We start from the raw sequence: 281,011 nt of genomic DNA, 5'->3' as shown, positions 1-281,011 counted from the left end.
TGCTGCATGGGGTTGGGGCACGGGCCTGGGAGTCATCATCATCATCATCAATCGTATTTATTGAGCGCTTACTGTGTGCAGAGCACTGCACTAAGCGCTTGGGAAGTACAAGTTGTCAACATATAGAAACAGTCCCTACCCAACAGTAGGATCACAGTGTAAAATGAGTCAAAAGGCTTGCTGCCATTTGTCTGCTACATGGGGTTGGGGCACGGGCCTGGGAGTCACAAGGTTTGCTGCCATTTGTCTACTGCATGGGGTTAGGGCACGGGCCTGGGAGTCATCATCATCATCATCAGTCGTATTTATTGAGCGCTTAGTGTGTGTAGAGCACTGCACTAAGCTCTCGGGAAGTACAAGTTGGCAACATCTAGAGACAGTCCCTTCCCAACAGTAGGCTCACAGTCTAAAAGGAGTCAGAAGGTTTGCTGCCATTTGTCTGCTGCATGGGGCTGGGGCACGGGCCTGGGAGTCACTAGGGTTGCTACCATTTGTCTGCTGCATGGGGTTGGGGCACGGGCCTGGGAGTCATCATCATCATCATCATCATCACCATCAATCGTATTTATTGAGCGCTTACTGTGTGCAGAGCACTGCACTAAGCGCTTGGGAAGTACAAGTTGGCAACATATAGAGACAGTCCTACCCAACAGTGGGCTCACAGTCTAAAAGGAGTCAGAAGGTTTACTGCCATTTGTCTGCTGCATGGGGTAGGGGCACGGGCCTGGGAGTCACAAGGTTTGCTGCCATTTGTCTGCTGCATTTGGTTGGGGCACGGGCCTGGGAGTCATCATCATCGTCATCAATCATATTTATTGAGTGCTTACTGTGTGCAGAGCACTGCGGTAAGCGCTTGGGAAGTACAAGTTGGCAACATATAGAGACAGTCCCTACCCAACAGTGGGCTCACAGTCTAAAAGGAGTCAGAAGGTTTGTTGCCATTTGTCTGCTGCATGGGGTTAGGGCACGGGCCTGGGAGTCATCATCATCATCATCAATCGTATTTATTGAGCGCTTACTGTGTGCAGAGCACTGCACTAAGCGCTTGGGAAGTACAAGTTGGCAACATATAGAGACAGTCCCTACCCAACAGTAGGCTCACAGTCTAAAAGGAGTCAGAAGGTTTACTGCCATTTGTCTGCTGCATGGGGTTGGGGCACGGGCCTGGGAGTCACAAGGTTTGCTGCCATTTGTCTGCTGCATGGGGTTAGGGCATGGGCCTGGGAGTCATCATCATCATCATCAATCGTATTTATTGAGCGCTTACTGTGTGCAGAGCACTGCACTAAGCGCTTGGGAAGTACAAGTTGACAACATATAGAGACAGTCCCTACCCAACAGTGGGCTCACAGTCTAAAAGGAGTCAGAAGGTTTACTGCCATTTGTCTGCTGCATGGGGTCGGGGCACGGGCCTGGGAGTCACAAGGTTTGCTGCCATTTGTCTACTGCATGGGGTTGGGGCACGGGCCTGGGAGTCACAAGGTTTGCTGCCATTTGTCTGCTGTGTGGTGTTCTTGCAGGTTCTTCCGGCGCTTAGAACAGTGTCCAGCGGTTAGAACAGTGCTTTGCATAAAGTAAGCGCTTAATCAATGCCATCATTATTAGTATTATTCTTTTTTTTTTTCCACCAGAGGCTCCTGAGAGGATTATGGTGGCAAACTGAGGGAGGCTGAGGCTTCTGAGAGGATTATGGTGGCAAACTGAGGGAGGGAGGAGGGCTGACAAGTTGTTAACCCAAGGGATCCCGCCCAGTGTTTATCTCTTCCCCACAGGCTCGGGGTGGGGAAGGAGCTGGGGTTGGTCAGGACTCCTGGGTTTCTGAGAAAAGCCCCCTGTAACCAGTTAGGTCATGGGCTCGAATGCCGACTCAGCCACTTGTCAGCTGTGTGACCTTGGCCAAGTCACTTCACTTCTCTGTGCCTGTTCCCTCATCTGTAAAATTTGGATTCGGACTGTGAGCCCAACGTAGGAGAATTTGATCACCTTGTATCTCCCCAGCGCTTAGAACAGTGCTTTGCTCATAGTTAGCGCTGTTAGCGATAAGTAGGGGGCAAAATATTCATTCTATTTATTTTATTAATATGTTTTGTTTTGCTGTCTGTCTCCCCCTTTTAGACTGTGAGCCTGCTGTTGGGAAGGGACCGTCTCTATATGTTGCCAATTTGGACTTCCCAAGCGCTTAGTACAGTTCTCTGCACTCAGTTAGCGCTCAATAAATACAATTGAATGAATATGTTGCCAACTTGTACTACCCAAGCGCTTAGTCCAGTGCTTTACACACAGTAAGCGCTCAATAAATACGACTGAATGAATGAATGGGACCGTCTCTATGTGTTGCCAACTTGTACTTCCCAAGCGTTTAGTCCAGTGCTCTGCACACAGTAAGCGCTCAATAAATACAATTGAATGAATGAATGAATGAAAATAGAGAAGCAGCATGGCTCAATGGAAAGAGCCTGGGCTTTGGAGTCAGAGGTCATGGGTTCAAATCTCCACTCTGCCAGTTGTCAGCTGTGTGACTTTGGGCAACTCAATCAATCAATCGTATTTATTTAGCGCTTACTGTGTGCAGAGCACTGTACTAAGCGCTTGGGCAGTCCAAGTTGGCAACATATAGAGACGGTCCCCACCCAACAGTGGGCTCACAGTCTAAAAGGAGTCAGAAGGTTTGCTGCCACTTGTCTGCTGCATGGGGTTGGGGCACGGGCCTTGGAGTCACAAGGTTTGCTGCCATTTGTCGGCTGCATCGGGATAGGGCACGGGCCTGGGAGTCATCATCATCATCATCATCATCATTCGTATTTATTGAGCGCTTACTGTGTGCAGAGCACTGCACTAAGCCCTTGGAAAGTACAAGTTGGCAACATTTAGAGACAGTCCCTACCCAACAGTAGGCTCACAGTCTAAAAGGAGTCAGAAGGCTTACTGTCATTTGTCTGCTGCATGGGGCTGGGGCACGGGCCTGGGAGTCATCATCATCATCATCAATCATATTTATTGAGTGCTTACTGTGTGCAGAGCACTGCACTAAGCACTTGGGAAGTACAAGTTGGCAACATATAGAGACAGTCCCTACCCAAGAGTAGGGTCACAGTCTAAGAGGAGTCACAAGGTTTGCTGCCATTTGTCTGCTGCATGGGGTTGGGGCATGGGCCTGGGAGTCATCATCATCTTCATCAATCATATTTATTGAGCGCTTACTTTGTGCAGAGCACTGCACTAAGCGCTTGGGAAGTACAAGTTGGCAACATATAGAGACAGTCCCTACCCAAGAGTAGGGTCACAGTCTAAAAGGAGTCAGAAGGTTTGTTGCCATTTGTCTGCTGCATGTGGTTATGTCACGGGCCTGGGAGTCACAAGGTTTGCTGCCATTTGTTTGCTGCACGGGGTTAGGGCACGGGCCTGGGAGTCGTCATCATCATCATCAATTGTATTTATTGAGCGCTTACTGTGTGTAGAGCACTGCACTAAGCGCTTGGGAAGTACAAGTTGGCAACATATAGAGACAGTCCCTACCCAACAGTAGGCTCACAGTCTAAGAGGAGTCAGAAGGTTTGCTGCCATTTGTCTGCTGCATGGGGTTCAGGCACGGGCCTGGGAGCCACAATTTTGCTGCCATTTGTCTGCTGCATGGGGTTGGGGCATGGGCCTGGGAGTCATCATCATCATCATCAATCGTATTTATTGAGCGCTTATTGTGTGCAGAGCACTGCGGTAAGCGCTTGGGAAGTACAAGTTGGCAACATATAGAGACAGTTCCTACCCAACAGTAGTCTCACAGTCTAAAAGGAGTCACAAGGTTTGCTGCCATTTGTCTGCTGCATGGGGTTGGGGAATGGGCCTGGGAGTCACAGGGTTTGCTACCATTTGTCTGCTGCGTGGGGTTGGGGCACGGGCCTGGGAGTCATCATCATCATTATCAATCGTATTTATTGAGCGCTTACTGTGTGCAGAGCACTGCACTAAGCGCTTGGGAAGTACAAGGTGGCAACATATAGAGTCAGTCCCTACCCAACAGTGGGCTCACAGTCTAAAAGGAGTCAGTAGGTTTGCTGCCATTTGTCTGTTGCATGGGGTTGGGGCACGGGCCAGGGAGTCACAAGGTTTGCTGCCATTTGTCTGCTGCATGGGGTTAGGGAACGGGCCTGGGAGTCATCATCATCATCATCAATCGTATTTATTGTGCGCTTACTGTGTGCAGAGCACTGCACTAAGCGCTTGGGAAGTACAAGTTGGCAACATATAGAGACAGTCCCTACCCAACAGTAGGCTCACGGTCTAAAAGGAGTCACAAGGTTTGCTGCCATTTGTCTGCTGCATGGGGTTGGAGACACGGGCCTGGGAGTCACAAGGTTTGCTGCCATTTGTCTGCTGCATGGGGTTGGGGCACGGGCCTGGGAGTCATCATCATCATCATCAATCGTATTTATTGAGCGCTTACTGTGTGCAGAGCACTGCACTAAGCGCTTGGGAAGTACAAGTTGGCAACATATAGAGACAGTCCCTACCCAACAGTAGGCTCACAGTCTAAAAGGAGTCAGAAGGTTTGCTTCCATTTGTCTGCTGCATCGGGTTGGGGCACGGGCCTGGGAGTCATCATCATTATCATGAATCGTATTTATTGAGCGCTTACTATGTGCAGAGCACTGCACTAAGCGCTTGGGAAGTACAAGTTGGCAACATATAGAGACAGTCCCTACCCAACAGTAGGCTCACAGTCTAAAAGGAGTCACAAGGTTTGCTGCCATTTGTCTGCTGCATGGGGTTGGAGACACGGGCCTGGGAGTCACAAGGTTTGCTGCCATTTGTCTGGTGCAGGAGGTTAGGGCACGGGCCTGGGAGTCATCATCATCATCATCAATCGTATTTATTGAGCGCTTACTGTGTGCAGAGCACTGTACTAAGCGCTTGGGAAGTACAAGTTGGCAACATATAGAGACAGTCTCTACCCAACAGTAGGCTTACAGTCTAAAAGGAGTCACAAGGTTTGCTGCCATTTGTCTGCTGCATGGGAGTCACAAGGTTTGCTGCCATTTGTCTGCTGCATGGGGTTAGGGCACGGGTCATGGGTTCAAATCCCGACTCCATCACTGGTCAGGTGTGTGACTTTGAGGAAGTAACTTAACTTCTCTGTGCCTCACTTCCCTCATATGTAAAATGGGGACGAAGAGTGTGAGCCCCACGTGGGACAACCTGATCTCCTTGTAAACTCCCCAGCTCCTAGAACAGTGCTTTGCATATAGGAAGCACTTAATAAATGCCATTATTATTATTATTATTATTATTATCACGGAGGGGCCTCAGAGAAGCCCCTCTGGCAGGAAGGGCTGTGAAGCCGCAGGGGTGTCGTGCTCATGAATGTCCACCAGACGGCGCCCAAATACAGCAATATCACGGAGGGGCCTTACTCATTTATTCAGTCGTATTAATTTATTGAGCGCTCACTGTGTGCACAGCACTGTACTAAGCGCTTGGAAAGTACAGTTCAGCAAAAAAGAGAGACAATCCCTGCCCACACGGGGCTTACAGTCTAGAAGGGAATAATTGTGGCATTTGTTAAGCACTTACTATGTACCAAGCACTGCACTAAGCGCCGGGGTTTGTACCAACAGATCCGGTAGGACACCGTCCCTGTCCCACGCAGGGCTCACAGCCTCAATCCCCAGTGTACAGATGAGGGAAACGAGGCCCAGAGAAGTGAAGTGACTCTCCCGAGATCACACAGCTGGCAAACGTGGCGAGGGAGGGATTAGAACTCACAACTTCTGCCTCCCTGGCCCGGGCTCTACCCACCGCACAGGCTTCTCAGCACACGGGGCGGCAACACCGCAGTGCTGTCGTGCTCACCAATGTCCGCCAGGCGGCGCCCAAAAGACGGCAATATCACGGAGGGGGTCAGCGAAAGCCGCAGGGGTGTCGTGCTCACTAATGTCCGCCAGACGGCGCCCAAAGCACAGCAATATCACGGAGGGGGTCAGCGAAGCCGCAGGGGTGTCGTGCTCACTAATGTCCGCCAGACGGCGCCCAAAGCACAGCAATATCATGGAGGGGACCAGCGAAGCCGCAGGGGTGTCGTGCTCACTAATGTCCGCCAGACGGCGCCCAAAGCACAGCAATATCACGGAGGGGGTCAGCGAAAGCCGCAGGGGTGTCGTGCTCATTAATGTCCGCCAGAGGGCGGCAAAAACATAGCAATATCTCGGAGGGGGCCAGCGAAGCCGCAGGTGTGTCATACTCATCAATGGCCACCAGACGGCGCCCAAAAGACAGCACTATCACGGAGGGGCCAGCGAAGCCGCAGGGGTCGTGCCTGTCTACTTGTTTTGTTTGGTCTGTCTCCCCCACTTCTAGGCACTGAGCCCCTTGTTGGGTAGGGACCGTCTCTATATGTTGCCAAATTGTACTTCCCAAGCGTTTGGTCCAGTGCTGTGCACACAGTAAGCGCTCAGTAAATACGATTGAATGAACGATGAACTTGTTTACATTGATGCTACTGATGTCTGTCTCTCCCCTTCTGGACCGTGAGTGGGCAGGGCTTGTCTCTATTGCTGAATTGTACTTTCCAAGCGCTTCATACGGGGATCTGCACATAGTAAGCGCTCAATAAATGCGATTGATGATGATGATGGTGAAGTAAGCGCTCAATAAATGAGAATGGATGGATGGATGAATGAATGAATGAGGCCTCCGTGCTCTGCGGTGTGTGGGCGCCCCCTGGTGGGCATCGGTGAGCAGGACACCCCAGCGGCCTCGTGCCCGCGGAGAAACCACGTGGCTCAGTGGAAAGCGCACGGGATTTGGAGTCCGAGGTCGTGGGTTCGAATCCAGCTCCACCGCTTGTCTGCTCTGTAACATCGGGCAAGTCACTTCTCTGTGCCTCAGTTCCCTCATCTGTAAAATGGAGATTGACTGCGAGACCACCGGATTACCTTGTATCTACCCCAGTGCTTAGAACAGTGCTAGGCGCATAGTAAGTGCTTAACAAATACTATTATTATTATTATATTGCTGTTTGTGGGCGCTCTTGTATTTACTGTCCAGAGGGGAAGACAGATATGAAAACAAATACAGATGGGGAGAGGACAGCTGTGGGGTTGTGTGTGTGGGGGGGTGAATAAAGGGGACAAATGTGAAGTACAATTCCCCCCCATCTTACCTCCTTCCCTTCCCCACAGCACCTGTATATATGTTTGTACATATTTTTTACTCTATTTATTTATTTATTTTATTTGTACATATCTATTCTATTTATTTTATTTTGTTAGTACGTTTGGTTTTGTTCCCTGTCTCCCCCTTTTAGACTGTGAGCCCACTGTTGGGTAGGGACTGTCTCTATATGTTGCCAATTTGTACTTCCCAAGCGCTTAGTACAGTGCTCTGCACATAGTAAGCGCTCAATAAATACGATTGATGATGATGATGATGATGTGAGGCGGTGTGGCCTAGTAGATACAACGTGGGCCTGGAAGTCAGAAGGCGCTGGGTTCTAATCGCCACAACACCGTTTATGTGCCGTGTGACCTTGGGCAAGTTACTTCACTTCTCTGAGCCTCGGTTACCTCGTCTGTAAACTGGGGATTAAGACTGTGAGACCCGTGTGGGACTGGGAATGTGTCCAACCCGATTTGGTTGTATCCATCCCAGCGCTTAGAACAGTGCCTGTCACATAGTGCTTAAACAAATGCCGCAATCATTATTATTATCATCGTTATTATTAAATGCAAGTGGAAGGGCAACGCAGAAGGAAGAGGGAGTGGGGAGACGAGGGCTTAGTTGGGGAAGGCCTCTTGGAGGAGGTGGGATTTAAAACAAAAATGATTATTCATTTGAAAATTAGTGAAAATAATAGTATTATTATTACTATTACTATCGTTGTAATAGTGAAAATAATAATTGCGGTATTTGTTAAGTGCATACTATGTGCCAAACACTGTAATAATAATGATGGTATTTGTTAAGCGCTTACTATGTGCAAAGCACTGTTCTAAGCGCTGAGCAATGGGGTAGGTACAAGATAATCAGATTCCACATGCAGCTCACAGTCTAACCAGGAGGGAGAACAGGTATTGCATTTCCATTTTGCAGTTGAGGGAACTGAGGCACAGAGAAGTTAAGTGATCTGCATAACATCACGCAGCCGGTAAACTGTGGAGCTGAGATTAGAACCCAGGTCCCCCGACTCCCAGGCTCATGCTCTCTCCCTCTGGCTATGCTGCTTCTCTGAAAAAGCCAAGTGCGGGGAGTAAGAGGATCTGGGGTCTCATACCTGCTCTGCCACCTGTCTGCTGCGTGACCTGGGGAAGTCACATAATAATAATAATAATAATAATAATAATAATAATAGCATTTATTAAGCACTTACTATGTGCAAAGCACTGTTCTAAGCGCTGGGGAGGTTACAAGGTGATCAGATTGTCCCATGGGGTGCTCATAGTCTTTATCCCCATTGTACAGTTGAGGGAACTGAGGCCCAGAGAAGTTAAGTGACTTGCCCAAAGTCACACAGCTGACAAGTGGCAGAGCTAGGATTTGAACCCATGACCTCTGACTCCTCTGACGCAGCTTCTCTAATGGCTTCTCTGGCCCTCAGTTCTCCTCATCTGTAAAATGGGGCTTCAATACCTGTTCTCCCACTCAGACTGTGAGCCCTGGTGAAGGATGGCATCTGTGTTCAAGTTGATTATCTTTTATCCACCCCAGCGTTTGGTAATAACAATTATGGTCTCTGTTAAGTGCTTACTTTGTGCCAGGCCCTGTACTAAACGCTGGGTGAATATGAGCAAATTGGTTTGGAAACCATCCCTGTCCCTCATGGGGCTCACAGTCTCAATCCCCATGTTACAGATGAGGTCACTGAGGCCCAGAGAAGTGAAGTGACTTGCCTAAGGTCACACAGCTGACAAGTGGCGCAGTTAGGATTAGAACCTGTGACCTTATGATTCCCTGGCCCACGCTCTAGCCACTACACTATGCTGCTTCTCTGCTGTTGGAGTGAACATTTAACAAAAGCTACTATTGCTAACTATTTATTGATTCCTCGACTTGTAAACATTTCTGTTTCTGTCTCTCAATCAATCAATTGTATTTATTGAGCGCTTACTGTGTGCAGAGCACTGTACTAAGCGCTTGGGAAGTACAAGTCAGCAACAAATAGAGACACCTCTTAAGGTAAGCAACTTGTAGGAAGAGGCTGTGTCTGGGTATCTGTTGTATTTTTCTCAGTGCTTAGTACATTAGAGAAGCAGTGTGACAAGGTGAATAGAGCATGGGCTGGGGATTGAGAAGGACCTGGGTTCTAGTCCTGCCCCGCCACTTGTTTACTTTGTGACATAGGGCAAGTCACTTCACTTCTCTGTGGCTCGGTGACTTCATTTGAAAACTGGGGATTAAGACTGTTGAGCCCCATGTTAGACGGGGACCAACCTGATTAGCTTGTATCTACCCTTAGAACAATGCCTGGCATGTAGTAAGTGCTTAACAAATACCATTTAAAACTGCATTGTTCCCAGTGGATGCTCATTAAATAACAGAACTGCTAATATTCCCTACTGTATCTATTTAAGTAGGATTGAAAAGCAGCATCATCTAATGGGAAAGAGCACAAGATGGGAATCACAGGCCCTGGATTCTAAGCCCTACTCCACCACTCCCTACTTTGTGACCATGGACAAGGCATAGGATTTCTCTGTGCCTCAGTTTCATCACCTCTAAAATGGGAATGAAATACCTCTCAATCTCCCTTTTAGACTGTGAGTCTCATGTGGGACAGGGATTGTGTCTGATCCGATTGTACTGTATCGACCCCTGTGCTTAGTACAGTGCTTAGGACATTGATAATGATGGTATTTGTTAAGCGCTTACCACGTGCCAGGCACTGTACTAAGTGCTGGGATGGATATGAGCAAATCGAGTTTGACACAGTCCCTGTCCTATGTGGGGCTCACAATCTTGATCCCCATTTTACAGGTGAGGTAACTGAGGCCCAGAGAAGTGAAGTGATTTGCCCAAAGTCACACAGCAGTCATGCGGCAGAGCCGGGATTAGAACCCATGACCTTCTGACTCCCAAGCCCAGACTCTATCCACTAAGCCAAATTATCACTGTTACTAGGAGACTGCAAGCTCGTTGTAGACAAGGAATGTATCTGTTCATTCTGTTGTACTCTCCCAAGCTCCTAGTACAGTGCTCTGCTCAGAGAAGCTTTCAGTAAATCCCATGGATTGATTGATGGAAAGATTGATAACTCTTTCCTTTGGTGTTTTATGAGGTGACATCTGGGCTGGGATTCTTGGTCGGAGCTGCTGTCTGTAGGCCAAGGAGTCATAATTTTTAGTATTTGCAAACTCTTTCTCCTCCTCCTCCTTCTGCTCATTATCATCATTATCACAGGCACCAGGGTTCCCAGTCATGTGCATGAGAGGCAGCATGGCCTAGTAGATAGAGCTCGGGCCGGTGAGTCAGAAGGACCTGAGTTCTAATCCTGACTGCCACCTGTCTGCTCAGTGACCTTAATGTTGATATTAAAACGAGAGGTCTGTTTTCCTAAAGGTTGTCGTGTCTTCTGCTAGCGTGTAAGTTTGCAAGAGCGTAAGCTCCTTGAGGGGAGCAATCATGTTTATCAACTTTCAGGGCTTAGTACAATGTTCCACGCTTAGTAGGCTCTCGGTTTCAATTGATCATCATCATCAATCGTATTTATTGAGCGCTTACTATGTGCAGAGCACTGTACTAAGCGCTTGGGAAGTACAAATTGGCAACATATAGAGACAGTCCCTACCCAACAGTGGGCTCACAGTCTAAAAGGGGGAGACAGAGATCAAAACCAAACATACTAACAAAATAAAATAAATAAATAAATAAATAAATTTATCTATCAACAGTATGTATTGAGCACTTACTGTGTGCAGGACCCTAGACTTGAGAAAGTGCACTAGCCAGACAATTACTCTCTCCATCTTCAAAGCCTTATTGAAGACCCATCTCCTCCAGGAGGCCTTCCCTGACTAAGCCCTCCTTTCCTCTTCTCTCTCTCCCTTCTGCGTTGCCCTGACTGGCTCCCTTCATTCATTACCCGCCCCCCTCCCCACGACCCGCCCCAGCCCCACAGCATTAATGTACATATCTCTCAGTTATTTATTTCTATTGATGTCTGTCTCCCCTTCTAGACCGTAAGCTCATTGTGGGCAGGGAACGTGTCTGTTTATTGTTGTATTGTACTCTCCCAGGTGCTTAGTCCAGTGCTCTGCAAAGGGTAAGTGCTAAATAAATATGATTGAATGAATGAACGTGATCCCTTCCCTTGAGGAGTTTACAACTGAGTGGGGGAGGCAGGCATCAAAATAGAGAGAGGGAAGGGAAACCGGCCGAGAATAAGGATAGGAACCAAAGTGAGAAGAAGTACATCCTTATGATGGATGGATTTTTCCTTTCTTAGCTCTATCTCTTTCATACACGTGCTCACACACACACAAGCACACACATTTATATATTTACCCTTCATATCTGAAGTTGACACCCCGACGCTGAAATTTATTTCTGGGTGTGAATACAGTTATAAAAAGTTTGCCTAGGGGATTAACAGTCTCTGACCACAACAGATGCATACAAAGATTGTCCCTTATGCTGACATGTTTACCACTTGTATCCCTCTGCTCTGTTTTCATTTTCACTTGCGTCTCAAAGTTCTCTCAAAGCTTCTATCTCTTCCTTTCTTTCTCTTTTTTCTTTCTTTCGTATGTTATTTATTAATTGCTTTCTATATATCAAGCTCTGTGCTAAGCTCTGGAGTATATAGTATAATAATAATAATGATATTTGTTAAGCTCTTACTATGTTTCAGGCACTGTACTAAGTGCTGGGGTGGATACAGGCAAATCGAGTTGCACACAGGCCCTGTCCCATTTGAGGCTCACAGTCTCGATCCCCATTTTACAGATGAGGTAACTGAGGCCCTTACAATCTAGCTTCCACCTCCTCCACTCTGCCGAAACTCCCCTCTTGAAGGTCGCCAGTGACCTCCTTTTGCCAAATCCAACAGCCTCTACTCCATCCTAATCCTCTTCGACCGCTCATCTGCCTTCGAAACTGTCGACCTCCCCTTTCTCCTGGAACCATTATCTGATCTTGACTGTACCAATACTGTCCTCTCCTGGTTCTCCTCCTATTTCTCTGGACACTCATTCTCAGTCTCTTTCATGGGCTCCTCTGCCTCCCACCCCCTAACTGTGGGAGTCCCTCCAGGCTCAGCTCTGGGTTCTTTTCCATTCCCCATCTACACCTACTCCCTCAGAGAGCTCATTCACTCCCACAGCTTTAACTATCATTTCTACGTGGATAATTCCCAAATCTACCTCTCCGGCCCGGACCTCGCCCCCCTCTCTGCAATCTCTCGTCTTCTCCTGACTTCAGGACTTCGTCTCTACCTGGATGTCCCCTCATCACCTCAAATTCAACATGTCTAAAGCTGACCTCCTCACTTTCTCTCCCACACCCTGTCTTCTCCCAGAATTTCCCATCAGTAATGATCACACCACCGTCCTCGCCGTCTCACAAGCCCGCAATTTTGGCATTATCCCTGACTCATCTCTCTCCTTCAACCTGCATATTCAGTCATTCAGAAAATCCTATCTGTTCTACCTTAATAATTGTAATAATAATTGTGGTATTTGCTAAGTGCTCACTATGTGCCGTACTAAGCGCTGGGGTAGATACAAGCAAATTGGGCATCTTCAGAATCTGCCCCTTCTTCTCCAGCCTGATCAGGGCTGGAGATACGTTTCCTGGCCAGAAAGAGGTTTCAGTCTAGTGAAGTGTATTATTATCACTATTATTAATCGTATTCATTAAGCATTTACTGCGCGCACACCACTGTACTATACGCACTTGGGAGAGTACGATGTAACATCAAACACATTCCCTGCCCACAAAGAACTAATAGTCTAGAGGGGGAAACAAACATTAATATAAATGAATAGATACGTAAATAAATAACAGACTGCAGGGTTTTGAAGAGTGTGGAGGAGTTGGAGTCTGGCAGATATGAAGGGGATAGAAGTTCCGGGCCAGAGGAAAGACGTGAGCAAAGGGTCAGAGGCCAATGAGACGAGATCAAGGTGCGTCTATTAGAGGAACGAAGTGGGCAGGTTGGGTTGCAGTGGGAGAGGACTGTGAGCCCCCCGTGGGACAACCTGATCACCTTGTAACCTCCCCAGCGCTTAGAACAGTGCTTTGCATATAGTAAGCGCTTAATAAGTGCGATTATTATTATTATTGTTTTGCCTTCTGCCTGTGTCTTTGGGTCTTTCCGCAGAGAGGGTTTGAGGTCAGTAAACTCAGCTCCAGTCACCCAACTGGTGCTGCACCTTACTGGCATTGGTTGTTTGCGAACTGGGCCTCAGTTCCCTCATCTGGAAAATGTGGATTAAGACTGTGAGCCTCATGTGGGTCAGGGACTGTATCTAACCTGATCAGATCGTCCCTACCCCAGTGTTACTAAGCGCTCAACAAACAGCATCATCATCATCATCAATGGTATTTATTGAGCACTTATTATACACAGAGTGCCGTGCTAAGAGTTTGGGAGAGCACAATACAACAGATGGGAAGTCCCGTTTACTGCTCACAAGTTTACGGTCTAGAGTGGGGAGACCGCTAAAGTCAGAGTGTTTATTGAGTCAGGAACCCGTACAGAGCATGTGGGAAAGCACAACACGGTGGAAGGGAGGAATTCCCCACCCACAAGAAGCTTTCACTCTAACGGGGGGCAATGAAGGCCTTCTCTCCACAGGCCACCCAAGGTAGCTCTCGAGCGTAGTTTGTGGGCCGGTCCCATTGCATTGGGAAACTTGGGTCCATCGAGGGGGACTTTTAGGAGTTCCTGGTGGCCGAAGCGAGCCGTCCTTTACCTAGTCTCCCAGCAAGAGCTGGTGGCAAGAGCCCGGGCTTGGGAGTCAGAGGACGTGGGTTCTAATCCTGGCTCCGCCACTTAACTGCTGTGTGACCTCGGGCAAGTCACTTCACTTCTCTGGGCCTCAGTGACCTCATCTGTAAAATGGCGATGAAGACTGTGAGCCCCAATATGTCCCGCCATCGACCCCCGGCCCACGTCATCCCCCGGGCCTGGAATGCCCTCCCTCTGCCCATCCGCCAAGCTAGCTCTCTTCCTCCCTTCAAGGCCCTGCTGAGAGCTCACCTCCTCCAGGAGGCCTTCCCAGACTGAGCCCCTTCCTTCCTCTCCCCCTCGTCCCCCTCTCCATCCCCCCATCTTACCTCCTTCCCTTCCCCACAGCACCTGTATATATGTATATATGTTTGTACATATTTTTTTTACTCTATTTATTTTATTTGTACATATCTATTCTATTTATTTTATTTTGTTAGTATGTTTGGTTTTGTTCTCTGTCTCCCCCTTTTAGACTGTGAGCCCACTGTTGGGTAGGGACTGTCTCTATATGTTGCCAATTTGGACTTCCCAAGCGCTTAGTACAGTGCTCTGCACATAGTAAGCGCTCAATAAATACGATTGATGATGATGATGATGATAATATAATATATAATATATCACAATATATTATAATATATTATATTATATAATATATTATATATTATAATATAATATATAATACATAACAATATATATTATATTACTATTTTATAAATTATATATAATAATATAACACATCATATTATATATTATATCATATTATATAATATATAACATATTATAATATATTACATTATAATATATTACAATATATAATATAATATAGAATATTTTATATAAAATCATTATTATATGTAATGTATTATATAATGTATTATATATTATATATAATATATACTAATAATCGCTTATTATTATTATTAGGGAGGAGAGGCTGAGCTCCACCGTGACGGAAGGGGCCGGGGTTGCCTGGCACCGCTTCGCCCTGTGAAGGGGTGAGGCGAGGGCGGCCCCCCGCCTCAGGAGCCGCGCGAGGCCCAAACCGGAAATGCGGCTCCTCAGGGCGGGCGGGCGGCCGGCGGGGATTCCCGCCGAGCGACGCGCGGCTCGGCCAATGGGCGCGCGGCAGGGGCCCGGCGGCGCCGGAAGTCCCGCCCTCCGGGGGGGAGTGGTGGGGGGGGCGTGTGTGAGGGAGAGAGAGGGAGGGGGAGGGTGGCGGCGGCGGCGGCGGCAGGATGAGGGCGGCCATTGCTGTGTGGCGGCCCCGGGGAGGAAGACGCTGAGGCCGGGGGCGGCCATGGCCAGAACCACGAGCCAGATAGTGAGTCCGGCCGCCGGGCGGAAGGGGCCTGAGGGGATTTTTTTTTTGTGTGTGTGTGGGGTCCCCTCCTGAGGAGGAAAGGAGGGAGGACGGGGGTCCCCGAGCCGGGCCTCAGGACGGCAACTTCCATTCCACTCCAGCCCAGGGGGTTGTTGACATGACAGCTCACTTCCTCCCTTCAAGGCCCTACTGACAGCTCACCTCCTCCGGGAGGCCTTCCCACACTGAGCCCCTTCCTTCCTCTCCCCCTCGTCCCCCTCTCCATCCCCCCACCCTACCTCCTTCCCTTCCCCACAGCACCTGTATATATGTTTGTACATATTTATTACTCTATTTATTTTACTTGTACCCATCTATTCTATTTATTTTATTTTGTTAGTATGTTTGGTTTGGTTCTCTCTCTCCCCCTTCTAGACTGTGAGCCTACTGTTGGGTAGGGACTGTCGCTATATGTTGCCAGCTTGTACTTCCCAAGCGCTTAGTCCAGTGCTCTGCACACAGTAAGCGCTCAATAAATACGATTGATTGATTGATTGATCTCGAGGTGCGGGCCCGCCCCCCCCCCCCCCAGGGGTCAGGGGAGGAGAAGGGCAAAGTGGGCGACCCCATTTCCGCCCTGACCCCTTGGGTAGCGCGCCCGCCCGAAATTAGATTTTTATTCGCTCAAAGAAGGTGGAATAATAATACTCCAGGTGATGGCATTTGTTAAGAGCTTACTCCGCGCCCAGCACTGCTGTAAGCGCTGGGGGAGATGCAAGGTAATCAGGTGGGCCCACGTGGGGCTCACAGTCCCCATCCCCATTTTAATAATAATAATGATGATGATGATGGCATTTGTTAAGTGCTTACTCTCTGCAAAGCACTGTTCTAAGCGCCGAGGTGGATACGAGGTAATCAGGTTGGCCCACCTGGGGCCCGCAGCCTTCATCCCCGTTTTACAGATGAGGGGACTGAGGCCCGGAGAAGGGAAGTGACTTTGCCCAAAGTCACACAGCTGACAAGTGGCAGAGTCAATCAGTCGTATTTATGGAGCACTTACTGTGTGCAGAGCGCTTGGGAAGTACAAGTTGGCAACATATAGAGACAGTCCCTACCCAACAGTGGGCTCACAGTCTAAAAGGGGGGATTAGAACCCACGACCCCCGACTCCCAAGCCCGGGCTCTTTCCACTGAGCCACATTGCTTCTCTAAGGAGTCGGCCGCCAAACGACACCCCGTTTGTCAGACAACTGGTTATCAGGGGTATTTTCTCCTCCTCCCCCCACCCCCAGGTCTCCTTCTGACTTTGAATGGAGACGGGGGGAAGGAGCCTTTCGGAAGCGGGGCAAAGTTGAGAAGGAAAAGGTTTCCACTTCCTGATAGTAGTCATAATCATAATGATGATGGTATCTGTTAAGCGCTTACTATGTGCCAAGCACTGTTTTGAGCGCAGTGGTAGATACAAGGTCATCAGGTTGTCCCATGTGGGGCTTACGGTCTTCATCCCTATTTTACAGATAGGGAACTGAGGCACAGAGACTTACCCAAGGCCACCCCGCAGACAGGTGGCAGAGCCTCGGATGAGAGCAGAGCCGGGGAAGACCCTCTGCGTGACTTTCCCCCTCTGACAGGGTGTGTGTGTGTTTGTGTCTCTATGTATGGGAATGCCCCCTCTGCCTCAGTAATGTTACTAATTCGTTTTTTGTTAAGCGCTTACTATGTGCCTGCGCGGGTGTAGGTAAAGGTAATCAGGTTGGACACAGTCCCTGTCCCACAAGGGGCTTATACTCGTAATCCCCCATGTATGTGTGTATGGGAATGCCTTCTCTGCATTAGTAATGATATTAAGTTTGGTATTTGTTAAGCGTTTAGTATGTGCCTGCGCAGGGGTAGGTAAAGGTAATCGGGTTGGACACAGTCCCTGTCCCTCATGGGGCTCACAGTCTTAATCCCCATGTCTGTATGGGAATACCCTCTCTGCCTCAATAATGATAATAATTTTGGTTTTTATTAAGTGCTTACTATGGGCCAAGCCCTGCTCTAAGTGCTGGGGTAGATAAGGTAATCAGGTCAGACACAGTCCCTGTCTCACATGGGGCTCATACTCGTAATGCCCAGTGTATGTGTGCATGAGAATGCTCTCTCTGCTTTAATAATGGTAATTTTGATAATTGTTAAGCGAATACTGTGTGACAAGAAGTGTGCTAAGCCTGGGGTAGATACAGGGTGATCAGGTTGGACACAGTCCCTGTCCCACATGGGGCACACTCCTAATCCCCAGTGTATGTGTGTATGACAGTGCCCTATCTGCCTTGATGATAATTTTGGTACTTGTTACTCTGTGGCAAGCACTGCTGTAAGTGCAGGGGTAGAGATACAAGGTGATCAGGTTGGACACAGTCTCTGTGCCACATGGGGCTCACAGTCTTAATCCCCATTTTACAGATGAGGTCACCGAGGCCCAGAAAAGTGAAGTAACTTGCCCAAGGTCACACAGCAGACGTGTGGTGGAGCCAGGATTGGAACCCACATCCTCAGACTTCCAGGTCTGGGCTCTTTCCACTAGTCCATGCTGTTTCTCAGACATGTGCATGAAGGGTGGAGGGACACACGGAGAGAGTGTGGCTGTGGGAAAAACACGTGTGGCTGCCCAGTCCGCTTGTGGCAGCGGGGGACCGGTGGCCTGAGCGGGTGGCAGTGTTTGGGGAAGAACGGGGGTGGCAAGTGGGCATCCTCTTGGCTGGATCCGGGCTCCTGCACCAACACGATGCCCAAATAATAACAGTAGTAATAATAATTATGGTAGTTGTTAAGTGCTTACTGGATGTCAGATGCAGCACTAAGCGCTGGGGTGGAATGAGCAAATCGTATTGGACACGGTCCCTGTCCCACATGGGACTCACAGTCTCAACCCTCCTTTTACCGTTGAGGTAACTGAAGCCCAGGGCGGTGAAGTGACTTGCCCAAGGTCACGCAGCAGACAAGCGACAGAGCCGGTATTTGAACCCATGACCTTCTGACTCCCAGGCCCGATCTCTACCCACTAGGCTATGTTGCTTCCCCAGCTTTAGGGCCCGTATATCGCCTCAGGTCTGAGGAGTAGGAGGGGGTCCGTTCATACCTAGTGTCGGATTGTGAAATGCGTGATGTAAGAATTTTTTTAGAAATTTTGATTGCAAAACTTGTTTTGCGATGAAAATCCACCCCCGCCCTCCCTTCTTATCCCCTCCCCTTGCATCCTTCTCCCCCTCCCCACGCCATGGAGGGGTCCCACTGGAAAGGCCTCGGGAGGGTGGGCCGCTGGTCTGCCCGCACTCTTCCCCGGAGCCCAAAAAGACAAAGGAGGGGACCTATTCAATCAAGGAAAATGGCAGTAATGCTAACAATAATAATAATTGTGGTAGTGAAGTGCTTACTCTGTGCGGTACACTGTACCAATCGCTGGGGTAGATATAGTACCTCAGATTGGCCAGTCACCCACATGGGGGCTCAGAGTCTGAGGAGAGAGAACACGTATCGAATCCCCATTTTCCGGGTGAGGAAACTGAGGCCCAGAGAAGTCAAGTGCCTCGCCCAAGGTCACACAGCAGGCAGGCGGGATCCATTAGGCACTTATCGTATGCCGGGTGCTGTAGTAAGCGCTGGGGTAGGTTCGACGGAAGCGGATTGGACACAGTCCACGCACCACGTGGGGCTCCCAGTCTAAGGGGGAAATGGTGAAAGATGAGTGGGATGAGGTGGACTCTTGTGACAGGCGGGGAGAAATGCAAAATAAGCCACAGCGGCGTGGGCAGTCAATCACAGGACTGGCAGACCCGGGGACCGGTTTCCAAACTCACCTTTCACACAGTGTCACACTTTTGCAGTGAAAGGTGTGTACTCCCCCGGTCCAAATGGGACAGAGAGGGGGCAGGGAGGTGTGTGTGTCTGTCTCTCCAAATGGGAAAGGGAGGCGCTGTGTGTGTGTGTGTGTGTGTGTGTGTGTGTGTTTGTGTGTGTTTATATAGGAAGAAGAAATTCCTCGGCCAGTGTCCGAACAGGATTTTGGCCATCACTTTGAATCCAAAGCCCCGCCGGTGACCAGAACATAATTTGTCTTCTAAGTCATCACCGTGACCCCTTCAGTGGAATGAAAGGAATCCGGTTGGCAGGGCTTTGGGAAGCGAGTGCCTTCCCTGAGCCTCCCCTGTCCCCCGGACTTAGGGCGGGCGGCCGGTCTTGCCCCCCACCATCCAGGATGCTCCCCGGCCAGGGGACCCGGGGCTTCTTGGTTCCATAGGCCCGGAGCCTCGAATCCACAGCTTCTGGCAGCTTCTAACAACACGGGCATCCGTGGTTCGAAAACAGGTCCCAGTCCCCTGGCCGATCGGGGGGGAGAGCAGGAGCTGAGGCTAGGGAAGGTACTCGTTCAGATAACGAAGGGGCCGAGGTGGTCCGGATGGGGACAGCTCTTAGCCCGTTGCGTAACTAGCCCAAAGGACTTTCCGGCTGTCATCAATAATAATAATAATAATGATGGCATTTGTTAAGCGCTTACTATGTGCAAAGCACTGTTCTAAGTGCTGGAGGGAAACAAGGTAATCAAGGTTGTCCCATGTGAAGCTCACAGTCTTAACCCCCATTTTACAGATGAGGTAACAGGCTAGAGAAGTTAAATGACTTGCCCAAAGTCACACAGCAAACAAGTGGCGGAGCTGGGATTTGAACCCATGATCTCTGACTCCCAAGCCCCTGCTCTTTCCACTGAGCCACGCTGCTTCTACAGGGTGGGGTGGGGTTATCATTTATTCCGACGTACTAGATGCCAAAGCGCCCGGTTACATCCAGGATAATCCGATTGGACACAGCCCTAGTGCCCCCTGAGGCTCTCAGGCCTAGGGAGGGGCAGCCAGGTGTGTTCTCCCCATTTTACAGTTGGGTAGATTGACATCCAGAGAGGTGAAATACCCCTCGTCATGTCACACAGTAAGCTGCTGGTTTCTGGCCGCTCTGTGCCTTTGGGCCGTTGTCCGCACTCCCTGACCCCGGGTGTGCGTTGTCCTCTCCCAAGCGCTTAGTACAGGGCTCTGCGCACAGTAAGTGCTCAGTAAATAAGATTGAATGAATAAATGACCCCGTGCTGTTTGGGGCAGTTACTTGGTGCTAACTTGCCAAAGGAGAAGGCCAGCCCTCTGAAAAAAAATAAATCACATCCTCTTGGTTGGCATTTCCAAGCCAGGGCCTCACTTTGTGGCCCTTCCCCAGCCCCCCCAAGGGAAAGAGGCGGAGAGAGAGAGAGGGCTCAGCGCATGGGCTACTCTCACACTGTGCTAGTGCTGCTCCCCCTCTCTTTCTGTATTCCCTCATAATTAGAAGAAAAATTGTGGTCTATTTTGTTCAACGCCGACTGTGTGCCGAGCTTGCTGGAGTGAATCCAAGGTCATCCGGTAGGACATAGTTCCTGTCTCACAAGGGGCTCGGAGTTTAAGGGGGAGCACGAACTGGTGTCAAAGCCCCGTTTTAAAGATGAGGAAACTGAGGCCCGGAGAAGTGACGTGACCTGTGTAAAGTCACCCAGCAGGGGACTCCCAGGCTCTGTCTCTTTCTACTAGGCCACTTTTCCTAGTGGCCTCCTCCCTCCCCCTCTCCCCGCTGTGGTGCAAGGTAGTTTTGCATGGGATAGCGAGGTGGCCCCTGACCAGGTCAGAGAGTCCATGGGTTCTTTCGGGATAATACTAATAATGTTGGTACTTGATAAGCGCTTACTATGTGCCAAGCACCGTTCTAAGCACTGGGGTAGATGCAAGTTAATCAGGCCGGACACTCTTAATTCCTGTTTTCCAGATCAGGGAACTGAGGCCCAGAGAAGTGAAGTGACTCGCCCGAGGTCACACAGCAGACAAGTGGCGGAGCCGGAATTAGAACCCAGGTCCTTCTGACTCCCAAGCCCGTGCTCTATCCACTAAGCCACACTGCTTCTGGATTTTTCCCCATCCGCTAAGGGAGGCGCCCAAAGGTGGTGACGGCGGCAGCTGTGGCACTTATGGAGCACCCACAGGGGGCATTACGCTTTGGGAAGGTGCATGTCTACTCATCTCTGTCATTGTGTCCTCTCCCAAGCGCTTAGAACAGTGCTCAGCACATAGTAAGCACTCAACATATACCACTGTTTGACTGAAGGGTGTTCACTGCCATCCTGCCGACCAGACCCTATAGGAGGGAGGGTTGGAAGGATCGTCGGGAGAGAGCCGGGCCTGCCCCAGTACCCGGTTCCTTCACCCCCATTGGGGAGGGAGCCCATCTCTCCTTGGGGTTGGACTTTCCCATGCGCTTAGGCCAGGGCACGGCAGTGAGTGCTCAGTAAATACCAGGACGATGATGACTACTACCGCTACTTTTGGGCTAGCTGGAGGGGAAGACCCGGCCATTTGGTTCTTGTGCTTTCCCCTCAGCTGGTGGTGGGAGGACAACTGCGGCAGGAGAGCCCTGAGAGGCTGAGGTGGCCAGGATTTACCTTGTTCATCCTCCTGTCCGTCCTCCTCTTCTGGGGTCCAGGGTGCTTCCTAAATACCCACTTCCTCCTGTGTCCCCCTGGCTTGGGCTTTCTGAAAGCTGAATCGCCTCCGGCCGGCCGGGTCACAGTCTTCCTGGGGCCAAGCTGGGGCCCAGCCCCCCCTCGAGCGGTAACACTTATTAAGAAAATGGAAGTGGTAGGGTTTTGAGGTGTGAGAATCGGAGCTTTCTGAGCTCCATTTTGCCGCCAAAGGGTGGCCAGCCGGGGGAGGGGAGGGGATACCACGGCTGTTGGTGGGGGAGGAAGTGGCCCGGGCTGGGGGCGCCTACTGGACCCTCTCCTCTCCAGCCTCCCACCCAGCGAAACTCCCCTCCCCACCTTCCCGCTGAGCGAAGCCAGGGCTACACGCCTTTTCATTGATTTTTTTTTTTTTTCTCTCCCACCTTCCCCCGGCAACCCACCCACTTACTCGAGGATTGAGAAATAACGGCTGGGACTCGAGGCCGCATGTTTTCGAAGAAGCGCCCGTGTGGGTTACGCGCTGACTCAAAAGGATTTTGGTTTTCGCTCCCTCGGCCCGCTGGTGGAGTCCTCGAAGTCTGAGGGGAGGTTAGCTCAGTCAGTCAATCCATGCATTAGTGCTCTTTATTGAGCTCTCACTGTGTGCAGGGCACTGGGCTAAGCCCAGGATCTCGTGCCAGCTGGAAGCACGATAGCCATGGCTCTCAGCCCGTCAGCCTCGCCAGCCCCCTCCCTGCGCCCAGACGGTTTTTCCTGCTTTCTTTGGCCCAAATTTTCAGCTTTTTAAAATGGAAAGTGCTTAGTACAGTGCTCTCCACAGAGTCAGCGCTCAGTAAATACATTGGAATGAATGAAGTAATCTCCCTCCCCAACATTCACGCTCTTTACTTATTTAGAGTTAGTTACCCTAAGTCAATCTGGTTCTCTTCATGTAAAGACTTTATAGCACGCGCACTCTTTTTCTTTCTCCCTCTTATGTCTCTCTCATAGGATATAAGATACAATTTCTTGCCACAGACTGAGACTCATTTAGTTTTGAGTCGAACAAATGTAAGAGCGTCAGCTAGGTCATACTTAACCGGACCAGTGGCCCTCCCAGCCCAGGACCCTCTGTCGGACGGTGGTACCAAGGAGCAGGCGATGTTAATAATGATGGTATTTACTACGTCCTTTTTTTCAGTGCCAAAGCACCACGCTAGATGCTGAGGTAGATGCAAGAGGGTCAGATCGGACCCAGTGTTTGTCCCATATGGGGTTTTTAGTCTAGGAGGATCGGGGAGAGCCGGTCACTGTAACAAACGAACTCACGGGGCCTCGAGCACGTCGGTTTCGTCACTGACCCTCCGCCCACTTCCTCCATCTGAAGGGAAACTCCCTCTCCACTAATGAGAAGCAGCGTGGCTCCGCGGAAAGAGCCTGGGCTTTGGAGTCAGAGGTCATGGGTTTGAATGCCGACCACCACTTGTCAGCTGTGTGACTTTGGGCAAGTCACTTAACTTCTCTGGGCCTCAGTTACCTCATCTGTAAAATGGGGATGAAGACTGTGAGCCCCACGCGGGACAACCTGATCACCTTGTAACCTCCCCAGCGCTTAGAACAGTGCTTTGCACATAGTAAGCGCTTAATAAATGCCATCATTAGTATTATTATTATTAATATTTGGGGATTCGCCACTGCCCTACAGAGCTCTTCTAAAAACCCATCTCTTCCAAGAAGCCTTCCCTGCTAACCCACCGTCCTCCCCCACCCTGTTTGCCTTCCCTTCTTTGTCATCCGGAGCCACCTAAGGGGTTTAAGTAGTGCCAACCCCCTCCTCCTCCTCTTCCTGGAACATTTAGGTACATATTTTTTTACTCTCTTCCTCCTGTCCGTACATTTTTTTCAATGTCTGCGTCCCTTGTCCGGTTGTAAAACCTTCGAGGGCAGTGATCGTGTATCTGTTGAAATCTCCCAACCTCTGGCACGGACCTCTGATCACAGTAGGGTCCCAGCAACTATTACTGATTGACCTGTTGATGTGGCATTGCTGCCGATGTTGGGAAACAGCCCGGTGGAGAGCAGAGCCCTCTCCCGCCTCTGCTCCATCTCCTGAGAAACAATCGCTCACCCCTCCACACGTCTGAAAGCTCATTGTGGTCAGGGACTGTGTCCGTTGTTGTATTTTACTCTCCCAAGTGCTTAGTACGGTGCTTTGCACACAGTAAGCACTGAATAAATGTGACGGAATGAATGAAACCTGAGGCGGGGTCTCATCTTTCCTGTTGTCCCATTTCTTGGAGGTCAGGATTAATAATAGCAATAATAATTGTGATACCTATTAAATGCTTAGTCTGTGTACTAAGCGCTGGAGTGGATACAAGTAAACCGGGTTGGACACAGTCTCTGTCCCACGTGGGGCTCACAGCCTCAATCTCCGTTTTCCAGATGAGGTAACTGAGGCCCAGAGAAGTGAATCGCTTTGTCCAAGGTCACACAACAGGCAAATGGCAGATCTGGGATTAGAACCGACAGTGTTGTTTTACTTTTATGCGGAAAGCAGAGTGGCCTAGTGGAAAGAGCCTGGGAGTGAGGGGACCTGGGTTCTAATCCCAGCTCTGCCAGTTGCCTGTGGTGGGACCTTGGGTGAGTCACTCCTCTAGACTGTAAGCTCTCCGTGAGCAGGGAAAGGGTCTATCAATGCTGTCATTTTATAACCGTACAGTTAATTGAACAGCGAGGCCTAGTGGAAAGAGCCAGGGCCTAGGGGTCAGAAGGTCATGGGTTCTAATTCTAGATCCACCACTTGTCTGCTGTGAGAACTTGGGCAAGTCTCCCTGTGAGCGCTGAGTAAGGCGCTTGGCACTCAGTGAGCATCCAGTGATGCCATCAAGGAGAGCCCGTCATCCTGAGGGGAGAGCGGCAACCAGGAGGGTCACATGGGGCCTCCCCCTTTTTATGGTATTTGTTAGGCACTTACTATGTGCCAGGCACCATTCTAAGCGCTGGGGTAGATACAAGCTAATCAGGTCTGACACTGTCCATGTCCCACGTGGCCCTCACAGACTTAATCCCCATTTTTACAGATGAGGGAACTGAGGCCCAGAGAAGTGAAGTGACTTGTCCAAGGTCACCACAGCTCTTTGTCCCCGAGCTCTTCAGTCTGCAGGGACTTTCCAGTGATTGGCATTTACTGGGCATCGCCTCTGGACCGAGCACTGCATTAAGCGCTCAGGAAGGTACAGTAATAATAATAATTATGGTATTTGTAAAGCGCTTTCTGTGAGCCAGGCACTATACCAAGTGCTCGGGTGGATGCAAGCGGATTAGGTTGGACACAGTCCCTGTCCCACTTGGGGCTCACAGTCTCGATCCCCATTTTACAGATGAAGTGACTGAGGCACAGAGAAGTGAAGTGACTTGCCCAAGGTCACACAGCAGACAAGCCGCGGAGCCGGGTAAGGTTTGGAAGCCCCATCCCTGCCCTGAAGGAGCTCGCTGTAGCCGCGGGATTGTGTCTGATCTGGCCGGGCGACCATCTGCGGCCCCTGCCCACCTAAACTGCAGCATAGTACCCCCCCACACCCTCCGGTGGTCACCGCTGCGGGGCTCCTGCCCACCCACTCTCAAGTATTGGACTCTCCCAAGCGTTCAGGACAGCGCTCCACCCCCAGCAAGCTCTCAATAAGTACCATCAAGTGCCGGAGACATTCTGCAGCGAGGTTTCTTCATTCATTCAGTCGTACTTATTGAGTGCTCACTGTGTGCAAAGCACTGTACTAAGCGCTTAGGGGAATGCAATACCACAACACACACAGTCCCTGCCCATAACGAGCTCACAGTCAGGCCACAAAGTTGGGGGTCCACCCGGGAGGGGAAACCTTGGGGGTCAGGCAGAGTCAAAGGCTGGGCAGGAGAGGGCTTCCCCAGCGACTGCTGGCGTTTGTGAGGCTCTTACTCTGTGCCGAGCACTGCGCTCAGCTCTGGGGTCGATGTGGTCAGATTATATTGTATTCTCCCAAGTGCTCAGTACAGTGCTTTGCACACAGTAAGCACTCAGTAGATACCATTGAATGAACGATCGAATGAATTGGTCAACGGACCCCACCCACGTGAAGCTCACCATCTTGGGGTGGGGAGAGGCGTCTCTCATTGCGGGCAGGGAGTGTGTGTTTATTGTTGCATTGGACTCTCCCAAGCGCTTAGTACGGTGCTGTGCACATAGTAAGTGCCCAATAAATGCGATTGAATTTTGCAGGTGGGGAAACTGAGGCCCAGGGAGAGGAGTCGGGGCAACCCGGTACTGAGCCCCGCCCCACGGGCGCCTGTCCGGCAACAGGCTCAGCCGTCGGTGGGCCCCCTCGGACCTGGTCTCCGAGGGTCCGCGGCCCGCCGGCTGCCGAACTGCTTGAGCCCCACGGGGCCGTGCGGACCGACGAGGCTGCGGGGCGTCTCCGGCTCCCTTGTTTCTGCCCCCACTCCATCTTGGGCTCCGGACCCCGACTCCCCGTTTCTGCCCCCGCTCCATCTTGTACCCCGGACCCCAGCCTCCTACCACTCAAGGCGGCGACTTTCTGTCGGGTAGGAGTAGAACCTGTTTGGAAACTGGCCTTGAGGGAGATCTCGGGCGGAACGTTTTTCGGGATGGGTTAAGCCTGATTTGTGTGCCTCCCCACCCCGCTCTTGGAAATGAATTTTCCCTGGATACGAAAGCTTAAAGCTACAGGACACCCACAGGAGGTCCGGATTCAAAGCCCGTCTGCCCAGAAACGGGGACTCTTCGGTGAAGACCCCAGCCTCACCCTTTTGACAAACTCCCCCCGGCCCGTGACTTGGCCGTTGTCGGGGAGCACGCCCAAGGCAGGCCAGCCGGGGAAACTGTGACATCCACCCTGGCTCCGTCTCACCCGCCTCAACCCCACTTGCCCAGCCTCAGTTTCTCTAGACTGCAGGCTTGTTGTGGGCAGGGAATGTGTCTGTTTATTGTTGTATTATACTCTCCCAAGAGCTTAGAACAGTGCTCTGCACACAGTAAGCACTCATAAACGCGATCAAATGAATGAGTGAATGCAAGCAGTAGCAGCACAGTGAGCCCTTTGTAGCGGCGCTTACTCTGTTGTATTGGAGTCTCCCAAGCGCTGAATACAGTGCCCTGCATATAGTTAATTCTCAATAATAAGAATAATAACTGTGGTATTTGTTAAGCACTTACTAAGTGCTGGGGTAGATGCAAGATAATCGGGTTGGACGCAGTCCCTGTCCCACACAGGGCTCTCCGTCTCAATCCCCATTTTACAGATGAGGGAACTGAGGCCCAGAGATGTTAATTTGCCAGTGATTTGCCCAAGGTTACACAACAGACAAGTGGCGGAGCCACAATGAGAACCCAGGTCCTTAGTGAATACTGTTGATGGATTGATTAAAGGTTCTCACAGACTCGAAGCAGGTGACAGACATTGAAATGCTCTCCAGTTTGGGGAAATAGCAACCTATAAAGATGTGGACACAAGTGCCCTGGGACTGGGGGTGGAGTGAAGATCAGACCCAAATGCATAGGCAATGCAGAAGGGAGGGATTTTAGTAGGGATTTGACGATGATGAGGGGGTTGGTGTGTTGGATCGATCAATTGTTGGGATTTCTGGAGCGCTTACCGTGCGCAGATATGAAGCGGGAAAGACTTTCAGGCCGGAGAGAGGATGTGGGCAAGGAGTCGGCGGCGAGATCGAGGTCCGGCGACTAGGTTGGCATTAGAGGAGGAAAGGATGCCGACTAGGTGGTGGTAGGAGATCAGCGACGTAAGGTAGGGTGAGCTCATCAGGGGCCTTAAAACCGACGGTCAGGATTTGATCCCATGCGGAGGTGGGCGGGCAACCCCCGGAGTCTCTCTAGGAGTGGGGAGGTGCGCACTGAACGTCTCTGTAGAAAAATGAACCGGGCAGCGGAGTGAATTACCGACCGGAATGGGGAGAGGCCGGAGGCAAGAAGGTCAGCAAGGAGGGCTGATGGCTGGAGAGGATAAATGCTGGGATTAAAGTGGTAGCAGTTTGGATGGAGAGGAAGGAGCGGATTCTAGAGATGTGGTGAAGGCTGAATGGATGGGATTCGGTGACCCTCGGGGCGGTTCAAGTCTGATTTAGTTAATTATTATTATTATATGTTAATTTACTTTTGTTATTTAATTGATTTAGTCCGATTTAATTGAGCTAGCTGGGTGCCAGGCCCGGAGTAAACGCCCAACGGAGACTCTCCCGGCCTGACTGGCCGCCGAGCTGGTCGTAACCGGCCAACCCAGTGGCCCTCGGGCACCCGGCCCACAGAGACACTCAAAGTCGTAACGTGCCCATCCGATGGGTCCTCTATTGGGTATCGGACAAAATTCTTTCTCGCCCCAGTGGGTGCCCCCAGCCCCGCTTCACTCGAGGGGTACAGCCCCAGGAAGGTTTTCTCAGAAACAACCCCTCCCCAAGGGCCAGGGAAGGGGCATCTCCTGAGCGCTCAATATACCACCTCGTGCTGTCAGTGCCACTGCTTAGCCGCCTTCAGCGGCTCAACTCTTTACTCCTTATCGTCGGCTTTAAAGCCTCGCCCCCACCTACCTCACCTAGCTGCTCTCCTACTCCAGCCCAGCCCACACACTTCACCTCTAATGCCAACCTACTCACCACGCCTCAGTCTCACCCATTTCGTTACTGACCCCTCACCCACGTCCTGCCTCTGGTCTGGGAGGACCTCCCTCTTCAAATCCGACAATCACTCTCCCCACCTCAAAACCTTAAGGAAGGCACATCTCCTTCAAAAGGCCTTCCCCGACTAGACCATCATTTCCTCTTCTCCTACTCCCTTCTGTGTCACCCTGCACTTGGGTCTGCTCTGTTTATTCACCCCCTCCCTCAGCCACGCAGCACATACGTCCGTGGCTGTAATTTATTTATTTATATTATGTCTGCCCCCCCCCCCCCCCCCACCCCGACTGTAAGCTCCTTATGGGCAGGGACCGTATCTACCACCGACTCTGTTATATTGTACTCTCCCAAGCGCTTAGTCCAGTGCTCAGTAAATACGATTGGTTCAGTGCTGCCCCTGCCCCTTTATTCCCATCTTTCAGGTTACCCACTTTTGCGCCCAGTTCCTCCCACCTGGCTTCCCACTCATTCTCCACCTCCATGCTGCATGCCCTACCATTATCGTTCTTGTCTCTGTCCTGGACGTTTACTTTGTGCCGAGCACCATGCTTGGTATCAGATGATGGGCCCCAGCCATCCTCATCCCCCCCCAGGGCTTGCAGAAGAGGAAGCAGGGCCAGAGAGGTTAGGCGACTTACTTGAGGTCACCAGCAGGCTTGGGGCAGAGGTAGTAATGATAATGATAATTGTGGTATTTGTTATGTGCTTACTATGTGTCAGGCACTGTACTAAGCTCTGGGGTGATACAAGCAAATCAGGTTGGGCACATTCCCCGTCCCACATGGGGCACACAGGCTTAATCTCCATTTTCCAGATGAGGGTACTGAGGCCCAGAGAAGTGAAGTAACTTGCCCAAGTCACCCAGCAGACATGTGGCAGAGCCAGGATTAGAACCCAGGTCCTTCTGACTCCCAGACGTCGGCTTCTCCGTTGGACTCCCTCAAGCGCTTGGTACCATGCTCTGCACACAGTAAGCGCTCAATAAGTGTGACTGAATGAAGGAATGAATAGATGGGACTAGAATAGCCAGGTACCTTGACTCCCCACCCACTACCCCGCTCCTGAGTGCCCACACTGCCCTTCGTGGTGGGTCACCCGGGGCCGCTCTCCACGGTCCTCCTCCCCATCCGACGGGCTGGCCCCAAGCTGCTTCAGTTCCCCATTCCTCCCAGATAGATGGGGATGATACCCCACCCCCCAGGTTTCCCAGCAGCTCCTCCCACCAACCATTAATAATAGTAATAATAATAATAATTGTGGTGTTTAAGCGCTTACTATGTGGCAGGCACTGTTCTAAGCGCCGGGGCAGATGCAAACAAATCGGATTGGACACAGTCCCTGTCTCATCCGGGGCTCACAGTCTTATTCCCCATGTTACAGATGAGGGAACTGAGGCCCAGAGAAATGAAGTGACACACCTAAGGTCACACGGCAGACAAGTGGAAGAGCCAGGTTTAGAAGCCAGGTCCTTTTGATTCCCAGGCCTGGGTTCTATCCACTAGGCCACACTGCTTCTCTTTTTGAGGCTTGGGGAATCACCCTCCCTCTCCCTGCTTCACTGCAGCGGCAGCCAGAGGAAGAATAATAGTAATAATGAATAATTATTGTTCCGCACTAACTTATGTGCCAGGCACTGTACTAAGTGCTGGGGTAGATACAAGGTAATTGGGTTGGACACGGGCCCTGTCCCACACTGGGCTCACAAGGCTTCATTCCTATTTTACAGAGGAGGGAACTGAGACACAGAGAAGTAAGGTAACTTGCTCAAGGTCACACAGCAGACTCCTGGTGGAGCCCGGATTAGAACCCAGGCCCATGCACTAGACCCCTCTGCTTCCCTAGTCTAGACTAGAACCCAGGTCTCCTGACTCCTGGCCCCGGGCTCTTTCCACTGGGCCACGAGATTGGCAGGAACGTGTCTACCAACTATGTTGTACTCTCCCAAACGCTCAGTACAGTGCTGTGCACACAGTAGGTGCTCATAAATTCCATTAAGTTGTGAGAGGGTTGTGCCAGTCCTCCCTCTTACCTAGAAGGTGAGCCCCGTGTGGGGCAGGAACTGACCAGATCAATTTGTACCTACCCCAGGGTTTAGAACAGTGCTTAGCACATAGTAAGCACTCACCAAATACCTTATTAATAATAATAATAATAACGATAATGATAATTGTGGTGTTGGAGGAATCCTGTCTTTCCTGGTGGTAGTTGTCAGTACTTAGGGGAGTGGAATAAACCCTCAACACTCATCGTAATAAACCCTCAACAATCGTCATATTGTAGATGCCTCGGGCAGGATCACTAGCGGGAAGGAAAGCTTTTACCGAGCACTAATAAGTGGGCGGGACTCAGTGTAGACTGAGACCCAGGTCCTTTCCTGGGGATACTTTGACCCTCTAAACCCCGCCCAACCCGGTCTCCACGTTCAAGGAATTGACGAACTGGCAAAGGAGGTGGACACCAAAATAATGTCCCGACAGGAGGAAGAAGGAAACGGATACAAACACGCGTGAGCGCTGAAATGATGGGGTGTGTAATAGCAGTCATACTTAATTATATAATAATATTCGTGGTATTTGTTATGCGCTTATTGTGTGCCAAGGACTGTACTCGGCACTGGGGTGGAAGTGAGATAAACAGGTTGGCCGGTCCCCGGCCCTCGTGGGGCTCACAGTCCGAGTAGGGGGGAGAAATCAGGCACTGAATCCCCCCGTCTTATGGCTGAGGAAACTGAGGCTCAGAGAAGTGAAGTCAGTTGCCCAGCGGACACACAGCAGGCGAGTTGGGGGATGGGATTTGGACCCAGGTCTTCTGACTCCCGGGACCGGACTCTTCTTGCCTTGGTAAGCAGTACCCCTATCTTTATAAACTCACGTTTCTTCTGTTTGTAATTTATCTTAACGTCTGTCTCCTCCTCTACATGGGAAGCTCTTTTCGGGCAGGGATTGTGCCTACCCACTCTGTTGCATCAAACTCTCCCAAGCACTTAGTCCAGTGTTCTGCACACAGAAAGTGCTCAGGAAATGCTGTTGACTGAGTAATTGAGGTTGCGAGTCCCCAGGTGCCTTGCCCTGGGATCTCAGAGTGATAGTCCTTTATTTTTATTTTTTGTTTGTTTATGCGCTTACTATATGCCAGGCTCTGTACTAAGCACTGGAGTAGGTAGAAGATCACTAGGTAAAGGCCAAGAGAAGTGACTTAATGACTTGCCCAAGGTCCTACAGCAAGCAGAGAAGCAGCCTGGCCTAGTGGCTGGAGCAAGGGCCTGGCAGTCAGAAGGACCTGGGTTCTAATCCCAGCTCTGCCACTTGTCTGCTGTGTGACCTTGAGCAAGTCACTTAACATCTCTGGGCCTCATTTACCTCATCTGTAAAATGACTGAGACCCCCATGTGTGACAAGGACTGTGTCCAACCCGATTTGCTTATATCTACCCCAGCATTTAGCACAGTGCCTGGCACCTAGCAAGTGCTTAACGAATACCATTGTTATTACCATCATTATTATCGTTGTGTGGTGGAGTCAGGATTAGAACCCAGGTCCTTCTGACTCCCAGTACCTGGCTGTTTCCACTAGGCTACATTGCTTCTTTTCATCCTGGGGTAATCTGGTCCTGGCAGGCCAATGCAGACCCTCCTACTGGGATTTCCATTTTAGCTTGCCCTCCCCGAATGTGACCTCAGCGGTAAAACTCTTAAGGTAAACTTCCCTTCCCCTCCAAATCTCTCCCTCTGTAAAATGTGAATAAGTTTTCTCCACATGGCCAAATGGATAAAACCCCGGCCTGGGAGTCAGAAGGACCTGGGTACTAGTCACGGTTCCACCACTTGTCTGCTGTGTGACCTTAGGCAAGTCAGTTCACTTCTCTGTGCCTCAGTTCCCTCACCTGTAAAATGGGGACCAAGACTGAACCCCTTTTGGGATTCATGGCCGTGTGGCCATGGCCAAGTCACTTAACTTCTCTGGGCCTCAGTTGCTACATCTGGAAAATAGGGATTAAGATTGTTGTGCCCCCTGCGGGACAGGGACTTTGTTCAACCCAATTTTCTTGTATTCATCCCATTACTTAGTACAGTGCCTGGCCCAAAATAAGTGCTTAACAGATTCCACGATGATTATTATTATGATTCATTCATTTATTCAGTTGTATTTATTGAGCACTTACTATGTGCAAGATCACTGGACTAAGTGCTTGGGAGAGTACAGTACAACAACAAACCTTCCCTGCCCACAACAAGCTTACAGTTGGCGGCAGGGGGAGAGAGAGACATTAATAGAAAGGAAGAAGTGACAGATATAGTGCCATGGGGCTGGGAGGGGGAGAAGAGCAAAGGGAGCGAGTCAGGGCGACCCAGAAGTGAGTGGAGGTGAGGAAAAGGGGGGCTTAGTCTGGGAAGGCTTCTTGGAGGAGATGGGCCTTATGTAAGGCTTGTGCTGGACTCTCCCAAGTGCTTAGTACAGGGCTTGGGTCACAGTAAGCACTTAAGAAATACCACTGATTGATTGAACACTCTCACCGTTATTAATATTAATAATAATGATTATGGTACTTGCTAAGCACTTATTATGTACCAAGCACTGTTCTAAGCGCTGAGGTAGATAGAAGTTAATGAAGTTGGATGCAGTCCATGTCCCTCCTGGGGCTCACACTTTTACTCCCATTTTTTTACAGATGAGGTAGCTGAAGTGCAGAGAAACTGTGACTTGCCCGAGGTCCCACAGCAGCCAAGCGGCAGAGCCAGGATTAGAACCCATGACCTTCCGACTCCCAGGCCCGGGCTCTGTCCGCTACTCCGTGCTGCTTCACACGGCATAGAACCTGGGGCTCTTCAGCCCCGAATAATGAACTGTCAATGAATGGTATTTACTGAGCATCGGCAGTGGGTCCCTCTCCTTCCCCTGGTCCCTCATACCAGCCTCCTCCTCTTCCTCCTCCCCGTCCTGCTCCTAGTCACTGGCTCCTCTCCTCCTCTTCCTCGCCCACCAGCTCCCCCACACCAGGTCTTCTCCTTTCAGCACTGCCCCGCACCGGCCCCTCTCCTCCTCCCGCTTCCCGCCACTGGGCCCCTCTCCTCCTCTTCCCTGTCCCGCTCCCCGCCACCGGCCCCTCTCCTCCTCCTTCCTCAGCTTTCCCCACACCGGCCCCTCTCCTCCTCCCGCTCCCAGGCACCGGCCTCTCTCCTCCTTCCTCAGCTCTCCCTGCACCGGCCCCTCTCCTTCTCCTCCCGCAGGCATCGGCCTCTCTCCTCCTCCTCCTCCTTCTCCCTGGTATCACCCCCTCTCCTCCTCCCACTCCCCTGACACCGGCCCCTCTCCTCCTCCCCTTCCCTCAGCACCCCAGCACCAACCCCTATTCTCCTCCTCTGCTTCCCCACACCGGCCCCTCTCCTCCTCCCCCGTTCCCTGGCTTGCTCATGAAAAGTTCAAATAATCAATGGGTGTCTTTTATTGAGCAATTAGGGCATGCAGAGCACTGGACTCCTGGCTTGGGAGAGTCCAGTATAGCAGAATTGGTAGCTGTAGTCCCTGCCCACAGGGAACTTCCGCTCTAGAGGGGGAGACGGAGTGAGCGTGTGTGGGCGCCCGTGATGGGTGCCAGGGGTGGATAGTACCACCTCCAAGGTGGGAGGCAGCCCCCCGGCCCTAGGGCTAACCCACTGAACGCTCACTTGGCTCATGCAGGCGTTTGCCACTGATCCAGTTTTTACACCCGCTCTGATTTTCGTCCTTTGCCTGCAGTACCGAGCAGCGGTGTGGCCTAAGTGGAAAGAGCCCCGGGCCTGAGAGTCAAAAGACCTGGGTTCCAATTCTGCCTCCTCCACTTGTTGGCTGTGTGACCTGGGGGAAGCAGCGTGGCTTAGTGAAAAGAGCGCGGGCTTGGGAGTCAGAGGTCATGGGTTCTAATCCCGGCTCTGCCGCTTGTCAGCTGTGTGACTTGGGGCAAGTCACTTAACTTCTCGGTGCCACAGTGACCTCATCTGTAAAATGGGAATTAAGACTGTGAGCCCCACGTGGGACAGCCTGATAACCTTGTATCTATCCCAGTGCGTAGAACAGTGCTTGACACATAGTAAGTGCTTAACAAATACCATTATTAGTATTATTAATACCTGGGTTCTAATCCTGGCTCCGCCACTTGTCTGCTGTGTGACCTTGGGCAAGTCACTTCACTTTTCTGGACCTCAGTTCCCTCATCTGTAAAATGGAAATTGAGACTGTGAACCCCATGTGGAACAGGGACTGTGTCCAACTGGATTTGCTTGTATCCACCCCAGTGCTTAGTACAGTGCTTGGCATATAATAAGTGCGTAACAAACACCACCATAAGAGGTACAATCCAGCCCACAAGGAGCTTCCACTCCTATGGGGATAGTAATAACAAAGGCCGTGTTGGTCGATGGTATTTATTGAGTTCTTTGTGCAGAGCTCTGTACTAAGCACTTGGGAGAGGGCAGTGCAACAATAAACTGAAATATTCCCTGCCCACAATGAGCTGACTGGTGCCACAAGTTGTTGAATCAAGGCTGGTGTTGATAGGGCTGGAGGTTATGTTAGCATGACACCCCTGGGTCCCCTCCCCTGGGACCGGGTGTGCCGAAAGAGGAAGGTGGATGGGACTCCAAGCAGGCCTCTGCCCCCGAAAACCTTCCCCCCTTATCTCGCCAGGGCCGGCGGGGATCCACTTGTGGCCGGAAATGGGGCCGATAAGGCCGCCACCACCCGCCCCGCACCGCCCACCGGCCCTGCCTGCCAACGCGGGGCGCCGCTCCCAGCCCGGAGTTCCCCGTGACGCAGGTTGCCGTCGGACGCCTCCGCGTCCAAGGCGGGTGGAGGGCGGGGCACGCCACGGGCCAGTTAGAGGGGACCCCCGTGCGGGGAGCTGACCGGCTCTTCGCTGCCCTGCCCAAAATCCGCTCTTTCCTCTCCATCCAAACTGCTGCCACGTTAATCCGCAGACTCGTCCTCTCCCGCCTCGATTACTGTATCAGCCAACTTGCTGACCTTCCTGCTTCCTGTCTCTCCCCACTCCAGTCCCTACTTAACCCTGCTGCCTGGATCAGTTTTCTACAAAAACGTTCAGGACGGCTCCCCATTCCTCAAGAAACTCCAGTGGTTGCCCACCCACCTCCGCGTCAAACAGAAACTCCTCACTGTTGGCTTTAACTCAGTCCCCTTGCCCCCTCCTACCTCACCGCTCTCCAACTACAACCCAGCCCGCACACTTTGCTCCTCTAATGCCAACTTTCTCTGTGTACCCTGGTCTCATTTGTCATGCCACTGACCTCTCACCCACGTCCTGCCTCTGGCCTGGAACTCCCTCCCTCGTCATATCTGACAGACAGTGACTCTCCCCCGACTTCAAAGCCTTACTGAAGACACATCTCATCTCCTCCAAGAGGACTTCCTGGTCTTAGGCCCTCCTAAATTCATCTGCCACTCCCTTCTGCCTCGCCCAGTCTTGCTCTCTTAATCCATCCCCCACCCCACAGCCCCACAGCACTATGTGTTTATCTGTAATTTATTTAGTCATTTATTCATATTAATGTCTGTCTTCCCCTGTAGACTGTAAGCTCGTCATGGGCAGGGAATGCGTCTGTTTTATTGAACTCTCCCTAGCGCTTAGACCAGTGTTTTGCACACAGTAAGCGCTCAATACAGTTGAATACGAAAGAGCAGCCCGGGAATCTGAGGGAGGAGCACGAGTCGCCGAGGGAGGGTGCGGAAAATCGGCTCGCTGTTCCTGCGGTCCTCACTCCATGGCCCCGGCAACTTCCGGGATCGCTCCGGCTCCAACCTCTGAAAATGCTGGCCTTCCCTGAATGGTCCTTCTGTCCCCTGCCTGCCTGCCCCTCCGCATCAACTACACACTTTTTAATTCTCTTTGATATTCACTTTTTGATACCTCACAGTGCCTAGGTACATGTCCTGCTGATACTTGACTCTCCCCCTGGTCCTTAATCTATTGTAATGGCTGCCTCTCCCTTTAGACAATCAGCTCTCGGTGGGCAGGAATTGTATCTACCAACTCATGACATGGTGGCTAATGCCCGGGCCTTGGAGTCAGAAGGTTGTGGGTTCTAATCCCGGCTCCACCACTTGTCTGCTGTATGACACTGAGCAAGTCACATTACTTCCTTGGGCCTCCATTCCCTCGTCTGTAAAATGGGGATCGGGACTGCGAGCCCATGCGGGACAGGGACTATGTCCAACCCGATTATTTTGTATCTACCCCAGCACTTAGAACATTGCCTGGCATGTAGTAACTAATACCGTAATTATTATTATTAGGGAGTTGCGGGACGGTCAGGGAGTCCAAGACAGGAAAGGCGGGGTATAGAGTGAATCTCTGGCCATGTGTCCCCTTGCCTGGTTTTTCTCATGGGCTCAGAGAAGAGGCAAAACTATGGGGAGCAGACAAGGGGGTTACCACAGACTCTTAGGCTGCAAAAGCATCTTACGCACAAATAGCCTTAATGTGCATTTGCCTTGTACCCCCCACCCGCCGCTGGCCAGGGCCAAGAGCATATGTGGCTTTAGACAGACCAGTGGTCGCCATGCCAGCGGTTCTTTCCTCAGCTCAGGGGTCTCAATACTGAAGCCACAAGACCGAGGCGGGATGACTCTGCCCTCGGCTTGTTAGATGGCTGTTCAGCTTCTCCTTTAGGCCGTCTGGGAGCGACTTCAGGCGAAATCAATCAGTGGTATTGATTGAGAGCGTACTTTGTGCAGAGCACTGTACCCAGCACTCGGGAGAGCTCAGTATGACACAATTAGCAGACCTGTTTCCTTCCCACCACGAGCTTACAGTCTAGAGGGGGAACCAGACGTTAATATGAATAAATAAGTAATTTTTAATGTATAATTTAAAGATCTATACGTCAGTGCTGTGAGGCTGGGGGTGGGGTGAATATCAAATGTCCAAAGGTCACAGATCCAAGTCCATAGATGGCAGAGAAGGGAAAGGCAGCTGGGGAAAGGAGGGCTTAATCCGGGAAGGCCTCTTGGAGGAGATAATAATAATAATAATAATGATGGCATTTTAAAAGCGCTTACTATATGCCAAGCACTGTTCTAAGTGCTGGGGTAGATACAAGGTTATCAGGTTCTCCCTCTGGGGGCTCACACAGTCTTGATCCCCTTTTTACAGATGAAGTAACTGAGGCACAGAGAAGTCGTGACGTGCCCAAATTCACACAGCTGATCAGTGGCAGAGCCAGGATTAGAACCCACGACCTCTGACTTCCAAGCCCATGCTCTTTCCACTAAGCCACGCTGCTTCTCATTCGTCGTATTTCATTATCACATTTATTGAGCGCTTACAGTGTGCAGAGCACTATACTGCGCGCTTGGAAAGTAGAGAGACACATTCCCTTTCCACAGTGGGCTCACAGTCTATTGCGGGGGAGACAGACATCAAATGCAAGTAAACCGGCATCAATATGGGCAACCACTGGAGCTTCTTGAGAAACAGGGAGACGTGAACTGACCGTTGATGTTGGTAAAGTGGTTCATGCAACAGAGTCAAGTGTGGACTGAAGTGGGGAGAGACAGGAGGTCGGAAGGTGGGTGACAAGGTTGATGAAGTTGTCCAGGCGGGAGAGGATAAGTACTTGGATCAGCGCGGTAGCAGTTTGGATGGAGAGGAAAGGGCGGATTTTATTGACATTGTGAAGGTGGAACAGACAGGATTTGGTGACAGGTCAAATACCTGGGTAAAATGTGAATATGTGGGTAAGAAACATAAGACGTTCCGCCTCCCCCCAAGGGAAGCATAGGCCGAGGACGGGAAGCCCTTTGACCCTCAGACCCCCGGCGGGGTGGATCTCACTTCAGCAGCACAATATGACCCCTTCTGGCCGCGGCCCCTCGGCCTCCTGGAAGGAACGGGGGAAGAGGAGGAGACGCAGAGTGGGGGAGACCCAACTCCAGGAGTTGCCCATCCACCTCCTCACCATTGGCTTTAAAGCCCTCCATCCCCTTGCCCCCTCCTACCTCACCTCGCTACTCTCCTACTACAGTCCAGCCCGCACACTTGGTTCCTCTGATGCCAACCTACTCAGTGTACCTCGATCCCATCTCTCTCACCGCCGACCCCTTGCCCACGTCCCGCCTCTGGCTGGAAACGCCCTTCCTCCTCAAATCCCACAGACTCTCCCTGCCTTCAAGGCCTTACTGAAGGCCCATCTCCTCCAAGAGGCCTTCCCTAAGCCCTCCTTTCCTCTTCTCCCACTCCCTTCTGTGTCGCCCTGACTTGCTCCTTGTATTCACCCCCCTCAGCCCCACGGCACGTAGGTCCACATCTGTCATTTATTTCTTCCTCCCTGTCTCCCCCTCTTGACTGTAAGTTTGTTGTGGGCGGGGAATATGTTTATTGTTCCCAAGCGCTTAGTACAGTCTCTCCACACAGTAAACACTCAATAAATACGATGGAATGAATGAGTGAATGCAGAGAAGAAAGTGGACTCCAAGTGGTCGTCCCCTTCGGTTTGGGAGTGGGGAGTCCCGGGCCTGGGAGGAGCCGGCCCTCCACCCTTACCCCTCGCCCGTCTCGTCTTTCCTTTCTAGTACGATGCCGTCCCCATCCAGCCGGGCGTGGTGCTGCGCCCCTGCCCCTCCCCATCCATGGTGAGAGCGCCGAGCGACGCCGCCCGCCAGGGAGCCGGCATGGACGGCGCCGCCACCGCCGAGCCCCGGCCCGGCCCCCTCCCCCAGGCCCCGGGGCAGCCCCCGCAGCCGTCCCAGCAGCCGCGCAAGAAGCGGCCCGAGGACTTCAAGTTCGGGAAGATCCTCGGCGAGGGGTCCTTCTCCACCGTGAGTCCCTCTGTGGGCTGGACACCAGGCGGGAGAGCGCAGGCGGCCGCGAGTTGGCTTGGCCTCGGGGGGCGAGCGGCAGCCCCCAAACTTGGCCGAGTGGTCCGTGTCCGAGTTCGCCCTGCCGACGGGGTGGAGGGGCTCGGGGCCAGCCTGGCGGTGGCAGGGAGTCAGACCACTCTGGCTGGGGAGCCCCGGGGCCCTGCCTGCCCCGGGTGACCGGGTGGACGGTGGGGCCCAGTGGAGGAAAGGCTGAGCTCCAGACTTCTCCTGTCTTCCGTGCCTCAGCTGCCCTCTGCGAGGATCCCGCCTTCCCCAAGACCCCCCTTGGGCCCCATCCTCCGATTGATCCTCCGTCATTCTTCAGCAAATTTGTATCTTGGTGATGTAATAATAATAATGATAATTGTGTTTGTTATGCACTCATTGTGTGCCAGGCACTGTACTAAGCGCTGGGGTGGATATAAGCAAATCGGGTAGGACACAGTCCCTGTCCCACGTGGGGCGCACAGTCTCAATTCCCATTTTACAGATGAAGTCACGGAGGCACAGAGAAGGGAAGTGACTGGCCCAAGGCCACACAGCAGACAGGTGGCAGAGCCGGGATTAGAACCCCTGACCTTCCGACTCCCAGTCCCGGGCTCTTTCCACTGTGCCAGACTGCCTCACTTGAGTTTGACTAACCTGTCCAGCTCTGGGCCTGTGGCCCCCAAGGAGAAGAAGTGCCGGCTCCCCGGGACTGGCAGAGAAATCCCGGGATAATCCCTCCTCCGGCTGCCTGGGAGTTAGGCAATCCACCTCTCATCAGAGAAGCAGCGTGGCGCAGTGGCTAGAGCCCAGGCTTGAGAGTCAGAAGGTCATGGGTTGTATTCCCAGGTCCTCCACTTGTCTGCTGGGTGACCTTGAGCGAGTCACTTCACTTCCCCGGGCCTCAGTTACCTCATCTTTCAAATGTAACAGAATAAGTGGACACATTCCCTGTGCATCAGTGATGAAGAGCAAGGGGAGACTAGGGGTAAGAAGATAAGAGGGTAGTCAGGGAAGGCTCCCTGGAGGAGATGTGATATTGGGAGGGCCGAAGCACTAGGGCAGATCTAAGCAAACTGAGTTGGACACAGTCCCTGTCCCACATGGGGCTCACAGTCTTAATCCCCATTTTCCAGATGAGGGAACTGAGGCCCAGACAAGTGAAGTGATTTGCCCAAGGTCACACAGAGGACGAGTGGCGGAGCCGGGATTAGAATCCATGACCTTCTGGCTCCCAGGCCCGGGCTGTATCCACTAGGCCATGCTGCTTCTGCTTTAATCCGCTACATTCCTAAGCACCAGGGTAGATGAGGTTAGAGTGGATTGGACCACAGTCTGTGGGATCACTGTGTTCATGGTGTATCTAAGAGGGAAGGAAGGATCATTGGGCTATCTTCCCCGCCCCTGTTTTTCAAGGTGAAAGAATTGAGGCAGAGAGTGTTGAAATTATGTTTTTATGGTATCCGTTAAGTGCTCGCTATGTGCTGGGCACCGTAGTGTTGGCGTAGTGGATAAAGCGTGGGGTTGGGAGCCAGAAGTTCATGGGTTCTAATCCCAACTCTGCCACATGTCTGCCGTGTGACCTTGGGTATGTCACTTCACTTCTCAAGGCCTCAGTTGCCTCATCTGTGAAACGGGGATTAAGGCTGTGAGCCCCATGTGGGGCAGGGACTGTGGCCAACACAATTTTATATCCACCGCAGTGCTCAGTACAGTGCCTGGCACACAGTAAGTGTTTAACAAATGCCATAATTATTATTATTATTATTGTTATCAAGTGCTGGGGTAGGTACAGGCTCGTCAGGTTGGACGCAGTCCGTGTCCCACATGGGGCTCACAGTCTTAATCCTCATTTTACAGATGAGGTAACTGAGGCCCAGAGGAGTGAAGTGACGTGCCCCAAGTCACCCAGCAGACAAGTGGCAGAGCCTGGGTGAGAAGCCAGGTCCTTCTGATTCCCAGGCCTGGGTTCTATCCATTAGGCCATACTGCTTCTTCCCCAAGGGCACACACAGCTGGCCCATGGTGAACTGGGATTAAATCCCAGGTGACCCCCCAGCTCCTTCCCCTGTGGACCAGACTGCCTCCCTTTGCAATCCCCCCGGCCGGTGGGGTGGCCCACTAAGCCCCTCACCCCGTCCCTCGGAGCCCCGAAAAAAGTCGAAATCACCTCGAACCCCAGCTGTGATTGGCTGCAGGTTGGGACGGGGCTGAATTTGAAACAGTTCCATTCCATCGTGTGCTTTGCTTCCCCTCTCCTCCCTCCCTCCTTCTCCCCCCGCCTCCCCAAACCAGGTCGTCTTGGCTCGAGAACTGGCAACCTCAAGAGAATATGCCAGTAAGTAACGATCCCTCAGAGTTTCGGGGTTGCCGGCCTGGCGGAGAGACCCCTGGGCACGCGGGCACGGGGGAAAGTCAGCCTGGGATGGCGCGGGATGGCGTGGGAGGGGGTAGAAAGTTCGTCCCGTCGAGCCTGGAAAAACCTGCCCGTGTAGCGTCGGCTTCTCCGACGAGGGAGGTCTTGAGGTCATCCGTCTCCGAGTTGTTGTTGCTGACCGGTTGGTTGTTGTGTTCTGTTTCGAAGTTAAAATTCTAGAGAAGCGCCACATCATCAAAGAAAACAAGGTGCCCTATGTCACCCGCGAGAGAGATGTAATGTCCCGCCTGGATCACCCATTCTTTGTAAAACTCTACTTTACCTTTCAGGACGACGAGAAGCTCTGTATCCTTTGAGTGCCCCGTTCCCCCCGGAAGTGGTGGACGAGAACGCCCTTCCGTTCCGTTAGCGACAGCGCAGTCTCAGAGAAGAGAAAAGGTCTGGGAGGAGATCTCATCGCCACTGGCAATTTTTGACGTTGCAGCCGATTTTTTCAAAAAAGTCCGTCCCCCCAAAAAAAAAAAACCCACAAAATCCTGGAGTGGTGAGGGGGTACCCGCCCTGTAGATTGGAAGGACGGTGGAAAGAAGGGGAGGCTTCTTTGGAGCTCAGGAGGGTTTGGCCAGGAGGAAGATGGGTCTCGGCCCCGTTCGGCTTCCCCGGGCCGGCCTCTGGCACCCACTGTGACCTCCCGCTCCGGAAGAGGGACCTGGCTGCCTGAAACCCTCAGCGGGCACCCAGCCAACAGTCGGACCTCTCAGTCACCTCAGTCTCCCACTCTGGGCTCGTCGGGTCCGAGGAAGGTTCTCGTTCTGATCCTTAGCCCGGCCTCAGATTTTGGCCTCAGCTACGCCAAGAACGGAGAACTGCTTAAATACATCCGCAAGATCGGTTCTTTCGACGAGACGTGCACCCGATTCTACACCGCCGAAATCGTCTCGGCCCTAGAGTATTTGCACGGAAAGGGGATCATCCACAGGTAATTGCTTTCCCTTCCCTCTTGGACAGACCAACGCCCACTCGGTCTCCCCCAAGTCTGCCCGGTGGGGGCCGGTGGTCTTTTGCCCCGCAGGCACGGACCCCCGGGCTCACGGAAGCCCTCGGAAAATGACGAGTGGAAGAGTTTTTTCTGGGCTATATATCTCTTCTGAGCCAAAGCTACGAAGAGCCAAGGTGGTAGCTTTCTAACCCCAATCAAACAGTGCTATTTATTGAGCACTCGCTGTGGGTTGGAGCACCCGGGGGAGTCCAGTTCACTAGAGTTGGGAGACCCTATCCCTGCCATCAAGGCAGCTTACCTGGCTGTTGGAGGTTCCCTCGTCCTCCCTCTGCCCATCGAGCCCCCCACCCCGTCTTGCTCTCCGCCCTCGCAGTGAAGAAGTTGGCCTCTCTGGCCACCAAATCGGGTTGGGCACAGTCCCTGTCCCATGCGGGGCTCACAGTCTCAATCCCCTTGTTCCAGTTGAGGTATCTGAGGCCCAGTGAAGGGACTTGCCCATGGTCTCGCAGCAGACAAGTGGCAGAAACAGGATAAGAGCCCTTGACCCTCTGACTCCCAGGCATGTGCTTTCGAACTGACCAGAGAGGGGAGGCCGGGCCTGACCACCTGCTGGGAATGTCAGCATTCCCCCTCTGCCGTAATAATAGCAATAATAATTATGGCATTTGTAAAGCGCTTACTATGTGCCAGGCAGTGTACTAAGCGCTGTCATCTTGAGCAGCCTCTCAGGCCCCGGCTGGTTTGGCCTAGTAACGTGCAGGGACGGGGAGAAGTTGTCAGTCTTTGTTTCGCCCCATCCGTAGAGCACGCTGAAGGGCAGCTCCGGTCTGTCAGCCCACCTTCTCACAGAAAAATCCCCTTCCCCTCCTTCCTTTTTTTTTTTTAATTTTTTCTTTCCTCAGGGACCTGAAACCAGAGAATATTTTACTAAACGAAGATATGCACATTCAAATTACAGACTTCGGAACAGCCAAAGTATTATCAGCAGATAGCAAACAAGGTAGGCGAGCGTTCTTCTTATCCCTGAGCGTGAATCCAAGCCGCCCCCTCGAAGACGAGGAAGAAGGGGGTCGGCCGGCGGTGTGGGCGTGTGCCCGGCTCTCCCCATGGGAAACAACTCAGACATCTCTCGCCTATCAATCAGTCTTATTTATTAAGCACATGCTGTACAGTTATACCGTACTAAGCGCTTGGGAGAGGACGATATAACGGACACGTTCCTTACCCACAATGAGCTTCTGGTCTAGAGGGGGAGACAGACATAAGTAAATGACGGGTATGGACACGAGTGGTGTGGGGCTGGGAGGGGGGATGAATAAAGGGAGCAAGTCGGGGCATCGCAGGAAGGAGTGGGAGAAGAGGAAAGGGGGGCATAGTCGGGGAAGGCCTCTTGGAGAAGATGGGCCTTTTTAAAGGCTTTGAACGGGTCGGGGGGGTGGGAGGCTCCTCTGCCGCCGGGCCAGGTGTGACTTGGGGGTGGTCTCCTGGGGAGGCCAGGTCTCCCGACGCCTGCTGTTTTCCAAAGTTGGTTCGGCCACTGGGAGCTTCCATTGTCTTTTGCTGGGGCTCTAGGGGTAGGAGGCACCAGCCGGAGAGCATGTGATCAGTGGCATTTATTGAGCGCCTCTTGGGTGCAGAGCACCGTACGAAACAGCGTGGCCTGTGGAGAGAGCCCTCGCCCGGGAGGCAGAGGACCTGGGCTCTCATCCCAGCCCCGCCACTTGTCCGCTGAGTGACTAAGGGGCAGTCCCTTCGCTTCCCCACGCCTACATTTCCTCATCTCTAATCAGTCAGTCAGTGGTGTTTACCGAGCGCTTACTGGGTGCAGACCTTTATATTAAAGTCTGGCTCCTCTAGATTGTAAGCTCAGTGTGGGCAGGGAATGCATTTGTTATTGTTGATAATAATAGCAATAATAATGGTGATAGCGTTTGTTAAGCACTTACTATGCGTCAAGCACCGTTCTAAACGCTGGGGTAGATACAAGCTAAGCAGGTTGGACCCAGTCCCTGTCCCATGTGGGGCTCTCAGTCTTAATCCCCATTTTACAGATGAGGGAACTGAGGCCCAGAGAAGTGAAGTGACACGCCCAAGGTCCCGCAGTAGACAAGTGGCAGAGCCGGGATTAGAACCCAGGTCCTTCTGAGTCCCAAGCCCGTGCTCCATCCACTAGGCCTCACTGCTTCTATTGTACTCTCTGAAGCGCTTAGTACAGTGATCTGCACACAGTAAGCGCTCAATGAATACCATTGATGATGATGATGATGTTGAATAGAACAGAGTTGGTAGATGTGCTTAGAACAGTGCTTGTCACATAGAAAGCGCTTAATAAATACCATCATTATTATTATTATACGCCCTGTCCATGAGGAGCTAAACACCCACTCCCCTCTACTTCGACTTTGTGCCCCACGTGGCACAGGGACTATGATTGTCGGTCTGCATTGGTGACCTCATTCCGGCCGCATTGCTTGGCACAGGGTAAGCCCGGAGTGAGTACCGTGATAAAAACGCTGAGCGCTTACCACTGTAAGGGCATCAGAGGGGCCCAGTAACCATGCTTGTTCCAGCGATTATGCCAAGCTTCAGAGGGTGGAGCCTTAAGTCTCCCAAGTGCCTGGTGGCATGCCCTGCCGGCATTTTGCTCAATTATTATTATGGTACTTGTTAAATAATTGCCGTGTACCAAACACTGTTCTAAGCACTGGGGTAGATACAAGTTAATCAGGTCCCAGTCCCACATGGGGCTCACAGTCTTAATCCCCATTTTGTAGGCGAGGGATCTGAGGCCCAGAGAAGTGAAGTGACCTGCCCAGTAAGCACGTGACGGAGCCAGGATTAGAACCCAGGTCCTCAGGCCCAAGCTCTTTCCACTAGGCCATGCTTAATGAGAGCTTCCTGCGTGTGGAGGACTGTACTAAGCGCTTGGGAGAGTACAGTAGAACAGAGTCGGTCGGCACGGTCCCAGCCCACAAAGAGCGTCCAGTTTGTACCCAATTACAGTCGGGTTACAAGCAACCCGATTTGCTTGTGTCTAGTTCAGTGCTTGGCACATAGTAATTACTAGTATTACCCCTAGTAATTATTATTATTATTATTATTATTATTATTATTATTGCTATTTTATTATTATTATGTCCGCTGAGCGGTGGGGAGAGGACAACGCTATCCTTATGCTCAAGGGGCGTACGGTCTGGGGGAACTCAGACCCCATCCGCCCCAGCTGCCCGCACCCAGAAGGTGCTGGACTGAACACTTGGGAAGGTGCACAGCAGGAGCAAGATAGTGGCCTTAGCTTGCAGTCCAGTCCGTCAGTAATTTTGGAGCACCTACTGTGTGCTGACCGCTCTGCTAAGCGCTTGGGAGAATGTTGGCAGGAGAAGACACGAGCCCTCCCCTCAAAGAGCTTAGAGTCTAATGGGGAAGACGGGCAGAAACAGCATGTGGTAGTGGCTAGAGCCCAGGCCTCAGACTCAGAAGATCGTGGGTTCTAAACCCTGCTCTGCCGCTTGTCTGCTGTGGGACCTTGGGCAAGTCACTTCGCTTCTCTGGGCCGCAGTTCCCTCATCTGGAAAATGGGGATTGAGACTGTGAGCCCCACATGGGACAGGGACTGTGTCCCACCCGATTTGCTTGGATCCACCCCAACGCTTAGTACAGTGCCCGGCACATAGTAAGTGCTTTACAAGTATTACCTTAAAAAAAAAAAAAAATGTTCAGACGGTGAGACCTGGAGGGAGAACAGGCCTGACGTGCCATTATTCCATCTGTTGATTGGCTTGTTTTGGAGAATCTAAGATGTGATTTCCCTTTTTCTCCCCTGCTCTCCCTCTCCTTGCTCCCTCCTTCCCCCTTTTCCATCCTCCGCCTCTCTTCCCTTTCTCTTCTCCGTCCTCCCCTCCCTTCTGTTCTTCTTCTTCCCTTCCTTCTCCCCTTTCCTCTCCTCTCGCCCTCCCCCTCTCTTTCCTTTCTTCTGCCCTTGCCCTCCCCTTGCTCTCCATCCCTTCCTTTCCCTCCCCGTTCCTCTCTCTCTCCATCCCGCACCGTACCCTGCTCTCTTTCCCTCTGCTCACCAGCCCGGGCAAACTCATTCGTGGGAACGGCGCAGTACGTTTCTCCAGAGCTGCTCACGGAGAAGTCGGCCTGTAAAAGGTATAACGTCCCCCCGTTCCGTGCTGCCTGGACTCTGGGAGGGCTGGCGGGGTGCCAGGGGGAAGGGCTACGGGCCCACGGTTTGGGAGGTAAAAGACCTAGTCCTCGGCAGACCTCCTTTTCAGACCACAAGGCCCGGATTTAGAACTCAATATTCCTTCCTTTTCGGCCAACCCTTTTCCCCCTTTCCCCCACTCTATTATGTAGGACCGCTAGTTGGCATAGAATCACTTCCTGGGTCACCGTTCACTTCCCCGGAGGTGAGATTGTCATCGTGACCCATTGGGAAAAGCTACGGAAATCAGCGGGGGCCGGTGGGTGGGAGAGGAGGGTGTTCTCGCCCCAGTTCTCTCCCCCATTGGTCTTGTGGTCCCACAATGGGGCAGCATTTGGGAGGCCTGAATAGGTAGTAATAATAATAATAGTACTTGTTAAGCGCCTACTATGTACCCAGCATTGTTCAGAGCGCTTGGATAGATACAGGTTAATCAGGTTGGACACAGTCTTTGTCCCACATGGGGCTCACCCTCTTAACCCCCATTTTACAGATGAGGTAAAGAGAAGTGAAATGACTTGCTTAAGGTCACATAGACATGTGGAGGAGCTGGGATTAGAACTCAGATCCCCTGACTCCCAAGCCCATGCTCTAGCCACTAAGCCACGCTGCTTCTCTCAGACCGGGGCAGAGGAGAGGAGTTGAGGGGTAGGGTTACCTCTGCCTGAGAGAGCCAGGCCTTCGCACACCCCTCTGAGAGAGTCTTCTGATGCCAAGGTCTTCTCAGCCGGGACCCCCTTCCCCATCCCTGCCCGCTCCCCTAACCCTCCACACCTCCTGTTCCCCACAGCTAGCTTGGGTCAGATACCCCCTTCTTTTAAAATAAATATGGTATTTGGTAAGTGCTTACCATGGGCCAGGCACTATACCAAGCGCTGAGGGAGAACCAAGCTAGTCAAGTTGGACACAGTCCACGTCCCACACCGAACTCCAGGTCTTATTCCCCGTTCTACAGATGAAGTCACTGAGGTCAAGAGAAATGAAGAGACTCACCCAAATCACACGGCAGACGCGGGGCCTAGCCAGAGTTGGAGCCCAGGGCTTCCCGACTCTCAGGGCTGGGCTGTGTTCACTAGGCCAAGCTGCCTCCTGCCCCAAAAGAAGGTCCCTCTGGCCCAGTTGGCCAGCATGGCCACCGAGGTGAAGCCGCTTCAACCGAGGTGCCACTGGCCACGTAGCTGGCCCCGTGGAGATGGGGGAGGCCCCTTTCCTTCCCCAACAATGGCTTTGATTCCCCTTCTCCTTCCTGGGAACCCCGTGTGGGACAGGGACTGGGTCTGCCCTGATGGGCTTAGTGGCTAGAGCACCGTGCCGGGAGGCAGAAGGACCGGGATTCTAATCCCTGCCCCGCCATTTGTCTGCTGTGTGACCCTGGTCAAGTCACTTTACTTCTCTGGGCCTCAGTTCCCTCATCTGTAACGTGGGGATTAAGAGTGTGAGCCCCAGGTGGGACAGGGACTATGTCCAACCTGATTATCTACCCCAGTGCTTAGAACAGTGCTTGACACATAGTAAGCGCTTAACCAATGCCATCATGATTATCATTATTGCTATTACTTCAGCCCCAATGCTTAGCCCAGTACTTGGCATATAGTGAGCACTTTCCAAGGGCCACAGTGATGACTGTTATTATTAGGCAGGGTCCTTGCCTTCAAGGCGGATAGAATCTAGCACTGTAAGCCTCTCTCTGTCTCTCACATACACAAACACACACACACACATACACACACACTCTCTCTGTCTCACCACATGCGCACACCGCAAACTCTGGGTGTCAAGGAAAGAAATCCACCCCAGCCAGAGCCCCCCATAACCCCAGATCCGCGAAAATGAACGACTACAATGACGAGGCCTGTTCCCTGCCGTGACTGACCTTGTCCCTTTCTGTTGTTACAGTTCAGACCTGTGGGCTCTCGGCTGTATAATCTACCAGCTCGTAGCGGGGTTGCCGCCGTTCAGAGCGGGGTAAGAGGCGACTGGTGCCGAAGGGGAGATAGCGTTCAGAGCTGCCCCTCGCTTTTCCCAACTTCAGGAGGATGGAAATGTGTTCAGGGTGGGGAGGCCTCTCCTTTCTACTTCCAGGTGTGGTAGTTATCTGGAGTCTGCCCTAGGCGAGCCCCAGTCGGTTCTGTGGTGAGGGGAAGTTCTGGGGGTCAAAAAGGGGTTTTCTTAGGCCAGGAAGGGCCACTTTTATGGGGGTCCCCTCTCCTGGAGTCTAGCCCCGTTACTGGCATCAAGTGGGGAGAGAGGAAGGGGGGGAGAATTTTGAAACTTGAGGGCTGGCCAAAGATGGGGGGATTGGGATGAGTCTGGCGGGGTGAAGAGGGGCGTGTGTGTGTAAGTCACCATCCAGACCTAAAGCAGCTCAAAGGAGAGATCTCTGCTGGTGTGTTCTCCAATGTGTCGTGTTGTGTTTTGCAGAAATGAGTATCTCATATTTCAGAAGATCATTAAACTGGAGTATGACTTCCCCGAAAAGTTCTTCCCGAAGGCCAAAGACCTCGTGGAGAAACTTTTGGTAACTGTCCGCCGGGTTTGGCGAGAGCAGGACGCTAGCGGTTGGTGGTGAGGCGGTCACTTGCCCCGGGCCCGGATCCCGCCAGAGGGCCCCAAACTTTGGGAAGCTGGGGAAGGGGAGCGGCCCCAGGCACGAGCAGGTACTGGGAAGGTCGGGTTGAGGTGGAGCTGCCGGGCAACCTTGGAGCCCTCAGTATCCAGGGAGACACTCGGATATTCATGGGTGAAGGGCTCTGCCCCAGTGGCTGCTACTTGGTTCAGGTGTGGGGTTCCGGGATCACTTGTTGGCCGGGCGAGGTTATGTGGGCACGGGGCACGGGCAGCTGTGGCCAGTCGAGGGCTCCTTCCCATGGTGTAGCGTAAGAGCATCTCCCATGGTCCGCGAAAATCGGCGGGAGCTCTGCCAGACTCGCGGGCCTGGAGTTTTGCCGTTAAAATGGCAGGGTAGCCCATCGCCAGAATATGAGCAGGCACGGGCCAAGCCTCGTCACGACGGCTTCATCCAGCCCCCCGGATGCTTGCTCTGAGCAGTTACTGGGCAACGAGCCGGGGCCCGGAGCCCCCTGGGGCCCACGTTCCCGAGGCCAAGCCGAGGAACGGAGCCGGGACGGGGAGCCGGATCGGTCGTGGCCGCGGGGTTCACGCCCGTGCCCTCTCTCCGGGGTCCAGGTCCTCGATTCCACCAAGCGGCTGGGCTGCGAGGAGATGGGGGCCTACGGACCCCTGAAGGCCCACCCGTTCTTCGAGTCCTGCATGTGGGAGGACCTGCACCACCAGACGCCCCCCAAGCTGACCGCCTACCTGCCGGCCATGTCCGAGGACGACGAGGACTGCTATGGGAACGTAAGTCCACTGGCCCCCTTTGACCCTCGCCTGGCGGACGGCTCCTTCCAGAGGGCCGCGGGGGTCCCCGGGATCGACTGTCCCGTAGCTCTGTGGGCAAGGCGGGCAGCCAGAGCCGACCCACCCTGCCTCAAGGAGCCAGAGGGGACTGGGAATTCAATCAGTCAGAGGTCGAGCACTTGGTGAACATTAAGCATTCAGTAAATTTAGTAGGACCATCTCCGCCGTCCAGGAGCTTACAGTCCTAGTGGGGAGACGATGGGGAAAAGCAGCATGATGTAGCAGGTAGAGCCCAGGACTGGGAATCAGAAAGTCCTGGGTCTAATCCCAGCTCTGCCTCCTATCTGCTGTGTGACCTTGAGCAAGTCACTTCCCTTCTCTGGACCTCAGTCGCTTCATCTGTAAAACGGGGATGGAGACTATGAACCCCACGTGGGACACGAACTGCGTCCAACCCGATTTGCTCGGATCCTCCCCAGCGCGTAGTACGGTGCCTCACACATAGTAAGAGCTGGACAAATACTATTAGTATTATTATTATCATCCCAGCTCCATCACCTGTCTGCCTTGTGACAGTGGGCAAGCCGTTTAACTTCTCTGGACCTCAGTTTCCTCATCTGCTAAATGGTGTTTAAATATGACTCCCTCCTACATAAACCATGAGCCCCAGATGGGCCAGGGACTGTGTCCCACCTGATTATCTTGTATCTACCCCAGCGCTTAGTATGGTGCTTGGCACCAAGTAACTGCTTAACAGGTGCATTAAAAAATAATAATATACAGGGTAGAAGAAAGTGGCTCTGTAGGTGAGTGAATGAGTGCCGAAATCAGAGGGCCTAAGCCAAAATGCCATAGCTGTGAGGTGTCAGGCGTTGGGGCAGGGGTGGGTTTGGAACCTAGGGATTGAGTTTGGCCACTTGGTCTGAAGCACAATGGACACATACCCGATCCCTCCCTGCAAGGGGCTCCCCCTCTAGCCCATCAGCTCGTGACGGGCAGGGAACGTGACTCCCAGATTTGTTATACCGTCCTCTCCCAAACCCTTCGGACGGTGCCCTGCATGCAGTATGCGCTCAATAAGTAACGTTTGAGGGACCGTTGGATTGATGGGGGAGATGGACACCAAAGCATTGACAAGCCGGGGAGTCGGAATAAACGATCGCTCAGTGGTATAGACTGAGCGTGTACTGGATCTAGAGTGCTGCGCTGAGCACTCGGGAACCGCTGTAGTCATAATAGCATTGATTGAACCCCCCGATTTGGGGCGGTGAGGAATACCCCGCCTGGGAAGTACAGCATAAAGACGTGGCCTGTTCCCTGCCTACTCGAAGTTTGCTTACACTGTAGCAGGGGAAGACAAGCATGCAAATATTTGCCACACTGTCCAAATAAATAAAGTAGGCATACATATTTGTGTGTGTGTGTGTGTGTGTGCGCGCGTGTGTGTATTTACTCATATAATTGCCCCCGTCACATAATTCTCTTCTCCCTCCACCCCCTCCAACCAGGCCTCAGTTTTAGGGGGGAAATTAAAGGTTATTTTTGCAGGTAAGGAAGGAGAGAAGGAAAGTCCAGGGTGCAGGCTCCGAGCTGGGAGTTTCTTCGCTGTTAGACTGGCAGCTCCTTGACGGCAGGGAGCATGTCTTCCAATTCTGTTATTCCTGTCATTATTATTGTCTCATCATCGTTATTGTGTTAGGGGCTTACTTTGTCATCCAGCACTGCGCTAAGCAGTGGGGTAGATATTGGGTCCAGTCCCTGTCCCACATGGGGCTTACAGTCTCAGTAGGAAGGAGAACAGGTGTTGAATCCCCTTTTTACAATTGAGGAAACTTGAGGCCTGGAGAAGTTGTGACTTTTGCTTGAGGTCACCCAAGTTATTGCTGGGCTTGGGAGTCCAAGGACCCGGGTTCTGATCCCTGTTCTGCCGCTTGTCTGCTGTTTGAACATGGGCAAATCATTTCACTTCTCTGTGCCTCAGTTTCCTCATCTGTAAAATGGGGATTAAGGTGGTGAGCACCATGTGGGTTAGGGACTGTGTCCAACCCAATTATCTTGAATCTACTCCAGTGCTTAGTACAGTGCCTGGCACATAGTAACTGCTTAAAACGCACACACACACACAGAGCCAGGATTAGAAACCAGGTCCTCTGATTCCCTGGCCTGGGCTCTTTCCATTAGGCCATGCTGCTTCTCGTTCCCTTTTTGCTAACTTATCCTCCGGAGTGCTTAGTGCACTGCTCCGCACACAGTAAATGCTCAAGAAATACCACTGATTGGGTAGAAAGGTTCAGAAGGCCAAGTGACAAAGCCATTGATAAAAATTCCAGGTGGGGGACTTGTTCCTGGGAGGAAGAGAAGAAAGTGGGGAGGGGTAACCATAAGTCATTGACCGTCTATTTACGCAGTACTTGGGAGAGTGCAAGACAAGTCAGAGATCCAGTACTAAATGCCCTTCTCCCATCCTGTCCTCTTCCCTTTTTTCCTCTCCTCCTTTTTCTTATACTCTCCTCGTACCTAGGCGGAATTCCCTGCTCTACAGCCCTTCCCCCGGTTTTTGGGTCGCAAAAAATATGCTTCAAGGTGGGGCAATTATATGAGTAAATTTGCTGTACATGGACGTTAAGAAGGGCATTAGTAGGTCCATAGGTGACTGAAAGGATGATATGACTGAGCCCTTTCCTTCCTCTCCCCCTTGTCCCCCTCTCCATCCCCCCATCTCACCTCCTTCCCTTCCCCACAGCACCTGTATATATGTATATATGTTTGTACATATTTATTACTCTATTTATTTTACTTGTACATATCTAGTCTATTTTATTTTGTTCGTATGTTTGGTTTTGTTCTCTGTCTCCCCCTTTTAGACTGTGAGCCCACTGCTGGGTAGGGACTGTCTCTATATGTTACCAACTTGTACTTCCCAAGCGCTTAGTACAGTGCTTTGCACACAGTAAGCGCTCAATAAATACGATTGATGATGATGATGATGATGATGATGGAGACGGATTCATCAGGAATGATGACAAAGTAAAGAGCACACCTGCACAAAATAAAAACATAAGCAGCGTGGCTCCGTGGAAAGAGTACGGGCTTTGGAGTCAGAGGTCATGGGTTCAAATCCCAGCTCTGCCACTTGTCAGCTTTGTGACTTTGGGCAAGTCACTTAACTTCTCTGTGCCTCAGTGACCTCATCTGTAAAATGGGGATTTAGACTGGGAGCCCCACGTGGGACAACCTGATCACCTTGTAACCTCCCCAGTGCTTCGAACAGTGCTTTATACATAATAAGCGCTTAATAAATGCCATTAAAAAAAAAAAAAAGGCCAGCAGGGCGCTGCAGCTAGAGGAGCAGAATTTGAGGCTCCACGCGGGTTGGAGTCCAAGGCCCAACCGTGGCCACAGCGACCGCCCCAGCAGTTGCCAATCTTCCCGGGGCTCTGTAGAGGCCCTCGCGCTGCGGTGACTGTTCTCGTTCCCGCCGGGGCAGCGGAAGGCAGGATGGGATGCGGGTCTCCTTGATGACTCCCGGGAAGGGGGCATGGTTGGCTGTGTGTTGGGGCTGGGGGGGTGCCAGAGCAAGGCCCCTCTGGCGGGAGGAAGGGAGGCAGTTACCGCCGTCTTCCATGTCAGCTTGTCACCCTCATCGAGGTCCGTGTGCTTTGCCACCGTATGGCCGACAGGCTGTGGGGAAGCCCACAGACGGACCGAGGGAGCTGGGAGGTGGGGGAGAGAGAGAGGTGTGTGTCACCAGTTGTCGGGCCTCAGTATGTAGTCAGTTGTATTTATTGAGCGCCCATCGTGTTCAGAGTACAGTGTAATGCCATGACAGGCACATTCCCTGCCCACAAAGAGCTTACAGTCTAGAAGGGGAGACAGGCATTAGTATAAATAAATTAGAGCTAGGGACATAAGTGCTGTGAGGCTGGGAGGGGAGTTGAGTGCGTTCTCGCTGATCCTTGGGGAAGCGTCCTCGCGAGACGGGCGATGGCGTTCACTCGTCTGGTGGGAAGCAGCGGACGACACCCGCCCACAACCCTTCCCTGTGGGTCGCGGGCGTGTTGGGCCGACGCTAACCAGCCGCTCTTCCCTCCCTTCTGTTTGCCCCTAGTACGACAATCTGCTGAGCCAGTTCGGCGGCCTGCAAGTGTCCTCGTCGGCCCCCGAGGCCGGCCCGCCCCAGCGCTCCGGCAGCAACGTGGACCAGTACATCCACGGCCTGGACGGCAACGCCTTCGAGCTGGACCTGCAGTTCTCCCAAGACGAGAAGCGGCTACTGCTGGAGAAGCAGGCCGGCGGCAACCCCTGGTGAGCCGGCCGGGGCCGGGGCGGGCCAGGAGGACAGGCGGTCGATCCACCCGACCCCGTCCTGGAGAGATTCCTTTTCCAGACGGAACCACTGGACTAGGCTTTGGTGGCCATCTAGGCCAACGGTAGCCCGGGACCGCGGAGCCCAGTATGGCTAGGGAGGCGAGAAGGCTTTCTGGTTGTGGAGGGAGGGGGGGCGGGTGGGACCGGGAGGCCAGAGATGGCAGGAGGACGTAGATGGGGTGCGGCCCACACTCCCACTAGGGCCAAAGGAAAGCCTCAGATACTCAAGCCCATGTGCACGTGCCACCCTTCACCCCACCCCGAGTCTGTACGGTGCCACAGTGTGCTCCAGTAGCATTCCCCCCCGCCCACCACCGTGAACCCCCATCTCTACGATGCTACGGTCTCTTTCAGTAGCATGAGCACCCCCCGCCCCGGGGTCTCTCCGATTCAGTCTGTTCCAGGAGGCCTCACCCAGGCTTCACTAGAGCGTAAGGCCGGCCTACGCCTGGAGTCGAAGCTGAGTCAGAGAAGCGAGCCCGTTCCAAGTCCGATCCGCTCGTTTCGGAGAGCCGGATGACACGATGCTGTCCGGAAACGGGCCGTCTGAGAACAACTGAGATAAATAACAATAATAATGATGGCATCTGTTAAGCGCTTAGTGTGTGCCAAGCTCTGTTGTAAGCGCTGGGGTAGATACAAGGTAATCGGGTTGTCCCACGTGGGGCTCACAATCTTAATCCCCATTTTCCAGATGAGGGAACTGAGGCCCAGAGAAGTTAACTGGCTTGCCCCAGGCCACACAGCAGACAAGTGGCAGAGCCAGCCGGGATTAGAACCCGTGTTCTCTGACTCCCAAGCCCGTGGTCTTTCCGTTAAGCCACGCTGCATCTCTGAATGTCTAAGGGATGCATAAGTGCCCATCTTTTCGATCCTACTGGCCACTGGGCTTGGTGCTTGGGAACTCCCACAAGAGAAGTGGTGGTTAAGGGGCCTGCCCTTGAGGAGCCTGCAGTCGAATGGGGCAGGCAGGCAGGGGGTGGAAGTTGCTAGCCTACAGTTGGGCCAAATGACAGAGCATACAAACAAGAAGTAAATCTGTGTGACGGAGCGGGGATTCATCTGGGAAGACTTCCCAGAAGAAGAATTGGTTTGGGGAAGGCAGGGGGGAGGAATGAAGTTAAAGGAGAACGACGGGGTTCCCTCTTCCCCAGATGACACGTGGCTCAGTGGAAGGAGCCCGGGCTTTGGAGTCAGAAGTCATGGGTTCAAATCCTAGCTCCGCCACTTGTCTGCTTAACTTCCCTGAGCCTCAGTTCCCTCATCTGTAAAATGGGGATTAAGACTTTGAGCCCCCCGTGGGACAATCTGATCACACTGTAACCTCCCCAGCGCTTAGAACAGTGCTTTGCACATAGTGAGCACTTAATAAATGCCATTATTATTATGACATTACCATTCTGCGGCTCAGGGCAGGGGTATTAAGGGCTGCTCAGCTCTGCACTGAGCGCCGAGAGCAAGGTGATCGGATCAGACCCGTTCCCCGGCCCACAGGGCTCACGGTCTTAGCCAGTCAATCGATCGTATTTATTGAGCGCTTACCGTGTGCAGAGCCCTGTACTAAGCGCCTGGAAGAGTACGATGTACCAATATAGTAGCCTGAGAGTTGAGGAGAGCAGCTAGCCTGTCCCCATTTTACAGACAAGAAAACCGTATCCCAGAGAGGCAGCGGGCTTTGTCCGTGGTTACAGGTCCGGCCTGTGGCCGAGACTCCCGTCTCCCAGGCCTGTGCGCTTCGCTCTAGGCCTCGCCACGTAAACCGGCTGACAGATGGCACCCACTGGGTTAGTAGGATGTATCGGTCCAGTGGGGTTGGGTAGAGATGGTGCTTGACCATGAGGAGCTTCCAGTCTAATGCAAATAAGTTGAGGGCGGGACTCTTCTTCCGGGCTCTGTACGGTGCTATCCTGGCTCCAGGGGCCCGTGGAACCCATGGATGCCCTTCAGGGCGGGCCGCTCTGTCCCCGGAATGCATTTAGGCCAGCCCACCTCCCCACCCTGGGCTGCTTGAGGACATGGGCCAGGGCCCTCAGAGAGCCCATCTCCCGTCAAAGTGGAAGGTGGGGGGGGGAGGCGGGAATTCCCTTCAGCCAGGAAGACAATTTGTCAGGACTTCTGGCCGTTCCTGGGGCAACCGTGACGCCTCCTTTCCTTCTCCCGACAGGCACCAGTTTGTAGAAAATAATTTAATACTCAAGATGGGTCCAGTCGATAAGCGAAAGGTAAGTAGTTACAGCAGTGGACGACTAGGGATTTTACGATCGATACCATCGATTGATTATGAAGCGCTTAATCTGTGCTAAGCAAAAGTGAGGGTCCATTCCCATCCACCCCAGCAGCTCTCAGCATCCCGAGTCCACTCAGGAGCTGGGGGCACATGCCCCTCCCGTCTCCCCCCCTCCCCGGTCCCACAGTCTTAAGAGGTAGGGCCAGCAGGCATTCATTTATTCGGTCATATTTATTGAGCGCTTACTGGGTGCAGAGCACTGTACTAAGCACTTATCTTAGTCCCATTTTACATATGAGGAAACTGAGGCCCATCAACGCCTTGCCCTCCTTCGTGCCGCAACAGGCCAGGGGCACGGCTGAGACCGGCCAGCGGATGGGCAGCTGATTTGGGGCGGGGTGACTGGTGATTCTCGGGGTACAGTCTGAGGGTTACCCCCTCCTGGGGGCCCGTGGTGGGCCCGCCCTCCTCCCCTCACCCCCGGCTGTGGGGATTTTGGATAAGATTTGGTGCCCCAGGTCACGCGGGGCACCCCCACCCATCCAGAGTCCTTCCAGCTGCCCAGAAGGGAGCGGATCGCTGCCTGGATTGTGCCCGCTGCGAAGGCCCGGGCCCCTTTCAACGAGGTTGGCCCGGATGCGGGGCAAAGGGTGAAAGGCGCTCGGGGGCGAGCGGGGCCCGGGAAGGGGAATGCAGGGGCTCTGGAGTCGGGGAGACGAGTCGACATCTCCGCCCCGGGCAGGCCTCGCTCCCTCAGACCCCTCCCCTCGCCCCTGCCATCGCTGAGGCCCGCCGACCAAGGGCCCGTAAACGCACGTGCCGCGGGGCGGGCTGGGCGGGAGCGGGGCAGCGGGCCTGAGCCTCCCTGGGGTCTCTCCGCAGGGTCTGTTTGCCCGCCGCCGCCAGCTGCTCCTCACCGAAGGGCCCCACCTGTACTACGTGGATCCCGTCAACAAAGTCCTCAAGGGGGAGATCCCGTGGTCGCAGGAGCTGCGGCCCGAAGCCAAGAACTTCAAGACCTTCTTCGTCCACACAGTAGGTGGCCTTCCTCCCTCCCTCCCTCTCTCCCTCCCTCCCTCCTTCCCTGGCTCCTCTGGGCCTCTGACACTCTTCTCCCCCGGTCCCTCCGGGCCTGCTCGGGGGACGTAGTGGGCCTGGAGGCCCCCGTGGACCTGCTTCGGTCCCGCGGCGGGGACGGGCACCTTCTCTCAGGGGAGTTTGTCGGCGGGACTGCCTGGGACGCGACCGTCCGCCGAGAGCCCAGCCGGTCAGTCGCCCACCCGCCCGCCCACTGCAAACCGTGTGTCACCCGACCCGGTTCAAGGCCTTGCCCGAGCGGCTTCACTCGCCGGGGTCTCCTGGGGGGCCGCAAATCCGGGGCGGTCCGGGGTCTGCCGGCCGGCATCAACACAGGACCCGTGTGCCCCATCCGGGCCGGAGGCGCGGGAGACCCTGCCCGGCCTGATGCTCGGGGCACCTGAGCACGGCGGTCCCGCATGCCCCCTCCTCAGTGCCCACCGCCCGGCAGGCCTGGGAGCGGCCTGGGGCTTCCCCGCGGCCCCCGCTAAAGCGTCCTCTCCTCTCAGCCCAACAGGACGTACTACCTGATGGACCCAAGCGGGAACGCCCACAAATGGTGCAAAAAGATCCACGAGGTCTGGCGGCATCGCTACCAGAGCCACCCTGACGCCGCCGCTCACTAGGAAGGCCCCGGACCCCCTGACCCCCGGCCCCGGACTCCCCCCGCCCCTGGCTGCTAGACCTCTCCGTGATCGGGCCCCTGCACCGGGCTCCTCCCCCTCCCCCCCGACCGGGCCCCCGGACGAGCCATCTCAACGGGACCGAAAGCCTCCGTCCCGGTTGTTGCCGGTTTATTTTGGGTTTTTTGTTTTGTTTTGTTTTTGGTTTTGTTTTTCTTTTTTTAATTTAAGAAACAGACGAACATCCGTGGAATTCAGGGTTGCTTTGCTTGCTCTCTGGGCTTCCGTCGGCTTCCGGCCGCCCGGCGCTGCAGTGAACATCCCGTTTTGGCGCCCTTCTGCCCGTTCCTGCCGCACGCTGGCACCTAGGACTCGGGGCTCCCGGCTTCTCGGAGGATCATGGGAAACAAGTCCGTGCGCACTCGCCCTCCCTCCTCCTCCTCCTCCGTGCTTCCTGTCTTCCTTTTCCTCTTCCAGTCACGTACCGGGCCCTCCCGATGCAGCTGGACCCAGATCGATCTGTGATCTTTGCGCCTCCGTCACGTCTAATCGTGGAAAATGATTTCTGTCATGGGGCGGGGGACGACTGCCCCCCGCCTTCCGTGGGCTGACCCCTCTGGGCGTTTTTTCCTCTGTCACGTTCGGTGTGGTTTTTCCCGGCCTCCCTCCCTCCCGGCCTGCCCTCCGGCACACGCCCGGGACGCGGTGGTACCGAGCAGGATGGTGGGAGCCCGGCGGGTGAGTGGCAGGCCTCTGCGTGAAGCCCTGATGTTTTCTAAAATGGAAAAGATCTCGGTGTCGGAGGGGCACGGAGTTGAAAACTGGTCATTTCGACCGCCTCGGTCTGGGGCGCCGAAGCCCGCAGCCGGCTTCTGGGCCCCTCAGAGGAGGAGATGGGCTTTTGGCCCTTCTGGGAGATGAGGCAGACGAGCTCCGGCTTCCCTCTCGCCGGGGTGGGCCCGACCTCTGGGCGGAGGCGGGATGAGGGGTCCCGGGCCACCCGGTCCCGAAATGACCTTTAGAAGGCCTCAGGGCGGAAGGCTGTTAGGTAAAGCAGACGGGGGGGGGGCTGGCGCCACAAAAACCGCGTCCTGAGCGGGGTGGAGCAGAGGGCACTCGGGTTCTATCTTACACGCTGCCGACTGCAGCGGCGGGGTGGCTATCAGCGGCCCACAGCCGTCCTCCGGGCCCGAAACCGCGGTCCAACCCCTCCGGTACCTCGGCGGAGATAACGCTCTTTCCTTGGACTGATTTCCCAAGAACGGCGGGTACTCCCGGCTGGCTTAAGAGGGGCGGATAGTCCACCCCCAATTTCTTTTCTCCTCGCGGAGAAGTTTTCTGTCTGTTTCCAGCCCTCTTCTGATTCCTAGAGTTCTTTAGGAAGTTGAAGCAGGAGTCGCCGCAATCAGTAGCCATCGGCTCCTCGAGCCCAGTGGGACCGGGATGAGACCACCCCCCGCTCACAGGCCGGCCCTTCGGTGGGCCGGGCGGCATCCCGGTGTTTCGATCAGTTGGGCCGGGAGGACTCTTCCCTGCTCCCAAAGGGAAGCTCGGCGTCCCGTCTCCCGGAGGCTCTGAGCCCCTCGCCCACTCCAGCTTCCAGCCCAGCCCCCTTTCTCAAAACGTGGACGGGCCCCAGGCGAAGCATTTGAGGTTCGAGAGCCTCAGGGTGGGCCTTTCTGGTTCCCCCGGCTCCCAGGGGGAAGGGAGATGGTTCGAGCCGTGGTACGGGAGCGATGTCTCATTGGGAGTAGAGAGTCCCGTCGATGCCCGGCGTCCTGCTTGGTGAGAGCCCGGCCTCCAGCCGTAGATCCGATCGGGAATCTGCCAAACGTCGTCTGGATGTTTATGCCGGGGCTAAAGAAACCGTTTTCTTCCACTTCCCTTAGTCCCACTGGGCGTCCCCACGATCGAACGCTCCTCTTCGGGGGGCCCCTCTCTTCCCTCCCAGTAGATATTTATTGACATCCTCCAGGAGCCGGGCACGGTCCCGGAGCTGTGGGATTCTAGAGCCGGACATGTTCCCGGAACTGTGCGGTTCCAGAGCCGGGCACATCCTGGAGCTGCCAGAGTCTAGAGCCGGGCACGGTCCCAAAGCTGCCAGGTTCTAGATGCAGGAGTGGTCCCGGAGCCGGGCTGGGGTACTGAAGCAGCAGGAAGGTAGGGGCGCCCCGGCTTTAGGCCGCAGCTGAAGGTCCTGGGCTGGGGAGGAGTCGGGAGGACGGGAGAATCCCTTCTCTTAACTTCTTCCTCCGGGAGGAAGGTTCTTCTTGCCACCCCCCCGGCGGGTCAAGCCTTTTTCTGACTTAGTCTCAGAGATGCAGCAGGCCCCGTCCCATCTGCACAAGGGACGTCCACCTGCCCACCGGGCCCAGCCCGCACAGCAGCCCCTTAGGTGTCAGTCCACCTGCCGACAGTCATCTCTCATGGGACATATACGGGGGGCGTTCTGGGATTTCGGGGCTCAGACGCGCTGCGGCCTTAGGCCTAGAACCGTGTATTGTCCAGCGTGAGCCAGATTTTGCCAGCCGATTGTTTTTGGAACCGACTTCAGCCCAACCGGTCTAGGCCCTGGGAATGTTCCAGGCAAAGCGGAGGCTTCCGCGGGGACGTCGGGTGAAGGCACCACCCCCTTTCCAGAGATGGGTGTGGGCAGGGGGTCTTCGGTTACCGTGCGACCTCCCCTGGTGGGGGGGTGGGTGTCGAGGTCTTTGAGGACTCGTCACCCAGGGGCAGAAGCCAGACCGAGCCCCAGGGCCGGGCTAGGAGAGACGGCCACTTGGGTGGCCACCCTGTTCGCTGGGAGAGGAAAAAAACCTTTGCGATCCAGTAATCCCTACCGGTAGCACTCCGAGAGCCAGAGGGAAGGAGCCTGGAGTCATTTGTTGCCTGAAACCCTGGTTCCCACCCCCTGGCTCTCCGAGCGGGATGTTATTCCGGTTCCATCTGTCTCTTTCCGGGCCGGCAGACTCTTGCGGAGGGTATAGCCAAAGGAACGGGGTGTTTTGCGCTTTTTTCCCCCCTCTCCGCGCTTCATCATTAGCCCCCCATGGCGGGGTCGGATCCTCCCAGGCTGGGCCTTGGGAAGAGGCCGTCTTTTATAGCTCCTCATTCCATATGTCCGATGGGTCTCAGACAGCCGCACCCCCTGGACCTTGGTGGAAAGTTGTGCCAGGCGGCCGCCGGACTCCCGGCGTTCATAATCTCCAACCGGGTCGGGGAACGCTGGAGGAAAGATCCGAGGTGGATGCGGGTCAGAGCCATGCCGACGGAGGAGGGAGTTGGAAGCCGACCGGTTCTCGGGCTCCTTCGGAGGTCATCCCACCAGACGCCCTCACCTCCTTTATCTCTAGGCCTAGCTCCATCAGGGTGGTCAGGGGGGTTCCCGCCCTCCCTCGCCAGCCTCACCCGGGGAACCGGTGGTCGAGCCCGGCCCATCGGGAATGAAGCCGCCGGGCCCGGAGACACGCTCCTCCGCCGGGAGAATACGGTCCTGGACTACCCAGGGGGCGGGCAGGCGGGCACCTCATTCCGGCCACCAGTGAGGCTTCCCGGGGGCTGCAGCGGGCAGGGCCCCGGGGAGGACCGCGGAGAAATCAGACCCTCCCGGGCCGGGCCGGAGGACGGGTCCCTGGGCTCCCTGAGGGAGCGACCGGCTCCCTGAGGGTGCTGAGATCGAGGAGGGCATGTAGTAAGGGAAGTAGGAAAGGAAGGCGCCCCTCACCCCCAAACCTTGACCCGTTGATCAAAAGCTTTTTGTCCTGGCACTGGGCCCGTGCTCGGGCCCTTCCTGAATCGACTTCCGATTGTAGCGATGCGATACATCTTTCCCCGCCCCGCGTGACCCCAGCCGTCGATGGCGCCCACTCTCCCTCCCTACCCTCTGCAGGCCCTCAGAGGGCGGGTCCCCACCGCTACCCCCGACTCGGAGATCCACTGGCTCCGGACGGCTTGCCGATGGTACTATTTTTTCCAGACGCTCCCCCCGGGTCTCCGTCTCCCTTCTTTCCGCGCTCGGCCCCGAGAGAGCCGGTGGCTTTTGTGGCGGGCTCTCTCTCTCCCTCTCTCTCCAAGCGTTTCCGTGGCGAGCGTGAGGGACCCTTTTCCTTTGGGCACCTATTTTCCGGTCACTCACCCAGCACAGCCCCGAGGAGACTCGTTTTCGGTAAGCATCAGCCAGAGAGCTCCAGCCCAGCTGGGAAGCCCGGGGTGGGGAACAGAAGGCCGGGACTCACCCCCACCCCCACTCCCTCTCTGCCCCGTTAATTTATTTCTTCAGTCGCCCAAGAAACCCTAGGCTGCCCTGCACAGCGAACCTATTTCAGTATAGGAGGTGGTGGTTTGGGTAGGCAGGACCCCAACGGATGATTCCGAGCGGAGGATTTTAAAACAGGGGCGAGTCGGATGCGTTTTGGTCATCCGTTAGCTAGTGGTGCGTTAGAGCCCACGGATTATCCTCTACCTGGTTCGTAGCTGTGAATGGGATGAACAGGCAAAGCGGAATGAAAAGAACAACCAACGGGAGACCTTACGGAAACAGAAGCAAATAATGCAAGGATAGGAGGACACACACTTTTGTATTTTTATTCTTATATGAGGTTATTTGCCGGCTCTCGTCGGCCCCTAGTTCGGTCTGTGTTATTTAAATTCTAATATATGAATTATTTGGATTGGATTCATGTTCGGGCCCCGTTGTTGTATGTATTGATGTACAGCCTTGAATGTGAATAATTATTGTAAACTCTATTTTACAACTTGTTTTCTGGCTTTGTTATATATAAATTTTCTATTTGGTCCATGATTTAATCATATCTCATAATTTAATGAACCTGTTTATTCTCCTCTTTCCACATATTTGTGCTTTAGATGTAGTTACTGAATGACGACTTTTTCACATATGCTCGCTAGTCTTGTAATAAAACGCATGTAGGGTTCCAGGCTTGTGGCGATTGACTCCTTTTCCCTTCTCTCCTCGCCCCTCTCCAAATCCCATCCCTCTCCTCCTCCTGAATTTACGGCATTAGTTTCCCCACTCTCTACCTTTCCGTTCCTCCTCCCCTCTCCTGACTTCCTTCCGCTACTGGTCGCCTTTCCCCTTAACCTAATGATAGTGTTATCTGTTAAGCGCATCCTAAATGCCAAACACTGTGCCAAGCACTGGGGTCGATACAAGAAAGTCAGGTCGGCCCCCACCGCGGGGTTTGCTGTCTAAGAGGGAGGGAGAATTGGTATCGAATCCCTCTTTTACAGATGAAGGAAACGGAAGCGCCGAGAAGTGAAGGGACTTGCTCAAGGTCACCCAGAAGGCTAGTGGCGGAGTCTGGATTGGAACCCAGGTCTTAATACAAGGTAATCAGGGTGTCCCACGTGGGGCTCTCAGTCGTCATCCCCATTTTACGGATGAGGCGCAGAGAAGTGAAGTGACTTGCCCACAGTCATTCAATGGATCAGTGGCGGAGCCGGGATTAGAACCCACCACCTCTGACTCCCAAACCCGGGCTCTTTCCGCTAAGGCACGCTGCTTCTCATATATAGTAATTATTATGGTATTTGTTAAGCCCTTACTACGTGCCAGGCACTGTGCTAAGCGCTGGGGTAGATAGAAACAGGCCGGAGATGTCTGCTAGGCCCTACTGCCGCTCATCATATTTATTGAGCGCTTACTGTGTGCCGAGCACTGTACTAAGCACTTGGAAAGTACAGTTGGGCAACAGGTAGACACAGTCCCCACCCAGTAACGGGCTCACGGTCTAGATGCGATCTTGGGCTTGAGGGGGTCAGTCTCGAAGGGGAAACGAAGGTAAAAATGAATTCCAGATGGGGGAGGCAGCAGAGAATAAAGGGGGTGGGGGGGTGTAAAGGCTGTGTCTTTCACACTGTGAGCTCATTGTGGGCAAGGAATGTGTTTATTGTTCTGTTGTCCTCTCCCAAGTGCTTAGTACAGTGCCCTGCACACCGTAAGCGCTCAATAAATACAACTGCGTGAATGAAGGGGGCTGGAGACAACACAAATGATGGCCTAGTTGGGGAATGCCTCGCCTGCCCTCTGTCCCCCTCCTCTCCCACTCTCTCCCCTCTCTCCTCCCCTTTAGCAATAATAATCATTGTTTCATTTGTCAAGCGCTCATTATGTGCGAGGCACCGCCAACGCCGGGGTGGATTCAAGTCAATCGGGTTGGACCCAGTCCCTGTCCCGCAAGGGGCTCACAATCTCCATCCCCATTCGGCAGATGCGTGGCTCAGTGGAAAGAGCCCGGGCTTGGGAGTCAGAGGCCGTGGGTTCTAATTCCGACTCTGCCACTTGTCAGCAGGGTGACTTCAGGCAAGTCACTTCACTTCTCTGGGCCTCAGTGACCTCACCTGTAAAATGGGGGTGAAGACTGAGCCCCATGTGGGCTGTACTTCCCAAGCGCGTAGTACATTGTTCTGCACACAGTAAGCGCTCAATAAATACAATTGATTGATTGACAACCTGATCACCTTGTATCCCCTTCCAGTGCTTAGAACAGTGCTTGGCACATGGCGCTTAATAAATGCCATCATCATTATCCACGTGGGATAACCTGATCACCTTGTATCCCCTCCCAGCGTTTAGAACAGTGCCTGGCACATAGCGCTTAACAAATGCCATCATCATTATCCACGTGGGACAACCTGATCACCTTGTATCCCCTCCCAGCGCTTAGAACAGTGCTTGGCACATAGCGCTTAACAATCAATCAATCAATATAATAATAATAATGTTGGTATTTGTTAAGCGTTTACCATGTGCAAAGCACCGTTCTAAGCGCTGGGGTAGATACAAGGTAATCAGGTTGTCTCACGAGGGGCTCACAGTCTTCATCCCCATTTTACAGATGAGGGAACTGAGGCCCAGAGAAGTGAAGTGACTTGCCCCAAGTCACACAGCTGACAAGTGGCAGAGCCGGGATTTGAACCCATGACCTCTGACTCCAAAGCCCGGGCTCTTGCCACTGAGCCACGCAATCAATCGTATTTATTGAGCGCTTACTGTGTGCGGAGCACTGTACTAGGGAAGTCCAAGTTGGCAACATATAGAGGCGGTCCCTACCCAACATTGGGCTCACAGTCTAAAGCAGTCTAAAACAAATGCCATTGTCATTAATAATAATAATAATAATAATGGTGGCATTTGTTAAGCGCTTACTATGTGCAAAGCACTGTTCTAAGCGCTGGGGGGGATACAATGGGATCAAGTTGTCCCCCGTGGGGCTCACAGTCTTAATCCTCATGAGGTCACTGAGGCTCAGAGAAGTGAAGTGACTTGCCCAAGGTCACACAGCAGACACGTGGCCGAGCCGGGATTCGAGCCCACGACCTCTGACTCCAAAGACCCGGGTCTTTCCACTGAGCCACGGTGCTTCTTTATTATTATTATTTAACATCATCATCAATCGTATTTATTGAGCGCTTACTATGTGCTGAGCACTGTATTAAGCGCTTGGGAAGTACATATAGAGACAGTCCCTACCCAACAGTGGGCTCACAGTCTAAAAGAGGGAGACAGAGAACAGAACCAAACATACTAACACAATAAAATAAATAGAATAGATATGTACAAGTAAAATAAATAGAGTAATAAATATGTACAACCATATATCCATCTATACAGGTGCTGTGGGGAAGGGAAGGAGGTAAGATGGGGGGATGGAGAGGGGGACGAGGGGGAGAGGAAGGAAGGGGCTCAGTCTGGGAAGGCCTCCCGGAGGAGGTGAGCTCTCAGCAGGGCCTTAACAAGAACAATTATTATTGTTCTTATGAGGTGACTGAGGCCCAGAGAAGCGACGTGACGCACCCAAGGTCACACAGCAGACCCCTTCTCCGCGCCCGCCTGAGGTGGGGGGGGGGGGGCCCATCCCGCAGCGGGTGGGCGCCACCTGGCGGACGGTGTTAAAGGCCGGACGCTTCCGGCGGGGAGGCCACCTGGCGGACCGTATTAAGGACCGGACGCTTCCGGTGTGCGTGGGCGCCACCTGGCGGACGGCATTAAAGGCCGGGCGGAACCAAAGGGAGCCCTGTTGCTGGGGGGCGGTTTTGCGGGGCGGACGCTTCCGGGGGAGGGGGCGGGCGGTATTAAAGGCGGGACGCTTCCGGCGGGGTAGGAGGAGCGGGCGGAGCGTGAGGCGAGGGAGGCTGATGGCGGAGCGGCGGTGGGAGCCGGGGCCGTCGTCGGGCTCCCCGTCGGGCTCCCCCCCCGCCCCGTCCCCGTCCCCGTCCCCCCCGCCGGGAGGCCTCTGCCAGCGCTGCGGGTCCGGCGGGGCGGCCAAGTGGGTCCGCCTCAACGTGGGCGGCACCTACTTCCTCACCACCCGACACACGCTGGGACGCGACCCCAAGTCCTTCCTCTTCCGACTGTGCCAGGCCGACCCCGACCTCGATTCCGACAAGGTCAGATCCCCCCCTCCTCCTCCCCTCCCCACAGTCCGGGACCCGCTCAGTTTCGGGGGTCCCCCCCCCCGTCCACACATCCTGGTCTCTAGTCAGTTTCGGCACCCCCCCCCGTCCCCACATCCACGTCTCTAGTCAGTTTCAGCCCCCCCCGTCCCCGCATCCTCGTCTCTAGACAGTTTTGGGGTCCCCTCTGTCCCCACATCCACGTCTCTAGTCAGTTTCAGCACCCCCCGTCCCCACATCCTCGTCTCTAGTCAGTTTCGGGACCCCCCCCCTCCCCGTCTCCACATCCTCGTCTCTAGACAGTTTTGGGGTCCCCCCCGTCTCCACATCCTGGTCTCTAGTCAGTTTCAGCACCCCCCCCGTCCCCACATCCTCGTCTCTAGTCAGTTTCAGGACCCCCCCCCCGTCTCCACATCCTCGTCTCTAGACAGTTTTGGGGTCCCCCCCCGTCTCCACATCCTGGTCTCTAGTCAGTTTCAGCACCCCCCCCGTCCCCACATCCACGTCTCTAGTCAGTTTCAGCCCCCCCCCGTCCCCACATCCACGTCTCTAGTCAGTTTCAGGGCCCACCCCGTCCCCACATCCTCGTCTCTAGACAGTTTTGGGGTCCCCTTTGTCCCCACATCCTGGTCTCTAGTCAGTTTCGGCACCCCCCGTCGCCATATCCTGGTCTCTAGTCAGTTTCAGCACCCCCCCGTCCCCACATCCTCGTCTCTAGTCAGTTTCAGGCCCCCCCCCGTCCCCACACCCTCGTCTCTAGGCAGTTTTGGGGTCCCCTCTGTCCCCATATCCTGGTCTCTAGTCAGTTTCGTGCCCCCCCCCCGTCTCCCCCCCCCCGTCCCCACATCCTCGTCTCTAGACAGTTTTGGGTCCCCTCTGTCCCCACATCCTGGTCTCTGGTCAGTTTCGAGGCCCCCCCTGTCCCCACATCCCTGTCTCTAGACAGTTTTGGGGCTCCCTCTGTCCCCACATCCTGGTCTCTAGTCAGTTTCGGGGTCCCCCCGTCCCCACATTCTCGTCTCTAGACGGTTTTGGGGTCCCCTCTGTCCCCACATCCTGGTCTCTAGTCAATTTCGCCCCCCCCCCCCCATTCTGGTCTCTAGTCAGTTTCGGGGCACCCCCGTCCCCACATCCTCGTTTCTGGTCAGTTTCGCGCCCCCCCCCGCCCCCGTCCTCATATCCTTTCTTGGGTCAGTTTCGGGGTCCCCCCATCTCCATATCCTGGTCTCTGGTCAGTCTGGGGGCCCCTCTGTCCCCATATTGTGGGCTCTGGTCAGTCCTGGGGTTTCCTCTGTCCCCATAACCTGGTCTTTGGTTAGTTTCGGGGCCCCCCGTGCCCACATCCTCGTCTGTGGTCAGTCCTGGGGCCCCCCTGCCCCCACATCCTGGTCTCTGGTCAGTCCCGGTCGTCTCCCCGACCCCCACATAATAATGATGGCATTTACTGCGCGCTTATTATGTGCAAAGCACCGTTCTCTCTCTGGGCAGTTTGGGGGGGGTCCCCCTCCCTTCACACTGCGGCCTCTGGTCAGTCCTGGGGCGCTCCGTCCCCCTCCGCCCCCCACCTCTCGGGTCTGGTCAGCCCTGGGCTCGGGAGTCAGAGGTCGTGGGTTCTAATCCCGGTTCCACCACCTAGCAACTGGGTGACTTTTGGCAAGTCACTTCTCCGGGCCTCAGTTCCCTCATCCGTAAAACGGGAATTAGGACTGTCAGCCCCACGTGGAACAGGGATGGCGTGGATTGGCTCGTATCTACCCCAGCGCCCAGTACAGTGCCTGGTGCATAGTAAGCGCTTAACGAATGCCATTATTTTATAATTATTTCGGTCCCGCCGAGCGCACCGACGTTGACTAAGGGGCTGCCCCTGGAGGAAAGCACGCAGGCCTGAGAGTCAGAAAACCTGGGTTCTAATCCCGGCTCCATCACTCTTCTGCCGTGTGGCCTTGGGCAAGTCATCTCACTGTATTCATATTACTGTCTACCTCCCCCCGAGGCTGTAAGCTCATTATGGGCAGGGCCCGTGCCTGTTTATCGTTGCGTCGTACTCTCCCGAGCGCTTAGTCCAGTGCTCTGCACACAGTAAGCGCTCAGTAACTACGATCGAATGAATGAAAAGGGGCTTAGACTCAGAGGGCCACGTGCGACGGGGACCGTGTCTGACCTGACGATCTTGTATTCAACTCAGTGCTTAGAACAGTGCTTGGCACAGAAGAAGCGCTTAGCAAGTACATCTCAGCCCACGCACTTTGTTCCTCTAACACCAACTCCTCGTCATGTCCTCCCTCTGGCCTCCCCCAGACCATCCTTCTTCCCCCTTCAAAGCCTTCTTAAAAACACCTTTTTTCTTTCATATTTATATGAGTGCCTTGCACATAGTAAGCGCTTAATAAATGCTATCATTATTATTATTATTATGTGTGGGTGTGGCATTTAAGCACTTACTATGTGCCAGGCTCTATGCTAAGCGGCGGGGTAGATACAAGTTCATCAGGTTGAACACAGACCATGTCCAATACAGGATTTCACAGTCTTAATCCCCATTTTACTGATGAGGGAACTGAGGCCCAGAGAAGTGAAGGGACTTGCCCAGGATCCCATAGCTGACAAGGGGTGGAACAGGGATTAGAACCCGGGTCCTTTGGACCCCCAGGCCCGGGCTCTTTCCACTAGGCCACACTGCTTTGAGGGACCACTGAGGGATAGGGTTGTGTCTAATTCCCATGTGTGCACTTTTCCCAGCACTTAGTAAAATTAATAATTGTGGTATCTAAGTGCTTACCATATGCCAGGCACAGTACTAAGTGTTGGGGTGGATTCAAGTAAATCGGGTTGGACAATGTCTCTGTCCCACAAGGGGCCCACAGACACAGTCCCCATTTTCCAGATGAGGTCACTGAGGCCCAGAGAAGCAAAGAGACTTACCCAAGGTCACATAGCAGCAGACGAGCAGCGGAGCTGGGATTAGAACCCATGACCTTCCGACTCCCAGGTTCGGGATCTTTCCACTGAGCCACGCTTCCTCCCCCCAGCACTTTAGTGCTGCACTTGATAAATGTAGTTATTACCGGAGTATAAGGTGAAGCAATCAGCACAACCGTGTTTTCCAGAGTTAAAAATTAAACTACTCAAAAGTCCATCAAGGCAATAAACAGGGACACATTTAAGAATCGCTTTAATCTCCCCATCCCCCGGCCAGACCGTTTGGTGCCGGGCCCGGGAGAATCCCGCTGACATTCCCTTTCCCGGCAATCCCCGCCTCTGCCCGGCACGAAGCGAATCCGCGTCTGGCCGGAATGGCCATCGATCCGGTCACCGGCGAAATCCAAGATCGAGCCCTCAGTTTGGCTCTTGGTCTTGCTTCTCTCTCCGCGTCTGTTCCCCCCCACCGCACCCCAAGAGGTTGTCATCGCCTCGAGGGCAGGGATCCTGTCCCCTAGCTCTTGCCTACACTCCCGAGCGCTTAGTACAGTGCCCTGCGCACTGTAGGGGTGCGGTAAATGCTGTTGGTTGACCGCTCTCTGCCCCCTTGCTGCCCCTTCTCTGCTCACTCGTGGGCACGGATTATGCCTGTCTGTATCGGGCTCTCCCAAGCGCTCACTACATCGCTCTGCCCACAGTAAGCGCTCTATAAATACGATTCATTCATTCAGTCATATTTATTGAGCGCTTACTCTGGGCAGAGCACTGTACTAAGCACTTGGAGAGGACATTTCAGCAACAAAGCAAGACCATCCCTGCCCACAAAACGGGCTCAATCTAGAAGATTGAATGCCCGCTGTCTGTCCGGTCGCCCCGTCCCTTAGGAAGCCACCCTGGCTGACCCCCTAGGCAGCGGCTTGTCACAGGGTTGAGGCCCCAGGGATACGTCGGCCTCTCATGTTGTCCCGGTGACAGTGCACTCCTGGCTGCCCCCTTATTACTAATAATTATACTAATTATATTCGTTAAGCGCTTACTTAAGTACGACTGAGTGAATGAGCGCTGGAGTAAGCCCCAGGACACAGTCTGCAACCCACGCGGCCGTATTGGTCTTATCCCCGTTTAGCAGAGGTGGAAACTGAGGCCCAGAGAGGGGAGGTGACTTGTCCAAGGTTCCATAGGAGCCAGGGGCAGGGCTGGGCCTTGAATCTGTTGACGCCTGTGTACTTGTTTTGTTTTGTTGCGTGTCCCCCCCTTCTAGACTGTGAGCCCGTTGTTGGGTGGGGACCGTCTCTGTATGTTGCCGAATTGTACTTTCCAAGTGCTTAGTACAGTGCTGTGCACACAGTAAGCGCTCAGTAAATGATTGAATGAACCCAGGTCTCCCGCTCTCTCCACTAAGCCACAGCAAGACATATTGGATAGATCCCGGGCCTGGGAGTCGGAAGGTCATGGGTTCTAATCCCGCCTCTGCCACCTGTCTGCCGTGTGACCTTAGGCAAGTCACTTCACTTTTCAGTGCCTCAGTGAGCTCATCTGTAAAATGGGCACTGAGACCGTGAGCCCCACGAGGGACACGGACTGCGTCCGACCCGACTTGCCGGTATCCATCCGAGCGTTTATTGCAGTGCTTGGCACGTAGCGCTTAACAAATTCCGTCCTCATTAGGCCATGCTGCTTCTGAACTTACTGTGCTCAGAGCAGCGGACTGAGCTGTTTGGGAGAGTCCAGCCCATCAGAACCGACAGAGACGAGCCATGCCAGTGACCAGCTTCCAGTCTGGGGGGAGACAGATCGAATAGATCCGATTTGTTCGAATAGATCGAATAGAGTGGAGAGAGGGCAATTAGTACAGCCATCGGAGGCACCCGGGGAGCAAAACGTGTTCTTGCTCAGGTTACGTCTGACTTGTGTTCCTACTAGCCATCGCCCAACTCCCGGGTGAGTCACTGCGCTTCAGGTAAACAGGACGGGGCCATATAGGTAAACAGGATGGCTTCCGTGCCCAGCTTTCGGAGTCACCGCGGGGCCACCGGGCCTCTGGCTTGAAGAAGCCGGTCCGTTCCAGGTCCCCACTGGTCCTAGAGGAGACCCCAGATCAGGCTCGGGCCGGGGGTGGGAGGGGAGTTGTCACCCCCGTCACCTAGACTGCTTTAATGATAATAATAATAATGATGATGATGGTATTTGTTAAGCGATTATTATGTGCCAGTCACTGTACTAAGCTCTGGGGTGGATACAAGCAAATCGAGCTGGACACGGTCCCTACCCCAGGTGGGGCTCACGGTCTTGATCCCCATTTTATAGATGAAACTGACGCACAGGGAAGTGAAGTGACTTGTCCCAGGTCCCACAACAAAGTGGCGAAGCCAGGATTAGAAGTCACGCGTAGCCGAGCGAGGGCTTGAGAGCGGTGGCCTCAGAAAATCCAGCAATAGCAGAAGGCCCCGTCTCCCGCCCATCTCCCCAGCTTCACCGGAAATTCCTTCCCGGCAGAAGGGATCGACGCGGGGCGGCGAAAGCCGGAGGAAGATGAGGGCGAAGCGGGAAGTGGTACGATCGTGTCGGGGTGGTCTGGTCGGACAGATAACTGGACCCTGCGGGTGCTCAGGAAATACCGATGTCCATGTTCCCGTCTAGGCTGTATTCTATTAATATTCATTCAAAGTCATATTATTGAGCACTTACTGTGTGCGGAGCGCGTGGGAGGGTACAGTAGGACAATAAACAGACACATTCCCTGCCCACAACGAGCTTACAGTATAACAATATTAGTGTCTGTCTCCCCCTCTAGACTGTAAGCATGTTGTGGGCAGGGAAAGTGTCCGCTGATTTCCTAGTATTGGACTCTCCCAAGAGCACAGTACAATGTAGTAAGCGCTCAGTAGATACCATTGATTGACTGGAAGTTTTTCGAGGGCAGGGATCGGGTCCATCAGCTGTGTCGTATTGGACTCTCCCAAGGGCTCAGGACTGTGCTCTGCTGGAAGGAGCACGGGCCTGGGAGTGAGAGGACCTGGGTTCTAGTCCCGGCTCTGCCGCTTGTCTGCTCCTGTGTGACCCTGGGCAAGTCACGTCACTTCTCTGGGCCTCAGTTCCCTCATCTGCAAAATGGACTGTGAGACGGTGAGCCCACGTGGGACAGGGACTGTGTCCAACCAGATTGTCTCGTATCTACCCCGGGGCATAGGACGGTGCCTGGAACATAGTAGGTGCTGAACAAATGCCTTAAAAAAATAAATAAATGTTTGGCTGAAGAGCTCTTGTCGCATCAGCCGACAGGCGTCCAGTAGGGAGTAGCGAGGGTGGACGCTTTTGGTCCATGGAGGCGTTTTGCTCCCTGGGAGTCGGAGAAATCCAGCTACTCCTTCAGACTGGAAGCTCCCTGTGGGCAGGGAATGTGTCTACCATTCATTCATTCAATCGTATTGAGCGCTTACTGTGTGCAGAGCACTGTACTAAGCACTTGGGAAGTACAAGTCGGCAACAATACCAACTCTTTTGTATTGTTCTTTTCCAAGAGTTTATACTGTAGACCTCTACAGCTCGGCCTAATGGCTAGAGTCCGGGCCTGGAAATCAGAAAGTCGTGGGTCCTAATCCCAGCCCTGCCACTTGTCTGCTGCTGTGTGACCTTGGGCAAGTTGCTTCACTTCTGTGGGCCTCAGTTCCCTCATCTGTACAAGGGGCTGTGTCCAATCTGATTTACTTGTATCTATCCCAGCGCTTAGAACAGTGCCTGGCACAGACCAATCAATCAATCAATCAATCATATTTATTGAGCGCTTACTGTGTGCAGAGCACTGTACTAAGCGCTTGGGAAGTCCAAGTTGGCAACATATAGAAATGGTCCCTACCCAACAGCGGGCTCACAGTCTAGAAGGGGGAGACAGAGAACAAAACATATTAACAAAATAAAATAGAATAGATATGTACAAGTAAAATAGAGTAATAAATACACAGACGTTTTACTCTAGACGATGGCGCCAAAGTCCTTAGAGCGGGCCAAACCCACGGCCGAGATCGTGTCATCAGACGCAACCTTTGCCCCCAGCGAGACTCACCCTAAAAATGATAATTATGGTACTTGGTAAGCGCCTACTGTGTGCTGAGCACTGTTTTCAGCACTGAGGTAGATACAAGTCAACCGGGTTGGGCACAGTCCCTGCCCCCCATGGGCCTCACACTCTTAATCCCCATTATACAGATGAAGGAACTGAGGCCCGGAGGAGAGAAGTGAAATGCCCAAGGTCACCCAGCAGACAAGTGGCGAAGCGGGACTAGAACCCAGGCCCTTCTGAATCCCTGGCCCGGGCTCCATCCATTAAGCCAAGCTGCTTCACCAGGGGGAGGGAGAATTTTTGTCCCTGCTGTACAGGGAAACTGAGGCCCAAAGACGTTCAGTGACTTGGCCGCCGTCACCCAGCAAGGGTGGGGCAGAGCCAGCCGACTCCCGGCCCCACTAGGCCACACCGCTGCCCGGTTTTCTGGTCTTTCCTCTTTCAGGGTAGGTGGGCCCGGCACGTGTCACACCTTATAAAGCTGAAGCGGGTGTGGTGGGGAAGACATGGGTAAGAATGCCAACTGGCCACACTGCCTTGTCGTAAGGATGATCGCTGGGGCATTTCATCAAGCGATGGGTTCTAGCGAGCACTCGCCGAGTGCAGAGTACTGGGTGAAATGCTTGGGAGAGTTCGATAGGAATTACAAAATGACTGCATTTGTTAAACGCCTACTATGTGCCAGGCACTGTACTAAGCACTAGGGTGACTGCAAGCAAATCGGGTTGGACACCGCCCCCGTCCCACGTGGGGCTCACAGTCTCAATCCCCGTTTTTACAGTTGAGGGAACTGAGGCCCAGAGAAGTGAAGTGACTTGCCCAGGGCCGCGCAGCAGACAAGTGGTGGAGCCGGCATTGTAAGCGCTTAACAAATACCATTGGTATGATTATTATTACAGCAAATCAAGTTGGGCCCAGTCCCCATCCCACGCGGGGCTCACGGTCTCCGTCCCCATTTGACAGATGAGGGAACCGAGGCCCAGGGAAGGGAAGCGATTCGGCGCTCAGAGCAGGGCCTCAGCGCTTCGAACAGTGCCTGGCACATAGTAAGCGCTTAATAAGAGCCGGCGCGATTATTAGGATTACTTGCCCAGGGTCACACAGCAGAGGCAGGGCGGAGCTGGATTAGAACCCAGGACCTACCCAGTAGGCCGCACTGCTTCTCCACAGGGGTGGGTCCAAGCAAATGGCGTTGGACTCAGTCCCTGCCCTTGGTGGGAATCACAGTCCCCGGCCCACATCATCCCCCGGGCCTGGAATGCCCTCCCTCTGCCCATCCGCCAAGCTGGCTCTCTTCCTCCCTTCAAGGCCCTGCTGAGAGCTCACCTCCTCCAGGAGGCCTTCCCATACTGAGTCCCTTCCTTCCTCTCCCCCTCGTCCCCCTCTCCATCCCCCCATCTTACCTCCTTCCCCACATCACCTGTATATATGTTTGTACATATTTATTACTGTATTTATTTTATTTGTACATATCTATTCTATTTATTTTATTTTGTTAGTATGTTTGGTTTTGTTTTCTGTCTCCCCCTTTTAGACTGTGAGCCCACTGTTGGGTAGGGACTGTCTCTATATGTTGCCAATTTGTACTTCCCAAGCGCTTAGTACAGTGCTCTGCACATAGTAAGCGCTCAATAAATATGATTGATGATGATGATGATGACCTTCTGACCCCCGGGCCTGTGCTCTAGCCGCTGGGCAGAACAGAGTTGGCAGGCCCTTTCCCTCCTCATGAGGAGCTTCCCGTTTAAGTGCTTAGTCCGTGCTAAGAGCTGGGCTAAATACCAAATCATCAGCTCAGACACGATCCCTGCCCAACACGGGTCTCACAGTCTTAGTAAGAGGGAGAATAGGTAGCAGTCGGTCAGTCAGTCGTACTTATTGAGCGCCTACCATGTGCAGGGCGATGTACTAAGTGTTTGGGAGAGGACGAGAGAACAGCAAACTGACACATTCCTTGCCCACAACGAGCTTACAGCCTAGAGGGGGAGGCTGACAGTAGTATAAAGAAATATAATAATAATAATTATGGCCTGGGCATGGGCAAGTCACTTCCCTGTGCCTCAGTGACCTCATCTAGGAAATGGGGATTAAGACTGTGAGCCCCATGTGGGACAGGGACTGTGTCTGACCTCATTAGCTTATATCTACCCAGCGCTTAGAACAGTGCTTGGCACATAGTAAGCTCTTAACAAATACAATTATCATTATTTCCTGTGCCTCAGTGACCTCATCTAGAAAATGGGGATTAAGACTGTGAGCCCCATGTGGGACAGGGACTGTGTCTGACCTCATTAGCTTATATCTACCCAGCGCTTAGAACAGTGCTTGACACATAGTAAGCTCTTAACAAATACAATTATTATTATTTCCTGTGCCTCAGTGACCTCATCTAGAAAATGGGGATTAAGACTGTGAGCCCCATGTGGGACAGGGACTGTGTCTGACCTCATTAGCTTATATCTGCCCAGCGCTTAGAACAGTGCTTGGCACATAGTAAGCTCTTAACAAATACAATTATTATTATTGTCATTATTCACGTCTGTCTCCCCCTGTAGACTGTGAGCTCGTTGAGGGCAGGGAAAGCATCTCCCAACTCTGGTGTATAAAGCCCTCCCAAGTGCTCCGCACCCAATAAGCGCTCCGCACCCAATAAGCGCTCAGTAAATGCCACCGATTGATCGGGAATCTCTTCAGAGTTCAGGAGAGGGCTGGTCGTCAGTGTGAGGGAGGAGGGGAAGGGTTCAAACACTTCCCCATGGTGAGTTTCGGGGCACCTTCCCTGCCCGCCCCCACCCACCACTACCCACACGTCATCATCATCATCAATCGTATTTACTGAGCGCTTACTGTGTGCAGAGCACTGTACTAAGTGCTTGGGAAGTACAAGTTGGCAACACACGTCCGCCTTGGCAGCCGGGGTGTGATCCAGGGCCGCGGCCTAGATAATAATAACGATGGCATTTGTTAAGCGCTTACTCCCCCTCCCCATCCCCCCCACTGCCTTACCTCCTTCCCCTCCCCACAGCACCTGTGTATATGTTGGTACATATTTATTACTCTATTTTACTTGTACATATTTACTATTTTATTTATATTATTTTGTTAATATGTTTTGTTTTGTTGACTATCTCCCCATTCTAGACTGTGAGCCCGCTGTTGGGTAGGGACCGTCTCTATATGTTTCCAAGCGCTTAGTCCAGTGCTCTGCACACAGTAAGCGCTCAATAAATATGACTGACTGACTGACTGAATGTGCCAGGCACTGTTCTATGTGCTGGGGAGGATACAGTGTGTTCAGGTTGTCCCACGTGGGACTCACAGACTTCATCCCCATTTTACAGACGAGGGAACCGAGGCCCAGAGAAGTGAAGTGACTTGCCCAGAGTCACACAGCTGAGAAGTGGCGGAGCCAGGATTAGAACCCACGACCTCTGACTCCCAGGACCGGGCTCTTGCCTCTGGCGAGGCGCCCTGCTCTGGGTCTTTTAGTCGGTCACCATCTCCTACGCCCCTGTCCACATGGCAGCCCTCCTGCCCCCGTCTTAGGCTGCGAGCCCCCAGCCAGGCAGAGATCCGGGTTAGTTTCCATGGCACCTACCCTGGCATCTAGCCCGCTCTCCATCCGGACTGCGATACCAACGCTGGCCCGCGTTTTCCCCCCACACTCTCCGGGGCCAGGGGCTGATGGCAAACTGCAGCTTGGGTGGGTCGGAGGGGTTCTCGGGATTGCCGCCGAGCAGACACTGAGATGTTTTGCGGGGGGAAGGGGAGAGTCCCCCGGCCAATCTGCCAGAGGCTCTCCTCCGGTCCAGCCCCTCTCTCCAAATCGGTGGGTCAGTTGGCATTAGGCCAGGTCCGGCCGCGGACCCCGAGTCTCCCTGGCCTTTGAGTAAGCCCTCTCTTCTCCTCTTCTCCCCACTCCTTCCCACCCCCCGTCCATCCCCTGCCCTTCTTTCAGGATAAAACAGGTGCCTATCTAATAGACCGAGACCCTACGTACTTCGGACCGGTGCTGAACTATCTGCGACACGGAAAGCTGGTTATCAACAAGGACCTCGCGGAGGAAGGTGCGCTGTCCGGCCTCGGGGTCCCATGGGGGTGGGGGCATGGAGGGAGAGGGTCCCAAGTGATTGGACCCTTTCATTCTTCTAGACTGCCTTCTAGTCTTCTAGATTGTGAGCCCACTGTTGGGTAGAGACTGTCTATATATGTTGCCAACTTGTACTTCCCAAGCGCTTAGTACAGTGCTCTGCACACCGTAAGCGCTCAATAAATACGATTGATTGATGGATTCATTCCCCTGGGCGTTTAGGAGGGGCGGTCACCGGCTCCCTAACAGTTATTCATTCAGTCGTATTTATTGAGCGCTTACTATGTGCAGAGGACTGTACTAAGCACTTGGGAGAGTACAAGATGATAATAAACAGACACATTCCCTGCCGGCAACAAACCTACAGTCTAGAGGTGGGGAGACAGACATTAATAGAAATAAATAAATGACAGGTAGGGACATGAGTGATGTGGGGCTGGTCGGCGGCAGGGGTGAATGAAAGGAGGAAGTCAAGGCTACGAGTAAGGGAGTGGGAGAAGAGGAAAGGGGGGCTTAGGAAAGGCCTTTTGGAGGCGATGGGCCTTCAATAAGCCTTTGAAGGGGAGGAGAGTCATTGTCTTTGGGATTTGAGGAGGGAGGGCGTTCCCAGCCAGAGGCACAAGGAAGGTGATGAGATAGGCGAGATGAGGCATGGTGAGAAGGTATTGTTAGTATTGTGGGATTTAAGTGGTTACTCTGTGCCAAGCGCTTGAGAGGCAGCTTGGCCTAATGGATTGAGCCCGGGCCTGGGATTCAGAAGGGGCTGGGCCCTCATCCCATCTCCGCCGCTTGCCTGCTGGGTGACCTTGGACGAGTTGCTTCACTTCTCTTGACCTCGATTATCTCACTTGTAAAATGGGGATGAAGATGGTGAGCCCCGAATGGGACCCAGACTGTGTCCAGCCTGATGGTCACTTACCTACCCCAACGCTTAGTCCCTGGCACGTAGAAAGTGCTTAGTGCAGTGCCTGGCACATGGCAAGCGCCTAGTACAGAGCCTGGCACTTAGTAAGGACTTAACAAAGACCATTTTTTTAAAAAAAGGCTTGGGGTAGATCCGAGATCAGGTCGGACCCAACGCCTGTCCCCCTTGGAGCTTACTAAGTTGGGGGGAGAACGGGTATCGACAATCCCCATTTTTCAGATGAGGAAACCAAGGCGAGAGGAGAAGGCACATCCTTCCACTCTGCTGGCCTAATGGCTAGAGCTCGGGCCTGAGAGTCGGAAGGTTGTGGGTTCCAATCCCGGCTCCGTCACTCGTCTGCTCTGTGACTTCGGGCAAGCCACTTAACTTCTCTGTGCCTCAGTTAGCGCTATGTGCCAAGAACTGTTCTAAACACTGGAGTGGATACCAGGTAATCAGGTTGTCCCACCTGGGGCTCACAGTCTTAATCCCCATTTTACAGATGAGGGAACCGAGGCACAGAGAAGTGAAGTGCCCAAGGTCACACAGCAGACAAGTGATGGAACTAGAATTAGAGTTCAGTTCCTTCCGACTCCCGGGCCTCCGCTCTACGCATTATTTGTACATATTTACTCTGTTTTATTTTGTTAATATGTTTTGTTTTGTTCTCTGTCTCCCCCTTCTAGACTGTGAGCCCAATGTTGGGTAGGGACCGTCTCTAGATGTTGCCAACTTGTACTTCCCAAGCGCTTAGTACAGTGCTCTGCACACAGTAAGCACTAAATAAATACGATTGAATGAATGAATGAATTAGTCCGTGCTGATTCGCTGTTATCATTATCAGTATGATGGTTATTATGATAATTATCATCATCCCGGCAACACCCCTGTGTGGTAGGGAGATCCCCATTTGACAGATGGGAGGACTGAGGCCCAGAAAGGTGAAGCGACTCGTCCAAAGTCACCCAGCAGGCCGGGGGCCAAAGCCCATAGACTCACGCTGCCTGCCGTTGGCCTCCTGCCCTGGCCGGGAAGCAGGGTGGTTAGGTCCAAGCCCCTGCCGCGGGGAACCGGTGATCGGGTTTGGTGGGTGGAGCTGGAGAACGGTGGGACGTGGCTAGTGGGGTTGAGGGTGGGGGGTCTTTTCCTGGGACCCTCCCCCCGGCCTCCCGGCTAGGCCAAGCGGGGACCTCCAGGCGGCAAGTAGGGATATGGACACGCTCCCTCCGGCCCGCTACAGTCATTCTCCAGTCAGTCGATCAGTCGAGCGCTTACCATGTGCGGAGCACTGTACTGAGCACTTGGCTCCCTTCCCTTCCTATCCCCCCCCCCCGCCTCCCAGCCAGGAAGGTGATGGGGGCTTCTCTCTTCCCCTCCAGGGGTGCTGGAAGAAGCGGAGTTCTACAACATCACCTCACTAATAAAACTCGTAAAGGACAGGATAAGAGAACGAGACAGCAAAACCTCACAGGTGAGACCGCTCCCGCCCTCCCCCCGGGTACCCCGGCTACCGAGCCGGAGGACAAGGCCTTCCGTTCCGAACCTCCCCCGGGCAACCGCCCGGTCGTGGCAACGGACCGTGGACGGACGGCCCTCTCGCCGGCCCTCCGCTCTCGCGTTTCGGCCCGGGAAGCTCCTCTTGGGCGGCAGATGGGGGGGTCTCCCGGGCGCTTCATCTCTCCGTGCTCGAAAGAAACAGTGTGACCTAGTGGAAAGAGCCATCCCCCGGGCCCGTGCTCTATCCCAGGTCAGAGCACCTAGTGCTTGGTCAGTGCAGAAGCTCCTTGTGGGCAGGGAACTGGATTGGCGCTCCGGTTGGACTGTCCCAGAGCTCCGTCCGTGGTGTCTGGGGCCCAGGATGAACTTCGAGACCTCCCTCGCCCTTTCCTTGCCTGGCAGGGAGAGGCGGGAATTGCTCTCTCCTTTCCCACTTCGTTTACAGTTGTCATTCATTCATTCATTTACTCGTATTTATTGCGCGCTAACTGTGTGCAGAGCACTGTACTAAGCGCTTGGGAAGTACAAATCGGCAACGTATAGAGATGGTCCGTCCGTTCCCCTCTCCCCGCCCGCCTCCCCCGTCAGACGTACCTGAGCGACACCCTGCCTCAGTGCTGGCCAGTAAATGTCAGTCACACCGCGGGTTGCCCACCCGAGAGACCCCCTCGCAGACGGCTTGACGACTGGGCAGAACCAGTGACCTCATTACCTCCGTGGCCTCCCTGCTCTTGGGCGGAAAACAAAAGCCGGCCGGCTTGGAAGTCGGGAAGGTCCACCATCCTGCCGGCCTGGAAAAGAACTGCCTCGGCTCTGGGTCCCTGGGGGCCGATGGTGGTCGGGGTATTCAGTCAGCACCTCCTCTGTACCACACACTGTGCTGAGTGTTGGGGTTGAAAAGCAGCATGGCCTAGTGGATACAGCAAGGGCCTGGGTGTCAGAAGGACCTGGGTTCTAATCCCGCCTCTGCCACTCATCTGCTGTGTGACCCTGGGCAAGCCACTTCACTTTTCTGGGCCTCAGTTCTCTCATCTGGAAAATGGGGATTAAGACCACGAGCCCCATGTGGGACGGGGGCTGGGCCCGATCCGATTTGTCCGTATCCCCTGCCCCCAGTGTTTAGTGCAGTGTCTGGCACATGCTAAGCACATATGCTTCCATTAACTGCAGGAACGAAGACCTGGCTTGGGCCACGTTGCTGGACGGGCTTTGCTGTAATTGTTAGTATAGTGCTTTGCACACAGTAAGCGCTCAATAAATAAGATTGAATTGAGTGAATGCTGAGTGGAAATCAGTGTCGGTGAATGGCGCTTATCATGTGCAGGGCACTTGGGAGAGTCCAACACAACAGAGTTGGTAGCATGTTCCCCGCCCACAGCGAACCCCACCGTGGGTGACACCACTTGGGCTTCCCCTTGACGCTGGACCCTGGAGGGAGGTCGGTTGTCGGGGGGATAGAGGGAGACGGTGGAGCCCCTCAGCCTCCGACGCTTCCCCATCCACAGGTCTCCCCCGTTTCCCCCACCGAGCCGAGATGGAGCCGTAAGCGTGCCCGTTTCCCCCCAGGTGCCGATCAAACACGTTTACCGGGTGCTGCAGTGTCAAGAGGAGGAGCTCACCCAGATGGTGTCCACCATGTCGGACGGCTGGCGGTTTGAGCAGGTGAAGGCGGCCGTGGGGGCTTCTTGGGGCGGGGGTGGGCCACCGGGGCTTCGCCCGTGTTCCCGCCTGGCTCCCGGAACGCCACTTCTCCCACGTGCCCAGGTGCTTGGGTCCCGCCGGCCTGGGTGCTCCGGTACTCTCCATTAGCCATCACCTGCGACTCCTCCCTGCCCACCCACATCCGCCCCCCCAAAATCTGAAGAATTAGCGATGGGTGGTGGGGGAGAGGAACCCCGCGTCTCGAGCCTCCGTCCCCCCCCTGCTCCCAGCACCTGCCCGCTGTGCCCACCTTGGGTCCTTGTCTTTCTTCCTATCTGCTTCTCCACCATCTCCCCTGCGCCCTCCCCACCCCATGTAAGCAAAATGGAGGTGGATTCAGAGCATCTCTGCCCCGTTTGGGTGGGAACGCGTCCGAGAACGTGGTAAGCCGTGCCGGCCCTCCCCCGCCACCATCCTCTCTCGGGGCTCCACACCGGGTGCCTTTGTGTCTCTGCCCCCCTGGGACCCAACCGTGGCTTCCGTCCGCTTCCTGAGCGGGGACCTCCTGATCCCACGCCCGTCCCTCCTTCCTGTCTTCCTTCCGTCTCTTCTGCCTTGTCTGCTTGCCCACAGTCCGCTCCCCTACCCATCCTGGCCCTTTCCCCAAGGGAGCTCTTGCGGAGGTCCGGTTGCCCGTCACGGGACTGGCTCCCGAGTCACCCCTTGGCCGCCCGCTCTGGTTTTACCCTGAGAATGAGCTGCCGCGATCCCGCCATGCTCCCACCCGAAACTCCCCCGGTGCTTAACTATGCGATACCTGGGAGTCAGAAAGTCATGGGTTCTAAACCCAGCTCTGCCACTTGATTACTCTGTGACCTTGGACCAGTCGCTTCACTCCTCTGGGCGTCAGTTCCCTCATCTATAAAATGGGGATTGAGAGTTTGAGCCCCCGCATGGGACAGGGACTGTGTCCAACTCGATCTGCTCGACTCCACCCCAGCACTTAGTATGATGCCTGGCTCGTAGTAAGCTCTCAGTAAATACCATTATTATCACCTTTAAGGGGAAAGCGGGCTTTGTGGGGCGCAAGGTCGGCGCAACCATTTTCTAAATAGGGAAGCCGAGGCCGGGTACTGGGTCACCCCACACGGTAGTCCATGTGACTCGGGGCCAACAGGCCGGCGATGCCCAGGTCCGCGCCTCATGGAGCTCGGCCTTTCCGGGCCCGAGTCCCGTGCCTGGCGTCTCCCATCGGCGAGCGCTCATGCTGGGCTCCCGCTGTCGTTCCTACCCGCTTCACACCTCCTCTTCCTCCCAGGCTCGGGGAGGGGGACCCCAGCGCCCCGCCGCCCGCCCTGGTTTCTCCACAGACGGAGCAGGGCGATTCAGGGGGCCACGTGCCCGGCGGGCCTGCCCTCTCCCTCCGTGACGCCCGGCGGGGACCGGGACTGCAGACCGTATCCCCCCACGGTTCCTCGCCCGTTCCTTCAGCGGCATGGCACGGTGGTTAGAGCCCGGGCTTGGGAGTCAGAGGATGTGGGTTCTGATCCCAGCTCTGCCGCTTGTCTGCTTTGTGACCTTGAGCAAGTCGATTCACTTCTCTGTGCCTCAGTGACCCCCTCTGTAAAATGAGGATGGAGACTGAGCCCCCTTTGGGATAGTGACTGCAGGCAGCCAGTTTGCTTGTGTCCTCCCAGGTGCTTAGTATAGCGCCCGACACAGACCAGTTATTATTCAACATAGATGTCGTGACCACGAGTGGAAACGAGTCCGTTTCCCACCGGCCCCACGGCCCCGGACGAGTCGCCCGGTTGCAACCGGAGGCTCTATTTGCCCCCTCCCCCGGACCCCTCGTGCCCCCCGACCCGTCAGATGCCGCGGCGTGACCAAGATCTCTGTCTGTCTTTTGTTCCGATGGGCTGCCGCAGCTGGTCAGCGTAGGCCCCGCCTTTGGCTTCGGCCGGGCCCGCCAGGCAGAGTTTCTGCTGATAGTGGCGCGAGAAATCAAGGGGGAGGAGACGCGTCTCCAGAAAAGCGGCGGCGAGGTGTGTCACGTTCTTCCGTATCCCTCTCCTCTTTCCCCTCCCTCAGCGGGCATTCACCCGGGAGGCCAGTCTAGAATGGGGGGTAAGGGCCTCCAGGGCAACCCTATAGTCTCGGGACACGAGGACCCCCACGGCCGGATCTCAGAGCCCCGTCAGGGGCGGAGACTGTGCTCGCCATCGGCCCCGGGGCCGGGAAGGGATACCGCCCAAGGCCGTAGCCACCCCTTTGTTCCCCCGTCCCCTGCCAGCCATCAACCAGTCAATCGGTCGTATTTTGGGAGAGCATCCTGTGTGCAGAGCACTATACTACGGGCTTGGGAGAGTACGAAGTAACACTATAACAGACCCATCTCCTACCCACAAGGAGCTTACAGTCTAGAGAAAGACATTAATATAAACAAATGACGGCCATGGAGAGTAAAGGGAGCGGATCAGGGTGGTGCAGAAGGAAGTGGGAGGAAAGGAAATGAGAAGGCCTCTTGGAGATGACGGGGAGAGTAATCGTGTGTTGGATGTGGAGAGGGAGGGCATTCCAGGCCAGAGGCAGGATGCGGGCCAGACGTTGGCGAGATGGAGGTACAGTGAGTAGGTTGGCGTTAGAGGAGCGAAGTGTTCGGGCCGGGTTGGAGTAGAAGAGAAGCGAGGCGAGGTATGGAGGGGGCAAGGGGATTGACTGCTTTAAACCAATCAGTGGTATGCACTGAGCATTTTCGCTGCAAAGAAGCAGCGTGGCTCAGGGGAAAGAGCCCGGGCTTGGGCGTCAGAGGTCGTGGGTTCTAATCCTGGCTCTGCCACATGTCTGCTGTGTGACCTTAGGCAAGCCACTTCACTTCTCTAGGCCTCACCTGTAAAATGGGGATGAAGACTGGGAGCCCCATGTGGGACCACTTGATCACCTTGTATCTACCCCAGCGCTTAGAACAGGGCGTGGCATATAGTAAGCGCTTAACAAATACCACTATTATTATTATTTGCAGAGCACTGTATTAAGTGCTTGGGAGAGTACAGTACAAGAGAATTGGCAGGCACCGTCCCTGCCCATAATGAGCCCATAACTGGCTCCCCAGTAGAGAGGGGGAGGCAGGCATTCCTATGAATAAATAATTTGTAATATATAATTTAAAGCCACGAACGTAAGTGCTGTGGGGTTGGAGGTGGGGCGAAGAGCAGATGTATAAAAGTCACAGATTGAAGTGCCTCGATGGTGCAGAAAGGAGAGCCAGCGGAGGAAAAGGGGGCTTAATTGGGGAAGGCTTTTTGGAGGAGATGTGACTCTAATAAGGCTTTGGTGGTGGGGAGAGCGGTGGTCTGGCGTTTATGGAAGGGGAGGGAGTTCCAGGCTTGGGGGAGGATGTGGGAAAGGGGTCGGCGGCAAGATAGACGAGCTCGGGGCACGGAGAGTAAGCTAGTGCTAGAGGAGCGGAGTGTGTGGGCTGGGCTGTAGGAGGAGATCAGTGAGGTGAGCTAGGAGGGAGCGAGCTGATCGAGTGCTTTAAAGCCGACGGCGAGGAGTTTCTGTTCGCTGTGGAGGTGGATGGGGCAACCACTGAATGTTCTCGAGGAGTGGGGAAATGTGGACCAGAGATTTCTGTAGAAAAATGATCCGGGCAGCAGAGTGAAGTGTGGCCTGGAGTCAGGGAGAGACAGGAGGCCGGGAGGCTGATGCAGTAATCAAAACGGGAGAGGATAAATGCTTGGATTTACATGGTAGTAGTTTGGAGAGGAAAGGACGGATTTTAGCGACGTCGTGAAGGTCGAACCAACAGGAATTAGTGATAGATTGAGTGTGTGGATTGAAGGAGAGAGCAGTGATTGAGGAGCAATCCCATCAGCTCCTTTGCTCTCCTGTCAACAATCCCATTAGCCCCAGAGGTCTTCTGATTCCCATCAACAATCTCATCTTTCTCTGAGGTTTCCTGTCCCGCCGACAATCCCATCAGCCCCTGAGGACTCCTGTCTACTGCCAACAATTCCATCCGCCCCAGTGTCCCCCATCAACAATCCCATCACTCCCTGTCTCCCGCCAACAATCCCGTCATTCCCAGAGGTCTCCTGTCCCCCGCCAACAAACCCATCAGGCCCGGAGATCTCTTGTCTCCTGCCAACAATCCCATCAGCTTCGGATGTCTCCTGTCCCCCATCGAAAATCCGTCATTCCCAGAGGTGTCCCGTCCCCTGCCAACAATCCCATCATCCCCAGAGGTCTGCCATCCCCTGCCAGTAATCCCACCAAGGCACAGAAATCTGTCCCCCCGCCAACAATCCCATCAGCTCCGGAGATTTCCTGTCCCTCACCGACAGTCCCATCGGCCCCAGAGGTCCTGCTGTGTTGGCACTCTCAATCCATCAGTGGCATTTAGTGAACATTGTACTGAATGTTAGGGGAAGGACAGTACAGTTGAGTGTTCCTGCCCTCAAGGAGCTTACTCAGATTTACTTCCCTTGTGTTCAGGTGGGAGGAGGGGACTGGAGGAGGGGAGAGAGGCCCGAGTCCAAGCACTCCGTGGCATCCGGAAGCCCCTTGTTCCGCCAAAGCTGCACCAGTGAGGCCCAGGATGTCCTGGCTGGTTTCATTCATTCAGTCAGTCGAATTTATTGAGCACTTACTTTGTGCGAAGCATTTGGGAGAGTACAGTGCGACAACAAACAGACACATTCCCTGCTTTCCAGATGGTTTCCAGTTTCGCGGCTGGAAACTGCGGCTTCGTTTCCCCTCTTTCCCTCCCTCCCTCCAATCCCCTCATTCTGGTCCTCCACCAGGACCCCTCTGGATGCCCCATCCCCTGCTTGGAAAACAGTCCGTCAGGAGTGTGTACTGAGCACCTGCTTCGGGAGGAGCACCGGATTAAGCGCCCCGAAAAGCAGCGTGGCTTAGTGGGTAGAGCACGGGCCTGGCAGTTTGGGGCCGGACTACTGTGGGCACCCTCCAGGGGCCCCATCCATCGCTCTGCCCGACACCTCCCTCGTGGCGAGGCTCTCCTGGGTCCCTCTGCCCAGCCGGCTCCATCAGACCGGCCCCCCCCGCGGGACCCCTCGGTCGGAGGCCCTTGCTGCTCCTGGAAAATGGGTCCAGCGGGAAGGAGCCGGGAAACCAAGCCCGAGCCCCATTCCCTGCTGGGCTTCGGCTCCCGACCCGTCTTGTTCTGTGCATCTCTGACTTGCATGTGCATGCGTGTGTGTGTGCGCTTGCATGTATATGTACATGTACACATGCACACACCCTTCTTCCCCCTCCGTGGCGTGGACAGTGAATGGAGTACAGGCCTGCGAGTCCGAAGGTCATGAATTCTCGTCCTGGCTCCGCCACTTGTCCGCTTTTGTGACCATGGGCAAGTCACTTCACTTCTGTGCACCTCCGTTCCCTCATCTGTAAAACGGGAATCGAGACTGTGAGCCCCGTGTGGGACAGGGACTGCGTCCAACCTGATTTACCTGTACCCACCCCAGCCCTTAGTACGGTGCCTGGCACATTGTAAGCGATTAACAAGAACCACGGTTAGTCTTGCTATTACCTTGAGCCCAAGCAGGCTTCGAAAAGAGGCCGTCAGGGCCACGGGCTGAGCGAGGCCTGCGGGCCGCCATGGCAGCGGTGGGTTCCCAAATCCCTCCCGGCTCCGTGGACCGTCCCGGCTGTGAGTTCTGACCGGCCCAGTGCCCAGGCCGCTTCTCCGGCCACCCCTCCCCTCGGGCCACTCGGCCCACTCGGGCTCATCGTTCCGCCCTCGGGGCTGGGCCGGAGGCCTACTCTCTCCCTCCCTCCCCAGGGGCCTTCCTTCCGCCCTCTCCTTCCCAGCATCAGCCGGTCAGGGCCGTGGGGGCCCGTAGGAAGGTGCCCAGGTGTGAGTCGAGCGTGCCCAGGCACGAGCGGAGCGGCTCCCTCGGGGGTGGAGCGAGCCCAGGCCCGTTAGAGAAGCCGCGGCCTGGCCATCTCGGGAATTTGTTTTCCACAAGTGCGACGGGGTTAAAAAAAAGTGTCGGGCCCGAGGTCCGGTTTTCCCCTTCCCACTTCTCCCCCGGCACCCACCAGCCTCTCTTTGGCCCCCGGATTGTGGGAGGCAGGCATCCGTCAGGGTTGGAGGACGCCGAGCCCGCCCTCGAGGGGGGTCCGATCTAGTCCCCAGGACGAGGGCCCCTCTGCCCCCGACCCCGCCGAGCTCACCTTTGCCCCAACCCACCCACCAGCCAGCCCCCAGACGCTCACCCCAATGGGGCAGCCCTGCGGGGGCCAAGAGACGCCGGCGTCGGGGCGGAGGGAGGGCGAGCAGAATGCCGTCTTCTGAAGATGTGACTGAACGCTTCTCCTCCTTCCAGCTGGTCAACATCGGCTCTTCCTACAACTACGGGAACGAAGACCAGGCTGAGTTTCTCTGTGTCGTGTCCAAGGAGCTACACAACACCCCCTACGGCACAAGCAGTGAGCCCAGCGAGAAGGCCAAGGTGAGCCCCCTCCGTCCGGGGGAGGCTTCTGGGGAGCGTGCAGGAGGGCCCTGGGGTGGGGGGCAAAACCAGGCCCACAGTCTCCGTCTTGGTCTCTCTCTCCCTCACCTCTTCTTCTCTCTACTCGTGCAATCAGTCGATCGATGGAGAAGCAACATGGCCTAGCGGGTAGAGCACGGGCCCGGTTGTCAAATCCCGGCTCTGCCCGTTGCTTTTTGTGTAACCTTGGGCAAATCACTTTACCTCTCTGGGCCTCAGTTACCACATCTGCCAAATGGGGATGCCTGTTCTCCCTCCTGCTTAGACCGTAAGCCCCACGCGGGACCAGGACCCTGTCCGACCTAATTAACTCGTACCTACGCTTAGGCCGGTGCTTGACGCACAGTAAGCTATCAACAAATGCCATTACAAAAAATGGTATTCATTCAACTCCTACTGTGCGCAGAGTACTGTACTAAGCCCTCGGAAGAGTCCAGTACAACGGAGTTGGGGGACACGTTCCCTGCCCACAAGGAGCTCTCAGTCTAGAGCTTACACGCCAACCAAACAAGCTGGTTTTCTTTTGTTCTCCAGAAGGGAGTGAGAGCCTGGCTAGGGCCGGGTGGGGGCCGGCTGGATGCTGACCATTCATTCAGTCGTATTTATTGAGCACTTACTGTGTGCAGAGCACTGGACTAAACGTTGGACCAGAGCTGCAGCACTGGGGTGGTGGTGGTTCTTCTTCTCTACTTCCTCCTCTTCATTTTCTCTGCTCTGCACACAGTAAGCGCTCAATAAATACGATTGATGATTTTCTTCTTCCTTCTCCTCTCATCCGACCCTCAACCCCCACAGTACCCCGCAGCAGGGAGTCCGGACTGGAACGTTCTGCCTTCCCACCGACTTCTTGGCCAGGACGGTCCCGGGCCAACTGTCGGGACTGGGGTCCCACAGCCTGACCCGGACCCCCACGGCCAAGGCAGCCACCCACCGGGACCCAGGTGGGGACGGGGGTGGGTGTCCGGGGCAGAGCAGGTGGGGCCCAACCAGCCCGGTGCGGTTAGCGGAGGGAGACATGCTGGGGCCGATCTGCCCGGGTGGTGGGCTGCGCCAAGAGGGCAGAGGCCGGAGGCGGCTGTGAGAGCCGGAGCTGAGCCCGAGGGACCACCAGGGCAGCCCCCTCGATGCCAACATCTGTGGACGGTGGGGATGAGATCCCAGCGGCCACACCTGCTCGTCTTGCGCCTAGCCCGGCACTCAGTACAGCACTTGGCACTCAGATGTCACAGTCGTCGTTCTCATCTTTGCTCCGGAAGGAGTTGGGGTGGCATCTTTTTCCCTATCCCGGCTTGGCCCGGGGAATTCTGGCACTTGGTGGTGGGGATGGGCCTGCCCGGCCTGGTGGATGCCAGTTAGAGTACCCCGGGTCTCCCGGTGGAGAATGCCAACCAGGGGTGCCCAGCCTGGCCCGGAGAGGCATTTCTGAACTCCCGGAAGGCAGGGTTGTCATCTCGGTCCCGTATCGTCCCTTCCCGGTTTCTTAATACAGTGGCAACGCCTACGGTAGGCGTTCGATAAATGATTGTGGTATTCGCGAAGTGCTCACTGTAGGCCGAGCACTGCACTATGCACTGGGGCAGATACAAGACTGGGGTTCCCAGTCTAAGCAGGAGGGAGAACAGGTACCGAATCCCCATTTTGCGCCTCACGGCACCGAATCGAACACAGTTCAGGCCATGAGAATGTAAGCTCCCAGCGGGCAGGGAACAGGCGTCCGGCTTCCGTCAGACTCCCGTGAGCTGTTTTTTGGACGGTGCTCCATGCCCAGGAGGTGCTCAGCAGATAGGCCCCCTCCTTGGATCCGACGCAGAGGATCTCTCCCCGGGTGGTCTCCCGGGCGAGGTCGCGGCTTGCAAGTCGTGCCCAGTGGGCAGCGGACGGCATTCTTGTCCCCCCCACCGCGAGGCACGGGTGGCCGGGACCCCTCTGGGAGACCTCTCCCTCCCTCCGGCTGGGGGTGGGCCGCTTGAGTCCGTGTGCTCGCTGACCCTCCACCTCTGCTCTCTTTCAGATCTTGCAAGAAAGAGGCTCCCGGATGTGAAGGTCCCGGTATTGCGAGTTGGAGGATTTTTACAGTTTGATTTGATTTGATTATTTTCCCCCCTCACTCCCCCTCCATCCCCACCTCCTCCCTGCCCCCCGCCAAGATCCGGTGACCCGCCCGGCCCCCCCGGGCGGATGGGCAACAATCTTCCCGTCGTCGTCGACCGGGTTGGAACCCCCACCCTCCCCACCGGCCCGAATCGGGGCCGGGAACGGCGGAAAAAGCACTACAGGCCGTAGCCCGCGCGTGGGCCCGGGACCGTTGGAGCTCCTGGTGTCTCCCCGCCGCCCGGGGCCGGGCCCTGCGGCTGGCCCTCCCCCCCGCCCAGACCCACCCCGAGGAGTCGGCCGCTTTTTGGTATTAGTCGTTGCCGAGAGCTGAGAGGACAACCGACTTGGTGCTACACAAATTACCGCCCTTAACTACAGGGACCGGTGGCGGGGGGCTGACGAGAAGGCTCAGGAACCGTCCACCCCGGGAACACCGTCTGATCCCAGCCCGTGGCGAGAGAGGCAGCCCCCAGGAGAGAGGAGACCGGCTGTGGCCTCCGGGGAGGAGGGGACCCCTCCGGGTCCCCACGGGGCTCCCTCTTGCCCGGATGGCACGACAACCCGGCTGAGCCGAAACCCTGCCCTCGCTCCTCCGGGCCAGCAAGACCTGGGGGCCTTGGAGGCTTCTCCGAGGTCTGGCCCGCCGCAGGTCATCCGGCCTCGAACCCGCGCAGAACGGCGACCGTTGCCTTTGGCATGATGGGGAAATTTATCAGAGAGAGTGTGGCTCGCCCGGTGGTAGGCATGGCACCCATCAGGGTCTCCGGGGTCGTGGCTAGAGCGCTCAACCCTTCTCCCGACCGCTCAGGTCCGCGGCACCTGGATCGCGCCGAAAGCTCGGGATGTTTACAATTCGTCATCTCTCTTTCTCTCTCTCTCTCTGCCAGTCTTGCTGTCTCCCCGGGTGGCTTTTTTCTTCGCGGGGGGTGGTGGTTTGTTTGTGTGTTCCCCGGTCGTCATCTTGTCCTTTTCTTTTTGTTTTTTAAACTATGCAGTTCTTTTCTTTCTAGAAACATTTGAGGGCTCTCACACCCAGCCCCGGGTGGGCTCTGCTGACCTCACGTGAGATTGGAGCTGTTGAGAGAGTTGTTTAAGGGGATGGGGGCGGTGGGGAGGGGGGCAAGGGGGACCCGTTGGCATGCTTTTAAAATAGATTTCACCATTAAGCGGTAGAGTAGAACTCCTGTTGCTTAGAAGCACTACTAGGGGGATGGTCGGAATTTTTTGATTTTATTCTTTTCCCAAGTGTGGTGAGCAGCAAGTCGGGGGAGTAAGCGGTGTTTGAAGGAACGCAGGACAGCTGGAGTTTGAGGCCTTTTTAAAACCACACACACGTACACAGACACAACCAACCCCCACACACCCCTACACGCACACACACACACCCCCCTACACACATGCACACCCGAAATCTCACCTGCGCTTTCTCCTCCGCCGTGCTGCTCCACCATCCAAGCGTCCCGCTCCCGTCCGGAAGGCCGCATGGGCTCCCGGTTTGGCCGATACCGTCGATAGAGACATTTCCGTCCGGTCGCGGGGTGGGGGGGATCAGCGGGCCGAGGGACCCCTCTCCCCCTCACCCCGACCCGGAAGAATTTGAGAGTTCGTTTTTGCCACCCGCGGATGTGTGTGCTTGGATGTGTGTGATTGTGCGCGTGTGTTTTGTAAAAGATATTAAGACCTGATGAATCGACTAAACTTTATTCTAAGGGGATATTTATACTTTTATACTTTTTTAGGTATCCGTATTTTATCAGCTTCGAGTTTAGTGCCTAGGTTCCCCCTGAAAATAGCAAATAAAACCTGCAGAGAAGCATGTCAACTGTTAGTGTCTTACCCTGCCTGCCTTAGCTTCGCTCTGACAGCAGGGGATGCGGGGCCGGGTGGGGGGGGATTCTGATGATTCTCCTCCCCTCGCCCCCCAAAAAACAAAAAAACTCTGCCCTCCTCCCTGCCCCCGGCCGCCGCCTCTCTCGTACCTGAGATGGGTGGAATTCACTGCCAAGTTCCACTTGAGGAATTGGTTTTGCCAAGGCCACCCAAGGCAACAGCTGTGGGCAGATTGGGGGAGGTGAGGGGTCGGGGGATGGAGAGAGGTCCTATCCCACAAGAGAGAGGCGATGCCCGCTGTCTCCGCAGCTGGAGCCGGGGTCTGTGGGGGTCGGGGCGGCCGGCGGGGGACTCTCACCCGGAGTCCGCTGCCGCCCCGGTCCGCCAGAGGAGTCTTGGGGGGCGAGGGGCGTTGATTAGGAAAGGGGAGTCCCCCTCCGACTCGCGGGTTTGCTTGTCCATGGGCCCTCCTCCATCTCTGGACCCCGACAGCGGCCTCATGGGCTACTTCAGGGCAGACCCACCCTCAGCGGTCTGTGGTTGCCATGGACCCCTTCCGGGAGACGGGTGGGACTCTGCAGGCCAGGACCCACCGGGATACTCCCCGGAAACGCGGGAGCCAGAGCCCAGTTGCCAGTCACGGAGCCGATTCGCCTTCTGCGGTTCCCAACCATGGCCGGGAAACCCGCCGGGCCTGGTCCCGTACAGTGGCCTTCCTTTCCTCACTGAGAAAACCCGGGCCCACTTGGCTCCCCTCTTTTCCAGAACCGCGGCTGAAGGACGAGCAAAGATCCGTTTCTTCCCCACCCAGGCCATGCTCTAACCATCGGTCGTATTTATTGAGCACTTACTAGGGGCTGAGCACTGGACTGCCGCTCCTGCCGGACCACCTTCCTGCGCTGGGCTCAGCGGGAGCTTAGACGGGAAGCTCCTCGGGGGTGGGGGGTCATGTCGGTCAGTCAGATGTATTTAGTGGGTGCTCACTCTGTGCGGAGCACTGTCCTAAGCGCTTGGGAGAGGACAATAGAACGATAAACAGACGCATCCCCCGGCCACAGGGAGCTTCCAGCCTCGAAGGGGAGAACCAACTTCTTCGTGTTGTCCTGACCCAAGCGCTTAGTCCAGTACTTGCGCACTGTAAGTGCTCAATAAGTACCACTGATTGATCGACGGGAGCAGGGTTCAAGATGGAAAGCGCCGTTTCCCCGTCCCATCCTCTTTTCTTCCACCTGGCCTCCTGGAAACCACGTGGAACGCACAAGGGCTGAAGATGCTGTTGTAAAAAGAGGGTGCCATTTGGTCTCGGAAGATGACTGGACTTCTCGGGCTCCTCGGGGGCGCGCACCCCACCGCCCCGCGCCTGGCCGTGACACACTTTAAGGGCTAAATTTCGCAACCTGAAAGGTTTTGCACTTTGAACCCCACGGGGACCCCCCAAGGGCTAACCCCTTCCTGGTGTGACTCTGGAGACACGTGTGTGTGTGTTTGTGAGTGTCTGAGTGTGTGCGTAGGTGCGGGCGCGCGTGAGGGAGGGGAGGAGCGGGGCTCAGGAGCCTTAGCAGCAGGCCGCCGCTGCCTTGGTGGGCCCTGGGCTCTGCGTGGCAGGAACCGGTTGACCGTGCCCACCTTTGGGACTCCCAAGTGCGCCGGTGGGCCGAGCGCCATGGAGGGGATGGGTGCCTCCTCCTCGTCCTCACGTCCGGGACCGCCGGCTGGCCGGCCTCCGCCAAACCAATTCCGCCTTCGGGGCCTTGCGCTTGGCCTGCTTCCTCCGCCTCTCTGCCCACCTCCTGGGGGGTGGGTGGCGAGGGACCAGATGGGGGGCACACCCGCCACCCCCCCCAAGGGAGGGTGGTCCACCGGCTCCGCCTGTGCCCTAACAGGCTGGCACGGGCGGTGGTGGCCCCCCGGCCACTGCCCCATAGAGTGGCTCCCACCGGCGGACTCCGGGCCGGCCTGCCCTCCTCCCGGGGGCTCGCGATCGGGAGGGTCTCCTGGGGGGGCCGCCGCTTCTCTGTAAAGTGTTCTTACTGCGGGGGGTCGTGCGCCCCCACCCAGGGGGGTGTGGAGGGCGCCCTCCGGCCTGCTTTTCCAGAAGTGAACGACCAACTTTTGCGGGTGTTTTTAAACCTCCTTTTCGTAACACTAAGCGGGTCGTGTACTGAAAATCGCTGAGAATGAACCTGTTTTCTGTAACCAAGGGCGGTTTGGACCTCTGCGAGCCTCTCCCTCCACACCCCCCCGCCCCCTGGCCTGTTGTGTCCCCCGCCTCAGGTAGCCCTTGGGTCTGGTCCCATCTTTCTGTACACTGTCCCCCCTGTCCCCCACCTCTTTCAGACCCCAGCATCGGAACCTCCTGCTCGTTGGCTCCGAGCCCCCCGATCGGCCCTTCCTCCTTATCCTCACCCCCCTCCCATTGCACCCCAGCTCGCGCTCTTCATTCCTCTCGAGCCAATGTATTCACCAGGGCTTCTCATTTCTCCCACCTCCACCCTCCCCGGCCCGGAGTTCCCTCCGTTTGTAGCCGACAGACCGCAGTTCTCCCCGCTCCCAAAGCCCTGGCGGGATCGGATCTCTGCCGGGACCGTTCCCCAATTCTACCACTTTGGCCCCTCTGTGCCGACTGCACACTTGTGTCGTCAAACGACATCACCCACTGTTTAAGCACTAACCGGTATCCGTCGCCATTTCTCCTCCTGCCTGGCTGTAAATCCTCTTGAGTGCCTCTCCCTTTTACCCCTTCCCCCCTCCAATAGACTGGAAGCTCCTTGAGGGCAGGAATCGTGTGTACTAACTCCGTTGTACTCTCCCAAGTGCTTAGTACAGTGCTCTGCGTACTAGGCGCTCAATAAATCCTGTTGGTTGATTGCACCTGCCCATAGTGGATTGATTCGGGGGGGGGGGCGGCATTTTGGAGCAGGAAATTGGGAGCCACGTGTGTGTTTGTGTATGTATGTGTGTGTCCGTCTGTCCGTCCACCAGAAGTGGGCCTAGAATAGGGGAGGGGACAAAGATCTCACCCTCCTCTCCTCTCTCCCACCCATCTAGCCCATGGAGACCTCTGGCCCCTAATCACCTTGAAAAGCAGCAATAGAAATGGTATTTATTGAGTGTGAATGAACCAGGTGCAGAGCACTGTATTAAACGCTCAGGAAGAGTGGGGAGGAAGGGGCCGGGGGTGAAGCAGAAGTCGGCCCCATCCAATTCCCCCGGCAGACGAGGAGCAGGGCTCTGCCCGGTTTTGGCCTCCACCCCCAACTTTCCCTCAGGCACACAACAGCGTGGCTCAATGGAAAGAGCACGGACTTTGGAGTTAGAGGCCACGGGTTCAAATCCTGGCTCTGCCACTTGTCAGCTGTGTGACTTGGGGCAAGTCACTTAACTTCCCTGGGCCTCAGTTCTCATCTGCAAAATGGGGATTAAGACTGTGAGCCTCCCTGGGACAATCTGATCACCTTGTAACCTCCCCGGCGCTTTGCACATAGTAAGTGCTTGATAAATGCCATTATTGTTATTATTAAGTGCCTGTTGTATAAGCACTAGACCGGAAGCATGCTGTGGGCAGGGACTGAATGAATGAATGAATCGTATTTACTGAGCACTGTACTAAGCGCTTGGGAAGTGCAAGTTGGCAACGTATAGAGACGGTCCCTACCCAACAGCGGGCTCACAGTCTAGAAGATGTATTGTTCCCTCCCATGTGCTTAGTTCGGTGCTCTGCGCACAGTAAGCGCCCAGTAGATACCATCGATTGATTGATGTAGTAGGCGGTGTGAGGAGATGGAGGGTGATCAAGTTGGACACGATGCCCAGCCCACATGGGGCTCACGGTCCCAGAGCTTGGTAGCCACGGGGCCAGGCCCTCCGGGGTTATGGGAGTCGGGGCAGGGAGGTGACAGTGGGCCAGGACATGTGTGCCCAACTTCCCCATCACAACAGAGGGCCTAAGCACGGACAACATCCTGTCGATGCAGGGCATTTGGACCTCATCCCCTGCCCGGGGGATCAGGATGGGGCCCCGGTGACGGGCCGGGGCAGGGATGGCCCAGCGGGCAACCATGCCCGGAGCGGTTGCCCAATGGCCCCGCATGTCCCTCCCCCTCCGGCCCCACCCTCTGCCAGCTCCCGGGGCTCGGTCACCTGAAGGCCCGGTTATTCCGGACCGTCCGGCTCGTCTAATACAGCGTGGGCCCTCAGTAACAGTAATAATTATGATATTTAAGTGCTATGTGCCAGGCACTGTTCTAAATGCTGGGGTGGATACAAACAAATCGGGGTGGACACAGCCCCTGTCCCACATGGGACTCGCAGTCTTAATCCCCATTTTCCACATGAGGGAAACTGAGGCCATGAGAAGTGAAGTGACTTGCCCTAGATCACGCGGCAGACAAGTGGCGGAGCAGGGATTAGGCCCTGTGACCTTCTGTCTCCCAGGCCTGGGCTCTAGCCACTTGGCCAGTCCAAGCCACTCCATAATAAAATGCAGACCCATCCCCTGCCCACAAGGAGCTTATTTTTCTGTCGCCTTCCTTGTGAGAAAATAATTCAGGGAGAGGAAGGGGCTGGAGGTTGGAATCTGGGTCGGGGGCGGGCTCAACTTCGAGCCCCCTCAAAGCAGCGATCTAATCATTCATTCAGTCGTATTTACTGAGCGCTTACTGTGTGCAAAGCACTGTACTAAGTGCTTGAAAAGTATAGTTTGGCAACAGAGACCATCCCTACCCCACAACGGGCTCACAGTCTAGAAGGGGGAGACAAACAACAAAACAAGTAGACTTCAATAGCATTAATATAAATGCCTAGAATTATAGGTTTATACACATCAATAAAATAGAGTAATAAATATGTGTATATATATTCTTGGTGTGTATATATGCTTCGTGTGTATATATATGCTTGCTTATATATTTATGCTTGGAGAAGCAGCGTGGCTCGGTGGAAAGAGCCCGGGCTTTGGAGTCAGAGGTCATGGGTTCAAATCCCGGCCCCGCCACTTGTCAGCTGGGTGACTTTGGGCAAGTCATTTCACTTCTCTGTGCCTCAGTTCCCTCATCTGTAAAACGGGGCTGAAGACTGTGAGCCCCCCGTGGGACAACTTGATTACCTTGTAACCTCCCCCAGTGCTTAGAACAGTGCTTTGCACATAGTAAGCGCTTAATAAATTCCATTATTATTATTATTATTATTATTGGCACATAGTAAGCGCTTAATAAATGCCATTATTATTATTGGAACATAGCACTTAACAAAGACCATACACATGTTTTGCTGTTTGTTGTTGGGTAGGGACTGTACCTGTTGCCAAACTGTACTCTCCAAGCGCTTAGTCCAGTGCCCCGTGCACAGCAAGCGCTCAATAAATACGATTAAATGAATGAATCTATAATTTTTATTGATCTGTCCCCATGCTATCGATGCCTGTCTCCTTGTTTTGCCGTCAGTCTCCCCCTTCTAGACCGTGAGCCCGTTGCTGGGCAGGGATTGTCTCCAGGGATTGTCTGTTTTATTTATTTATTTATTTGACTTGTACGTATCTATTCTATTAATTTTACTTTGTTAGTATGTTTGGTTTTGTTCTCCGTCTCCCCCTTTTAAACTGTGAGCCCACTGTTGGGTAGGGACCGTCTCTATAGGTTGCCAACTTGGACTTCCCAAGCGCTTAGTCCAGTGCTGTGCACACAGTAGGCGCTCAATAAATACGATTGATTGATTAGTACAGTGCTGTGCACACAGTAGGCGCTCAATAAATACGATTGATTGATTGATTAGTACAGTGCTGTGCACACAGTAAGCGCTCAATAAATACGATTGATGATTGATCTGTTGCCGAATTGGCCTTTCCAAACGCTTTAGTCCGGTGCTCTCTGCACACAGAAAGCGCTCAATAAATACGGATGAATGAATGGATGGATGAATGAATGAACTTCGTGGGGGGGGTGGGGGGGCACCCGGCTGGCTGTCCCCTCCCCCACCCCTGTGGTGATGGGCGAAGGCCGGGCCCCGCTAGGGACCGTCGGGCAATTCCCCTCCCGCTCCGCCAATCGGGAGGGGCGCGCGCTTTGTAAGCGGCCCCGCCATTGGCTGGGCTGGCGGGAGGCCCCGCCCCGAGGCCCGGAGCCGCCCAATCCCAGCGCCCGTTAGAGGGCGCGGCGGTCGGGGACGCGGCTCCTTTAAGGGCGCGGCTGCCCCCGCTGCCGCCTGCAGCCCCGCGGTGTGTGTGTAACCCCCTATTCGAGCCCCCCGAAAAGGGGCGTCCTTCATCCCTCCCGCCGCGAGGGGGGTGGCGGCGGCGGCGGCTCCCGCGCCGGGCGGGCGCGTCAGGCGCGCGTCGGGGCAGCCCCGTGCGCGCGCGCAGTGCCGCCCCCCTTCCCGGCGGCCGGGGTCCTTCGGCGGCGGGTCAGGCTGCGCGCGCCAGCGGGTTCCCCCCCCCCCCCCTCCCCCCTCCCCTCCCCCTCGGCGTCCCCCCGGCCTCTGAGGAGAAGCTGAGGAGGAGGAGGAGGCGGCCCGCGACGACCGCCGCGACGGAGCGGAGGCCCCGGCGCCAGGCAGGCCCCGACAGACCCCGTTCGCCTCAGACAAAGGGGAGACGACGACGACGACGACGACTACGACTACCAGGAGGACGCCCCCCCACCGACAGCCCCCGGCCCCTTCCAGGTCAGACCCCCCCCCCCCTTTACCACACGCACACGCCCCCCCACTTTGGCCTGGGCCGCCGGCGCGCAGAGGCTGCCGGGAAGGCGCCCATCGCGGCGAGGGCGGGCCTGCCCCTCCCGCCTCCCAACCGTCATGGTGGGAGCGGGCCGGCCCGCACCGACAACCACCACCGCGGCGGCGGCGGCGGCGGCGGCGGCGGCGTTGGCCCGCCCCACGTGGGGCCCGCCGCCCTCACCTCCATTTTCCAGGCGAGGGCACCGAGGCCCACCCGGCTGCCTGGTGGCGGGATTCGAACCCACCGCCTCGCACTCCCAAGCCCGGGCCGCTGGGCCACGCTGCTTCCCTAATAAGCGTGGCTCGGCGGGAAGGAGCCCGGGCTTGGGAGCCCGAGGTCGTGGGTTCGAATCCCGGCCCCGCCACTTGCCAGCTGGGTGACTCGGGGCAGGGTCACTTCACTTCTCCCGGCCTCAGTTCCCTCATCTGGAAAATGGGGGTGAAGACTGCGAGCCCCACGTGGGACAACCCATCACCTTGTGTCCCCCCAGCGCTTAGAACAGTGCTTTGCACGTAGTAAGCGCTTAATAAATGCTATTATTATTATTATTATAATAATGATGATGGTTTGTGTTAAGCGCTTACTATGTGCGGGGCACTGTACTAAGCAAGGTGATCGGGTTGTCCCACGGCGGGGGCCTCATAGTTTGAATCCTCATTTTACCGATGAGGTAACTGAGGCCCCAAATCACACAGCAGACAAGTGGCGGGGCCGGGATTTGAACCCGTGACCTCCGACTCCAAAGCCCGGGCTCTTTCCGCCGAGCCACGCCGCTTCTCTTGTCTCCCCCGTCTAGACTGTGAGCCCGCTGTTGGGTAGGGACCGTCTCTATATGTTGCCAACTTGCGATTCCCAAGCGCTTAGTACAGTGCTCTGCACACAGTAAGCGCTCAATAAACACGATTGTTTGATTGATTCTCCAGGCGCCTGACGCTGAGGGAGAGGCAGGGCAAGCGGGTGGGCCGCACTCGGAATCCCCACCTTTTACAAATGAGGGGGCCGAGGCCCCGAGAATGGTAGGGACTCGCCCAAGTTCACGCCACATAACTGGGCCAGTCGCTTCACTGCTCCGGGCCTCAGTTCCCTCATCTGCAAAATGGGGACAAAGACCGTGAGCCCCGCGTGGGACCGCCTGATTATCCTGTATCTAGCCCCAGCGCTTAGATCAGTGCTTGGCAAATAGTAAACGCTTAACAAATGCCACTATTATCACTGTAATCATAGCAGTTAAGCGCTTACTGTGTGCCAAGCGCTGGGATAGATACCTGGTAATCACGTTGTCTCACGCGGGGCTCACAGCCCTCACCCCCATTTTATAGATGAGGTCACTGAGGCACAGAGAAGTGAAGTGACTTGCCCTGAGTCACGGAGCGGTGATTTTATATGTATAATATATTTATGTTTATATAATAAGTAGTATACACATACACTATAAGTATAGTACATATATATATATATAGGTATATATATATATATACCTATATATATGTAGTATTTAAGTGCTTCCTGTCGGCCAAACACTGTTCTAAGCGCTGGAGTAGATACAGGATAATCAGGTTGCCCCACGTGGGGCTCACAGGCCTCACCCCCGTTTTACAGATGAGGTCACTGAGGCACAGAGAAGTGACTTGCTCAAAGTCACACAGCTGATAAATCACGGAACCGGAATTAGAACTCACAACCTGTGACTCCCCAGCCCGGGCTCTTGCCCCCTAGGCCAGGCTGCTTCCCCCAGCAGACACTTCTCTGCCGGGTGGCCTTGGGCATGTCACTTCACTTCTCTGGGCCTCGGTGCCCTCATCTGGAAAATGGGGGTCGTGGCTGGGAGCCCCACAGGGGGCAGGGGTTGTCGCCACCTTGATTGGCTTGGATTAATTCATTCATTCAATCGTATTTATTGAGCGCTTACTGGGTGCACAGCACTGTACTAAGCGCTTGGGAAGTACAAGTTGGCAACGTATAGAAACGGTCCCTACCCAACAGTGGGCTCATAGTCTAGAAAGGGGAGACAGACCCCGGCGCTTAGTACAGTGCCTGGCACGAAGTCAACACTTAACAGGTACCATCGTTATCGTTAGTATTAGAGCCGGCCCCCAAGGAGCTTGCAATCTAGCCAGCAAAACAGACGTTTCATCAGTGGGCTTCAGCAAAGTCTCCTGGCGGTACAGTTAGGGTCGGAAGAATAATAGTAGCAGCTGAGCATTTACTATGTGCTGAGCGCTGGGGTAGATTAGATGACCATCAGGTCCCACGTGGGGCTCACAGCCCAAGTAGGAGGGAGACCAGGTAGCGGACCCACGTTTTGCGGTTGCGGGAGCTGAACCAGAGAGAAGTGAAGCGACTCGCCCGAGGACGGGAAGCAGGTAAGTGGCGGAGCCGGGGTGAGAGCCCAGGTCATCCGACTCCTAGGCCCAGCCTCGTTCCACTAGGCCCTACTGCTTCTCCGTTGCCAGGTGATGTGCCTGCCCTCAAGGAGCTTGCAAGCTAGAGAAAGGTGATTAAAATTAGGGGAAGCAGCAGCGAGCACCAGGGCAGGGGTGCTGAGGTGAGAGATGGGAGAAGAAAAAGTAATCCGGGTGGTGGGAGAGCTTCCTGGAGGAGGGGAGATGAGGGAGTTCTGGGCTGGAGGAAGGCCAGGAGACACTGACCCCAGGTAGGAGAGTCAGGAGTGAGGAATAATGAAGAGGGGTGGGGTGGGGGAAGAGGTGAGAGGCAATCAGCTATAGAGGTCTCCCCCTGATGAGTGAGATGGCCTACAGATGTGCTCTGGATCAAATTCTGATCTGCCGCCTCCTCTAGTCCCATCGGGGTCAGAAGCAGCTGATCGATGGTATTTACCGAGCTCTTACCGTGTGCCGAGCACTGTACTAGGCGCTTGGGTAAGTATAGTACAACAGTGGATGGGTGCGATCCCCGCCCACGAGGAGTTTACAGTCTAAAGAAGCAGCCTGGAGTAGTGGCTAGAGCACGGGCCCGGGAGTCGGAAGGTCGTGGGTTCTAATCCCTGCCCTGCCGCGTCTCTGCCGTGTGACCCTGGGCAAGTCACCGCTCTTCTCTGGGCCTCAGTTACCTCTTCTGTAAAATGGGGATTGAGAGTGAGCCCCGTGTGGGAAAGGGACTGTGTCCAACTGGATTTGCTGGTATCCACCTGAGCGCTTAGTGCAGTGCCTGGCACCTAGTAAGCTCTTAACAAATACCATTATTATTAGTATTATTATTATTACAAAAAGCTGTGGTCTTAGCACCTTATCCCATCCTTGCCAATCAATCATCCGTATTTATTGAGCTGTTACTCTGTGCAGAGCACCATATGAAGCATCGGGGAGAGTACGCTACAACAGAATTGGAAGGCATGATCCCTACAACATGGCTTAACAGATAGAGCCCGGGCCTGTGAGTCGAAAACACAGCTCTACCACTTGTCTGCTCGGTGACTTTAGGCAAGTCACTTTAACTTCTCTGTGCCTATTACCTTAACCGTAAAATAGGGATGAAGACTGTGAGCCCATGTGGGACAGGGACTGGGTTCAACCGGGTTAACTTGTACCTATCCAGCATTTAGAACAGTGCTTGGCACATGGTAAGCGCTTAACAAGTACCATTTTTATGCAGCATCGTGGCTTAGTGGGGAGAGCACAGGCTTGGGAGTCAGGAGGACCCGGGTTCTAATCCTGGCCCTGCCACACATCTGCTGTGTGACCTTGGACAAGTCACTTAACTCCTCTGGGCCTCGGTTACTTCATCCGTAAAATGGGGATAAGAGTGTGAGCCCCACATGGGACTCTCAGGGACTGTGTCCAATTTATGTGTACCCCAGTGTTTAGAACAGTGCCAGGAGCTTAATGAGTACCATAATTACTGTTATTGCCCATGAGGAACTTCCAGTACACAAAAGGCTCTGGTTTTAAACAGCACCATATCCCGTCTTTGCCACAATTGTTTCGACTCGAATAATATCGCCCAGACGTAGTGGGTGAGTGTCAAAACACCACCCCGGTGCCCCCCAAGAATCCCTAGAAACAAAACCCTCTCCAGGGCTATCTTCTGGACCCTGGGTGAAGCCTCTGGGTGACTATGAAACTTCCAGTCAATCAGTGGTATTGATTGAGCGCTTGCTCTTTAAAGTCGCTGTGAGCTGGGAACATGTCTACCAACTATGTATTTATTGTCCTCTTCCAAGTGCTTAGTACGGTAAGGGCTCAATAAATACCATTGATCGATTGCAGAGCACTTTACTACAGGCTTGGGATAGTACAGTATAACGGAGTTGGTAGACTTGTGCCCCGTCCACAAGGAGCAGACGGTCTCGAAGGGAGCCGTGACCATTTTTCAAGAGAGAATCACCCACAGTGCAGTGATGGCAGTGGCTAATTTACTCCGAGAAGGATTAGCATCCCCTGGGAAATCTGAGAGAGTTGCAAACAAAAATCCAGTCCCGAGTTTCAAACCTGGTCATCTAACTTCTGTGTCCTCTTCTGAATATCTGTATGCCCCCACCCCCTTCCGAGGCCAGGGATCATCAGTGTTTTCCCCTGAAAGCCAGCTGATTCCGTGGCTCAGCGAATACAGCTACTTGGGATAGCTATAAATAATAGTTCTCCGCTGGCTGTCTAAAGCAGAAAAGCAGAGAACAGTTTGTTTCCTTTGTGTGTGTGTTTTCCCTTTCTGGGGGGAAAAAAAAGCACACTCTTTTTGCCTGCTTGGCCCTGCTTCAGAGGTGCCCTATCACATTTGGAAGTGGGAAAAGGAAGCAGTCTGCCCGCAAGCTAGCACGGGCGAGGGCAAGCACGGGTAACAGCGTGCGCAGCGGGAAAGAAAAGTAATCGAAACCTGACTTCCCTCCTTCCCCCGGCGACTGGGAGCATCCCACAGTCCCTTCAGGTGCAGAGTCCTTGGCATTGCTGGCCAACTGAGACCATCCGTCCATCCGTTTTATGTCCCTCTAAAGGCTGTAAGCTCCACGAGGGCAGGGAGCGTGTCCACCAGCTCTGTCGTATCAGACTCGCCCAAGCTCTTAGTCCAGCGCTCTGCACATGGTTAAATCCTCCCGACTATTGACTGAGCACTTTGTGGTGTACAAAACACCAGACTTGGGAGAGTACAAGGGAATCAGAAGCTCCCCCCAGCTCCGGGAGCTACAGTCTAGCAGGGGAGATCGGCGAAGTAAAAGAGAAAGGAAATAGGAATTTGTAAGCGAGGAAATTCCAAAATAGAGGAGCTTTAGTGTGAATCCATGGCTCAGTAGCAGGGCGGGGGGTCAGCATAGGGTGTTTGCGGTCTGAGGAGGAGAGGACCAAATCGAGGGAGGGTCTCCTGGGGGAGCTGGGATCTTAGTGAGTTTTCAGAGTGTTGGTGGACCCTCCCCTTCAACTGGCAACAACCTTCCTCCTGCTTTTTTGCTTTTGCTTTAATGATACTTAAGCACTTACTGTGGGTCAAGCACTTCTGGAAGCACAAGGGTTGGTCAAAGTTAATCAGGCCCAACCCTGTCCCTAATCCCCATGGGGCTCACGGTGTAAGTAGGAGGGAGGACAGGTATCGAATCCCCTTTTTGCATTTGTGGAAACTGAGGCACAGAAAAGGGAAGCGACTTGCCCAGGGTCACACAGCAGGCCAGTGGTGGAATTGGGGTGGACCCCAGGTCCTCTGACACTCAGGCCTCTGCTCTACCCACTAGGCCATGCTGTTTCCTAGTCCTCCAGCTTCTCCAGAAGACCTGTGCCTGGAAGTAAGCCATAGTTACTACAATAATAATAAGAGTAAAAATATTAATAATATAGGAGTTACAGTGGCATTGGTTAAGTGCTTACTTTGAGCGAAGCACCAGGACAGATACCACCTAATCAGTTTGGACCCAACCCCCATCCCATATAAGGCTCACAGCCAGAGGGAGGCCGGCACTGAATCCCCATTGTACAGGTTAGGATACTGAGGCCCAGAGAAGCCAAGTGAGTTGTCCAAGGTCACACAGCAGGTAAGTGGCAGAGCCGGGGCGAGAGCCCAGGTCCCCCGACGTCCGGGCTCTTGGGAAAAAACTCGTGGGTGACGCTAGTTGAGACCAGAAAATCTCAGCCCGTGCCGATTTCATTTTGGAATCGAAAGACGCCGGAGCCTGGAGGTACTGTGCTGCTGTCTTTGGGGAATTGGTGGTGTGTGTGTGTCTCCCTGTCAATCATGTGAGCACTTTCTGTGCGCAGAGCACTTGGGAGAGTGCAGAAGAATAATACAACAGACACTGTGTGGGTGTGGGTGTGTTTTGGAAACAATAACAAATACTACCTTAACTCTTCCCTGTGGCCAACTTCATTCTTTGCCAGCCTGGAAGTGCCCGGGTTGTTTCTTTAGTCAAAGGCCGGTGCTCAACCGTATCCTGCATGGCAGACCAAGGGTTGGGCTGACTGGATTGTGACTAAGTAGTCATTAAAGGGCCGGCCGGCCATGCGGGGTGCCCCGCCCTCGTGGAGTGGAGCCCTGAGAATCCGCCTCCCCGTCCCCCCCAACCCAGGTTCCCACTCCAGCCGGGGAAGCAAAGCAACTCTGCCGGGGCGCGTGAGGAAAGAAACCCATCCAACCCAAGCGCTAATTGGGGAGGAGGAGGCACTTCCCCCTCTGGGCTGTAAGTTTGCTCCCAACTCTGTTGTACTGGACACTCACAAGCACTTAATACAGTGCTCTGCACGCGGGAAGCGCTCAATAAATGTCGTTGATTGAGGCATCTCCTTCAGGGGCCTTCGGAGGAAGCTTCGGCTGGGCCTTCCGGGAGCCAAAGCGCCTCAGACTCGTGGCCTTTCGCCAGATTCAAAAATGTGTCCTCGAGTGAGTGTGTTTGTGTGTGCTTGTGTGTGCACGCTCTCACCGGGGGATAGTGGGTGGCGACTAGAAATGATTAGGTGGGGACTGTGCAACTTTGGGCTTTCGTGGCACACTAGGCACATTTTTGGGGGGCTCTTCACCCCTTCGTAGCACTCGAGGACAGTGCAGGCGCTTGGCGGTTGCGCCGTTAGATGCCCCTGCCCCCCGACCCAGGGCGAGAAAGCCAGTGGTCATCGGGCCAAGCAGCGGGCCACATTGGGGGGCTGGTGGCCGAGGGGAGAGGGAGAGGCCCCCCGGGACTTGGTGCGGATCAGCTTCCCCCCGGGGCCCCCTTCTCCCGGCTGCTAGCGCCTCAACTGCCCCTCAGCCGAGCTGCCCACCTGAGGAGGGGAGGGGCCCGGCCGTGGGCACCCTGAAGCGACAGTCAGTTGTATTTACTGAGCGTTTACCGTGTGCAGAGCACTGTACTAAGCACGTGGGAGAGTACAATAGAACAGACACATTCCCTGCCCACGACAAGCTAGCGGGGGAGACTGACATCAATATATATAAATGACAGATATGTGCATAAGTGCTGTGGGACTGGGAGGGGGGATGAATAAAGGTAGCAAGTCGGGGCGATACAGAAGGGAGTAGAGGAAGAGGAAAGGGGGAGTTTAGACAGGGAAGGCCTCCTGGAGGAGATGGGCCTTCAGTGAGGCTCTGAAGGTGAGGAGAGTCATTGTAGGGGGTGAAGAGAGAGGACATTCCAGTCCAGAGGCAGGATGTGGGTGAGAGGTCTGCGGCGAGGTGGACGTACGGTGAGTAGGCTGGCATTAGGGGAGTGAAGTGTGTCGGCTGGGTCGGAGTAGGAGAGGTGAGGGAGGAGGAGGTGAGGTGGGTGACGGACTGCTTTAAAGCCGATGGTGAGACACTTAAAGCAGCGTGGCTTAGTGGAAAGAGCACGGGCTTGGGAGTCAGAGGTCGTGGCTTCTTATACCGGCTCCGCCACTTGTCAGCTGGGTGACTTTGGGTGAGTCACTTCACTTCTCTGTGCCTCAGTTCCCTCATCTGTAAAATGGGGATGGAGATTGTGAGCCCCACGTGGGACGCCTTGATTACCTTGTATCTATCCCAGCGCTTAGAACAGTGCTTGGCACGTAGTAAGCGCTTAACAAATGCCGTCATTATTGCTATTATTATTATTATCGTTATGATGTGGTGGGTGGGCAGCCAGTAGAGGTTCTTGAGGAGTGGGGAATCATGGATTGAATGTTTTTGTAGAAAAGTGATCCAGGCAGCAGGGTGAAGTCTGGACTGCAGTGGGGGGAGACGGAAGGCGGCACCCCCCAGGCCGCCCTCCCGCTCAGCTCAGGGAGGGGCGGGGGTGGTCCCACTCCATCTGGGTTTGGCGCGTTCTCCGTGGGCAGGAGTCCTGGATGCTTCCGTCCGGGACCGCCTCCGTGACTCCCTGCTGGGAGACTGGCCTCGTGAGCTGAGGCCGTGGGCCCAGAGGGTCTTGGAGATCAGCTAGTCCACGGTTAAATCGGGAGGCAGGGTGGCCTAGTGGGAAGACCTCGGGCCTGGGAATCAGAGGACCTGAGTTCAACCCCGGCTCCGCCACTCACCGGCTATGCGACTTCGGGCTTCTTGCTTAACTTCTCTGGGTCTCCGTTTCCCCTTCTGTAGAGTGGAGATTAAATCCTCTTTCTCTCTCCTGCTGAGACTGCGAGGCCTCGGGTGGGGCAGGGACTGTCTGACCACCTTACCTCGTAATAACGATGGTATTTGTTAAGCACTTACTATGTTTTAGGCACTGTACTAAGCACCAGGGTGGACACAAGCACATGGAGTGGGACACAGCCCCACATGGGGCTCACAGTCTCAAGCCCCATTTTCCAGATGAGGTCTCTGAGGCCCAGGGAAGTGAAGTGACTTGCCCAAGGTCACTCAGCGGACAAGTGGCGGAGCCGGGATTAGAACCCAAGGCCTTCCAACTCCCAGGCCAATGCTGTGCCCACTACACCATATCTATCCCAGCAGTTAGTACAGTGCATGGCACGGAGAAAGCGCCTCACAGATATCGCAGTTGTTATTTTTCACTTCCCTGTGCCTGTTTCCTCATCTATAAAATGGGGTTCAAAATCCCTGTTCTTCCTCTTCCACGGCGAGCCCCACGTGGGTCAGGTACTGTGTCCGACCTGATGATCTTGTGCCTCCCCCAGTGCTTAGTACAGTGCTAGGCACACAGTAAGCATTTAACAAAAATCATCATCATTACTACCCTAATCAGATTGGCGGCTGGGTACCCTACCAGGCACGGTGACCGTGGCAGGAGAAGTCGCTGCGGTGGTCCCAGGCTGGGTGGCAGTGTGGTCTGATGGTCGGGGCCTGCACGACATCGCCCTAGGCCGGAGGCCCTCCCCGGGCAGGGCAGGGGTCTACCGACTCGGTCGTATTGGACTCTCCCAAGCGCCTAGTCCAGTGATGTGCACCCAAGAAGCACTCCATAAATGCCATTGATGGATCCGTGGGGTTGAGTCCCCAGGCCAAGACCATTCATCAGTCCGGGTTGGATTTTGTGCTTCTGGTAGTTGAAGGAAGAGGGTGTGTGAGGAGCGGGAGGGGACGAGGCGCGAAACTTTCAGAGGGCACCTGGTTCTTCTCTGGAGCCTGCCAGCTTGCCCAGAACATTCCTCTGGAGCCACAGATGGCTCCTTTATCCACGTGGTTCCGCCGTCTGAGGACCCTTTTATCTGGCGTTTTGAGGCGGGGGTGCCACCCTGCCTCAGGGTCGGGGGCTGGGGATCGGCAGCTCCCCCTCACCGCTCCTCCTCTCATCCTGTTCCCGATACTGAGCACGTGCTAGGAGCTGGACACACTGTGCCAAGCCGTGGGGCAGCCACGAGATAAGGTGGCTCCCAGTCTGAGGAAGGGAAAGCCGAGGCCCCGCACGGTGCTCTTGCACGCAACGCTCCACGCGCAACAAATACCCTTGGCCGAAAGCAAGTACGTTTATCCCCATCTCTCAGATGAGGAGCCTGAGGCTCAGAGAGGCCAAGCGACTGGCCGACGGTCACAGAGCAAGCCAGTGGCAGGATTGGGACTAGATCCTGGTTCCTCCGGGGTCCAGGGCACGGTGGTGGGGATTAAGATGTGGCCTGGTGGCAGGGGCCCGGCCTGGTCCAAACTGGGGGTTTGGCACGTTTGTGGGGTGGTACCCAGTGGACGGGCGGGCAGGTGGGTGACCGAAGCCATGATGCCCAGCATCCGAGGGTAGCCCATCCTGTCCGGCCCGCTTGCCCCTCGCTCCTCTGTACCCCATCGTCCCAGTAGCCCCTTGCTGACAGCGCATGCGTGCTCTCTGTCTCTGCCTCATTCTCTCTCTCTCTCTCTGCGCCGCTTGTCTAGAACTCCCATAATCGAGGAGTGGAGGGAGGAGTCGGAACCCCCCAGGGCCCCTGCCAACTCTGTTCAGACCTTCCTCCCTCCGTCCCTCCCTGTGGAGGATTTCAAGGCCACCGGCCGGGAGGCGCCGTCTCCGGAAGGAGCCCCTGGCTGGGCCGGGACCCCACAGAGGAGAGGAGGCCAGCCGGGGGGTGCCGAGGCAGACTGGGATCTGGGGTTCGGCCCCCTGCCGCAGGAACTGGGCGTCGGGGAATCCGATGGCCAGGCTCCCGCCGATGGGCCAGTGTGGGAGTCCGGAGGCTAATGCGTGGGCCTTGGGGCGGGGTGGGGAGTAATAATGATAATTATTTTAATAATGGCGTTTGTTAAGTGTTGGGGCTGATACAAGATCATCAGGTTGGGCACAGTCCCTGTTGCACACGGGGCTTTCACCATCTGAGTGGCAGGGGGATCCCCAGATGCCACTCTAGCCAATCGTCACCCCACTAACACCGTTCAGAGTTAGCTAGTCGCAGGACAGGGTCGGGCCTGAAAGACCGGGAGGCTTTTGAGCAACCACTGCATTGAAGGTGCTGTATCAGCCACTTGGGAAAGTACGGTGCCTGCCTCAGTTTCCTCAACTGAAGAATGGGAGGGGTATTACCCCTGCCATCATAGGCTGAATTCTAGGGGGTCTGGGGCCTCTATCCGAGGTAGTCGTGTTACATCTACCCCCTGTTCAGCTCGGTGCCTAATGTGTAATAAATTCTGTATAATTGATTAGTCCTGTCGTGGGAAGCGAGCCCTACTAAAATTACATCTCCTCCAGGAAGTCTTCCCCAACCAATCTTTCATCTCCCCATCCTATTTTCCCTCCCTACTGCGTACTCTCTGGAATCTATTTTAGCATTTGCGCCCCCCGCCCCGCCAAATTATAAACTCCTTGAGGGCAGAGATCCTGGCTACTGGCTCCACAAGGGGATGGGTCCAACCTGGATATCGTCGTTTAGTGCTTGACACACAGTGCACACTTAAGTACCATTATTATTATCGTTATTAATAACTGTCGGACTCTCTCAGGCAGTCAGTACAGTGCCCTGCACCCAGTAAAAGCGCTCAAAAAATACCATTGATTGATTGAAGCTGGGCTTCCCAGAGAAGGGGCAGGCCCAGTTCGGGTTGCTGAGAGGATAAATGAGCAGCTGGCTGGAATTTTGTTTCCATTTCTCTTCTCCCGTCCCCAGGGCCAGGTCCCCGGGAGATCCTGGCTGGAGTTGAGGGCTGGGGGGCCAAGGGTGGGTGGGCAGGGCCCGTGGGGGAGAGTTGTGGCTTGTCAGGGTGAAGGTTCGCCAGGGTGGGGGGCGGCGGGGGGGCACTAAACTTGGCCCGGGTCGGTGTTGTTCTGCAGGGCGACTCTGAATATGTCGGGCATCGCGCTCAGCCGACTGGCCCAGGAGAGGAAAGCTTGGAGGAAAGACCACCCGTTTGTAAGTGGGGCGCTGCTGGTGGTTGGGGGGGGAGCAAGGGGGCAACTTCTGTGCCCCCACCCACTCGAGAAATGCAAGGGGCTGCTGGGGACCTGACCATCTCCCTGGGCTAATGGCGTTGCAGGTCGATGGGCCAGTAAGGAAACTGCTAGAGGTGACGTGTATTCTTTTTTTTTTCTTCTCTCTCTTTCTTTTTCTCTCTCTCCATCCTCTCCTCTTCCTCTTATATTCAGGGATTTGTGGCAGTGCCGACCAAAAATCCAGACGGGACGATGAATCTCATGAACTGGGAGTGTGCCATTCCTGGGAAGAAAGGGGTAAGGTTCCCCCTCGGAGACCTCATGCTGCACCCCCGCCCCCCCACCTATTATGAAGAAATAGCTGGAGGTCCTCTCTCTCCCCAGCCCATCCCCCAAGGCCCTTGCCCTTGGACTTTTGGGAGGGAGGCCTTCAGTCAGGCTCAAGTCGAGGGCCTGCCGAGTTTTCGGCCGGTGGCTGAAGATCCCAGAGGCACCCAAGGGGCCCGTGGCCATGGGCGGGGGAAAGGTGGGGTCCTGGTCGCCGGAGTCAGGAGCCAGCTCACCCTGCTCGACGCCCAGGCCTGTGGTGGCCCCCAGCTGAGCTCCCTTCGTGACCCCACAAGGTGCAGTTGGATCGCTCCCTCAGACCCCCTCCCCTGGGATGGTGAAACTGAATACACACCCCCGCCCCCAACCAAGTCGTTAAGAGTTGCCAGTGGGGCCCTTTGTCATGCTCAAGGACTGGCCTGGATCCCTTTGTCCCTCCCGCCCTGGGTGTCTTTGTTCATCAGGCAGGCCAGATTGGCCTTCCCTTCCCCATGACCCCACGGCAAGAGAGAGAGAGGGCTCCCCTTGCAGGGTCTTGCCCGAAGGCCCTCCCGAAGGCCTCCACTGCTTCTCCCAGGGGTCCCTGCAGCAACAGAAAGGAGACCCCGGTCTCCCCCATTCTGTCCTCCCCAAATTGGCCAGATGTAGAGTAGGTAGAGTCGGAGCGTAGGGGCAGGTGACCAGAGCAAATGAAGTAACAAATGGTCCCACCGGCGCTAAGGAAACTATTTAGGTTGGCACGACAGGACGGGAGAGTCTTCCGAAATGTCTCCCAGCATCCACCGGGCTCTGAGCCAGCTTCCTCTCCTCGGCGAGGGTCAGGCCTAACTAGGCCCTCCGCGTCTCCCGACGTGCCTCCGCTCACCCGTCTCTAAGGCTGCTTCTCCAAACCAACCCTCACAGGCCTGAACGGCCCAGAGCCCACGGGGGTGAAAGGGATCACGATTTCATTCCGAGGTTTCCAAACCTGGGGGGCTCCAGAGGCGGGCAAGCGGCTCCATCTGGACCTGGGCTCCGCGGGCCATAGGGAAGTAGCCCTTCTCGGGCAGGGAACCCGATTGGACCTGGCTCAGGTGGTCCTGGGGGTGGGCGCGGAGGAAGGCCCCCGTGGGAGACACAATCTCCCAGACAGACTCAATCGTGGGGCCTGCGGGGCCCTGCAGACACGGAAATACGGCAATCTTTTCCCGCGGCCCTGAATCGCAGCCAGACTAGAGAAAGAGAGAGAGAGTGTATGTGTGTGTGTGTGTCTGTGTGTGTACACATGCGTGAGCACGTGTATTCGTTGGGGGGTTTGCAGGATCCGTCTGTCGGCTCCGAAAAAAAAGAACCAAACCCCTTCTGCTGACTTAGAAGGAGCAGCGCACGATACTGCAAATGAGGCAGCCTTCCTCCCCTGCCAGAGTCTGCCTCAATGGCCGTTGTCTCCGGGGGCCAGAGGGGAAGGACTAGCTCCACCCTCACACCCGGTATCAGACGGGGGCTCTACCCGTGTGGCCGCGGATGATTCTTCCCCCCCCACCTAACTCTGGTCTGGTTTCCCCAACAGACACCATGGGAAGGAGGGTTATTTAAGCTGCGGATGCTTTTTAAGGACGACTACCCGTCTTCGCCGCCGAAATGTAAGTGAGACTCTCTGGGCCGTGGCTGGCGGGGACCACCCCCCTCCGGGGGCCGGGCTCGAGGAGTGTGGGTTTCTGGCGTCCTGTCAGTTGGCCCTTCTCGGGGTGCGGCCGGTCGCCCGGGGCCTGCTGGGGAAGTTCAGGGCCAGGCGAAGCCTGCTGCCATCGGGCTTCGAGGCCTTGGCAGGTGCCGTCGACTTCTCAGTCCGGGTTTTCCAGATGAATTCTGGCTAAACCCCACCCCACACCTGCCAGGTGCCTGGGGGGCAATCAATCAATCAATCAATCAATCGTATTTATTGAGCACTTACTGTGTGCAGAGCACTGTACTAAGCACTTGGAAAGTACAAGTTGGCAACATATAGAGACAGTCCCTACCCAACAGTGGGCAAGGACCTCTGGGGAATACTGGTCCTGAGAGAGAAATTTGGGATTCTCTCTCTCTCTCTCTCCTGTTTTTTCCTCTTTTCTCTCTCTCCCGCCCCCCCCTTTTTTTTTTTTTAAAGAAAAGCCCGTCTGTTTTTGCATATAGCGCCTGGAGGGGGTTTTGGCAACTCCTATGGGCAACTGGTTTGCTGCAAGCCAGAGAGCAGAGCCAACCAAAAAAAAACACCTTCTCTTACGTAGGCGGCAGCTAAATCCACCCAGTTACGATGTTTATTCTGTCCTTTAGATGCCAATCACTGTGCTAAGCTCTGGGACGGGGAAAGGAGAGTTAGATTGGACACTGTCCCTGTCCCCAGGGGGCTCCCAATCCAATCAAAAGCATTTATTGAGCGCTGAATAAGGGCTTGGGAGGTCACAATAGAATTAGCAGACCCACTCCCTGCCCCCAAGAAGCCTCCAAGCTAGTGGGGGAGACATAGGGGCCGCAGTGGTCGGGGGCCAGCTAGGACCCACGGAGTAAGTGATGCTCAAGTGGGAACGGAATGGGAAGTGGGTAGGAGGGAGGAGAGAAGAGATTCATTAGGCCAGGCCTCCTGGAAAAGATGTGACTTCGGGGGAGTGCTGGAGGTGGGAAGAGCAGGATGTAAGGCGGACGGGAGTCCTGAACGTGTGAGCAGGTTGCTTTGAGGGGAGAGAAGCGTAGCAAACTGGAATGTAGGGGAAGGGGAGTCAGGAGCGGTAGGTGGGAGAGAGCTGATTGCTTTAATAGTAATAATAATAATAATGGAATTTATTAAGCACTTACTGTGTGCCAAGCCATATAATAAGCCTTGGAGTAGATACAAGATAGGTCAGACAGTCCCTGTCTGGCATGGGGCTCACAGTCTAAGTAGGAAGGAGAAACTGGTATTGAATCCCCATTTTGTGGTTTTTTTGTTTGTGTGTTGTTGTTTGTAATGGCATTTATTGAGCGCTTACTATGTGCAAAGCACTGTTCTAAGCGCTGGGGAGGTTACACAGTGATCAGGTTGCCCCACGGGGGGCTCACAGTCTTAATCCCCATTTTACAGATGAGGTAACTGAGGCCCAGAGAAGTGAAGTGACTTGCCCAAAGTCACGCAGCTGACAAGTGGGGAGCTGGGATTTGATCCATGACCTGTGACTCCAAAGCCTGGGCTCTTTCCACTGAGCCAGGCTGTTTCTCTGTTGGTTGAGGAAACCAAGGCACAGAGAAGTGAAGTGACTTGCCCAAGGTCACACAGCAAACTGAAATTAGAACCCAGGCCCGGGCTCTTTTCACTAGGCCATGCTGCTTCTTAAAGGACTCAATCTGGGGTTTCCGGTTGATGTGCCGAGGAGTGGGCAATCACTGGAGGTTTTAGAGGCATAGGGAGGCTTGTGCCGAATGATCTTTTAGAAAAATGCAGGCAGCCGTGATGTAGGACAGGTGCATATACACCTGTATATATGTATATATGTTTGTACATATTTATTACTCTATATATTTTACTTGTACATATCGATTCTATTTTGTTAATATGTTTGGTTTTGTTCTCTCTCTCCCCCTTCTAGACTGTGAGCCCACTGTTGGGTAGGGACCGTCTCTATATGTTGCCAACGTGTACTTCCCAAGCGCTTAGTACAGTGCTTTGCACACAGTAAGCGCTCAATAAATACGACTGATTGATAGGAGGGCCTCAATTCCCTCTTCTGTAAAATGAAGATTAAGGCTGTGAGCCTCATGTGGGACAGGGACTGTGCCCAACCCAGTTACCCTTATATCTACCCCAGTGCTTAGTACAGTGCCCGGCACATAGTAAGCACTTAATGAATAACTCAGTTTTTAAATTATTGTTATTATTAGAGGAACTAAGCTTAGTGGGTGTTCTCTGGAAGACTGGGGTGGCCCAAGGTGCTACAGTCAGCCAAGGGGGCAGGGAGGATTTGGTCAGGGTAGAGTCTTAGATTTGAGGGGGCCGTGGGGGAGAGAGAGAGAGACACACACACACATGTCAGTGAAGGGGTGCGGAAGCCAGGTTGTGTAGGGTCAAGGAGGGAGTTGGAGGTGAAGTGGAGGCAGTGGGTTGTCCCGAAGCCTTTTGGAGAGAGTGGTAGGAAGGAGATAGGGCAATAACTGGGTGGTGTAGTAGGCTGTGTTGTTTTGTTTTATTCTGGGGACACGTGGGCAGGTTGAAAAAGAGAGGGACAGAGCCACGGGGGAGTCTAGACGATGGTGTTCAGGGAGGGGAGAAGAGAAAGGCAGAGCAGGTAGCTCTGCTTTTATAGGGGAGAAAACTGAGATTTGGGGCTAACGACAGCTTGTACCGGGCAATCTCTCGCAGTCGATAATGCCGTTTTTGACCCCTGACTTCCTCGTGAGAGGAGAGTGTACGATTCAGTTCCCCATGAGGAGCCTCAGAGAGGTTCAGTTGACCTGCCCGAGGCCCCACGGCAGACCTCAGCCCCCCACAACGCACACGCCTTCCCCCTCAGACACGATGTGGGGGCAGAAGGGACGGAGCCGGTTTGCTTTAGCTTGAGGGGGGCCGGAAGCGGGGGGCATCGGGCTCGGGGCCCAACCCGTCTACCTTTGCCGCTTTCCTCCTTGGCCCAGGCCGCAGGAGCCTAGAAGTGTCGAGCCAACGCCCCGCACCCCAATCCTTCGCACCCCAATCCCTGAGAAGGCCTGTCGGGGCCCCCGCTGCCCTGCTGAGTTTGGGATCCTGCCAGCAGGGGGCACCAGTGGCGTGCCGCCTAGTTCATTCATTCAGTCGTATTTATTGAGCGCTCACCGTGTGCAGAGCACTGGGCTAAGCGCTTGGGAAGTACAGTTCAGCAACAGCAGTCGTCCATCAGTTGTATTTACTGAGCGCCTACTGTGTGCGGAGCACCGTACTAAGCACGATTACAGAGAGTACGCTGTTCCACCTTCCCTGCCCACAGCAAGCTTACGCTCTAGAGGGGGAGACAGACATTAATGAAAATAATTCATTTTATTAATTATTAATATTATTTATTTATTTATTGATAATTTTATTTTTATTTTTAAAGTATAGGTATATAAACAGCGTGGCTCGGTGGAAAGAGCCCGGGCTTTGGAGTCGGAGGTTTTGGGCTCGAATCCCGGCTCCGCCACGTGTCTGCTGTGTGACCTTGGGCAAGTCACTTCTCTGAGCCTCAGTTGCCTCATCTGTAAAATGGGGATTGACTGTGAGCCCCATGTGGGACAACCTGATCACGTTGTATCCCCACCCCCAGCGCTTAGAACAGTGCTTTGCACATAGTAAGTGCTTAACAAATGCCATCATTATTATTATTATTAACAGATACAATCCCTGCCCACAACGGGCTCACAGTCTAGAAGGGGGAAGACAGGCATCGAAACAAGTGAACAGGCAACGGTAGCATCCATATAAGATATATACACATCATGAATACAAATAAGTAGAATTATAAATATGTACATGTAAATCAGTCGAGCAGTAGGCGCAGAGCACTGTACTAAGCACTAGAAGGAGGTTAATCCGCGTTAGCAGACACCTGCCCTGCCCACAGCAAGCTGACAGTGTAGAGATCACCAGGTCCCACCTGGGGCTCCCAGTCTAAAGTAGGAGGGAGAACACGTTCTGAATCCCCATTTTGCAGGTGAGGGAACCGAGGCACAGAGCGGTTAAGTGACCGGCCCCGGGTCACACAGCCGGCACGTGGCGGAGCCGGGATTGGAACCCAGGTCCCCTGACTTCCGAGCCTGGGCTCTTTCCACTGGGATGCGGGTTCATTCTTGGCTCAGCTGTTTGTTCCTTCTGACCCGTCTCTCATCCCACTCTGCTCCTTGCCCATCTAGGTAAATTCGAACCACCTCTATTCCATCCAAATGTGTATCCTTCAGGCACAGTTTGCCTGTCCATCTTAGAGGAGGACAAGGATTGGCGGCCAGCAATCACAATTAAACAGGTAGGGGGTGGCGGGCGCAGGGGGGGCCGGGGAGGGAATCTTTCCGGTTCAAGGACCTTCCCCTGCTGATGTACAGGTTAATTTGCCCCCAGCCCGGGGGCCCCGAGCTGACCCATCCTGTCCCTTCCCCGTCCCATCTGGTCTTGCCCGCAGATCTTGTTAGGAATACAGGAGCTTCTAAACGAACCAAACATCCAAGACCCAGCGCAAGCAGAGGCGTACACAATCTACTGGTTAGTGGGGGCCTGTCCGGCTCAACCCCCGGGGGGCTTGGCTCCGGGTGGCCTCGCGTGGGGCGGAGGGGCGGAGACGCCGGCATCAGGGACTGGCGTGTTAGCTGACGGGTCCCTGGGGGAGGGGGAGAGGACTCGGATGGTGCCGGAGTCGTCTTAAGGCACCGGGCAAAGAGGCGGGTTCCGTGCTCCAGCTGGACCGGACCCGGCCTCCAGGTCTGGGAGGGGGCCGTGGGCCGTCCGGACCCGGATTCTAGGATCTGGGAGGGGAAAAGGATATCTCCATGGGGGCCCCGAACTTGCCAAGTGGCCCAGCCCCAGGCCCTTGTCCCGTCCAGGGTCCCTTCCCGTGCTCCGCCTCCTCCCAGCCGTCCTCCTCTTCCTCTGGCCTCATCGTTGCCCTTGGGCTGCTGGTGGAAGCGCCTTGGATGAAGGCCCCGTGCGGGTCCTCGGCCCCGAGAGTGACCTTGTTGCCCAGCGCCAGGCACCCCCTTCCCCGCCAGCCGGCTCAGAAACCAGCCTGGTTCCCTGGAAGCTCGGCCGCCCGGCGGGAAGCCGCCGAGGCCGTGATGGCGTGGGGGAGGCGGGAGGGCGGTCTCTCTCAGGAGCTCACAGCCGACCTGTGCACCTCTCCTCTTCTCAGACCTGGGGTCTTCCCCAAAGGTCAGTGCAGCCACTGCCGAGCCGCCCAAGAGTTCCCGCAGCTCGCGGCCTAGAGGGAAGGGAGTGGGGTCGGGGGGTGACCGCAGGCCACCAGGGCCTCCCCGCCCGAGCTCCGAGCGGAGCGTGTCTCCAGCCGACCCCCGCAAAACGAGCCCGGGTCCCCGGCCTCCGTCCGCCCGAGGGTGGGTGGGGATTGGGGGTTCCACCTGTTTCCCCCCGGCTCCCGTCTGTAACCCAAAGTGGGTGTAGAGGGAGACCGTGCAGACCCGCTGCCCTCCCCTCCTTCCCCCTAACACACCCTCTCTTCTTCTCCCCCCGCCTCGCCCCGCAGCCAAAACAGAGTCGAATACGAAAAGAGGGTCCGAGCACAAGCCAAGAAGTTTGCCCCCTCATAAGCATCAACCTTGTGACATCCTGAGAAGGAAGGGATCGGTTTGGCAAGAACTTGTTTACAGAATTTTTTGCAGAATCTAATGTCGCTCTGTACAATTACTCTTCACTTTGGGCGGGCGGGGTGGGGGGGGCGGGGGGTGGGGAGGGAGGGGAGCTCTATGTGTGTGCCATTTCTCCATTTTCGCCACTCGGTCACTCGGTTCGGAACCTCGCCGAATCACCCCTGGTCTTTTCATACAGGGTCTCTTCCTTCAGTCTTTTTGTATTTTTGATTGTTATGTAAAACTTGCTTTTATTTTAATATTGATGTCAGTATTTCAACTGCTGTAAAATGAACTTTTATACTTCTACAAAATTCCCTAGTATCTCTTCTCCTTTGCCCCCCTTCCTCCCCCCGCCGCCCCACCGCCACCACTGGTGCAGGCATGCTTTAAAAACGTTTAGAATAATATTTAGCCTCTAGCTGGCTGTAGGGGAATGAAAATTCATACTCTGCCCTCCCTCCCCCCCACCCCCCACCCCCGCCCCCAGCCCTCCCCTCAATTTTGTTTTTTTCCTATCTTTCAGAAACTAGGTTGTATCGCTTATGAGCCTCAGAGATCCAAACTCAGCCAGCGTCTTACTTCTGCATCACCTCCTTTGTGTTTATATGGCGTTCTGTCTGTGTTGCTGTTTAGAGTAAATAAACTGTTTATATAAAGGTTTCGGTTTCATGATCTTCATTAAAGTGAGCGCAAGAGAGAGAGGCCTCCCGGGTCGGGCTGGGCCCGGGGGCGGAAAACGGACCCTCCCCGCCCCCGCCCCCCAAAACCCCCGCATCCGAGCCGGGCACGGCCGGGCGGGAGGGGTCCCGGCTCCGGCACGGAGAGACCCCCCGGATGCCAAGGGGGCCCACTGCCGCCCGGGAGCGGGGCGTGGCCGGGGGGCCCCCCCCAGAGCGGCCAGCCTCCTCCGTCTCGCCGCAGCCTCCTCTTCCGTTCCTCCGGAGAGAGCTTCGCCCGGGACTCGCCATGGACCCAACCGGCGGCGGCCGGGCCCCGTCGTCTCAGACCGGGGCAGGCGGCGGCGGGGGAAGACCGCCCAGCCCCGCCGCGTCCGGCCGTGGAGTCCAGGCCTCGCCGCGGCGGCCCACCTCCTTGGCCCACGCTGGCCGGCTTGCCCTGGACCACCCGGGGGTCCGGCAGCTCCCAGCCCGGATGGGGGCCGCCCCGGAGACCGGCCGTCACCGCTCGGAGCCTGCGTGGGATGCTGCGACGCGGCCGGACGCCGGCATCCCGAAGAGGTCCCGCCGGCCCTCCTGTGACTTCCCTAAGATTATTCCGAAAAGACGGAGTCAGGCACCGGGGGAGCCGTCCTGCCTTGACCCTCCCTGCGACGACACAGGGGTGAGCGATTCCCTGGGTCGGTGGGCATCTGGTGGGCATCCGGTGGGCTACGGGCACGAGGCGGGGTGGCGCCTCTGGGCCGGAAGCCCTGGGGGGCTTGAACAGATGAGTTTCCAAAGGCCCGGCTCCTATTTGGCTTCGAAGGCTATGGTTTTGGGAAACCTTAAATCAGGCCTCCTCCTCTTTTCCCAAAATTGTGTCTTTGAAGAGGGAGAGGGGGCGGCTTGTGGAAGACGACCTCCCTCCCTGTCGGGAAGGGGGCGGTCAGAAAAGCAGGGGTCTCCTGTCGCCTCCTGCGTGGGCAGCTGCGGTAGGAGACCGGGCGGCTGCGCGGATAGCTATCCGCCGCCTACGCAGTAGAACGGATATATATATATATATATATTTTAGTTTTACGGAATTATGTGAAATTAGGGGGTGCTGGCGCAAACGGGGAGGAGCCGAAGGGCTCATCCGGGGGGCTTTTCCCCACCGGTTCCGGGGGGCAGAGGGGCGACGCCGCCTTGGTTTGTCTCAGCCCATTGGAGGCAGGAGATCTGGGTGCGAAAGGAGGGGAGGCCCCCCCCCCCCCCCACTGACATTGGGGGCACGGTTTGCTCTCGACCTCCCCGCCCTTCCCCACTGACCCCCGAGGAAATCTGCGGTGCAGGTGGCCTGGCCCTTTTTGAGTCCCGGCCTTTAATCAGCGGTGGTGGGCGGCGATTCAGTTCAGGTCTGCCGTTGGAGCTGTGAGTGCCTTTGCTTGCTAGCCCTCTCTTTTGTAACGCTCCCCGCCTCCTCCCTCTGTGGTTCGCGACTTATTTATGATACGGACGATTTCACGTGGATGATCCCCCGGGATGTCTTATTTTGTAACGACAGGACTAAACCTAGTGATAGTCAAACATGTACATGGTTAATATATATGGAAATACGATATATTTTATAGTTGAAAGCATTCTAAAGTCGGTTGATGTTTCTAGCAAAATGTAGTGACTCGAAGGTAACGTTTCTTTTGTACCACGATTCTCGGTGTGACTCTTGTAACGCAAACCTATGTTACTTGACCGTCCCGTGTGTTAAGTGTGACGGGAAAGACTGTCCCCGTCAGCATGAGGCTCCTAAAGCAAAGAATTGCGGGAATAGATAACCACTGTATCACGCCTCTAATTAAAAAATTTCCATCAAACTGACACGGAGTACGTTTCCGTTAATGGTTGTGGCTGAGGGTTAACGTCGGCTGTGGTATTTAAACACTTCAGGGGTGTTTACTGAGCGCTTACTATGTACGGAGCACTGTACAGGGTACCTGGGAGAGGACAGTACAACAGAGTTAGCAGACGCATTCCTTGCCCGCAGTGAGTTTACAGTCCAGAGGCAAGAACTACGTGCCAAGTACTGTACTGAGCGCTGGCGAAGGGAATATAAATGATAATGACGGTATTTAAGCGCTGACTATGTCCCAGGCACTCTACTAAGCACTGGGGTAGATAAAATCAATCGGATTGGACACAGTTCCTGTCCCACGTGGGGCTCACAGTCTCAATCCCTATTTTGCAGATGAGGTCATTGAAGCCCAGGAAAGTGAAGTGGTAATGAAGTGAAGACCACTATACTAAACACTGAAGGTCAGTCCCAGCTCTCATGGGGCTCACACTTTATAGGGGTGGGGGGTGGGAGAAGAGATATCGAATACCCATTTTTGTTTTGTCGTCTGTCTCCCCTCTCTAGACCGGGAGCCCATTGTTGGGTAGGGACCATCTCTACATGTTGCCAACTTGTACTTTCCAAGCGCTTAGTCCAGTGCTCTGCACACAGTAAGCGCTCAATAAATACGATTCAATGAATGAGGCCCAGAGGAGAGAGGCGACTTCTCCCCGGTCACCCAGAGGCAAGCGGCAGAGCCAGGAATATCTGAGAAGCAGCGTGGCTCAGTGGAAAGAGCCCGGGCTTGGGAGTCAGAGGTCACGGTTTCAAATCCCGGCTCTGCCCCTTGTCAGCTGTGTCACTTTGGGCAAGTCACTTCACTTCTCTGTGCCTCAGTGACCTCATCTGTAAAATGGGGGTGAAGACTGTGAGCCCCACGTGGAACAACCTGATTCCCTTGTATCCTCCCCAGCGCTTGGCACATGGGAAGCGCCTAACAGATGCCATCATCATCATCATATCACGGGTGGTGTGTAGCCAGGCTGGGCTGGGAGAGGCTAGCAGCACAGAGGCTCTAACTAGCCATCCTTCCCCCCTCCTCCCCCTCCAACACACAGACTGCGCCCCTCTTCCCCAAGATGTTGGGGTCGTGACTATCCCCCACCTCACATTACACCCCCCCCAAAGACGCGTGCTGGGTTTGTATGATGTCTCCTGTTGGGCTGCGTGGATGGCAAACTGCACACATGGCTAAGTGATGTTGACGCACGGCCAGTCTTCACCACCTCAGGGCTCAAATGCCTCAATCCCACCCACTCCCTCCTCCTCCACATCTGACGGACCCCCACTCTCCCCACTTTCAAAATCCCATCTCCTCCAAAAGGCCTTCCCTGATTAAGCTCTCTCATCTGCCCTCCCCATCAACTATGCACTTTGGCTGAAGCATCTTGCGAGTCAGGCCAGCCCCACAACATTCATTCAATCGTATTGAGTGCTTTCTCTGTGCAGAGTACTGTACTAAGCGCTTAGTACAATTAGGCAACAGAGACAATCCCTACCCACAAGGGCTCACAACACCGAAGTAAATATCCTTATACTCAAGTCTTTCCCCTCCCCGTAATTTAGTTTGTCTCTCCCTGTAGACGTTTAGCTCTCTGTGGGCAGGGATCATATCTCCCAATTCGAATCCGCCAATCACTCTTTTCCCCCTTCAAAGCCCTACTGAAGGCCCACCTCCTCCAAGAGGCCTTCCCAGACTTCCCAGGCCCCGCTTCTCCTCAGCTCTCCCTCCTTTCCGCCTCACCAAGACTCCCTCCCTTTCTTCTCCCCCCCCCCCCCCCAGCAATTATGTCTATATCTATAAATCTATTTATATTGATGCCTGCCTCCCCCGGCTCCAGACTGTGAGCCCGCGGTGGGCAGGGATTGTCGCTCTTGATTCAGTCAGCCATTCAATCAATCGTATTTATTGAGTGCTTCCTGTGTGCCGAGCACTGGACTAAGCGTACAAGTTGGCAACACATAGAGACAGTCCCTACCCAACAGTGGGCTCACAGTCTAAAACGGGGAGACAGAGAACAAAACCAAACATACTAACAAAATAAAATAAATAGAATAGATATGTACAAGTAAAATAAATAAATAGAGTAATAAATATGTACAGACATACATAAATTGGCATGCAAATTGACATGCAAGGGGGTGCAGAAGGGAGTTTGAAAAGAGGAAATACAGGCTTAGTTGGGGAAAGCCTCTTGGAGGAAATGTACTTTGATCATGGAAAGAGTGATCGTCTGTCCTATATCAAGGGAGAACGAATGCAAGCCACAGGCAGGATCAATCAATCAATCGTATTCATTCATATTTTTTGAGCGCTTACTGTGTTCAGAGCACTGTACTAAGCGCTTGGGAAGTCCAAGTTGGCAACATATAGAGACGATCCCTACCCAAGAGCGGGCTCACAGTCTAGAAGGGGGAGACAGAGAACAAAACATATTAACAAGATACAATAAATAGAATATGTAGAAATAAAATAAATTGAGTAACAAATGCATTCAAACACATATATATACATACAGGTGCTGTGGGGAGGGGAAGGAGGTGAGGCGGGGGGGGATGGGGGGCTCATTCATTCAGGCACTTACCGTGTGCAGAGCACTGTACTAAGCGCTTGGGAAGTACAAGTTGGCAACATATAGAGACAGTCCCTACCCAACAGTGGGCTCACAGTCTATATTCTATTTATTTTATTTTGTTAGTATGTTTGGTTTTGTTCTCGGTCTCCCCCTTTTAGACTGTGAACCCACTGTTGGGTAGGGAATGTTTCTATATGTTGCCAATTTGTGCTTCCCAAGCGCTTAGTACAGTGCTCTGCACATAGTAAGCGCTCAATAAATACGATTGATGATGATGATGATGATAAAAGGGGGAGACAGAGAATGAATGAATGAATGAATGAATGAATGAGAGAAGGGGGAGACAACGAAACAAAACAGAACGAGGAGGCCCCGCCCACCTTTTCCCGCCTCCGCCCGCCTCTGAGGCGCCCAGGGCCGCCATTGGACCGCCGCTGGGCTGAGGCAGCCAATGGGAGCGGGGGAAGGGCCCCGCTCCTCCCTCCCCCTCTGCCCCGCCCCCTTTTTCCAGCTCCCGCCCACCTCTGAGGGACCGAGGGCCGCCATTGGACCGCCGCCGGGCTGAGGCAGCCAATAGGAGCGCGGGAAGGGCCCCGCTCCTCCCTCCCCCTCTGCCCCGCCCCCTTTTTCCCGCTCCCGCCCGCCTCTGAGGGGCCGAGGGCCGCCATTGGACCGCCGCCGGGCTGAAGCAGCCAATGGGAGCGCGGGAAGGGCCCCGCCCCGCCCCTCCTCGTGCCTCCTCCTCCCCCTGCCGCACCGTCGCCTCAGCGGACGAACTCTGCAGTCATTCATTTATTCCTATTTATTGGTCGCCTACTATGCTCAGAGCACTGTACTAAGCGCTGGGGAGAGGACGAGTCGTCCCCCCCAACACCAGGGTCCGGGGGGAACCCCGGCGGAGGCCGTTTGCCGCCTGGTTTCTCACCTTCCCTCTACACTCCTTTTCATCGATAACATCCGTGACGCCAATAGTCATGATAATAATCGATAATCCTCTTTTTTTATGGGTTTTGTGAAGCCCTGACTCTGGACTAAGCGCTGGGGGTAGATCCCCACACTGAGCCCCCTTTTTCCTCTCCTCCTCCCCATCTCCCCCTCCCTACCTCCTTCCCCTCCCCACAGCACCTGTACAGATGTTTGTCCAGATTTATTACTCTATTTTACTTGTACGTATTTACTATTTATTTTGTTAGTGATAATAATAATAATAATGGCATTTATTAAGCACTCACTATGTGCAGAGCACTGTTCTAAGCGCCGGGGAATTTACAAGGTGATCAGGTTGTCCCACGTGGGGCTCACAGTCTTCATCCCCATTTTACAGATGAGGGAACTGAGGCCCAGAGAAGTTAAGTGACTTGCCCAAAGTCACACAGTTGACAAGTGGTGGAGCCGGGATTTGAACCCATGACCTCTGACTCCAAAGCCCGTGCTTTTTCCACTGAGCCACGCTGCCATTATTATTATTATTATTACAGTGCTCCGCACTAGTAATCGCTCAATAAACACGACTGAATGAATCCAACCTAATGGGGTTGGCCGCAGTCCCTGGCCCACGTGGGACTCACAGTCTCCAGCCCCATTTTACCAATGAGGAAACTGAGGCCCAGAGATGTGAAGTGAGTCGCCCAAGGTCACACAGCAGACAATGGGCAGAACCGGGATTAGAACCCACGTCCAGGCCTGGGCTCTTGCTACTAGGCCACGCTGCTTCAGGGTAAGTCGATGGTGAGGAGTTTCTGTTTGATGCAGAGGTGGGTAATAATAACAATAATAATAATAATGATGGTATTTGTTAAGCGCTTACTATGTGCTGGGGAGGTTACAAGGTAATCAGGTTGTCTCACCGGGGGCTCACAGTTTTAGTCCCCATTTTCCAGATGAGGTAACTGAGGCCCAGAGAAGTGCAGTGACTTGCCCAAAGTCACAAAGCTGACAGTTGGCGGAGTGGGGATTTGAACCTGTGACCTCTGACTCCAAAGCGCGGGCTCTTTACACAGAGCCACGCTGCTTCTCAGCGTGGGTGGGCAACCACTGGAAGTTCTTGAGGAGAGGAGAAACATGGACTGAACGTTTATGTCGAAAAGTGATCCCGTCAGCAGGGTGAAGTGTGGACTGGAGTGGGGAGAAACAGGAGGTAGGGAGGCCAATGTGGAGGCTGATAGAGGCTGGACAAGACGAATCCTTGGATTAACGTGGCAGCAGCTTGAATGGGAAGAAAAGGGTGGATTTTAGCGATGCTGTGAAAATGGAACCGACGGGATTCGGTGTGATGAATACGTGGGTTGAATGAGGGAAAGGAGTCAAGGACAACGCCAAGGCTTGTGAGACAGGAGGGATGGTGGTGCCGTCTACAGTGACAGGAAAACCAAGGGGAGGCAGAGGTCGGGTGAGAAGATAAGGAATTCTGTTTTGGACGTGTTAAGTTTGAGGCGACCGGAGGACAGCCAAGTAGAGAGGTCTTGAAGACAGGAGGCGATGCGAGACTGCAGAGAGGGAGAGAGATCGGGGCTGGAGATGGAGATATTTGTATCATTCGCATAGAGGTGGTATTGAAGCCATGGGAGCGAATGAGTTCTCCAAGGGAGTGGGTGTGGATGGAGACTAGAAGGGGACCCAGAACTGACCCTGAGGGACCCTCACAGTTAGGGGGTGGGAGGCCGAGGAGGAGCCCGCCAAAGAGACCGAGCGGCCAGAGAGATAGGAGAACCAGGAGAGGACACGGTCAGTGAAGCCGAGGCTGGATAATGTTTCCAGGAGCAGGCGGTGGTCTTTGAAACTTCTCTGTTAAGCGTTTACTGGGTGCCAGGCTCTCTGCTAAGCACTGAGTAGACACAAGATAATCAGTTTGGACTTAGCCCATGTCCCACATGGGGCTTGCCATCTTAATCCCTACTTTATAGATGAGGGAACTGAGGCCCAGTGAAATGAAGTGACTTGTCCGAGTTCACACAGCAGAGAAATGACGGAGCTGGGATTAGAACCCAGGTCTTTTCAACTTCCAGGCCCGTGCTCTCTCTATGAGGCCACACTGCTTACTGTGTGCAGAGCGCGGCACTAAATGCTTGGAAGAGTACAAGCATTGTACTAAGCACTGGAGTAAGTACGAGATTATCAGGTACCATAAGGGACTCACAGTCTAGGGACTCACAACCCACATATTCATCACACCGGATCCCGTCGGTTCCATTTTCACAGTCTAGGAAGGGAGAACAAGGATTGAATCCCCACTTTGCAGACGGGGCACAGAGAAGTTGAGAGGGGCTCCTCCTCCTTGTCCAATCAATACATTGGATTATTATTTTTAATAATAATAATAGTGGTATTTGTTAAGCATTTATTATGTTCCAGGCGCTGTTCTAAGCATTGGGGTAGATACAGGATAACTGGGTTGGACACAATCCCTGTCCCACGTATGGCTCACAGTCTTAATTCCCATTTTGCAGATGAGGGAACCGAGGCCCAGAGGAAGCTAGAGACTCGCCCAAGATCACGCAGCAGGTATGTGACGGAACCAAGGTTGGAATCCAGGTCTTCCTGACTTCCAGCCCCATGCTCTATCCTCTAGGCTACCCCAGTGGGAGAACTTAGACCGTGAGCCCCATGTGAGACAGGGACTGTGTCCAACCAAATTAACTACCCATCCCAGCACTTAGAACAGTGTTTGACAGATAGTAGGAGCTTAACAAATGCCAAAAAAAAAAAATTAAGGAAGAATGTTCTGGTGGCATTATTAGAAATTCCAGCAAGGGAAGACTTTATCTAGGAGGGCCCCATGGCTCCCTGGATAACCGATGGCCCAGGCTCCATCCTTTAGGCCACACTGCTTCTCCAGAGAAGGGAAGACTTCCCTTCTTCCATTCTTGGCTCTGCCCCCTTATAGCGACATGGAGAGGGAGCTGGACTCAGGCATGCCACTGGGAACTGAGGCGAGGGTGTGGGGGGGGGAGCCCTCTGGCTCAGAGGAAGGTCAAAGGTCAATGGCATTCATCAATGCCTCCGGACTGGTTTGGGAGGTTGTATACAGGCAACCTCACCTGCCTCTTTCAGTGTGACCAGGCCAAAGGGCGTACGGGGCAACGAGCCTGGGCATGGGCACGTGCCCTGGGGGGACCAGCAGTCAGAGCCTGCCCACCCACCTGAGAGGGCTAGAGCATAGTGCATAGTATTTATTGAGCACCTACCGTGTGTGTGCAAGTAATTGTGGTACTTGTTAGGCGCTATCTATGAGTCAGGCACTGTTCTAAGCGCTGGGATAGATACGAGTTAATCAGGTGAGACCCAGCCTCGGCCGTTCTCTCACATTTTTAATTCCCATTTTCCAGATGAGGGAAATGAGGCCCAGAGAAGTGAAGTGACTTGCCTGAGGTCACACGGCGATCATGTGGCAGAGCCGGGATTAGATCTCGGGTCCTTCTGACTCCCGGGCCCGGGCTCCATACACAGTGCAGAGCACTGTGCCGAGTGCCGAGGGAGGAAAAAAAAATACACACAGTCCCTGGCCCGCCCTGGCCACTGGTTAGACTAGAACCAATCCAAGAACAAAGCTTATCTCACCGCCACCCAAGTGATTTATTATCCCGACCTTGGGGCCCTCGCCAAGGGTCAGCCCGGCGGGGTGATAATAATGATATTTGCGGCATTTGTTGAGCGGTTTCTGTGTGCCAACCATTGTACTAAAATTAGTCAAGCCAGACACAGTCCCTGACCCACATGGGGCTTATGGTCTAAGCAGGAGAGTGAACAGGTATCGAATCCTCATTTTACAGATGAGGAAACTGAGGCACAGAAAAGCGAAGCAACTTGCCAAGGGGGCCTGCGTAGTGGTGTTCAGAGTAAGGTAAGCGACATCATCCTTCAGTCAACTAACACTTGGGAACTTATTTGCACCCAGGGAAGGCTTGTTGGAGGAGGTGGGATTTAAGGAGGGATTAAAATGTGGGGAAAGCTGAGGTCCAGAGGGCATTCAATAAATTCCTTTATTACTATTGGTACTATTACCACTGTTACCACCACTATTATTAGTACTACTACTTTCATTTAATTCATTCATTCAATCATTCATTCATTCAGTCGCATTTATTGAGCGCTTACTGTGTGCAGAGCACTGTACTAAGCGCTTGGGAAGTACAAGTTGGCAACATATAGAGACGGTCCCTACCCAACAGTGGGCTCACAGTCTAGAAGGGGGAGACAGAGAACAAAACAAAACATATTAACAAAATAAAATAAATAGAATGAATATGTACAAATAAAATAGATAAATAGAGTAATAAATACGTACAAATATATATACAGGTGCTGTGGGGAAGGGAAAGAGGTAAGGGGGAGGAGGGGGAGAGGAAGGAGGGGGCTCAGTCTGGGAAGGCCTCCTGGAGAAGGTGAGCTCTCAGCAGGGCCTTGAAGGGAGGAAGAGAGCTAGCTTGGCGGATGGGCAGAGGGAGGGCATTCCAGGCCAGGGGGATGACGTGGGCTGGGGGTCGACGGCGGGACAGGCGAGAACGAGGCCTAACAGTGAAGAGATTAGCGGCAGAGGAGCGGAGGGTGCGGGCTGGGCTGTAGAAGAAGAGAAGGGAGGTGAGGTAGGAGGGGGCGACGGGATGGAGGGTCTTGAAGCCCAGGGTGAGGAGTTTCTGCCTGATGCGCAGGTTGATTGGTAGCCACTGGAGATTTCTGAGGAGGGGAGTAACATGCCCAGAGCGTTTCTGGACAAAGACAATCCGGGCAGCGGCCTGAAGTATGGATTGAAGTGGGGAGAGACACGAGGATGGGAGGGAGAGGAGGCTGATACAGTAGTCCAGACGGGATAGGATGAGAGTTTGAACGAGCAGGGTATCGGTTTGGATGGAGAGGAAAGGGCGAATCTTGGCAATGTTCCGGAGGTGAGACCGGCAGGTTTTGGTGACAACTTGGATGTGAGGGGTGAACGAGAGACTGGAGTCGAGGATGACACCAAGTTTGCGGGCTTGTGAGATGGGAAAGATGGTAGTGCCGTCAACAGTGATGGGAAAGTCAGGGAGAGGGCAGGGTTTGGGATCATCAATCATTTATTGAGCGCTTACTGTGTGCAGAGCATTGTACTAAGCGCTCCGGAGAGGATAATTCAGCAATAAACAGACGCATTCCCTGCGCACAATGAGCGGGGGAGACCGACATTAATATAAATAAAGAAAGAAAGAAATTACGATGTGGACATACGCGCTGTGGGGCTGGGGTGGGGAGAAGAACAAAGGGAGTGAGTCAGGGCGATGAAATAGGGAGTGGGAGAGAGGAAAAGGGGGGCTTAATCAGGGAAGGCCTCCTGGAGGAGATGTGATTTGGCTTTGAAGTCGGGGAGACTCATGGTCTGTCGGATTTGAGGTGGAGGGGCGTTCCAGGCCAGAGGCAGGATATGGGCGAGGGCTTGGTGGCAAGATTGGTGAGATGGAGGCACAGTGAGAAGGCTGGCATTAGAGCAACAGAGTTTGCAGGCTGGGTGATAGGAGGACAGTAGAGAAAGGGGGAGAGGAGGAGAAAAAGGAAGAAAATGAGGTGGGGAGGAGGAGGATGGAGAAGGGAAGAGAGGCAGGAAGAAGAGGAGGTTGGAGACGAAGGTGGAGAAGGAAAAGGAGGAGGAAGCGGAGAAGGAGGAAAAGGAGGAGGAGGAAAGAAGGGAGCAGAGAAAGGAAGAGGAGGAGGAGGAAGGGAGCAAGGTGATGGACTGCTTTAAAGATAATGATGAGGAGTTTTTGTACTTATACTACTACTGTGGCCACAACAACTACTACTACTAGAGAAGCAGCGTGGCGTAGTGGAAAGAGCCCGGGCTTGTGAGCCAGACATGGGCTCTAATCCTGGCTCCACACTTATCTGCTGTGTGACCTTGGGCCAGCCACTTTACTTCTCTGTGCCTCAGTTACCTCATCTGTAAAATAGGGATTAAGACTGTGAGCCCCACGTGGGACAACCTGATTAGTTGTTCTAAGCACTCAGGTTAGACAGGGCTTGGCACATAGTAAGCACTTAACAAATACCATAATTATTATTCATTGTTATGATCGTTATTACTACTACCACCTCTGCCTCCCCCTTCTAGACTGTGAGGCCACTGTTGGGTAGGGACTGTCTCTGTTGCTAACTTGTACTTCCCAAGCGCTTAGTACAGTGCTCTGCACGCAGTAAGCGCTCAATAAATACGATTGAATGAATGAATACAGTGGCAGGCCTGAACTCACCTCACACCACAGGTGTCTTCTCCCTTGGGCAGGACACTGGGGGAGGAGGGTGGGATTGGGGGTGGGAAGAGTCTTCCCTAAGCGGGTCACTGGGGTAGTGGAGGTGGGCAGGTGGGGGGCAGCGGGATCTCCAGTGAAGGCCCACTGAATCCAAATCCAGCGCCGTGGCAGAGCCGGGGGCGGTCTGAACCAGCTTGCCCAGGACCGTTAGAAATGAGGCAACGGTCTTAAAACAGGGGCTTCGGGGGGGCTGCGGGGTGGGGGATTCATCTGCTCTCCCCTTCCCCCATCTGGGGCCTTTCTACACTATGCCCCCTGGCCCAGACCTGCAGCTGCGTGCTGTCTCTGCTGCAGCGTGGCTCAGTGGAAAGAGCCCGGGCTTGGGAGTCAGAGGTCATGGGTTCAAATCCTGACCCCATCTGTGTGACTTTGGGCAAGTCACTTTTTTTTTTTAATGGCATTTATTAAGCGCTTACTATGTGCAAAGGACTTTTCTAAGCGCTGGGGAAGTTACAAGGTGATCAGGTTGTCCCACTGGGGGCTCACAGTCTGATCACCTTGTAACCTCCCCAGCGCTTAGAACAGTGCTTTGCATATAGTAAGCACTTAATAAATGCCATCATTATTATTGTTATTGTGGGACAGGGATTGTGTCTGACCTGATTTGCTTGTATCCACGGCACATAGTAAGTGCTTAACAAATAACACAATTATTATTATTATTATTATTGTTATTATTATTATTATCTGCTACCCTGCCATCCGGCCGCCTCTGCTGCTGTCTTGCCATGTACCGGCTCCTGATCCGGCGGCCCTCATCGTGGCCCCGTCTCCATGGCAACTCCAGGCTTGTTTATTTGCACAGGTTGGCACTACCTGCAGCCCAGCTGCGCAGGGGGGAGGGGCGCCCCGGTGCCCCCTTGGGACTCGTCGGCCTCTCTCCTGCCCAGCTCTGGGGACCAGGGCTTGGGTATTTAATCCCTTCTTGCTTCCTCCTCCTCCTCCTCCTTTTCCTTCTCCACCTTTGCCTCCCTCCTCTTCTTCTTCCTCCCTCTGCTCCCTTTCTTTCCTCCTCCTCCTTTTCTTCTTTCTCCTCTTCCTCCTTTTCCTTCTCCACCTTTGCCTCTGTCCTCCTCTTCTTCCTCCCTTCTCCCTCCTCCTGCTCCCCCACCTCATTTTCCTCCTTTTTCTCCTCTCCTTTCTTTTCTACCTTGGCTTCCCTTCTCCTCTTCCTCTCCTCCCTTCTCTTTCCTCCTCTGTCTCTCCTCCCTCATCCTTTTTCATTGTCGTATTCAGTGAGCACTTACAGTCCTCTTCCTCCTCCTTTTTCCTTATTTTCCTTCTCATTCATTCATTCTCTCATTCAATCGTATTTATTGAGCGCTTACTGTGTGCAGAGCACTGTACTAAGCGCTTGGGAAGTACAAGTGGGCAACATATAGAGACGGTCCCCACCCAAAAACGGGAACACTTTCTCCTCCTCCCTTACTTTCCTCCTCCTTTCACCCCCCACTCCCCGGCCCCTACCTGCTGTTCTCCTGTCCATCTTCGTCTCCCCATCTGCTGCCCCTCCACCTGCTCCTCTGTTTGACCTCACCCCCTCAGACCCCAGGCCCCGGGCCTGCCAGGAGACCAGTTGAGCCCCTCAGGTACCCTATGGGAATGGCATGGGGGGAAGGGGAGATGCGGGAGAGGCCAGTGGGAAGCCCAGAGTGATCAGCTCTGGACCCCGGAAGCCTGGACACACCCAAGTCCATCCCCTAGGAAGCGGCCCTGATGGAAGTGGGGGTCGGTCAGTGGGGAGGGTCTGTTTGGGGGGCAGGGAGAGTGGATTCGGGGGCATAGCTTGGTGTCAGGTGCCTTCTGGCCACCCACATTAGCTCCCGAGAAATCTGACCGGAAACGGCGCCTGCCAACCTTCCCTCCACTGATTATAATAATAATAATAATGATGATGGTATTTGATAAGAGCTCACTATGTGCCAAGCACTTAGGTAGTTGTCCCACAGTCTTAATCCTCATTTTACAGATGAGGTCACTGAGGCACAGACAAGTGAAGTGGCTTGCCCAAGCAGACAAGTGGCAGAGCCAGGATTAGAACTCACATCCTCTGATTCCCAAGCCCGTGCTCTTTCCATTAAGCCACCCTGCTTCTCATCGTATGCATTGATCGCTTACTGTGCGTAGAGCACTGTACTAAGCGCTTGGGAGGGTCCAGTAGAGCAATAAACACGTGCAAACGGAAAGAGCTTTCCCTCAAAAAACAAATCTTGCGCAATCTGTAACGTTCCTGTGATACCGATGAGGGGGAAAAGAAATTTCCGGCGTTCCTGCGTGGGATTTCTGTCCACGCTCCTGCTCCGGCCCCTCCCTGCTGCCATCTGGTCTCTGGACCTTCCCCCCCATCCCCACCGCCCCTTCCTACATCACCCTGAGCACCAAACACATCCCTGGCTCGGTGCCTGCGGACGCTGGGACCCCAGCGATCCGTCGGTCAGTCAGTCCGTTGGTACTTATTGAGCGCTCACTGGGCGAAGAGCCATGGGCTAAGCGCTCGAGAGAATCCAATACCACCGAGTTGGTAGACACGCTTCCCACCCACAAGGAGCTATTTTTTTCCGTGCCCACGGACTGCACCCATTTTTCCCTGTCTCTCGTTATGTACCGTGGGCACAGGGGGAAACAAGCGAGAGGGTGTGGATGGCTCTGGGCCAACCGTGCCCACTACTCAAGGGCAGGTGTTGCTGGCAGCTGAGCACCCCGGTCCCCTTTGAACCGTTGGCGTGTCTGAGCCTCGCTCTCCCGAGGGCCAGGAAAGGGGCACTGCCAATCAACCGATCGATCGCCGAATGGTATTTATTAAGCGCCTAGCACGAGCAGAGCCGGGCGAACACAATACTTGGAAGACATGCTCCCTTCCCTCAAGGATCTAGCAGGGGAGACCGACATGAAAATAAATTGCAGGTAGGAGGAAGACAGTGGGCTGTGAGTTAGTGCTTGTGTAGTCATTCATTCAGTCGTATTTATTGAGCGCTTACTGTGTGCAGAGCACTGTACTAAGCGCTTGGAATGTACAATTCGGCAACAGATAGAGACAGCGGGTGCGTTGGAACAGGGGTTTAGACAGGCAGAGAAAGACGTGCAGAAAGGCCGAACGCTAAGAAGCAGAGGACCCGGGTTCTAATCCCGACTCCGTTACTTGTCTGCTCTGGGATTTTGGGCAAGTCGCTCACCTTCTCTGTGCCTCAGTTACCTCATCTGTAAAATAGGGGTGAAGACGGTGATCCCCTGGTGGGTCACGGACTAGGTCCAACCCGATGAGCTCGTATCTACCCCCGCGTTCAGTACAGTGGCTGTCACAGAATCAGCGCTTAACAAACACCATAAAAAAAGGGGGCGATGGGAAGCAGTGGGTTCCCAAGTGCTCAGGTGGAGCAGGAGGGCGGGTGTGTAACCTGTCAAGATTAATCAGCCCTCTCGGAGAAGATAGGATTTCAGGAGAGCTTTGAAACTGGAGTAAAACTTGTGGGACCGTCTCTATATGTTGCCCATTTGTACTTCCCAAGCGCTTAGTACAGTGCTGTGCACACAGTAAGCGCTCGATAAATATAATTAAATGAATGGTGGATTTGAAAGGAGAGAGTGAAAGTGTACAGAGAATTCTCTGAGGCACACTCACAGCATCAACTGTTACAATCTCACTATTAGACACCCCGTTTTTTTTAAAAAAAATGGTATTAAAATATCAGACCCCACATGGGGCTCATAATCTAAGTAGGAGGGAAATAGGGTATTGACTCCCCATTTTGCAGATGAGGGAACTGAGGCACAGAGAAGTTAAACGACTTGCCCAAAGTCACCCAGCAGGTAGTGGCGGCTCTGGGTCTTAGAACTCATGCCCTCTGACTCCCAAACCCGGGCTGTCTTCACCACCAGGCCACACTGCTTTCAATGGTGCCTTCTTGAAATACGAAGAGCAATTACATATCTATGTCTACACACATGTATGTTTAAATATATCAATCCATCAGTTATTGAGTGCTTACTGTGTGCAGAGCACTGTACTAAGAGCTGGGGAGAATCCAATCCGATCGAGTCGGTAGAGGTGATCTGAGGGAGGGGGGAAGCAGACAATGAAATAAATCATCATCATCATCAATCGTATTTATTGAGCGCTTACTATGTGCAGAGCACTGTACTAAGCGCTTGGGAAGTACAAATTGGCAACAGTAATAATATGCCTGGTATGAGTGATATATATGATTAGTCAAGTTATAGCTGACATACTTCAGCTTAATTAGCATTTTACCTGTAATCTAATGAGACTGAAAGAGTTGAGGACTACTTCTCTGCCTTTGAAGGCATCACATAAATTATTGTAAATTTCTCTTGATCAGATGAAAGACAAACATTTTAAGAAAATCGGGGGAAATGGCAGAGTTTAAGGAGTAAGTAAGTGCTTTGGGGCTGGGGATGGGTTGAATATCATGGGCTTTAAGGGGACGGAGCCCCACAACAGGGAGGGTGAAGAGGAGAAGAGAGGAATGAGTCAGGGAACAGCTCTTGGAGGAGATGCGATATTTAGGGGGGCTTTGAAGGTGGGGAGAGTAATCAATCATCTGTAGGGTATGAAGGGGGAGGGCCAGAGGGAGGTCGTAGGCGAGGGGTCGGCGGCGAGACCGAGGAGATGGAGATACAAACAGTAGGTTGGCGTTAGGGTTGGAGTGTAAGGGCTGGTTTGGAGTAGGAGAGTAGCGAGGCGAAGTAGGAGGAGGAGAGCTAATACGGGCCTTAAAGATGACGGTAAAAAGTTTCTGTTTGATGTGTAGGTGGATGGGCAATTGCTGGAGCGATGGGCAATTGAGGAGCGGGGAAACACGGCCCGAACGATTTTCTAGGAAAATGATCGGGTAACAGACGAAGTAAAGACTCGACTGGGGAGAGACAGGAGGCAGGGAGGCCAGCGAGGAGGCTGATGTGGTAATCATCATAATAATAATGGTATTTGTTAAGTGCTTACTATGTGCCAAGCACTGTTTTAAGCACTGGGGTAGATACAAGGTAATTAGGTTGTCCCACGTGGGGCTCACGGTCTTCATCCGTATTTTCAGAGGAGGGAACTGAGGCCCAGAGAAGTGAGGTGACTTGCCCGAAGTCACACAGCAAACGAGAGGCGAAACCGGGATTAGAACCCACGTCCTCTGACTCCCAAGCCTGTGTTCTTGCCACTGAGCCATGCTGCTTCTCTTCTCCCAGGCAGGATAGAATAAAATGCTGGGGTTAACCTGGTCGTGGTTTGGATGGAGAAGAAAGGGCAAATTTTAGCAATGTTGTGAAGGTAGAACTGACAGGATTTCACGAAGGATTGAATATGGGGGTTGAATGAGAGCGAGGAGTCCAGGGTAATGCCAAGGTTACGGGGTTGTGAGACAGGAAGGATAGTGGTGGTGTCTACAGCGATGAGAGAGTCAAGGGGAGTCAAGGGTTTGGGTGGAAAGATGATGAGTTCTGTGTTGGACGTGTTAAGTTTGAGGTGTCGGCGGGACATCCAAGTAGAGATATCCAGAGGGCAGGAGGAAATACGGGGTTTCGGAGCGGGAGAGAGAGCAGGGCGGGAGATGGACATTCGGGAATCATCCGCAGAGAATTGAAGCCATGGGAGCGATTGAGTTCTCCAAGGGAGTGGGTGTCGACGGAGAAGAGAAGGGGACCCGGAACTGAACCTTGAGGGACCCTCACAGTTAGGGGGTGGGAGGCAGAGAAACCCAGCATGGCTCAGTGGAAAGAGCCCGGGCTTGGGAGTCAGGGGTCATGGGTTCCCAGCTCTGCCACTTGTCAGCTGTGTGACCTTGGGCAAGCCACTTCACTTCTCTGTGCCTCAGTTACCTCATCTGGAAAATGGGGATTAAGACTGTGAGCCCCCCGTGGGACAACCTGATCACCTTGTATCCCCCCCAGTGCTTAGAACAGTGCTTCACACATAGTAAGCGCTTAACAAATACCATCATCATCATCATTATTATTAAACCCGCTCAAGTCCCTGGAGAGGGACGGCAAACACACAGGCCATCTTGGCCCGACACGGCTGCCTTGATTTACGTCCACGGAGAGCAGAAGGGTCCAAGGAGCGGCTGCTAGTACAGTGCTCTGCACATAGTAAGCGCTCAATAAATACGATTGATGATGGCCGGGGAGGGCTGGGCTGATCCTGGTCTGAGCTTCTAGACTGTCAGCTCCTTGGGGGCAGGAAATGTATCCATTTGATTTTCTATCGTACTCTCCCACATGCTTTGCACCGTAAAAAATAGAGAAGCAGCGTGGCTCAGTGGCAAGAGCCCGGGCTTGGAAGTCAGAGGACGTGGCTTCTAATCCCGGCTCCGCCACTCATCTGCTGTGTGACCTTGGTCAAGTCACTTCTCGTCAGCGTGACTTAATGGAAGGAGCACGGGCCTCAGTTCCCTCATCTGTAAAACGGGGATGAAGACTGTGACCCCCCCCCCCCCCCCCATGTGGGACAAACTGATTACCTTGTATCTACCCCAGGGCTTAGAACAGCGCTTTGCACATAGTAAGCGCTTAACAAACTCCATCATTATTATTCTAAATACGATTGAATGAATGGGCGGGCCTTCCTGGGGTTGCCAGAATGCCCCCCCCCTCAGCAAGCTGGAGGCTCAGATTCCTCCTCCTCCTCCTCATCAATCGTATTTATTGAGCGCTTACTGTGTGCAGAGCACTGTACTAAGCGCTTGGGAAGTACAAGTTGGCAACATGTAGAGACAGTCCCTACCCAATAGTGGGCTCACAGTCTAAAAGGGGGAGACAGAGAACAAAACCAAACATACTAACAAAATAAAATAAATAGGATAGATATGTACAAGTAAAATAAATAAATAAATAAATAGAGTAACAAATATGTACAAACATATATACATATATACAGGTGCAGTGGGGAAGGGAAGGAGGTAAGATGGGGGGGATGGAGAGGAGGATGAGGGGGAGAGGAAGGAAGGGGCTCATTAGGGACCCCCAAAGAGGGGAGGGACCCTGGCCATTTTGTCCCCCGGTGTGGTCCCCGAGGAATGCACTGCCCACTCCAGACCCAAGTTTTGGGGGTTGTCACTGTTGGGGGAACCTGTGCTTTACACACCTACACACACACACACACACACTCAAGTGATGATAGTAATAGTGATAATGGCATTTGTTAAACGCTTACTATGTGCGAAGCACTGTCCTAAGCGCCGAGGGGAATACAAGGTGATCAGGTTGTCCCACGTGGGGCTCACAGTCTTAATCCCCATTTTATAGATGAGGGAACTGAGGCACAAGAGAAGTCAAGTGACTTGCCCACAGTCACCCAGCCGACAGTTGGCAAAAGTGGGATTAGAACCCATGACCTCTGACTCCCAAGCCTGGGCTCTTTCCACTGAGCCACGCTGGATGATGACAATGATGATGATGGTATTTGTTAAGTGAGCCCACTGTTGGGTAGGGACTGTCTCTATATGTTGCCAACTTGTACTTCCCAAGCGCTTAGTCCAGTGCTCTGCACACAGTAAGCGCTCAATAAATACGATTGATTGATTGATTGATTAAGTGCTTACTATGTACCAAGCACTGTTCTAAGTGCTGGGGTAGACACAAGGTAATCAGGTTGTCCACGTGGGGCTCACAGCAAGTGCGAGGAGATGAGAGGGCAGGCTGGTTGTGGGCAGGGAATGGGTCTGTTTATTGTTGTACTGGACTCTCTCCCAAGCGCTTAATCCAGGGCTCTGCACACAGTAAGTGCTCAATAAATATAACTGAATGAATGAAGGGACAGGTTGAAAGATAGAAGGGGGAGACGGGGACTGGGGGCTGCGGGAATATCTAGGGGACAGGACTGTATCAGGTGTCCGGTGGGGAGGAATCCAGGGGACAGGACTATATTGGGGTGCCCGGGGTGGAGGAAACCAGGGGTCAGGGCTATATGGGGGTGTTTGGGGGGAGGGAATCCAGGGGACAGGACTATATGGGGGTGTCTGGGGGGGAATCCAGGGGGCAGGACTATATCGGGGTGTCTGGGGGGGAGTCCAGGGGACAGGACTGTATGGGGGTGTTGGGGGGGAATCCAGGGGGCAGGACTCTATGGGGGTATCTCGGGGGGGAATCCAGGGAGCAGGACTGTATGGGAGTGTCTGGGGAGGAGGAAATCCAGGGGACAGGACTATATGGGGGTGTCTGGGGGGGAATCCAGGGGGCAGGACTGTATGGGAGTGTCTGGGGAGGAGGAAATCCAGGGGACAGGACTATATGGGGGTGTCTGGGGGGGAATCCAGGAGGCAGGACTATATGGGGGTGTCTGGGGAGGAGGAAATCCAGGGGACAGGACTATATGGGGGTGTCTGGGGGGGAATCCAGGAGGCAGGACTATATGGGGGTGTCTGGGGGGAGGAAATCCAGGGGACAGGACTATATGGGGGTGTCTGGGGGGGAATCCAGGGGGCAGGACTATATGGGGGTACCTGGGGGGACTAAATGGGGGTGTCTCGGGGGGGAATCCAGGGGGCAGGACTATATGGGGGTGTCTTGGGGGGGGGAAATCCAGGATGCAGGACTATATGGGGGTGTCTTGGGGAAGGAAATCCAGGGGGCAGGACCATATGGGGGTGTCTGGGGGGGAATCCAGGCGGCAGGACTATATGGGGGTACCTAGGAGTGGTGGTCCAGGGGGCAGGACTAAATGGGGGTGTCTGGGGGGGAATTCCAGGGGGCAGGACTAAATGGGGGTGTCTGGGGGGGAATTCCAGGGGGCAGGACTATATGGGGGTGTGTAGGGGGGAAATCCAGGGGACAGGACTGTATGGGGGTGTCTGGGGGGAGGAAATCCAGGGCACAGGACAACATGGGGGTGCCCAGGGGGTGGTGGTGGAGGGGACAGGACTATGGGGGGGCCCGAGGGGAGGGGGCCTGCAGCGGGGTCTGGGGGCGGGGCCGGATGGGGGCGGGCCCTTCGGGGGGCGGGGGGCTGGGGGCGGGCAGAGTCCGTCTCCTGGTGGCCGGGCACGGGCCGCTCCTCCGCCGCCGTCTCCCCGACCCCCGACCCCCCTCCGGGGGTCCCTCCCCCCTCCCCATTGCAGAGACCGGTAAACTGAGGCTCCCGGAGGCCCGGCCCAGGACGGCGGCCACCACCGGATCCCAGGTGGGTACAACCCCGGGGACCCCCGCCGCCCCCAACCCTCCGGGCTCTCAATAAACACCGTGATGATGATGAGTATTTATTAATAATAGTCAGAAAAATGATGATGGGATTCGGTAAGCGCTTCCTATGTGCGAAGCACTGTACTAAGCGCTGAATAATTCCTCTCCCAGGCGCTTAGCCCAGTGCGAAGCACCCACTAAGCGCTCAACAAATACGCTGATGATTATCATTTAATAAAAATAGTCGTAATAATAACCCCAGTGCCATTCATTCATTGACTCAGGCGTGTTGAGCGAGCGCCGACTGGGTGCCAAGCACTGGTCTAAGCGCTCCCCCCGCCCCTCGGCCCGCGCCCCTTTACCTCCTGTGCGAAACGCTCTGCAGCTCCGTTTCGCAGCCGGGAAGACTGAGGCTCAAGGGTGTGGCGTGGGTCGTTCCTGCGTGTCGTATTTATTGAGCGCTTTTATGATGATGGTGATTATTGTTAATCGTATTCGTTGAGTGCTTACTGGGTGCAGAGCGCCGTACTGAACGTTTTTATTATTAATCGTATTCACTGAGCGCTTACTGGGTGCGGAACGCTGTACTGAGCGTTTTTATTATTACTATTAGTAGTAATCGTATTTATTGAGCGCTTACTGGGTGCAGAGCACTGGACTGAGCGCTTGGGAGAGGACAGTGCAATACGATTCATCCTCGTCCCCCCTAATTTCTCCCTCCCCCTCCCCAGCCTCAATCAATCAATCAACCGTATTTACTGAGCACTCACAATTTGCAGAGCACTGTACTAAGCGCTCGGGAGAGAATGATACAATACGATTTATCCTCGTCCCCCCTCCTCCCTGCCTCAGCCCCCTTCCTCAGCCCCCTACCCCGGCCTCAATCAATCCAACAGCGGTTTTTATCGATCGCTCACTATTTACAGATCACTGTACTAAGCTCTTGGGAGAGGATAACACAGCAGAATTAGCCGACCGGTTCAACCGCCTGCCCCCGGACCACTGGCCCAGCCCCCCTGGACTGCTTTGAGTCAGCACCCCCCCACCCCCTTTTAGACCGTGAGCCCACTGTTGGGTAGGGACTGTCTCTATATGTTGCCAACTTGTACTTCCCAAGCGCTTAGTCCAGTGCTCTGCACCCAGTAAGCGCTCAATAAATACGATTGATGAGGATGATGATGAAGAATAATAATAATTTTGGTGTGTGTTAAGCGCTTACTATGTGCCAAGCACTGTTCTAAGCGCTGGGGGAGATTCAAGGTGATCAGGCTGTCCCACCTGGGGCTCACAGTCTTCATCCCCATTTTCCAGATGAGGCCACTGAGGCCCAGAGAAGTGACTTGCCCAGAGTCACCCAGCGGATAAGTGGCGGAGGCGGGATTAGAAGCCATGACCTCTGACTCCCAAGCCCGGGCTCTTTCCACTGAGCCACGCTGCTTCTTCTGGTTGGGGGGCGGGGGACGTTGGATGGGTTTCCCCAATCTACCGGCCCTCCCCTCCCCTCCCCAGCCCCAGCTCCCACCTCCCCAAAACCTGGCCCCCGGGCGTGGGGAGTGGGGAGGGGGGTGGTCAGGGTCCTACAGCGCCCGAGCCCCCTCCCCACAGGCCCTGCCCTTGCCAGGCACGACTCTGACTCTTTGCCCACCCCTAGGCACACACACACACACACACACACACACACACACACACGCCCACGCCCACCCACCCACCCAAAATTTGGCAGGAGGGGCAGAGCCTGGGGGGTGGACACATGTACACACACACACACACACAAGCGATCATACGTGCATACATTCATTCATTCATTCATTCAGTCGTATTTATTTGAGCCCCTTCCTTCCTCTCCCCCTCGTCCCCCTCTCCATCCTCCCCATCTTACCTCCTTCCCTTCCCCACAGCACCTGTATATATGTATATATGTTTGTGCATATTTATTTCTCTATTTATTTATTTATTTTACTTGTACATATCTATTCTGTTTATTTTATTTTGTTAGTATGTTTGGTTTTGTTCTCTGTCTCCCCCTTTTAGACTGTGAGCCCACTGGTGGGTAGGGACTGTCTCTATATGTTGCCAATTTGTACTTCCCAAGCGCTTAGTCCAGTGCTCTGCACAGAGTAAGCGCTCAATAAATACGATTGATGATGATGATCCGGGGTGGTCTCCTCCACTGAAGGGGTTCCGGCCAACTTTTGGAGTTTCCCGGGGGGATTTCTTGTCAGGCCACTGAAGTCGGCGAGGCGAACGCTGTTTCGTCGCCTCGGCTGGTGTGGGAGGAAGCGGAAGGGGGCTCGTGAGGAGCAGATGGGTCCATAAACAGTTTCCAAGAGACCCAGTGGACAAGGTGGTTGGCCAGTTTGGGATCTGTCTATACGGCTGCTGGTTTCATTTCTCCGTAATCCTGCCACGGGGGAAGGGCTGACCGGGTTGTTGGGATGAGGGGGCGCGGTGGAATGGGGGACAGCTATCACCCCCTTCTCCCCTGCCATCCATCCCATTTTCAAGCTCCCTGTGGGCACGGAACGTGTCTCTCCATTCTGTTGTAGTGGAGGCTCCCAAGCGGTGTGGCCTAGTGGATAGAGCACAGGCCTGGGGAGTCAGAAGGACCCGGGTTCTAATCCTGGCTCTTCCACTTGTCCTTCATGTGTCCTTGGGTGAGTCACTTCTCTTTGCCTCAGTTACCTCATCCGTAAAATGGCGATTAAGACTGTGCGCTCCATGGGGGACAGGGACTGTGTCCAACCCAATTTGCTTATATCCACCCCAGCGCTTAGTAATAATGATAGCATTTGTTAAGTGCTTACCATGTGCCAAGCACTGTTCTAAGCACTGGGGGAGATACAAGGTAATCAGGGTGCCCCACATGGGGCTCACAGTCTTAATCCCCATTTTACAGATAAGGTAGCTGAGACACCGAGCAGTGAAGTGACTTGCCCAAAGTCACACAGCTGACAAGTGGCTGAGCCAGGATTAGAACCCGTGACCTCTGACTCCCAAGCACGGGCTCCTTCCACTGAGCCACGCCGCTTCTCCTCAGTACAGTGCCTGGCGCATAGTAAATAAGTGCTTAACGAATACCGCAAGTATTATTATCATTAATAATAGTAATAATTATCCATCGTATTTATTGAGCACTTAATGCGCTTGGGAGGGAACAGTGTGACAGAGTTGATAGACACGTTCCCTGCCCACAAGGAGCTTACAGTCTAGAGGGAGAGACATTAAATAAATAAATTATGGATATATACATAAGTGCTTTGGGTCTGAGGGAGGGGTGAATAGAGGGAACAAATCCAAGTGCGAGGGCAGTGGAGCAGGAGGAAATGGGGGCTTAGGTGGGGAAGAACTTTTGAGGAGATGGGCCTTCAGTACAGCTTTGAAGATGGGGAGAGTCATCGTCCGTCGGATGTGATCAGAGAGGTCGTTCCGTGCCAGAGGAAGGATATTGGGTCGGCGGCGAGATAGATGAGATCGAGCAACGGTGAGTAGGTTGCCATTAGAGGACCCAAGTGTGCGGGCTGGGTTGGAGTAAGAGAGTAGTGAGGTGAGAGGAGGGGGCAAGGGGATTGACTGCTTTAAAGCCGACGGTGAGGAGTGTCTGTTCACTGCAGAGGTGGAATTTCTTGGGGAAACATGGCCAGAACGTTTTTGTAGGAAAATGATCCGGGCAGCAGAGTGCCGTGTGGACTGGAGTGGGGAGAGACAGGAGGCCGGGAGGTCAGCAAGAAGGCTGAGGCGGCAATCCGGGCGGGATAGGATGAGTGACGGGATTAACGTGGTCACGGTTTGGATGGAGAGGAAAGAGCCGATTTAAGTGAAGTTGTGAACGTTGAGCCGGCAAGAGTTCATGACAGATTGAATCTGTGGGTTGAATGAGAGATGATCGGAGGATGACAACAAGGTTGTGTGACGGGGAGGAGGGTGGGGATGGGAAAGTCAGGAGAAGGACAGGGAAGATCCGGAGTTCTGTTTTGGACATGTTAAGTTGGAGGGGGCAGGAGGACATCCAAGTAGAGAGGTCTTGAAGGCAGGAAGAAATGCGAGACTGCAGAGAAGGGAGAGAGATCAGAGCTGGAGAAAAGATATTTGAGAATCAGTGATTGAGTCCACTTTATTTTTTATTACATTTGTTAGGCGCTTACTATGTGTCAGGCACTGGGATAGATAATAATAATAATAGTAATGGTATTACTATGTGCCAAGCACTGTTCTAAACACTGGGAGGGATACAAGGTAATCAGGTTGTCCTACGTGGGGCTCACAGTCTCAAGTCCCCATTTTACAGGTGAGGTACCTGAGGCCCAGAGAAGTTAAGTGACTTGCCCAAAGTCACCCAGCAGACAAGTGGCATTAGAACCCATGACCTCTGACTCCCAAGCCCGGGCTCTTTCCACTGAGCCAAGCTGCTTCTCTACAAGCTAATCAGACTGGACACGGTCCACGTCCCTTATGGGGGTCCTAGGCTTAATCCCCATTTTACAGATGAGGTAACTGAGGCCCAGAGAAGTGAAGTGATTTACCCAAGTCACCCAGCAGACAAGTGGCGAAGCAGGGATTAGAACCCAGGTCCTCTGACTCCCAGGCTGTGATCTATTCACTAGACCACGCTGCTTCTTATTCTCCCAGGACTATTAATTCCTGTCTTTTCTCTTTATAAATCATTTCGATCTGCCAACTCTGCCCAGGGTCAGCTACTGAAGGGTTGGAACACCAATCTCTCCTCTGCTCTGCCCTCACCTTCAAGTGCCCAAGAAAGACCGTCAATTGCTTGAGTGGAGAAACTCAATAAATGGGAGAAGCAGCAGGGCGCAGTGGATAGGCCCAGGAGTCAGAAGGGAATGGGTTCTAATCCCAGCTCCGCCACTTGTCTGCTGGGTGACTTTGGGCCAGTCACTTTACTTTCCTTGGCCTTAGTTCCCTCATCTGTGAAATGGGGATTAAGACCGTGAGCCCTCTGTGGGACAGGGACCGTGTCCAACCCCGGTTATCTTTTATCTATCCTAGCACTTAGAACAGTGCCTAGTACACAGTAAGCGCTTAACAAATACCATTATTATCATTATTATGCCTTTTATTGATTGGACAAGGGGGTGCTGTCCTCTGATGGCTCAATTAATCGATTGGATCACCCAAAGTGGTCTTGAGAGGTCCTGTCGATGGGCATACCCCCCCCTTTTTCCTCTTCTCCCACTTCCTTCTGAATCACCCTGACTTGCTCCCTTTTTTTTTCCCTCTCCCGGCCCCACAGCACTTATATCCTTATCTGTCATTTATTTGTTTGTATTGATGTCTTCCCCCCCCCAGACTGTAAGCTCATTGTGTTTATTGTTCTATGATTGTATTGTACTCTCCGAAGCACTTATTACAGTGCTCCGCCCACAGTAAGCGCTCGATAAATAGGATTGAATGAATGGAGCACTAGTCCCGGCTCCAATCCGGAGTCACCGTTGTGAGCTCAGACGAATCGCTTAGCTTCTGTTGGCCTCGGTTTCCTCATCCGAACAATGGTCATAGCCCCGCTCTCCCTCCCTCTTAGACCGTGAGTGCTCTGAGGAGCAGGCGTCTGGACTCCATTGGGTTCTCTTCTGTTTTCCCCAGTGCTTAGTGCAGTGCTGGGCAGCTCGTTAAGTGTTTAACAAATCCAGTGATTGCAACTCTCAGAGGGGTCCTTTTAGGACGCTGGTTCTGTGCTGGCCGCCAACCCCTCGCCCATCTCCTGCCTCTGGCCTGCAACCCTCTCCCTCCTCCTATCTGACAGACGATGACTCTCCCCGTCTTCAAAACCTTATTGGGGGCCCAGCTCCTCCAAGAGGCCTTCCCTTCCTCTTCTCCCACTCCCTTCTGCGTCACTCTGATTCATCCCCCCCACTCCCAGCCCCAAAGCATTTATGTCCATATCCATAATTGATTTATTCATATTCATGTCTGTCTTCCCCTCTAGACTGTCAGCTCTCTGTGGACAGGGGATGTGTCTGTTGTATTCTATCTCCCAGCTCTCAGTATAGTGCTTTGCATGCAGTAAGCACTCAATAAATACGATTGACTGACGATTGACTAATGAAAGCCATTGGTCCTGGTTAGGACCAGGCAGGCTCTCCACCTTCTCGCCCTCCGTCTCCTTGCCCTCCATTCCCTCACCCTACATCCCCTAGCTCTCTGTCCCCTTATCCTCCGTCCCCTCACCCTCCACCCCCATCTCTCTGTCCCCTTATCCTCTGTCCCCTCACCCTCCATCCCCTCACCTTCCATCTCCTCGCCCTTATTCTTGTCATATGCTGTCTCCTCACCCACCATCCCCTTGCCCTCTATTTTCTGCCACCCTCTTTCCCTCCATCCCCTCTCCCTTCAACCCCCTCCCTCAATCCCCTCTCCCTCTGTCTCCTCACATTCCATCCCCTTGTCCTCCATCTCCTTGCCCTCCATCTCCTCGCCTGCTGCCTCCTCCTCGCCCACCATCCCCTTGCCCTCCATTTCCTCACCTGCCATTCACTCGCCCGCCATCCTCTTGCCCTCCATCTCCTCACCCTCCATCTCCTCACCCTCTATCCCCTCGCCCACCATCTCCTCTCCCGCCATCACTTCACCCTCCATCTCCTTGCCCTCTGTCTCCTCACCCACCGTCTCCTTGCCCTCCATCTCCTTGCCCTCTGTCTCCTCGCCCACCGTCTCTTCGCCCTCCATCTCCTTGTCCTCCATTCCTCGCCCTCCGTCCCCTTGCCTTCCAGCTCCTCGTCCTCTGTCTCCCCAAAGCTGGGAAGGCTCAATGCTGACTTCCTCCTGAAAACATGTCTCCTCTCTCCTCTTTGTGTCTCCTCTGTCCCGTCCCCTCAGACAGCGCCTGCCACCCTTGCCCATACTGCCCCCACAATAATCATAATAATAATTGCGTTATTTGTTAAGCACTGACTATGATAATAATAATGACGGCATTTCGTAAGCACTTACTAGGTGCAAAGCACTGTTCTAAGGGCTGGGGAGGTTACAAGGTGATCAGGTTGTCCCACGGGGGGCTCACAGTCTTAATCCCCATTTTACAGATGAGGGAACTGAGGCCCAGAGAAGTCACACAGCTGACAATTGGCAGAGCTAGGATTTGAACCCCTGACCTCTGACTCCAAAGCCCGTGCTCTTTCCACGGATCCACGCTGCTTCTCCAACAGTGACTATGTGCCGGTCACTGGGGTAGACACAAGCTAATCGGGTTGGACGCGGTCCCTGCCCCACAGAGGGCTCCCAGTCTTAATCCCCATTTTACAGAAGAGGGAACTGAGGCCCAGAGAGGTGAAGTGACTTGTCCAAAGTCGCACAGCGGACAAGTGGCAGAGCCGGGATTAGATCCTGGGTCCTTCTGACGCCCCAGCCTGCGCTCTATTCACTAGGCCACAAGGCTTCTTCCACGGGAGACGAGGCTGCTATGACCTGTGGGCCATGGGGACAACTGTCCGGCCCACGAAGTGGCTGCTCGGGGCCTGAGATCCCCAGCCGTGTTGGGGAGGGGGCTTCCAGAGGGGAGTGGAGGCCCGCTGGGGCCTTGTCCCAACTGGGCTCCTCTGCCACCAGGCGCCTGCCCACCCCCAGATCTAGCCTCCCCCGTCGTGGGAATGAGGTGGCGGGGGTGGGAGGGTGGTCTCTCCAGAGCCTGTGGCGGAGAGGAGCCTGGGTTCAACCCCTCCACTGGCAGCCTGGCGGTCGTCGTGGCAACAGCTTTGGTACTGGTTACGTCGGCGTCGCCGTGCCAGCCTCTGGCTTGGGCTGCTGCGGGTCGCCGGGCGCGGGCCCTGGGCTGGGGGGTGTCGGGGAGGAGGGGCTGCGTCTCTGTGACAGGCTCCATCCTCTGCCCACCCCCCGGGGGGGTGCTGGAATAGCCTATTTCATGCACATTTCTCTCCAAACCGCTCTGTCCGCGGTGCCAAGACCCAGGGCGCCCTCTCCTCCAGCCTCCCGACCCCCACTTCACAGGAGAGACCCCCCAGGGGGGCTGGGGGAGGGCTCTCTGGCCAAGCTGGGGGGGAGGGTGAGTGTATGATGGGGTTGGGGAGGAGATGTCGGGGGGCTAGATGTGTAGGAGGAGATCTGGGGAGGGGAGGTTGGGTGGTGGGGGTCTCTTGGGATTGCGGGGTGGGGAAGGGATGTGAGAGTGTATGAGGAGATCTGGGAAGGGGAGGGTGAGTGTGGGGTGGTCTGTCTGGGAAGGGGTGGGAAGGGGTTATGAGGGTCTCAGCTTGTCTGGAGAGATCTGTTTTTATTTGTGTGTCATTCTTGCGTTTTATCCTTGTCTCACCATTCCCGTCGCATACCTTCTCCCAACTTGTACTCTTAGCTTGTGATACCCCCACAATGGATGGGGACTAAATTCCCCCCCCCCGGGCATCTCCTCCCAGCGCTCAGTACAGTGCTCTGCACACAGTAAGCACCTAATTAACACTGTTACTACTACTACTGCTGGGGGAGAGAGGGCTGGGGAGGGGAGATTGAAGGGAGGGTTCTTGGGGGAGCGGAGAGTCTGGGGAGGGGATGTGGCGGGGGGCTCTGTGTCAAGGGGGAACTGAGAGCGGGGACAGGTTGGGGTGTTCGTGGGAGGTGAGGTAAGGGGACAGGTTGGGGTGTTTGTGGGAGGTGAGGTAAGTAGACTAAACGCTTAGTACATTGCTCTGCACACAGTAAGCGCTCAATAAATACGATTGATGATGACTGTGAACTCATTGTGGGCAGGGATTGTCACTGTTTATTATTGTTATTGGAGAAGCGGCGTGGCTTAGTGGAAAGAGCCCGGGCTTGGGAGTCAGAGGATGTGGGTTCTAATCCCAGCTCCGCCACTTACCTGCTGTGTAACCTTGGGCAAGCCGCTTAACTTCTCTGTGCCTCAGTGATCCCATCTGGAAAATGGGGATTAAGACGTGGGACAACCTGATCACCTTGTAACCTCCCCAGCGCTTAGAACACCGCTTCGCACATAGTAAGCGCGTAATAAATGCCATTATTATTCCCTTTGTTCTTCCCCAATCCCAGCCTCACAGCACTTAGGTCCACGTTTGCAATTTATTTATGTTAATGTCTGTCTCCCCCGCAAGACTGTGAGCTTGCCGTGGGAAGGGAATGTGTCTGTTTATTGTTGCATTGTGCTCTCCCAAGCGCTTAGTTCTGTGCCCTGCGCACATTAAACGCTTAATAAATACGATTGAATGAATGAACGAAGGAGGCTGATACAGTAATCAAGGCAAGAGGAGATAAAGGCTTGGATTAATGTGGTAGCAGAACCTGTACTAAGTGCCCCGGGGGAGGACAGTGGAGCTCCAGGGGTATAATCCCTCCATCAAGGAGCTTTCCAAATAACAGGAGAGCCAGAAAGGCCATCTACTTGAGAGGCCAGAGCCTCCAAGACAGAGGCCTGGGCTGGGTGAACCCTGGGCGGGGGCCAACAGGGAGCTGTGAGAAACAGCATGATGGAGTGGATAGATGCCGAGCCTGAGAGGCAAAAAGTCCTGGGTTCTAATCCCGGCTCCGCCACCTGTCTGCTGTGTGACCTCGGGCAAGTCACTTCACTTCTCTGGGCCTCAGTTCCCTCATCTGGAAAATGGGGATTGAGACCGTGAGCCCTCCGTGGGACAGGGACTGTGTCCGACCCGATTTGCTTGTCATAATAAAAATAACAACTGTGGTATTTGTTAAGCATTACTATGTACCAGGCACCGTGCTAAGCGCTGGGGTGGGTACAAGCAAATCGGATAGGACATCATCATCATCATCATCAATCGTATTTATTGAGTGCTTACTGTGTGCAGAGCACTGTACTAAGCGCTTGGGAAGTACAAGTTGGCAACATATAGAGACAGTCCCTACCCAATAGTGGGCTCACAGTCTGAAAGTCACAGTCCCTGTCCCATGTGGGGCTCACAGTCTTCATCCCCATTCTACAGGTGAGGTCACTGAGGCATAGAGAAGTGAAGTGGCTTGCCCAAGGCCACCCAGCAGACGAGTGGCGGAGCTGGAATTAGAACCCATGACCTTCTGACCCCCAGGCTCTGTCCACTACGCCACGCTGCTCCACCCCAGTGCTTAGTACAGTGCTTGGCACGTAGTAAGCACTTAAATACCACAATTATTATTATTATTATTTTTATTATTGTCTGGTCAGGGTCTCGTTAAGAAATCATGAGGGGGTGTTGGGACCTGCGATCCACTCCTCCCTGCTTGCTCCTTCCCCACCTGCTTCCAGCCCCTCCAGCAGGTCAGAGGGGGTGATCTTGAAACCCACTGACCCTGTCTGTCCCCCCCCCCCGCCCTGGGCATTGGTCTGATTGGGCCCAGCAGGGCAGACTAGGGGCTCCCCAGGGTGCCCCGTTGGTGTTGCCATGGAGACGCAGTATCCCGCGGCCCAGTGCCCCCAGACTTCCTGGACTCTGTGTGCTTGTTGTCCTTTGTGCAGGGATGGGGGGAGTGCGGGGGGCTTCTCTGTGCCGCAGCCCTGGGATTAGCCATCCGAGAGGGGACGGGAGGGAGAGGAGGGGGGAAAGGAGAGATAGAGAGAGAGATGGAGGGTGGGAGGGAGGGAGATAGGGAAGGATGAGGGAGGGATGAACAGGGAGGGGGATGGAGAGAGGGAAGGATGGACTGAGAAAGGGGTAGAGGAAGGATGGATGGAGGGATGGAGAGAGGGCTGGATGGATGGACAGAAGGAGGGATAGACAGAGGGAAGGATGGACTGAGTGGGGGTGGAGGGAGGAAGAGAGGGATGGAGGGAAGCAGGGAGAGGGGGAGGGAGAGAGAAGAAAGGGCTGAGAGAGGGATGGAGGGAGCCAGGGAGGGAAGGATACACTGAGGGGGAAGTTTGGGCAGAGGGATGGAGGGAAAGATGGAGAGAGAGGGAAGGATGGATGGAGAGAGGGGTGGGGGAGGGTTGGACAGAGGTGGGGTGGAGGGAGGGAGGGACGGAGGGAGGGAAGGATTAACTGAAGGGGTGGAGGGAGGGAGAGAGGGAAGGATTAACTGAGAGGGGATGGAAGGAGGGAGGGAGAGAGGGAAGGATGGGTAGAGAGAGGGATGGAGGGAGAGATGGAGAGAAAGGGAAGGAGGAATGGAGAGAGGAAAGGAGGAGGGATGCACGGAGAAAGGGGTGGAGGGAAGGAGGGAGAGATGGAGAGAGGGATGGAAAGTGGAAAGGATAGAGAAAGGTTGGGGGGAGAATGAGCCCCCCCTGCCCTACCTCCTTCCCCTCCCCACAGCACCTGTATATATATTTGTACAGATTTATTACTCTATTTTACTTGTATATATTTGCTATTCCATTTTGTTAATGATGTGCATATAGCTTTAATTCTATTTGTTCTGACGATTTTGACACCTGTCTCTATGTTTTGTTTTGTTGTCCGTCTCCCCCTTCTAGACTGTGAGCCAGTTGTTGGGTAGGGACCATCTCTATATGTTGCTTGTTTGTACTTCCTAAGCGCTTAGTCCAGTGCTCTGCATACAGTAAGCGCTCAATAAATACGATTGAATGGATGAATGAATGAATGATGGAGGGAGATCTTCCCTATTTCTTTGGCAGAAGAGTTACCAACCAGGGGTCTGCCCCTGGTCCGGTCCGCGGGGGGCTCCTCGGGGACAGGGGAGAACCTTTGTGAACCCCTTCCCAGCGACCCCCCCTCCCAACACCGAGAGAACCACACTCACGTCTAGTATATGTGTGTTGGGGTATTCTGTGAGGCGCGGGGCGCTGACCCCGAGGTCCCTCTGGAGAAAGAGAGGACAAGAAAGAGAGAGAGACAGAGACAGAGAGAGCAGGGATGGGCTCACTGCAGAGCCCAAGACTGAGCTTAACCCAGGCTCTTACCTACCCGGGTTCTGAATAGCATCCGCGGAGTCCTTCTCCTTAATTATCACTAATTAGGCTCCAACAATGGAGTAGTCCAAACAAAGCAGTCACTCTGTGACCCTCCTCTCCCTTCTCTCCGTTCCTCTCCCCTCCCCTCCTTCCTCTGCCTTTCCTCTCCTCTTCCTTTCCCCTTCCTTCCTCTCCCCCACTCACCTCTCTTCTCTTCCTCCTTCCCCTTCCTCTACCCGTCCCTCCCCTTTCCCTCTCCTTTCCTTCCACTTTCCCTCCCCTTTCCCTTCCCTTTTCCTTCCTCTCCTTTCTCTTCCCTTCCCCTCCCTTCCCCTTCCTTTTTCCTTTCCTTCCTCTCCCCTCCCTGAGTCTTTCCCCTCCCCTTCTCTTCCTCTCCTTTCCCTTCTCCCCTCCCTTTCCTTCTCCTTCCTTCACCTCTCTTCCCCCTCTTTCCTTTCTCTCCCTTCCCATTTTCCCTTTCCCTCTCCTCCCCTTCCTCTCCCCTCTCCCCACCACACCTCTGTCTCTCCCCTCTCTATCCCTGACTCTCCTCCAGTGACCCAGCACAGACCACCCAAAACCCCTGACTCTCCCTCTTGACTGTCCAAACGTGGACAGTTATTTATGAATCTTCCAAAACCCAGCTAAGATGTTCCAGCTTCCTGTGGGAATGGATTCCCTGTGCTCCCCACCCACCCTCTTCGTACAGTGCGTGGCACATAGTAAGCTCTTAACAAATACCATCATCATCACGCTCAGGGAGGCAGTGTTCCCTGCTGATACTTTGGACCATCCTCCTCCCTCCCTAGAGTGTGCCTGGTTTGGTGGGTTTGGGGGCATAGCCATCTGGGTGCTTCCCCTGCCCAATCCCTTCCTGGTTCTGTAAGCCCCCCTCCTACCTCCCGGCATCGTCCCTTTCCGTCCATCCTCAGGGTGAGCTGCTCCCCGCTCCCCCAACCATCCCGGCCTTCCCTCTCCATCCTCCGGTCTAGCCCGCCCATCCTGAGTGGCAGTGAGCAGCCCTGCCCGACGGATGCCCGGGCCACACTGGGCAGATGGTGTCTCTGACTTCGGAGCCCATCACATGAGTTTCCCAGACTGCAGCGGGCCAACCTGGCTCCACGGATGATTGGAAGGGTCTATGTATGTTTTGCTTTCCTTCACCGGACCGTAAGCTCCTTGAGGGCAGGAACTTCTTTCTGTTTCCCCACTGTCTCCCTCCCAACCCTTGGTAGCTCGCGCGTGCTAATTCGGCCCTATTTCTGCTGCTTATCTTATCCAGACCCTTGACACCGAAAACCTCGTAATAATAATAATAGTGGTATTTGATAACTCGTATTAACTTGCATCACTTGTACTTCCCAAGCGCTTAGTACAGTGCTCTGCACACAGTAAGCGCTCAATAACTACGATTGATGATGATGATGATAAGCGCTTACTATGTGCCAAGCACTGTTCTAAGGACTGGGGTGGATACAGGGTAATCAGGTTGTCCCGCGTGGGGCTCACACTTTTAATCCCCATTTTTTATAGATGAGGTAGCTGAGGCACAGAGAAGTTACGTGACTTGCCCAAGGTCACACAGCAGACAAGTGGCAGAGCCGGGATCAGAACCCACATCCTCTGACTCCCAAGCCCGGGCTCTTTCCACTAAGCCACGCCGAATGCCGAGTGGCCTTGGGCAAGTCATCTCCCTCCTCTGGGCCTCAGTTACCTCATCTAGAAAACGGGGATCGAGAGCGTGAGCCCCACGTGGGACAGGGACCGTGTCCAACCCCATTTACTTGTATCTACCCCAGTGCTTGGCACATGGTAAGCGACACAGTAAGCGCTCAATAAATACGATTGAATGAACGATTAGCATTATTATTATTATTCCTCCTGGCAGCGGGGAAGAGCCGTCCCGAGCGAGAGGCCATGTCCGCCCTGCTGGGGATCAAGAGCAGCGTGCTGCGTCAGGTCCAGGGGCGTCAGTCCTTCCGCCGCAGGACCGAGGAAGGGGCTAGGCCGCCCGGGACCAACACGCAGGAGCCCAGCCCGGAAACCGGCGCTGGCAGGTAGGTGCCGGGACCACCCCCCTCCGCCCCCCGGGGCCATCCCCACATCTTCCCTCCTCCCTGCCTCGACTCTCCCCTGTCCACCTCTTCTCCCCCAGCCCCTCTTCCCCTTCTCCCACGGGGGGGGGTCCAGCTGGCCTGTGTACCCCCAGAGTGCGGGCTAGGTCGGTCCAGTCCTACCGCGGGGACACGGCTGCATTGCCCTTCCGATGGGGTCAGGCCATCCAGGGGGAGAGGGAACAGGGCCGAAAGTGGTCAGGCCTCCAGGGGTTGAGGGGTCATGGGGTCAAGGTCCCCGCTGCTGTGATTCGGGATACTGCGTCTCCATGGCAACACCAGCGGGGCACCCTGGGGAGCCCCTAGCCTGCCCTGCTGGGCCCAGTCAGACCACTGCCCAGGGCGGGGGGGACAGACAGGGTCAGTGGGTTTCAAGATGACCCCCTCTGACCTGCTGGAGGGGCTGGAAGCAGGTGGGGAAGGAGCAAGCAGGGAGGAGTGGATCGCAGGTCCCAACACCCCCTCATGATTTCTTAACGAGACCCTGACCAGGCAATAATAAAAAAAAAATAATAATAATTGTGGTATTTGTTAAGTGCTTACTATGTACTGTACTAAGCACTGAGGTGGAGCAGCATGGGGCCGGGGGGGGGTCCAGAATCTCCCAAGATCCGCTAGTCTCCGCTTCCCCCCCCCGAGCGAGGCAGAGGCGGGGACGGCCTCCCCCGACCCCCGGCTCAGACCTGGCTTCTTCTAGGGAGGAGGAGGACGACGATGGTGACTTCTTTGCCAGAATGAAATCCATCCTGAAGAAGAAAGAAGCCAGAGAGCGCTCCGGGCGGCGGGAGGTGAGGGGCCGGCTCTCGGCGGTGGTGGGGGGGGAGCGGGGCCGGCGCAGTCAGGCAGGGCCCGCTTGTAATAATAATAACAGTGATAGCATTTATGAAGCACTTACTATGTGCAAAGCGCTGGGGAGGTTACAAGGTGATCAGGTTGTCCCACGGGGGGCTCACAGTCTTCATCCCCATTTTCCAGATGAGGTCACTGAGGTCCCCTCTCCATCCCCCCCATCTTACCTCCTTCCCTTCCCCACAGCGCCTGTATATATGTATATATGTTTGTACATATTTATTACTCTATTTATTGATTTTACTTGTACATATCTATCCTATTTATTTTATTTTGTTAGTATGTTTGGTTTTGTTCTCTGTCTCCCCCTTTTAGACTGTGAGCCCACTGTTGGGTAGGGACTGTCTCTATATGTTGCCAACATGTACTTCCCAAGCGCTTAGTACAGTGCTCTGCACACAGTAAGCGCTCAGTAAATACGATTGATGATGATGAGGCCCAGAGAAGTGAAGTGACTTGGCCAAAGTCACCCAGCTGACAAGTGGCGGAGCTGGGATTTGAACCCACGACCTCTGACTCCCAAGCCCGGGCTCTTTCCACTGAGCCACGCTGCTTCTCTACTTCCACTGCTTGTCTCCCCTTTCACTCCTTCGGTCCATCGAGTTTATCGAGCTGTGGTCTAGAAGATAGAACATTGGCCTGAGAGTCAGAAGGACCTCAGGAGGACCTGAGGGCTCTATCCACTAAGCCCCCCCCTCTCCGAGAAGTAGCATGGCCCTCCCCACGCCTGATTTAGTACAAGCGCTTAGTCCAGTGCTCTGCACACAGTAAGCGCTCAATAAATACGATTGATTGATTGATTGACTTCAGCCCCGTGCCAGGCCGGGTGGTGCGGACAGCCTCCCGGGTCTCCCGGGCCCGGGACCGCCCACGTCGGAGCCTCCGGCCCGCCCAGGCGAGCGTGTCCGTGTCCGGCGGGCGGGTCCTGCCACGTGGCGGGCTCCCCCGGGGCCCTGCAGTTGGCACAGGAGAAGGGGCCTGCCCACGGATTTAAAGCCCCGGGCTATTTTCTTCAGAGGGTTGGCAGCCACCCAGGACCCCCTCACCCCTTTCCTGCCGGTGGCTGTGTCGCTTCTTCCCCAGGCCGGGCCCTGCTCCGCTCTTGGCTGACCGGGGACCCCCTAGGGCCTGGGATCCCGGGCCTTGGGGGCCACCAGACAGGAGTCCAAACCGGTGAGGGGCCCTCGGTCTTCCCCGCCCTCCACTCCTCCTCGCTCCCTTTCCGCTCGGGCCACGGGCTCTCTCCGGAGGGGCCCCGGCCTGGCCTCAGGGGACCGCCTCCCCCCAGTTCTGGCTGAACCGAGCCCCCGGCCCGGCAGCCGGGCTGAGGGAGGGGGTTCGAGGCGTCCAGTCGCCCACAGCTGGTGAGTTGTGGGCACGGGGGAGGCCGAGGGGGCATCCCGTCGCCCTGAGGGACGACACCATCCAATAATAATAATAATGGCATTTATTAAGCACTTACTATGTGCAAAGCACCGTTCTAAGGGCTGGGGAGGTTACAAGGTGATCAGGTGGTTCCACGCGGGGCTCACCGTCAATCCCCATTTTACAGATGAGGTAACTGAGGCACAGAGAAGTTAAGTCACCCAGCTGACAATTGGTGAAGCTGGGATTTGAACCCATGACCACTGACTCCAAAGCCCGGGCTCTTTCCACTGAGCCACGCTGCTTCTCTGACCCCCGTCTCCTCTAGTTTGGACCAGGATGGAAGTTTCCCAGGGCCAGAGCCCGTCCCTCGGCCACGGGGGCCTCCTTCGGGTGGGGCAGCCTCACCTGCCTCAGTTTCCTCAGAAGCGGGTGGGAACAGGGCCAAGGATGTTCAAGGGAGGGCGGGGTCTTTATTTCCCATATTATCATCAATGCTATTTTCTGAGCACTTAGTGTGCAAAGAGCACTGTACTAAGCACTCAGGAGAGACTTGGACTTCCCAAGCGCTTAGTACAGTGCTCTGCACACGGTAAGCGCTCAATAAATACGATTGGATGGATGAATGAGAGGACAATACCACGGAGTTGACAGATGTGTTTTGGGTGCATAAAGTCACAGATAGTAATAATAATTATGATATTTGTAAAGCACTTACTATGTGCCAAGCACTGTGCTAAGCGCTGGGGTAGATAGGAGGTATGGTGTAGTGGCTAGAGCCCGGGCCTGGGAGTCAGGCGGTCATGGGTTCGAATCCCGGCTCCACCACTTGTCCGCTATGTGACCTTGGGGCAAGCCACTTCACTTCTCTGTCCCTCAGTTTCCTCACCTGTAAAATGGGGATTGAGACCGTGAGCCCCGTGTGGGACAGGGACCGTCCAGCCCGATTTGTGTCCAACCCCAGTGCTTAACAAATACCATAATTATATTAATTAATTCATTCATTCAATTGTATTTATTGAGCGCTTACTGTGTGCAGAGAACTGGACTAAGCGCTCGGGAAGTCCAAGTTGGCAACATATAGAGACGGTCCCTACCCAACAGTGGGCTTACAGTCTAGAAGGGGGAGACAGAGAACAAAACAAAACGTATTAACAAAATAAAATAAATAGAATAAATATGTACAAATAAAATAAATAAATATTATAAATAATAATTATACAATATATAATTATTATAAATAAATAATTGTAGTGATAAGCAGTGTGGTTTAGTGGAAAGAGTGCAGACTCGGGAGTCAGAGGTCGAGGGTTCTAATCCCGGCTCCGCCGCTGATCAGCTGGGTGAGTTTGAGCATGTTGCTTCACTTCTCTGTGCCTCAGTCACCTCATCTGTAAAATGGGGATGAAGACCGCGAGCCCCACGTGGGACAACCCGATTCCTTTATATCTACCCCAGCGCTTAGAACGGTGATTGGCACATGGTAAGCGCTTAACAAATACCATTATTATTCAGCGCTTAGAACAGCGCTTGGCTCCTAGTAAGCACTTAGCAAATACCATTATGATTATTATTCTTAAGGAAATCAGGCTGGACACAGTCCCTGTCCCACGTGGGGCTCGCGGTCTTCATCCCCATTTTACAGATGAGGTGACTGAGGCACAGAGAAGTGGAGTGACTTGCCCCAGGTCACACAGCAGACACGGGGCGGAGGCGGGATTAGACGCCACGACCTCTGACCCCAGGCCCGTGCTCTTGCCACTAGGCCACGCTGCCCCTTCCCCCACTCTGCCCCCAGCCCCAGCTGGTCCCTGAGTGGCCGTCTGTGTTGCAGGGGGTCTTACACAGCGGCGCTCCTCCTCCTCGGGAGCCCAGTGACCTCAGCCCGGGCGTGGAGATGTTGCAGCACAGCCCCGAACAGGTAAGGAGACGCTAAGGTGCCCTCACCCACGGGTCCGCGACCGGCCCGTCCACGTGCCCCTCCCTGCCGTGCCTTGACCAGTGCCCACCCCTGGCTCTGCCCCCATCATCATCAATCGTATTTATTGAGCGCTTACTGTGTGCAGAGCACTGTACTAAGCGCTTGGGAAGGACAAGTTGGCAACATATGAGACAGTCCCTACCCAACAGTGGGCTCCCAGTCTAAAAGGGGGGGACCAGTGAACGAAACAAAACCCATCCCTCCGGCCCTGCCCATCCGCCCACTCCCGGCTCCCGCCGGTCCCCACGCGGCCCTGCCCATCCCGGAGTCCGTCAGGCGAGCTCCCTCCGGCAGGCGTCTGAGCTGTACGAGGAGGCGCTGTACACCGTGTGCTACAAGCTGGGCGCCGCGGCCCCGGAGCAGCAGGCGGCCACTGAGCACGAGCTGTTCGACTACCTTCAGAAGGTGCCCGGGCCCTTCCCCGGCCGGTCACCCTGTGGGCCCCTGAGGGTCCCGGCTGGCTTGCCCTGAGTAACGTCCAGGACCCCGGCCGGGGGGCTAGCCCCAAGCCGGTCTGGCCGCCCCCACCCCGGGGAGGGAGCCCTGGGTGTTTGTGGGGGGTGGTCTCGGGAGCCAGGTGGGGAGAAGGCAGCCAACCCTCGGGCATCGCTGACCCCTGGAAGACGCCGTCGAGGAAGCTTCCGGGAGAGGTGAGGCTTTTAGGGGGTCTTGGGGGCCGGCGAGGAGCCGCTTGGAGGCTCGGGAGACTGGCAGGGAAGAGACCGCAGCCAGCGGAGGCCGGGATCAATCCGCCAGTAGTATGTATGCAGCCGCTCCTGGGAGCGCAGCGCTGTGCTAAGCGCTTGGGACGGCACAGTAGCGGTAGAAGAGTTAGAGTGGCCAGGACTGAGAGTCAGGAGACCAGGCTTCTCATCCAGGCTTTGCCTCCTGCCTGCTGGAGGCTCTCACTTAACTGCTCTGGGCCTCCGTTTCCTCACCTGTAAAATGCTGCTTTCCCCCTCCCATAAGCTGTGAGGTCCATGTGGTGCAGGGACTGTCTGTTCAGACTGCGGTATATCTACCCCAGCACAGAGTAAACACTTGAATACCACTGTTACTACTCTTGTAATTATTGTGACTATTGTGAACCCTCCCCATCGGGAGCCTTCAGTTGAGGATGAGAGCAGGTACACGAAGCCTGCGGCCGGGGCTCAGAATTGGGGGTCAGTGCGGTCCGAAGCCCCAGATAGTGGAAGGGGTCCGTGGTACCTGGATGAAAAAGAAAGGCGGGTCTCTCCTGGAGTGGCACTTTGGACCCAGGACAAGGAAGGAGAGATGGGGAGACAGCAACAGTACAGTAAGGAGGGGAGAAGAATCATGCCAAGCAAGGCCTTGAGGGAGAAGAGACCAAATCTTGAGGGGAGAGGTCTTAGAGAAGAGGAAACCAGACATCCAGGGGATTTGAGGAAGAGACCACATCTCGAGGAAACTTGGGGAAGAAGAGACCAGATATTCAGGTATTGGGGAACTTGGGGAAGAGGAGATAAGGTCTTGGGGGAGCTTAAGGCTTGAGGGAGAGAGCAGATCTTGGGGGATATGGGGGAGAGGAGACCAGATCTTGGGGGATTTGAGGGAGAGGAGACTAGATCCTGGGGGGATTGGGGAAGAGGACGCCAGATCTCAGGGTGATTCGAAAGTGAGAAGGCCAAATCTTGGGGGGATTTGGAAGAGAGGAGGCCAGATCTTGGGGAGATTTGGAGGAGACCAGATTTTGGGGGCATTTGGAGGAGAGGAGACCAGATCTCAAGGGGATTTCGGGGAGAGGAGACCAGATCTTGGTGAGATTTGGAAGAGAGAAGACCTGATCTCAAGGGGCAGGGAGGCTTGGGTGAAAAGAGAACAGACCTTGGGAGGATTTTGGTGAGAGACCAGATTTTGGGGGGGATTTGGAGGAGAGGATGCTAGATTTCAGGGGGATATGGAAGAGAGGAGGCCAGTTCTCGGGAGGATTTGGAGGAGAGAAGACCAGATCTCAAGGGGCGGGGGGCTTGGTTGAAAAGAGAATAGATCTTGGGGGGATTTTGGTGAGAGGCCAGATCTCAGGGAGATTTGGATGAGAGGAGACGAGATCTCTGGGGGATTTGGAAGAGAGGAGGCCAGATTTCAGGGGAAGTTGGAGGAGAGGAGACCTGATCTCAGGGGAATTGGGCAAGAGGAGACCGGATCTCAGGATAGTTTGTGGGAGAGGAGACTAGATTTCGGGGGGATTTAGAGGAGAGAAGACCAGATCTCGGGGCAGCAGAGGGAGGCGGTTTGGGCAAGAGGAGCCCAGCTGATCAGGGAGGAGCTCAGTGACAGGTAGCCACTTGGACAGGTAGAAGCCCCTGTAGGATGGGCCAGGGAGGGCTACAGTGTGAGAGGAAATGGTGGGGTGGAGAGGGCTCTCAGAGGCTTTGCCGCCGATGCCCCCTTATCTGTTGGTGTCCTGTTTGTCCCCCGCGATGTCTGCCTTGTCTGCCGTTCTGTAGGGGAAACCCCTCCCCACTCCCCCGGCCTGTGGCTGGCCATCGCCTGGATTCGAATCTAGCCCCGGCTCAGACGCCTCCTCATCTGGGGAAAGTCAGGGCCCAGCCCACCCTCCTCTTCCCCCTCCCTGGGAGGGGCGGGCGAGGGGAGAGAGGTTGGCCGTCTGTCTGACAGTGCTTCGTGTCTAATTCCACCGTTCTGCCGTTGGGAGCATCAACTCTGTCCGCTCCATTGGCCCCATCGCATCTCCGGGTGGCGTCTCCCCCATCTTCCCCACCCTCCCCCTCCGTCTGCCTCCCACTCGCCCTGTAGAGCTTGTAAGTGTGGGTGTCTGTGCTTATGTTGTTTAAATTGTCTGCTGTCTTCTCTTGCCGTTTCTGTAACCCTTGCTCTTCAGCGGATCGATGCGGGTAAGTGACCTCTCTGTTCTTCCGAGGACCCGTGTCGGGGTTGGATGCCCGGGGCTCGCCGTCTCTGAGGGGAGCGTCCACCAGGGTCCCCCCTCTACTGAGCATCCCCCGTATCATGTTTCGGGGTGTCCCGTGGCGTCAGTGGGCCCGGATGGTGACCCACCCCGGGGATGGCACCCTCCTCCCGTGCCCCTTCCCCTCCCTGTCGCACTCCACAGGGACCGGTCAATTGTTGGGGGGAGTGGACACTCGCCTGAGGGAACCCCCCTCAGCCCCGGCCCAGACCGAATCAGCAGTCTGCCGGCCCACCGCTGTCCCAGCCGGCAACCCCGGCCCTCCCGGCCACCCCCCAGGGCCTTGGGCTACCGAACCTGTCTCACAGGGCCAGAGCCAGGGACCGCCTTGTCTCGGAACCTGGCCTCAGGGAGAGCACCTGGGGCCGGCAGCGGGGCCACACTTGTTAGGTTTCGGTGGGGAGACCGAGACCGGACCTCTTGGAGTAGATGGGACGGGCCGGGTAGGAGGGAGACCCCCTGGGGGCTTTCGGTGTTCCCCTCATCTTGGCTGGGGTCTCTGGGGTCCCTCGCCCCTCCCCATTCTCCCACAGGTCCATCCGCCTGGGCCGTGGGACTGCCGGGAGGGCAACAACACCCCGTCCGGCCTCTGGCAGGGGCAGTGAGCAGCCTGGTGTGTCTCCCTGTCTGCAGGTGTTCGACGTGAGCGTCGACGACCACCTGGCCGCTCTGCAGCGAGTGAAGGAGGCCAAGGTCTGGGGCGGGGGCCGAGATCTGAATCCCCTGTCCCGGAGCCTGGGCTCAGACCCCCCAGCATCCTCGGGTCTCCCCCCGTGTCCCCGACCCCCCAATCTCTGACCTCCTCGGGGAAACGAGGGGCAGGTGAACCTGGGGATTCTGGTACGGGAGTCCTGTCGAGGGAGCAGAGGGATTGGAGTTTTGATTTTAGGCAGAGGAAGGGAAGCAACGTGGCTTAGTGGCTAGAGCGCGGACCTGGGAAACAAAACGACCTGGGTTCTAATCCTGGCTCAGCCGTGTGTCTGCTGCGTGAGCTTCGGCAAGCCACTTCACTTCTCTGGGCCTCAGTTCCCTCACCTGTAAAATGGGGATTGAGACTGCGAGCCCCTCGGGGGACAGAGACTGTGTCCAATCCGATTAACTTGTATCTTCCCTGGCTCTTAGAACAGTGCTTGGCACATAGTAATTGCTTCGCAGGTACTTTAATTATTATTATCCTAGTGATGGTGGATGAGGATAAGTGGTTGTGGGGAGGCCCTGGGGAGTGAGAGACGAAATGGGGACTGGAGGAAGTTATACCCTTGTGGGAATTGGGAGCTGACAGGACCCTCATCTCTTCCCCCCCCCCGACGGCTCTGTCCGGCAGCCGGATCACCCTGATTGCTTCCACCCCGCCACGGCCCAACCTCCTGCCCCGCTCCCTCTGCTGACCCCATTTCTGATCCTGCAGGCCCCAGCCTATTCCCTGAAGGTCACCGTGGTGAGGGCCAGGAATCTCATGGCCAAGGACCCCAATGGTGAGGGCAGGGGGTGGGGAGGGTCTTGTGGGTGGGCCACTGGAAGGGGCGAGACACCCCCCAGTCCCCCATCCCAAGGCAGGTACAACTACAAACTGTCTTTGGTGGGCTTTGGGGCCTTCTGTGGGATATAGGCGAGGAGGGGACACCCTTCAGAACCGGGCCGCTTGACTCGTGAGCCGCTGACCGGCGTCCGTCCGGAACTGGGGACGTTAGCCGGGGGCTCGGGGTGGGTAGGAAAGACTTCATCTTCCCCACCCCTAAACTGTAACCTTCGTGCTGCTGTCAGCAGACGGGTTTTGGGGTCTTCCCTTGAGGCGGAAGCAGGGGGGCGGCCGAGGTGGGGGTGACCTCCCACCCCCCGACCCGGGACCCCATCAGCGCGGCCATCCACCAGGTTTCAGTGACCCTTACTGCATGCTGGGAATCCTGATCGGCCAGAGCCCCCGCACCCCCGGGGAGAAGAGGGAGAGGAGGTTCAGCTTCCGGAAGAAGAAGGAGAAGCACCTGAGCGGACGGGACGGGCTCCCGGCCAAGTACCTCCAGGTCACCGAGGTCAAGAACAACACGCTGAATCCCGTGTGGAACGAGCACTTCTTGTTGTGAGTGGGACCCGGGTTGGGGAGAGCGGGGGGCCCCTGGGGCCACCCCCAATCCTTACCCAGAGGGGGTCACGCTCTCTGTTTTTGTTCCTGGCAGTGAGATCGAAGATGCCGCCACTGACCAACTGCACCTGGACATCTGGTATGATGGGGACCGCTCCCCTCCCCGCCACATATACCCTGCCCTGTTGAAAAAATTTGGGGTCCAGGGGGGAAACCGGGTTGGGACCTCTTGGGGAGAGGGCCAGAGGCACCAGAGAATACATTCAATCATATGTAGTGAATAATAATAATAATTATAATGGCATTTATTAAGCACTTACTACATGCAAAGCACCATTCTAAGCGCTGGGGAGGTTACAAGGTGATCAGGTTGCCCCATGGGGGGCTCACAGCCTTCATCCCCATTCTACAGATGAGGTCACTGAGGCACAGAGAAGTGAAGTGACCTGCCCAAAGTCACACAGCTGACAATCGGCAGAGCCAGGAGTTGAACCCATGACATCTTTCCACCGAGCCACACTGCGTCTCTGCTTTCCACTGAGCCACGAAGCGCTTGGAAAGTACAGTGCGGCAACAGATAGAGACAATCCCTACCCAACAACAGGCTCTCAGTCTAGAAGGGGGAGACAGGCAACAAAACAAAACAATCAGTCAATCAATCAATCGTATTTATTGAGCGCTTACTGTGTGCAGAGCACTGTACTAAGCGCTTGGGAAGTACAAGTTGGCAACATATAGAGACAGTCCCTACCGCCATCAAGTAGACAGGCAATCCATCCATCTCCCGCTAGACAGTAAGCTCGTTGAGGGCAGGAAACGTGCCGACCAACTCTGTTCTATTGTACTCTCCCAGTCGCTCGGTATAGTGCTCTGCACACAGTGAGCGCTCAATAAGTATCACTGATGGATCGGTGGCCGTCTCATCCCGCAGGGACCACGACGATGACGTGTCCGTGGCCGAGGCCTGCAAGAAGCTGAACGAAGTCATCGGTTTCAAGGGGATGGGCAGGTGTGGGGCGCGGGGACGGGCGCGGGGGTCGCCCGCGCGGGGAGTCGATCTTGTCCCCTCACCTCCACGCCTCTCCCCCCCGCAGGTACTTCAAACAGATCGTCAAGTCGGCCCGGGCCAACGGGGCGTCCGGAGCCGCCGAGGACAATGCGGACGACTTCCTGGGGTGCCTCAACATCCCCGTCTGCGTAAGGAAAGACCCCCCCCCCCGACCTCGTCCCCTCTCTGACCACCCCCATCCCCCCCCCCCCCAGTATTCAAGGGGTATCAGCGATGTTATTTATCTACCCCTTATCATGTGCAGAGCACCGTTCTAAGCACTTGGGAGAGCACAGTACACTTGAGTTGGTAATAATAATGAAAATTTTGCTATTTGTTAAGCGCTTTCTATGTGCCAAGCACTGTTCTAAGTGCTGGAATACTAATGTTGGTATTTGTTAAGCGCTTACCATGTGCCAAGCACTGTTCTAAGCACTGGGGTGGATACAAGGTAATCAGGTTGTCCCACGTGGGGCTCACGGTCTTCATCCCCATTTTACAGATGGGGTCACTGGGGCCCAGAGAATAATAATAATGATGGTATTTGTTAAGCGCTTACTGTGGGCCAAGCACTGTTCTAAGCGCTAGAATGCTAATGTTGGTATTTGTTAAGCGCTTACTATGGGCCAAGCACTGTTCTAAGCGCTGGGGTAGATACAAGGTAATCAGGTTGTCCCACGCGGGGCTCACGGTCTTCATCCCCATTTTACAGATGGGGTCACTGGGGCCCAGAGAATAATAATAATGATGGTATTTGTTAAGCGCTTACTGTGGGCCAAGCACTGTTCTAAGCGCTGGGATGGATACAAGGTGATCAGGTTGTCCCACGTGGGATGCACAGTCTTCATCCCCATTTGACAGATGAGGGAACTGAGGCCCAGAGAAGGGAAGTGACTCGTCCAAGGTCACACAGCTGATAAGTGGACGAGCCGGGATTAGAACCCACGACCCCTGACTCCCAAGGCCGGGGTCTTTCCACTGAGCCACGCTGCTTCTCTGGTTGACATTGGCCCTGACCACAACATGTTATGGATTGAAGTAGGTCACAAATGCCCTTCCTCCCCACCCAAGTACTTACTATGGGTCAGGCACTGTACTAAGCAAACCTGATTGGATCCAATCCCTAACCCACATGGGGCTCACGATTTTAATCCCCCTTTTCTCTGAGGCTCAGAGAAGTGAAGTGACTTACCCAAGGTCACACAGGAGACGAGCTATGGAGCCGGGATTAGGACCCAGATCCTTCTGGCTCTAGGCCTGTGCTCTATCCACTAGGTCGTGGTGCTTCTCAATCATTGATTGATTGATTGATTGATGCAGCGTGGCTCAGTGGAAAGAGCCCGGGCTTTGGAGTCAGAGGTCATGGGTTCAAATACCACCTCTGCCAGTTGTCAGCTGTGTGACTTTGGGCAAGTCACTTCACTTCTCTGGGCCTCAGTTCCCTCATCTGTAAAATGGGGATGAAGACTTCTAGACTGTGAGCCCACTGTTGGGTAGGGACTGTCTCTATATGTTGCCAACTTGTACTTCCCAAGCGCTTAAGTCCAGTGCTCTGCACACAGTAAGCGCTCAATAAATACGATTGATTGATTGATTGATTGATTGATTGACCGTGAGCCCCCCCATGGGACAACCTGATGACCTTATAACCTCCCCAGCACTTAGAACAGTGCTTTGCACATAGTAAGCACTTAATAAATGCTATTATTATTATTATGTACATATACATAAGAGCTGGGTGTAGAATGGCATGGGGCATCAAAGTGTTTGTGGCACATAGAGAAGCATCGTGGCCCAGTAGAAAGAGCACAGGCCTGGGAACCTGAGGACGTGGGTTCTAATCCTGGCTCGGCCACATGTCTGCTGTGTGACCTCGGGCAAGTCACGTCCCTTTCCCGGGCCTCAGCTCCCTCGTCTATAAAACGGGAATTGAGACGGTGAACCCCACGTGGGACGGGGACTGCGTCCCACCTGATGACCTTGCATCTACCCCAGTGCTTGGCACATACTAAGCGTTTAACAAATACTACAATTACTGTTATTATTTCAGAGTAAGCGGCAGCAAGAGAGGGGGACGGGAAGGTGGTGAGCAGAGGGAGGGCTTGATGAATTGGGAGCTGAGGACCCCGGAGTGCCTCCGTCCGCTCCGACGTGGCGGATGGGAGCCCGTCCCCGGGGGGGCCGGCGCGCGGCCCCCGGAGCTGACGGCGCTGGGGGGGACGTCGTCCTCAGGAGGTGCCCGTGGCCGGCCTGGACCGCTGGTTCCGGCTGGAGCCCCGATCCAGCTCCTCCCGCGTCCAGGGGGACTGCCACCTCGTCCTCAAGCTGATCACCACGCAGGTACCGCCCCCCGAGACCCCCGGGACCCCCTCAGGAAGGCCACGGCCAGCCCTCCCCGCGGCGCGCGCGGGCCCGGAACCGGCGGGGTCTCTTTTGCAGAGAGACACCAGCCTGAGCTCCCGGGCCTCTGGCTTCCACGTCCACGAGCTACTCCTCGGCCAGCTGCTGCGGTTCGAGCACCAACGGGGTCAGGTGCGGGCACCTCATTCATTCATTCATTCCATCGTATTTATTGAGCGCTTACTGTGTGCAGAGCACTGGACTAAGCGCTTGGGAAGTCCAAGTCGGCAACATAGGGAGACGGTCCCTACCCATCGACGGGCTCACAGTCTAGAAGCATTAGAAGAAGCACAGTCCAGAGAAGCAGCGTGGCTCAGTGGAAAGGGCACGGGCTTTGGAGTCAGAGGTCATGGGTTCAAAAACTGTTAGCTGTGTGACTTTGGACAAGTCACTTCACTTCTCTGTGCCTCAGTTACCTCATCTGTAAAATGGGGATGACCCCGTGGGACAACCTGATCACCTTGTAACCTCCCCAGCACTTAGAACAGTGCTTTGCACATAGTAAGCGCTTAATAAATGCCATCATCATTATTATTATTATTATAGAAGGGGGAGACAGACAACAAAACAAAACATGGAGACTGGTGCCCTCGGGTGAGCACTTACTATGTGCCCAACACTGTACTGAGTGAGCGCTGGGGGAGACACAACCTCCTCAGGTCGGACGTGATCCCCTCCCCACCCGCGACTCACAGCCCAAGTCTGGGGGGAGAGCAGGAATTCATTCATGCAGTTGTATTTATTGAACTCTTCCTCGGTGAGGAATGCTGTACTAAGGGCTTGGGATAATACAGTTAACAATTATGGTATTTGTTAAGCGCTTACTATGTGCCTGGCACTGTTCTAAGCACTGGGGCTGAGACGAAATAGTCGGGTTGGACGCACATGGGGCTGGCAGTCTTCATCCCCATTTTCCAGGTGAGGGAACTGAGGCCCAGAGAAGTAAAGTGACTTGCCCACTTGTCACGCAACAGACAAGTGGCGGAGCCAGGATTAGAACCCTTGACCTTCTGACTCCTGGGCCCGGGCTCTATCAACTAGGCCATGCTGCTTCTGTTCGAATCCCCATTTTACCGATGAGGCAGTGAACAAATTCATTCACTCGGGTCCTATTTATTGAGCGCTTACTGTGCCCAGAGAACTCTTTGGGTAGGGACTGTCTCTATATGTTGCCAATTTGTACTTCCCAAGCGCTTAGTACAGTGCTCTGCACACAGTAAGTGCTCAATAAATACGATTGATGATGATACTAAGCACTTGGGAGAATACAATAGAGAACAGTGCATTCATTCATTCATTCAGTCGTATTTATTGAGTGCTTACTGTGTGCAGAGCACTGTACTAAGCGCTTGGGAAGTACAAGCCGGCAACAGATAGAGACGGTCCCTACCCCACAATGGGATCTTGTGGTCCGATCACATCTTCCCTTGTTGAGCTCTCCCAACAGGTCCTGGGTAGGCTGGGTAGTTTGGGGCTCTTTGCTGCTCCTCAGCCCCAAATTTATTCATTCATTCTTTCAATTGTATTTATTGAGCACTTACTGCGTGCAGAGCACTGTGCTAAGTGCTTGGGAGAGGACAGCACAACAATAAACAGACACATTCCCCATCCACAACGAGCTTACAGTCTAGAGAAGCAGCGTGGCTCAGTGGAAAGAGCTCGGGCTTTGGAGCCAGAGGTCGTGGTTCGAATCCCGACTCCGCCAATTGTCAGCTGGGTGACTTGGGGCAAGTCACTTAACTTCTGTGGCCCTCAGTTCCCTCATCTGTAAAATGGAGCCACACGTGGGACAACCTGATCACCTTGTATCCCAACAGTGCTATGCACATAGTAAGCGCTTAACAAATACCATCATTATTATTATTAGAGGGGGTGGCGGACCCTAATATAAATAAATAATGCTCTTCTGGGCCCGGAGGTTGGATGGGGGCTGGGGGAAGGTCCGGGGTGCGGGCGGGAGGGGCAATCCCAGGGCAAAATGCTCATCTGCCCCAGCACACCTGGCACACTCTTATAGGGGTTGGCAGAATGACACTGAGTGGCAGGGTGGCTTGGGGATTGCAAAATCTGGGCTCTGGGTTCTAATCTGGCCGCTGAACCCTTTCACCGGGGACTGCCCCTCTTGCCCGCACCCCACGCTCTCTAACCCACAGGCTTCCCGTCCCCAGCAGGACACCTCCACCTGGAGAGGGGAGCTGAGCTCTCCGGCCGCCACCCTGCTCGCCCATCACGGGACTCAGCTGGACCTGACCACCCTCCAGCTGGCTGTGGTGTGAGTGCCCCCAGCCCCTGCCGGACCCCACCCCCACCCCCCTGCGGCCCAGCCCAGACCCTGGACCCCACCTTAGCGACCCCACCTTAGCTCCACTCAGGCCCTCCCCAGCTCCCTACCTGCGGGGCATGAGAGCTTCATTCAGTCGCCCTTATTGAGCACTTACTGTGCACAAAACACTGTATTAAGCGCTTGGGAGAGGACAATTTAATTGATTTATTTATTTGTATTGATAATACAAGATTTATTTATTTGTATTTTTGTACATAGCTATTCTATTTATTTTATTTTGTTAGTATGTTTGGTTTTGTTCTCTGTCTCCCCGTTTTAGACTGTGAGCCCACTGTTGGGTAGGGACTGTCTCTATATGTTGCCAATTTGTACTTCCCAAGCGCTTAGTACAGTGCTCTGCACATAGTAAGCGCTCAATAAATACGATTGATGATGATGATGATGATGATGATAATAATGATGGCATTTATGTGCATGGCTAACTATGTTCAAAGCACTGTTCTATGCGCTGGGGAGGTGATCACGTTGTCCCCCGGGGGCTCACAGTCTTAATCCCCATTTTACAGAAGAGGTCACTGAGACTCAGAGAAGTGAAGTGACTTGCCCAAAGTCACCCAGCTGACAATTGGCGGAGCCGGGGTTTGAACCCGTGACCTCTGACTCCCAAGCCCGGGCTCTTTCCACTGAGCCACGCTGCTTCTCGGTCCCCCCCTCTAGACTGTAAGTTCATTGTGGGCAGGGACTGTGTCTGTTTATTTTATTTTATTTTTTATAATGGCATTTATTAAGCACTTACTATGTGCATTGGACCCTCCCAAGCGCTTAGTACAGGGCTCTGCACAAAGTCAGTGCTCAATAAATAGGGACTGAATGAATTCAACGATAAAGAGACACAGTCCCTGCCCCCAAGGAGCTAACTGGGGTCTCTGGTCTCAGTAGTTTCGGACTCCCCTGAGTTGGTGCAGAGCTCTTCCATAGCAACACCCTGGTCCTGGACCCCACCTGGGACCCCCAAATGGAGAGGTTGTCGGGGGGTTGGGGGCTCTTGACCCCCTGAAAGGGGTCCTGCCTGGTTGGGCCTGACAGGCACTGGCGGGCCAGCAGCCGGCACCACCAGCGGCAGAGCTTGGACTACCGCTACCTCCTAGACCTGCTGGCCAACATCCGCGAGCAGTGGGGGGAGGAGACCCTGCCCCGGGAGCAGGTGAGGAGGGGGCACGGGTGGGCCCGTTGGGCTGTGTGTGCGTGGGCCCGCCTGGCACGCTCTTATCGGGGTTGGCAGAACGACACCGAGCAGCAGGGTGGCTCGGGGGTTGCGAAATCTGGGCTCCCGGTTCTAATCCGACTCTCCTGTGTGGCCAAGGACGTCTTTTTTAATAATAATCATCATCATCATCATCATCATCATCATCAATCGTATTTATTGAGCGCTTACTGTGTGCAGAGCACTGGACTAAGCACTTGGGAAGTACATGTTGGCAACGTATAGAGACAGTCCCTACCCAATAGTGGGCTCACAGTCTAAAAGAGTGGGCTCACAGTCTAAAAGCATTTATTAAGCGCTTACTATGTGCAAAGCACCGTTCTAAGCGCTGGGGAGGTTACGGGGTGATCCAGGTTGTCCCACGGGGGGCTCACAGTCTTCATCCCCATTTTACAGATGAGGGAACTGAGGCACAGTGAAGAATAATAATAATAATAATGATAGCATTTATTAAGCGCTTACTATGTGCAAAGCACCGTTCTAGGCGCTGGGGAGGTTACAGGGTGATCAGGTTGTCCCACGGGGGGCTCACAGTCTTCGCCCCCATTTTACAGATGAGGGAACTGAGGCACAGTGAAGAATAATAATAATAATAATGATAGCATTTATTAAACGCTTACTATGTGCAAAGCACTGTTCTAAGCGCTGGGGAGGTTACAGGGTGATCAGGTTGTCCCATGGGGGGCTCACAGTCTTCATCCCCATTTTACAGATGAGGGAACTGAGGCACAGTGAAGTGAAGTGACTTGCCCAAAGTCACCCAGCTGACAATTGGCGGAGCCGGGATTTGAACCCATGACCCCTGACTCCAAAGCCCGGGCTCTTTCCACCGAGCCACGCGACTTCTCTTTTTTCCCCTCTCTGGGCCCTGCCTCCCTTCTTTTCCCTATGAGAGCAGCATGGTGGTCCTAGAGCAGGAATCCCAGGAGACCAAGCGCTCAGTATAGTGCTCTGCACACAGTAAGCGCTCAATAAATACAATTGAAAGAATGAATGAATGAACTTGGGCCTGGGTGCTGTGCCCCCTGAATGTCTCTCTCCCAGGTCCCTAGAATGCTTCCTACCCACCACGGCCCCCAAAATGCTCCCCAGCCGCCACACCAGTGCCCCCAAATATTCATTTATTCAATCAATCGTATTTATTGAGCACTTACTGTGTGCAGAGCACTGTACTAAGCGCTTGGGACGGGCAAGTCGGCAACGTGTAGAGACGGTCCCTGCCCAACAACGGGCTCACAGTCTAGAAGAGGGAGACAGACAACAAAGCAAAACAAGTGGACAGGTGTCAATACCCCTGGCTTCACAACAGGGCTGCCCACCCAATGCCCTCCCACCCGCTTCCACGAGGCGTGGGCAGCCCTGGTAGTGTCTGTGGCACGGAGCTCGCCCCAGATTAGTCTGCTGGGGGCTGGGAGAGGGGAGGGTCCCGGCCCCCACCGCCGTGACTCCCCCCACCCCCCAACCCAACAGGAGGAGGGCTTGGCGGAGAGCTTCGTCGCCTTCACGGAGCATGCCCTGCTGCTGCTGCAACATCTGCGGGAGCTGTACCCCATCACCAACAGCAATGCCGTCGCGCGCCTCGAGGGCCTCCTCAGGTGGGAATCGGGCAGCGGGGCGCCCGCGGGGGACACCCCCCCCCCGGCCCCCGGGGCGGCGGGGTGCCCAGTCCGACGCCCCCGACTGTGCCCCCCGCCCGCTCAGGTGCCTCAGTCTGATCCACGGCCTCCAGCCCTTCCACGCGGTCTGCCCTTCCCGAAACCAGCTGCCCCTGGACGTGGCCACCGCCCTCAAGGTGGGCCTGGGTGATGCTCCGCTCCCGTCGTGGGCAGGCGGGACTCTCTCATTCATTCCATCGTCTTTATTGAGCGCTTACCGTGGGCAGAGCGCTGTACTGAGCGCTGGGAAAGTACAATTCGGCACCACCTGTGCCCCCCACCCTGCCCCCCGACTCGGCCCCGTCAGCTCGGTCCCGGGGTGGGTGGGAGCCCAGCCCATCTCCCTTTCAAGTCAGTCTATCGTGTTTATAAAACGCTCGCTGTGTGCAGAGCACCATACTGAGCGCTTGGGAGAGGACAGTGGAACAGTATAACGGATACATTCCCAGCCCACAACGAGCTTACGGTCTAGAGGGGGAGATAAACATTAGTATGAAGAGTGAATATCACAGAGAAATAAAATTACAAATTTCAGAGAGGCACCCTGAACTGGTACGAGGGGGTCCAAAGCAGCCGGAGCCCCGGAGGGCAGGTAAAACACCGTGGCGGGGGCCGGGGATCAGGGGGCGGGGGGACAGGGGACGGCAAGTAATAATGGTGGTATTTGGGAAGTGCTTCCCGTGGCTAAGCACTGTGATAAGTGCTGGGGTAGATCTCCCCCTTGTAGACGGTGGGCCCCTTGTTGGGTAGGGACCGTCTCTATATGTTGCCAACTTGTACTTCCCAAGTGCTTAGTACAGTGCTCTACACACAGTAAGCACTCAATAAATATGTTTGAATGAATGAATGAATGAATTCAATAAATGCAGAAAATATGTTGCCAACTTGTACTTCCCAAGCGCCTAGTACAGTGCTCTGCACACAGCGCTCAAAAATACGATTGAATGAATGCTTGCCGCTCGATGGACGCTCCATCAATTGATCGATTCATTCTTTTTTCTATTAATCAGTGGCATTTATTGAGTGCTTAATGTGTGCTAAGCACTTGGGAGAGTAAAATATAACACTGTTGATAGTTGGTAGACACGTTCCCTGCCCACAAGGAGCTTTCAGTCTAGAGGGAGAGACAGACATTAATCTAAATAAGTAAATTACAGACACGACTATAAGTGCTGTCAGGGTGGGGTGAATGCAGGGTGAAAATCCAAGGGCAAGGAAGACGCAGAAAGGAGTGGGAGAAGAGCGGCGTGGCCTAGTGGATAGAGCACAGACCTGAGAGACCTCGGGCAAGTCACTTCATTTCTCTGGGCCTCAGTGACCTCATCTGTAAAATGGGGATTAAGACTGCGAGTTGGACAGGGACTGTGTCCAACCTGATTAGCTGGTATCTACCCCAGCGCTTGGAAGAGGGCCTGACCCATAGTAAGCGCTTAACAAATGACATTATTATTATTATGGGACTCAGCAGGGCTCACCCAGCAGGCCAGGGGGTGAGAACCCAGGGATTTTGACTTGCAGCCTTGGCTTCTTTCCACTAAGCCACGCTACCTCTAGAGTGGGTCAGTATCTCTGGCTTTGGTGTTGCTGAGGGGCCCTTAGGGGAGGGGGGGTTTTGAGTCGTGTGGCCCACCCTGTAGCCGGGGATACCCTGGCCCCCCGCCCCCCCAAGTTCGGCCAGGACTGGTCCACCCCACAACCTGGGCTATCCTGGCCCCCGGCCCCCAGGGTCACCATGGCCAGGTCCACCCTGCAACGTGGGCTGCCCTGAGCCCCTGGCCCGACTCTGAACTGATCCACCCAATGCCTGGGTTGCCGGGACCCCCGGGCCCCACCCTGGACCAGTCCACCTGCAGCCTGGGCTGCCCCGGGCCCACCCTCGACCGGTCCATCCTACAGCCCGGCCCAGAGCAGATCCCAGGGCTGGTCAGTCTGGTGGACGCCGTGTACGAGGACTTGCAGAGCTGCTGCGTCTACAACCCGCTGTTCACCAGGTGGGAGCCGGGCAGCGGTCGGGGGGCGAGGGGAGCGGGGAACAGGGAGGGCGGGGTGGTGAGGTCCGCTCCCCGCCATCTCTCGGCCCCTCAGGAAGGCTCAGCCCATCGGCCTGGGGAATCCCCGGCTGACCGCTCACCAAAGGCCCGTTCCTTCCCTTCTCTTGTCGGTGGCAGTTGGGAGAGGGGGCGAAGAGTCCTGTCACGGTTGGAGGTGGGGGAAGGAACCTCCATCTGCCCTTGGGGAGCAGAGCCAGTGATGGGGCTGGGTGGGGGGGGGGGGCTCTGACCTCTGACCTCTCCTGCCCCTCCTCTGCCACCTTCCCGGCAGCATCGTCCAAGTCGACCTGTTCAGCATCACCTACCGGCAGCTGGAGAAGTTGGTGAGCCCGCGGGGGGCACCCGAGGGATGGCACGGTTCCGTCTGCGGCTGCGAGAGCCCCCCCAGGCCCGCTCAGACCCCACCCCCCCTCCCTCCAGGTGGCAGATGAGGTGGGCTCGGCGGTGGGCGAGCTGAGCCGCGGGGCAGAGGCGGGCCGGGGGCTCGGCGAGGGCCTCTTTGAGCTCTACATGGCCCTGGCGGACACCCAGCGCCTGCGGGATCGCCTCCCCTCTGCGTGAGCCCCCCCGCCCCTCTGGGCACCCACGCTTCACCCCCATCTGCTCCCGGTTCTCTCCCAACCTGCCTCCTCCAGGGAGCCCTCCCCCTCCCCTTCGAAGAGCCTGGGACCTCGGTTGGGCAGACCCCATCTTTCCCCCGGGCTGGTACCTGGGGAGACTCCCCCCCACCCCACTGACCGCCACCACCGGCCTGGTGACCGGAGAGACCCCGCCCTAACCTCCCCCCTCGGCCCCCGGTCTGTGCAGGGACAGCTCGGCCCTAGCCCTGTCCGGCCTCCACGCCCAGTTCCTCCCCACCATGCACCTGTGGCTGCAAGTCTTGCATGAGAGGACCAACACGCGGCTTCAGAGGGCCGTGGACGTCGACAAGGTGTGACGGAGGAGGGCGGTGGGGGAGTGGAGGGGTTAGAGGAGCGCCAGGACATGCCCTGAGGGCAGGAGCTGGGTCTGCTTCTGCTCCTTTACTCTTGACACGCGAGCAGAATGCCTCGTGTACAATGGGCGCTCGGTACACGTCCCGTTGATTAGTGGACTGACTGAGGAGCGTCGGCCCCGTGCTTGGGTTTGGACGGCCCCTGCCCCAGCTGACAGAGATTCCACAGAGACGTCCCAGGCCCAGAGAGATAGCCTTCCCCCGACACCCCAGCAGGCTATGTGAGGATGGAGGCAGGGGAGCTCTGGAGGCCCAGGCCCCGTACCAAGTGTTCCGATGGGGCAGAGAAGGGCCGGAGCCTGCTTGGCCTTCTGGGTTGTGTGGGGTCAGTGCTGACCTGGGGCTGAATCCAGAGGCAACCCGGGCAGGGGGGTGGCCAGGCAGGGAAGGGCTGGGGCAGCTGGTGGTTCAGATTCCCCCAGGAGAGAAGGGGCTCCCTCAGGGCTGATGGCAGCTCCTCCCCACCCCACACTCCATCCTCATCTCTCTCCCCCTTGTCTTCCTTTTCTTCTCCCCCTTCCTACCCTCTTCTCTACGGGCCTCTCTTGCCTCCTTTCTTCCTCTCCTCTCTCCTCCCCCTTCTCTTCTCTCTCCTACTTTTCTTCTCCCCTTCCTACCCTCTTGTCTATCCTCCTCCTCCTTCCTCTCTTCCCTCTCCTCCTCTCCCGCCTTCCCCTTCCTCCTCACCACCTCTTCTCCTCCTCATCTCCACTCCATCTCTTCCACCCCCCAACTTCTTTTCCTCCCTCATCTCCCTGACTCCCCATCTCTTCCTCTCTCCTCTTCCCTTCTCTATCCCCCCTCCTTCCGCCTTTCTTCCTCTCCTCTCCTTCTTCTCTTCCATTTCTCCTTCCCCTTCCTACCCTCTTCTCTATCCTCCCTCCTTCTTTCTTCCTCTCCACTCCCCCTTCTCTTCCCTCTCCTACCTGCTTTCTTCTCCCCTTCCTATCTTCTATCCTCCTCCTCCTTCCTTCTTTCATCTCCCTATCTCTTCCCTCTCCTCCCCATCTCTTTCACCTCCCCCATTTCTCTTCCCCCCATTTCCTTGCCTCCATCTCTTCCTCTCTCCTTCCCCTCTTCTCCCCTTCTCTTCCCTTTCACCTTCCTTTCTTCTCCCCCTTCCTACCTCTTCTCTATCCCCCTCCTTCCTTACTCTCTCCTCCCCCTTCTCTTCCTCCTTCATTTCTTCTCCCCCTTCCTACCCTCTTCTCTATCCACCTCTCCCTTCCTCCTTCTCTTCTCTCTCTCCTTCCTTCTTTCTTTTCCCACTTTCTACCCTCTTCTCTATCCCCCTCTCGCTCTCTCCCACCTTTCCCTTTGTCCTCCCCATCTCTTCCCGCCCTCCCCATCCCTACCTCATCTCTCCCCCCCGCCCCGGCCCCCGCCTCACCCCTGCAGCTGGAGCCAGTGGACGCAGCGTCCAAGCACAGTAGCTCGGCGGCCGAGGTGACCCTCTGCTTCTCACAGACCCAGGAGCTGTGGACCCAGCTGGCCTGGCCAGACCCGGCCGAGGCCCTGGACCTGGTGACCCAGCTCAGCGACGTGAGCCCGGGTGGGGAGGCGGGCGGCGGGGTGAGGGCCGGCGGTTGGGGGGGGCTGCAGGCCGTCACCCACTTTCCCCTCGCCCGGCAGGACTTGTGCCAGGCCGCCCTGCGCTACGCAGAGCTGGTGCGGAGGAAGGCAGAACGCAGACCCCCGGCTCCCGGCGAGGCCGTCAGCGAGCAGGTGGGCCCGGGACGCGCCCCCCCTCGGGGCCGGGCGGATGGAGGGTGGCCGGAGGGGTCGTCCGCTGGCCCCTTGACCCCTCCCCTCCCTCAGCTGTGCGTGGCCCTCAACGACGTGGAGCACGTGCGGAAGCTGACGGGGCAGGTGCTGCGGGGCCTGCCGGGGGTGCCCCGGGAGCCGGGCTTGGGCCTGCCCGGGGGGCCGGAGGGCCGGGGAGCCCCGCTGACCCTGCAGGCCCAGGCCACGGACGAGGATCTGCGCAAGGAGACCCGGACCCTGGTCGCCCACCTGACTGCCAAGGTGGGGCTGGTGGCCGGGGACTGGGAACCCCCTGACTTGGAGGGGGAGAGTCTTGGGGGGATGGCTGGGCGGGTGAGGGGACCCGGGAAGCTGACCGCTGTCTGGCCAGGTCCACCCCACTTCCCCCTCTGAGCTCGTTGTGGGCAGGCATGTGTTTGTCTGGTATAGTGGACTCTCCCAAGCGCTCGGTACAGTGCTTTGCACACAGTAAGCACTCAATAAATGCGATAGAATGACGGATAAGCGCTCAATAAATACCACTGATGGATTGCTTGTGCCAGATGGTGGGTGACGTGAAGAAATTCGTGCAACACATCAGCCTGTCCCCAGACTCCATCCAGAACGAGGAGGTGAGGGGTCCGGCCCAGGACAGCGGTGCGGTGCATTGTGGGGGCTCTGAAAATCAGGCAGCGAGCTTACGACAGCAGGCAGTGGGTGTAATAATAATAATAATGATGATGATGATGACATTTAGTAAGCGCTTACTATGTGCAAAGCACTGTTCTAAGCACTGGGGAGGTTACAAAGTGATCAGGTTGTCCCCTGGGGAGCTCACAGTCTTAATTCCCATTTTACAGACGAGGTAACTGAGGCCCAGAGAAGTGGAGTGACTTGCCCAAAGTCACAGAGCTGACAGTTGGCAGAGCTGGGATTTGAACCTGTGACCTCTGACTCCAAAGCCCAGGCTCTTTTCACTGAGCCACGCTGCTTCGCGTACTCTGTGCCAGGCACCGTTCTAAAGGCTGGGGTAGATTCCAGCTAATCAGGTTGGACGTGGTCCCTATCCCACATGGGGCTGACAGTCTTCATCCCCATTTTACAGACGAGGGAACTGAGGCCCAGAGAAGTGAAGCGACTTGCCCAAGTGGATTCTGGCCGGCCCGTGCTCCGGTCCCCTTGTTTCTGGGCAGGGGGCTCTGTGCTGACCCTGCCCCTCTCCCCTCCCCAGGCCGTGGCCCCGCTCATGAAATATCTGGACGACAAACTGGTGGTCCTCAGCGAATCGCTGGTGAAGGAAAACCTCTGCAGGTGCGGCCAGTTGGGAGGGAGGGGCAAGTGGCAGTCCTGGGGTCCCGGAAGCTCACCCCCCTCTGCCCCCAGTGCCCTCTGTGCCCACACATCCCTCTCTGCTCCCAGGGCCCTGGAAGCTCACCCCCTTTGCCCTCACTTCCCCCTCCAGGGGCCTGAAAGCTCACCCTCTCTGCCCTCGCCCCCTCTTCGGCCCCCAGGGTCCTGGAATCTCACCCCCTGGCCCCTCACCTCCCCCTCTGCCCTTCCCCACCCTTCTGCCGCCCTCCCTCCTCATGGGTCCCCTGAGCTAAGGGAGGTGGGGGACCCCTCTGCCCCCTGCCCTCATGGGTGTGCCCTTGTGCCCACAGGGTCCTGGCCTCGCTCTGGGAGATGCTGCTGTCGGCCATCCTGCAGGCACTCAGTACCAACCGCGACGTGTCCGCCGACTTCTACCGGAGGTTCCACTACTCGCTGGAGGTGGGGCGGGGGCAGGGGACGGGGGGTAGGGGACAGGAGCAGGAGGCGGGGGGCAGGGGACAGGGGACGGGGGCAAGGGACAGAGGGTAGGGGACAGGGGCAGGAGGCGGGGAGCAGGGGACAGGGGATGGGGGCAAGGGACGGGGTAGGGGACGGGGCAGGAGGCGGGGAGCAGGGGACAGGGGACGGGGGTAGGGGACAGGGGCAGGGGGGAAGACGGCAGGGGGCAGGGCATTCATTCATTCATTCAATCATATTTATTGTGCTTACTGTGTGCAGAGTACTGTACTAAGCGCTTGGGAAGTACAAGTTGGCAACATATAGAGACGGTCCCTACCCCACAGTGGGCTCACAGTCTAGAAGAGGGCAGAGGCTTCCCTATGGGCGGAGCTTAGTGCCCAGTGGGTGGAGAAAAGAGTCACGTGGGTGGGGCTATGGGAGGGGCTTAGGGCCCAGTGGGTGGGGCAAAGGGTCACGTGGGAGGTCTGGGCGGGGCAAAGGGCCACATGGGTGGAGCTTAGTGCCCAGTGGGTGGGACAAATGGTCACGTGGGCGGTGCTTAGGGCCCAATGGGCGGGGCGGTGGTTACATAGGAGGTGACGTGGGCGGGGCTTGGTGTCCAATGGGCGGGGCAAGGGGACTGTGGGCGGGGCTTGTGGCCCAATGAGCGTGGCAAATGGTCACGTGTGCGTCGCTGTGGGCGGAGCCTGAGACTCATGTGGGCGGGGCTTAGGGCCAAATGGGCGTGCCAAAGGGTCGCGTGGGCGGGACTGTGGGCGGGGCTTAGGGCCAAGTGGGCGGGGAGGTGGGCGTGGCTCGGCGTGACGTGCCGTCCCCTCGTGGCGCAGGCGCTGGTGGACTTCTTCCACGCGGAGGGCCAGGGCCTGCCCCTCGACAGCCTGAGGGATGCCAACTTCAAGGTACCGGCACCGGCCCGGGCCTGGGGAGGCTGGGGACCCCTCTGGGGCCCTCCTCACCCCGACTCTGGGCATTGCAGGCAGAGGTCATGGGTTCAAATCCCCGCTCCACCAACTGGCCGCTGGGTGACTTTGGGCAAGTCACCTAACTTCTCTGGGCCTCAGTGCCCTCATCTGTAAAATGCATTCGTTCATTCAATCGTATTTATTGAGCGCTTACTGTGTGCAGAGCACTGGACTAAGTGCTTGGGAAGTACAATGGGGATTAAGACTGTGAGGCCCCCGTGTGACAACCTGATTACCTTGCATCCTCCCCTGCGCTTAGAACAGTGCTTTGCACATAGTAAGCGCTTAATAAAATGTCATTATTATTATTATTATTATTATTATTATTGTTATTATTATTATTATTACCTGGCGCTGACCCTGCCCCCGGCCCACTCAGACCCTGGAGGAGGAGCTGCGGCTGCACAAGTGCTCCACCGCAGAGTGCATCGAGCAGTATTACCTGGATAAACTCAAACAGGTAATAATGATAATAATAATTCCCAGACCGAGCCCCCTTTTTCCTCTCCTCCTCCCCATCCCCCCCAGCCCTACCTCCTTCCACTCCCCACAGCTCTTGGGTATATTTGTACAGGTTAATTACTCTATATTGCACATAGTTACTATTTTATTTATTTTGTTAATGATGAGAAGCAGCGTGGCTCAGTGGAAAGAGCACGGGCTTTGGAATCAGAGATCATGGGTTCAAATCCCGGCTCTGCCACTTGTCAGCTGTGTGACTTTGGGCAAGTCACTTCACTGGGCCTCAGTTCCCTCATCTGTAAAATGGGGATGAAAACTGTGAGCCCCCCGTGGGACAACCTGATCACCTTGTATCCCTCCAGTGCTTAGAACAGTGCTTTGCACATAGTAATTGCTTAACAAATACCATTATTATTATTATTGTGTGCATATAGCTTGGCATGGGGGCCTGTCCCCGTCTCCCTTGGTTATTGGGTCCATAGGAGTGGCCGTGGGCTGGGGGTGTCTGGCCCAGAGGAGCCTGGGCTGGCTAGTGGGGAGGGGACTCCTTGCTGGAGATCATCGGCGAGATTTTTCTATCCCCTCCTCTCCCACCCCCAAGATTCCCGTGCGGTCACTTCCCCCCGTGGGTCAGGGTCTGGGCCCGGCCCCAGAATCCGGGACTGACCCCAGCCGGCGATGTCGGGGGGGGGTGGTCTTTCTCCCCAAGAGACCCTCGGAGCAGAGCAAGTACGGGCGACTGCGGGTCAAGTGCTACTACGAGGCCGCGGAGCAGCGCCTGGCCGTGGAGGTCCTCCACGCTGCCGACCTCATCGCCCTCGATGCCAATGGTGCGTAGGACCCCGGGGGAGGGAGCGGGGCGCCCGGGACCCCTTGGGGAGGAGGGGAGAGAAGGGGGCGCACCATCTGACCTCCGCCCTCCACCCCGCTGCCCAGGACTGAGCGACCCCTTCGTCATCGTAGAGCTGTGCCCTCACCACCTCTTTCCACTGGCACGGGCCCACAGGACCCAGGTCAAGGCCAAGACCCTGCACCCGGTCTACGATGAGCTGTTCCACTTGTGAGTCCCCCAGGGCTGCGCGGTGGGAAGGGGGCTGGCCAAAGAACACCTTGGCCCCTTCCCAGGATCCCACCCTACTAGCCCCCTGAGGTCTCCTCCCTAGCAACTTGGGGGCCAGCGGGGCAGGGAAAGCTCAGAGTCCTCCCTGCCCCGAGCTCCTGGCCTTCCCTTTTCTTTTTTTTTAAAATGGTACTTGTTAAGTGCTTACTATGTGCCAGGCACTATACTAAGCACTAGGGTAGATACAGACTAATCAGGTTAGACACATGGGGCTCACAGTCTTCACCCCCATTTTACAGATTGAGGGAACTGAGGAAAAGAGAAGGGAACTGCCCCACATCTCAAATGTTGGAGGTGGGATTAGAACTCAGGTCCTTTTGACTCCCAAACCTGTGCATTAGGCTACAAGGGTAAAGGGTGGGCCGGGGCACGACGTCCACCTTAGACTGGATCCCGCCATTTCGGGGCGGGGAGGGGGGCGGCCACCACGTCCACACTACCGGCCCCCGGGGCCGCCCCGCCGTCCCACCCCTACAGCTCGGTGCCCGCGGAGCAGTGCCGCCGGCGGGCGGCCTGCGTGGTCTTCACCGTCATGGACCACGACTGGCTCTCCACCAACGACTTTGCCGGCGAGGCGGCCCTCACTCTGAGCGGCATCTGCGGCCTCAGCCAGGCGCCGGGCGCCGGCGGGAAGAACGTGCAGCCCGTCACCCTCCAGCTGCGCCGCCCCACCGCCAACGGTAACACGGACCACCCCCTCCCGGCCCCGCTCCCTTTCCTTGGCGATGCCAGGCCGACTCCTGGGGGGACGGGGGTGGGGACGAAGGAGGGGTGGGGGGCGCCCATTTGGTCCGAGCCTGGGCCTCTCTCGTGCAGTGAAGTCGGCCCTGCGAATGCTGGAAGGCCGCCTGGACAAGGAGGCGCAGGAGTTTGTGAAGAAGCTGAAGGAGATGGAGAAGTGCATGGGAGACGCCGACTGAGCGGCCGCCTTACCCCTCCCTCCCCGCCCCACCCGAGCCCCCCACGTCCGTGTCCGGTTGGCCTGTGCGTCAGAAACCCCCCCCGCCCCTCCCGTTCGTGGTGGTCGTGACGGCCTCGTGATGGTGTCGTGGTGCTGGCCAGGTGGCTGCTTCCCGCTCGCCGACTTGCGTGTGCCTCTACCCCCTCCTCCCTACCGGCTGGGGGGTGCCAGGGCGGCGCCCCCGCTGTGCCCGGCTTCCCGGCCATGCTGCTGATATCCCCTGTGCCGAGCCGCTGTGTATCCTTCACTGTCCCCCGCGGTGCCACCCTGACCCCCCCAGGGGCCGGAGCAGCCAAAAAGGGCACGGACGCCACGACCGCCAGCCAGTTGTCGGACATCGGCCCGGGCTCCACGAACTAGAGCCTTGGCTCAAGGCTACGGATCGTCTGTGGTTGGCAGTCCCACGGGGGCGACGGCTGCAGGAACTCCTGGACTGTCGGTGAGCTCAACCCGCCCAGCTTCGCCCCCACAGCTCGTGCCCGCGGGGGAACCCGGCAACCCACAGCAGGGGAGCGGAGGCCAGAGCGGGGCCCGGAAAGCTGCAGACCCCCCCCACCGCAACCCCCCACCTCGCTCTGTGGCTGGCCCCGATCCCCCACCCATATGACAGCATGGTTCTAAGGGACAGCACGGCTGAGGAGACTCAGCCCAGCCCCCCACCCTAACGCCTCCCGGCTCCGCTGGCACCAGAAAGGGGATGCCCCCTCCGCCTCCCCAGGTCAGTCTCGTGAAGAGGTGTTCGGCAACGACGCGTGTGTTGTGTGGCGGCCGCTGTGTCTTCTTACTCTCCCAGTTTACGTTTGTCTTTCACTTCTCAATTAAAAGACAAAATGGCAATTGCCACCCCAAGTGTCCCCAGAGAGAGAGAGGTGGGAGGACGGGGGAAGCCGGGCCAGGATTTATTTTGCTCAGTCGGGGGGCAAGAAAGCCCCACAGGAAGTTAGCGGACGGATGGGCGGGCGAGAGGGCAGCCACAGACAATCCCCGCTGAGTCTGTTTATGGAGCCCTCCTACCCCTGGAACAGCTCCGGGATGGGATCGCGGGCTCCTCCCAGGCACCGGCTTCATCTGGGGCCCGCCGCCAGACCTACCGAAGTTCGAGTGGCCTCGGCAGCTCCCACCCGAAGTCCCCCCATTGCCAAAGTCCTTCAGTCTCGATTGCCAGTTTCCAATTCTTTCTCCACCGCCAGGGCAGGTGCCAAGGCTGGGTCTGTCCGTTTCTCCTCTACTGTGTCCTCCTCCTCCTCTTCCTCACCATCTTTGTCCTCCTTTTCGTCCTCCTCGCTGTCTTCATCCTCTGACTCCTCTTCACTGCTGGTGGTGGCCAACCTGCAAGAGAGGAGGGAGGGTGGGCGGCCGGCGGTCTGGAGTTAGGGGGGCGGGCCCTGGCTCGGACCCCCACGACCCCAGTTCCTGAGGCGGCCGGAAGCCCCGGGGCGGGGGGGGGGTTACCTGGCAGCTGCAACGGGCCTGTTGGGGTTGATGAATTCTCTGCCTGAGTCCACGTCAAAGGGGTCTGGGGAGGGAGAGGACATGGATTTTCGGCTCCTCACCGACAAGCGCTTAGAACAGTGCCCAGCCCGTAGCAAGTGCTTAACGAGTACCATTAACAACAACAGCCCCTCCGATCCCCCAGGGCTCTCACCCAGCTCCTCCTCGCTGCTCTCCTTCGCCACGGCCGCCGCGAGGAACTCCTCCTCGACCCGCGCCACCTCGTCGGGGCCCGGGCAGGCCGCGTACCGGGCCAGGAGCTCCCCGTTCAGCTCCAGGAAGCCCTGCCCCCATTTGAACTTCCCCAGCAGCAGCTGGGCCGGGTCGGAAAAGCCTGCCGTCGGAGAGACCCCACGTCCGACCCCTTCCCCAAGGCCCATCCGCCACCAGCCCCGGTGAAGCTGTCGTTCCCCCAACCTCCCCAAGCCCCCGTGGGCATCTGAGAAGCAGCGTGGCCAAGTGGATAGGGCACGGGCGTGGGAGTCAGTAATCCCAGTTCCACCACTTATCTGCTGTGTGATCTTGGGCAAGTCACTTCACCTCTCTGGGCCCCAGTTCCCTCATCTGTCAAATGGGGGTGAAGGCTGTCAACTCCATGAGGGACTGTGTCCAACCCGTTTTGCTCGTATCCCCCAGCATTTAGTATAGTACCTGGCCCACAGTGAGCGCTTAACCAATACCACTATTATTATTACTATCTGCCGCAGGCCCGATCTCACCGCCCTGTGGGGTCAGAGAGACGGCAGGAGGAAACCTGAAGGCAGGTGGTTGAAAACGTTAATCCTGGGGCCTCCCAGGCCGGGGTGGGAGAAACGGGGAGCAGCGACCTCTGCGCAGGGGAGTGAGGGAGGAAGGTGTGCTAGCCGGCAAGGACCCCGACTCCCTCCCAGGGAGGGGCCGAATTTGGGCCCGGCCAGAAACCGACTCTTCCCCGGGCACCCGCTGGGGTGGGGCCGGAGCCGGTCACAGGGTCTGGGCCTCACCCAGAATGGAGAAGGTGGCGGCGAAGGCCTCGACGCAGGACAGCTTGCAGGGCCGCCCGTAGTTGACGGGGTTGGCGGCCACGAGGTAGGGGAGCAGGCGGGCCTGGCCCCCGCGCATCTTCCCGAACGGCGTCTCCTCCAGCCGGGCCCAGGAACAGTCGATGACCGCCACGCCGCGCTGCGCCACCAGCTCCCTGCGGGGACCACCAGGGACCGGCCGTTGCTCGCCCACCCGGGCCCACGGGGTGAGGTGCCCACACTCCCAGGGCCCACAGGGTGAGATGCCCACACCTTGCCCCGATCCTGCCAAGACTCACGGGGAGAAGTGCTGACACCTTACTGGGGCTCACCGGGTTTGGTGCCCGGACCTTGCAGGGGTACACGGGGCGAGGTGTCCACACCTTGCCAGGGCCAACGAGGCGAGGTGCCTACACCTTGCCAAAGCCCACTGGGTGAGATGCCCACACCTCGCCAGGGCCTCCTCTGCTTCCCCCTCCATCCCCTCCTCTGGGGGCAATGGGGCTGAAATGAAAAGGGCACGGTGTCCCACTGCACCGTGTGGTCACGGGCGGGTGGCTGCCCCTCTCGGGGCCTCGGTTTCCTCATCTGTAAAGCAACGTGGCTTGGTGGAAAGAGCCCGGGCTTGGGAGTCAGAAGTTGTGGGTTCTAATCCCGGCTCCACCACCTGTCAGCACTTTGACTTTGGGCAGGTCACTTCTCTGTGCCTCAATCCCCTCGGCTGTAAAATGGGGATGAAGACCGTGAGCCCCAGGTGGGACAACCTGATCACCTTGCATCCACCCCAGTGCTTAGCACACAGTAACAGCTTAACCAATACCACCATCACTACTATTATCCATTCAATCGTATTTAGTGAGCGCTTACTGCGTGCCGAGCACTGTACGACTGTTGGACGGTACAACTCGGCCACAGATATTAGAGCGGGCAGAACGCGCCCGCGGGGGTCGGAGCCGGTACCTGTCGGCGGGGGACACGTACTGGACGCCCCTGGGGCTGAGGACCAGGCCGTGGAAGCGCTGTCCGAGCCGCAGGTTTCGCACCAGGCCGTGTCTGGCCAACTTGCGTCCGGTGCACCTCCGCGGGTCGCAGTGTCCCAGCTCCCACATGGCCAGCGGGCAGGGCAGGGGGCCCACCCCGGACAAAGCCCCGGCTTCAGCCTCCCTTTCTCCTTCCCCTTCGTCTCCAAAGGCCTCGCATCTCCGGCCTCGGCCTGGGCCTCGGCCTCCCCTCGCAGGCCTCGGCTTCTTCGGCCCCATGGCGGCCTTCCCGCCGCCGCCGTGGCACGCTGTCCCCGCCGCCACCGCGCCTGCGCACGCGCGCGCGCGCGGGGGGGGGGGGGGCGGCGCTCCTCCGTCCGCGTGACCCGTGCAGCGCGCCTGCGCGCGAGGCCCGGAGCCCGGGCTCACGTGGGCGGCGCGCCTCCGTCCGCGTGACCCGGGGCCGCGCGCGCGCCTGCGCGCGAGGCATGGCGCCCGGGCCGGGCCCGGCGGGCCCCCTGAGGGCCGGTCCGTCGCTCGCCGTCTTGCTCGTCGTCCTGCTCGGCTTGGGGCCCCGCGGTGAGCGTCGCCTCCTCCTGGCCGACCCCTGGGCCTCGCAGCCATCCTCAGACACCCCCCCCCCACGGCTGACCTCTGACCCCGGTGTCCCCCCCCCCCCCCCACATGTCCCTTGGCCATCCTCGAAATCCCACAGCTGCCCCCGGGGTTCCTACCCGGCATCCTCCGGGGCCCCATAGTCCTCTGCGGCTCCTCATGGCAGCCCCCCCCCCCCCGAGCCCCCACAGTCACCCCTGTACCCCACCCGGCCTCCCCCGTGCCCCACAGTCACCTTGGCGTCCCCACCCGGCCTCCCCCAGACCTCCACAGTCACCTCACTGTCCCCACCCGGCCTCCCCCAGATCCCTCAGCCTCTCCTGTGCCCCCCAGTCACCCTCACTGTCCCCACCCTGCCCCCCCCCGACCCCAGTCACCCCTGTACCCCACCCGGCCTCCCCCAGACCCCTCAGCCTCCCCTGTGCCCCACAGTCACCTTGGTGTCCCCACCCGGCCTCCCCCAGACCTCCACAGTCACCTCACTGTCCCCACCCGGCCTCCCCCAGACCCCTCAGCCTCTCCTGTGCCCCACAGTCACCCCACTGTCCCCACCCGGCCTCCCCCGGACCCCACTATCACCCCTGATATCCCACGGCTACCCCAGATCTTCACAGCTGCCCCCATGTCCCAATCTTGCCCCAGTTTTGTCCCCCACAGCCTTCTCCGTGCTCCACAGTCCCCCTGATGTCCCCATCCGGCCTCTCCCACACCCCTCAGCCTCCCCCGTGCCCCACAGTCACACTGGTGTCCCCACCCGGCCTTCCCCAGACCCCCCCCAGTCACCCTGGTGTCTCCACCCGGCCTCCCCCAGACCCTTCAGGCTTTCCCGTGACCCCAGTCACACTGGTGTCCTCCCCCAGACCCCCAGAGTCACTCTGGTGTCCCCACCCGGCCTCCCCCAGGCCCCCACAGTCCCCCCGGTGTCCCCACCCGGCCTCCCCCAGACCCCTCAGTCGCCCCTGCTTCCCCACAGCCACCCATGGACCCCACAGCCGTTCCCAGTGTCCCCACCTGGCCACTCTGTGACCCCACATTTACCTCCCCACCATCCCGCAGCCGCCCCCCGGACCCCCACAACTGCCTTCGGTGTCCCTACCAGGCCGCCCCCGACAGGCACCCTCACTGTCCCACAGCTGTCCTTGGATCCCCAAAGTTACCTCCGCTGTCCCATGGCCACCCTGGACCCCCCCCCAGTCACCTCCACTGTCCCTTGGCTGCCCCCAGTTTATGACTCTGTCTCCCCCTCCCCGACCCCCCAGGGCCCCTCCCCACCGGCGCTGGCAAGATGAAGGTGGTAGAAGAGCCGAACACTTTTGGGTAAGGGGCTTTCCAAACCTGGGGTCCCCGGTCCCCCCAGGCTGCCGGCTGTCAGGGGGGCCCTGGGATGGGGGGTCGGGGGGAAAGAGGGCAGGGAACACTCTCTGCTGACCAGGGTGTGTTTTGGTGACAGAATAAACAACCCTTTCATGCCCCAGACCAACCGGCTGCAGCCCAAGAGGGATCCCTCGGCGGTGACAGGTGCGTCCCGGCCCCCGGACATTGGGGATGGGTGAGGGAGCCCAGCCCCCATTCAAATATATTTATTGAGCACTTACTGTGTGCAGAACACACTTAAGAGAGTACAGTGGAACAATAAACAGACAAATTCCCTACCGCAGTCTAGAGGGAATTTTTATTTGGTGCTTTTGTTACCAGAGTGCCTTACATTACTTATTTTTATTGATACCCCACAACAATCCTGAGAGATAGGGTTCAACCACTTGTCTGTTATGTGGCCTCGAGTAAGTCGCTTAACTTCTCTGAGCTTCAGTTACTCCATCTGTAAAATGGGGATGAAGACTGAGCCCTATGCAAGGTGGGCACTATGTCCAACCAACCCTGTTTGTATCCATCCCAGTGCATAGTACAGTGCCTGGCACATAGTAAGCACTTAACAAATACCGTCTTTCTTATCATAGGTATTATCTCCAATTTACAGCTGGGGAAACTGAGGCATGGGGAGGTCAAGTGGTTTGCCCAAGGCCACACAGGAGAAGTTGGCAGAGCAGGGACTAGAACCCGGGACCGCTGTGTGCTGAGCACTGTATTAAGCGCTTGGGAGAGTACGGTATAAGCAGTATAACAGACACATTCCGTGCCCACAAACGAGCTCACAGTCGAGAGCCATTTAAAATAAATTACTGGTAAGGGAAATAATAGATTATAAGACTGTCGATATAAGTGCTGTGGGGCTGGTGAGGGTATCAGAGTACTTAAGGGCTGCATAGTGAATGTAGAGGGGAGGAAAGATGGGGAAATGAGGGCGATTTCAGGGAAGGCTTCTTGGGGGAGATGGGATTTTAGGAGGAATTTGAAGGTGGGGAGAGTGGAGGAGGTCTGTCAGATATGAAAGGGGAGGGGGGGTTCATTCATCCGTACTTATTGAGCGCTTACTGTGCGCAGGAAACTTGTACTAAGCACTTGGGAGAGTACAGTGCAACAGTATATGGTCACATTCCCTGCCCACAGTGAGCTTACAGTCTGTGGGGGAGAGACAGACATCAATACAAGTAAATAAAATTACAGATATGGACATAACCGCTGCGGGGTTAGGAGAGGGGAAGAACAAAGGGATAAATAAAATTACATATTTGTACGGAAGTGCTGTGGGTCTGGGAGGTGGAAAGCCGACTGAGGGCTTTAAAGCTGACGGTAAGAAGGTTGTTGGTTGCGGAGGGAGATGGGCAGGCACCGGAGGACGTGGGCGAGAGGTCGGCGGCGAGATAGACGAGATGGAGGTACAGTGAGTAGGTTGGCGTTAGAGGAGCGAAGTGTGCGGGCTGGGCCATAGAGTCAAGAAGCAAGAAGAATTGGATAGAGAACAGGCCTGGGAATCAGAAGGACCTGGCTTCTAATCCCGGCTCCACCTCAGCTGCTTTATGACCTTGGGTAAGTCACTTCTCTGAGCCTCCGGTACCTCATCTGTAAAGCGGGGTTTAAGAATGTGAGCCCCATGTGGGACCTGATTACCTTGTATCTATCCCAGCTCTTAGTACATAGTAAGTGCTCAACAAATACCTTTGCGGGGGGAAAAGAAATGGTGGGGCCGGGATTAGAACCAGGTCCTTCAGACATCCAGGCCCGGGCTCTATCCACTAGGCCACGCTGCTTCTCGCTTGCAACCGGGGCTCCATCCCTTTGCTCTGTTACTCCACCCCCAGCCCTACTGCAGTCCTGTCCCTTTCTACTCTGCCGTTTCCCCACTGTCTCCCCGGCTAGTCTGTAATCTCCTCGTGGGCAGGTAACCTGTCTACCAATTCTGTTCTCCTGGAATCTCCCAAGTGCTTAGTACAGTGCCCTGCGCATAATGAGTGCTCAGTAAATACCACTGATCTCTAGACTATGAGCTCATGGGCAGGGAATGTGCCTGTTTATTGTTATAGGGTACTCTCCCCAGTGCTTAGTACAATGCTGTGCACACAGTAGATTCTCAATAAATATAAATGTATTCTCCCTTTCTGTGTCCCCTAGGGCCGGCCCATCTCTTCAGACTCGCAGGAAAGTGCTTCAGCCTTGTGGAGTCCACGTAAGAGGCTACGAGGAGTCTGGGAGTGGGGTGTGTGTGTCTGTTTTGTACGGGATGGGAGGGTGACGGCACGAGTCTCCACAGGTACAAATACGAGTTCTGCCCATTCCACAACGTCACCCAGCACGAGCAGACTTTTCGCTGGAACGCCTACAGCGGGATTCTGGGGTGAGACGGGGATCCCCCTTCCTCCCAGGGGGGTTAGGGTTGCCGCCCCTCGCCCTTCTCCACGGGGGAAGAAGCCCGGTGCGGACGGTCGCCTCAGCCTGGCTTCCTTCGCCCTCCGTTTCCTGTGGGGTGGGCTGGGTGGGGAAGGACGCGCCCTTGGGATGAGCCGAGGTCGGGTTTGGAGTGTGGGGGCATTTTTACCCACCGTGGCCAGAACGTGGAGAAAGCTGCCCCCCCCCCGCCCCATTTTAGCCCCCCTGGCACTCGGGAACGGGGTAGCGTCTGGGGCAGCGACATGGCTCCCTGCCACCTCCGGTGATGCTCTAGGCTCCGGGCAGATGGCCGCCCCGCTGCCCTTCGGCCACTCCAGCGCCACGGCCGGCTGGCAGCGAGGGAGTTGGCGGGAACAGAGTCCGGCTCTGCCCCTTTGCAGGATCTGGCACGAGTGGGAGATCGCCAACAACACGTTCACGGGCATGTGGATGAGAGACGGCGACTCCTGCGCCAGCAGGAACCGGCAGACCAAGGTCTCCCTGCCCCCTCAGAGTCGGAAACGGCTCCGGGGAGCCACCGGGGCCTGGCGGGAGTCCCAGATTCCAATCCCAGTCCCGCTCGGCTTCCTCTTCTCCTCCGCTCCCCTCCCTCGCTCTTTCCGCCGTCTGACCTGACCGTGCTCCCCCCTCCCCGCCCCCGGCAACCCCCAGGTGGACCTTGCTTGTGGAAAGAGCCACCGCCTGGCTCAGGTGTCGGAGCCCAGCACGTGCGTATACTCCCTCACCTTCGAGACGCCGCTGGTCTGCCACCCCCACGCCCTGCTGGGTAGGTCAGGGGGCCAGGGACGGGGCGGGCCCGGTCGGGAGGGTCCGGTCTGCGGCTCCAGGCCCCATTAAGGAGTCACCCCCCGCCCTGCCCTCCGGGCTTTGTCCGTCCAGTTTACCCGACCCTGCCGTGGGCCCTGCAACACCGGTGGGACGAGGCCGAGCAGGCGCTGGTGGACGAGCTGATCACACCCCAGGTGAGGCCCACCGGAGGCTGCCAGGGCAGGGGATCGGGGGCCGGCAGAAGGCCGGTGGCCCGACGGTCTGCCTGCTCCTGACTGGGCTGGCGGGAGGCCTTCCAGAGCTTCTGGTCGTTAGAGCGGCCACCTCGCTGAGGGGAGGGATCTGGCACAACACGTACCCTCGTCCTTGCCCAGGGCCATGAAAAGGTGCTGAGGGCCATCTTTGAGGATGCAGGCTATCTAAGAGCCCCTGAGGAGAGCATCGCCTGGACCGGAGCTGGAGGCGGCGGGGAGCCTGGGTTTGAGAACCTGGAGCAGTGCAGTAAGGTAGGAGCAGACCCCCCACCCCATCATCATCAGTGGTATTTATTGGGCACCTACTGTGAGCCTCATGTGGGACAGGGACTGTGTCCGCCCTGATTAACTTGTACCAGAATCTGTCTACTCACTGTTCTGTTGTACTCTCCCAAGCGCTTAGCACAGTCCTGCACACAGTAAGCGCTCAGTAAATACGACTGAATGAATGCCTGAAACTACCCCTTCTTCAAATGCCGTCAAGTCGTTTCCGACCCATAGTGACTCCCTGGATACTCTCCTCTTCAGGCATTAAGTAGTTAGGGTATGTGTATCCGTTGAGATTCTTTGGTAAAGATGCAGAAGTGATCTATCACCTTCCGCCTTCTGCACAGTAGAAACCTGAGTCTCTGTCGTTGTCTCTGATCAACATTTTGATAATAATAATGATGTTGGTATTTGTTAAGCGCTGTTCTAAGCGCTGGGGTAGATCCAAGGTGGTCTGGTTGTCCCGCATGGGGCTCACAGTCTTCATCCCCATTTTACAGATGAGGTCACTGAAGCACAGAGAAGTTGTGACTTGTCCAGGGTCACCCAGTAGACAAGTGGCAGAGTGGGGATTAGAACCCACGACCTCTGACTCTCAAGCCCGGGCTTTTTCCACTAAGCAGCGCTGCTTTGATCACTTGCTCATCCGCCTCTGACAGTTTCCCATGCTGCTGCTGCCCAGCACAGGTGAATCGACTTGGTCTCCCTACCCCAGCGGTTATTATTGGTTAGCCTCAACCCGTGGTATTTATTGAGCGTTTCCCAAGTGCACTGCACTGCACTATAGGCTTGGCAGAGTTCAGTTCAACAGAGTGGGTAGACAGATTCCCTGCCCGCGGTGAGCTTCCAGCCGCCCAGGGGGAGAAGGCCGATAATAAAAAGAAATCGTCGTCTCCTCTAGGAATACAGAGAGGCGTCCAAGGAGCTGAAGAGGCTGAGAGCGCTGCTGGGACAACATGGCATCCCCTACGCCCAGGCCCAGGGTAAGTGTACTTGTGAATTGTACTTTCTGAGCTCTTAGTCCAGTGCCTGGCCTATGGTAAGCGCCTAACAAATACCATGATTAATTATTATTATTACGTTCCTGCCTCCCTCATCCCCATCCCACAGGGGGGAGGTGGTTGTGGGGGTCCGGCCTGCGCCCCCCAGCCGCTTCTCTCCCTTTTCCGCTCAGCCTCGCCAAGCAGCCACAGGCCAACTCTCGGCCCCCGGCACCCCCTTCCCCGCTCCCCACCTCGGGAACGGCCGGAGCCCACCGCACCGACCCCCCGAACGCCAACACTACAGCGGGACCGCCCTCCCGCCCGGCCCAAGAACGACACCCCGTAAAGATTCAAAATTTTAATGCCCATACGGATAATAAAAATAATTCCATGGATTTTGTAAACCGTTGCATAAGTGCTAGAGTGTAAAAAAATTTAACCAACGTTAACCATTTTAAACAATTCACTACGAGTAGGATGATTACGCCTTTATAAATACTACCCTCTGGGCCACGGATACTCCCGACCAGAAGGACGTTCTCGTCTTAGACGCTCAGACCTCGCTAGCGGCTTCCGTAAGTTAAATCCGAAGGAATAGTTCCGTGTTGGATTTTGGTCTCGGGCCGACCACGGTAACGCAACTCTATCGTGACAGAGATCGTATCGCTATTCACGTCGGAAACACAGTGAAGGACAAACGGGCAACCGAAATGACGGAGGGGAAGAGCCCCCGGCCCGCGGACGGTGCCCAAGGATGTTCCGTATGAGGAAAGGAGCCCAGCGCCGGCTCTTCCCGACTCCCCGTGGGGACACGTCTTTGGTCGCTCGCTCGCTCGCTCACGTTCCCGGCTGCAAGGAGCACGCAACAGGCACACAAGGAAAGACGTCAAGGGTCGGGTCTGGATGCGCCAAGGTCTCCCCCGTGCCCCACAGTCATGCTGGTATCCCTACCCGGCCTCCCCCAGACCCCCACAGTCCCCCCGGTGTCCCCACCCAGCCTCCCCCCAGATCCCCACAGTCACGCTGGTGTCCCCACCCGTCCTTCCCCGTGCCCCACAGTCGCCCCGGTGTCCCCACCTGGCCTCCCCCAGACCTCCACAGTCACCTTGGTGTCTCCACCTGGCATCCCCCAGACCACTCAGTCCCCCCTGCTGCCCCATAGCCACCCTTGGACCCCCACAGCTGTTCCCAATGTCCCCACCTGGCCACTCTGTGACCCCACTTTTACCACCCCCCCGATCCCGCAGCCACCCCCCGACCCCCACAACTGACTTCGGTGTCCCTACCTGGCCGCCCCCTGCACCCCACAGTCACCCTTACTGTCCCAGGACCCCCACAGTCACCTCCACTGTCCCTTGGCTGCCCCTGACTGCTTGGTTTCTCCACCCAGCTTCTCCACCCCTTCTCCCCAAGCCCCCTTCCAGTGGGCCTTGTTTCACTCAATCTATCTGTCAACGGTATGGATCGAGCACCTATGATAATAATAATGATAGTGGCATTTATTAAGCGCTTACTCCCCATTTTCCAGACGAGGTCACTGAGGCCCAGAGAAGTTAAGCGGCTTACCCAAAGTCACACAGCTGACAATTGGTGGAGCTGGGATTCGAACCCATGACCTCCGACTCCAAAGCCCGTGCTCTTTCCGCTGAACCACGCTGCTTCTCCATGGATGGAAAGGAGATGGGGAGGCAGCGCTCCATAACTCTGCTGAGCGCTCACCGAGGGAAGAAGTGAAGCAGAAAGGGAGTCCCGGGGCCTCCAGGAGTTTACAGACTCGACTGGAGATGATTTCTATTCATGCCCGTCTTCCCCTCTGAGCTGTAAGCTTGTTGCGGGCAGGGGACGTGTCCATTTATTATTCTATCGGACTCTTCCGAGCGCTCAGTACATTCATTCATTCAGTCGTATTTATTGAGCGCTTACTGTGTGCAGAGCACTGTATTAAGTACTTGGGAATTACAAGTCGGCAACATATAGAGACGGTCCCTACCCAACAACGGGCTCACGGTACAGTGCTCCACACACAGCAAGCCCTCAGATACTATTGACTGAATGAACAAATGACAGTTAGCTCCTAGAGGGCGGGGATCTGGTCTCCTGAGCGCTTAGTCTAGTGCTCTGCACTCAGTAATAATAATAATGGTATTTGTTAAGCGCTTACTATGTGCAAAGCACTGTTCTAAGCACCAGGGGGATACAAGGTTATCAGGTTGTCCCACGTGGGGCTCACAGTCTTCATCCCCATTTTACAGATGAGGAAGCTGAGGCACAGAGAAGTTAAGTGACTTGCCCAAAGTCACACAGCTGACAATTGAACCCATGACCTCTGACTCCAAAGCCCGGGCTCTTTCCACTGAGCCACGCTGCAGTAGGTGCTCAAACAACCCTGATTAATGGGGAAAACAGATGAGAGGAGTTATTTGAGAAGCAGCACGGCCTAGTAGAAAGAGTCCGGGAGTCAGAAGAGCCAGGTTCTAATCGCCGCTCTGCTGGCTGTTTGCTGGGCGACCTTGGGCAAGTCGCTTCACTTCTCTGGGCCTCGTTCCCTCATCTGGAAAATGAAGATTGACTGTGAGCCTTGGGCGGGACGGGGACTGTGTCCAACCTGAGTAGCTTGCCTCTACCCCGGTGCTTAGAACAGTGTTTGGCATACGGTAAGTGTTTAACGAACACTGTAAAAAAAAATAGAGTGGGAGAAAGGACCAGCATTGGGCAATGGTATTAGGATGCAGTCGCCCAATTGTATTTACTGAGCGCTTATTAAGTGCAGAGCACTGTACTAAGCGAGAGTCCAATAGAACATATTCCCTGCTCCCCAATAGGTGATTGACTGAATCATGATGATGGTATTAAGCGCTTACTATGTGCCAAGCACTGTTCTAAGCACCGGGATAGATACAGGGTGATCAGGTTGTTCCACATGGGGCCCACTGTCTTCATCCCCATTTTCCAGATGAGGGAACTGAGGCCCAGAGAATCGAAGTGACTGGCCCAAAGTCACACAGCTGACAAGTGGAGGGGTGGGATTTGAACCCACGACCTCTGGCTCCCAAGCCCGGGCTTTTTCTGCTGAGCCCCGCTGCTTCAACTCCATCTACAGAGGGAACCTTGGCGACGGTGGGGGCTGACGGACGAGACGACCCTCGACCTCACCATCCACTGAGGATTTATTGAGCGCCCACCTGCAGGAGCTGACCATTCATTTATTCATTCAATCGTATGTATTGAGCGCTTACTGTGTGCAGAGCACTGTATTAAGTGCTTGGAAAGTACAAGTTATTCTATTACTCTATTTTACTTGTACATATTTATTCTACTTATTTTGTTAATGTTTTGTTTTGTTCTCTGTCTCCCCCTTCTAGACTGTGAGCCCACCGTTGGGTCGGGACCGTCTCTCTATGTTGCCAGCTTGTACTTCCCAAGAGCTTAGTCCAGTGCTCTGCACACAGTGAGCGCTCAATACATACGATTGAATGAATGGATGAATACAAGTTGGAAACATAGAGAGACGGTCCCTACCCAACAGCGGGTTCACAGTCTAGAAGGGGGTGGACAGAAACAAAACATATTAACAAAATAAAATAAGTAATAATAATAAATAATGGCATTTGTTAAGCGCTTACTATGTGCAAAGCACTGTTCTAAGAATAAATATGTACAAGTAAAATAGAGTAATATGTACATATATTCAGGTGTGTGGAGGGGAAGGAGGTAAGGTGGAGGGGGCTCAGTCTGGGAAGGCCTCCTGGAGGAGGTGAGGAAGAGTTTGGACCATTTGGAAGAGTTCAGGAGCGTTGTCGGGCGAAGCTGTGCGGCCAAAGGGAAAGGTCCCGGGTTCCAATCCTGACTCCGCCACTCGTCTGCCGCGTGGTCTCGGGCCGGGCCCTTCACTTATCAGTTCCTCCGGCGGGGGGGCGTCTAGCGCGCGGCTCGTCCCCAGCGGGCGCTCAGTAAAGCCGTATATGTATATATGGTTGTACATATTAATTACTCTATTTTACTTGTACATATCTATACTATTTATTTTATTTTGTTGGTATGTTTGGTTTTGTTCTCCGTCTCCCCCTTTTAGACTGTGAGCCCACCGTTGGGTAGGGACTGTCTCCATGTGTTGCCAATTTGTACTTCCCAAGCGCCTAGTACAGTGCTCTGCACACAGTAAGCGCTCCATAAATACGATTGATGATGCTGATGGGCGGGGACGCGCGCGCGGGCGCGCGCGCTGCGCGAAGTGCTCGGGACCAGCCGCGCCCCCTGGCGGGCAAGGGAGGCTGTGCGCGACGCCGGCAGCACGGCTCCGCGCGCGTGCGCCGAGGAGGCCACGCCCACCGCGAGTGACGGCGAGACCGCGGTCCAACGCGCAGGCGCCGACGAGGCCACGCCCACTGGGCACGAGACACTGGGGACACGCCCCCTACGTGCTTGGTGTCGAGGCCCCGCCCCTCCCCGTGCTCTCCCTCCCTCTCTCCTCCTCCTCCTCCTCCTCCTCCTCCTCCTCCTCCTCCTCCTCCTCCTCCTCCTCCTCCTCCTCCTCCTCCTCCTCCTCCTCCTCCCCCTCCTCCTCCTCCTCCTCCTCCTCCACCTCCACCCCATGATCTGCCTCGTCCTCACCATCTTTGCCAACATCTTCCCCGCCGGTCAGTCACCGACCCCTGACCCCTGCTCTCTGGGGGGGGAGGGCCTGACCCTTGACCCCTGACCCTTGGGGGTCCGGTGTGTGTGTGTAGGCGGGAGCGGGCCGAAGGAGCGCACGTTCCTGGCCATCAAGCCGGACGGCTTCCAGCGCCGCCTGGTCGGGGACATCCTCCGGCGCTTCGAGAACAAAGGCTTCAAGCTCGTCGGACTCAAGCTGATGCAGGTCAGGCCGGGGGGCGGCCCGGGGGAGGCGGCCGGACGGGGCGTGGGCCTCCTCCTCCTCCTCCTCGTGGTGGTGGTGGTCAGGGGGTCTCCGCCGGCGGTTCCCCCGGGGCAACCCCAGGGGCTCCCGGCCCCCATCCCCATTTCGCAGACGGCCGGGCCCCGGCCGCTAGGCCCCGTTGACCCGGAGCCGACCCTGGAGGGACCCCCCCACTCACCCCCTAACTGGGGGCAGGCAGAGGACAGGCCCCGGGACGGGACAGGGCCGGGTGAAGTGGAGGCAGCGGGAATAAACAAACCAACCCCTCCGCGAGTCGGGGACGGAAACGGTGGCGGAGAGCCGGGGGTATTTCCTGGCTAGGGGAGACGGGGGCACGGCCCAAATTGGTGGGGGTACGGCCCAAATTGGTGGGGGACAAGCCACTGGAGAAGAAACGGTCGAAGAGGGCAGTCTAGGAATTCAAAAACAAAAAAAGTTGGCCTTTGTTAAGCGCTCACCGTGTGCCGAGCACTGTTCTAAGCGCCGGGATGGGTACGAGGTGATCGGGTTGGCCCCCCGTGGGGCTCACAGTCTTCACCCCCATTTCCCGGTTGAGGGTACCGAGGCCCGGAGAAGCGAAGTGACTCGCCCAAAGTCACCCGGCTGGCAAGTGGCGGAGCCCCGGATTAGAACCCGCGACCTCTGACCCCCAAGCCCGGGCTCCTTTCTCTAGGCCAGGCTGCTTCAAGTTAAGAAGGAGAGGGGAGGGTTTGAAGAAGGGTTGCGGGGCCGGGGGATTTAGACAGGGAGGATGGCCGGAGATGACAGAGAGCGAGCGAGCGACCGAGCGAGCGATCGATCGGGAGAGGCAAAGAGGGTGGAGGAGAAGGGGGGCGTTGGAGAGGTGGAGCCGGGGGGGGGGATTTTCCTTCGGCTGTGACTGATGGATGGCAGGCCTCCGAGGACCTGCTGAAGGAACACTACGCCGCCCTGCGGGACCGCCCCTTCTACCACCGCCTCATCCACTACATGAGCTCGGGGCCCGTCGTTGCCATGGCAAGTGCCCTCTTCTGTCTGTCCGCCCGCCCCCTCCCTCCCCCCCACCCCCGGGTGTGACGGGTCGCCCCCCATCCCGCGCAGGTGTGGCAGGGGCCGGACGTGGTCCGCTCGTGCCGGGCGCTCATTGGGGCCACCGACCCTGCCGAATCCCCGCCCGGCACCATCCGAGGGGACTACTCGATTGAAGCGGGCAGGTAAGGACCCCCTCGTCGGCTGCTAGGTGCTCCAGCCGGCGGCCCGGGCCCTCTGGGGGGCGGGGGACCGGCCGGCCGGCCGAACGAGGCACCTCCCCGCCGGCCCGTTCCCTTTCAGGAACCTGATCCACGGCAGCGACTCCGTGGACAGTGCCCGCCGGGAGATCGGCCTGTGGTTCCGGGCGGAGGAGCTGCTGTGCTGGGAGGACAGTGCGGAGCACTGGCTGTACGAGTAGCACGGGCCGGGCCGAGCCCCCGGCCGGTCCCGGCCTGTGGAGGGGAGGGTCCCCTCCCGCCCAGTGCTGTTGTTTCCCTCTCTGGGATCGGGCTGAAGCTAGAGCCCAGGCTGGCGGAGGGAGGAGGGTCACGGGGGTCCGGTCTGGTCTCCGCCGTCACCCCCTCCGGCCGCTTAGTCTGCCGGCACCCGCCACCGGTAGCACGGGCTAAGGCCGACCCGCGTCTTCCCCTCTCCCCCTCCCTCTGGAGCCGAGCATCTCGGCGGGGCGGGGGGAACGGACGGACATGACGGTCCGACGCCGCCGAGGCCCAGCCTCGGGGCTCCCGCCAACCGATCCGGCCCCTTGAGCGCAATAGAAAGGTCCAACGGGAACACCCGCCGCCCAGCACGATGGGCCTTGGCTGTGTTTTGATAATAAAACCGTGGGAAAACCAGTTTTGGCAGGGCTGCTCTTTTCCTCCCGTAACGGGGCCAGCTGCCTCACTCTGCACCCCGGAACATTTTCCAGAGTGGTTCAGGCTTCGTCCGAGGCCCTGGCCAGAGGGGAGGGGAAGGGACGGGAGGGGATGGGCCAGTCCCCTCGGGAGCAGGTGCGGCCACCCAGCCGCTCCGTCCTCGCCCGGGCAGGCTGACCTTCCCACACCCACTCGGGATGGTAACGCATTTATTACGTACAGAACGGGTACATGGTTGTCGCGGGGCCAAACCCCGGGGGGGGGCGGGGTGGTGTGTCTATCCAGCCGGCCCTTTACACCTCACCTCTGCGGCCCTCTGAGCGTACCGGGCAGTGGACGGACGGACGCGTGGGACGGGAAGGACGAGGGACTTTACATACATCACAGTGGAGCGAAGGCAGGGGGGACAGGGGAAAAGGCGATCAGTCTGGGCCCCGGCTGCGCGAGGGGGCGGGGAGGACGGGAAAGCTCGCTCGGGACCACGCGGCGTGTGCTTCTTCCGGGAAAATGGTCGGGGGGGCGGCGGGGGCGGCTGGCCCGGTGGGGGGACGCGGGGAGACGGACAGGGAGCGGCCGGGCCCAGCGGCGGGGCCCATCTCCGGGGCGGGCGGCGGAGGCCGGGGAGCGCTGCCTGGTGCTCCGGGGGCATGGGATGGGCGGGCCAGGAGCCGGGTTGGCCTATAGGGAGTGGCGGGCGGGCGAGTGTGGGGTGGGGGCAGGGAGTTGGCCGCTACCACCGGGCCTGGAGTCTGGGTTAGCTGCCTCCCGGCCTCATTCCTCCAGGACCGCCCCCGGCCCCCGCAGCCCACTGTCACAGGCCCTTGGCCGCTGGGCCCCCCCCCCCCCCCGCCCCCTCCTCCTCGCTGCCCTAGAGGCCGGCAGGCAGCCAGCCAGGCTGAGCCGAGGCACTTGGTAATGGGGGTTTTGGGGGGCGCCCAGGAGGGCCCACCGCTCCAGCCATTTCCGCTGTAAGCGGGGGTGGGGGCTTGCGGCCCATCCCCTCGGCGGCCCCCAGCCCGGGACGGATGGATGGGCCGGGGCTGGGGGGAAGCTGGGAGTTCGGGTCTCTCTCCCCAGCCCCGGCCCCCCCCAGGACCGGTCCAGGCTTCTCTTCCTCTCCCCAGCCTGGGGGCGGATGGAAACTGGGGATCGGCCGGAATCCGGCCCCATCGGGAGAGCCGGGACCAGGCGGGGGCTCGATGGAGGGCCCGGGGGAGGGGGCCGCCCCCCACCGCAGACAACCACGTCGATGGCCGCAGCGGGGAGGACTGATGGGTAAGTTGGGCATTTTAAGGCTAGGGCCCCGGGCTGGCAGGGGCGGGGGGATTTCCACTGAGGGGTGGGGGTGGTGCCGTGCAGGGCATGGCCTGGGCACCAGATGCCCGTACCTGGGGCCGGGGCTGTGAGCCCCCCGCCCCCGGCGCCGCGGGGACAGGCTCTTCCCTTTGCCCCGTGATGGCCCCGGGGGTGGGGGGGTGGGGGGCCTGGTCCCTGCCCCCAGTGGGTGGGAGGGAGAGAGGGAGGGGATTGGTATGTACAACATGTGGCCAGCTGGGCATTCAGGCGGCGGCAGCAGCAGTGGGAGGAGGAGGAGGGAGGGAGGAGAAGGTGAGGAGGGGGCGGAGGGGTGGGGGTGGGGGTCACTCGGGGACATAGGACACCTGCCAGACGATGATGTGGCTCCGCTCGGCTTTGGAGAGCACAGGCTTCACCTGAGCGGCGTCCCCGCCGCCCTCCTCCGTCTCGTCGTCTTCCCCGTCACCTGCCGGGGGGCGCGGAGGGAGGGGGCTCGGTCAGGGAGCCCGGGCCCGCCCGCCAACCCATCCACCCGTTGGCCGGGGGTCGAGGCGGAGGGCCGGGGCCGGGGGCCGGGCCGCACTCACCGATCCGGAAGTCGATGTAGCCTTCGCCACCGCTGAGCACCAGCGCGTTCTTCAGCTTCTGGCCCTCGGTGGTCTCGGTGGCGGAGGCGGCCGAGCCGGGGGTCTCCGAGGGGCTGTCCAGGACGCTCCCGTTGAGGGTGGCGAGGACGTTTCCTGTGAGAACCCGGGGGGTGTTCAGCAGTGGGGGGGCGTGGGCGGGAGGGGGGGCCGGCGGGGCGCGACCGAGGGCTCACCCGGCACAGAGACGAAGAACTTGACGGCGTCACGGTGTCCGTGGAAGCAGAGCTGGGCCTGGGCCATGGAGCAGTAGGGGATGAAGCTGCTGCCGTCGTCCCCGTACACGTGGATGACGCCCCCCGGCCGGCTCCCCTCGCCCGACGTGGGGGACGTCTTGTTGGCTGCGGGGGGACGAGGGGAGAGAAGAGGAGGAGGTTCGGTTCCCGGCCGCCACCGGCGGGGTCGAGGCCGGAGCCCCGGCCCCTGGACGGCCGTACGCCTGACGGTAACGACTATCACGACGACGGTGTCCGGTAGGCGCTCGCCGAGGCCCAGAGAAGCAGTGTGACTTCCCCGAGGTCACACAGCGGACAAGTGGAAGTGGGGTCCTCTGAGGACACTAATGGGGTCACAGGTGAAATGGAGAAGCAGCGTGGCCCGGTGGAAAGAGCCCGGGCTTGGGAGTCGGAGGTCAGGGATTCAAATCCCAGCTCCGCCACTTGTCAGCTGTGTGACTTTGGGCGAGTCACTTCACTTCTCTGGGCCTCGGTTCCCTCATCTGGAAAATGGGGGTGAAGACTGTGAGCCCCCCCGTGGGACAACCTGATCACCTTGTAACCTCTCCAGCGCTTAGAACAGCGCTTTGCACATAGTAAGCACTTAATAAATGCCATTACCATCGTTATCATTAAAAGGGACATTAAGGTGCTTTCTAAAATTGTTTCCGATTTCATAAGTGAATGTGGGGTCATCTGAGGATGCTAATGGGGTCCCAGAGAGTTCATAGGGTCATCTGAGGACACGAGCGGGGTCACGGAGAGTCCGTGGGGTCATCTGAGGTGAAATGGGACATTAAACTGCTCTCTGAAAAATTTCCCAACAAAATAAGTGAAAGTGGGGTCATCCGAGGACACAAATGAGGTCACGGAGAGTTCATGAGGCCATCTGAGGACACGAACGGGGTCACGGAGAGTCCGTGGGGTCATCTGAGGTGAAACGGGGCATTTAACTGCTCTCTGAAAATTTTTCCAATCGAATAAGTGAAAGTGGGGTCGTTTGAGGACACAAATGGGGTCACGGAGAGTTCGTGGGGTCATCTGAGGACACGAATGGGGTCACAGAGAGTTCGTGGGGTTACTTGAGGTCAAATGAGGCATTTAACTGCTCTCTGAAATTTTTTCCAATCGAATAAGTGAAAGTGGGGTCATCTGAGGACACAAATGGGGTCACAGAGAGTTCGTGGGGTCATCCGAGGACACGAACAGGGTCACGGAGAGTTCGTGGGGTTACTTGAGGTCAAATGAGGCATTTAACTGCTCTCTAAAATTTTTTCCAATAGAATAACTGAAAGTGGGGTCATCTGAGGACACAAGCGGGGGGTCACAGAGAGTTCGTGGGGTTACTTGAGGTCAAATGAGGCATTTAACTGCTCTCTGAAATTTTTTCCAATCGAATAAGTGAAAGTGGGGTCATCTGAGGACACGAGCGGGGTCACGGAGAGTTCGTGAGGTTACTTGAGGTCAAATGAGGCATTTAACTGCTCTCTGAAATTTTTTCCAATCGAATAAGTGAAAGTGGGGTCATCTGAGGACACGAGCGGGGTCACGGAGAGTTCGTGAGGTTACTTGAGGTCAAATGAGGCATTTAACTGCTCTCTGAAATTTTTTCCAATCGAATAAGTGAAAGTGGGGTCATCTGAGGACACGAGCGGGGTCACAGAGAGTTCATGGGGTTACTTGAGGTCAAATGAGGGATTTAACTGCTCTCTGAAATTTTTTCCAATCGAATAAGTGAAAGTGGGGTCATCTGAGGACACGAGCGGGGTCACGGAGAGTTCGTGGGGTTACTTGAGGTCAAATGAGGCTCTCTGAAATTTTTTCCAATCCAATAAGTGAAAGTGGGGTCACCTGAGGACATGATCGGGGTCACGGAGAGTTCGTGGGGTTACTTGAGGTCAAATGAGGCTCTCTGAAATTTTTTCCAATCGAATAACTGAAAGTGGGGTCACCTGAGGACACGAGCGGGGTCACGGAGAGTTCGTGAGGTTACTTGAGGTCAAATGAGGCATTTAACTGCTCTCTGAAATTTTTTCCAATCGAATAAGTTAAAGTGGGGTCACCTGAGGACACGAGCGAGGTCACGGAGAGTTCGTGGGGTTACTTGAGGTCAAATGAGGCATTTAACTGCTCTCCGAAATTTTTTCCAATCAAATAAGTGAAAGTGGGGTCATCTGAGGACACGAGCGGGGTCATGGAGAGTTCATGGGGTTACTTGAGGTCAAATGAGGCATTTAACTGCTCTCTGAAATTTTTTCCAATCGAAAAAGTGAAAGTGGGGTCATCTGAGGACACGAGCGGGGTCACAGAGAGTTCATGGGGTTACTTGAGGTCAAATGAGGCATTTAACTGTTCTCTAAAATTTTTTCCAATCGAATAAGTGAAAGTGGGGTCATCTGAGGACACGAGCGGGGTCACGGAGAGTTCGTGGGGTTACTTGAGGTCAAATGAGGCATTTAACTGCTCTCTGAAATTTTTTCCAATCGAATAAGTGAAAGTGGGGTCATCTGAGGACACGAGCGGGGTCACGGAGAGTTCGTGGGGTTACTTGAGGTCAAATGAGGCATTTAACTGCTCTCTGAAATTTTTTCCAATCGAATAAGTTAAAGTGGGGACACCTGAGGACACGAGCGGGGTCACGGAGAGTTCGTGGGGTTACTTGAGGTCAAATGAGGCATTTAACTGCTCTCTGAAATTTTTTCCAATCGAATAAGTGAAAGTGGGGTCATCTGAGGACACGAGCGGGGTCACGGAGAGTTCATGGGGTTACTTGAGGTCAAATGAGGCTCTCTGAAATTTTTTCCAATCGATTAACTGAAAGTGGGGTCACCTGAGGACACGAGCGGGGTCACGGAGAGTTCATGAGGTTACTTGAGGTCAAATGAGGCTCTCTGAAATTTTTTCCAATCGAATAAGTGAAAGTGGGGTCATCTGAGGACACGAGCGGGGTCACGGAGAGTTCATGGGGTTACTTGAGGTCAAATGAGGCATTTAACTGCTTTCTGAAATTTTTTCCAATCGAATAAGTGAAAGTGGGGTCATCTGAGGACACGAGCGGGGTCACGGAGAGTTCGTGGGGTTACTTGAGGTCAAATGAGGCATTTAACTGCTCTCTGAAATTTTTTCCAATCGAATAAGTGAAAGTGGGGTCATCTGAGGACACGAGCGGGGTCACGGAGAGTTCATGGGGTTACCTGAGGTCAAATGAGGCTCTCTGAAATTTTTTCCAATCGATTAACTGAAAGTGGGGTCACCTGAGGACACGAGCGGGGTCACGGAGAGTTCATGAGGTTACTTGAGGTCAAATGAGGCTCTCTGAAATTTTTTCCAATCGAATAAGTGAAAGTGGGGTCATCTGAGGACACGAGCGGGGTCACGGAGAGTTCATGGGGTTACTTGAGGTCAAATGAGGCATTTAACTGCTCTCTGAAATTTTTTCCAATCGAATAACTAAAAGTGGGGTCATCTGAGGACATGAGCGGGGTCACAGAGAGTTCTTGGGGTTACTTGAGGTCAAATGAGGCTCTCTGAAATTTTTTCCAATCGAATAAGTTAAAGTGGGGTCACCTGAGGACACGAGCGAGGTCACAGAGAGTTCGTGGGGTTACTTGAGGTCAAATGAGGCATTTAACTGCTCTCCGAAATTTTTTCCAATCGAATAAGTGAAAGTGGGGTCATCTGAGGACACGAGCGGGGTCATGGAGAGTTCATGGGGTTACTTGAGGTCAAATGAGGCATTTAACTGCTCTCCGAAATTTTTTCCAATTGAAAAAGTGAATGTGGGGTCATCTGAGGACACGAGCGGGGTCACGGAGAGTTCATGGGGTTACTTGAGGTCAAATGAGGCTCTCTGAAATTTTTTCCAATCGATTAACTGAAAGTGGGGTCACCTGAGGACATGAGCGGGGTCACGGAGAGTTCATGAGGTTACTTGAGGTCAAATGAGGCTCTCTGAAATTTTTTCCAATCGAATAAGTGAAAGTGGGGTCATCTGAGGACACGAGCGGGGTCACGGAGAGTTCATGGGGTTACTTGAGGTCAAATGAGGCATTTAACTGCTTTCTGAAATTTTTTCCAATCGAATAAGTGAAAGTGGGGTCATCTGAGGACACGAGCGGGGTCACGGAGAGTTCGTGGGGTTACTTGAGGTCAAATGAGGCATTTAACTGCTCTCTGAAATTTTTTCCAATCGAATAAGTTAAAGTGGGGTCACCTGAGGACACGAGCGGGGTCACGGAGAGTTCGTGGGGTTACTTGAGGTCAAATGAGGCATTTAACTGCTCTCTGAAATTTTTTCCAATCGAATAAGTGAAAGTGGGGTCATCTGAGGACACGAGCGGGGTCACGGAGAGTTCATGGGGTTACTTGAGGTCAAATGAGGCATTTAACTGCTTTCTGAAATTTTTTCCAATCGAATAAGTGAAAGTGGGGTCATCTGAGGACACGAGCGGGGTCACGGAGAGTTCATGGGGTTACTTGAGGTCAAATGAGGCTCTCTGAAATTTTTTCCAATCGAATAAGTGAAAGTGGGGTCACCTGAGGACACGATCGGGGTCACGGAGAGTTCGTGGGGTTACTTGAGGTCAAATGAGGCTCTCTGAAATTTTTTCCAATCGAATAAGTGAAAGTGGGGTCATCTGAGGACACGAGCGGGGTCACGGAGAGTTCATGGGGTTACTTGAGGTCAAATGAGGCATTTAACTGCTCTCTGAAATTTTTTCCAATCGAATAACTAAAAGTGGGGTCATCTGAGGACATGAGCGGGGTCACGGAGAGTTCGTGGGGTTACTTGAGGTCAAATGAGGCTCTCTGAAATTTTTTCCAATCGAATAAGTGAAAGTGGGGTCATCTGAGGACACGAGCGGGGTCACGGAGAGTTCATGGGGTTACTTGAGGTCAAATGAGGCATTTAACTGCTTTCTGAAATTTTTTCCAATCGAATAAGTGAAAGTGGGGTCATCTGAGGACACGAGCGGGGTCACGGAGAGTTCATGGGGTTACTTGAGGTCAAATGAGGCTCTCTGAAATTTTTTCCAATCGAATAAGTGAAAGTGGGGTCACCTGAGGACACGATCGGGGTCACGGAGAGTTCGTGGGGTTACTTGAGGTCAAATGAGGCGCTCTGAAATTTTTTCCAATCGCATAAGTGAAAGTGGGGTCATCTGAGGACACGAGCGGGGTCACGGAGAGTTCGTGGGGTTACTTGAGGTCAAATGAGGCATTTAACTGCTCTCCGAAATTTTTTCCAATCGAATAAGTGAAAGTGGGGTCATCTGAGGACACGAGCGGGGTCATGGAGAGTTCATGGGGTTACTTGAGGTCAAATGAGGCATTTAACTGCTCTCTGAAATTTTTTCCAATCGAAAAAGTGAAAGTGGGGTCATCTGAGGACACGAGCGGGGTCACGGAGAGTTCGTGGGGTTACTTGAGGTCAAATGAGGCATTTAACTGCTCTCTGAAATTTTTTCCAATCGAATAAGTTAAAGTGGGGTCACCTGAGGACACGAGCGGGGTCACGGAGAGTTCATGGGGTTACTTGAGGTCAAATGAGGCTCTCTGAAATTTTTTCCAATCGATTAACTGAAAGTGGGGTCACCTGAGGACACGAGCGGGGTCACGGAGAGTTCATGAGGTTACTTGAGGTCAAATGAGACTCTCTGAAATTTTTTCCAATCGAATAAGTGAAAGTGGGGTTATCTGAGGACAAGAGCGGGGTCACGGAAAGTTCGTGGGGTTACTTGAGGTCAAATGAGGCATTTAACTGCTTTCTGAAATTTTTTCCAATCGAATAAGTGAAAGTGGGGTCATCTGAGGACACGAGCGGGGTCACGGAGAGTTCGTGGGGTTACTTGAGGTCAAATGAGGCATTTAACTGCTCTCTGAAATTTTTTCCAATCGAATATGTTAAAGTGGGGTCACCTGAGGACACGAGCGGGGTCACGGAGAGTTCGTGGGGTTACTTGAGGTCAAATGAGGCTCTCTGAAATTTTTTCCAATCGAATAAGTGAAAGTGGGGTCACCTGAGGACACGATCGGGGTCACGGAGAGTTCGTGGGGTTACTTGAGGTCAAATGAGGCTCTCTGAAATTTTTTCCAATCGAATAAGTGAAAGTGGGGTCATCTGAGGACACGAGCGGGGTCATGGAGAGTTCATGGGGTTACTTGAGGTCAAATGAGGCATTTAACAGCTCTCTGAAATTTTTTCCAATCGAATAACTAAAAGTGGGGTCATCTGAGGACACGAGCGGGGTCACGGAGAGTTCGTGGGGTTACTTGAGGTCAAATGAGGCTCTCTGAAATTTTTTCCAATCGAATAAGTTAAAGTGGGGTCACCTGAGGACACGAGCGAGGTCACGGAGAGTTCGTGGGGTTACTTGAGGTCAAATGAGGCATTTAACTGCTCTCCGAAATTTTTTCCAATCGAATAAGTGAAAGTGGGGTCATCTGAGGACACGAGTGGGGTCATGGAGAGTTCATGGGGTTACTTGAGGTCAAATGAGGCATTTAACTGCGCTCCGAAATTTTTTCCAATCAAATAAGTGAAAGTGGGGTCATCTGAGGACACGAGCGGGGTCATGGAGAGTTCATGGGGTTACTTGAGGTCAAATGAGGCATTTAACTGCTCTATGAAATTTTTTCCAATCGAATAAGTTAAAGTGGGGTCACCTGAGGACACGAGCGAGGTCACGGAGAGTTCGCGGGGTTACTTGAGGTCAAATGAGGCATTTAACTGCTCTCTGAAATTTTTTCCAATCGAATAAGTTAAAGTGGGGTCACCTGAGGACATGAGCGGGGTCACAGGGAGTTCATGAGGTTACTTGAGGTCAAATGAGGCATTTAACTGCTCTCTGAAATTTTTTCCAATCGAAAAAGTGAAAGTGGGGTCATCTGAGGACACGAGCGGGGTCACAGAGAGTTCATGGGGTTACTTGAGGTCAAATGAGGCATTTAACTGCTCTCTAAAATTTTTTCCAATCGAATAAGTGGGGTCATCTGAGGACACGAGCGGGGTCACAGAGAGTTCATGGGGTTACTTGAGGTCAAATGAGGCATTTAACTGCTCTCTAAAATTTTTTCCAATCGAATAAGTGAAAGTGGGGTCATCTGAGGACACGAGCGGGGTCACGGAGAGTTCGTGGGGTTACTTGAGGTCAAATGAGGCATTTAACTGCTCTCTGAAATTTTTTCCAATCGAATTAGTGAAAGTGGGGTCACCTGAGGACACGAGCGGGGTCACGGAGAGTTCATGGGGTTACTTGAGGTCAAATGAGGCATTTAACTGCTTTCTGAAGTTTTTTCCAATCGAGTAAGTGAAAGTGGGGTCATCCGAGGACCTGAGCGGGGTCATGGAGAGTTTGTGGGGTCATCTGAGGACACAAGTGGGGTCACAGAGTTCATTGGGTCATTTGACGTCAAATGGGACATTAAATGGGTTTCTGAAAATTTCCTCAGTTTCAAAAGTCAAAATGGGGTCAACTGAGGACACAAATGGGGTCACAGAGTTCATAGGGTCATCTGAGGACACGAGTGGGGTCACAGAGACTTCCTGGAGTCATTACTCTATTTTACTTGTACATATTTACTATTCCAATTATTTTGTTAATGATGTGCATCTAGCTTCATTTCTATTTATTCTAATAAGAATAATAATAATAACAATAATAATAATAATAAAAATGGCATTTATTAAGCACTTACTGTGCGAAGCACTGTTCTAAGTGCTGGGGAGGTTACAAGGTGATCAAGTTGTCCCATGTAGGACTCACAGTCTTCAACCCCATTTGACAGATGAGGTAACTGAGGCCCAGAGAAGTGAAGTGACTCGCCCAAAGTCACACGGCTGACGACTGGCAGAGACGGGATTTGAACCCGTGACCTCCGACTCCAAAGCCCGCGCTCTTTTCCACTGAGTCACGCTGCTTCTGATGACTTGACACCTGTCCGCATGATTTGTTTCGTCGTCCGTCTCCCCCTTCTAGACTGTGAGCCCGTCCCTGGGTTAGGGGCCGTCTCTACATGTTGCCGACTTGTACTTCCCGAGCACTCAGTACAGTGCTCTGCACACAGTAAGCGCTCAATAAATACGATTGAAGTGGTAGAGCTGGAATGAGACCCCAGGCCCTTCTACCTCTCAGGCCCGGCTCTACCCACTGGGCCGCGCTGCCTGGCCGCTGCCTCCCTCCCTCCCGATGGGCGACTCTGGCTCAGAACCGTGTCCCCGAGGGTCTGTAGGGTGGCAGGACCATGGCCGTCAGGCCCGCCCCCCGACTCCCCACGGCCCGCTTCCGGTCGCCCAGCTCGGTCTCGACGGAGCCGCGGCCGAGGGTCCGGGCCGGAAGCGGAGGGGTCAGCGGGGAAGGGGGAGCCCCCGGACTTACCCCGGAGCCCCAGGAGCTGGCCTCGGTGCAGGACGACGGCTGGCCCGGGCGGCAGGCGGAGAGAAGAAGGAGGTCCATCACTCCAGGTGGTGGAGGCCGCCAAGGCGGGGCCCGAAGCCCAGTTTGCCCCCGGGCGGCCTCCCCACCTCTCGACACCTCAGATCCCAAGATGAACGACCGGCCCCTTCCCGTCCCACCACCAACCCTTCGTTTGACCCGGGGGGCCGTTCACTGAGGGACAGTGGATGTCCAGGCCGGGAGGATGAAGGCTCGGGCCTCCAGCCTCCGCCTCGCCGGTGACCGGCCGTCGGTCAGGGGTGGGGGCGGGACTCAGCCCGGCCCGCAGAGAGCCCGGGAGGTGGTCAGAGAGATGGAGATGACCACGCCGTGGCCAGTGCCCACCCGGAGACGGTTGCCGGCGATCAGCAGGGCCGTGATGTGTACTAACGAGAAGCCCAGTTTGCCGGTGACTGAAGTGGGGGACGGAGGAGCGGGGTCAGGGCGGGGGGCGGGGTGGGGCCCTCCCCCAACCCCCCAGGGTGGCAGTCTCGGCCCCTCACCCAGCATCTTGCTGACGTAGGGTTCGATGTCCACATCCTGCAGGTCCTGGTGCGTGTGGGCGAGGTAGAGGCGCAGTGTGGAGTTCAGCCGGATGGACACCCAGATGCAGTCGCCGATCCAGCCAGCTGGAGCACCTGGCTCTCCCGGTGCAGGTGGGGGTCGAATGACTTCTGCGGGATGAGCCCGGGGTTTCCCAGGGGCTGCCAGGCGGCAGGACCCCCGCGGTTCCACCAGCCCGGGGTGGGGGGACGGAGCACGCGGCCGCGAGCTGGCGGACCCGGGACCCGGTCCCTCCCCACCCCCCCACTCCGGCCTCAGGCCAGTCGCGGCACCTCTCTGGGCCTCGGTTTGCTCCTCTGTAAAATGGGGATAATCCCCCACCACCACCTGGCTCTTAAGAGCCACGTCAAGAGGACAGGGCGCCCCTCCCCACTTGGCACAGTGGGATGAAATGACCGAGGGCTGGGCACATAATAATAATAATGGCATTTGTTAAGCGCTTACTATGTGCAAAGCACTCTGGGGGGATACAAGGTGATCAGGTTGTCCCACGTGGGGCTCACAGTCTTCATCCTCATTTTACAGATGAGGGAACTGAGGCACAGAGAAGTTAAGTGACTTGCCCAAAGGCACACAGCTGATAGTTGGCAGAGTTGTGGTTTGAACCCATGACCTCTGACTCCAAAGCCCGTGCCCTTTCCACTGAGCCAAGCTGCTTCTGCATAATGAGTGGGAGGAGTCTTGCTCAAGGCCAGGGGTTTCCGGGCCAGCACCCCCAATGGACCTCTGGCCCAAGCGGCAGTTTGGGGGGGACGGGAAGGAAGAGACCCCCCCATCCCCCCGTTCCCGCCCCCTCCTCAGAGAGGAAGGGAGGCTCCCTGAAACACCCCACCCCCCCCACCACTCCCCCAAACCTTCCCAATCGCCGCCCCACACACAATGGCAGCACCCTCTAGCCATGCCCCAGCCTGCCCGCCTCCCCCCCAACATCATCAGTGGTATTTATTGGACACCTACTGCGAGCCCCATGTGCGACAGGGACTGTGTCCACTCTGATTAACTTGTACCAGAATATGTCTATTCACTGCTCTGTTGTACTCTCCCAAGTGCTTAGTACAGTCCTGCACACAGTAAGCGCTCAATAAATACAACTGAATGAATGCCTGAAACTACCCCTTCTTCAAATGCCGTCAAGTCGTTTCCGACCCATAGTGACTCCTTGGATACGCTTCAGGTATAAAGTAGTTAGGGTATGTGTATCTGTTGGGTTTCTTTGGTAAAGATGCGGAAGCGATCTATCACTGCCTTCTTCCACACAAGTAATAACTTGAGCCTCTGTCTTTGTCTCTGATCAACATTTTGATAATAATAATAATAATCATGTTGGTATTTGTTAAGCGCGCTTACTATGTGCCAAGCACTGTTCTAAGCGCTGGGGTAGATCCAAGGTGATCGGGTTGTCCCACGTGGGGCTCACAGTCTTCATCCCCATTTGACAGATGAGGTCACTGAGGCCCAGAGAAGTGAAGTGACTCGCCCAAGGTCACCCAGCAGACAAGTGGCAGGGTCGGGATTAGAACCCACGACCTCTGACTCCCAACCCCGGGCTTTTTCCACAAAGCCACGCTGCTTTGATCACTTGCTCATCCGCCTCTGTTTCCCATGCCGCTGCTGCCCAGCACAGGTGACTCAACTTGGTCTCCCTACTCCAGCGTTTAACAAACACCACAAAAATAACCCCCCGGGGTATTACTGGTTAGCCGCAATCTGTGGTATTTATTGAGCGCTTCCCAAGTGCAGTGCACCGTACTACAGGCTTGGCAGAGTTCAATCCAACAGAGTGGGTGGACAGATTCCCTGCCACAGTGAGCTTCCAGCTGCCCAGGGGGAGAAGGCTGGTAATAGAAAGCAATCGTCGTCTCCTCTAGGAATACAGAGAGGTGTCCAAGGAGCTGAAGAGGCTGAAAGCGTTGCTGGGACAACATGGCATCCCCTACGTCCAGGCCCAGGGTAAGTGTACTTGTGAATTGTACTTTGTGAGCTCTTAATACAGTGCCTGGCCTATGGTAAGCGCCTAACAAATACCATGATTAATTATTACTATTAAGCTCCTGCCCCCCTCATCCCCACCCCACATGGGGGAGGTGGTTGTGGGGGTCCGGCCTGCGCCCCCCAGCCGCTTCTCTCTCTTTTCCGCTCAGCCTCGCCAAGCAGCCACAGGCCAACTCTCGGCCCCTGGCACCCCCTTCCCTCCTCGGGAACGGCCGGAGCCGACCGCACCGACCCCCCCGAATGCCAACACTACAGCGGGACCGCCCTCCCGCCCGGCCCAAGAACGACACCCCGTAAAGATTCAAAATTTTAATTCCCATACGGATAATAAAAATAATTCCATGGATTCTGTAAACCGTTGCATAAATGCTAGAGTGTAAAAAAATTTAACCAATGTTAACCATTTTAAACAAGTCACTACGAGTAGGATGATTACGCCTTTATAAATACTACCTTCTGGGCCACGGATACTCCCGACCACAAGGACGTTCCCGTCTTAGATGCTCAGACCTCCCTAGCGGCTTCCGTAAGTTAAATCCGAAGGAATAGTTCCGTATTGGATTTTGGTCTCGGGCCGACCACGGTAACGCAACTCTATCGTGACAGAGATCGTATCGCTACTCACGTCGGAAACACAGCGAAGGACAAACGGGCAACCGAAATGACGGAGGGGAAGAGCCCCCGGACCGCCGGCCCGTGCCGGCTTGGGAGCCCCGGTGTGGAATAAGGTGCCCAAGGGACGTTCCGGATGAGGAAAGGAGCCCACCGTCGGCTCTTCCCGACTCCCCGTGGGGACACGTCTTTGGTCTCTCGCTCGCTCATTCCCGGCCGCAAGGAGCACGCAACAGGCACACAAGGAAAGACGTCAAAGGTCGGGTCTGGACGCGCCAAGGCCGCGGGGAGGAGCGAGCCTCATCATCACATCGGTGGTATTTGTTAAGCGCTTATTCTGTGCCAGGCACTGTTCTAAGCACTGGGGTAGATACAAGATAATCAGGTTGGACATGGTCCCTGTCCCTCCTGGGGCTCCCGTTCTTAATCCCCATTTTACAGGTGAGGGAACTGAGGCCCGTGGAAGTGATGTGACTTGCCCAGGGTCACATGGCAGACCTGGGGATTAGATCCCAGGTCCTTCTGACTCCCACGTTCTAGCCATTAGGCCGCTCTGCTTCTCATCCCCATCGATGGGATTTCTTGAGCGCTCTACCAAGTGTTTGGGAGAGTACAACGCAACAGAGTTGGCAGTCACCTTCCCCGCCCTCAACGAGCTTACAGTCTATTCCTCCTCTGCTCAAAGACACGTGGGTCGGGCCACGAGGAGCAAACCGTGTCTGTCTGTCTCGCCCGGGCTAGGCTGAACTTAGCGCTTAATACTAAGCCCTCAGTACAACGCTCTGCACACAGCGCTTAATAAATACGACTGAATGAATGGATGACAAACTCACCAGATCAGCTCAGGGCATCCAGTTCAGAACGTGAACGGTCGATGGCAGAAGAAGGGCCTCCACCTCCCTATCCGAAGAGGAGACCAGGAGCTCATAAATACTAATGCAAAGTAAAAGAACCTTTAGACCGTGGCAGGGATAGCACGGACATCCGGGATATCTCGGCCCCGAACGAAGCATCTGGCCTGCACCGGGATCGTGTCGCCCGGCAGAAACCCAAGTTGAAACTGGAGGCGGGCGGGGTCCGCCCTGGGGTGACCGCGTGTTCTGCCCCCGACAAGAACCTGCCGTACGTTGGGTACGTTTTTAAAAAACAAGAAGAGAGAGAGAGAGAGAGCGAGTTCCGTTCACACTACATTTCATTCCAATTTGGTCACGGTTAGGTGGTCTCACCTGGTCACTTCGCACTCGGAACACAACCCTGCCGGGGTCTGAGAAGCGGTTCATGCTGCTGCCCGGCCAGACTGGTGGGGGTGAAGAGTGGCTACTCAGGGACCACCCCCGGCCACCTCGGGGTGGAGAATGGGGTCGGCCCGGACCGGCGTGGAGCGCACCCCAGCTTCTGCACCATTTTGGCCGGCCTCCTGGGGAGGGGGAGCCCCCGGAAGAAGCTTTTCCTCATCCGAGTCTTGCCTCCAACCCCCCCGCCCAGCCCCGGCTGACACTCTCCCACGTGAAGAGGTAATTCTGTGACAGTAACAAAATACAGTGTTGACGTACAGTAAATGACTTTCTCCGGACCTGCACACTCCCAGCCGTCCCTTGGACATACGAGTGACTTATCGACATGGCTTGGACAAAAAAAAAAAAAAGGGAAAAAAAACTACACAGCACCATTGCCTGTTTAAAGAGCAAAATCGTCTCTGTCGCCAGCACCGACGTGGCGTGGGGGTAGGTGTTTTGTTTTCTATTTTTAAAAAATCCTAGTGACGCATCCACTTCCCGAGTACTGGTTTTGACTCCTCCACCCCCCACCACCACCGGGATCCGAAGTGTCCCGGCTGGTTTTTGGGGATGAGGGGAAAACGCCAAAAGACAAAACAACGCGGGAAGCCGGTTCTCTTCTTCTGCAAGGCTTAGGCACTTGGTTTCAGTGGCCGTGGGTCATAGGGACGCACGAATTAGCCATCTCATAAAATAATCTCATCAGGATTACAAAACTCCAATGGGGGGGGAGTGGGGGCTCCAAGGTGGTATGCAAACCACACGTGGGTTTTACGAAAGCTTCCCTCCTTTCACAAAATTCAAAACATCTCCGAACGCTGTAGTCTCTGTGCCTTCCGATAATCCCACTCTCTGCTTATAAATACTATTATTTTTTTTTTGCACTTAATTTGAAAACTGTAAAAATCCTAGGCAAGTTTCTGACTACTAGATAAATGTTCATCAGTACTAATTTTCAGAATATGAAATCTAACAATATATTTACCATACTATGATTTAACAATAGTAAAACCAATATGAAATATTTTTTTTAAGTTCACAGTACACATATAAAGCTTCATATTATCGCATATTAAAAAAAGGAAACAAACCACGTAAAACCTAGAAAGCAGCTTAAAGCAATTGATAAAACATCATAACCTCTATAACCAAAACCCCCTGGTTAACAAAGTGCATTCACAAGAATCAGACTTCTCATAATTACCTAGTAAACAGTAGTGTTAAGACTGGGTCCCAAACACCGGGCATGATTTGAACACAGACCACGAGCTAAAGAGTTAGATTGTTTCACCGATATTTTTTTTTTCGGGGGGGGGGGGAGGACTTCCTCCCCCCAGCCCCCCACCCCAACACCCCCCGAATGCTGATTTGGTCCCACCTGAACCAGGAAGAGGGGTGCAAGAAGGAATCACGGGTTAAGACGACGGCGGTCGGCCGGCGGCATCGGGACGTCCGAAGTGAGATGGGCCCGGTCCCCCGTCGGCCCGTCTCCCGCATCGCTTTTATGGAAAATACTGGAACGTGAAATCTCGATCTGGCGGGTGACCGGGGCTTGAGGACCACCGGCCTCCGGCAGAGGCGGTCACCACCTGGCGGGCTGCACCGGGCAGTAAGGGCATTCGGGCTTCCCGGCGGCACAGTGCTCGCAGAGTACGTAGTGCTGGCACGGCTGCAGGACCGCGGTCCGGTCCCGCTCGTGGCACGCTGTGCACTTCTTGGAGCGCAGCTGGAAGATCACCTGGCGTGCGGGGTCGGGGGTGGGAAGGGGAGGGGAGGGGAGGGCGGGCACACACCGTTTCAGAAGCCATCCACCAGGCGCCCGCCCCCCTCCCTCCCCGGACGGTCCCCGGGAGTCGGGAAGCATCGCCTAGGCCGCTCGACTGGAAGTGTTTGGTGAAGCACCTACTGGGTGCTGAGCAGCCCAGAGGTCCTCGACGCGATCCCGGCCCTCGGGGAGCTCCCGGTCTAAAGGAATGAGTTGCACTGATTCGGGGCTGGGCCTCGACCTTCTCTAACCCGCCGCCGGCCCATTTGGCCGCGTCCTCCCTCCCCCTCCGTATCTGACAGGGCCACCGCTCTGCCCGCCTCCAAAGCCCTCCTAACTGCCATTTCATTCATTCATTCAATTGTATTTAATGAGCAATTATCGTGTGCAAAGCACTGTTCCAAGCGCTCCTCCGAGAGGCCTTCCCTGACTAACCTCTCGGCTCCCCACCCTTCTCTTCCCCAGTTCCAGGTCACCTGTGCAGTTGGGGTGACCCTTCTCGGCCCCAGCCATCTGGGGGGACCCAACCCTCATGTCAACATGAGACAAAAACTCCTCACCTTGCCCCCTCCTACCTCACCTCGCTGCTCTCCTGTCACAACCCAGCCCGGATGCTTCGTTCTCTAATGCCGATCCTCTCACTGTCCCTCCTTCTCATCTCTCTCACTGCCGACCTCTCGACCACATCCCGCCAATGGCCCGGGACGCCCTCCCTCCTCATATCTGCCAGACGATTCTTCCGCCTCCCTTCAAAGCCCTATTGAAGGCCCACTTCCTCCAAGAGGCCTTCCCTGACTAAACCCACCTTTTCTTTTCTCCCGTGTCACCTTGACTTGCTTCTTTTATTTAATCCCCCAGCACCTAGGTCCATATTTGTAAGGTATTTATGTACATTAACTTCTGTCTCCCCCTCTAGACCATCGGCTCGTTGTGGGCAGGGAATGTGCCTCTTCTATCGTCCTCTCCCAAGTGCTTAGTCCAGGGCTCTGCACGCAGTCAGCGCTTGATAAACAGGAGTGCCGGACGTACTCACCCTGTCCAGAGCCTCCAAGTCCAGGCGCAGCTGGTTCTGCAGGGAGTGCAGTTGGGCCAGGGGGATCTTCTCCATGTCGCCGAAGCCCCTGAGGGCGGGGAACTTCACGACTGAGCCCCGGCTCGACCCCGGGCCCAGCCCCAGCCCCTCCAGCTCCTCCTGCAGCCGCCTCAGCTGGCTCTCCACCTCGTCCTTCTTCTGCAGCGCCAGCTGCTTGTCCGTGGCGGCCAACTTGGCTCGCTCCTTGGCCTCCCGCGCCTCCCTCTGCCAGGCGTCGCAGGCCTGAAAGCCAACGGGCGCAGGGGGTGAAGGCCCTCGGGCTCGCGGGGCCCGGGATGGGACCCCCGCCCGGCCCCCGGGGAGCTTCCGCTGGGACCACCTACCTGTTTCACCTGCTGCCACGAGTTCTCCCACTGCTTGATCTTCCTCTTGGCCTCGTCCAGCTCCCAGCGGACCCGGGCCAGCTCACCCCCGGCCCCAGCCCCGGCCCCATCAGGGGCCGCACCACCCGCCGGGGCCGTCCCCGGGCTCAGGATGGGAGAGGGGCTGGGGGAGAAGTTCCCGCTCACAAAGTCCCAGATGCTGCCCGTCACACCATTCAAACCTGCCGGCGGGGGTGGGACACGGACGGAAGGATCCGTGAGGCCAGAGCCACCGGACCACTCGGGCCGAGCCTCAGTGTGGCCCAAGGGCCCCAACCAAATCCTGCCTTTGGGGTCCCCCCGGACTGGCCGCCCCATCCTGATGGAGCTTTGCTCAACACCTCGTTCTTTTTTCTTTACGCTAAACCTCCCTGTGGACAGGGAATGTGTCTATTGGACTCACCCAGGCACTTACGACAGTGCTCTGCACACAGTAAGCGCTCAATAGATATGATCGAATGAATGATTTAACCTAAATGGGCTCGAGGAGCTTAGCCCTCTGATCGCTGTCCCCCAAACTCAACACTAAAGTAATAATAGCAATAATTGTGGTATTTGTTAAGTGCTTACTACAACCGGGCACTGTACTAAGCACTGGGACGGATACAAGCGAATCAGGTTGGACACAGTCCCCGTCCCAAACGGGGCTCTCAGTCTTAACCCTCATTTTACAGATAAAGGAACTGAGGCCCAGAGAAGTGAAGCGACTTGCCCCAGGCCCCACAGCAGATACACGGTGGTACGGGGCTGAGAACCGTCCATCCACTACACCAACGAGCCATGGCCTGAAATATCCCGAGGCCCTGGGCAGGAGGGAAGCGGGGTGCGGGAGCCCGGGAGGGAGGATCCGGCCAGGGCAAGCCACCGATCAAACACAAAGCAGTGTGGCCTAACGGATAGAGCCCAGGCCTGGGAGTCAGAAGGATCTGGGTTCTAATCCCGCCTCTGCCACTTGGCTGCTGCTGCGTGATCATGTGTGAAAAGTCACTTCACTTTTCTAGACCTCAGTTCCTAGAACTGGGATTAAGCCTGAGAGCCCCACGTGGGACAGGGACTACGTCCAACCTGATTAACCTGTGTCTACCCCAGCACTTAGTACAGTGCCTGACTCACAATAAGTGCTTAACAAATCAGCGCTCAGTACAGTGCTCTGCACACAGTTAGCGCTGAATAAATACGGCTATATGAAATACCATAAAAAACTAACACATTCAGCAGGACCATCACTGAGACTGCCATCTTTCGAGACCCCCACCCTCGCCCCGGTCAGCACTGAGGTCCCGCTGGCCCACGTGTGGAGGAAAACAGGGCCCCGGCTGAGGTGAAACAGGAACTCGGACCTTGCCCCTCTCCTTTTTCACCTCCTCCGTTGGCAAATCTTTTTACGTCTTCCCCTGCTTCGGCGCAAGCGGGTCATTTCTTGGCGTTCGACTCCCCGAGTGCTTAGTATGGTGCCTTGCACTCAGTAGAGGCTCATTAATCGCTGTTTTGAAAACCCTTACAGGCCCATCTACCCCACGGGTAAAAATCAGTGGATGTTATTTACTGAGCGCTTACTATGAATACAGCACTGCTCTACGCGCTTGGGAGAGTCTGACCCCCGGGGTCCCGCTGCGGTGTCTCCGGCTGGTGGCCGAGGGCCCCCTCCCCCTGGCTACCCCACCCCTGGGCACCTCACCTAGAGAATTATGGGGGGCGGCGGTGGGGGGGCCTGGCGCACCAGCTTCGGGTTTCAGATGCTGAGGCTGTGGCTGGCGAGGAGGCAGGGAGCCCAGCGGAGAGGTGGACACGGATGAGGGGGAATGCAGAGATGGAGAACGGGCAAGACACCCTGGAATGTTCACTGGTGCGGAGCTTCCCAGTAACCTTTGACCTGGACGGAGGGAGGAAGAGACCGAGGTCAGCCTGCCAGTCAATGGTATTTATTGAGCGCCTACTGTGGGAAGAAGTAGAAGCACACAGAAGCGCCCGGGGCAGTACAATGGAACAATGTAACAGACACATTCCTCACCCACAATCATCTGACACTCTAGGGAGTCATCGCGGGAGCAATTCGTTTTAGGACAACGGTTAGTACTATGAAACCCGCCCAGCACCTCCCTTGCCTCCCACCCCTCAGTCTGAGCCCTCAGGGTCTTGGGAATGTGACACTGGAAAATCCCATGGACTTCCAGGAATTCCACAGCAAGGCCCTCATCACCCACCTGTCCCGCAGGCCAGGGCAGGGGTGGGGGCAGGGACAGGGGTCAGCACGCTACTTCTGGGCCAGGACTGGCCAGTCGGCGGTCCCAACGCCCACCTGGGAGCCATCCCCGAGTGGAAGGTGGGGAGGTGACCAGCTCCTCGCCCAGGGGCTCTCCTCCTCTTCCCCCTCTCCCCCGTTCCGCTCCAGGACCCTCCTACACCATGAGAAGCAGTGTTGCCAAGTGGTTAGAGCCAGGGCCCGGGAGTCAGAATAATAATCATAATAATAATGGCATTGATTAAGCGCTTACTATGTGCAAAGCACTGTTCTAAGCGCTGGGGAGGTTACAAGGTGATCAGGTTGTCCCACGGGGGGCTCACAGTCTTAATCCCCGTTTTACAGATGAGGTAACTGAGGCACAGAGAAGTGAAGTGACTTGCCCAAAGTCACACAGAAGGATCTGGGTTCTCATCCCGGCTCCGCCACTTGTCCGCTGGGTGACCTTGGGCAAGTCACCTCTCTTCTCTGGGCCTCAGTTCCCTCACCTGGAAAATGGGGATTAAAACTGTGAGCCCCATGTGGGACAGGGACTGTGTCTGACCTGATTAACTTCTATCTACCGCAGCGCTTAGTATAGTGCCTGGCACATAGGAAGTGCTTAACGAATACCACAGAGGAGCGGCATGGCTTAGTGGAAAGAGCCCGGGCTTAGGAGTCAGAGGTCGTGGTTTCTAATCCTGCCTCTGCCACTTGTCAGCTGTGTGACTTTGGGCGAGTCACTTCACTTCTATGTGCCTCAGTTCCTTCATCTGCAAAATGGGGATGAAGACTGTGAACCCCACATGGGACAACCTGATCACCTTGTATCTACACCAGCACTTAGAACAGTGCTTGGCACAGAGTAAGCGCTTAACAAAAACCATCATTATTATTACCATCATCGGGGCTAGGAGCCGGGCCCAAGACCCCATTAAAGACTCCTAGGGAAAGTGACTGACAGAATCTGCTCTCCCTTCTCCTCCTCCCCAATCTGCTCTCCCTCCTCCTCCTCCCCAGAGGCGGATCATCTCTGCCCCACTTCCAGTGAAATGACAAGAGAAGACAAGGTCCCAGCTTCTTCCAAGTCCCCAGGGCGCTTGGAGAAATGACAAACCCTGGGCAGGACCATGATTCCAGGGAGAAAGGAAAGCAGTGTGGCCCAGTGCTAAGAGCCCAGGCCTGGGCTCCTCCACTTGTCTACTGTGTGGCCTTGGGCCTCTGGGCCTCAGTTCTCCCGTTCTCCCTCCTATTTAGCCTATGAGCCCCATGTGGGGCAGGGACTGTGTCCAACTCAATTCATTTGTATCTACCCCGGTGCTTAGAACAGTGTTTGACATATAGCAGGCGCTTAAAAAAAAAAACATTAAAAAAAAGGACAAGGCCAGCCAGCCAGAGTTCTGGAATCAGTCCGCCCTGTGCCCATATCAATCAATCAGTTGTATTTATTGAGCGCTTACTGTGTGCAGAGCACTGTACTAAGCGCTTGGGAAGTACAAGTTGGCAACATATAGAGACAGTCCCTACCCAACAGTGGGCTCACAGTCTAGAAGAGTGGGCTCACAGTCTAGAAGAACTGTGGAACCAGGCTATAATAATGCCATATGGTTCCATATGGTTCCATATTATTACTACCTACCCCAGCGCTTAGAACAGTGCCTGGCATGTAGCAAGTGCTTGGCAATACCATAATAATAATTATTAGCAGTATTATCTACCCCAGCGCTTAGAACAGTGCATGGCATCAATTAGCAGATGCCATTATAATAATAATATTTATTTATTCACTATTTATATTAATTATTATTATTATTACCTACCCCAGCACTTAGAACACTGCCTGACACATAGCAAGTGCTTAGCAATACCATAATAATTATTAGTAGTAGTATTATCTACCCCAATGCTTAGAACAGTGCATGGCATCAATTAGCAAATGCCATTATAATAATAATATTTATTCATTTATTTATTCTATGTTTATTTTTATTATTTATATTTATTATTATTACCTACCCCAGTGCTTAGAACAGTGCCTGGCACATAGTAAGTGCTTAGCAATACCATAATAATTAGTAGTAGTAGTATTATCTACCCCAGCACTTAGAACAGTGCATGGCTTCAATTAGCAAATGCCGCTATAATAATAATATTCATTTATTATTTATACTTATTATTATTTATAATTTATATTTATTATTATTATTACCTACCCCAGTGCTTAGAACAGTGCCTAGCATGTAGCAAGTGCTTAGCAATACCATAATAATTATTAGTAGTAGTATTATCTACCCCAGCGCTTTACTAAGCACTTACTACGTGCCAGGCACTGTTCTAAGTGCTGGGGTAGGTAATAATAACAACTATAAATAATAAATAAATATTATTATTATTATGGCATTTGCTAATTGATGCCATGCACTGTTCTAAGCACTGGGGTAGATAAATACTACTAATAATAATTATTATGGTATTGCTAAGCACTTACGGCACTGTTCTAAGCTCTGGGGTAAGTAATAATAATAAATATAAATAATAAAAATAAACATGAATAAATAAATAAATATTATTATAATGGAATTTGCTAATTGATGCCATGCACTGTTCTAAGCATTGGGTAGATAATACTACTACTAATAATTATTATGGCATTGCTAAGCACTTACTATGTGCCTGGCACTGTTCTAAGCTCTGGGGTAGGTAATAATAATAAATATAAATAATAAAAATAAACATAAAGAATAAATAAATATTATTATAATGGCATTTGCTAATAGATACCATGCACTGTTCTAAGCATTGGGGTAGATAATACTACTACTAATAATTACTATGGTATTGCTAAGCACTTGCTATGTGCCAGGCACTGTTCTAAGTGCTGGGGTACGTAATAATAATAAATAATAGTAATAAATTAAAGTAGTAAATAAATAAATATTATTATTATAATGGCATTTGCTAATTGATGCCATGCACTGTTCTAAGCGTTGGGGTAGATAATACTACTACTAATAATTATTATTGTATTGCTAAGCACTTGCTATTTGCCAGGCACTGTTCTAGGCACTGTTCTAAGTGCTGGGGTAGGTAATGATAATAAATAATAGTAATAAATATTAATAGTAAATAAATAAATATTATTATTATTATTATGGCATTTGCTAATTGATGCCATGCACTGTTCTAAGCGCTGGGGTAGATAATACTATTAATAATAATTATTATGGTATTGCTAAGCACTTGCTACATGCCAGGCACTGTTCTAAGTGCTGGGGTAGGTAATAATAATAATATAAATAATAAATAATAATAAATATGACTAATAAATGATAGTAATGAATGAATGAATATTATTATTATTATGGCATTTGTTAATTTATGCTATGCACTGTTCTAAGTACTGGGGTAGATAATACTACTACTACTAATTATTATGGTATTGCTAAGCACTTGCTACATGCCAGGCACTGTTCTAAGCACTGGGTAGGTAATAATAATAATAAATATAAATTATAAATTATAACAAATATAAATAATAAATAAATATTATTATCATTATGGCATTTGCTAATTGATGCCATGCACTGTTCTAAGCGCTGGGGTAGATAATACTACTACTACTAATTATTATGGTATTGCTAAGCACTTACTATGTGCCAGGCACTGTTCTAAGCACTGGGGTAGGTAATAATAATAAATATAAATAATAAAAAGAAACAAAGAATAAATAAATGAATAAATATTATTATTATAATGGCATTTGCTAATTGATGCCATGCACTGTTCTAAGCGCTGGGGTAGATAATACTACTACTAATAATTATTATGGTATTGCTAAGCACTTGCTACATGCCAGGCACTGTTCTAAGTGCTGGGGTAGGTAATAATAATAATATAAATAATAAATAATAATAAATATGACTAATAAATGATAGTAATGAATGAATGAATATTATTATTATTATGGCATTTGTTAATTTATGCCATGCACTGTTCTAAGCACTGGGGTAGATAATACTACTACTACTAATTATTATGGTATTGCTAAGCACATGCCAGGCACTGTTCTAAGCACTGGGTAGGTAATAATAATAATAAATATAAATTATAAATTATAACAAATATAAATAATAAATAAATATTATTATTATTATGGCATTTGCTAATTGATGCCATGCACTGTTCTAAGCGCTGGGGTAGATAATACTACTACTACTAATTATTATGGTATTGCTAAGCACTTACTACGTGCCAGGCACTGTTCTAAGCACTGGGGTAGGTAATAATAATAAATATAAATAATAAAAAGAAACAAAGAATAAATAAATGAATAAATATTATTATTATAATGGCATTTGCTAATTGATGCCATGCACTGTTCTAAGCGCTGGGGTAGATAATAGTACTACTAATAATTATTATGGTATTGCTAAGCACTTGCTATGTGCCAGGCACTGTTCTAAGTGCTGGGGTAGGTAATAAAAATAATAATAATAATAATAATAATAATAATAATAATAATAATAATTAATAATAATAAAGATAAATAGTAAATAAATAAATATTATTATTATTATGTCATCTGCTAATTGATGCCATGCACTGTTCTAAGCGCTGGGGTAGATAATACTGCTAATAATAATCATTATGGCATTGCTAAGCACTTGCTACATGCCAGGCACTGTTCTAATCGCTGGGGTAGGTAGTAATAATACATGTAAATAATAAATATGAATAATAAATAAATAAATATTCTTATTATTCTGGCATTTGCTAATTGATGCCATGCACTGTTCTAAGTGCTGGGGTAGATAATACTACTAATAATAATTACTATGGTATTGCTAAGCACTTGCTACATGCCAGGCACTGTTCTAAGCGGTGGGGTAGGTAATAATAATAATGAATATAAATTATAAATACTAATAAATATAAATACTAAATAAATATTATTATTATAATGGCATTTGCTAATTGATGCCATGCACTGTTTTAAGCACTGGGGTAGATAATAGTACTACTAATAATTATTATGGTATTGCTAAGCACTTACTACATGCCAGGCACTATTCTAAGCACTGGGGTAGGTAGTAATAATAATAATAAATATAAATAATAAATATGAATCATAAATAAATATTATTATTATTCTGGCATTTGCTAATTGATGCCATGCACTGTTCTAAGTGCTGGGGTAGATAATACTACTACTAATAATTATTATGGTATTGCTAAGCACTTGCTACACGCCAGGCACTGTTCTAAGCGGGGGGTAGGTTATAATAATAATAAATATAAATTATAAATAATAATAAATACAAATAATAAATATTATTATTATAATGGCATTTGTTAATTGATGCCATGCACTGTTCTTAGCACTGGGGTAGATAATGCTACTAATAATAATTATTATGGTATTGCTAAGCACTTACTACATGCCAGGCACTGTTCTAAGCGCTGGAGTAGGTAATAATAATAGTAAATATAAATTATAAATAATAATAAATATAAATGATACATAAATATTATTATTATAAAGGCATCTGGTAATTGATGCCATGCACTGTTCTAAGTGCTGGGGTAGATAATACTATTAATAATAATTATTATGGTATTGCTAAGCACTTACTACATGCCAGGCACTGTTCTAAGCGCTGGGGTTGATAATACTGCTACTCCTACTAATAATTATTACGGTGTTTGCTAAGCGCTTACTATATGCCAGGCCCTGTTCTAAACACTTGGGTAACTACAAGGTAATCAGATTGGACACAGTTCCTGTCCCAGGTGGCGCTCACAGTGTTAATCCCCATTCTCCGGTGAGGTAAATGAGGCCCAGAAGAGTGAAGTAACTTGCCCAAGGTCACAGAGCAGTAGATCTGTAGCAAAGCCGGGATGAGAACCCAGGTCCTTCTGACTCCCGGGCTCGGGCTCTAGCCACTGAGCCGTGCTGCTTTCGGGGTCATGCCAGCCGTGCCCGGCGCTGTCACCCACCCATCCATGCTCAGTAAAGGGTGTCGATGGGGGAGGAGGAGGAGGAGGGAGAGGGGAGGAGGGCCGGGACCACCCAGGACAGGAAGGAGACTGAAAGGCAAGATGCCAGGGCCGGGGCTAGACGACCCAACGGGAGCTTACTTGTCACACTCAGGTCACCGCTTTCTGGATCTTCCTGCTCTTCACCTGGAGAAGGAACAGCTATGTCACTGACTGAGCTGGAGCTCTACAGCCCCCCAACCCACTCCCTGCTGACCCCCCATGCCCTCTGGCCCCCCACCCCACTGGCATCGTCCACCCCGCGGCCTTGCCCCTCGGGGCCCCCGCCTTGCTGTGTGACCGTGGGCAAGTCGGTTCGCTTCTCTGGGCCTGTTTCCCCCACCCTCTATAACATGGGGATTCGATCCCTGTTCATTCATTCCGTCGTATTTATTGAGCGCTTACTGTGTGCAGAGCACTGTACCAAGCGTTTGGAAAGTACAATTCGGCAACAGACAGAGACAAACCCTACCCAATAACGGGCTCTCCCTCCCCCTTAGATTGGGAGCCCCGCGTGGGGCAGGGACTGTGTCTGACCTGATTATCCTGTATCTAACTCAGTGCCGGAGCACAGTGCATGGCACAAAGTGGGAGCCTAAAACACTATAAATTCCTTGAGAGCACGTATCATGTCTACCAACTATTCTGTACTGGAACAATAATAATAACGATGACGATCACAACAATGGTATTTGTTAAGTGCTTACTATATGCCAAGCACTGTACTGATCTCCTTCTTGCCAAATCCACTGGCCTCTACTCTATCCTAATCCTGCTTGACTGCTCAGCTGCTTTTGACCCTGTGGACCGCCCCCTTCTCTTCTCCAGGAAACATTATCCAACCTTGGGGCTTCACAGTCACTGTCCCCTCCTGGTTCTTCTATCTCTCTGGTCGCTCCTTCTCAGTCTCTTTCGTGGGCTCCTTTTCTGCCCCCCAACCCCTAGCTGAGGAAGGGAAGCCCCTCAAGCCTCATCTCTGGGTACTCCCTCTCACCTTTTATTAAATGGTATTTGTTAAGCCGCTTACTATGTACCAGGTGCTGAACTAAGCGCTGGGGTAGATACAAGCTAATCGGGTTAGATACAGTCCCTGTCCCACATGGGGCTCACAGTCTTATTCCCATTTTACGGATGATTGATGTAACTGAGGCGCAGAGAAGTTAAGTGACTTGCTCAAGGTTTGTTTGTTAAGCATTTGTTAAGTGCTTACTATGTGGAAAGCACTGTTCTAAGTGCTGGGGAGGATACAAGGTGATCAGATTGTCCCAAGTGGGGCTCACAGTCTTCATTCCCATTTTCCAGATGAGGTCACTGAGGCACAGAGAAGTGAAGTGACTCTCCCCCAAGTCACACAGCTGAAAAGGTGGCAGAGTCAGGATTCGAACCTGTGAGCTCTGGCTCCCAAGCCCGTCCCCTTTCCATTGAGCCACGCTGCTTCTCTATAATTTTGGTATTTGTTAAGCGCTTACTATGTGCAAAGCACTGTTCTAAGCGCTGGGGTGATACAAGGTGATCAGGTTGTCCTATATAGGGCTCACAATCTTAATCCCCATTTTACAGATGAGGTCACTGAGGCCCAGAGAAGTGAAGTGACTTACCCAAAGTCCCATAGCTGACAAACAGCGGAGCCGGGATTAAAACCTCTGACTCTCAAGCCCGGGCTCTTGCCACTGAGCCACGTGGGGCTCAGTGCACACACAGGTCACAAGGCAGACATATGGTGGAGCGAGGATTAGAACCCAGGTCCTTCTGACACCCATGCCCATGTTCCATCCACTAGGTCACGCTTCTTACCCTTCCCTTCTCCATCGGCACTCACAATCTTGGCTTCAACTACCATCTCCAGGCGGATGATTCCAGCCCTGACCTCTCTCTTTCTCATCAGTCTCAGATTTCCGCCTGCCTTCAGGATATCTCTACTTGGATATCCTGCCAAAACCTCCAATTTCACCTACCCAAAACAGAACTCCTCACCTTCCCACCCAAACCCTGCCCTCCCACCGCCTTTCCCATCATCACAGACCACCCTCCCCATCTCACAACCTTGGCATCATCCTCGACTCATCTCTCTCACTCAACCCGCATATTCAGTCTGTCACCAAATCCTAAGGTTCTTCCTTCGTGATGCTGTTAAAATCCGCCCTCTCCTTGTCCATCCAAACTGCTAACATGTTAGTACAATCACTCATCCTCTCCCGCTGTGACTACTGTCAGCTTCCTTGCTGACCTCCCTGTCTCCTGTCTCTCCCCACGCCAGAGAAGAGCAGAGAAAGCAGTCAGAGGTCCACCTCTCAGCTTTATCCTGAGGGCGGGACAGGTATGGGATTCAATTTTTCATTCATTCGATCATATCTACTGAGCACTTTCTGTGTGCACGGCCTTTTGCTAAGCACTTGGGAGAGTACAACAATAGACAGACACATTCACTGCACACAGTAAACAAGCAGATTAGGAAAAAATAAACCCACAAAAACAGACAGCATCACCCCAGAAAAAACATGAACAGGTAGGGCATAAATGCAAAACGAAAAAAGCAAAGCAAAAAAATAAATATAAAAGAGGAAGCACCTTGGACTTACCTATTACTGGCTCGACCATATCATTCGAAGGGCAGAAGGGGAGAGCTTTGGGGTTGACGGCGGACAGGGTGGTGGGATTTGAGCTGTCCGATCCAATACTGGAAGCCAGACTCGAAGTTATACTGGATGTTACGCTAGAAGCAAGTGGATCGGCCACTGCAAACACACTGTGGTGGCTCTGTTTAAAAATGCGAAATGAAAATCATTAAGTGCACTTTGAATAGGAGACGGTTCGAGGGACTTTGACACGCGACGCCTGGGGGGTGGGGGGATATCGTCGGTAGCATTTATTGAGCGCCTACTGGATGCAGGACACTGGACTAAGCACTTGGGAGAGGACAGTCTAACAGAGTTGGTAGGCATGTTTCTCCCCACATCGAGCTTACACAACCTAGGTAACTTATCTATCAACTCTGTTGCATTGTCCTATAAGTGCTCAGTAAGTACTACTGATTGACAATTCTGTTTTAGGCAGGAAGTGTGTCTACCAGCTCTGTTCTACTGTTATTCATTCATTCATTAATCGTATTTAATGAGCGCTTACTGTGTGCAGAGCACTGTACTAAGCGCTTGGAAAGTACAATCTGGCAACAGATAGAGACAATCCCTACCCTATAACGGGCTCACAGTCTAGAAGGGGGAGACAGACAACAAAACAAAACAAATAGACAGCCATCAATAGCATCAATATAAACAGAATTATATATACACATCATTAATAAAGTAAATAGAATAATAAACATGTACATATAGACACAAGTGCTGTGGGGAGGGGGGTAGAGCAGAGGGAAGGAGTCCTCTCCCAAGCATTTAGTACAGTGGTCTGCCCAGAGTAACTGACCAGCAAATAGCATTGATTGATTGACTGGTTAATGAAGAAAAATGCAATATGGTCAAGGGGAAACTTGGACCCTCCCGACCACAGCCCCAGGAGATGATTACACCTCTCCCACACTTCTGACTGGGGTCGGAGGGGTGGTCAAAGGCCCAGGACAGAGTGAAAACTTCATTCTGAGGTCCCCGTTGCTAAGAGCCAATCTCACCCCCATCTGGAAACGGGGTCCGCCCTCTCGGGGCTGCAGATACCAAATACCCTCTTTTTTTTCTCGAGGAAAATACTTTCAAAAGTGAGGTCTCCAGAAGAACATTAAAGCAGTCAGGGAATGGGAAGGGAGTGAGAAAAGGAGGGAGGGAGGAGGAAGAGGAGGGGAGAGGAAGGAGGGAAGGATGGGAGGAAAAAAGAGGTGGGAGGGGGAAGTAAGAGGATGATGAGGAGGGAGGGTGAGAGGAGGGAGAGAAGAAGGAAGAGGAGAGAGGAAGGTGAGGAAGAGAGGGAGAGGAGGGAAGGAAGAGAGGCGAGGGGAGGGGAGGAAGAGAAGGGAGGGAGAGACAAAGAGAAGGGAGAGCAGGGAAGGAGGAAGGGTAACTGTGGTGTTTGGAGAGATGAACAGCGTTGTCTCGTCCCGACCCCTAAGGTTTCTGAGATTTCTCTCTTGGAAGATTCAAAGGGTCACAAGTTGGATACCCACTGGCATCTCGGCAAGTTTAAGAACTTGGTGATTGGCTGGGCTTCCTTGGCGCTGCCATCTGTGAATGACTTGATCACCCCTCATTTTCAGACTAACCCAGTGAATTTTCTGCTTCATCCTCCGATAAGACTTCAACACCTCACCAGGTTGGTTTCCCAGCTCATGGATGTTATTAAACGAGAGGGGGGTCTGCCCTCCCACAGCCACCTGGAGGACATTTGCTTTAATGTGGGGGCCCCGGTGTGTCCAAATTTGCCTCCTAAGGAAAATGCTTAAACAGGCTAGAACACACTCCGGAAGCCAAGTTTTGAGGCACCATGCCCATGTCTTCCCCATTCTAAAACAACCCTCCCTTGATGCCAAAACTCCATCTGGTTATCATCCCAACTCCCTCCTACCATTCCTCTCCAAAGTCTTTGAAACGAGTTGTCTATACCCGCTGTCTCAAGTTCCTCTCCTCCAGTTCTCTCCTTGACCCCCTCCAATCTGGCTTCTGTCCCCTTCACTCCACAGAAACTGCCCTCTCAGAGGTCACCAATGAGCTCCTTCTTGCCCAATCCAATGGCCTCTACTCCCTCTTAATCCTCCTCGACCTCTCAACTGCCTTCGACATTGTGGACCATCCCCTTCTCCTGGAAACGCTATCCAGCCTCGGCTTCACCAACCCTGTCCTCTCCTGGTTCTCCTCCTATCTCTGACTGCTCAATCTCAGTCTCTTTTGCGGGCTCCTCCTCTGCTTCCCACCCCCAAACTGTGGGAGTCCCTCAAGGCTCAGTTCCGGGTCCCCTTCTAGTTTCCATCCGCACCCACTCCCCCTTGGAGAACTCATTCACTCCCATGGCTTCAACTACCACCACTATGCGAATGACACAAATATCTCCATCTCCAGCCCCAATCGCTCTCCTTCTCTCTGCGGTCTCGCATCTCCTTCTGCCTTCAAGGCATGTCTACTTGGATGTCCTCCCATCACCTCAAACTTAACATGTCCAAAACACAGCTCTTTATCTTCCCACCCAAACCCTGTCCTCCCTCTGACTGAGATTCTCTGAGATATCACTGTAGATGGCACCACCATCCTCCCCAACTCACAAAACTGTAACCTTGGTGTTTTCCTTTATTCGTCTGTCATTCAACCCAGATATTCAATCCATCCCTAAATCTTGTCAGTCCCACCTTCACAACTTTGCTAAAATCCAACCTTTCCTCTCCATCCAAACTGCTACCCTGCTAATAAAATCCCTCATCCTAACCTGCCTGGATTATTCTGTCAACCTCCTTGCTGCCCTCCCAGTCTCCTGTCTCTCTCCACTCTAGTCCATAGATCACTCTGCTGCCCGCGTCATTTGTTTACAAAAACGCTCAGAACATATCACCCTGTTCCTCAAAAACCTCCCATCCTCTTCCACACCAAATAAAAACTCCTCACCATTGGCTTTAAAGCAGTCCACAATCTTGCCTCCTCCTACCTCACCTCACTTCCCTCCAGTTACAAACCAGCTCACATACTTCGCTCCTCTAGTGCTAACCTTCTCACTGTGCCTCTATCTCATGGCCCAGCTCTAGCCTGGAATGCCCTCCCTCCTCAAATCTAACAGACAATGACTCTCCCCAACTTCAAAGCCTTACTGAAGGCCCACCTATCACCTATAACTTGCTCCCTTTACTCTTCCCCCCAAACACCAGCCCCCCAGCACTTAATAATAATGGTATTTGTTAAGCACTTACTGTGTGCCAAGCACTGTTCTAAGCACCAGGGGGGGAATACAAGGTAATCAAGTTGTCCCATGTGGGGCTCACAGTCTTAATCCCCATTTTACAGATGAGGCAACTGAGGTACAGAGAAGTGAAGTGACTTGCCCAAAGTCACACAGCTGACAAGGGGTGGAGCTGCGATTAGAACCCATGACCTCTGACTCCCAAGCCCGGGCTCTTTCCACTGAGCCATGCTGTTTTTCAATCTGTACATATCTGCAATTTTATTTATTTATATTGATGTCTGTCACCCCGGCTTTAAACTGTAAACCTGTTGTGGGCAGGGGATGCATCTGTTTATTGTTGTATCATACTCTCCAAAGCGCTTAGTACAGTGCTCTGCACACAGTAAGCACTCCATAAATACAATTGAATGAATGAATGAATGAATGAGCCCAGGATTGGTAAGAATGCAAATGCCTTTCCCATTGTCAGTACCTGTTTATTGTCTTGTTCACTGATTTTCTGGTTACTCTCATTTGACAAACTTCTCTGTTTTGCCTGCAAAGCAAAAACACCAAGTTGTCCCGACGTTAAACTAGAGGTAGAGAAATCCATGCCAGAGAAAATCGGATTTGCAGTTTTCAACATCCTGCGTGGGCCATTTGTAGAACAAGGGCCTGGGAGTCAGAAGGTCATGAGTTCTAATCTGTAACTTGTCGGCTATGGGGCCTTGGGAAAATCATAACTTCTTTGTGCCTCATTTCCTTCATCTGTAAAATGGGGATTAAGACTGTGAGCCCTCTGCAGGACAGGGACTGTGTCCAACCCGATCCGCTTATATCCACCCCAGCGCTTAGTACAGTGCCTGTCACATAGTAACATTTAACAAATACCAGAATTATTATTATTGTTACCGGTCCTTTGTGGGTTTTTTTTTTTTTTTAATTAGGAAAATGGACACCGGGAACTGATGGAACACCAGAGTGGATGAAAATGCTTGGAACCTGAGGTCATGTGCAAACCTCGATCTGGTCCCCTTTCCATGGGGCCTGGGAGAGGAACAGCAAGCTCACTTTCCCTTTTCCCTACCTGCACTAGCAGGAATCTGGTCCAATTCTCCAGGAACTACTACCCCCACCCCCGCAATGCCATCTCATTCCTCATATTCTTTGCTTCCAATCCCTTTTCTCCTACCACCTTAAAATAGAGCCCAACTGAGTCTTCAAGGAGCAGCTTTCCTTTGAGCCTGCTTGCCTCCCCCGGCCCCCATCAATTCATTCTGCTCAAAATTTGCAATTAATCAATCAATCGTATTTACTACGATTACTAAGATACTACTACTATACAATTACTAAGATAGGGGCTTTTCCGCCCCCCTAGCCCAGTGAAATCTGACTCTCCCTGCAACCAAACTGAGTCCCAAGGTTGGAGAACTGGTGAGACGGCCTTTTCAAAGGTCGGGGGTCTTTGCGGATAGAGAACGGGCCTGAGAGTCAGAAGGACCTGAGTTCTAATCCCGGCTCCACCACATATCTGCTGTGTGACCTCGGGCAAGTCACTTTGCCTAACTATGGTAACTGTTAAGTGCTTATGAAGTGCCAGGCACTGTACTAAGCCCTAGGGTAGCTACAAGGTGATTGGGTTGGCCACAGTCCCTGTCTCACATGGGGCTCACAGTCTTAATCCCCATTTTACAGCTGAGGGAACCGAGGCCCAGAGAAGTAAAATGACTTGCCCAAGGTCCCACAGCAGATAAGCGACAGAGCCGGAATTAGAACCCAGGTCCTTCTGACTCCCAGGCCCGCGTTCTATCCACTAGGTCACCCTGCTTCTCTGTGCCTCAGTTCCCTCATCTGTAAAATGGGGATTAAGGCTGGGAGCCTCATGTGGGACAGGGACTGTGTCCAACAAGATTTCTTGTATCTACCCCAGTGCTTGGAACAATGTCTGGCATGTAATAAACGCATAACAACCCAACGCTGGATTGGGTTTTGTTGATGGTTGATAAAGTGGCAGATATTCTGGCCCTTGGGAAAACACTGAAACACCGCAATTTATCGGTTATTTGGCTACTATTCTAGCAAAAAATAAAAACAGAGAAAAAGAAAGGAGAGAAGGGATGTGAACGCAACAGTTAAACCCCACAACAGACACTGCAGAACTCAGTTGTTCTGGCAACTTCCAAGTCTACCTCCAGCCAAGTGTCTACAGTACGTGACAGGAATTGTCCACTTGACATCTGAGGAGCGGCGAGACGAGCACCTGGATGTGACTAGAATGAAATTTCCCTTTTAATTCTGTGTGGCTTCGCCCTTAGAGTATTCCCCAGGAGGGGGTCACGTGTTTAGGCTGCAGGACGAAGCACTTGAGGAAAAGTGAAGGCCCCGGCCCAAAGGGCGGCATGGTCTAATGCTAGGAGCTTGGGCTTGGGAGTCAGAAGGACATCGGTTCCCATCCCGGCTCTGCCTCTCATCTGCTGTGTGACCGTAGGCAAGTTTGTTTACTTCTCTAGGCCTCAGTTACCACAGCTATAAAAGCAGGAATTAAAACTGAGAGTACCATGTGGGGCAGGGACTGTGTCCAACTCAATTTGCTTGTATCTAACCCAGCGCTTAGTACAGTGACTGGGACAAAATAAGTGCTTAACAAATACCATTATTATTATTATTTGGATTGGTGACAAGAGAACTGTCTGGGAGTGACCTCATTCAGAAGGCCAGGACAGAGGACAAGTAAGCAACTGAGCCGAGCTGGAAAAGTGGCTGAACCCTAGCGGAAAGGGCCCGGGCCCGGGCATGAGGACACCTGGGTTCTGATCCCAGCCCCGCTGCTTGCCTGTCATGTAACTTTGGGTGAGTCACTGAACTTCTCTGGGCCTCGGTTTCCACATCTCTAAAATGAGGCCTCGATACCTGTTCTCCCTCCCCCTGAGACTCTGAGCCCCAGTTGGGGCAGGACCTGTGCCTGACCTGATTATCCGGTATCTGTCTCAGGGCTTAGCAAAAAATAAGAAGTTTTTTTCTTTATGGTATTTGTTAAGCACTTCCTATGTACCAAGAGCTGTATTAAGTTCTGGGGTAGATACAAGCTAATCAGGTTGGACACAGCCCACGTCCCACATGGGGCTCACAGTCTTAATCCCCACTTAACAGCTGAGGCCCAGAGAAGTGCAGTGACTCGCCCCAGGTCACACAGCAGACACGTGGTGGAGCTGGGATTAGAACCCAGGCCCTTGGGATTCCCAGCCCTGGGCTCTGTCCACTAGGCCACACAATGTTTCTAGTACTTCACTCTTCATGAATACCATTATGATTATTATTATAATTAAGTACACCTGCAAACCAACAAAAAAAGCCAGAATACTGATCAACCTCCTACAAAGCTACATGCTTGGTGGCTAACATGAGCAAACAGCCACAAGCCTCCTGGGTCACGTTCCTCTGGGCTGGAAGACCCGCGAACCGAAGCCTAAGGAGGCTGGGCCCCTTATCAGCACACCCGGCCCCTCTAGCACTTAAATATTCATTATATTATTATTCCTTTATTACTATTATTCCTATCTATTCCAATTATTCCTATCGGTCTTCTGTCAGTTCAGTCACGAAGCCAATTCGCTTTTTCCTCCATTCCCCGGAAACTCCTTGCGAACCAAGGGGGACATTTCGCATGCCTCTGTTAAATTTTCTCGAGCGCTCAGTTATGAGCATTGGCTCATCTCCCATCACGTAACCCCGGCCCACACTCTGCTTGAGTCTTTCCTGCTGCCTGAAGCTCCTTCCCCCACCATATCCGATGGCCTATCACCCTCCCGACCTTCAAACCCTACTAAAATACCATCTCCTCCAAGAAACCTCCCCTGACTAACCTCTCCTCTGGCCCTCCTTTCCAGGTTGCCTATGCACTCTGTATCCCTTAAGTACTTCAATAGACAAAGTACTTAAGTACAATAACTCTGTACAAAGTAAAAAATGACTCTCCCCGCCCTTTTAAATTCTTATTGAAGGCTCATCTCCTCCATGAGGCCTTCCCTAAGCCCTCTTGTCCTTTTCTTTAATTCCCTTCTGCATCATCCCGACCTGCTCTCTTTATTCATCCCCCCCTCCCAGCCCCACCACACTTCTGTCCATTCCTGTCATTTATTTATATTAATGCCAATCTCCCGCTCGAGACTGTGGGCAGGGAATGTGTCTGTTATATTAAACTCTCCAAAGTGCTCAGTCTGTTTCTTTGCACAAAGTAAGCATTCAATAAATATGACTGACTGACCGACTAATAACCGGCCTTCACCCCAGCCCCACGGCACTTATATCCATACAATCCTCTAGACTGTAAGTTTGTTGTGGGTGGGGAAAGTCACTGTTTATTGTTGTGTTGCACTTTCCCAAGTGCTTAATACAGTGCTCTGCACACAGTAAGCACTCAATAAACAGAACTGAATGAATAAATCTTACACTTAAGCTGCTTCCCTTACCTGTAATTTATATTAATGTCTGTCTCCGCTATCAGACTGTAAGCTCCTTGAGGCTGTGTCCACCAACCCTATCGTATTGGAATCGATCGATGGTATTTATTGGGCACTCACTATGTGCGAAGCACTCACTAAGCTTGGGAGAGAAGACAGGACAGATTTAGTAGACACTGTTCCCCGCCTACAGTCTATTTAAGTCTCCCAAATGCTCAGTATGGTACCCTGCCACAGTAAGTGCTCAATAAATACCACTGATTGATTAACTGCACTGTACTTAGAGGATGCTCAATACTTTTCAGTCGATCGTATTTGCTGAGCACTTTTCGTGTGCATAGCACTGTACTAAGCGCTTGGGAAAGGACGATATAACAAAACAGACACATTCCCTGCCCATAACGAGTTTACCAGCACTACCACCATCACTACCACCACCAGCTTAGAGAAGCAGCATGACATAATGGATAGAGTCCGGGACTGGGAGTCAGAAGGTCATGGGTTCTAATCCTGACTTCACCCCTTGTCTGCCGGTAAGTCGCTTCACTTCCCTGTGCCTCAGTTACTCCGACTGTAAAAGGGGGATTGAGACCGTGACCCCATGTGGAACAGGGACTGTGTCTGACCCGATTTGCTTGTATCTACCCCAGCGCTTAGTACAGTGCCTGGTACATAGTAAGCGTTTAACAAATACCTCAATGATTAATTATTATCCCTGTCACTGCCACTCATCTCCCCAAAGTCAAATCCAGCTTTATTTAAATTTGGAAAAGTGGAAAAGTGATGAATCTTGAAGAGGTTTGCGTCTCAGATGAGTGGGTTAACTGTGATTTTTTTTTTTTTTGGAAACACATTTTGGGCAGCTCAGCGCCGTCGTTCCGACTTTCCCGCCGGCACTGAGAGCAGCCCCTTGAAAGGGCTCATGCCCTCGGTTCCATCGGAAGGGTGCGGCCCCCACTTCTGTGACTCGGTTCGCCGGTGGCGGCCCCGCTCATTGACCTACCTGGTCCTCTCGTTCAAACCCCGGTGCTTTTGGATAGCTAGAAGTCGGTGAAGACACGACTGACGTGGTGGGATCGGAACACAGGGCCCCGTTTGCTAATGACCTCTGCCTACAAGGGGGTCCAATGGGTGACAGGGGACTACTGCTAGCAGCGCTGGAGGTCACTGCTGGGTTATTGGAACACGAGATCTGAAGAAGAATACAGAAAAGAAACCAGACGTTGGCCCGACGCTTTCCATGCTACTCAAGCTTTGTAAAATAAAATAATAAAAAATAATAATAATAATTAAAAAACACACGCAGTATAGATCGTAAACTCGACAGGAACAAAATGCAAATGCAATGCTACGACCCAGATTTTAAATGTGGAAGACAGGAAATCTGTAAAATAAGGAGTCAACCAACGCCTGTTTCTCCTTCCTACATAGACTGCGAGCATCACGTAGGACAGGAACCGTGTCTGATTTAAGTTGTACTTACCCCAGGGCTTCGAAAACTGCTGGACACGTAGTAATCACCTAATTCAATAATAATAATGATAATATACGCAGAATTGGGTGGGACTTTTTTTCAGGGTATTTGTTAAGCACTACACTTGTTAAGTGTTATTTACTACACTTATTTTACTATTTGTTTTAATAGTCTTATTTTACTACTCTTGTTATTTGTTAAGTACTACACTTGACACTGGGGTAGATAAGAGCTAATCACAGTTGGAAACAGTCCCTGTCCCACATGGGGCTCACGGTCTTAATCCCCGTTTTATAGATGAGGTCACTGAGGCCCAGAGGAGCGAAGTGACTGGCCCAGTCACAGAACAGACAAGTGGCGGAGCTCGGATTAGAACCCAGGTCCTCTGACTCCCGGGACAGTTCTCTATCCCTTAGGCTACACTCCTTCTCCGGGGCTCTTTCAGTTGGAATCAAATCACCCTCGTTTTGAACGAGGGTGGGTTGTTTCGGCCCATCATATTAAACAGTCACCCGCCTGGTGTTGCTTAGTTGACACTTGGCCTTGAGGGCAGAGATGTTGCTTTCTAAAGCCATCTGACTCCCCCAGAAGCTCAGTACAGTTTTCCACTCACGGAGAAGCAGCATGACGTAGTGGCTAGGGCCCAGGCTTGGAAGGCGGAAGAACCTGGGTTCGATTCCCAGCTCTGCCACTCGTCTGCTGTGTGACCTTGGCCAAGTCGCCAAGTCCCTTCACTTCTCTGGGCCTCAGTTACCCCATATGTAGAATAGGGATTAAGACTGTGAGCCCTCTGAGGGACAGTGCTCAATACAGTGCTTAATACAGTGCCTGGAACATAGCAAGCACTTAAATACCACAATTTTATTATTATTATAAGCCGCAGAATCAGCAGGCCTAGGAGACATTCATTCATTCATTCAATCGTATTTATTGAGCGCTTACTGTGTGCAGAGCACTATACTAAGCGCTTGGGAAGTACAAGCCGGCAACACATAGAGACGGTCCCTACCCAACAACGGGCTCAGTCTAGACAGAGGCTGGGCCTGAGAGTCAGAGCAACTGTCTTCTAGTCGCTGCTCCATCGCTTGCTTGCTGTATGACATCAGGCAAAGCAACAACTTCTCTGGGCCTCAGTTTCCTCCCCTGTAAAATAGGGATTCATTACCAGTCCTCCCTCCCCATTAGTCGATGAGCCCCACATGGGACAGGAACTGTGTATCGACCCCAGCATTTACTACGGTACTTGCTACCTAGTAAGGGCTTACCAAATACCACTATATTTATTATTACTCTTATTATTACTGATTGAATGATTTGCCCCGTGTACATTAGGAACCAGAACTGCAAAGTGAAGACGATATTGGCTCCTTCTGGACAGAAAGATGACCTCTTTCAAGAAGACAAGCCCAGGTGAGAGGTATCTGAGACAGACTGCTCATTGGATTTGGAAGTATCAAAACAGGAATTGAACAGACCTTGTCTGCTCCATCGCTGAGCCAAACCAGCAGCGACTCATTCTGGAGGCTAAATGGCACGGTGGATGGGGGTGAGGTTACTTGACTGTTTTTCTGTCCCTCAGCATCCGAGGGACTGGAAAATAGCAGGAGGAGTGGGTAGGGGTGACGGTTTCTAGAGTGAGGTGGCTTTCCTGTGCCTCTTGGGTGTGCCAATTTGTACTTCCCAAGCGCTTAGTACAGTGCTCTGCACATAGTAAGCGCTCAATAAATACGATTGATGATGATGATGATGCACATGCAGGCCTGGTGTCACATGGTAAGCAAGTGGGGTGGCAGCCCAGGGCACCCTATCTGCGGGGGTGGCAGTGGTTGAACTGGAAAAGCACCCACTCTTTGGAAGTGTGCGCATGTGTGTGTTGGCGGGGGGACGTGGGGGAGAACAACAGGGAATTGTGAGGAGACTCCACTGCTCTGGAGTTAAAGGTTGGGTGGGGGACTAAGAAGCCAGCCCGGTCCTCAGGCCCACCCGACGTCCCCACAGGAAGCCGCGCGGGGACCTGATCTTTCACACTGATGGGGCGCACGGGCCGACATCAGGGTCATCGGGCCTGGGAGCGGGACTCCGACAACCTGCCTTTCTACTGGTCACCGGGGTGGTCCTCAATGCCCGCCGGCTTAACCCGAGGAGAAACGCAGCCAAATGGAAAGGAGAACTGTCTTCCACTCCAGTCGACGGAGTCCCTGAGTCGCGTTCTCACCCGCTCCGGCCCCCAGGGATCACCAGACACTGGGCCTCTGTCTAAGCTCTGCTATCGGAATTGGAATTTTTCAGTGGACAGCTATCTAGGCCATAGGCCACACTGTTCCCAGGTCCTCTCCACTCTCTTCTTTTTTTGGTGTTGGGATGCAGAGCGAAATGCAGAACGTTGCATTAACAGTTTCTGGGGCTGGTGGGATCTTTGGATTTTGTTAAAAGGAAGGGAGGGGTGTGCTGACTGGGGGAGGAGTGAAAGAAATCCCTTCCCCATCCCCCAACAGTAGAGAGTCATCAGTTTCCTTCCAGAGCTGGTGAAACCACTATAAAGGTGGACCTGGACCACCAAACTCCCTGGCGAGCTTGTGGCGGGGAGCGAAACTGGGGGCATGACAATAAACTCACAATGCTCTAGGGTATTCGAAACAGTAACCCCATCCTAAAATAGAAACACACCTTAAAAGGGCTGGTGTGATTTTTCTAATGGCATCTTAAACTTTGGCCACTAGCCATCCTCTAACCATTTTACCTTGGGAGGCCAGGTAGCCTAGTGGGAAGATACTGGGCCTGGGAGTCAAGAGTCCTGGCCAGACTGCTGGGGAACAATGGGCAAGTCACTTTGCTCCTCTGGGTCTCAGTTTCCTCATCTGTAAAATGGGGATTCAAAACCTAATCTAAAACCTAGTAAGAGTGTGAGCCCCATGTGGGACAGAGTCTGTGTCCCACCTGATTAACTTGTATCTGCTCCAGTGCTTAGAAAAGTGCTTGGCACATAGTATGCCCTTAACAAGTACTATTATTATTATTATTAATCTCTCTCCTACTTAGACTGTGAGCCTTATAAGGCACAGTGACTGGATCCGACTTCTACCCCAGTGCTTAGCACATAGTAAGTGCTTGATAAATTCCACCACCATCAGCAGCAGCAGCACTGTGATTATGACTGTTAGATCCTAGAGCATAAACTGTGATTTGCGTCCCACAAAGAGACACCCATCTGTAAATCTGAAGTTCCTCAAAAATAACTGAATCAGTTTTACTAATCTTCCCCACGTTACCAACTAGGCTTGGGAAGCTTAATTAAAAAAGATAGCATGGGGGAGGGAGGGTACAGTTAGGAAGAGGGAAGGATAAAGTTGATGGATTTAACATAGAATCTTTAACAGTTCTGCCAGTGCTTTGTGGAAGAGATCACGACAGGCTTCTGATGACTCTCCTACGTGCTTAGTTCAGTGCACTACACCCAAAAGGCACTTGACGACTATTGGTGCAAAAAGTGGAATGGGTGCTTAAATTTTCAATTCAAATTCTATAGACCTATTAATACCCCCTCATTGGAATGTACTGCAGGCGGGACTGATTTTTTCTCCATGGAATTAACTAATGGGCACTGTGTAAAATGAGGAGAAATGCAGGAATTCCATGAAGGCAAGGCAAATTTAGACTGAATGGAGGAAAATTAAAGCACTCTTCCCCAGTGCAGCGGGGAGGGGGGATGGAAGGTTGGAGGGGGGGACGGTCAGCCAATGCCCTTTGATCCATTTAACACTAACCTACTAACTGACCCCCCGACAGAAGAATAAAACAATCCCACAGACAATTAAGGAGAGAAACCAAAGGAAAAATAATCCCGTCTCCCTCTGATACCTCTTAATTAATGTCTGTCTGCCCCACTAGTCTGTACGCTCTGAAGGCAGGGAACGTATCTACCGGCTCTATTGTACCGTACATTCCCAAGCGCTTAGTACAGTGCTCGGCAGGCCATGGGAGCTCAGCTCTTATTGGCTGATTGACTGTCAGAAGCATCAGCCTCTGCTCATGCACAGATAGTCGGTGTCCCAAATGGGAAGGGACCCAACAGAAATGCATTACGGGGATTCCTATGGAGACTGGACCACGGAACAACTGAGAATGGAGAGTATCCTCTGCCGTCCCGGATAAACTACTGGACTCCGACAGGGCTCGGCACACAGTAAGTGCTCAATAAATACCACTGATGGATAAGGTATAGGTGCCCTACAGAGAATAAGACAATAGCAATCATTCGGGGGTTTTGGGGAATCTCTTGTCTTCTTAGTGTTTGGATAAATCTCCTTATGTGTCTGTTTTCGGTCCCTCCCACCCCAAGGGACAGGGACCACGTCCAATTCTTAGCCAGGTAGTCTTTCCCGGCACTTAGTACAGTGCTTTGCTCTGTGCTTAGTAAATACCAACACTGCCAAAAGCAACAAGGTGGATCCGGCCACGTGTCCGCCCTAACGCTTCCAGGCTCAGAGTCCAACAGCGGGTGAATGGGTGACTGGCATTCTTTCCCACGCCAACATACCCAGGGCGCGTAGAGGCAACTACGTTGGGCTCGTGGGCGCAAACAGGGAGGCGGGCTGCAGTTTCGCTTCCTCATGCGACCTTCTGATTGGCCCTGGTGGATTCACGATGGACAAGGGTGACCAGAAGTGTCACGAGTCCCTCCCTCTCTCCCCTCCCTACTCTCCTTGAGGGGAGGTGGCCAAATGGAGCCAAAATGGAACCTCCTTCTGAATGGACAGTTGGGCAGCAATGGGCTTTATTTCTTTCGTTTTGTTCTATTGTATCTATTAAGCGCTTACTATGTCACAGGCACTGTTCTAAGCAGCGGGCGAGATAGAAGCTAATCGAGTTGGACCCAATCCATGTCCCACATGGGACTCACTGTCTTCATCCCCGTTTGACAGAGGAGGTCACTGAGGCCCAGAGAAGGGAAGTGACTCGCCCGAGGTTACACAGCAGATACGTGGCGGAGCTGGGAATAGAACCCACGTCCTTCTGATTCCCAGGCCCAAGGAGAGACGCTGCGCCCTTGCTAGCCGCAGGCGGCCCACAGTGCTCGCGGCTGTTAATACTTACGTTGCTGGGTTGCCCGTTGTTGCTTGAGGAGCTAAAGTCGTGGCAGTTCCAGTCATTGGCGATTCCTATGCTCTCGGCGGAGAACAGGTGGGCTGGCTTTGGCTGACCGCCCGTTGGCATCATGACGACATTCAGCGGGTCTTCTGTCGAAGGAATAGGAGTAGTTATTGCTGTTGTAAGAGTAGTAAAAAATAAGAGAAGCAGCGTGGCCTAGTGGAAAGAGCATGTGCTTGGGAGTCACAGGTCATGGGTTCTTATTCCGGCTCCACCACTGATCAGCTGTGTGACTTTGGGCATGTCACTTAACTTCTCTTTGCCTCAGTTCCCTCATCTGGAAAATGGGGATTAAGACCGTGAGCCCCACGTGGGAAAACCTGATTACCTTAGAACAGTGCTTGGCACATAGGAAGCACTTAAATACCATCATCATCATTATATGTTCTACTGTATAGTCTTAGCTACATTGTATATAAATCACCCTCTAGACTGTAAGCTGCCGTGCCAAACAGAAACTCTTTACACATGTCTGCTGTGTGACCCTGGGCAAGTAACTTCACTTCTCTGAGCCTCGGTTCCCTCATCTGTAAAATGGGGATTAAGACTGTGAGCCTCACGTGGACAACCTGATCACCTTGTAACTCCCCAGCGCTTTACACATAGTAAGCGCTTAACAAATGCCATCATTATTATTATTTACCATCAGCTTTAAAGCAGTCAATCATCTTGCCCTCTCACACTTCACCTCACTACTTTCCAACTAAAACCCAGCCTGCACACTTTACTCCTCTAATGCCAACCTACTCACTATACCTCGATTATTAATATTATTATTATAATGGCATTTATTAAGCGCTTGTCTTGTCTATCTTGCCGCCAATCTGTCGCCCACATCCTGCCTCTAGCCTGGAATGGCCTCCCTCTTCATATCTGACAGAAAAGGACTCTCTCCTCCTTCAAAGCTTTACTGAAGGCCCATCTTCTCCAAGAGGCCTTCCCTGACTAAGCCCGCCTTTCCTTTCCTTCCACGTCACCCTGACTTGCTCCCTTATTCATCCTCCCACATGGCCCCACAGTGCTTATGTCCATATCCATAATGTATTTATGTCTATTAATGTCTGTCTCCCCCTCTAGACTTTAAGCTCTCTGTGGGCAGGGAATGTGTCTGTTATATTGTTCTCTCCCAAGCGCTTAGTACAGAGCTCTACACACAGTAAGCACTCAATAAATACCATTGAAGGATTGATTGTGTTTTATGATGCTTTAGCGATTTACTGTTTCATCACTCCTGACATATCCGTCTCCTATCCCTCTCCCCTCCCCTGTTATCGTCTTAGACTGTGAGTCCCTTGAAAGCCAGGGTCAATGACTGATTCCTTCCTCTGTGTACTTTCCCAGTGCTTAGTCCAGTACCCAGCACCCAGTAACTACTTAATAAATACTATTACTACCAGTTAACACTCAGGGGGAAAATTATTGTAATTATACCCCTTGAATTAAAATGTAAAAGATGACAAGGATTCTATAAATATCCTTTATAGATATTTATAAAGGGAGGGAAGCGGGTGAGAATGCTGCAAAATTTTTTTACATATTTTATTTTATATAGCGATAGATTTATGTATGATATATAGATTATACATGCATATGTATAATCTATAATTGCGCTTGTGCATGTATATATATATCCTGTCGGTTCCACCTTCACAACTTCACCAAAATTCACCCTTTCCTCTCCAACCAAACTGCTGTCACATTAATATAATCACTTATCCTATCCTGCCTTGATTACTGTATATATATATAGATAGATAGATAGATAGATAGATATACAGTACAGCAGTGAGGAAAGGGTGAATTTTGGTGATGTTGTGAAGGTTGAACCGACAGGATATATATGTGTGTGTGTGTATATATATATATATATGTCCCAGCACAATTATAGATCATACATATACATAATCTATATATCATATATATATGTGTGTGTGCACAAGCACAATTATAGATTATACATGTGCATGTATATATATGGTACAGAGCTAAGCACTTAGAATGAACATCAGGTACCTGAGACTTTTTCAGCCCTGTAAGGAGCATCTAATCTTCTACTACTGAGGAGTTGCTTTTTCTTTTTTTTTTCTGATATTTGAACTAACTTCTGGGACCCTGAGCATCCTTATCGGGTGAGCGAAACCGACTCGAAAAGCAAGCGGAAAATCCCTGGCCCGGCCCAGACGAGTGGGAGTGGAGGGGACCATCCCTCCCGCTGCCTACTAGGCGTGAAGGTGGACGGGAGAGGGTCTGTGATCTGGAAGGGGACTGACGGTCATCAGGGAATCCTTGAGCCCCTGGGCAACCAACACGGAGAGGCGCCTGGGCCTGGCTCCCACCCCCGACCGGAGGAATCAATAAATCCCACTGAATGATTGGCTGATTTCAGGGGTGGGATCAGCGCCTCAGTGCCTGGCCCCTCTCGCCCAGCTCTGGGGGCAATGGGCAGGGGGTGCTCTCAGGTCAGTTGCCCCTGCCCGGCTTTGCCAGCCGTCCTCCCCGCAACAACCCTTTTCGCCATCCGGTACCTCATGGGCAAACTGTAGGCTGACCCTGCTTCCCTCCCCTCCCCCAAGCCAGGCTGTGGGATTTAAGAAAAGAACCCGGTCCTGGAAATCCATGGACCGGGATTCTGATCCTGGCTCCACCAGCATCAGTCAGTCGACGGTACCTGTTGAGCACTTACTGTGTGCAGAGCGCTGTGCTGGGTGCAGGGGAGAGGACGATAAACAGACACATTCCCTGACCACGACGAGCTTACAGTCTAGAGGCGGGGGTTTGCTGTGCGACCTCAGGCTAGTCGCGTCACTTCCCCGGGCCTCGGTTTCCTCATCTGTAAAACGGGCAGTCAATCCCAGCTCTCCCTCCCCTCCTAGACTGTGAGCTTGCTGCAGGCAGCAATATAATAATAATAATGATGGCATTTGTTAAGCACTTACTATGTGTAAAGCATTATTCTAAGTGCTGAGTATGTCTGTGTATTGTTATACTGTACTTTCCCAAGCACTTAGTACAGCGCTTTGCACATAGTAAGCGCTCAATAAATACAACTGAATGAACGGATGAATGAAAGATGTGAGCCCCAGGTGTCTGCCTGGCATCGACCACGGAGCCGAGTCCGGGGACTGGCATGTCGTGAGGGTTTTAAATGCCACAGAGATGATCAGCCAGCACCATGCCCTGTTTGGGTCCTTCTTCGTGGAGATGGGTGATGCCCAGAAGGCCTCGACTGAGGGGCACGACACAACGCCCTGACAGACCTTCCACAGAGCAAGGGGAGTGAGGGTACCAGTAGCAGGCAGGGGCAGAGACGCTTCCATCAGGAGCCAAAGTTGGCCCTGTCCGGGAAGGTGACTGAAAAGGGAGCCTTTCCACTGGCCTGATCAGGTCCCGGTAGCTCACAGTGGTGGGGAATGTGCCTATTTATTGTTCTACTGTCCTCTCCCAAGCGTTTAGTCCAGTGCTCTGCACACAGTAAGCGCTCAATAAATAGAACCGAATGAATGAATAAATCCCACTGGTCCCAGAGAGGAAATGCTTCAGCATCCGGCCGCCGTTTATCGCTCCTTGCTGTCCTGATGGCTTGGATGGGGTGGCTTGGGCCAGGGCTCCTGGTCTCGGACTGAGCTCTGCGCTCAGTCAGTCCGCCCGTCGTATCTACTGAGCACTTACTGTGTGCAGAGCACTGGACTTGGGAGAGGACAACAGACCGATAAGCAGTCACATTCCCTCCCACAATGAGCTTAGAGTTTTGGGGGACTGAGCGAGGGCTCCTGGGGAGTCCCCGGTCACTTCACACCGAGCTGGGCCCGGAACATCCGGAAACATCTCCAGGCCCGGCTGCCCGACGACGCCCGTGACGAAGCCGCCGTGGTGCCCGGGCCTGGGGTCGAGGGAGGGGGTGGCTGGCTGCCCACTTACTTTCGACGTGTGCAAACGCACAGAACGGGCCACGGGGGCAGTAGCCAGTTTGCCGCATGTCGTTGCATTTTGTCGACTTGTAGATCTGGGAACAAACAGAAAGGGAAACACCTTTAGAGTCCACTCGCAAAAGATATGCAGGAAGATACTTCCCGGGGACCCAGAAATGCCTTGGGGGTGGAAGCGGTGGTGGCGGTGGGGGGGGGGGTTCCCTTGTCTGGGGCAGCAGGTTTTGGCCAAAGATATGGAGGTTCACCTGTTGGCCAGAGCTTCTGGCTTTGTGGTGAAGAAAATTGCAGGTGCCCTCTGCCCTCCCCGCGGATGCCCAAAACCTAAGGCAGCGAGCAGAGCAGAGAAATAGTGAGAAGCAGCAGAGAAGAGCGAGAAACAGTGGGGCCTAGCAGATAGAGCCTGGGCCTGGCAATCAAAAAGACCTGGATTCTAGCCCCAGCCCTGCCACTTGTCTGCTGTGTGGCCCTGAGCAAGTCATTTCCCTTCTCTGGGCCTCGGTTCCCTCATCTGGAAAGTGGGGATTGAGAGTGAGCGCTCCATGTGAGACAGGGACTGGGTCCAACCCGATTTGTCTGTATCCACCCCAGAGCTTAGACCAGTGCCTGGCACACAGTAAGTGCTTGACAAATTCCAGTTACCGCTACTTTTGAGAACTGGAATTTTGCCGGGCAAGACCTTTGCTGTGAACCTGTGGCAAAATGTCGACCTAGCGTTTTCTGGGTCATGCGCATCGGAGCCATGAGAGTTCCAACTTCTCTCAAAAATGGAAGAACAGCCTTGTCGCTGGCCCCGGGGATGGAACCCTGCTCTGGGAATCAGGAGACCTAGGTTCATCCATTCATTCATTCAATCAGATTTACTGAGTGCTTACAGTGTGCAAAGCACTGTACTAAGCGCTTGGGAGAGTTCATATAACAACAGATGGACACATTCCTGCCCACAATTAGCTCACAGTCTAGAGGGGGAGAACAGGTTCTTATCCTGCTTCTGTCTCTAGCTGGCAAATGCAGGCCAGCTGGCCTAGTTGATAAAGCACGGCCCAGGAGTCGGGACCTGGGTTCTAATCCCGGCTCCGCTTTTTGTCAGCTGTGTGACCCTGGGCGTGTCGCTTCACTTCTCTGGGCCTCGGTCACCTCATCTGGAAAATGGGGATTAAGACTGTGAGCCCTACATGGGACAGGGACCGTGTCCATCCCGATTATCTTGTATCTACCCCAGAGCTTAGTACAGTGCCTAGCACATAGTAAGCGCTTAACAAGTATCATAACAATTAGTATTGTTATTGCTAAGTGCTGGGGTAGATACAAACTAATCAGATTGAACACAGCCAATGTCCCACATTGAAAGGAGCACTAAGTAAGGGGACACACAGGCGGGGAGGTTTGTTCTTATCTGCAAGGCGGTCCTAGTAATAAAAATAATAATAATAATAAATAATGGCATTTGTTAAGCACTTACTATGTGGCAAGCACTGTACTAAGCGCTGGAGTGGACACAAGGAAATCGGTTTGGACACGGTCCCTGTCCCCACATGGGGCTCACAGTCTCAATCTCCATTTTACAGATGAGGTAACTTAGGCACAGAGCAGTGAAATGACATGCCTAAGGTCACACAGCAGACAAGTGGCAGTGCCAGAATTAGAACCCAAGACCCTCTGACTCTCAGGCTCGTGCTCTATCCACGTCCCCAGATCTGACCAACCTCACCGAGTCGGTGGCGGACAACCCCCCAGGAGGGGAAAAGGCAGGGAGGGCTGCTGGGGTCCGTCCCCTAAGGCGGGAAGCGGAGCAGGGCAGGCAGCCCGGCTCTTACCTCAGGATGAAACTGCTGCTCGGTGCGCGAGTGACAATACTGACAGTTGTCCCCACTTTCACATTTGGAAGGCTCGCCCCACTCATCACCGTGTTTCACGTTAGGGCACGGGGTGGACCTGGCGGGAGGAAAAATAGTTACTGAAAAACAAGAGAGGGAGACGTCACTCACCTATCTCAAAACACCCACGCAGCTGGGGAGGGGGCTCGACCACCCGCCCCCGCACGAGGCTCGCCCCCACACGAGGCTCGCCCCCGCCCCACGCAAATCTTCCACCTCCGACTCCGAACACAAGTCACAGGGACACCCGAGAAGGAAGCAGTGGGGCCTACAGGAGTCAGAATGACTTGGCTTCTCATCCTGCCTCCACCCCACATCTGCTGGGTGACCTTCAGCAGGTCACTTCACTTAATAATAATAATGATGACAATAATAATTGTGGTACTTGTTAAGCGCTTACTATATGCCAGGCACTGTACTAAGTGCTGGCAAATTGGGTTCGACACAGTCCCTGTCCCACATGGGGCTTACAGTCTTAATCCCCATTTTACAGATGAGTGAACTGAGGCCCAGAGAAGTGAAGTGACTCGCCCAAGGTCACGAAGCGGACAAGTGGCACAGCCGGGATTAGAAGCCATGTCCCTCTGACTCTCCGGCCTGGGCTCTATCCACTAGGCCACGCTGCTCCCTGGACCTCAGTGACCTCATCTGTAAAATGGGGATTAAGATGATGAGCCCCATGTGAGGCACGGACTGTGTCCTACCTGATTATATTAACTACCCCAGTGCTTAGTACAGTGTCTAAGCACTGTACTGTATCACTGGATAGCACAAGGGTTGACACCAATCAGTCAATCAGAAATCAGATCAGAACCAGTCTCTGTCCCACGCAGGGGCTCACAATTGAAGCAGGATGGAGAGTGCGATCACATCCCCGTTTTACAGGAGAGAAAACTGAGGTCCGGAGAAGCCAAGTGACTTGCCCACGGTCACACGGCAGGCCAGTGGCATGGCTAGGATTGTTACCCAGCTCTCCCTAGTCCCTGTTACCTAGTCCCCCATTCTTCCTGCTAGACCACACTGCCACCTCGGAGTCCAGCCGAAGAAGCCAGGACTTTGGCCATGGCTCTCACTGTCTGCATCAAGGTTGTTCACCACCACGAGCACGAGATTAGGAGTTCAATCCCAGCACTCCGCATGCAGTAAGTGCTCAAAAAATGCCTCTGGGTGATTGGAGACTTTACACAACCCCTGCCCACAGGGAGCTTACAGTATACGGGGGAAGACGGGCATTAAAATTAATCGCAGGTAGGGGAAATAGTCAAGAAGGAGGATTTGGATACAAGCGCCATGGAGCCAGGGTGAGCATCAAAGACCTTAAGGGGTGCCCGGCCGGGTGGGGAAAGGAGGGCTTTGTCAGGGAAGGCCTCTTGGTGGAAACGGGATTCTAGGAGGGTTCTGAAGAGGGGAGAGTGGTGGAGGTGAAGGCTGAGGACGAGGAAATCAAGGAGGTAAGGTCGGGGTGGTGACTGAGTACGCCGGCGCTCGAGGAGACAAGTGGGCAGGCTTTCAGTCCCTCCAGACCCTAAGCTCGTCGTGGGCAGGGGACGGGTCTGTTTATTGTTGTATCGTCCCCTCCCAAGAGCTTAGTACAGTGCTCTGCACACAGTAGCCGCCCGATAAACGGCACAGTGGATAAAACATGGGGCCTGGGAGTCACAGTGTCCTGGGATCTCATCCCAGCTCTGCCACCGGTCTTCTGCCTTACCTTGGGCAAGCCGCTTCAGTTCTCTGGGCCTCAGCTCCCTCATCTGGAAAATGGGGATTAAGACTGACTGTGAGCCCCCATGTGGGACAGGGACTGTGTCCAACCCAATTTCCTTGTATCCACCCCAGAGTGTAGGGACCATCTCTATATGTTGTCAACTTGTACTTCCCAAGCGCTTAGTACAGTGCTCTGCACACAGTAAGCGCTCAATAAATACGATTGAATGAATGAATGAATGGTACACAGTAAGTGCCTAACAAATTATTATTAGTAGTATTATTAACAAATACCATTATTACTGTCATTATTATTATTATATTAAGAGTAAAAATGATTGGATGAGTAAGTGTTAGGAGGTGACTGAGTGCTTTAAAGCCAACAGTAAAAGGAGTTTCTGCTTGATGCAGAGACAAATGGGTAACCACTGCCTGGAATACAGTAAGCACTTAAATACCATTTAAAACAAAAACAAAACAAAACAAAACAAAAACCAACCACGAAAGCTCTATGTGATCTGAGTTTTACGATTTGACATTCGTAAAAATAGAAGTCGGACGGGTGGGTCACGGGATCGACCCTTCTGTTATTCTGCGGTCAGAGACCAGCGGAGAGCGTTTCCGTGTGGAGAGCCGGCGGAGAGGACAGGAGGCTGTGAGAAGGAGGTCGTTAGAACCTACCCTCCATGGGGCAGTGCCCAGGGACCCACCTGTATTTGAATTTCCTGGGGTTCCGCCTTCTATCTCTGCTGTTGTGATAGTGGGGGCAGGCGTAGCCCTGGCGGCAGAGGCGGGGGGGTTTGGTGCATTGCTCCGTCTTGTAGCCGCCCAAGACAAAGTTCGTGTCTGAAAAACGAAACGAAGGATGAATGCATTCAGTTAATAATAATAATAATAATTATGGTATTTCTAAAGTGCTTACTATGAGCCAAGCGCTGTTTTAAGACCCGGGGTAGCTACAAGGTAATCAAGTTGTCCCAAGTGGACCTCACAGTCTTAATCCCCATTTTCCAGATGAGGTAACTGAGGCACAGAGAGGTTAAGTGCCCTGTCCAAGGTCACAGAGCAGAGAAGTGGAGGGGCCGGGAGCAGACCCCACGACCTATGATTCCCAAAACGGTGTTCTTGCCACTAGGCCATGCTGCTTCTCTTCCATCATCAGTCTGTCAACCACCTTCTTCATCATCTTGATGGTAACTGTTAAGCGCTTACTATGTACCAGCCACTGCTGGGGTGGATACAAATAAATCCTTTTGGATGCAGTTCCCCAACCCATGTGGGGCTCACAGTCATGCTCCCCATTTTACAGAGGAGGGAAATGAGGCCCAGAGAAGTGAAGTGACTTGCCTGAGGTCACAAAGTAGCAGACAAGTGGTAGAGTCGGGACGGGAACCCCTGACCTTCTGATTCCCAGGCCCGGGCTCTATCGCTGTGCGACTAAATAGAATTTATTAAGCACTTATTATGTGCCAGGCAGTGTACTGAGCACTGTAGTAGATACAAGCTAATCAGGTTGGACACAGTCCTTCACTCATTCACTCAATCCTATTAACAGCACACTTACCGTATGCAAAGCACTGTACCTGTCAGTCGGTCAGTCAATCGTATTTATTGAGCGCTTACTCTGTGCAGAGCACTGTACTAAGTGCTTGGGAGAGTATAATTATAACAATAAACAGAAACAATCCCTACCCGCAATGAGCTTACATTCTAGAGGGGGAGACGGATGTTAACAGGAATAAATAAATTATGGATATGTACTTAAGTGCCGTGGGGCTGGGAGGGGGGATGAACAAAGAGATCAAGTCAGAGGGACGCTGAAGGGAGAGGGAGAAGAAGAAAGGAGGGCTTAGTCGAGGAAGGCCTCCTAGAGGAGATGGGCCTTCAATAAGGTCTGAAGCCGGGGAGGTAGTATTAGAACCCAGATCCTCTGAAGCCCTGGCCCGGTCTCTTCCCACTAGGCCACGCTGCTTCTCTTTTCAGGGAAGAGAATAACTGACCCAGATAATTCCTCGCAAACCAGATGGACCAGAAACGTCGAGGCAAATGATGAGGAGGAAAGCATTTTTAGGCTAGTCACATCACAGCCAATCAGTGGTATTTACTGAGCACTTACTGGGAGCTCTGGAAGGTACACTGTTCAAAGGGCTTGAGGGAAAGGGCAACAGAATAGAGTTGCTAGATTCTGCAAAATGGGGATAATAAAAATAATTACGGTATCTGTTAAGCACTTTACCATTTTTTCATGGTATCTGTTGAAGCACTTACCATGTGCCGGGCACTGTACTAAGCACCGGAGCAGATACGAGCTAATCGGGTTGGACACAGTCCCTATCCCACACGGGGCTCGCAATATAAGAGGGAGAGGGAACAGGGCTTGAAGCTCCATTTTACAGTTGAGGAAACTGAGGTGCAAAGAAGTTAAGTGACTTGCCCAAGGCCACGCGGCGGACAAGTGGCAAAGCCAGGATGTGAATCCAGTTCCTCTGATTCCTGTGCCCGTGCCCTATCCACTCGGTACCAACGCAGCCTCTCTGCAGTTCACCTTAGTGCTTAGAATACTTAGAATCAGTGTGGTCTTGTGGAAAGATCATAAGCCTGAGAGTCAGAGGACCTGGGATCTCATCCCAGCTTCGCCGCCTGTCTTCTGCCTTACCTTGGGCAAGCCGCTTCAATTCTCTGGGCCTCAGTTTGCTCAACTGTCAAATGGAGATTAAATACCTGTTTGCCTTCTTACTTAGACTGTGAGCTCCCAAGGGGATAGGGACTGTGCCCAACTTAATTAACTTGCATCTATCCAGCACTAACAACACTGTTCGACACACAGCTAGGCTAGTGCCTAACAAGTACCATAGAAAAGCGCTTGACACTAGTAAGAGCTTAACAAATACCACACGATTTAGATAAGAGATGCCTCTAGACAGACTGTGGAAAAAAGTTAATTCTGAACAACTAAGTACTTAGTACAGTACTCTGTATAGAGTGGGCACTTGATAAATACTAATAATAACAAGTACGGCACTTGTTAAGATCTTCTTTCTTGTCGAGCACTGGACTAAACACTGGGGATGACACAACATAATCAGGCCAGGAGCAGCCCCTGTTCGACATGGGGCTCAGTCTAAGCGGGAGGGAAAACAGGGACTCAATCCCCATTTTACAGGCCAGGAAACTGAGGCATAGAGAAGTTAAGTGGCTCGCCCGAGATCACGCAACTTGAGAGTGGCGGAGAGGGATGAGAACCCAGGTCCTCCGATTCCGAGTTTGTGCTCTTTCCACTAGGCCGTGCTGCTTGTTAAGTAGTTAGAGGTTAATGAGTCCACAGAGATTTCATAAATGGGCAGGTGTTCCAGATGGGGAGGTGGCTGAAAGAAAGTAAAGAGGGAAAGTAAGAGGGAAGGAGAGACGGAGGGGACAGAGCGGGAGACAGGAGAGAAAGGGGAAGGGAGAGAAAGGGGAAGGGAGAGAGAGAAAAGAGAATGGAGAAAGAGAAAGGGGAGAGAGAAGAGAAAGGGAGAGAGAGGAGAGAGAGAACAGAGAGAGAGAAAAGAAAACGGGGAGAGGGAATGGGGAAGAGAGAAAAGAGAGAATGGGGAAGAGAGAATGGGAGAGAGAAAAGGGAGAAGGGGAAGAGAGAAAAGGGAGATTGGGGGAGAGAAAAAAGAGAAACAGGGAGAGGAAAAACCAAAAAAGGAGGGAAAAGAGAAAAAGGGGAGGGGGATTGAAGGGGGGAGAGAGAGAAAGGAAAGGGAGAGGAGGGAGAATAAATCCCTAAAAGTGGGACGGTTTGCAGAAATACACAGAGCTGTGTAAATGAGTGAGCGGCCATAAGCATCAGTGACAAACTGATGACAGTGACAACAACAGACACATTCCCTGCCCATGACGAGCTCTCAGGTTACAGTTCCGTTCGTCCCAACACGACTGAGGAAATGCGGGCACGGAGGGCAGGGTCCTCAACTGGGGAGGGCGGGCATTACCTTGCCACCGGGGGTCCTCTCCGATGATTTTCTCGATCATCGCTTGGCTCGCTAGGACTCCGGGTTGCAGGTCCGGGGGGCTCTCGCCGCTGCCCAGCTGGCCATTTTGTAAGGCTTCCTGGGCCTGAAGTTCCCTAGAACCAAAGAAGCAAATGGATCTTGACTACGTCCACCTCAGTGGCTGGGGGGGGGATGATTGGGAGAGGTGGTACGGCCTAGTGGAAATCAATCCGTCGATGGTATTTATTGGGCACCTTTTCGTTATATTATTTGTTAAGTGCTTACTATGTGCCAGACAGTGCCCTAAGCACTGGGGTGGATACAAGTTTATCAGGTTGGTCACGGTCCCTGTCCCACAGTGGGCTCACACCCCTAATCCCCGTTTTATACATGGTGCAACTGAGGCACAGAGAAGTTAAGTGACTTGCCCAAGGTCACACAGCAGACAGGTGGCGGAACCGGAATTAGAACCCACTTCCTCGGACTCCCAAGCCCGGGCTCTTACCACTAAGCCCCGCTGCTTCAATTACATTAATATCCGTCTCCCGCTCTAGACTGTAAGCTCACTGTGGGCAGGGAATGTGTCTGTTATATAGTGCTCTCCCAAGCACTTAGTACAGTGCTCTGCTCAATAAATAAGACTGACTGACTGAACCCCCATTTTCCAGAAGAGGTAACTGAGGTATGGAGAAGTGAAGTGACTTGCCCAAGGTCACAGAGCAAGAATGTGGCAGATTTAGGATGAGAACCCAGGTCCTCTGAACTCCCAGGCCTGGGCTCTTTCCACTCAGCCATGCTACTGCTCACTAGGCCATGCTCCTTCTTGCTTACCATGTGCAGAACTCTGTACTAAACACTGCAGGAAGAGTATGATGCAGTATGATGATGTAGGGAAGCAGCGTGGCTCAGTGGAAAGAGCCAGGGCATGGGAGTCAGAGGTCATGGGTTCTAATCCCGGCTCCGCTGCTTGTCAGCTGTGTGACTTTGGGCAAGTCACTTCACTTCTCTGGGCCTCAGTTACCTCATCTGTAAAATGGGGGTTAAGACTGTGAGCCCCAAACAGGACAACCTGATCACCTTGTATCCTCCCCAGCGCTAAGAACAGTGCTTGGCACATAGCAAGTGCTTAACAAATACCATCATTATTATTATAATTCTGATACAATGGACACACAGTAGGACTGTAAGCTCCTTCACTCAATCAATCAGTAATATCTACTGAGCGCTCACTGCGTGTAGAGCACTGTACTAAGTGCTTGTAGGACAGCCCAAGATGATAGGGCTTGTACTTCGATCCCTGCCCACACGGAGCTTACAGTCTACAAAGGGAGACAGTCAGTCAATCATTTGCATTTATTGAACGCTCACTGTGTGCAGAGCATAAGCACTTGGGAGAGGACAATACAACAATATAACAGACAGATTTCCAGCCCACAATGAGCTTACAGTCTAGAGGGAGAGACAGACATTGATAGAAATAAATGACAGATACGTACATAAGTGCTGTGGGGCTGAGTGGGGGGAGGATGAATAAAGGAAGCAAATCAGGGTGATGCAGAAGTGGGTGGGAGAAGAGGAAAGGAGGGCTTAGTCAGGGAAGGCCTCTTAGAGGAGTTGGGCCTTCAATAAGGCTTTGAAGGGAGGAAGAGTCATTGTCTGTCAGATATGAGGAGGGAGGGCATTCCAGGCCAGAGGCGGGATGCGGGCGAGAGGGTCGACGGCGAGATAGATGAGATGGAGGGACAGTGAGAAGGTTGGCGGTAGAGGAGCCAAGCGTGCGGGCTGGGTTCATTCATTCATTCATTCAATCATATTTATTGAGCGCTTACTGTGTGCAGAGCACTGTACTAAGCGCTTGGGAAGTCCAAGTCGGCAACATATAGAGACAGTCCCTACCCAACAACGGGCTCACAGTCTAGAAGGGGGAGACAGACAACAAAACAAAACAAGTAGACAGGGTTGCAGTAGAAGAGTAGCGAGGTGAGGTCGGAAGGGGTGAGGGGATTGAGTACTTTAAAGCCGATGGTGAGGAGTTTCTGTTCGATGTGGAGACAGGCATCAAAATAAATTACCGTGGGGGGGAAATGGGAGAGTAAGGCAGGAATTGTCTCTACCGACCCGATTGTACTTCCAAGTGCTTAGTACTTTGCTCTGTCCCAAGTAAATGCTTAATTCAAACCACTGAGTGACTGAGTTAGACCCAGCCTTTGGTATTCGAAGCGACTCTCTGTGGGGGAGAGGTCTGGGGTCAGACCACCTGACGGGAGAGAAAATACAATAAAGACACCAAGACGTCATAAGAGATGAGGACAGTGAGAAGTACAATTAAGAACAACAGGATACTATGGGCAGAAGAGCAGACTTTGTGGCTTGACGGCCACCCCCGACAGATCGACTGTCTCCTTGAAGAGACGTTTATTTGGTAGACCACTGTTACCTCAAAGCCTAGTCAACAGCGGTGATTCAGAGGGCTAAACATTCACAGCAATGGCAGGATCGAGATGTGTTATCAAGACAAGGGACAGTCTCATGTTAGAACTGCTATAAAAGAGGAAAGTGGCCTAGTATATACAGCACGGTCCTGGGAGCCAGAAGGACCTGGGTTCTAATCCCGTCTCCGCCCCTCGTCTGCTGCGTGACCCTGGGCCAGTCACTTCATTTGTGAGCCCCATATGGGACCCGAACTGTGTCCAACCTGATTTCTCTGTATCTACCCCAGTGCTTAGAACGGTGCCTGGCACATAGTAAGCGCTTAACAAATGCCATTTAAAAACACAAAAAATTTCACTTTGTGCTTCAGTTACCTCATCTGTAAAATGGGGATTAAGTCAGTGAGTCTCATGAGGGACAGGGACTGTGTCCAACCTGATTTTCCTGGTGCTTTAAACAACGCCTGGCACATAGCAAGCACTTAAATGCCATTTAAAAACAAAAGACTTTACTTTGTGCCTCAGTTACCTCACCTGTAAAATGGGGATTAAGTCAGTGAGTCTTTGAAGGACAGGGGCTGTGTCCAACCTGACTAGCCTGTATCTACCCAAATGCTTAGTACAGTGCCCGGCACCTGGTAAGTGACGAATACCAGTAAAAAAAATTTAAACGTGGAAACCAAAGCTGGTCCCAGCTGGACAAAAGCGATCCCAAAACCTGATTATTCGCCTCACGGGGCCGTCGTTCATTCAATCGTATTTATTGAGTGCTTACCGTGTGCAGAACAGTGTACTAAGCGCTCGGGAGAGCGTATTCCGTGGCTTAAATCGGGAGGCGTACCTGACGCCGGGGTGGACGGCAAAGCCTCAACGTCCCCCGTTTTTCATGTGCGCAATCGTCGTGACAGGCTCCTAAAAACTCTGAGGACACTGTGTTCCATTGAACCCGCTGTGCTTTTGTGAAATTGCCACTAAAGATAAAATGTGCCCCGGGAACACAGAGAAACCGAAAATCCCACAGCCGATGGAAACCGACGTGATTCTTAGTCCTCCGTACGGAAGCGGGCGGGGAGATAAAAAAAAAAAAATGACAGAAAACCAGTCGGCGGCTTCTAATTCTTTGTGATTCTCGGAGATGTGTGAAGGGAGGAAGCTCCCTGCCCAAGCTAAGACCCAATCTGGCGCTATATTTTATGGGAAGGGGAAAAAGCGGTACGGTGCAATCCATCAATGGGATTTATTGAGCACTTACCGTGTGCAGAGCGCTGTACTGAACGCTTGGGAGAGTACCCTATAACAATAAACAGACACAGTCCCTGCCTGCAACGAGCTTACAGTCTAGAGGGGGGAAACAGACATGAATATAAATAAATGACAGATAGGGACATGGATGCTGTGGGGATGGAGGGCGGGGATGAATGAGGGGAGCAAGTCAGGGTGACCCAGAAGGGAATGGGAGAAGAGGAAACAGGGGCATAGTCAGGGAAGGCCTCTTGGAGGAGATGGGCCTTCGATAAGACTTTAAACGGGGTAGAGTAAGGGTCGGATAATTGTCTGTCAAAGGGCTTGGGAGAGATATACCCCACCCACCTATTCTTCATCTCCCTTAGGTGATGAGGCCCACGAGGATCAGGGACCAAATCTGACCTCCTTATTTTGTATTTGCACTCGGTACAGTGCTTTCATTCATTCACTCAGCCGTATTTATTCAGCGCTTACTGCTTGCAGTGTGGCTTAGTGGAAAAAGCCCAGGCTTGGGAATCAGAGGTCACGGGTTCTATTCCCCATTCAGCCACTTGTCAGCTGTGTGACTTTGGACAAGTCACTTCACTTCTCTGGGCCTCGGTGACCTCATCTGGAAAATGGGGATGAAGACTGTGAGCCCCCCATGGGACAACCTTGATTACCTTGTATCCACCCCCAACCAGCGCTTAGAAAAGTGCTTGGCATGTAGTAAGTGCTTAACAAATACCATTATTATTATTATTATTATTATTATTATTATTACCATACAACCCCAAAAAGGCACATTCCCTGCCCACAATGAGCTTACAGGCTATTTATTTTCACCGTCTTTGTTAAGAACTTACTCTGTGCCAGGCCACTGTACTATGCCCTAGCTACAAGGTAGTCGGGTTGGACTCAGCCCGTCCCACATGGAGCTCACAGTCTCAAACCCCATTTTCCAGATGAGGGAACTGAGGCCCAGAGAAGTGAAGTGACTTGCCCAAGGTCCCACAGCAGACAAATGGTAGAGTCGGAATTAGAACCCATGACCTACGTGGTGCATTTTCCCACTTTCGATCCATCAATTGTATTTTTGGAGGGCTTCTTGTCTGCAGCACTCTGTGCTAAGTGCTTGCTGGTTTATATCCACGTATGCCTCCCCCTCTAGACTAAAAGCTCGTTGTGGGCAGGGATCCTGTCTCCCAACTCTGCTGTACTGCCCTCTCCTCCAAACGCTCAGTACAGTGCTCTGCACACAGGAAGCGCTCCAAAAATACCACTGATTGATTGGGAGAGCCCAATAAGATCGAGCTGGAGGACGCCATCCCTGCCCTCAGGGAGTTTCGAGCCTAGTGTAACTTGCAACTTAAGTGCAATGCCACTGAACAGAGACAGAAGGTGCAATGCACTCTGCTTGAAAGAAATAATAATAATAATTGTAGCACTTAAGGGCTTACTATGTGCCAAGCATTGTTCTAAGCGCTGGGGTAGATCCAAGTTAATCAGGTTGGACACAGTCCCTGTCCCACATTGGGCTCACACTCTTAATCCCCATTTTTTCCCCATAAGGTAACTGACACAGAGAAGTGAAGTGACTTGACTCCCGGTGGCGGTGGAGCCGGGATTAGAACCCACGACCTTCTGACTCCCAGGCCAGTGCTCTATCCGCCAAGCCACGCTGCTTCTCTGCGAGCGCCTGGAAAATGTGATTCATTTAGGGGAGTCGAAAGAGCTTCTCATTAGAAGTCACGGCAGTGAAACAAGGGTCAGGTCGGGACTCGGAATTGGGAAAGGATAGGATTTACCTTATATCATAGACCGGTGGTCGCAAGTCCAGTGGGCCGTGGGCAAAGGCACAGTGGAATCCATTTTTCATGCAGTGTCCACGGGCATCTGTTTCATGGATACACGTGCCGGTCTTGTAATAGCGGAGATGATATTTTCTCTCGGTGTCCCCAGTTGTCCGATGTAAATAAGGGCAGCTGAAATGCATGGGGGGGTGGGGGGAAACAAAAAACAGAAAATAAAAATACCGCGTTGGTGTCCACTACTTCAGAATATCGTATTCAGCCTTCCCTTCTTGGCGGAACCAAGATACGCCAAAAAGCTCACCTCTTCCAGGAGGCCTTCCCAGACTGAGCCCCCCCCTTTCCTCTGCTCCTCCTTCCCTTCCCATCACCCCTCTGCTCTACTCCCCTCCCCGCCCCACAGCACTTGTATATATTTGTACATATTTATTATTCTATTTATTTTATTAATGATGTGTATATATCTATAATTCTATTTATCTATTTTGATGCTATTGATGCCCGTCTACTCGCTCTGTTTTGTTGTCTGTCTCCCCCTTCTAGACAGTGAGCCCACTGTTGGGTAGGGACTGTCTCTTCTCTTTGTGTTGCCGAATTGTACTTTCCAAGCGCTGAGTACAGTGCTCTGCACACAGTAAGCGCTCAATAAATATGATTAAATGACATCTGTTCTCCATGAGAAGGAATTTCTCATCCCAAAATGGTTAGAAAAAGTAGTTACTTTCCCACTTAGCTCACCTTAAAAGTATTTCTATGAGACTGATCCCAAAGATGGATGGAGATTAAGCAATGCCAGGTCATTAAGTACCTACGCTCTTAGATCTGTGCCCTTTAAGCTCTCTGATACTCACTCGACCGCTGTGGCCCCACAGTTTTTATGTCCACTGACCGTCCACTCTACCACTGCCTATGTCCGTAGTTTATTCTAATGCCTCTCTCCCCCTACAGTCTGAAAGTTTCTTGAGGGCAGAGACCGTATCTAACCAACTGTAAGCCCGTTGTGGGCAGGGACTGTCTCTCTTTATTGCTGTGCTGTACTTTCCAAACGCTTAATGCAGTGCTCTGCACACGTTAAGTGCTCAATAAATACGACTGAATGAAATACGATGGAATGACTCCAGCGCAGTAGACAGAGCACGGGCCTGGGAGTCAGAAGGTCATGGGTTCTAATCTTTGTCTGCTGTGTGACCTTGGGCAGGTCACTTCACTCAAGTCACTCGGGCAAGTCCCCCGTCCGGCGTTCGAGGCCGAGGGACCATTTTTCATTTTAAGAAGCGGTGTGGCTCAGTGGAAAGAGCCCGGGCTCTGGAGTCAGGGGTTATGGGTTCAAATCCCAGCTCCGCCAACTGCCAGCTGTGTGACTTTGGGCAAGTCACTTCACTTCTCTGGGCCTCAGTTCCCTCATCTGTAAAATGGGGATGAAGACTGTGAGCCCCCCGTGGGACAACCTGATCACCTTGTATCTATCCCAGCACTTAGAACAGTGCTTTGCACATAGTAAGCATGTAATAAATGCCATTATTATTACTATTATTACTATTATTATTATTATTATTATTATTATTATTATTGTTATATCCTGGCTGGGGAGGGGCACACAAGGCTCGGCGAGTCGGGGGGGAACAAATTTACAGGCAGCCAGGGAGGTGACCACACACACAAGACCAGGGCAGTCAGAAATACACACACACAACCAGGAGGTGGACACATACACACAACCTGGGAGACAGACATACACCCACAAAACCAGGGAGACAAGCACACATACAACCAAGGGAGGTGGACACACAGACACACAAAAACACAATCAGGGAGGTAGACACACCCACACACCCAAGAGGGTGGGGGGGACACACATACACACAATAGGGATTAAGACAGGAGCCCTAGGGGGGACAGAGGCGGTGTCCAACATTGTACAGTGCCTTCCACATAGTAAAGGTAAAACCCTGAACAAATACTATTAAGGAAGAAAAAAAAAGAGGCCTCAGTAGAGTGCTCTGCAAACTGGTGTGCCCAATTAAACTACTGATAACCTCTCACTAAAAGGCATTCTTCAATATAGCTCGACATAGTAGCAACAGACAGAAATGAAGAAACCATAATACCTACTTTAGGGCTCGAGAATGTCCATCATGAACACAACTGCTTTCTAAGAACGCAAGTGTTTCCTTTTTTTTCTCCCCCCAGCAACCATTTCTCAGCAGCTCAGCCAATCCTTGGAGAGATACCGGCATTTCACCAAAGATTCTGAAGATACTGAATCTGGATCAGCCCCCAGAAAGGATTAAAACAGAAAGAAGTCTTCATCTCTCAAACACTTCCACGACCATTCACGGAGGCCTGGGTTTGGTTCGGATTAAGAGGTGATAAAAAAGAACAAGGCCTGCGGAGAAAACATTAATCACGCCGACATAATCAGGTAACACAGGTCCTGAAAACCTTCGCGGACCTAAAAGAGGGGCTAGAAGATTGTGAAATCTACTCAATTTTCCCAATTATTCACTTTAGTGTTCTTTGCCGATATAAAAACCCTGCAGCTTCGTCTTTCACGGCAAGCGTGGTGAGGGGCAGGTGAGCTGGTTTCCTCGGTTCCATCCCAGCAGTCTAGTGCAGCGCTTGGCAGAGAGTAAATGTCTAATAAATACTTCAAAATTATTTCCCAAAAAAGGCCAGGGGTGGAAGAATAAGGAGAAAATGAACAGGTGTGGGGAAAAAAGTTCTTCCACCCCAGTCACAAAAGTACACAGCTTCGGGAAACCTGAGAAGCAGTATGGCCTAGTGGATGGAGCCCAGGCTTGGGAGTCAGAGGCCCTGGGAGGCATAAGACCTCAGCCCCCCTTTTCCCCTGCTCCCCTCTGCTCCCCATCGCCCCTACTCCCCCCTCTGCTCTACTCCCTTCCCCGCCCCACAGCACTTATGTATATTTATACATATTTATACTCCATTTATTTTATTAATGATGTGCATTTATCTATAATTCTATTTACCTATTTGGATGCTACTGATGCCCGTCTACTTGTTTTGTTTTGTTGTCTGTCTGCCCCTTTTAGACTGTGAGCCCGTTGCTGGGTAGGGATTGTCTCTATCTGTTACCGAATTGTACTTTCCAAGTACTTAGTCCAGTGCTCTGCACACAGTAAGCACTCAATAAATACCACTGAATGAATGAATGAAGGAATGGGTTCTAATGTAAGAGCCCGGGCTTGGGAGTCAGAGGTCGTGGGTTCAAATCCCAGCTCCGCCAATTGTCAGCTGTGTGACTTTGGGCAAGTCACTTAACTTTTCTGGGCCTCAGTTACCTCAACTGTAAAATGGGGGATTAAGACTGTGAGCCCTCCGTGGGACAACCTGATCACCTTGTATCCTCCCCAGCGCTTAGAACAGTGCTTTGCACATAGTAAGTGCTTAATAAATGCCATTATTATTATTATTAATAATCCCGGAGTTGGCAGATACATTTTCTTCTCATAAGGCGCTTGCAGTCTCTCAGTCCTAAAAATCACACCTTCTCTAACCAGCCTTCGCCAACTATTAATCCGTCAATGAATGGTATCTACTGAGCACTTACTGCCTGCAGAACACTGTACTAAGGGCTTGGGAGAGGATAACACAACAGAGTGGGTAGACACATTTCCTTCAACCAAGAAGCTTGCAGTCTCTCACAGCCCACTCTGCCCTGATTCATTCATTCATTCAATCGTATTTACTGAGCGCTTACTGTGTGCAGAGCACTGTACTAAGCACTTGGGAAGTCCAAGTCGGCAACGTATAGAGACGGTCCCTACCCAACAACGGGCTCACAGTGTAGAAGGGGGAGACAGGCAACAAGACAAAACATGAGGACAGGTGTCAAGTCATCAGAATATATAGAAGTAAAGCTCGATACACATCATTAACAAAACAAATAGATTAGGAAATATGTACAAGTAAAATAAATAGAGTGTACAAACATATATACAGGTGCTGTGGGGAGGGGAAGGAGGTCTTACTAACCCTCCCTCTCGCACTGATCTTAGCCTTCCCAGCCTGTGCAACTGTGAACATTCCATTTCATTTTCTTCGACTCCACTCCCAGGAATAGTTTCTCCCTGGTCCTCCGGACTGCTTTAAAGCCGTCCATCCCCTTGCCACCTGCTACCTCACCTCACTATTCTCCTACTCCAGCCCAGTTCGAACAGCCCACTCCTCTAATGCTAACTTTGTCACTGTCCCTCCATGTCGCCTATCTGGGCATATTACTCCCCTCCTCAAAAATCTCCAGTGGCTACCAATCAATCTGCGCATCAGGCAGAAACTCCTCACCCTGGGCTTCAAGGCTCTCCATCACCTCGCCCCCTCCTACCTCACCTCCCTTCTCTCCTTCTACAGCCCAGCCCGCACCCTCCGCTCCTCCGCCGCTAATCTCCTCACTGTACCTCGTTCTCGCCTGTCCCGCCATCGACCCCCGACCCACATCATCCCCCAGGCCTGGAATGCCCTCCCTCTGTCCATCCGCCAAACTAGCTCTCTTCCTCCCTTCAAGGCCCTGCTGAGAGCTCACCTCCTCCAGGTGGCCTTCCCAGACTGAGCCCCTTCCTTCTTCTCCCCCTCATCCCCCCTCTATCCCCCCCATCTTACCTCCTTCCCTTCCCCACTATGTTTGTACATATTTATTACTCTATTTATTTATTTATTTATTTATTTTACTTGTACATATCTATCCTATTTATTTTATTTTGTTAGTATGTTTGGTTTTGTTCTCTGTCTCCCCCTTTTAGACTGTGAGCCCACTGTTGGGTAGGGACTGTCTCTATATGTTGCCAATTTGTACTTCCCAAGCGCTTAGTACAGTGCTCTGCACATAGTAAGCGCTCAATAAATACGATTGATGACCGCTGACCCCTCACCCCGTCCTGCCTCTGGCCTGGAATGCCCTCCCTCCTCGTATCCGACAGAGGATCGCTCTCCCCCGTTCAAAGCCTTATTGAAGGCACATCTCTTCCAAGAGGCCTTCCCTGACTAAGCCCCAATTTGTCCCACTCCCCTCTGTGTCTCCATGACTCGCTCCCTTTATTCATCCCTCCTCCCAGCCCCACAGCACTTCTGCACATATCTGTTACTTATTTATGTATATTAATGTCTGTCTTCCCCTCTAGGCTGTGGACAGGAAATGTGTCTGTTTATTGTTGAATTGTACTCTCCCAAGTGCTTAGTACAGTGCTCTGCATACAGTAAGTGCTCAATAAATGCGACTGACCAACTGACTGACAACAGTAAGCTCCCTGTGGGCAGGAAAGTGCTTTTTTGTTGGATTCCCTAGTGCCTTGCATTCAATGGGGGTTCAATATGCACATTTTCTACTACAGTCTCCCTGGCTTTTGGTTCCCCTAGAGAAATTTAAACCACTTAGAGAAGCAGCCTGGCCTAGCGGGTAAAACAAGGGTCGAGGTGTCAGAGGACCTGGGTTCTCATCCAGGCTCTGTCCCCTGTCTGCTGTGGGACCTTGGGCAAGTCATTTAGCTCCTCTGTGCCTCAGTTCCCTCATCTGTAAAATGGGGATTGACGTGTGGGACATGGGCTGTGTCTAACCTGATTAGCTTGTGTCAACCCCAGTGCGTAATAAAGTGGGCACTTAACTAGTACCCCAAAAAACAAAACTTTAAAAAAGTCACAACTCTCTGTGCCTCAGTTCCCTCATCAGCAAAATGGGAACTTAACTCCTGTTCTCCCTCCAACTTAGACTGTGAACCCCATGTGACACCTGATTATCGTGTATCGACCCCAGTCTTTAGGGCAGTGCTTGGCACATAGTAAGGCCTTATCAAAGACCACAGTTTTTATTATTTTTCTTAGTTCTTGCCTTCAAAGGACTGAGAAGCTATATGGTGGGTTGCTTGGAAGGGCTGCATTAGGGAAGAAGGCAGCAGGGTTGGGAGAAGAGGAAGAAGAAGAAGAAGACTGGTAGAAAGGAATTGGTCTCCGTTTACTAAAACGGAATTTCTCCCTCTCCAAGATGCTATTAATAATAATAACTGTGGTATTTGTTAAGAGCTTACTATGTGCCAGGCATTGTGTCCAAGCCAATTCCCTTGTATCCACCCCAGTGCTTACTACAGTGACCTTGGGCAAGTCACTTAACTCCTCTGAGCCTCAGTTACCTCATCTGTAAAATGGGGATTAAGACTGTGAACCCCACATGGGACAACCTGATCACTTTGTATCCCTCCCCCCAGCGCTTAGAACAGTGCTTTGCACATAGTAAGCGCTTAACAAATGCCAACATTATTATTATTATTATTACAGTGACCGGCCCATAGTAAGTGCTTAACAAATACCACAATTATTATTATTAAACGCTGGGGTGGAAGAAGGCAAATCAAGTTAGACACAGTCCCTTGTCCCACATGGGGCTCACAGTCTCATTCCCCATTTTAAAGATGAGGTCACTGAGGCACGGAGAAGTGAAGTGACCTGCCCAAGGCCACACAGCAGACAACTGGCGGAGTCAGGATTCTCCACTGGCCCTGCTAAAATCCTGGGAGCCTCAAACTGGAAAGGAGAGTTTGGCTAGCATATGAAAATTCTCTCCCTCTAGACTGTAAGCCTGTTGTGGTCAGAGAATGTGTCTATCAACTCCGTTACACCGTATTCCCCCAAGCACTTAGTACGGTGATCTGCACGCAGTAAGCGCTCAGTAAGTACCATCGATAGAAAAGATCGCCGAGGGTCTCTTCAACCTGCATCCGAAACCGACAAGCACGTTGACGCTCACTTCACCCCCATGCTGTGTTTCATGTCCATGTCTTTCTACTCTGTTGCTTCCCCAACCTGAAAAATGATTTTAATGCCTGCCTCCTGCTGTAGGTTGTACACTCTTTCTGGGCAGGGATCAAAGCTACCAACTCTCCTGTATCAGACCTTCACAAGCAATGAGCATACTGAACGCTTAGCCTCATGGCCCTCATTTACTTCATTACATTAAAGCCTACTCCCTCTCTAGTCTGTAAGCTCACTGTGGGCTGGGAACGGGGTCTACCAACTCTGTTATATTGTTATGCTGTAATAATAACTGTAGGGCTTGTTAAACACTACTATGTCAGAGGTCATGGGTTCAAATCCCCGCAGCTTGTCGGCTGTGTGACTTTGGGCAAGTCACTTCTCTGTGCCTCAGTTACCTCATCTGGAAAATGGGGATGAAGACTGTGAGCCCCCAGTGGGACAACCTGATCACCTTGTAACCTCCCCGGCGCTGTACTAAGCACCGGGGTGGATACAAGCAAATTGGGCTAGACACAGTCTCTGTCCCACGGAGGGCTCACAGTCTCAATCCCCATTTTACAGAAGAGGTAACAGGCACAGAGAAGTGAAGTGACTTGCCCAAGGTCACTCGGCAGACAAGCGGCAGAACCTCGGGATTAGAACCCATGACCTTCTGACTCTCAGGCCTGTGCTCTATCCGCTACACCATGGTGCGTCTCTTATTTAATAATAATAATTATGGTATTTGTTAAGTGCTTACTATGTGCCAAGCACTGTTCTAAGCCCTGGGATAGATACAGGGTAATCAGGTTGTCTCATGTGGGGCTCACAATTTAATCCCCATTTTACAGTTGAGGTAACTGAGGCACAGAGAAGTTAAGTGACTTGCCAAAGGTCACCCAGAAGACAGGTGGCAGAGCCGGGATTAGAACCCATGTCCTTTGACTCCTAATCCCGTGCTCTTTCCAAGCCACACTGCTTCTCTACAAGCTAATCGGGTTGCCTAGTGACCACACACCAAAGAGAAACTCCCTACCCTGAGCGCTTTAAATCATTCATTCACTCAATAAATGAGACTGAATGAGTGAATGATTTAAGGTGTCCAATCAGTTCACCCACCCCCACCCCCGCCGTCCTATCTTACCTTGCTGATCTCCTACCGCAATGCTCTGCTTCTGTAACACCAACCTAATCACTGTCCTCCAATTTATCGTATTTACTGAGCACTTCCTGTGAGCGGGGCACTGTACACAGCAAAAGACACATTCCCTGCCCACAACGAGCTTCCAGCCTAGAGGGGGAGACGGACATTAATAGAAATAAATAAATGACAGAGATGGTCATGTGTCGTGTGGCTGGGCAATGCAGAAGGCAGTGGGAAAAGAGGAAATGAGGGCTTAGTCAGGGAAGGCCTACTGGAGGAGGAGAAGAGCTCCAACTTTTGTCCTGGGCCACTCTCCTCCTCCTCCTCCTCCACATTTGACAGACCACCACTCTCCTCACTTTCAAAGCCCTCTAAAAATCACATCTCTTCCAAGAGGCCTTCCCCGACTAAGCCCCTATTTCCCTTCTCTCTACTTCATCACCCGTGTCCTTAGACCTGTCCCCTTTAAGCATCTGATAACCGGCCCACCCTCGCCTCCACAGTATTCATGGACGCGTTCGTAATTTATTTATATTAATGCCTGTCACCCCCTCTAGACTGTAGGCTCCTTGTGGGCAGAAAACAAGTCCTACTATCTCAGTGTCCTCTCCTAAATCGTTAGTCCAGGGCTCTGCACACGGTAAACACTCAGTGAACACCACTGGCTCTAATCCCGGCTCTGCCACTTGTCAGCTGTGTGACTTTGGGCAAGTCACTTCACTTCTCTGGGCCTCAGTTCCCTCATCTGTAAAATGGGGATTAAGATTGTGAGCCCCCCGTGGGACGACCTGATAACCTTAGAACAGTGCTTGGCACATAGTGAGTACAAATACCATCATCATCATTATTACCATTATTGATTTCAGGTATTAGAATGTAAGGGGGGAAAAAGTGATAATGGATGTGGAAGTATTTTGGAAAAATGAAAGGTTCTACAAATACGCGGCATTATTATTCTGCATATACTGTTAAGTTAGAAAGTGTGAAATGAGCGTTTTTAACTTGTTATTTTTGAAACTGCCTTAAGGGTCCTAAAGAATTTCAAGGTAGAGCCTGCGAGCCGAGTGAAGACGACTGTGTCTTTGTCTGTCCAACCGGATTATCTTGTATCGACCTCAGCGCCTAATACAGTCACAATCCAAGTGGGGAAGAGCTGACCCGTCCAGCAAAAAAAAGCATAAGAATAGTTTAAAGTTTAATGGAGTGTGCCTTGGAATATCAAGTATTAAAAAATAAAGTCAATTTAAGCAAACTTTGAAAGGGCAGTTCTCCTGAGGGCTCCACTAGGAGAAGAAAAATGGAAAGAATAAGACTAGATTTAAAAAAATATATGGTTCAGGTAAATCTTGCGGATTCACATTCTCATCGCTTTGTCTGTGCCTATATTTCTCTACCTTTTAACGAATAAGGTGTCACTACTAAAATTTTAGACCACAGATAAGGAAGCTTCACTAGTAAAGCTGATCAAGTGGATTATAGTCCAACTTCAACATAGGAAAAGCCTGAATAATTTAAATAACATTCCATGGTTTGTGATTTTGATCTAAATCAAATGTCTTCATCCATCATTTACCATGTGAGCCCATTTCTAGACTGTGAGCCCGTTGTTGGATAGGGACCATCTCTATATGTTGCCAACTTGTACTTCCCAAGCGATTAGTACAGTGCTCTGCACACAGTAAGTGCTCAATAAATACGACTGAATGAATGAATGAATGAATACAATGTTTAACACAGAGTAAACACTGATACTATTTTGATTTCCTCGCCCTTGTCGGAATCTGCTCGGTTACTCCGCTCATTCCCTGGGCTACAGAATTACCCAGGCTCATCACCCAGACAGAGTCCGGGCCTGGGATTCAGAGGGATCTGGGTTCTAGTCTCGGCTCTTCCATTTACCTTGACCATGGGCTAGTCCACATCGCTTCTCCGTGCCTCAGTTCCCTCATCTGCAAAATGGGGACTAAGTCTGAGGGCCCTATGTGGGACAGGGACTGTGTCCAACCTGATCGTCTTGGCACATAGTAAGCACTTAACAAATACCACTTAAAACAAACCCAAAAAATCAAGCAGGGTATTTAAACAAAAAGACTGGACTATAAATGTGATTTTAGGAATGAACACCAGCCCTTTACCAATGTCCTTCTCCTCCAGTTGGGGTGAAAAATATTCAGAGTTTTAATACCTTAACTCAGAACTGGGAACAGATCTACCACGTCTGTTGTATTATACTCTCCCAAGTGCCCAGTCCAGTGTTCTGCACACAGTAAGCGCTCAATAAATGTCACTGATTTATGGCAGAAAAGAGGAGGGAGTTTTCTAATCGAAACACTGCAATTAGTAGACAAAAGCCCTTGAGATGTCTAGTGAAAGATGGAATTCAAATCAAAACTCCATTAGGTTATTATATATATAATATGCATATATTATATATGCATATATTATATTATACATATAATAATGTGTATTATGTTAATATATTATATTATACATATAATAATCTATATACACGCATACACAGGTTATTCTATATATGTACATATATACATATATATATACACATATAGGTTAGCTTATACATGTGTGTGTGTGTGTGTGTGTATATCTATACATATCTATACATATAGGGATTGAGATTGTGAGCCCATATGGGAATGGGACTGTGTCCAGCCTGATTTGCTTCTATCCACCCCAGCGCCTAGTACAGTTCCTGGTACATAATAAGTGCTTAACAAATACCATCATCATTATATATAAATACAATGATATATATAGAGAGATAGCTATAGATAGATATATCTATAGATAGATGTATGCGTGTATACATACCTATACACATAATATTTATCAAATGCTTATTCTGTACCACACCACTGTGCTAAGCATTGAGGTAAGTATAAGACAATCAGAGGAGGAGAGAAATTTGAGACTGTAAACTTCTTGAAGGCAGGGACTGCGTTTAACTCTACTCGTCTTCCAAATAAATGCCTTGTTGTTCATTTTTCTGTTGACATTAAGTGCTTGGTAACTACTACTGGTGGAAGAAACAGAAAAACCTATTAATTAATTGTATCCATTGAGGGCTTACCACGTGCAGAGCACTGAATTAAATTCCTATTCCAGTTGATGTTTTCCTCGGAAACAACCTGAAGGGCTGTAAAGAGTGACTGGCAAAATCAAGATATAAATGATCTAAAAGCAAGGCCTAAAGGTCAGTGAATCAAAGCCTCCGATGTCCACCAACCAAATCCGTGAAGTGACACCTAGGTTCATTCGTTCAATCGTATTTATTGGGCGCTTACTGCGTGCAGACACTGGACTAAGCGCTTGGGAAGTACAAGTTGGCAACATACGGTCCCTACCCAACAACGGGCTCACGGTCCAGAAGATCCGAGTCCCAAACCTAACCGGGATGTTACCCTGCCCCAGCCCGCGCGCTCCACTTCTCAGATGCCAACCCCCCTCGCCGTCCCTCCATCTCGCCACCGATCTCTCGCCCACGTCCCGCCTCTGGCGTGGAACGCCCTCCCTCTTCGTATCCCACAGGGGATCGATCTCCCCACCTTCCAAGCCTTATTCAAAGTACGCCTCCTCCAGGAGGCCTTCCCCGACTAAACCCTCAATTCCCCTACCCCCTTCTCCCTTCTGCAGTGTCTATGCACTTGATATTCACCCCACCCACAGCCCCCACGGCACTTATAGACATAACCATAATTTATTGATATTAACCTCTGTCTCCCCCTCTAAATTGTAAGCTCCTTATGCACAGACCATGTCTCCAAATCTGTTGCACTGTAACAATAATAATTAATAGTAATAATGATGGTACTTGTTAAGCTCTTACTGTGTGCCAAGCACTGTTCTCAGCATTGGAGTGGATATTCATTCAATCGTATTTATTGAGCACCTACTGTGTGCAGAGCACTGTACTAAGCGCTTGGGAAGTACAAGTTGGCAACATATAGAGACGGTCCCTACCCAGCAGCGGGCTCACAGTCTAGAAGGATACAGGGTAATCAGGCTGGCCCAAGTGGGGCCCACACTTTTAATCCCCATTATCCAGATGAGGGAACTGAGGCACAGAGAAGTGAAGTAACTCGCCCAAGATCACACAGCAGGCGAGTGGCGGAGCCGGGATTAGAACCCATGTCCTCTGACTCCCAAGCCCGCGCTCTTTCCACTAAGCCATGCTGCTTCTGTGATCTCCCTAGCGCTTAGAACAGTGCTCTGCACACAGTAAGCGCTCAATAAATACGATGAAATGAACGGATTGTATTCTCAAGTACTTAGTACAATGTTCTGCACACGTAAGGTGCTCAATAAATACCGCTGACTGACTGAGTGGTTACTGTGTGCAGAGCACTGTCCTAAGTGCTTGGGAGAGGACAGTACAAGAGTTGGCAGACATGAACCCTACGGTCAAGGATTGGAAGCTGTGCAGCCTAGTGGAAAATTCACGGGCCTGGCAGGCAGAAGGACCCGAATTTTAATCTTGGCTTCACCACTTGTCTGCTGTGAGACCTTGGGCAAGTCATTTTCGGTTCCCTCATCTGTAAAATGGGGATTAAGACTAGTTGGTAGCTACCCCAGTGCTTAACACAGTGCCTGGCAGAGAGTAAGTGCTTAATAAATACCAGAGGGAAAAAAAAAATCTTACAATCTAGTAATACTAACTAGAGTACTTCTAATATTACAATCTAGAAAAACTACTATCAGATAGTATCAAGCAGTGTGGCCAAAGGAAAAGAGCCTGGAAACCAAAGGACTTGAGTTTCTAATCCTGACCCTGAGACTTGCCTGCTGTGTGACTTCATTGAGCCACACCTCAGTTTCCTCACATGTAGAATGGGGATTCAAGACCCATTCTCCCTCCTCAGACTGGGAACCGCATTTGGGACAGGGATTGGATCCGACCCGATTATCCTGTATTTACCCCGGTGTCTAGAACGCTGTTTGGCACACAGTAACCGTTTAAATACCATCATTATTACTACTTTGGTGACTAAAATAAAATTGACTCCCTGCCAAACTTTTTCACATTTTTTTTATATCGACTTCCAAAGTGGGAGTTATTTTCTACATTATAAGAAAATACTTTCAAGTTTCCAAAAATACAAGCTGGGACTAAAGATCTCTCTCCAGTTCTGCACTCTCACCATAAGCACTTTGAATTATAAAATAAATAATTAATCCACCTACCACGGATGCCCAAAGCAGCAAAGACTTTAACGACATGTTTTACTAGGCGAAATGCAATTTTAATCAGGGTATCCGATCTAGTGAAAGAACTGAAGATTCATCCTCCCCCTCCCCGCGCTTCGCATAATGTCAACCAAAAGCGAACGCTAAAATGATTTTTCTCCTCTTCAGTGCTCACTAAAAAGCGTGGTGGATAGATGTGAAGCCGTTAAACCCCTTACTGACTCGAGGGGGGGGGAGAAAATAGCTTCCAATTGTGCTTGTACACAGCAAAGAACAATTATTTTTAACATAGTATCATTCTTAAAAATAACACACACTCATTGCATAACGTGGAAAAATTCCCACCACCCTGTTCTCACCATTCTCCTCAAAGGAGCCAACTTAAAAAAGCCCAACCTGTCACAGAAAGTTTTCAGCCTTTAAAGAACTACCCTGCCTCCCTGCATTTTGGAATCAAAAGCATCTGTTCGTTCTAGAACCGGGAAACCTGAAAATCAAACAGATTTTAAACTGCTGAAACATTATCGCTTACGGTTTTCTCCCACACCTCGGACGGAAGAGCTCGAGCAGTTCAACGACCAAAATGACGGTGAGGAAAATGGGAACGAGAGGGCAATTCCAGGCCCTTAATCAATCAATCAATGACATTTATTGACCGCTTACTGTGTGCAGAGCACTGTGCTAAGCGCTTGGGAGAATCCAATACAACACATTTTTGTTTTTGTTTTTTTTTTACTAGTATTTTCTAAGCGCTTACTAGGTGCCGGGCACTGTTCTAAGCGCTGGCTTAGATACGAGTTAATCAATTTGGACACGGTCTGTTGTCCCCCATAGGGCTTGCACGGTCTTAATCCCCATTTTCCAGATGAGGGAATTGAGGCCCAGAGAAGTGAAGTGACTTGTCCAAGGTCACACAGCAGAGAGGTGGCAGAGTGGGGATTAGAACTCGATTCCTTCTTACTCCTGGGCCTGGGCTCTACCCACTAGGCCACGCTGCTTCTCTGTTGCTCTGTACTCTCTCAAGTGTTTAAGTTTGGAAATGAGCACAGTGCTCATTTCATCCCACTGATGGATGAATTACCTTCTCAATCCATCAGTTGTATTTATTGAGCGCTTACAGTGTGCCAAGCACTATACTAAGCGCTTTAGGAGAGAACAATATAACAGATTTGGTAGACACAATACCTGCCCACAATGCGCTTGCTGTGTATACAGCGCTGTACTAAGCGCTTTGAACGGTGCCCAGTGCTTAGAACAGTGCTTTGCACAAAGTAAGTGCTTAACAAATGCCATCAATATTATTATTATTAGGAGAGTTCACTATAACAGTTGGTAGACCTGATGCCTGCCCGCAACAAGCTTATTGGGTGCACAGCACTGTACTAAGCGCTTTAGGAGTACAATATAACAACAGAACAGAGTTGGTGTACACAGTCCCTGTCCACAGTGACCTGACTGACTGTGGTATTTGTTAGGCGCTTACTATGTGCCAGGCCCCGTACTAAGTGCCGGGTTGAATACAAGCAAATCGGGTTGGACACAGTCCCTGTCCCTCGTGGGGCTCACGGTCTCCATCCCCATTTTCCAGATGAGGGAACTGAGGCCCAGAGAAATGAAGTGACTTGCCCAAGGTCATCCAGCAGACAAGAGACAGAGTCAGCATTAGAACCCATGACCTTCCGACTCTCAGGCCTGTGCTCTATCCACTACGCCACGCTGCTTCTCTTTAATAATAATATTTGCTAAGTGCTCACTATGTGCCCGGCACTGTACTAAGCGCTGAGTGGTAGCCCCAGTTCCTGTCTACAATGAGCTTACAGTCTAAAAGACAGTGCCTCTAGATTGTCAGCTCATTACGGGCAGACATCATGTTGGCTGAGTCTCTTGTACCGTCCTCTCGCCAGTGCTCAGTACAGTGCTTCACACATACCGGGCGCTTGATAAATACCACTGATTGATTGACTAATTCTCCTGTTCACTGTCGCATTTACTGAGCGCTTACTGTCTGCAAAGCACCGTACTAAGCGCCTCACACTATAGAAGCCGTACAGCACAGTGGAGACAGAACCCGGGCCCAGGAGTCAGAGGCTGCGGGTTCTAATCACAGCCCTGCCGCTTATCCGCTCGTGATCTTGGGTATGTCACTTCACTTCCCTGGGCCTCAGTTCCCTCCTCTGGAAAATGGGGGTGGAGACCGTGAGCCCCAGGTGGGACAGGGACCGTGCCTGGCCCGACTGGCTTGAATACAGCCCGGTGTTCACTACTGTGCCCGGCATGTAGTAAGCGCTTAACAAATAGCGCCGTGATGATTATCACGCCACCCTCCCCCGTGCGGTTCGTCCAAGGGTCTGCCCTCCGACGGGCGAGGCGAAGGCTGGAGGACGATGACCGGTGCCCCCCCCGCCCCGCCCACCCTGGGCCGGCGCTTGCCCGCTCACCCGTCTCCGGCGGGGCAGACGCCTGTGGTCTCGTCGTATTTGGTGCAGTAGACGTCGGGGCTGTAGTTGAAGGTGCCGTCGCGCCTGCGGATGGGCCTGCGGCGCCGCTGGTTGAGGAAGTGCCAGTGGAAGCAGGTGAACGGTCTGTGCTGGGCACACTTGTGCTGGAGGAACAGGGGGCACTGCTCCGTGCGGAACTCCTTCAGGTACCTGCGGGGGCCCGCGCCGAGGCCGCGGGCACGGGGAGGCGTCAGCCAGCGGCCCGGCCTGGCGGATGGAGCCCGTGCCCGGGTGGCAGGAGATCCCGGGTTCTAAGCCCAGCTCGGACACTCGTCCGCCGGGGGACCTTGGGGCCGTCGCATGGCCTCAGTTACTGGACCAGCAGCATCCCCGCCGCCTGGGAGGCAGAAGGCCCTGGGTTCTCATCCCGGCTCTGCCCCTCGTCCACTGCTTCTGTGGCTCTCAGTTCCCTGAGAAGCGGTGCGGCCTAGTGAACAGAGCTCGGGCTTGGGACGCAGAAAGTCCTGGGTTCTGATCCCAACTCCGCCACTCGTCAGCTGTGCGACCCTGGGGCGGTCGCTTGGCTACTCTGGGCCTCAGTTACCTGACCAGCAGCGTGGCCTGGTGGGTAGAACCCGGGGCTGGGAGGCCGAAGGTCCTGGGTTCTTATCTTAGCTCTGCCCCTCGTCCACTGTGCAACCCTGGGGCAGTCACTTGGCTACTCTGGCTCTCAATTACCTGACCAGCAGCGTGGCCTAAAGAACCAGAGCCCGGGCCTGGGAGGCCGAAGGTCCTGGGTTCTTATCTCAGCTCTGCCCCTCGTCTGCTGTGCAACCCTGGGATGGCCACTTTGCTTCTCTGGGCCTCAGTTCCCTGACCAGCAGTGTGGCCTAGTGAACTAGAGCCCAGGCCTGGGAGGGCGAAGGTCCTGGGATCTTAGCTCTGCCCCTCGTCCGCTGTGCGACCCTGGGGCGGTCGCTTGGCTACTCTGGGCCTCAGTTCCCTGACCAGCAGTGTGGCCTAGTGGCTAGAGCCCAGGGCCGGGAGGCCTAAGGTCCGAGGTTCTCATCCCGGCCCCGGTTCCCTCGTCTGCAAAAACGGGGACGAAGCCCTCGAGCCCCACGTGGGCCGGGGGTCCGGGGCCCCACCCGACTCCCTCCCATCGAGCCCGGCGCTTGGCGCACGGGAACCGCTCAACGCATCTCCTAGCTATTTATTAGTATTAGTATCATTACTACTACTACTAACAATAATAATGATGGCATTTATTAGGCGCTTACTACGAGCGATGCACTGTTGTACTACTACGACTACTAACGACCTACCGGGGCGGGGGTCACGGTGGGGCCCGTTGAAGGGGGGGGGGGCACTTGAGGGGGAGGGGCACGAGGAAAGGGGGAGGGGAACGGGGGGGGCACGAGGAAAGGGGGAGGGGCCGCTCTGGCACGCACGCACACACACTCACACACAGATACATGCATGCACGGGGGCACACACCGATCGAGGCGGGCACGCAGACGGTGACGCATGCAGACACACAAACACACACACACACACAGAGACGCCCCCGCTGGGCCCGCCCGCCCGGGCCGGGGGGATCGGGGGCCCGGAGGGGTCGGGGGTCGGAGGTCAGAGGGCATCGGGGGGGGTCGGGGGCCTGACCTGTAGTGGGTGGGCTTCTCCGTCTGCGGCGGGGACCCGCTCGGCCCCCCGCCCACCCCAGCCGCCGCCGCCGCCGCCGCCGCTTTCGAAACCGACGGCATTTTCAGTCAAAACAATGCAGCGCGCATGCGCCGGCCCGTCCCGCCCCCCGCCCCCCCCCGTCAATCAGCGGGCGGGGCCGGGCGGCCCGTCGGCGCCCAGCGTTGTGCTCAGCGCTACGACACACGGGGAAGGCGCCACCGGGACCCTCCCCCGCCCCCGTCTCCGCCGCGGTGGCCACGCCCCATTCCAACGGGCCTATCAGAGGCCACGCCCCCACTCCGGGCGGGCCTATCAGAGAGCACGCCCCTTTTCCCTCCGAGGGAGGCCACGCCCACCCGCCCGATGCCACGCCCCATTCCCCCACGGTGACCACGCCCCCACTCCGGGCGGGCCTATCAGAGAGCACAGTCCCTTTCCCTCCGAGGGAGGCCACGCCCACCCGCCAGAGGCCACGCCCCGCCTCCCCCGCGGTGGCCACGCCCCATTACAACGGGCCTATTAGAGTCCAAATCCCCACCGGGTCACGCCCACCCAGAGACCACGCCCACCCGTCCCGTGGCCACGCCCCCACTCCGGGCGGGCCTATCATAGAGCATGCCCCTTTACCTCCGATGGAGGCCACGCCCGACAGCCCGAGGCCACGCCCCTTCCCGTCGCGGTGGCCACGCGCCATTCCAACGGGCCTATCAGAGGCCCCGCCCAGCCGGGAGGCCACGCCCCTCGTCCCGAGGTCACGCCCCACACCGGGCACCCCTCCGCCCTCCAATGGAGACCACGCCCACCCATCAGAGGCCACGCCCCCTTCTCCGTCGCGGTGGCCACGCCCATCCTATATGTTGCCAACTTGTACTTCCCAAGCGCTTAGTACAGTGCTCTGCACACAGTAAGTGCTCAATACATACGATTGACTGATTGATGTATCCTCTCCCCTCCTTCCCCTCCCCACCGCACCTGTATATATGTACATATGTTTGTACAAATTTATTACTCTATTAATTAATTTATTTAACTTGGACATATTTATTCTATTTATTTTGTTAATACGTCTTGTTTTGTTGTCTGTATCCCCCTTCTAGACTGAGTACGCAGCCACGCCCACCAGCCCTGTGGCCACGCCCCCTTCTGTCTCGCGGGAAGCCACGCCCACACTCCGGGCGGACCTATCAGAAGCCAAACCCCTTCGCCCCCTCTGAAGGAGGCCACGCCCCTTCAATCCGGCGGGAAGCCACGCCCCCAATCCGACGGGCCTATCGGAGGCCACGCCCTTCTCCCTGAAGGAGGCCACGCCCCTCGGCGATGGAGGCCACGCCCCCACCCGCTGAACCAATCCGTGACCACCCCCCTCCACCCCCTCCGAGAGGCCACGCCCACCATTCATTCATTCATTCAATTGCACTTATTGAGCGCTTACTGTGCGCCAAGCACTGTACTAAGCGCTTGGGAAGTACAAGTTGGCAACACATAGAGACGGTCGCTACCCAACAACGGGCTCACAGTCGGGAGCAGCAGGGTCGCACCCCGGGAGGCCATGTCCAACAGCCCCAATGGCCCTATAATAATAATAATGACGGTATTTGTTAAGCGCTTACTAGGTGCAAAGCACTGTTCTAAGCAATGGGGACTGTGAGCCCCCCCGTAGAACAACCTGATGACCTTATAACCTCCCCAGCGCCTAGAACAGTGCTTTGCATATAGTAAGCACTTAGTAAATGCCATTATTATTATTATTATAACAGGGCTTGGGACAGAGTAAGCCCTTTACAAATACCATCATTATTATTATTATAATTATTATTATTAAAATGGGGATGAAGACTGTGAGCACCACGTGGGACGACCTGATTACTTTGTATCCCCGTCAGAGCATAGAACAGCATTTGGCACATAGTAGGCACTTAACAAATGCTATTATCATTATTATTATTATTGTTATTGCTCACTTACCCAGGCCACGCCCCTCCTCACCACCCAAGTAGGCCTCGCCCCCAATGCTTAGAACAGCACTTGGCACATAGTAAGCGCTTAACAAATTTGTTGGCAAACTTGTTTACAAACAAACTTGTTTGCTAGGCACTTACCAAGTGCCAGGCACCATTCTAAGAGCTGGGGTGGAAACCAGCAAATTCGGTTGGACCCTCTCCCTATCCCACGCGGGGCTCACAGTCTCCATCCCCATTTTGCAGATGAGGGACCTGAGGCACAGAGGAGTTAAGTGACTCACCCAAGGTCATGCAGCAGACAAGTGGCAACAAACCTTGTGACTCCCAGGCCCGTACAATAACCCTATGCAGTAGACAAATGGCAGCAAACCTTGTGACTCCCAGGCCTGTGCCCTAACCCATGCAGCAGACAAATGGCAGCAAACCTTCCAACTCCCTGGCCCATGCCCTAAGCCTATGAAGCAGACAAATGGCAGCAAGCCTTGTGACTCCCAGGCCCGTGCCCTAACCCTATGCAGCAGACAAATGGCAGCAAGTCTTGTGACTCTCAGGCCCGTGCCCTAACCCTATGCAGCAGACAAATGGCAGCAAGCCTGGTGACTCCCAGGCCCGGGCCCTAACCCTATGAGGCAGACAAATGGCAGCAAACCTTGTGACTACCAGGCCCGTGCCCTAATCATATGCAGCAGACAAATGGCAGCAAAACTTCTGACTCGCAGGCCCTTGCCCTAACCCTATGCAGCAAACAAATGGCAGCAAATCTTGTGACACCCAGGCCCGTGCCCTAACCCTATGCAGCAAACAAATGGCAGCAAACCTTGTGACTCCCAGGCCCCTGCCCTATCCCTATGCAGCAGACAAATGGCAGCAAGCCTGGTGACTCCCAGGCCCGTGCCCTAACCCTAGGCAGCAGACAAATGGCAGCAAACATTCTGACTCCCTGGCCCGTGCCCTAACCCTATGCAGCAGACAAATGTCAGCAAACCTTCTGACTCCCAGGCCCATGCCCTAACCCAATGCAGTAGGCAAATGGCAGCAAACCTTGTGACTCCCAGGCCCGTGCCATAACCCTATGCAGCAGACAAACAGTAGCAAACCTTCTGAATACCTGGCCCGTGCCCAAACCCTATGCAGCAAACAAATGGCAGCAAACCTTCTGAGTCCCTGGCCCGTGCACTAACCCTATGCAGCAGACAAATGGCAGCAAGCCTTCGGACTCCAAGGCCTGTGCCCTAACCCTATGCAGCAGAAAAATGGCAGTAAGCCTTCTGACACCCTGGCCCATGCCTTAACCCTATGCAGCAGACAAATGACAGCAAACCTTCTGACTCCCTGGCCCGTGCCCTAAGCCTATGCAGCAGACAAATGGCAGCAAACCTTGTACCACCCAGGCCCGTGCTCTAACCCTATGCAGCAGACAAATGGCAGCAAACCTTGTACCACCCAGGCCCGTGCTCTAACCCTATGCAGCAGACAAATGGCAGCAAGCCTTCTGACACCCTGGCCCGTGCTGTAACCCTATGCAGCAAATGGCAGCAAGCCTTCTGACACCCTGGCCCGTGCCGTAACCCTATGCAGCAGACAAATGACAGCAAACCTTCTGACTCCCAGGCCCGTGCCCTAACTCTATGCAGCAGAAAAATGGCAGTAAACATTCTGACTCCCTGGCCCGTGCCCGAACCCTATGCAGCAGACAAATGGCAGCAAACATTGTGACTCCCAGACCCGTGCCCTAACCCTATGCAGCAGATAAATGGCAGCAACCATTCTGACTCCCAGGCCCATGCCCTAACCCTATGCAGCAGACAAATGGCATCAAACCTTGTAACTCCCAGGCCTGTGCCCTAACCCTATGAAGCAGACAAATGGCAGGAAGCCTTCTGACTACAAGGCCCGTGCCCTAACCCTGTGCAGCAGACAAATGACAGCAAGCCTTCTGACACCCTGGCCCGTGCCGTAACCCTATGCAGTAGACAAATGACAGCAAAACTGCTGACTCCCAGGCCCGTGCCCTAACCCTATGCAGCAAACAAATGGCAGCAAACCTTGTGACTCACAGGCCCCTGCCCTATCCCTATGCAGCAGACAAATGGCAGCAAGCCTGGTGACTCCCAGGCCCGTGCCCTAACCCTATGCAGCTGACAAATGGCAGCAAACCTTGTGACCCCCAGGCCTGTGCCCTAACCCTATGCAGCAGACAAATGGCAGCAAACCTTGTGACCCCCAGGCCTGTGCCCTAACCCTATGCAGCAGACAAATGGCAGCAAAACATCTGACTCCCAGGCCTGTGCCCTAACCCTATGCAGCAGACAAATGGCAGCAAACCTTGTGACCCCCAGGCCTGTGCCCTAACCCTATGCAGCAGACAAATGGCAGCAAAACATCTGACTCCCAGGCCCGTGCCCTAACACTATGCAGCAAACAAATGGCAGCAAACCTTGTGACTCCCAGGCCCCTGCCCTATCCCTATGCAGCAGACAAATGGCAGCAAGCCTTGTGAATCCCAGGCCCGTGCCCTAACCCTATGCAGCAGACAAATAGCAGCGAACCTTCTGACTCCATGGCATGTGCCCTAACCCTATGCAGCAGACAAATGGCAGCAAACCTTCTGACTCCCTGGCCCGTGCCCAAAACCTATGCAGCAGACAAATGGCAGCAAGCCTTCTGACTCCCTGGCCCGTGCCCTAA

General features: G+C 53.8%; 9 protein-coding genes across 17 annotated transcripts; 6 read left to right on the top strand and 3 right to left on the bottom strand.

Annotated features, from left to right (window-relative positions):
• The first annotated feature begins 15,190 nt into the window (after positions 1-15,190).
• PDPK1 (3-phosphoinositide dependent protein kinase 1) lies at positions 15,191-63,291 on the top strand. The gene is made up of 14 exons (XM_038762539.1): positions 15,191-15,263; positions 38,979-39,224; positions 41,547-41,589; positions 41,836-41,973; positions 42,463-42,607; positions 43,531-43,628; positions 46,705-46,780; positions 48,732-48,800; positions 49,257-49,353; positions 50,022-50,195; positions 54,304-54,500; positions 56,728-56,785; positions 57,673-57,825; positions 58,377-63,291. Exons 1-14 carry the CDS (start codon positions 15,240-15,242, stop codon positions 58,491-58,493), a joined length of 1,635 nt encoding a protein of 544 aa, XP_038618467.1. The 5' UTR covers positions 15,191-15,239; the 3' UTR covers positions 58,494-63,291.
• Positions 63,292-66,647: 3,356 nt separating this feature from the next.
• On the top strand, positions 66,648-92,345 carry LOC119942829 (BTB/POZ domain-containing protein KCTD5-like). Its single transcript, XM_038763806.1, has 7 exons — positions 66,648-66,899; positions 77,843-77,951; positions 80,258-80,349; positions 81,942-82,037; positions 83,945-84,061; positions 88,373-88,498; positions 90,549-92,345. Exons 1-7 carry the CDS (start codon positions 66,648-66,650, stop codon positions 90,576-90,578), a joined length of 822 nt encoding a protein of 273 aa, XP_038619734.1. The 3' UTR covers positions 90,579-92,345.
• A 6,603-nt stretch (positions 92,346-98,948) lies between these two features.
• Positions 98,949-119,139, top strand: UBE2I (ubiquitin conjugating enzyme E2 I). Of its 3 annotated transcripts, none has more exons than XM_038763271.1 (8): positions 99,033-99,118; positions 110,761-110,839; positions 111,073-111,156; positions 112,736-112,808; positions 117,040-117,149; positions 117,303-117,382; positions 118,377-118,482; positions 119,006-119,139. In XM_038763271.1, exons 2-7 carry the CDS (start codon positions 110,774-110,776, stop codon positions 118,438-118,440), a joined length of 477 nt encoding a protein of 158 aa, XP_038619199.1. In that variant the 5' UTR covers positions 99,033-99,118; positions 110,761-110,773; the 3' UTR covers positions 118,441-118,482; positions 119,006-119,139. The 3 variants fall into 3 exon arrangements, with proteins under 3 accessions (XP_038619201.1, XP_038619199.1, XP_038619200.1); XM_038763272.1 differs by lacking the exon at positions 119,006-119,139 and adding an exon at positions 118,026-118,045 and having other exon boundaries at positions 118,377-118,562; XM_038763273.1 differs by lacking the exon at positions 119,006-119,139 and having other exon boundaries at positions 98,949-99,118; positions 118,377-118,562.
• A 20,717-nt stretch (positions 119,140-139,856) lies between these two features.
• Positions 139,857-182,729, top strand: BAIAP3 (BAI1 associated protein 3). Of its 2 annotated transcripts, none has more exons than XM_038762521.1 (34): positions 139,857-139,982; positions 153,691-153,859; positions 154,614-154,704; positions 157,965-158,051; positions 158,406-158,516; positions 161,695-161,754; positions 162,470-162,536; positions 162,934-163,138; positions 163,236-163,280; positions 164,073-164,150; positions 164,236-164,338; positions 166,422-166,529; positions 166,629-166,721; positions 168,761-168,861; positions 169,960-170,077; positions 171,608-171,732; positions 171,839-171,929; positions 172,328-172,384; positions 173,689-173,783; positions 174,115-174,166; positions 174,264-174,400; positions 174,651-174,774; positions 176,236-176,379; positions 176,470-176,562; positions 176,656-176,862; positions 177,144-177,212; positions 177,812-177,891; positions 178,242-178,350; positions 179,199-179,270; positions 179,713-179,793; positions 180,505-180,625; positions 180,732-180,855; positions 181,393-181,595; positions 181,732-182,729. In XM_038762521.1, exons 2-34 carry the CDS (start codon positions 153,720-153,722, stop codon positions 181,833-181,835), a joined length of 3,495 nt encoding a protein of 1,164 aa, XP_038618449.1. In that variant the 5' UTR covers positions 139,857-139,982; positions 153,691-153,719; the 3' UTR covers positions 181,836-182,729. The 2 variants fall into 2 exon arrangements, with proteins under 2 accessions (XP_038618449.1, XP_038618448.1); XM_038762520.1 differs by having other exon boundaries at positions 168,758-168,861.
• A 31-nt stretch (positions 182,730-182,760) lies between these two features.
• On the bottom strand, positions 182,761-185,643 carry TSR3 (TSR3 ribosome maturation factor). Of its 2 annotated transcripts, none has more exons than XM_038762522.1 (5): positions 185,329-185,643; positions 184,351-184,544; positions 183,522-183,701; positions 183,329-183,392; positions 182,761-183,205 (listed from the first exon to the last, which is right to left on the bottom strand). In XM_038762522.1, the coding sequence occupies exons 1-5, from the start codon at positions 185,625-185,627 to the stop codon at positions 183,025-183,027; spliced, it is 918 nt and encodes a 305-aa protein (XP_038618450.1). In that variant the 5' UTR covers positions 185,628-185,643; the 3' UTR covers positions 182,761-183,024. The 2 variants fall into 2 exon arrangements, with proteins under 2 accessions (XP_038618450.1, XP_038618452.1); XM_038762524.1 differs by having other exon boundaries at positions 185,350-185,643.
• Positions 185,644-185,845: 202 nt separating this feature from the next.
• GNPTG (N-acetylglucosamine-1-phosphate transferase subunit gamma) lies at positions 185,846-192,428 on the top strand. The gene is made up of 11 exons (XM_038763151.1): positions 185,846-185,927; positions 187,223-187,280; positions 187,414-187,481; positions 189,474-189,528; positions 189,613-189,696; positions 190,130-190,223; positions 190,401-190,515; positions 190,629-190,711; positions 190,892-191,023; positions 191,940-192,021; positions 192,213-192,428. Exons 2-11 carry the CDS (start codon positions 187,249-187,251, stop codon positions 192,365-192,367), a joined length of 900 nt encoding a protein of 299 aa, XP_038619079.1. The 5' UTR covers positions 185,846-185,927; positions 187,223-187,248; the 3' UTR covers positions 192,368-192,428.
• Positions 192,429-196,576: 4,148 nt separating this feature from the next.
• Positions 196,577-198,783, top strand: LOC119942274 (nucleoside diphosphate kinase 3-like). Its single transcript, XM_038762972.1, has 5 exons — positions 196,577-196,658; positions 196,749-196,879; positions 197,813-197,914; positions 197,999-198,111; positions 198,230-198,783. Exons 1-5 carry the CDS (start codon positions 196,613-196,615, stop codon positions 198,345-198,347), a joined length of 510 nt encoding a protein of 169 aa, XP_038618900.1. The 5' UTR covers positions 196,577-196,612; the 3' UTR covers positions 198,348-198,783.
• A 933-nt stretch (positions 198,784-199,716) lies between these two features.
• On the bottom strand, positions 199,717-211,108 carry LOC119942044 (C-Jun-amino-terminal kinase-interacting protein 3-like). Its single transcript, XM_038762701.1, has 6 exons — positions 211,105-211,108; positions 209,898-210,068; positions 209,338-209,376; positions 200,921-201,085; positions 200,688-200,840; positions 199,717-200,566 (listed from the first exon to the last, which is right to left on the bottom strand). Exons 1-6 carry the CDS (start codon positions 211,106-211,108, stop codon positions 200,445-200,447), a joined length of 654 nt encoding a protein of 217 aa, XP_038618629.1. The 3' UTR covers positions 199,717-200,444.
• Positions 211,109-212,765: 1,657 nt separating this feature from the next.
• Positions 212,766-276,442, bottom strand: UNKL (unk like zinc finger). Of its 5 annotated transcripts, XR_005455383.1 has the most exons (18): positions 276,342-276,442; positions 274,680-274,889; positions 259,152-259,328; positions 253,691-253,824; positions 250,421-250,556; positions 247,947-248,064; positions 246,122-246,206; positions 242,150-242,292; positions 236,585-236,773; positions 231,615-231,677; positions 227,896-228,073; positions 225,419-225,463; positions 218,738-218,932; positions 217,021-217,241; positions 216,638-216,919; positions 215,218-215,577; positions 213,396-213,679; positions 212,766-212,923 (listed from the first exon to the last, which is right to left on the bottom strand). XR_005455383.1 is itself a non-coding variant. In XM_038763477.1 (16 exons), exons 1-16 carry the CDS (start codon positions 276,440-276,442, stop codon positions 215,422-215,424), a joined length of 2,433 nt encoding a protein of 810 aa, XP_038619405.1. In that variant the 3' UTR covers positions 215,199-215,421. The 5 variants fall into 5 exon arrangements, 1 of the variants encoding a protein (XP_038619405.1); XR_005455382.1 differs by lacking the exon at positions 212,766-212,923 and having other exon boundaries at positions 213,208-213,679; XR_005455384.1 differs by lacking the exons at positions 212,766-212,923; positions 231,615-231,677 and having other exon boundaries at positions 213,208-213,679.
• Positions 276,443-281,011: the final 4,569 nt, after the last annotated feature.

Source organism: Tachyglossus aculeatus, chromosome 21 (genome assembly GCF_015852505.1).
Source record: "Tachyglossus aculeatus isolate mTacAcu1 chromosome 21, mTacAcu1.pri, whole genome shotgun sequence".
Classification (NCBI taxonomy): Eukaryota; Metazoa; Chordata; class Mammalia; order Monotremata; family Tachyglossidae; genus Tachyglossus; species Tachyglossus aculeatus.
This window is presented reverse-complemented; position numbering and strand designations above follow the sequence as displayed.

Excerpts from the sequence above, each read along its gene's own strand:
- LOC119942274 (XM_038762972.1), top strand. The coding sequence starts at position 196,613 with ATGATCTGCCTCGTCCTCACCATCTTTGCCAACATCTTCCCCGCCG. Across the intron at positions 196,659-196,748 it reads TGCCAACATCTTCCCCGCCG|GCGGGAGCGGGCCGAAGGAG; the intron begins GTCAGTCACCGA and ends GTGTGTGTGTAG. Across the intron at positions 196,880-197,812 it reads TCGGACTCAAGCTGATGCAG|GCCTCCGAGGACCTGCTGAA; the intron begins GTCAGGCCGGGG and ends GATGGATGGCAG.
- LOC119942829 (XM_038763806.1), top strand. The coding sequence starts at position 66,648 with ATGGCGGAGCGGCGGTGGGAGCCGGGGCCGTCGTCGGGCTCCCCGTCG. Across the intron at positions 66,900-77,842 it reads CCGACCTCGATTCCGACAAG|GATAAAACAGGTGCCTATCT; the intron begins GTCAGATCCCCC and ends CCCTTCTTTCAG. Across the intron at positions 82,038-83,944 it reads ACGGCTGGCGGTTTGAGCAG|CTGGTCAGCGTAGGCCCCGC; the intron begins GTGAAGGCGGCC and ends GGGCTGCCGCAG.
- TSR3 (XM_038762522.1), bottom strand. The coding sequence starts at position 185,627 with ATGGGGCCGAAGAAGCCGAGGCCTGCGAGGGGAGGCCGAGGCCCAGGC. Across the intron at positions 183,702-184,350 it reads CGCCACCTTCTCCATTCTGG|GCTTTTCCGACCCGGCCCAG; the intron begins GTGAGGCCCAGA and ends CTCCGACGGCAG. Across the intron at positions 183,393-183,521 it reads GAGCAGCGAGGAGGAGCTGG|ACCCCTTTGACGTGGACTCA; the intron begins GTGAGAGCCCTG and ends CTCCCTCCCCAG.
- PDPK1 (XM_038762539.1), top strand. The coding sequence starts at position 15,240 with ATGGCCAGAACCACGAGCCAGATA. Across the intron at positions 46,781-48,731 it reads GAGAAGTCGGCCTGTAAAAG|TTCAGACCTGTGGGCTCTCG; the intron begins GTATAACGTCCC and ends CTGTTGTTACAG. Across the intron at positions 48,801-49,256 it reads TTGCCGCCGTTCAGAGCGGG|AAATGAGTATCTCATATTTC; the intron begins GTAAGAGGCGAC and ends TGTGTTTTGCAG.
- BAIAP3 (XM_038762520.1), top strand. The coding sequence starts at position 153,720 with ATGTCCGCCCTGCTGGGGATCAAGAGCAGCGTGCTGCGTCAGGTCCAG. Across the intron at positions 154,705-157,964 it reads AGCGCTCCGGGCGGCGGGAG|GGGGTCTTACACAGCGGCGC; the intron begins GTGAGGGGCCGG and ends TCTGTGTTGCAG. Across the intron at positions 163,139-163,235 it reads TGGAACGAGCACTTCTTGTT|TGAGATCGAAGATGCCGCCA; the intron begins GTGAGTGGGACC and ends TGTTCCTGGCAG.
- GNPTG (XM_038763151.1), top strand. The coding sequence starts at position 187,249 with ATGAAGGTGGTAGAAGAGCCGAACACTTTTGG. Across the intron at positions 190,224-190,400 it reads GCAGGAACCGGCAGACCAAG|GTGGACCTTGCTTGTGGAAA; the intron begins GTCTCCCTGCCC and ends GGCAACCCCCAG. Across the intron at positions 191,024-191,939 it reads ACCTGGAGCAGTGCAGTAAG|GAATACAGAGAGGCGTCCAA; the intron begins GTAGGAGCAGAC and ends CGTCTCCTCTAG.
- UBE2I (XM_038763271.1), top strand. The coding sequence starts at position 110,774 with ATGTCGGGCATCGCGCTCAGCCGACTGGCCCAGGAGAGGAAAGCTTGG. Across the intron at positions 110,840-111,072 it reads GGAGGAAAGACCACCCGTTT|GGATTTGTGGCAGTGCCGAC; the intron begins GTAAGTGGGGCG and ends TCTTATATTCAG. Across the intron at positions 117,150-117,302 it reads CAGCAATCACAATTAAACAG|ATCTTGTTAGGAATACAGGA; the intron begins GTAGGGGGTGGC and ends TCTTGCCCGCAG.
- UNKL (XM_038763477.1), bottom strand. The coding sequence starts at position 276,442 with ATGCCGTCGGTTTCGAAAGCGGCGGCGGCGGCGGCGGCGGCTGGGGTG. Across the intron at positions 217,242-218,737 it reads CGCCCCCCATAATTCTCTAG|GTTTGAATGGTGTGACGGGC; the intron begins GTGAGGTGCCCA and ends CCCCGCCGGCAG. Across the intron at positions 216,920-217,020 it reads CGTGGCAGCAGGTGAAACAG|GCCTGCGACGCCTGGCAGAG; the intron begins GTAGGTGGTCCC and ends GTTGGCTTTCAG.
- LOC119942044 (XM_038762701.1), bottom strand. Across the intron at positions 200,841-200,920 it reads GTTCTTCGTCTCTGTGCCGG|GAAACGTCCTCGCCACCCTC; the intron begins GTGAGCCCTCGG and ends GGGTTCTCACAG. Across the intron at positions 200,567-200,687 it reads CTACATCGACTTCCGGATCG|GTGACGGGGAAGACGACGAG; the intron begins GTGAGTGCGGCC and ends GCCCCCCGGCAG.